The sequence below is a fragment of the Furipterus horrens genome, unplaced genomic scaffold, assembly GCF_987537825.1.
Source record: "Furipterus horrens unplaced genomic scaffold, mFurHor1.1.pri manual_scaffold_7, whole genome shotgun sequence".
In the NCBI taxonomy this organism is placed as follows: domain Eukaryota; kingdom Metazoa; phylum Chordata; class Mammalia; order Chiroptera; family Furipteridae; genus Furipterus; species Furipterus horrens.
In genome coordinates, this window is record NW_028327177.1 from 35140283 (window position 1) to 35428640 (window position 288358).

The following is a 288358-nucleotide window of genomic DNA, read 5'->3' on the forward strand; positions in this document are numbered from 1 at the left end:
CTTTTTTCTTCTCCATTAGGAATCTTCAAGGTTAATGTATAAATTCTGTGTCTTAAGTAGGACAAAATGTTCAGTGGTACCCAAAAAGCCATTTTCTCAAAAATAATTACTTTTAGAAGAATAAAAAACCCTAAAGTAATAATAATTAAGAGTTCTACCACTGCAATATTAAAGAAGGTTAGATCTGGGAATCAATATTTTTAATTTCTAAGACAAAATGATAAGTTATTGATCTTTTATATTATGAAGGTTTCTTTTTGAGAAAACAAGATCTCTAGTTTATAGATCTGGTTGTTTAAGTATTTAGAGGAGGAGTTCTAGAAAGGACAAAAAAAAAAAAACAAAAACAACAATCAAGACATCACCTGTATCCTCTCCAAAACAAGGCAGAGGACTAGTGCTCTGTAAGAACAGCACTCCTCCTAGACCAGGCTGGGGAAACCAAGAGGCAAGAGGGAGTACCTTGGTATTGTCCCCTACTGGTGATCTCCTGCACACCCCATTCTTCCCAGCCTCCCAACTCTTTTTCTCATCTGACTCCAGTGATACTTCCTTGACACAATTCTTTGGCCAGTGGTAGATCTAATACATATTGTACATGTACTGTCTAGCCAACTACCTGTGGTTCCTCTGCTTGCTTAGTTCTTACAGTCTGAGGATGCATCACATGTAAATGATAATTCTGCTTTTCTTGTTAATATCTCCCTGTGTCAATGAACAAATCACAATAGAGAGTTCTCTTAGAAGTTACAAAAGCACATTATGAAGAGCTATGTTTTGCATCCTATGATTAAATAACAAAATGACCTCCAGCAGTTTAAGCCATACTGAAGTATTTGATTAACTTATAAATGCATACTCTTGTTATTTTTCAACATTATAAAATATCAACCAGAATAGATGATATCATATTTCTTTCCTTAGTCTCACTCCCCTAATCCAAACATCCCAGCAAAAACTAAATATGAAGTTGTATCATATCAAATTCAGCCTCATGAGGTCTGTATGGCTGTAAGCAGGACCTTTTCACCTTTTCTGCCCTCCTAGGCTTTTGGTCATCCAGCCTGAAGATGAGGTTATCTCAAAACTTCTCTTTTGGATTCTTTGCTCATCATTTACAATGCCTGTCTCAGGGCTGGCTGGTCTACTGGCTCCCTGGGAAATTGTCCTCTTAGCCCATTCCAACAAGCATGCTTGGTTAGGGTTAGAATACTGAGACATCCCAGTAACAAGTACACTCACATGCAGTCACAATACAGGCACACTCATGCATGCACATTAATACACATACACACATGAATGCATGCACAGAAATGCATTAGGGTGTGATAGAGAACTCAATTTTTAAAGAATATTTCTTTCTATGGTCCAAGAATATTCCAGTCTGGAAAGGAGTCAGATACTTATAGCTATCAGGTTTCTTAGATGAGTTTTCCTACTCATTAGTTGTATGCAGAAGATACTTTTCCCATTGTGCGTGAATTGTGGGAGGGAGGTTTAATCACATTCTAGAACATGTAATAATTTAAAGTAATATGAAACTCTCATAGGCTTATTGAAAAATAAGAACTCTTTTTTCAATTTGTAGCATTTTATTTTTTACAAATTATATTTCACTGTTTATTGTATGCTTTCTCAACCTGTCCCTCTTTAAGAAATTTTTTTTAATGTGCATTTTCCTAGAAATGATGTAGACAATGACTCAGGAAGCTCTTTTTTCCTCTTTGGAGTTCTACAGGGTTTTGTCTGAGCATTTTGGTGATGGTTTCTGCTAGAAGTCTGATGTCACTGCTCCAAGTTAAGAGGCTAGAAGGCATGGATAACCTGGCTGGCCATAGGAAACCATCCGTCACGCCAGGGCCAGGACAGACACCCAGAATGTCAAAAAAGACCTCTCACCTTATACAAATTAAAAAGAAACCTTTTTTGTGTTAGAAAGTTCAAGGGGAACGAGCATCGATCACATAGAGCAGAGGGGAAAGAATGTGCCGACTGCAAAGGTATACTTCCCCAGCTGCGCAGATAAGATGACATTCTCTAGTTCTGCCATCCTATTGAGGTAAATGTTCCCAGTCAGAGTAGTTCTGTCTAATAATTTTTTATTTAAATTTTGGGCTTCATGTTTTATTAAAGTGAGTCTTGAATTTAGGGGAACTTATGTCTTCATGGAAGTATACCATATACAATGTATGTTCATGGATGTAAGAGCCCAAGATTCTTCTTAGGCAAAGCATTTGAGGACATTTTAGGTGCAACAGTAGAGTTTTAGAACCACAATCATGCTTACTTTTCCTATACTTTACAAGTGATTATTACTATCTGAATCACTCAGTTTTGACCTGCAAGGACCTAAGTATGCCATAGTAATGAATATATAAACCAGAGATTGTGGATCTGACTGTAACAGTTGTATGAAATCTGACTGCTTTCATAATTTCTGAGAAGTACATTTCTTTGGCTACATTCTTTTATTGAAAAATACTTAGCCCAGAGCAAGAGGTACTCAGGAACACCTGTAGCCAGTGGTGGTTGTCTTTTAGGTACTTCCGTCAAAATTTTTGTTTTATATTTGAAAGTAGTAAGAATCCTGAAACTTTGATAAATTAGAGGAGGTTTTTCTAAATATATGAGGTTGCTCTTTAACATCAGCCTAAGGTTACAAAAGGAATAGAAGGATTAGCAAAATATAAGTAAGCAAAGTAAAACAGTTCACCTAGTTAGAAAGTGATCTTAACCTGCTATCCAAGACCTATACCTACTAAGTTGCTTTCAGGTTTTGGTTATACATTTTCTGGAATGTGTCTCTTTGAATCAAGAGTCTTCTAAAGTTTTCTGTTAACTATTTTATGAAAAAATGTGTGTGTACAGGGTAAAAAATTATTTCATTAGATATTTTTAAATACAGGTATTGTATGTTTGAATCACATTAAATAAAAACACCAAAGGAGACATTTGTCCCTTTCTTACCTTACTTGTTGTGGGTCACTGATCCTATATACAGATACAGTCTACAACATGAATAAAATGGGGGTAACTTAACAGGAAAGACAGTGAAATGTTATACATTTGTTAAAAATTACTGCTATTATTTTGATATCCTAAAGAAACAAAATCAATTTAATTATGGATTTCTCTTATAAGTTTGAAGAATAAAACCAAATAATATTCCATTAGAATGGGATAGATCAGAGAATATAAAAGATAAAAACACTTCAAGAACAATAATAAAAACCATTTCTAACTGGGAACATTGAAATGAGTATCAATCTTATCTGTACTGTTGTTGGGAGAAACATTTCAGATGTTTAGGACAGTATGCTACTGTCACTATTTTTAAGAATACTTTTGTCAACCTACCTTTGTCCTGTAAGAGCTCTGAACTTTGGATTGGTAGCAACGACACTGCCCTCCAACCACAACAATGTGAAAACATAATGCTTTTCTGAATAATAGTATTTGATAGCATCTTATAGTAAAGTAAAAAAGCAAATACTTAAAATATTTTTTTAAATTTAGCTTCTAATTTTGCCACTTTTTTTTTTGTAATCTTGGATGCATTTCTGCACATCTCCAGATTTAGAGTTTTCATGTAAGATGACACTAATCATATTTGTCATATAGTATTATTTCTAGTACATGCAGGTGTCTGTGTATATGCACTGACAACCACAGTCAAAGACAAAACCCTAATTATGATTGGATTAGGAGTGAGTCTGCCTAGAGCATTGTACTTTCTATGCTGAGAAACCACCGAAGCAAATATTCAGTCCCCTGGATACCATTCCCATTACCAATGGCCAGGAATCAATATAATAAAGAGACAGCAATTCTAGAGAATAAAACCCTCAGAGTCTCCAGAGGATAAGTGGATTAGAAAAATTGTCCCAAAAATCATCAGCCTCTCCCCAGAAAAGCTCACCAGATGATGACCGACTTCTTTATAAAACAGACCAAAATAAAACTTGAAAGCTTTCTTATCAAAGCAAAGTAACCACTTCTTTTTCAGAATCACTCAAAAGATGTTTACTGCATAATAAATTTCCAGATACATATGTTTCATCTTTACAAATAAAACCAAGCATTCAGATTAAAACTATATGAAAGGACTTATCTGAACACTGCAGAAAAATTGCTAGTTCTAGATAATCTCTTGTCTCAACACTGCCCAATGTCCCTAGACTATTGATGCCAGTGCTTTTCAAATCTTAGGACACACTTTGCCCCGTGTCCACTGTGTCCCCTCCCCATGCCCTGCACACAGGGATATACATGGACAACACAGCCCATTGTTCACTTTGCAGGTGCAGCAGTAGCAGCTGCTGAGAGCACATTAGTTCAGTTTCAGGTACCTTTTTGACATCCCATAGATCTTAATTGAAGGTTAGCGAGAAAGGAGGAAGTTTGGAGGAGGCCAAGTGAAGAGCTGGATAAAGCCAATTCACTGTATTTGTGTAACCTATGATTGACCTCTGCCGCCATCAAACAGCCCTTCAAAGAGCTGCACCACTTATTTCCTTGACCTTTTAGGACTTCGCTCTCCACTAACTGCCTCTCCCCACCACATAGACACTTGAGCTTGTAGTGATGGATATCAATTTTGAGAAACACTTACCATTATGTCACCATCATTTTTAAAAATTCCTTTTGCCAACTCGGCAAACAAACCCTAGACTGGCACTCAGAAAACTTGGCGTTTTGAGTTAGTTCTGCAGTTAAACAGTTGGCTATCCATGAGCAAGTCACTGTTCTTGGCCTTGAGTTTCTTCACTGTAAAGTGAAGTAGTGGGACTAGATCTCTCTGTATATTCATCTCCACAAGTCTATATTTCTATGATAAATGCTTACCCAGGAGAGTCTTCAAAGTTTCAGTGGACTTCATTGCAACAGCACCAACATTAAAGGAATTGATTGATCACCCTTGGGGAGTGAAGTAGCGACCACTTGCCCATCCATCTCCTTGTCCCTGATTGAAAACAAGAAGTTTCACTGTAAACAAGGTGCCTCTTTTCCAAGACTTGGAGAGCCCCATTACTCAGGTTTCAGGGGATGGACCCTTTGCCCCAGATATAGACCTAGCACTCTGAGGTCAATGGGTTGGTTAAGTCTGTGGTGTTCTAAATGTAAATTTGGACAGAGTCACTAGGTTGAAGTATGTTTAACTTTTGAAATCAAAATTGTGTGCCTGATCTATACATTATTTGCCATATTATTGGCAGGAAAAAAATCTGCCTGGACCACCTGGCTCAAATTCTGTGGTGTTTTCACCTTTGCCTCTTGCAAAATGATGCCTTTAAAAATAATATCTGATAGAAGAATGATGCCTTTCACCATTCATATTAATTCATAACTGATCACCTGTAACAGATAACTACTTAGACTATGATTTTACTATTCTAGTCTGGCTAAGTGCTTTTGGAGACTTGAAGCACAAAACTCTGCTCACTCAAAAAGCTTGTTAATGGGTCCCTCATGACTCAGCTATCAATTTTTTAGTATCAGATATACATGCTGTAGCCATTACTACTTTCACTTAGAGCCAGATCTGACCTGACTGTACATCAGCTTATGAGATTTTATTTATTTCAATTCTGGTAGTAGATAAAAATTAGAAATAATGGTGTATAGAAAATGTGTATTTTAATAAAAACTTCCAATGTAATATTATGAATGTAGCTACTTTGTCTTTGAAAAGAATTGTTACTATTTTGCATGCTTTCTACCTTTAACATATCCTTGGTTGTTTAAATGTGCTTTGTAAGCAATGATAAAATGACAAGTTATCATTGATCTGTCCTTTCCTCCTCCTCAAAGGGATTCATTAAATAATGCATGCACCCATGTGAATTACTTTCTTCACTATAGTATCCCCAGACCATTAGCCAAATATAGCAACATTAGCATCTTCCAACCCTTAGAAACCCTTTTGGCTTTCATTTAATTAAATTATCCCATTATGAAAACTCTTATAATGAGATTAAATTTAATTATTTATTAGACACTTATTTGCACTAGGGAACCTATCAATTATGCATGGTTGAGCTAAACATTTTTCAATCCATCACCTTTTCTCTTCAAGGAAGGTACAATTTATTAAGTACTTTTGGGATACTATATCTAGCCTGCCTTAATGGGAATAAGTATTTAGCCCTCTTAAAAGCTACTGTAATACAGATTGAAATTACTGTGTCTGAAAAACAGACAAGAGAATTGCTCTCAGATATTTTAGTGCTCTAGACTTCCAGTTCTTGTAAATCCTAATATAGTTATAGTCCATCCTAGAGAATTTTTCTATTATCACACACTTACCAGACACATGAAATATAATTTAATTTTTACATATAGGATTAGTTATGGAACTGGGAAAGTATGCATTTCAATAATAATTTTTGAATAGTCCTTTATTAAAATGTTAATAATATATTAAATGCTAATCTTAAAAATGTTTATGGAAAATTTTAGAATATATAAAAATAGAATAGTATAATGAACCATCCTGGTAACTGTCTTCCAGATTCAACAATTTCTAACTCATAGCCAGTCTTGTTCCAGCTGTCACCTTCCAGCCCAGCTGAAATAATTCTGAGACATTATATTATTTTGACAATATTTATGAAAAGAAAATTGAATGTCTCAAAAGCAAAACATTTTTTATAATGGGGTAAGTTTTTGGAGAATGCTATTCTAATAAATGCTGATCTATTGCTTACGTTCTCTCATCAGGTGTAATCAATATGTAATTAATTATTCTTCTGGTATGATTTGTGCTGTGTCTTAAGTCAAAATTGTAGTAAGCATATGATTTAAAATTATAATATATATGCTATTGGTGGCATGTATATTCTTAAAGAATATAATGGACTATAATATTATCTTTCTAACTGGCCTTCCTGTTTCTACCTTTGCCACTCTAAAGTTTATTTTCCACACAGCACCTACAGTAATATTTTTAAAAGGAGTCTTTATGTCATGATTCTGTTCAAAACCCTCCAGCGGTTCTTTATTTCATTCTGGGTAAAATAAAAGTCCTCCATCATGGCTACAAAGCTCCACATAATCCAAGTCCCTAACTGGTTCTCTGGTCTCATTCCCCACTCTCTCTCCATTGCTTACTTCATTCCACCAGCAATGACTTCACAGATGCACATTCAGACCTTAATGCCTTCTCACATGCTTTCCCACTTGCTTTAGCTCTCTGACAAATACTATCAGGGTGGCCTTTCCTTAGCACCTGGCATAGAACAGTTCCTCCCTCCCCACCAGCTTCGCTCTTATCTTTATCCCTGCTTTGTTTTCCTTCATGGCCCTCATCACTATCTGACATAGACACATGCACTTCTGCCTCTCCTATGAAAAGATGAGTTTCATAAGAGGAGGCACTTTGTCTTTACATTGCTTTCTGCCATAGCCCCTATTCCAGAACTGTGCCTGGCACAGAATAGCATATTCGATGAATGTTTACCAAAAAAATGAAAGGAAATAATTTATCTACTTTTTTTGAGATAATGTATATGTTTGAGTATTCCTAACAGTGTATTATTTTCTTTTGTTTTGTTTTTTAGATAGTTGTTTTGTGTGGGGATGGAGCAGGATGAAGCAAAAGGTAAATTAGGACCATTTATGTCACAATCATTACAAGTCAAATTTGAGGCTTTTATATATTATTCTGTAAACCAAAGTTTTTAGGGGGTCAAAGCAAAAAATGGGTTCAGGTAGGATGAGAATGGGGGCCAACTGAAGAGCTCATGACCCATCAAAAGAGAGTAGCAGAAGCAATTTATGAGACCCTGGGCTCAGGGTTAATCTGTCTTCTGATTTTTAAAGATAAGCTGATAAAGCAGAACTTATTTCCCGTTTTAAAAAACACTCTGTTAACCAAATTAATACTATACAGGGAATGCTATTTTGCAACTTCAACATTAAGTGTTGGGAACCAGAGTAACTTTTGAGGTGGGAAAATGAGGGTCACATTTCTCTCTGGGAAAGTCACTCAGGTATCATTGTGAGGAGTGGACTCTCCTGGAAGGGGAAAGAGGCAGAGAATTCAGCTACAAGGCTACAGTCATAGTTGAGGCAAGGCTGATGGAGGTGTGCATATAGGTAGTATCAAAGGCAGGAGATTTTATGAGCAATTGGGTGAGATTAAGGGGAGCATTCATGGTGACTCCCAGTTTTCTGGCTTTGGAGAGAAGAGGTAGAGGCTCAGAGGCCAACAGGTCTGGGAGAGATGATGGCGATGGGAAAAAGAATGTGATTTGAGTTATGGCTAGATATCAAGGTAGAGGTATCTCTCAGGCATTCAAAACTATGGGTCAGGGCTAAAGCAGAGTTTCTGAACATGGTATTGCCATGGGCTGAGTAAGTCTGTGGTAGAGGAACTGTCTGGTACATTACAGAATGTTTAGCAGCATCTGTGGAGTGTACCCATTAAATGACAATAGCACTTCCAGTTGTGACAATCAAAAATGTCCCTAAACATTAACAGAAGCCCCTCAAGGGGAAAAGTCACCCCCTGTTGAGAACCACTGGTCTAAAGATATAAATTTTAGACCCATCACGTTTCTAGGGTTTTTCAAATTTTTTATGTTAATATAAGTAACTGGGGACATTTTAAAATACAGAAACTGATTCCATAGGTATGGAATGCACCAGAAATATTGCAGTTCTAACAAGATCTCAGATGATGCTGAATCTGCCAGTCCATGGACCACACTTTAAATACAGGATTACAGATGACACTTGAAATCATAAGCATGGATTAGGATCACCCAGGAAGGCTGCATAGATCAGGGATTTTAATCTCATAAATGTGGCTTTAAGGGATTTATAAATTAGGCTTCTCAAATGACTATTTTATTTCTCTTATTTAAAAAGTTATTTATTTTTCTCTTACATCGCAAACATTTTTATTATACTAGTACTGCCCCCTTTTACTCTGAATCAATAAGAGTCCCAGCAGAAGATAGAATTGCACTCTGATGATACAACTGAAGTGTATTTAATAAAGGACCTGTTTACACAGATGTAGGCAAGGTTAGGAAGCCAATCAGGAATGGTGAGGCAGCAAGACCCTGGCAACCTGGAGATGTCCAAAGAGTGCTGGCACCATAAAGGAGCCTGCTGAGGAAGAGCTGCCATCCTGGATGGAGCAGCCTCTGGCTGACCACAGCAGGATGCAGGAGGAAGTAGGGAAGAAATACCCCTTGCCCTCTCCTCCAGCCCTCCCACCATCCCCATGGAAGCCTGTTGATCTGGAGCCTGGGTGACAGATGGTTAGAGACCAGCTCTGAGGCAAGAGAGAGTGGAGCAGAGCAGAAAATGGACCTAGAGGAGGAAGGGGACAAGCAAAGAGCTAACACACTCTTCAAATGGGTATAAACTGAACATATCTATGCACTGTGTGTTTGTCATTACCTATACATCATAATATCCAGAATAGTTTCCTATACAGAGATTAAATAAAAGACCCTGCTACTATGATTATAGAAATTTGGCTTTGTTTGTGTTGGCTCTGGTTTTAATTGAAAAACGTCAATGAAAGTAAGACCAGCCAGGCTCAGCTACCTTTGGTTCTACTTTCATTGCCGACCACGCAGCAAGGAGCCCCAGTGCTTCTTTGTGGCCACGTCCTGTCTGTGGAAGCCTGAACCAGTGAAGACAAAGAAGCAGCTTGTGTGCGTTGCCCTGAAAGCATACCAGGCAAGGTAGAATTCTTTGATGAGGGGAAGGCTCAATTTTAAATAGTTGGGATGACTCCCAAACTAACATTTGTCTCCAAAACATGCTTGAAGCAGTGTGCAGCAAAGAGGGCAGACACTAAAGTTGAGCAGCAGTGGGTTTAAATCCAGACTTCCCACTTGTATGTGAGTCTAAGCTAACTATTTAACATCATTTGCTATCAGTGTTCACATCTGTAAAAAACGGGAATTTATAAAACACAAACTGTTCTTACTCTATTGGATTATTGTGAGAATTAGTTGAGATAATACAAATAAAACCAAACTGTATGTGGCATATGTAAGGTCCTCAATAATTATTAGCTTTGTTGTTAGTATAATAAGGCTGGTTGCCTTGTAGCCAAACAAAAGGAGTTAAAATTACTAAGAACTCTAAGTGCTCTAAAATGGTCGGAGAACAGAGGATGAAAACTGGAGTAGTCCCTTGGTCAAAGGATGGCATCACCTACTAAAGAATTGCTGATGTTTCTCTAATTCCCTTCAGAGTGCCCCTGGATAAAACTGTTCATAATTCTCAAGGCACACAATGTCTATGGTTTTCTTCTGGTATATGCATACTGATGCCATCAAAAAAGAATTCCTTATATATAAGATTTTGGCGATAAAAAATATTGATCTTCTATGAATAAATGCAGTATCTACAATGCTCCAGAACATGACAAATGGAGTTGTTTCCATGAAGAATTTTCCAAATAATCATCTGACATGAGAGTTATGAAGTCAGTTAGAGCCACAGGTTACATCACTTTCTTTTCCAGAAGTTTCATTCATAAATGGAAAAACAATATAAGGATATTCTCTATTCTTCGGAACACTTAAAGTTCTTACGAAATTTACAGGTATTGCAGAGATGAAGGCTTTCAAGCAAGTAACCATCAAATGGACTTTTCATTTTCTCTGAGTAAAAAGGGAAGCCACTCTCAGGATATTTGACCCCACAGAGTTTCAACATAGCTTGGCATACTTTGTGGAAAATTTGACATACATGTTTGAGGTAAATATTTTGATTCAAGAATCTGAAGGAACTCTTAACAACACAGGCTGAGATGCTGTTTTGGCTCACTAGTCTCTCTGGGACAGGGGATTGCAGGTGGGTTTTAATGTGAGATGTTTAGTGCTTGGAAATGGTCTACAGGCTGGAAACAGGAGTGATTAACCTCTAGCCATTTCTCTGCAGTCAAAATTCAAAAGGCTGTCAAAGATGGCTGCCTACACTTGAGCACATAGGAAATGATGGGACTAGAATTCAGTTCAAGGAGTCTGAGCCAATTCTGATGTTTTGTTATAGAAGACTCCTATAGAGGTCACTGTCATGTGCTGCACAGATTCCCCTTCAGGAACAATGGATTTATTTCCCAATTTCTGGGATTATCACTGTCAGTGCTACTGGAAGATGCTCCTCAGCTGTCAGTTCTCTTCGGAAATTGCCCTGGCCGAAAAGCACAGCCTGGCCTGAGGGCACATCCTTCCTGGGGCTGTCTGCATCCAAGGACTAATTGGGATGCAACTACAGTGGTCTTCTCTTTGGCCCCAACTCAGGATAACTGCACAGCCTTCCCCTTGAGGTAGCAGAGACCTTCCTAGAGGTGGCCTTGCAGTCAACCTTTTTCTCCACTCATTCTGCTCTCCTCTCTACCCTTCCACGGTGTTGATCCCAACAGCACTCCTGATAAACATACCATGTGCCCGTTGTCTTTTGTTCTACCTTTCAGGAAACCCAGCTTCTGACACCCTTAACTAGTGAACAAAGCAAAAGAATTCTTTTCTTTAGAAGCAAGATTTTTAGCACTCATTGTTAACTAAGTATCCAAACATAATAGAAACATATCGAATTGGAAGCCACACCACAAACATGACATTGCTGTCAATCTAAACAACAGCATTGAGATTTACTTTTGAACATGATTAGATGGCTTTTTATTTTATATATACAATTTGTATTTTCCCTTTTTTATAATAAAAAATGGCCGGTTTTTATATTTGTGACATGAAGATGATTTTATAATCTGCATATTAGAAGTAAATGCCCAATGCATAAAATAAATGGCATGGTGAATTTTGTGCCTAAGTGTTTATGGATGTTTTATCCTGGGAAATGGTCCATGCCTTTTGCTGTAGTCCCAAAGGATTTCATGACCAAAAAAGGTTAAGAACAATTAGCATAAAGTAAAATGAGAAGCAGAGCTAGGATAATATCCTGAGCATATGGAAGGTGCAATAAGAGTTGTTAATACACAATTATTTTTAATGGTTTTCTCCAAGTCACAAAAATTAAGTATGCACTCTAAGAAGTGAAGCAACCTAAACATATTTAAAGAAAGAGTTGATAATCTTCCCTCAATCCCCTTCCATTCGCAATCTTTTGACAGGTGTCAATACCCGGGGATGTATACTTTCATAACTTTTGCCATTGTTTTCCAAATATATATTCTTTATAAGGTTTTGTTTTCAAAAATGATATTATTGTATGTACATAACTCTGCAACTTTTTATTTGAAAATGGATACCCCTTCAGGTTTACAGATATGGTTCTACCTTATTCTTTATAGAAGCACCATGCAATTCTTTAGTAGCCATATGTATCCATTTATTTCTCTAACGGGAGATGACCAAGTAGAATCCATTTCTGCCATTACCAAAATGATGCACTGGAAGTCCTTACATGGTAATCCTTTTTATTTCAATAGGATACAGTCTTAAAAGGAGGATTGCTGGCCACAGCATATGCAAACTCTAAAGTTTGTTTTAATAAATACTACCAATTTACATTTCCAGGATGTTGTGGCATTTCTCACTCCCACAAGCATCATATGTGCATTTCCATTTCTTTACAACTCTGCCAGCACTGCCTGATACTCCTTGAGATTTTATTTTCAGGGGGTGGGGGTCAGTTTCTTTGGTTTGCCAGTAATGATGCATTTCTTTTCATATGTTTACTGGCCATTTGAAGTCTCTCCTCTGCTATTAGTCTTTTCATGCTCTTTGAACAAATTTCTATTAGGTACCTTATCTTTTTCTAATCAATATGTGGAGTTTGCTTGTTTAGGATTTTTAATCCAATCCCTGTCAAATATTTTCCCATTCCACCATCTTTGACTTTAGTTATACTATCTTTGTTATACAATAAATTAAAATCTTTACATAGTCAGTCTTTTCCTTTATAATTTTTGGGTGTCCTGTTTTGCCTAGGAAAATCTCACCCATTCAAACCTGTACAGATGGTATCCAGTTTTCATTCTAATATTTTTTATTATTTATGCTTCAACTTTTAATTCATCTAGAATTAATTTTTACATAGCATGTACAAGCAAAATTTTACTTTTTTTCCAGCCAAATATGCTTGCACTGTTTATTAAATAAACTCTACTTTCTCCATTTAATTGAAAAGCTACCTCTGTCAGATATTATTATTCATTTATATTTGGATTTATTTTTGGTCTTCCTTTTCTATTTCACTAATTTCTGTGTATATGCCTATGCCAAAAGCTTACTTTTTAAATTAGGGTAATCTTAGAGTAACTTTTATTTCCTGGAAAATAAAGTCCTGCCTTAGTCTTCAATTCAAAATTTTGAGGGACAGTCTTGAATATTTTAAACTTTCATATGAATGCTGAAATAATTTTGTTCCATTCATCAACCCCATTTAAGACACTTCACTTTTAATTGCATTATTAGATATTTCAACATGGGACTATAAAATTTAATAATAGTTTGTTTTTTTAATAAAGCCCCATATATTTCATGTTAAACTTTCATTTCAATAAGGTATTGTTCTCACCCTCCATTTTCAGTCTGTTATTTGCTAATAAACCCTGAACTTCACCTTTTGAATCTGAAAGAAAGTAAGGATACCAAGAGCAAAGGAAAAGCTTACCTCTCGTTGAGATCTGGAAATGTATTCAGTTGGCAAAACCACCTGTTACGTTTTTTCCATATGATGGCTCTGGTAGTGCTTAGTTGTCTTGAACTTCATTCAAAACAATTTTTTTTAGATTGTATTGTGACAGTTGTCATATCAGCTGTGCATTTTAAAAAAAACATCAAATTTGGTGAGTTTTTGTGCAGACATTTTAGTATTGAAGATGGAAGATGATATGCAACATCTTTGGAATATTATGCTTTATTATTTCAAGAAAGGTAAAATGCAGATGAAACAAAAAATATATATTTGCGCAGTGTATGGAGAAGGTGTTCTAAGTGATTGAATGTGTCAAAAGTGATTTGCAAAGTTTCTTCATGCTATTGACATTTTGGCCAAATAATTCTTTGCTGTGGGGCTGTCTTATGCATTAGAAGATGTTTAACAGCACCCCTGGCCTCTACTCACTAGAAGCCAATAGTGGGAGATAGCCAACATACTCAAAATATCCAAATCAATAAAGTTACTGATTAAAATGAAAAAAAAATGTCTTTTATTTTACAGAAAAACTAAATGGACTTTTTAATCAACCCAATAGCTCATAAATTATAGGTCTCTAAGGAAACCCATGGGGTGGTAACCTGCCCATTAGCTGCATGTGATTCTCAGATGGTTCAATCTTACCAACTCTGCAGAGCCTGGAGGAGACCTACATTGGTGAGCAAAATAACCCAAAGATTCCAGGGTAGGGAAAAGACCATTACTTGTACCAAACCCACCAAGGAGCAAGACCCCCTTCCAGTGCTTGATGAGGGCAATGATTGGATGGCCCTCAAAAAGCATAAATATCACTGACATCCATTGTTCCTTTATTTGCCTCTATTTGAGAGAACTTAATAGGTTGGCTTTTATGAATGCTGAGGATAAACAAAAACTATAGTGGACAGAAACCCCAATAATTTAAGAGGGCTCAGTAACCTGAGGGAAGATCAGCAAACTGAAATCAATAACAGATAGAATCCAATGAAAGTAGAACTGTAATTTAAAAAAAAAAAAGCAAAAAGAATGTCAGAGTTGCATTTGGAGCTTAGAAAAACTGTCTAGAACTAAAAGCCATTATCACTGTTCTAAAAATTTAGTAAACTGAAAAATAACATGGCCACATCTAAATATCTAATCAGTAATGTGAAAGACCAAGTGGGAGAAGAGTCTCATGACCTTAGACAAAAATAGATGGAAATTATAAGATAAATTCTTAGAAAATTTTCCATGCCTCAGAGAGCTAATGAAGCTATGGTGCTCATATGACATAGCATTCAAATATATAAGAAAGAAAATCTAGACATATGTTTATTAAACCCAATTAACAATGGGAGACTTTAATAAGCTTCTTTAAGAATTTGACAAGTCTAATAATTAAAAATAGGCAAATAAAAAGATCATGTAAATTATATAGTTTATAAGCATAAATTAGTAGAACATATAATTTATATAAGTCTTTTTACATTTCTTATTTTCATGGAATACTTACAAAATATTATATATTTGGCCACAAAAAGTTTTAACAGAGTAAAATAATTAGTATTTTCAATATCTGATACGTTGTAATATCTAATATTTATCTATTAAAGCTAAACATAACTAATTAAAAGACAAGAAAACTCTTAAGTATTAGAAATTAAGAAATTCATTTTAAAATAGCCAGTAACTCAAAGAGGAAATAAAGATGAAAGAAAAATTATTCAAAAAGTTGTAGTAGAAACAAGTAATTATTAAATGTTTGCTCAATGCCAAGCACAGTTAAGCTCTTTTACAGACATCAACCTTTAGAATAATCCTAGGAGTTACGTATATGATTATTTCCATTTGACATATGAAGATACTGAGGCTTAAAGAGGTTATGTAACCTGCGCAAGGGAATATAAGGGATAGTAGTTGCGATCAAATAATCTACACTCACATAACCCTTTGTAGAAAAATATGTGTACTATGCTAATATGCATATGTTGATATGTTTCAGAGGAAACTTTATGGCTTTATGCAATTGCATCCTGAAAAGATTATGAAAATATTATTTAGTTGCAGTAGTGAGATACTAACAAACTAAACAAAAGATACTGGAATTAAAGGAATTCATAAAGGCTGAAGTTAAAGTAAAAAAAAAATACAACTGAAGTGTGTCCTTCGAAAAGACAAATAAAACAGAAAAATGTTTGCTGTGCCTGATATTTTGAAAAAGGAGTTAAAACAAAGATATGCCACATTAACGATGAGGAGCTATACCACATATATGGAAGAGATAAACTTAAGAAGACATTTTGAAAAATCACTAGCAAGACATTTGAAAATTCAGAAGAAATGAATAATTTTCTAGCAAAATATGGACTAAAAATATTGACTCAAGAGGAAACCAAAACCCTGAAAAGACCAAAAACCATAAGGCAGGTAGAAAAATAAATAATGTTCTCTATTTTAAAAGGCATCAGTACTTCCAAAGACACCCACGATGGTATAAGCCCGCTGTAGCCCATCTCTCCCACTGATTACAAGGGAAACTCTGGACAAAATACAAAGAGCAGCCATTTAGAACTCTGAAAACTAAATAAAAGCAGGAAGAATGGAAAGGAAGGTCAAAAGGTAAGAAGCGAATTAAATGGCATGAGTCTTTTTTTTTTTTTTTTTTTCCCCTCTCTCTCCTCCTCTCATGGCTTTAACATGAAAGTAATCCTCCAGTCATGACTCTGGAGCCACAGAGATACGGGAAGCAAAAATGGAGGAAAACAACTTTCTGACCAGCCAAAGCAAGTAGAGGTAAAATCTTTAGGATTTTTTTTTCTTTCCCTTTTCTCTTTCTTCATCCCTCTTTCTCTTGATGGCAACCCCAGCTGGGGAGCTGTGGGAATCGGGGATACAGCTCACTGAACCTCAGAGAAATCCTGTCTTTCTGTCCAGAGGGACTGAGAATACAGACCTATGTGGTCTGAAAAGTGTACCCTTTGAAAAGACAAATAAAATAGAAAAACTTTTACTATGACTGATTATTTTTTCTTTCTCATTTTAATCTGTTTTGGCTGATGGGCAGGACCCAGTCAAAAAACTGCAGAGGCAGTTTTGAGAGAAACCATTTTTTCCGCCAAAGGATAGATAAAAGAAACCCCTGAGAGGTGGAGTGTGGTGGAGATCCCAGAAAAAAACTGTTAGAACTACTAACCAAATTGAGTAAAGTTGGAGGATACAAAATCAACATACAAAAATCAGTCGCATTTCTATACACAAACAATGAACAATCCAAAAAGGAAATGAACAAAACAACCCATTCACAATAGCAACAAAAAGAATAAACTACTTAAGAATAAACCTAATCAGAGAAGTAATAGACTTGTACACTGAAAATTATAAAGCATTGATGAAGGAAGTAAAGATAAATGGTAAGGCATTCCATGTTATAAATTGGAAGAATTAATATTGTTAAAATGTCTGTACTACTCAAAGTGATGTACAGAATCAGTGCAACCCCTTTCAAACTCCTATTTCATTTAGAAATAAAACAAACAATTGTAAAATTTATAATTTAGTTATAAATTCAATGTTTCAGTTATTCAAGATTAATTTCTGAAGACCTAATGTACAGCAGCATGACTGTAGTTGACAATACTATATGGTATACTTAAAATTTGCTAAGAAGTTAAGTCTTAGATATTGTTCGCATACACATACAAACAAGAAATTGGTAACCATGTGAGATGATAAATATTTTAATTAGCTTAATTGTGGCAATTGTTTCACAATGCATAGGTATTTCAAAACATCAAGTCATATACCTTAAGTATAAAAAATTGTCACTTTTACTTTAGTAAAGGTTTGGGGTGGGGGGAACCAAGCCCAATAAGAGAATGTGAAAGTTATAGATCAACCCTTTTGATAAGTGCTGCTTAAGTAATATAGCATCTGCTTTGCCGATTTATGTTCTGAAAATCTCACCAAATGTTTGTGGTTATATGCAGGGTGTTTAATACATCTCATTAAAGGGGATTTTTCAGTGCATTTCAGGTCTCATTTAACCTGAATGATGTGGAATTTATTTTTTAATTGTTGTCATTAATAATTAGTAGGAAACATGTATACTGACATTTTTGCTCTAAAGCAGAGCTTTAACAATATAATTACATTTCATTTGCTACATTTTTAAATATTCATAATATGTTCAAATACTAAAGAAAAAGATAAACAAGTTAGTCCTATATACTGAATGGCAAATCCTTTTAGAATGAAAAGATCATAAGAGTTTCATGGCAGTAATGGCTTTTCTCCTCCCCACAAATAAAAGGGCAGGGGAGGCAGAAGAAACTGCTGTTTTGCTCTCTCCTATTTTTTTTTTCTTTTCTTTTCTTCTCTTTTCTTGCATTTTGTGTTTTGTTTGTTGTTGGTGGTGGTTGTTGCTTGATTGGTCTTGGGAAAGTCCTGCGATGAAGCAGATTGGCAGGTGTCCTGGTGTGGAGGGGTGAGAGCAGTCCAGAAGAGGAATGTGCTACATTTTCTAGTCTACAGAGAGACTTGTGTGTAGGGCCTGGCTGGCTTCCCAAATTGCCTGGAACTGGCTAGATGCTGTGAAGTTGCCAGCGTGATGTTTGATAAGCAGGTCCAATCTCCTTCAGACTTGACTTATATAATTCAATTCGTTTCCAAGCTGATTTTGACCACTGTTCTCGTGTTTATGAAAATATACTTCCTCTGATCTGAGCTACTTGACCAAGAAAGACCTGCTCACTTCCTCTTCCCAAACATGTGTGATAGAGCATCAGCATCATAGAGTTCTGGGTTTTTGTTTGTTTGTTTAAAGAGGCATGAATGAAAAGATTGGATAGTACTTTTATTCTTCCTACTTTCTATTCCTAAATGGCTGAGACTGAAGCTAGCTGGAAATGATTAGTAAAGTCATAGTTCCAGAGAAGTTCTTAGACCGTCAGTGTGTTTAACTCTATGTTAGCCTTCATAATAATGAGCCCCTTACAGGATTCTTAAGAGACTTCTGAATAACTATGGCCATCCTCGCTATCTAACCTTCTCCTCTCCTGCTTTCTTTTTCCTCTTGTTATAGCCAAGCCTCTTTACAAGTTTTATGCATTTGTTAACTCCATTCTTGGCTTGCCGGTCATTGCAGTTAAATGTTTCTAGCTGTGATTACCAGTGGCCTTCATATGGCCATTCCATAAACACTTTTCAGTCCTTGACATACTCGACCACTTTGCTGCATGACCTTGGGTATCACTGGCATCATGATAAAGTAGAAATTGTTCAGTCTTTGAAATGTGGCAGAACTAGGTTTGAGTCACAGGTATCTTAATAGCTGAGTAACCTTGAACAAGATACTTAACCTTTTGGGGTAGTTGAGTTTTCTTGATTGGAACATGAGCACACTATAATGAAAATTAACACTGAGGATTTAGACAGCGGGTACAGGTTTGGCAGAGTTCCTGGCAAATACTAGCTGTGCTATCGCTGCTTCCCTTCTTGAAGCCTCATCACATATTCTGTCAGTTTGTCCACTGTTCTGATGATTCCTTGTCTGTGTTATGTTCTAGGCTCCTATGTGCAGCCCCTTTTCTTCTCATTACCCCATTGCCCTAAATGATTTCTCCTGATCTCATGCTTTAACCACCATCTACTTTCTGAGAATTCTCAAAAGTATATTTCCAGTTCACACCTGTCCCCCAAGATTTAAACAACTGAAAGTCTCCACCTGAAGTGCCCATAGGAACTTCATACTTAAAGCATCCAAACTGAATGTGTCACCTTCCAGGAAACTTGTTCCTTGTTATTCTGGATCTCTTTGGATGCTGCCACTATCTACACTATGACCCAAAGAAAGAAATTGATGAGTCACTGGCACCAGCTCTACCATCATATAAATCATTCAGTTCCAAACATTCATGTTCCCAGTATTTTTCAGATCTCCCCATTTTCTCTCAAAGGCCTTTATTTATTTATTTATTCTAGACTAGGTTTTTTTTTTATCTCTCAACTGGATCACAGCTATAGTGTCTCAAGTGGCATTTCTACCCCTCATTGTCTCTCAATTCCATCCTTTACACAGCGCACCAGGATGATCTATCTGAAAGAGCTGGCAGTGTTACTCTTTTTCTTAAATGTTATTAATGGCTCTTTGCTTATACGTTGATAAAGACACCATACTGTTTCTGTCTTACATCCCTTCAGAAATGCTCTCATTTGTCATTCTCAGTTTATCTAAGTGACTTTTATTCATTCTTCAATATTTAGTTCTGTCATCTCCTGCAGTAAGCCATCACTGACTATCACACTCCTCTTCCTCTATGCCCCCCGAATCTTCTCCTGTACTTCCCTAGCGACCTTCAAATAAATCTATTACATTATGTACCTGGTTGCCTATTAGATCATGAACTCTGTGAGGGCAGGAGATGTATCTCATTGATCTGTCTTCTCAGCACTGGCACAATTGGCCCACATAAAGGACCAAAACATGTTTATTGACATGAATGGAACTAATCTTCAATCTGCTCAATAAATTCCATGTCAGGAACCATTTCACAAAACCATTAGTCAGTAAGATGATACTAAGTAGTCTGATTCAGAATAAAAATTTTTGCTTAGAGTTACTTTTTTAATCTTTCATAAAATGGAAGAAGGTTATATCTTTTTTTTTTTAAATTCTTATTCTTGGCTTTCATCAATATACACTTATATTGGCATGAGCAAGCAATTTCTTCCTCCATATTCATTCTGCAGCTCTCTAACATTCTAATTATGTTTATATCATTCTATTTGCCCAGGCATTGGATTGTAACCGATGGAGGAAAACAATCTTCCATACTGAAACCTGGAACAACAGTATGAAGCATAGTGACTCTGGGTCAATGTTCTGCATGATAAAACAGAGAGCACAATTGGTCATTGTAAACTCATGGCCCACAAATGCTGTTTGCTCTAGATGGTGTTGGTTCATACCCCGTTTTTTTAATCCTCTCCTGAGGATATGTTTTTATTGATTTTTTTTAGAGAGAGAGAGAAAGAGAAACATTGATATGAGAGAGAAACATCAATTATTTGCCAATCGTTAAGCACCCTGACCAGGGATGGAACCCACAATCTTTTGGTGCCAGGTGACATTCCAGTGAACTGAGCCACCCAGCCAGGGCAGTCCATACATTGTTTTAAGAATTGTTTTTAATTCAAACATTTAGATATTAGAAACTTTCTTATGAAAATATGTAGTTTTCTATGTATTTCTCAACTCAGAAGATTCAGTGAGAGTGAGTCCATAGTCCTGCAGATCAACAACCCACCTGGGTTGAACAAGTGACCCATCATGAGAGTAATACAGTCAAGCATATTTTTTAATACAAAACCAAAGCAAGCAAGGATGTACTTTATAGCTACCTAAATGGTGAGATGTCAGGGACAGGTATTCAAAGCATTAAATGGGAATTTATCCACTTGATCTCTATTTGTGTTAATAAGAACCACACTGCTCAGTGCTTTGAATATTCCTCTTAGGTGTTTCTCTATGAATATTTATGCAATCAGAAGTAAAATGAACAGCTAAGTATAACTCAAGAGATATTATTATTCAATTATAGCAGAACTACAAAATTTTCTGATTCCAGTATAACGATATTCACTTAGAAGCATTTTTTAAGGGGTGGGAAATTAACTGAGGAAAAATTACAGTGCCACAGTTTGAAGAGAGACTGGATTAAAAGATATATGTGTGTGTGTGTGTGTGTGTGTGTGTGTGTGTGTATACACACACACACACACACACACATATATATATATATATATATATATATTTTTAAGTATCACTTCTAATACCACCTCTTGACCTTAGCCACCTAATCTTTCTAATCCTAGTATTCTTGTGGACTGCTTTCCATGAGATTACATGGGGAGAAAGTGCTTTATAAATAAAATAAAGCATATGTGAACTCCAGAATTTGCTATTTGATTAGTAGCTCTTATAACAGGTAAAATGTTTTCTCTGCTCATTTTCTTAACTTTTTTCTCCCTCTATACCCACATTTCTCCCAATTCCTGTTTCCACAATGGCTGGCTAGCACAAGGTGGACCCTTACTCCTTCCTGTATGGTTAGAGGCTGTTCTGTTGTATTGAAGCCTGGCTGCTAATTCTTAATTTACTTATATATGAAATATTAACTGCTAACATTATACCTAGAAAGCCATTAGCATCATTCCTCATTACTAAAAGTAAGTTAGAAAAATCATTTGGATCATATTTTAGCATTTTCAATCTATGTGGGTCTCCTTTCATAGTTTGGTCTAGGAGTATATACCTACTTAAAAATTACCACGTCAGTGACCATGCCAATCTGAGACCTGTTAATGTTTAGATTAAAGTACTGCAATCTATATGCCTTAATGCTCAAAACTTGAATTCAGGAGTAAGTTTGCATTTCTCCCTCCAGAAAGCATTGTCATTTCCCAATAGAAGGTTCAATACGGATTTTGCCCTTCACCCTCCTGAGATACAAAAGCACTACCTAAAGAATAACACAAGGGGGAAAAGATTGATGCTGGTGGTATTATAGCTTCTTTCATGCATTTATTCATTTGGCAAACACTTATCAAGAAAATGTATGGTAGCACTAAGACCTTGAGAAGGTAGAAGCAGAACATAGCTGCTGCTTTCAGGAAGCTTATATCCTGGGAGAGGAAATGAGAGATTGGTGGGAACAACCATGTGATATATTTCCCAATCCAGGTATTTGTGGGAACAAAGGTAGTCCCAGGGAGAAGCCCCAACCCGGCCTCAGTTAGTCAGAGAAGGCCACCAAGGGTGGGCCCCACTTGAGAAGTCCCAACATGGGATCTGGGGAAGGATAAGTCAGGCCCCCTCTGGCTCTTACAATGCCTAGAGAAGAAGAAATCTATAGGGGAGGTTAAGCTCTTTAAATAAACCTGCCTAAAAATGTTTCAGTGAGAACAGACACACCAATTTAAAATAGATGCAGGCTGATAATGTCAGCAACTTGAAAACAACCAATTATGTTATCAGATCAAGTATCCTCAGAGATCTAAGCTTGTTTCTTAGTGAGGTTGGAAAATTGGATGCACTCAAAGATCTGGAGAAGATTATGAATATAAAAACACATAAACTTGTAGTTGCTGTTTCTGAGATCTAGAATTTTTAAAATTAATATAAGCATAGTAACATATATTCTAGTAATATTTATTGGGGCGAAGAGATCATTGTTTTTCTCTTTAAAATCTGAAATATTTTATTTATACTGAAAATTAGAAGCAATAATATAATTCCCGCATACATCCACCTAGTTTGCAAAAATGTACATTTTTGTCTTTTATTGTTCAAATGTCTTTATATATTTTTCAAGAAATGACACATTAAAGAAGCAGTTAAACCCCATTGTGCGTTTTCTTCATTTTCACTCTCCTTCCTTCCCAGAGGTGACAACTATTCTGAATTTGGTGTTCATTATTCCCACTCCTGTCTTTCTATTTTCACTGCAAATCTGTTCTATATGCAATTCATATTATTGCATGTTTTAAAACTTAAGTAAAAAAAAATGGTCTGTAATCTGTTATCATCCTTAAACTTGCTTTGTTTCTTCAAGTATATGTGTAAATGTATATTTACTCTATATAGCACTGCTTCATTTGTTTTACTGCCATACAGTAAAGAATATACCACAATTTAAAAATCAATTCTCCAGGTGGTGGAAATTTAAGTCGTTTCTTCTTCTTAAAAAAGTTTTAAAATATTTAAAAATTTGAAGCAATATTCTGTTGGCTGTTTTTTGTGTATTTTTCTTTATGTTTATGTATAAGAGTTTCGCTAGGAAATATGCCTAGAAATGAAATTTCTGGACCTGTGAAGGTATCTTTACCTTTAACAAAATTTGTGTACCTTTTCATACTCCTGGTTGCAGTGGATGAGAATTCCTATTGCTCCAATTTCACCGACATTTGGAATTGGCAGAACTTATAATTTTGGTTGAGATGGGAATTATATGTCATTTTAATTTGTATCTTCTTAAATAAGGTAATATTTTTTAAATTGGTTATGAATTTAAAAGGAGCTCATAGAAAACACTGTAACTAAGAATATCATATATTAATATAATTACCCCCTGGAAGAAAATTTACTTAAGCAAAAGTGCAACCTTCCCCCAAATTGTAGCATTGAATTTTAAAAATTAAAGTAATTAGTTAATAAAATTTTATAAAGAATTAGAATTTTTTTTTAATCACCATATCCTATCCTTACTGGTCTGATGTGCCACATCCATTTAGTTAAGCCATTCTTCCAAAATGTGGACTGATGTAAGCTTTCTACTGTTATAATACTAAGAATTAAAATTATGCCTTTACTACAGAATCTGCCTGAGAGGCTAGAAATTTACATCTTTTCTGTAAGATGTAAGTTTCCTCTGTACTACAATGTACCACACAGATTGAAGTAGGGAATGTTGAATTTAGAAAATATAGGCTACCAAATCATATAATTCTAACCAAGGTGACCATGGAGATACATAATCTGACTACATGAGTAATCAGAGCAGATTTTTGTCTAGATTTACCTAGTTTGAGTCTCCCTGCTATGTAGATTCCTTATTTTATCACCAATTCTGCTTTATTTTATGCAGCAACTTAAAAAGCAAGTATTTATGCATGTACATCCTTTACTCATAATGGAGAAAATGCATGCCCTTAAGGACACAAACATTGCTTATCTGTTTCCTATTAATGCATGACTTTTAAGGAGATAAATTGCAACTTTAAAGAATTAGAAATCCTTGTAGTATAAAATAATATTGTGTGCTGAATTACATGTGAAGTGAATATAAAATTAAATTTAATGTACTTAAAATGTGGATACTTTACCTCTGGTATACCTTTAACCACTGGGACACAGTTGGTATATTTGATCTTTTAAATCTAATTTACATCTGTTAAGGTAGGGAACCTTGAAATATATTTTAGTCACAAATTTGTGTATATGTTAGCAACTTGTAATGCAAAGTAATTCAATATTCTACATAATAATTTGTTACCACTGTTTAAGTACTACTTCAATTCAGTATAACATAATTTAAATTATGAAAATAAAGTTTTTGTCTACTTTCATCTGGTTTTGATTTCTTCATTTTTGTTATAAAAGCCCTTCATAAATATTATGTAATTCATCTGCTGCTCTACTAAACTGTCTAGTTTTACTCTAACAAATGGAAGATCAGACGGTAGCCTTAATATATGCGTTCTGTTTCTTCTCATCTTGTATGTCATTAGTAAAAATAAGGATGGTTGTGATGTATAATGAAAATGTAGATTCATAACATGATTAGCTTGATGTAAAACAAATTTTAAAGTGCCCTGGGCTTTAAAGACATTATGCTGGATCTGTGCCCATGTTGTGTATACAAAGTGCTTTTTATATTATAAGAGCCTAGAATCAACCTGTTAACTAAAATACCAATAAATCCCCAAATGACACATGGAAGGAGACAATTATAAATGGTGTCTGCACACCAGAGTGTGTGTGATGGGAGGGCTGTGTGTGTGTGCATGGTAAGTGTGTTGGAGAGTGTATCAGAATATCTTTACATTTCTCTAAGAGGCCCAAGAAGGAAGGAAGTCTTCAAAGCAATTTTAGAACCAGTGTTAATATGTCTGCATGATTGGTACAGCTGTAGAACCCTGGCTTTAGAAATAATAACAAGAGGATAAATTTAACAAAAGATGATCATTCTATGGTGCTAAGACAAATTTAACCTTAGCCTAGTCCCAATAAAAATGAATTCTAGTTTCCTGCTATCTTTCGAAAACCCCAGACTTTGCCAGTTGAGTTGCTCCTAAGTCATTGTTTATGTGAGCCTTGTCCTAGGCTCCCACCTGCCCTCTGTTGATTCTCCTCCTTCCTCCTTCCCCTAGTTTCCCAATGTCCTCCTGTGCTCTATTGCCAAACAAGTATAGAATACCACTGGAAGCTAAGGGAAGTTTTATCTCACATTGGCCTGGCGAAGGCTCGAGCCTGCTTGTAGACCTGGCTGAAGCAGGTTGCTGGTTAACACTGAGACCCTTTTCACAAATGCTCTTTCCTTCTGTATTTGTTCCCAATGACATTTATCCCAAGATACACCATGGTCCTAACTTGTTTTCTTTTAATGTGGTATCTAACTGAAAATTTCAGGGACGTTTCAAGTGTTGGGGACCACATGAATACAGACATCTTGAGAAAAAGCTCTTGCATCCAGCAGAACCATAGGCAGTTTAAAACTAGAGAGTAAAGAGCAAACAGATGGTCCTTGGAGCCAAACTAGGAAGGTGGATGGCATCTACAGAGAGCCTTGCAGGCTGTTTTATGGATTTGGTCTTTAATCTTTGATCATGGAGTGTTAGCTGCTAAATGATTTGAAGCCCTGCTGTATTAGCTTTAGAATCACAGTTCATGAAGCCCATGCTTGCTGCGGCATGAACTGAAGAGAAGGCTGGAGGCAGTGGGGCCAACTGGGCTGTCGGAGCTAAGTAATGGAAATAGTGCAAGATACAAAGAGGCCAAGTGCAGGGATTTGTAAAGGTGGCATCAGAGGAACTTGGCATTGGATTTGCATGTGGAAAGAAAGCCTTTAGATTTCCAGCTTGAGTTACAGGCTGTGCCCCAAATGAAATAGAGAAACAGAGAAGCAAGTTTGGGGCTCAGAATATGAGTTTACTTTAGTAAAGATTGCATTTGAAATGTTTATGAGAAAGCTGGCTTGTCACGCTAAAGAAGGAAGGGTAAAATAACGAGAGAAGCAAGGCCCGGACTGCCGAGCTGAACTCTGATACCCATGAAGGGCTGGAAATTCCAAGCACAGAGAACAGCACAGAGGCATGAACCACAGATCCGGTTCGAGAACTTTTTGTGTCTCCAAGTGGCTAGAAGGAAGGAGGAATAGGCGGCAGGTTAAGACTTCAGGCTGAGGTAGGACACTTGTGTCAGTTCGGCCAGGGCTGCTGCGATCAGCTGACAAGTTTGAACTTCACTCTAAAATCTATGAAGGATTTTAAAATAAGAGATATGATGCAATTTGTATTTTATAAAGGCGGTCTGGCACTGTGGGTACCGTGTTGTGTTTCGACTGGGTTTGGAGTTAAGCTGTTGTCTATTAGGACAGTGCTATTACAGTTTATGCATCACTCACATGTGAAATCAAAGTTAATTTCATTTTCCACATCCTGCTTCCAAAGTACACAGTAGCAAAAACAATTAACAATAAAAATCTTTAAACATGGTTCTTTAGAAAGTAAGCCTTGATAGTTTCAGATGCTCTGGCCCTCCCTGCTCACCCTGTTCCCTGGGGTGTGCTCAATGCCCAGGGCATATTTGTATACCATCCTGCCTTGCGAGGCATGCCTTGCATCCCTGGTACATGTGTGGTGCTGAGTGCTGTCCTTGCCCCACGTGGAGATGTCTTTGTCCTGCTTGAGCACTGTGAACCCTGCCTGGTGGCTGGCACAGTGTGGCTCATCTGTGTGGTCCTGTCCAGCACTGTGCCAGTCCCTATTCTTCAAGTCTTTGGTCCTCACCAGGGCCGCTAGACTGAAATGACCGATTTGTAGCCTCCTCATTTTCACAAATGGCCTCTATCTACTTAGTTCATCAGTTTTCTTTGCACTTTTGTGTCTTTCGGTTAACTTTCAAATATTTAGATTCTAATTATTCAGGCTCTTTGTGTTTATGTCATGTTATTGTATGAGCAAGAAAGCAGAAAGGAGAAATGAAGGGAGATGAAAGTCAAATCAGTGGTGTTTATTGTTTATGTGGAGAGACTGGAGTCATCCTTAATTTCTTTCTTTGCTTCAAACCCACATCCAATCTACAAGTCCTGTTGGTTCCAACTCCAAAATAGGCCCTAAATATGCCTGTGTATCATCATCTCCCCATAATACCTGAGTCTAAATGGCTCTCACCTCTCACCTGGACCACTGCGATAGCACCCTACTTTGCCTCCCTGCCTCTTCCTGCTCTCCTGTTGTCTGTCTGACACATAGCAGCCAGAGTCCTCTTTCTTACATGCCTATCAGACTGTGTCACTTCTCTGCTCAAAAACACACTAAAAATAAGCAAGTATAAAACATCTCTAATAACTTCCTTTTATACCTAGAACAAACAAACAAACAAAAAAATGCCAACTTTTCACCCAGCATGCATTGCCCTGCACTCCACACCCAGCCCAGGCCCTGTTCTTTCCTTCTCCTCTCCGTTACTCACCATTTGATGCTTTTGGGGCACAGCCCATAACTCAACATCGTTGTGTAGACTGCCTTCAATTTTTTATAAGTTTATCACCTTTTGATCATTTATGTCTCAACTCAAATGATGCTTCCTCAAAGAGGATTTCCTTGACAAGCTAACATGGCACCGGCCACCTTCCCCGTGGCCCTCTCTACAAAATATTCCCTGAAATTTTTGTACTACTTATCAATAATTGATACACACACACATACACAAGGGCAGGAAAATGTCTATTTTTTGTTTTTGTTCTAATCAGAATTATATGTACCTAGTCTTTAAAGTCAGATGATTCTATAAGAATTACTCCATTGATATGGCAGCCTCATGTAGTATTCTATGACTCCTTTTAACAATTCAGTTTCATATTTTCCATTGATGATTTAAATCTCCTTTCCAAATGTGCAGATGTATCAATTATTCTATCAATTTTTTCACCTGGAAAACTGTCCTGGTGCCTTCTGACCTTCTCCAATCTACAATGCCGTGCCTGCTGCAGAGCCATCATGCTAGAAATCCCCTTTACAACCAACACCAGGGATTACTCTTCTCTTTCATTTGGTTTACTTATTTCATAAAAGAGCTTTGCTCCCAAATTTTGATGGGACACTTCCTTAGGTTCCTGAGAAAGGATACCTGGGAAACACATTTTTTGAGACCTAACGTGTCTACAACTATCCTTAATTTTCCTACTTGTTATTAAGTTTGTTAGGATATAAAATTCTAGGTTGAGAATTAGTTTTCCTTAAGAAATTTAAAGCTATTGCTTTATTACCTTACAAGATTCAATTAAGAAACCTAAAGTCGTAAGCCACGCTTTGTGTCTGATCTGTTTTCCTTTTTCTCTCTAGAAACTTGTAGGAGCTACCCTTTTACTCAGACTTTAGAAATTTCTCAACAATGTTTGTTTTTGTGGGTCTTTTTTAAAATTCATTTTTCTGGGTATTCACTGAGTTCTTTCAATCTGAAAACTCACGTCCTAGAGGATATTTTTAGAATGATTTACTTAAATTTTACTCTTGATTTTCTCTGTTCTTTTCTTTCTGAAATTCCACTTATTTGATGTTGGACATTCATATTTTCTTATGGCTTTTTATTATCTTAACTCTCTTCCCTCCTATATTTCATTTCTTTTGCTCTATTCTCTGGGAAACTTCCTCAGATTTATTTTCCAAACCTTACTGAATTACATATATCTGTTCTCCTACTTTTTATTTCTAAGGGTTCTTTTCATTGTTGGATGTTCCTGTTCAAAAAATAAATCATTATTGCTATTTTACAATCTGTGTCATGTCTGCAGCATCTTATTTTTCTGGGGATATTAATGAGAGTTTGCTTTTGTTTTTCTTTTGCCTCATCTCTGTTTCCTACAAGTTGCTTTTCTTTGTTCATTGGCTTTCTACATCTCTTGGTAGAGGCTTTTCTCAGACACAGATAATCCTTGACTGTTTGCTCATATGTAAGAGTGGGCACCTTAAAATTGATTGATGTGTATGGACTTCTAGTCCATGGTTTTTCTGTGGGGCAAGGAGGCTGAGTCCTTTCCTTGAGAGATACGCAAGTATAAGGATCTTAAGTCTTTCCTCTTGGGCTGGTCTGAATGAAGGCTCTTTGAGGCTCTTGCCTGGATAGCCTGGATCTAGTTCCTAGTATTCCTGGAATTCTAATGGGGAAAATGTTCAGAGGAGGGGAGTGGAGGCAGTTGTCCCAGAATTCAGTGTGTCTCAGCAATCAACATTCGGTATTCAGCATTCAAATGGAATTGACCTGTTTTGAGTATGATACTCCTTCCTCAACGCATTCTAGGGCTTCTGCTTCAGCTTACTTGTTTGACTATGTGGAGTGTGAAGGAAACCTATCTCTTTCTTACACCAATCTGTACCCAGTCCTCCATTTTTTTTAAGCCTTCCTTCTACTCTCATTTTCAGAAGTACCTGGTAACAACAATTCCTGAGAGGTGGAAGCTCTGCTGGTGTCAGTTTGATCACTTTTTGACTTTCCTTTTTGCCAACGTTGGAATCAGCTTTCTCAAATCTGCTAAGCTGGTTACTAATGATCTGGCTGTTTTTTCACTTCCAAAATGTGTTACTGTGTTCTTATTACCTATACCCTCTTTTTTCTTTGGAATTTATGCTTTCTAAAAAAACAATCCATTCACAATTGCTCTAGAGGGATTTGTAGAGAAAGCAAAAATAAATGCATTTGTTCAGTAGGCCAATCTTAAATTTATTTACACTTCAATGCACGCATGGTAGATGGGAATTCTGTTTGTCTTGTTTACTGATGCATCTCCTAGTGGAGTATCTGGAACAGATGATTGATATGAATGAGTGACACACTGACAGACCAACTAGCTAGCTTCATTAGTTGGATTTTTCAATAGCCTAAAAGGTGCAAAATTTGAAAATGACAGTGTTGTGGCTACATCTACAATGACATTTCTGAAAGTCAGGAGATATAGGGTTTCTTTGAAGATAATTTTATTCTATTGTGTATCCTTTAAAATATTTTTATTAACTCTTTTGGACTTTTTGTTAAGAATTTAAAAGGGGAATAGGAATTGCTATAATAGAGTACTCAGGAGAATATGATGGGTGTAACTAAAACACAGTGTATGACAGCATTTCTTTTTTTTTTTTCTTTTTCTTTCTTTTTTTAAGCTAAACCTTAACTTTTTATTCCATTTTCTTGTCTCACTGAAGCACAAATACCATGTGAATACAGTGGCTTAGATCTCTTCTAATTTCTTAATTTCCTTAAGGATTGGTTATTCCCTGTTGTCAGGACTGCAGATTCCTGACACAGTTTCTTGAATCCATTTATTCCATAAAATTATTTTAGATGTTTTGAACAGGAGGATGAAATGAACTCCCCTCTGATGATAATGCCCTAGCCAGTCCAACTTTAGAGTTCCCAATGGGGGGCAACTATAACAACGTGTAAGGAAAATAATGGAAAACATAGAAACAAAGTAAATTCAGGGAAGTCATTTTTCTTTCTCAAAGCAGAGTCATATTCCATCAAGTATCCAAGTTTGTGTATATTAGTTCACTTAGATGACATTTATTGAGCACCTATTACATGTACCAAGCTGTGCTAAAACTGTAAATTTGCCATGCCCTGTCTGAGAACTCATTCTGTAGTCATTTAATCAAATTTGATTTGAAATTCAGTTTTCTGTCGCTATTTTACTATCCAGGTCAGCTTTACCATTGCAGTGGACATTTTTATCCCCATGATGTTTTGGTAAGGTGTGTAACTTTCTTGCAGCCATTTTTTAGTTAACCTATTTATAGATTATAAATTGAGAGTACTTTCTATATAATATGATAACAATGGGCCCAGAGAAAACTCATGCTGAAGCCAGAATTAGAACTCAGATGGAGCTGAACTATTCTACACATTTAAGGAAAAGGACAGAATAGGCCTTGAATAGTGATAGAAATAAAACCCAAAAGTATAGAAAAAGGTATAGAAAGATGGGAGAAGGAATTCAGGGTTATCATATGCTTATTCATGAAGGTCTTAATGTACAATATCTCATTTAAAACATATTTTTTTCACATATTCATTGGTTGGTAATAGGGACGATTTTGAAAAATTATAAACACAGAGCTTAGAGATGTGCACTCTTCTTTTAAACAGTCTTCAATAATTAATCATGGTTTATTTATGGTAAGTTAGATCATTATGGATTTTTTTTTTTTTCATTTCTAAGCTTATCAAATGCAATGCCTCTCAAAAGAGATGGTTATACTTGTAATGGTACTACAAGTTTAAAACATATAAAATCTGCATATCTAAAAACATGATCTTTTTCCTTTGGAATGTCTAAGCCAGAGACACATGTTCTTTTCAAAAGGTATGGAATTCTGGAGCCGGTTTTCTAATTATTGTCTTGAATCACTTCTTCCTTGTTTTCCACTATGTTTTTGTCCTGTCACTTCTTCACCTCCTCTGTACCCTCTCCACTCACTCTGCTGGTGAGGAAGCTCATCCTGTCCTCTCCAGCAAGGACAGGAAGAAGAGGGAATAGCTCTCCCAGGAGGAAGAGTTAATGGGGGCTCTGTGAATCTTTCAGCAGGGCTTGTCAATGACAACCGTGTGTAGAGGTCCCCTCCACAGGCTCTCTGACCTCTTGGTAAACTATTTGTTTTTCCTTGTATGGATTAAAAAAAAAAAACAAAAAACAAACAAACAAAAAAAAACACCAGCCTGTAAATCCTTATCAACTGGCATGTTATTTTTAAAAATTAATACACATTTAAAATCTTCTAATTCAGAAAACCCCAGATCCTTGACTTTGTTTTACTATGCAGTTCAGGTAGACTAGATTATTGATGATGTCAAAATAAAATCCCTAAAAGAAGCAATGGAGGCTTCCATACTTCCATTTTTTGAAAAAAACATAACCCACAAATTTAAAAAGTCAGCCTAATACTTTAAATATTAAACCAACTGAATTAAGAGTTCTTATTGAGAGTCTGAAGACTAAAAATCTTTTCTCTTTATTCACATTTTGACTGTAAAAAGGGCCTCTCTTTCATTATCTGAACAAACTGAAGCTACTGTTTTCCCTCGTATGAAATGCAGAGTCTATTTTTTTCTCCCTATAGCTTTCTAAAGTAAAATACAAGGATGTAAGGCAACTTGATCTCTTGAAAGTATGAATCTTTACAGTAGAGAAATCTCCAGGTTGTATACCTATTGACATTGCTTAATAAAAACATCTAGAATAATGGTGCTTCTGGTTGTGTTTCCAATAGCAATGTGATTGCAGCGCACTGTGGATTAAGTTACCGAGCCTTTGAATTCTGACCTTCTGTCTAAAACAGCTTTAGAGGTTACTTTTTTTTTTTCCCCCAGTTGGGAGACTAGAGGGTGGGGGGGAGAGTTAATGCTGCTTAAAGCAAGAAAAAAATTCTATAGGTTATTAGGTTTTGGTTTTTTATTTTTCCCTTTCTTGGCATTTCCTTTCCAACAATAATAGAGCTTCTTGATTCAGAATACTTAAACTATACTTCCAAATGCATAAAGAGACTTGGAGGGCATTTTGGATGTAATTATTTCCTCAGTGAGCAAATCGAGTATTTATGATGTAATAGCTATTAAGATCAAAGCATATCACACTGAGTAACTCAAATTAAGGAATATAAAAAGGAAGAAATGGACAGAACTGTGAAATGAGTTGTCTATATAATTGCTTGCTGTGAACTCAGACCCTTAGCTTCTCCTTTTTATTATTAAAAAAAAAACAAAAAACAACTTGGGACTCTTTATAATCCCTGCTTAGGAATACAGTTCACCTTTTTGAGTAAATAATGAGAAAAATACATATCTCCTGATTTGATAATTTCAGGTTTAAGGATTCATCAAAATTTTTTCCTGTTGATGATTTAATGTACTTTTATTTTTGAATTGGCAAACTTGCAAATGTGTTTATGAATAATCAGATATTGTATAGTGATTATGTCTATTCTATTTTAAATATATCATTTCTATATATATATATATATATCCATACCTTTCTGGGTTAATTAACTTTATGGGGTGTCCCAACACTCCATCTGCCATTGGATGGTAACTTTGTTGGTGCTAGACAAATGAGGCTGACAACAAATAATGGGGGGGGTGGGGGCATGTTTTTTAAAAAGAGAAGTAAGAGATAAACTGTGACATTATTTGTTAAAATAAATGAAGACTGCCTATAAAATGTCTAGCACAGTGCCTGGTACATAGTACATACTCAATAAGTGCTAATTTTCTTCCTTCTTCCATGAGATATCCACTGTTTCTGGTGAATTTAAAAACTGTGAACTCAGCTGTCATGAAACCTGGAGAACACAAAGCAAATTTCCAGATCCTCTTACATGTATTGGGAGGTGCTGACAAGGTTGGTTTTGCCCATGGCTTAGACAAAAAAAAAAAAAAAAAAAAAAAGGCTAAAGAGGAGACAACCTGGGTTTTCATGGTTGCTTCACGTCAACAGAAATCCATCTTACAGTGTGAAAAAGCAAAATAACATATTGCTGAGATTAAGCATATGCTTCCAAGACTAATTATTTTCATATTTCTGGCAGAAGGTAGAAAAATAACTGTTTCCCATTTTGGAAAATCATTTGATTTAAAAATAGAAAACCTGGTATGCCATATTTTTCTCAAAGTATCTCTACCATCCCATTCTCTTTTCTTAAAAATCTATTGCTGCTCTGATTATCATTATTAGTTTCAAGAAATGCTGCTCCAAGTTTCTATTAAGAATAATAATTTTTAAAAAAACATCCTATAGGCAGTGATTACTACATATGATAACAAGTTTCCCACCCTACATAAATAAATGGTCATTATTCATATGTAATAACCAATGTGCTTATTAAGGGGACAGGAAATTGGTTATATTTCCATATTGTGTTGGTATAAAGACTAAAATATTTATTAAAATAATTTTCCATGCTACAGTGAATAGTTAGTAATTGCCTCCTTAAATTTACTGTTAAAAGCTACTCATGTCGGAATTTGAATGGAAAACATTTAGCAAAATACTAGTAGACATTCAGTTTGCTGGACTTAATATCATTCTTAAAATAAATAGAGGATGTTTTACTTGGTTGTGTTTCAGCAAAAGGCTTCTGGGAGTAGGACCCTCATTGTAGGTCTCGTGCCAATGAAAGAGTAGGTCATGAAAATGACCGCTTGAAATGCCAGCAAGGATTGTAATGTTAGCTATCCAGACACTGCTCCAGGGTTCCATAAAAAGGCCCAAAGTGTAGTGCTATGGCAGGAGCACCGAGAGAAGAGAGCTATCTGGAAGCAGAGGACTAGAAGCATAGTGTTCTGGAATACTCTATTCGACATTCCACTTTGAACAGTTTGAATTGCAAAATGCTGAATATTTGTAGATCTTATTGATTTTGATAATGTAGAAGAAATAATAACTAGGATTTTGTCTTTGAAGAAAAAGCACTGATCTTGAAGTGCTAATTATATTTTGCAACTTACTATCCCATTCCTCTCGAGACATAATATGAGAATGGTGGAAACAGAGAGATAAGAGATGTTTTACATTGGACCAGGTAATAGCATGCATGCTTAATTCAAAAATTATTGGAAGGTAAACACAAACAGGAGAAAAATGACTTCTGAGTACATCTTTTATTGGAAAATTCACAGCTACTCAAGAACTTTGTTGTTACTGGAATGGAAAAGGGAAAGGGATGTTTGTGTTTTATTCTTTGTTTTCTCAGTGTTTGTTATATATAATTTGATTAATCAACTGCTTACTCATGTGGTTGTAGAAAAGTTCCAAGTTACCTTTTTAATTGTTCAAATGAATCCCTTATATTTGCTCTTGCACTTTTTAAAAATTAGAGACATTTGTTTATTTTTGTAATCATACCTTTATTTAAAATTCTGTTAATTGAAAAGCACTAACAATTTCTGTCAAAACTGTAGACTTCTTTATAATCAAGCACGTATCTAGGCAACAGCTTGCTCTGTAAGATAAAACCTATTTGGAGATACAAAGATATTTTCTCTTTGAGAGTATTTAAACATTTTGTTGAAACTATTTCAAGTGTTTTCCTTTTTCAGATTATATATATGTGTGAATTATATACACATATATAAGATTATATAGGTATACAATTTTGTTTTAGTAAGGAAAAAGCATATTAGAAATTTTTTACTCCTATTCATATGTTTATGTGTTGAAATTTCTACAGGAAATATCAAATAGTAATGTTTTCTACAATTACCTGTCTTTATGAATGGCAAAATTTCAGCAAATTTTCCTAATTTCTGTTGTGATATATATGATTTTATTTAGTGAACACCTTGGTCCTTAAAGTTTATGGTTAAGTATTTAATTATAGTGGGTAAAAATTTAGAAATAGGAATTTAACAGTATACCACAAGTTGGGTCTTCCTAGTAATGGCTTACATTTGGCTACTTATCAGAGAATATTTGGGGTATAAGTCATATGGTAATTATTACCTATTTAATATCCAAAGTAGTGACCAGACATTTGTGGATGAGCATGTGATTGTTTTCATCTATGTAATTCTGGTTTAGGAAAGAAAATCATTTAAAAGTGCTACATGTGCACATGGACATTTCATTTAGTCAGTGACTAAGCTCTTTGTTACATAATTATGACGTGTGACCTATATCATGTCAATTAGTAGTCATGTTACATTCATGCTTTTCATAAATTCCTTCATAATTGTATGCATCATTTCTTTAATGGTATCCTATGTTACATAAATAAAAATAATTGAATTTCAATATGAAAACTAACGTAATAAATTTGACTACAACGTAGGCAATTATATACAAAAGTCAGATACTTTATACGATATCCCCACAGTTCTGACTTCATGTACTAGTAGTGCCTTTTGGATTTGCCAATACAATCTTTCATGGATCAGAAAGATAATATTTTACCCTTTTATATCAAAAATACATTTTAAATTATGAGAAGCATGGGTATAATAGTTTAATGTAAGTTTCAAACAGGGTTGAATTTTCCAACCAGAACCTCAAATTTTATACTTTATGGAGCTTAGAAATAAATATGATAGTAAAAGCAGTTATTGTTTGATATCGTAGATTAAATGTAATATTATATTTTACTCACAGCACTAGAAACCTCCATTATGTACTGTATTTTTTTCCTGCATATATACTTTAGTATATAGAATAACTGATACTTCTGGTCTGAAAAAGAACTGTAGTTGTAATGTCATTCTATTTCTGCTGCATATATGAACAGAGCCAATAGCAATCAACTGATTTTTGACCTGGCTTCCCAAATATGGTAGATGACTGGCTCATGATTCCTTGCCACTACCATACACAATGAAATCCTAGGTGAGTTTGCAGTTTAAGCTGTCTCTTAAGTTGAACAAATGTTCTTTTCTGAGGAATTCAGATTGGTATCCTTTCAGGGGGGACAAGAGGGAAGTCCATATTATATTTTGATCATTAGAAGCTTTTTGTTTTGTTTGTATCAAACTAGTGCTTTCATTTACAAATTAGCACAGGAAAGGTAAGACTGTCTATCTGCTTTATTAGTGTATGATCTGAAAATGTATTATAAAGTCAGTTAAGAAGTTATTGTGATTTTTTTAGATGTTTTTGTTTCATATCAAGACAAGAACCTTAATGAAAAGATGCTTTTTATTACTAAAAGACCAAACACATAGAATAATATTATTGGTAATGACAAAAGAGTTTTAAGGAAAACCCAGTGGATATAAAGATTTTATTTTAGAGTACAAAATTGGTTTTGATGAGTGAATAGTATCAAAAATAAACATTGGTATTTAAACTGTGGTATCAGGCTGGCAAATAAATATATGTCACGTAAGCGATGCCTTCGATAGGTAATTGAGATCAATAAAACTGTTGCAATCAATCTAATAACTGAAGTCATTTATTTGCCTAAAACATGATAGTAACTAAGTATTGTGAACTGGAGCTCTAATTTAGTCATAATCTGAATAGCTCAACTTTCTAGGTATTATAGATTTTCATGCATAGATTGAGTTTAGTTAGAATATTTTTTAAGAACCAGACTGTAAAGAAAGAGTTCTAGATACAATAAATCTTTTCCCAAAAATCCTTTAAAAATACTATTACCGCAATATTATCTGGTTCATATCCACAAAAGTTGTTCAGGTAAAATTTGTCATTCTAGAAACCTCTGCAGAATCACTGTTCAGGCTTCCATTGTTACACTGGTAATAGCTTACACGTTTGCTTTCTTCTCCCTTTCTCCTCCTTTCTTTCCACTTACTGAGGAAATGGCCATTCTATTTTTTAAAATTTTATTTTCCCCAGACCTGTCAGTTGTTACATTCGGAAGACAATAATTGAAAAGCATCGCTTCCCCAAGTTTCAGGGCCTGAAAAAAAAAAAAAAACTTTTGGAAAAGTATAAAAGATAACGCGTAACTACTCCCTAAAGCTCGTAATTGGTAGCTGCTGTAGCCAGAGATGTGTTGACAGTGTCTCCGAGAAGTTCTCACACAGCTGTTTATTCTGATAGCATGGGGCGCGTTCATTTATATAATAATTTTTTTTTTTTTTTTTTTTTTTTTTTTAAGCAGGAAGGTTGAGTCAACCCAACAGTGCTCCTTTCAATTGTTGCATTTAAACCAATAAGGTTAGGACAAGAGAATAGCTGTGGTTTGCATTGCAAAAACAACAACAAAAAAGCCCCGAGGCTGCACGGGCAGACCTACAAGGCTGCGCAAACAAACCCGGGATGAGATTCTGCTGTTTCTTTGTCTGGGGCGCTCAGATGCTATCAGCTGCTGCTGTTCGCTGGGAGCACGGGGCTCAAGGCGGTCTCTAAGCCCCACGGTGGGAGCTGATGGCTCCGAGCTTGGGGCGAGGTAGAAACTCTCCCGTGCCACTTCCGACTGTAAGCCTTCCTGTTACCGGCCACTGTGGCGGTTTTCTTTCTGGGGACCGCGTTTTCGCTCAGTCGCTCGGCAGTCCGAGCCTGCAGCAGCGGACAGGCGGCTGTCCCCGCGGCCGGGCTCTGCCCTCCAGACGCGCTCCGCTTCCAGAAGCGCCCGGCTCTTCCGAGAGCTCCTAAAAGCCCTCCCGCGTCCTTGTCCAGGAGCAAAACTATGTCAGGAATGGAGGTTTGCTAAACCAGAAAATTCGAAGGAGCGCAGTAAACTGGCGGATGCAGCAGATGTAAGCGCTGTAAGTACAAGCTGACTGTTTGAAAAATTGTAGTGACTGACAACAGCTGTCCTGTGGGCAAAGCTCGAGATAACAGGAGCGCTTTTAGTATTGTTTTGGTTTCTTTTAAAATGAAAACATTAGGGCACGCGGAAGATTATGACACTTTGTACCTAGTACTTTATGAGCCACCGGCTTCCATCACAAACGTACAATTCTTAACACCCAAATTATCTGAGCGATTAGAATCATTAACAGATAATTACAAATTAATTGTTAACAATTACTTGTGTTGTGATCTATATCAATAAATATAATGCACGGCTATGTTGTTGTAGGGAGATTACTTCATATCTCTTTAATGAGTTGCTGCACAAACCACAACTGTTATCGTGTGATGTTGAATAAAGCGATGTGTATATATCTACATATAGATATTATAGGTTAGGTATCTATTCATTGCAACACAGAGATAACTTTTCCTACACATTTTAGAGTGATACGAGAAAATGAAGAAGAAATTAACATTTTGAAAGGACAACAGAAATAGATACCAATTTTTAAGGAAGGAAATCCTTTTACTTCAATAAATAAATTTCCCAAACATTATATGAAACAGGCTCATCTTCAAAAGATGAAATAATAAACATTTGCCAAATTAACATATTTTTCACTTATTGACACTTTATGTGACTTGAAAGGATCCTGAAATTTAAAAACAAGATTCCTAAACTTTTGAATTACCATTTAAAATATTTATTGTTCAGAGTCAGTGTATGAATTGCTAATGACTCCTGGGTGTATATGTCTTGGGAGGAGTTTTTGAACACATTTAAGCATACCATTTGCAAGAATTCAATAAATTCGGAGCCGTCATTGAATTTAGACGAGCATTTTTGTGTTTCATTTCTTACAATGATAAGGGGTATAAAAAGTCGGTAGTTAAACACATTGTGTTTAGTTTTATAGGCTTGGAATTGTTTTTTTTAATGTGTCTTTCAGAGTAAGTTTTATTTTAGGCTTGTGTGAGTGTTCCAGCCCACCCTTTGGATTTGAGGACATGCATACATGAATAGTCATGCTTTTTTTGCATTTTCAAATATTTGACTTTCTCGCTGCTTGAGTTCTGCTAAGGCCCAAAGTGTTCGCTAAGTGAACAAGCAGCTATGGAGTTTTAGTCCTGAAAATCCTTCACAGTGACAGAGAAACCTAATTGAGCCACTGTTCAGTTTGAGAGTGCCAAAGGCAAGTCAACTGCTATATGAATTTTGTAGGCATGATAAATGATTTTCTCAAAAGAAAATTTCCATTTGAATGTGAACATTTATTTTATAAGAATACATTGGAATAAGGAATAACACTTGCAGCAGAAATAAAACTACTTCCACTTAATCAGATATCAAAAGTATTTTTTTGATATTTTAAATAAGTGCTAATTTTGAAAACAATTCTTTAAAACTGTAAGTAGAATCAATGTCATTTAAATACTTGTTTTTGTATTCAAGGGACTCTATTTTGTCATTTTCTTCAAACTAGATACTTCAAAAAGTAGTACAGTGTATTACATTAAAAATCAGTAATAGTATTAAGGCAGTCATTTTATGGAGTCTTTGATAAAGAAGGAAAAAAGTGTTAACATTTGAAAGGCATCCATCCACCTCTGGGCAGAAGTTTATTTCAATTTTAGGTTTCGGCTTTTATCAGAGCATTGACACCATAGGTAGAAATGTTGATTGAGGAGAATTTTAGCCAGTATATATTCTGATTAAAAAGTAAATTTATGCGTAAGGCACATTTTTTCCTATGAAATACATTCTGATTAGAAAATTGCCATTGTCTTTCAAATTTAGGAGTACTCAGGTTGATCTGTGGTTAGGCAAAACTAGCTGGCCTGCCAACTCTATTTATTTAGATAAGTTCAGTACTTTCACTTTGAAATTTTTTTTTTTAGTTTGAAAAAAGAAAGTTTAAAATTATAGTCATTTTATAAAAATTGCTTCTAGCAAGCAGAAAAACCTGTGGAAAACCCATAATTTAGACAAGTACCTACATTTTATTTGCTCTGTGCTGTTGAGATTTAGAATCCCTTTCCATTTACAGTTTACTTTTCACAGAACATTATTAACTTTTTGGCTTCATACATGATCTTCTGTCAGATGCTTTTGATTTGTAATTTAGCAAAGTATAATAAACAGTGCAAAAGTCATGAATTTTGCTCTGCATCCTGAGCTCTGTGGTAGGGAAAATGTGATAAAATGTGTACCTTAAGTCTTGTTTGATGATCTCTCAAAGCAAGTTTGCCTTCTGGAAATAATTTCTGGGGTTGAAGAGCATGGTATTAACAGATTTAATGTGGCTATTCAATGGATTGGCGAAGTACTATGTGAGGTTTAACAAAATGAGAGAGACAAATTGAACATCAACAAAAGTTACATCTGTGAAGAATTATAAATTTAATTAGAAAAAAGGCAAACTTAAAAGACCTCATTAACTAATCAGAAGTCAGAGTTACTAGTTTAGGATCTTGAATTTAAATTCTAAGAAGTTCTGCTATCTTTTTTCTCTTTGTATTTTCAGTAGCAGTATGCTACTCTGGGTATTCTATACAAAGAGTTTTCAAAAGCATTAAAGTGAAATGACTTCATTGTAATATAAGATGAACATTTATAATGTTATGGGAAATGTTTTTGCACTCATAGGAGCATTTGAATGAAAAATACCAGATTAGGAGAAGACAAGAAATATGGATGTAAAGCAGAAAAGGTGCACTTACTCATGCCTAACAGCATTTTTCTGAAAACCATGAAATAATTTTATTTTCTTTTGCATGTAAATATGTCTAATTATTTCTGAAACACATTATGGTTGTAAACCTTTAAAACACAGAAACTTCCAGAGATACTGCCGTACATAAGAGAAAATCAGCACCAATCTGAAATAGGTGTTCTTTGTAGATAAATCATTATAAGAGAGTATGTTTCCTTACTGCACTGTAATCTTGTACTACACGTAAAAAACTAAAAGCATGTGAAGTGTAGCATTTTGTAAACTGTAACTAATTTTGTTCACATCTGTGTCTAATTGTTGTCTGCATTCGCATTCTTGAGAGTAGATTTATTTTTCCTGGACCACGATGTGGATTCAGCTGACCAGCCTAAGTGAGGATTAGTTGTTTTAAAGTTATTTTGATTAAAGAGTCATTTTTAAATACAGTAACACACAACACATGGTTTAAATAATCCTTGGGACACAAAAGAATATATCTGAAGTATACTTAATGAAATGAAGATCGTGGATATGGACTTTCAAAAATTGTAGTGTATAGAAAGTACAGTAGAGACTGAGTCAAGTCAGCAGAAAAGAATTATGTTGTGAAAATACTTTTATTCAGTGAGAAAACATGTTAGAATAATTCTTATTTTGAAGTCATTTAATTAACACTTAGGCTTTGAAATTTAAATATGATAGGTTAAACCTCAAATATAATCAAACTTTCAAAGTATATAATGAACGAAAATTACATTTCCAGGATTATATTATCTAGCTAATGTTAAAATAGGAATGTATTTTAACACTTTTAACGTTAAACAGAAAGTATGTTTTACATACTCTTTCACATAATTAAGCCAAGAGAGTTCTTAAAACTAAGTTAGTTATCACCTATAATTTATTCCAGGTGTATAAAAGTGATAAAAAGGGGAAGAAAGGAAATTTATCCTTGAGGCATATTGCTGCAGTTTCTAAGGGAGAACATCTAATATTGTATGAGAATATTAATTTTAACAAAAAGTGCAGAAGCCTGTTATCACAAAACGACATACCAATAAGCATTAAAATTAAATTTTCATTTAATGCTTAGGCATCTCCTAAAAGTTATTTTTCATCCTGCACATATTATAGAAAAGCATATCTAGAAATTACACATTATATTACACCAAGACATTTAGATTTTAGCGATGCTTCACTCTTGCAAGAAAGGTAGTATTAATTTCATAAATCATAATATAAAAAGAATACTCAATAGTAGGTATTTGACTGGATAACTTTAAAGCCATGTGAGTTGCTCCAGCTCTCAACTTTGTTCTGTAGCCCTAATTGATGTCAGTTCAAGTTGAATGAAAATGCATATCAAAGATTTGGAATTCTGAGCCATTTTGAACGTTATGCAGAATGCTCTTTACTGCTGAGGCATCAGCCTGAGCATGAAGCCAGAAGCCCACCTTCACCTGAGCTTATCACCTGCTGGCAGTTGGCATTACCTCTGGAGGATGGGCAGAGACTAGCATAGCCTGCACACCTGTTAAATTAATTGCTCAGTGAAGTCCTGAAATACAGATTCTTCTGGAGGCAAAAGACACCAAAGTGCTCCTACCTGAGGCATTGAATTGTCTATTATGTTACCTATTTTCTTTTTTGGTTTAAAAGATGGAAAATTGAACCAAAGCAAAGTACTTTCTCAATTTTACCAGGCAATAAGGAATAAGATTATTCTGCATTTTAAATCTGCATGGGTAAATTAGCATTTTGCTCTATGATGGGACTTGGAGTATAAAAACTTGCCTTTGCCATTTGCAGTTGGTCCAGCATGGCCTGGAAGTTGCCCAGAAGCTCTTTCAGTGAATGAGAAATGACAACCAGTCAATATAGGAGAAAAGTCTGGTGATAAGGATAAGAAACTGTTGGGAGTCAAAGAGGTGGGCGGGAACTCCGTTTCAGCTGGTGATAGTAGCAGATGAAAGATCTGAGGATGCTGGAGGATGATGGCCTGAACGACTGCTGTGAAACACACTCATTTTGCTAATAGAGATTTTTTTTCCAAGTTGCCTGGGCAAAGCTGCTTTGCATGTTGATTGGGGGAGGGGTAATCCCGTTTGCAGCTGTCATAGGCCAGTGATGAATCACTATCCAGTCATTTGGCCGCCTTCCCCCCTCCCTGACCAGGGGAGGAGGAGGGTTAGACCTGCAGGAGGAAACAACAGTAGAGACCTTAACTTAAAGACAATATGCCTTTCACTGCTGCAGTATCCTCCTTTTTCTCTTTTGGTTAAAAGGGAGCATTGTGGTTCTCAGCCATGTGCTCTGTGTAATTAAGAGCTGACACCGAAGCAGAGTAACAACAGCTTCTAATTTTTTACCCCTGATCACAGGTGCAAACACCTCAAACCCGTTCAGATGTTGCTGTTTCCTCAAGTTGCAGGTAAGGATATTATTGATATTTGACATTTTTAGAGATTACCTCTCTGCGACCCATATCTATTTTTGTCTAGTATTTCTTAATTATTGCTATTAATAGCAACAGCCTGGGTTGGAAATTACTTAGCAATTTGTGTGTGTGTGTGTGTGTGTGTGTGTGTGTGCACGCACGCGCACGCGCTTGTGAAACATTTTGAGTATGCAGAAAGGGAATAGGAGCCTGGGTTTGAAAATGATTATGGACTATAGTTTCTGGAGTTGGGAAAACTGTGAATGTAAAAGGAATCAGGAGAGAAAAATTAGATTTTAAGCCATTTCTAGTTTGAGTTCAGAATATTTAGGGAAGTAAAAACTCACTCTAGAAGAAAAAGGGTTCATGTTCAACCATTTTAAATCAGTTAAAGTGCATCCTCCAAATTAAAATGACTAACTTTTATTCACCTGGCGAGGGCGAGAAGCAAATGGTCTCAGCTTCATATATATAAATTATACACCCCCCCAAAAAAAGAAACCCATAAATTTAAAATAAAATGAATGGGTCTTAGCTTTTCAAAAACTTCAAAAACAAAACAGCATCTAGATGTGTTTTTAGTTACTTTAAATAAATCCTCTCCTCTCTAATACATACATGGATAGTTGTACAACTGTGAACATGAATAGTGGCTTCTGTACCTTTTATAGAATAATTAACTGCTGAGTCTAAGAACTTTCAGTGGAGGTTTAACTGTCTTTACATGGTAAAAATACAACAATTAGAGCACTGAAGAAGTGTTATTTCCCTGAGTGACAGTTGAGGTATTCCGAGTGCTAATGCTTACAGGACTCCCTGTATGTCGGCCTCATCCCTTTTCAATTGGGCACGCTGTATGTAATCCACAAAGCAAACAAGTGAGTCGACATCATAATGTTTTAATGCTGCATTTGTTTCAAGGGAAACAGAGGAACAATTAAGCAGTTTGCCAGAGTAAACACATGCATCAGAACTATCTCATTCCCTGTCACTAGACTATGGGCTTCAAGTGTTTTATTTGGTTTGGAGACCCATTAAATTACAATTGGGTGGTAAATTATAAGGAAGTACTTAGTGCTAATTTATTAGATGAAACAGATTCCATAGGAGAGTGATTTTATTTCTATTATACCTGTTTATACCTTTGTGTTTTCCTTTAGGGAAATATTGCTGCATCTTTTTAAAAGTTAAAATAGATGTAATTGTTTTGTTCGATCTTGTGACTTAATGAGCTATATAAGAGAAAAAAATAGATTTTAAAGCTTCATGTGAATGTTTGGCTGGATAGGTAACGCAAGTGACTGACACCTTTCATTACTAGATGTTATGAAAGGATGACTGAAGGTAAAATGTAAGATGAACTATTTTGAGTCTAAGAAAATAGATACAATAAGACTTTTGTGCGGATGTGTTTCAGAGAAGGTGTCAAGTCGTTAGCACATTAAATAGTGGCATTATGAATTTGGTACATCTGTCAAACGGAAGGCTTCTTGTCTTTAGGTCTATGGAAATGCAGGATCTAACCAGCCCGCATAGCCGTCTGAGTGGTAGTAGTGAATCCCCCAGTGGCCCCAAACTCGATAACTCTCACATAAATAGTAATTCCATGACTCCCAATGGCACCGAAGGTGAGTGTCTGCCTTCTCACTGTTTACTTTGCACCTTGCTCCTTCGTCACTGTATGCTTTGTTATTAGGTGGTTCTGAATTCAATTGTCAAATCTATGAAACTACTGTTCTGTTTTTCCTTTAGGTAATTTGACTTATGAATCAGTACTCATTATTAGTTAGGAACTGCATGTCATTAGGTTATTATAACAGTATTTTGACTGGTCTTATTTTGCATAGATTCATATATATGCATATTGCACAATGGAGTGTGCATAACATTTTTAACCTTTCTGTTTTATCTCCTATTGATCATTCTTTATAGCACAGTATCAATTTGCATTGTTTTACTTTCTGAGTAATGAAAATTTGGAATTATTTCCTTTATTTTAGATTCCTTTTTGTCACTAAATACAATCATTTGTTACATTTAAACATGTAACATGTGTTTAAATGTAACATTGGACTGAATTGTTTAACTATCAATAAGACTATCTATATGGATTGTCAGCTCTTATTCACACTTAGGTACTAAGTTTAAACATAAGAAAGACTGTATATATGTATTGTAAGCTGTTATTTATGTTTAGGTACTGCATACATTTTTAAAACTTTAGCATATGGGAGGCCGTGTTATATGTTGCATTGTATTTCTTTCTACCTTTGTCTATTGAAAAATTACTTCTTCACAGATGATATTTTTGCCTATTTATTCCCTACCAAACCTCTGTACCTTGATGAACTTAGAGCATAAGTTTCACTAGAAGTTCAATAAATTATTCATGTTTGAATTTAATCCATAAACAAAACCCTTAATCATCATTTTCCAATCACCATGGTGATCCTTCATCACATTTCTTAAAAATAAACAAAGCTAAATGCCATAAAATTGTTTGTTTGATACAGTATTCCAATACGTATTAGTGAAGGCTTTTGAAACTAGTAATGTTATGAAATTTATGATAATATAAAATCAGCTGTTTTTCATGTGAGACATCTTAATTTTTATACCAATCGTGATGTCTTTAACGTGTAAATACAGGGGTGGGTGAAAGTAGGTTTACAGCTGTTTGTATGGAAAATAATAATACAAGAATAAATTGTTTCACATACTTACCACTGTAAACCTACTTTTGCCCACCCTTGTAGCCTGTATTTTCTGTTTAAGTAAATACTTTTCATTACCAGTGTTTATGAAAGATTGCCACTGTAAAAAGTATAAACTTTGCTGATCTTGCAAAAAAAAAATCGAATAAGCTGCCTTTTCATCTGAAACTCTTCCTATTTTGATAGATGATCAAAAAGAAATTTAAATAATTTAAAGGAAAACGATTTTAGTGTTTAGATTTTAGAGAGCCAACAAAAAAGCAAGCAGCCCTTTTTTCTCTCATTTGGAGTTCAGGTTCAGGTGGAAGGATGGCTGGTGCACAGTATAGACTGGGTGTACACACTCAGAGGTCCCTAGGTGGTGGGACCCACACCAGTAGCCTTGAGCAGGTAGCCACTGATGAGCGCCAGAGGAGGCCAAACCTTCAACAGTTAGTTGTTCTTATCACTGAAAAGTTCAAATAAGATAATCAGTTAAAGTAACTTAAATATAAAGAAGATTAATTATTATTTTGCTTAATAGAACATGCCAACGTAATTGGTAGGATTAATTATGAAATAATAGTTAATTTTCTTATCGATGAAGAAATGAAGTAAGGGTAAGATATTTCACTTTGTTACCATTTACTTGCAAATTGCCTCCAACAAAATAAGAAGCACACAATATTGAAACTGAGTATGTGTTGGGGACTTCCCCCTTGGATGGCTTTGTGTGAATGATGCGTGGTGGAGTGGTGATATATTTCTGAGTATTTACGTTTAATAGTTGATATCACATTCATATTCAGGAATCTTTTTTGCACAACTAAAATAAGTTCAAAATAATAAAATATGTTAAATAATTGTGTTATCTGCTGAGCCAATAAATTTAATAAATACTTAGAAATTAGTCCTTACCCCCCAAAAAAACCCTAATTACCCCATGTCTTCGAAATGAATTTTTTTAGATCAATTTCAGATAAATGCACAGTTACTAATCTCTGTTTTGGGGCATTCTTCAGTAGTTGACTTTGCAAGGTTGTAGTAGTTAACAAGTGACATTAGAAGTTGTCAGTCTACATGGAATTTTAGTCTATCTACTGTGATATTGAGTTTTTTTTTAGTATATAGTTTGAAAATATGGACTCAAGCTTTCTTCACGATCCATGTTACATGCCTGTTTAGATGCAAACAGTATTAGAAAGTTCTGGGTTATTATTAAGTTTGTGAATCAATTTATCATGCTGCTTACATGTTCCATAATGTCTTGGCTTCATTCCTCTCAGTCACCACTAGAGGAGTTAAGTTTAAAATTAGTGAAGTCATCATGTCTGGCAAGCTTCCCTAGGATATAATCATTATAGATTTTCCTAGTCCTCCTTTGAAAATCTTATTTTGAAACCAGCAGTGTTTATGAACAAATTAGATGAACGAAAAACAAGAAATTCATTAAAATTTTAAAGAGTATTTAGAATATCAATCTCCTCTCCCTAACTCCCTAACAAATATTTCTAGCTCTCTAGGCCGTGATTTATATTTAAGCAGCTTCCCTGCAGCCCAATTGAAGCTGGTCTCCTTCATTAGGTCAACAAAACTTCCACTTAGTTTACACAGTTGCTGGCTTTGCCCACATTTATATTGATTGTCTTCTCTCACTCAGAGCCATTTTTTACTTCCTGCCACCACTTGTCCCTATAATAAGGCTAAGAAAACATGAAAATCTCCTGTATCAAAAACCATAACTTCATCTGAAGAACAAACAAGAAGGGAATGGAATGGAGAGGCAGAGAATATTAAGTTTCTTCTTAAGTCTGCTGCCAAATTATCATAAGACTCAATGTTTGTAGGTTCTGTACTCACAGGCTAGCGCCTATTTTCATGGTTCATCTAAGGGATAAAGACAAAAAGACACTGAGCTACAGCTTCAAATATTGTGCTTTTTCATTTCCTAGATGAAATGTTCTTCATTTAGAATAGTTGTTTGAATGTTTTGTATTTCAAAAGTTTCAACTATTTATACTTTTTTGTTTGATTCCAACCTCTCTGAATTGTTATTGTTGCAGTTAACTGTTGGTTTCACCCAGTTTAGAAATCTTTGAATTATAGAACATGAATAGTTAAAAATATAAAATAGCATAAATGAATGCTTGACTGGCATCCATAAAAGCATTGTAAAAAGTGGTATGTTTTCAAGTAAATTAATGAACATTTTAGTTACTATTAAACAATTAAAGTTTGACCTGGAGGAGACTAATGGATGGTTATAAAAACCAATTGTGGCTTTTCTTTTAACTGCTTTTCCTAGTCTTTTGGGCAGTTAGTCTTCCAGGATAGGATGGAATAGAAATTTCTTATTAGAGAGATTATTAAAGTATAATTTTAAAGACATGGGCCTTTTGGTGGTGATTTTTTTAGATAACAATTAAAGCATCATATCTAAGAGGACTTCCAATGTGGTATATATTTGAGCCTCAATTTGGTAGAGGCTGTGTGCTGATGTTTGTGTCGTGTGGGTGTGAGAAGCAGTTGGGAATTCTTCCTTCAGAAAGACTCAGGGTTGGAGCAGTAAAAGGATTTTTATTTACGGATTCAATTAAGGCCTTGTTTGCAAAGCAGTGATTCTTTCCATCTTTGTTGTTTCTGGTTGTCTTAAGTCCTTGGAAGCCTATGATTGGTTACTTTATATATTACTGGTTTGAGTGTTTATTTTTGATTGGGGGTGAAGAGTGGGGAAGGGCATAGATGAGGTGTGAGCTAACAGAAGTAAGAGCTCTGATTCTGAGTTTTCTCTATTGAAAATTTAGATTCAAACATGAAAAGAAGCTTAAATTGGTCTTAAGGCAGATGACTTTGCCTTTAAGTGACATAAAACCATATGCAATTGGAATCTTCCCTACAAATAGTGCTTCAGGAATTCTGATGGTAATTTAAATAGTAATTTTGAATTGGTATATCAGATTTCCAAGATAAGAGATATGATCTTGAATTAGGTAGCTAAATTTTCTGCATTTTAAGATGTATTTAGTTGTCTATTGCATATTTTAGGTTGTAGTTTAATTCAATTACACAAATCTGTATTAACAAAAGTTTAAGTTTTTTTTATCATTTCTACAAAGCAGAAAACACAAATGATCTAAAATTGTTTTTTATTCCACTGTAATTTTAACTTAGTAAAATACAGGTGTATCCAATTAGAGCATTTTAAAGAAATCTTATTTATGAGAAATACATAAACTGTAGTGAAAGTGTATAAAATTATGATTTGAGGCTGCATTTTAAAGGCTTTATTTATATATTTGTGGTTAAATATTCTGTTGTCAGTACAAAAATGGTAACCTTAATTTTATTGTTGTTTACATTCTACACATGATTTAGTTTCTGGAAGATGAAGGAGTATTGTGAGTAAAGGAGTTTTCTAAATGACATTTTCAGAGTTTGTAGCCATAGAATTAGCCTCTTATAAATAATTGTTTAGCAAAAGCCATGAGAGATGAACAAAATAATTTGTTAGGTTTTATGTTTGTCTGTATAGTGTATGAGGATAATTAGCATGTGCCTGTTGCTAATTAATAGTAATAATGGCTACTTTTATTAATAACATTGTCAGTTACTATGCTGACCATTCCTGATGATTTATTTCATTCATTTTCAGAAAAGTCCTTTTAGATTGCCAACATCATGGTTTAGAGACTAGGTTTGAATCCTGTGTCCATTTACCATCTGTGTGAGCTCAGACAAGTTACCTTCTGCATGGCTCAGTTTTCTTATCCATATAATGGGATAATGGTGGAGCTTAATCAGGCTTGCTGTGAGTGTAAAACTTGTAGCACTCTTGGAACTTACTAACTGCTCTGAATCTATTTGCTTTTAGACTATATGTAAATAATAGTCCCATCCATAGTACCCATTACTGTTTCACACACAAGAACACTGAGTCCTAGGAAGTTAAATGCCAACATGAAAGCACATGGTTTGTAAGAGGCACTGCTGCTATCTGACCTGATACTTGAATCATATTCTGTCTGAGTTCAGAGCCTGGGTTTTTAAATCCCTGGTTATTCTGTAGAGAGTATGAGATTCCCATCAGCTGCCAATGCCTTTTCTAATACCTTCATACTAGACATTGGTGCCTTCACTGCCATGTGGGTGTCTTTGGGACTGGAGAGCACCATTCTCTAGCAAATAGTGAAGCTGTAACAGGACCAGTGTCAGAGGCTTTGGTGACAAAAGTACTTCAGTATAAGGACAACTCCCCAGGGTTGTTATTACACTCTTTAAGTTCTTGTGTGTGTGTGTGAGTATGTGAGATTTCTTCCTGATGTCATGCATGTGCAGCATAATGCATTAATAGGATAACTTCTGGGGGATTGTCTCTTACTAATTTTTAAAGCTATAGACTTAATTATACTTTCATCAGCCATCTGTCTATGTTAAACCTCTTGGGGATTAAATGGAGATTGGGAGTCATCTCTGCTTTTCATTATAAGTCATTCTTATATGTACATTTGTATTGAAGCAGTATTACTATGAAATTTAAAAAGCAGTTATACAGTTGTGCTGTTGCTGAGATAAATATCTTCTACCTTAGAAAATATTTTTAAGTGGATGATAAATTTGGTTACATTTGTCTTGACTTTGAGAACCAGAGAATATGTACCAAACACAATGCAAAGAAGAAACTTAAGTGGCATTCGTTGGGGCTCCATAGGAATAGCAGTTGCCAAAGCTGAGTGTTGTGAACATGCCTGGTCTGTTCTAGGAACAGCAAGCTGTTCAGTGTGGCTGGAAGAGAGAGAATGACAGGCAGTGTGAGTGGTAAAGTCAGAGGAATAAAGGGGTGTCTAGCCTATTATGTATAGCTAACTATCTTCCATACAAAGGATAGGAACTTCAATGCTGATTGCCTGAAACTAGGCTCAGAGTTTCTATAGAGCCAGGCTTCTCGATAAACAAATGACTCCATGGAGGCAGTTTTTACCTACTCCCAATACCTGCTGGTTCAGAGAGTCACAGCTCTGTGGCATCTCTCCCCAGGTGGGCCAGGACTTTGGTACAAGCAGTGATACATTTCTCTAAGAACATCCTATCTTCTGAGAAAAACTTCTGGTTCCCTCCAGGGACATGTGTGAACCTTTAGTGAGTACTGGTATTTAGGCTCATTCTTATTCCTTTAGTCATGGATTGCTTGCTGTAAGTAATTCCTAATTTTTTATATGTCCAGGGGTGCCTTGAGGTGAGCAGTCTATAAAGTGGTGTGTGTATCTGTGTCTCTCTGTGTGTGTGTGCATGTATATGTGCATACATGTGTGCATGATTTCTTTTTTGGAGTAAGGTCTGAGAGTAATTCATTCTCCTCTGTTGGGCTTCAAACATACAGTATAATAGAAAAACATATATATCCATAATTACAAATAGTCCATTTGTACTTTGGGTAGGACATAGTTTTTTGTCACGTAGCTGTCCTCAGTGACTGCTAATCATTGCCTTCTTGAAACATAAGTTTGAGAAGCTAATCAATGATTGATATTAACTTTTAGGACCCCAAATTATAAATAAAAGTTATTATGATTATGTTCCTGCTAATTTGCTGGTTTTGCAGAATTTTCCGTTTTATTTCAATATCCTGTCACACCAAAAAAGGTAGACAAACTCTACCAAACACATTCCAAGGAGGTGTGGTTTTTTACTCCCATAATACAAATTCGAAACATTTTTCTTACATAAAATGGACCAAAATCTAAAATGGTTATCTATTTTATCATTGTACCTCTTACTGATAAGAGGAATTTTCATGGGAGTAATTTTTAGCAAAGGAAAGAATGTGAACTGAATGACTGAGTTCTTACTATTTATTGAGCACAACATTTATGCCTCAAAAAAAGTTAGGGTAGCTTTTATGCATCTTGTTTTAAAGCATTTACATGACTAGTCTATGTTTATATGGCATATTATCTGTGTTGGAGATGAAATTCAAAGGCACATGAGGATCATTTCAAAGCCCACATTCTTTACACTCTAAACACAGGCCACCCAATAGCCAAAATGCTTGGTTCTTACTGAAGTACTTTATCTGCCTTAAAACATTTCTATTACCTTATATAAGATTGTGACCCAGTAAAGGAAACCTATATGAGGTGGGACCAAAAAACCCCAGAATTTATTTATAAAAGATTGTGTACTTATTCTTACATATTTAAACTTCAGTCACCTTCAAAGTACTTTCCATTTAATGCAATGCACCTATTGAGATTTTCTTTTTTCTATTGCTCAAAACAGTTTTTGAACTCTATTTTGATGCCTTTTACTGCTTCTGCCATTTTTTGTTTCACCTTTTCCACATTGGCAAAATGCTTCCCTTTGAGAACTTTCTTCATCCAAGGAAACAAAAAAAGAGTCACTCAGGGCAAGATTGGCAGAATAGGAAGGGTGGGCATGGGGGTCATGCTGTTTTTGGTCAAAAACTGCTGAACACTCAACATGATGTAGGCAGGTGTGCTTGTAAATCACCCAACATGAAATGGGCAAATGCATTGAAAGAGTCTTCAGAAAAATTCACTGAGGCCAAATGCAGCCTCTCACAACAACACCAGCTGGTACACTGATACAGATGGGTTCTTAGAACACTTATCTAGCAGAGGAGGCCTGTACTACAAGTGGCCTTCCCTCCAGAAGACAATTTCTGTATGGGTTTTTTTTGTTTTTTTTTTTTTTTTGGTACCCTTTCGTATTTATATGTGTTTATATATATGTGTATAGAGTCTCTACGTTCCTTAAAGGCAGGGACAGACCTGTTCACTGTTGTATCCTCAGCATCTACCAGAAGGCTGGGCAGTAATTAAGCAGTCAACAAATATTTGTTGAATGAATGCTCCTTATTACTAAGCAAGTAATACAGTTGACTAATTACAAAAGAAGAGAAACATTAATTTTATTTACAAAGTATTACCAGATTTAATATGTATCTAAAACCCATTTCCAAATACTTGAAAATGATAATTTCATAGACTAATTCATATAGCAGTCATAGGTTGTTCACGCAGAGAACATTAGCATTGCTGGCAATTTGAATTTGATCCGTAGTAACTGACAGGCACTTGTCCTGAACTAATAACTGTCAAACCTAATAGTACAAGATTTACCAATGATGAAGCGACTTCCACTGGTTCAAGAAACAACTGAATGACGTAAAGATCAGACAGTTAGTATACTTAGGTTTAGTATCCTTACATGGTGGTAAGAAATTATGACTAGCACTAAACAATAAATTATATATTATTTTTATATATTAAATATATATATACATATGTGAATATTGTCCTGTCCAGTGTGGTGCTGTTGGTTGGAGAATTGGCTGTAAACTGAAAGATTGCCAATTTGATCCCTGGTCAGGGCACATACCTAGGTTGCAGGTTCAATCCCCCAACCTGGGCACATATGGGAGGCAACCGAACAATGTTTCTCTCTCACATTAATGTTTCTTTCTCTTTCTCCCTCTCTCTCTTCCTCTCTCTCTAAAAGCAATGAAAAAATGTCATTGGATAAGGAGATAAATATATATATATAATATATATAAAAGATATATAGGTAAAGGAATATTTATCACACTGTATATTCACCATTGCATTGTTAATTTATTCAAGAAATATTATTACATGATTGTGTCTAGAAATTTAACAAATCCTATTCTTGCCAGAAGTTTATAGTTTCCTGTGATTTGCAGACCTACAGTCAGATGACTATAATGAGGGCCATGCTCTACAGAGGGCGGGGGGTGTCTAATCAGGACTGAGGTGACTGAGGATGGAGGATGGTTTCTACACACTGATAACACTTAGAGTCTTTAAGGAGAGGTAGGAACACATTGGATGACAAGCCAAGAAGGAGAAGAGAGCAAGAATTATTCAGCTGTAGCCAAGACATCCCTAATGCCAGGGCACTGTGTGTGTGTGTGTATGTTATGAGGGGCAGGTGCAAAGTGCACAGAGATGGAGCAAAGGGTCACCCAGACAGATGATCAAAGACCTTGGATACGCAGTTCAGGAGCTGAGACTCAGTCCTACAGGAGCTGGGTAGCCTGAAGGCTTGTAAAGACGAGAGTGACGTGCTTGTGTCTTTTCAGAAATAGACTTGGGGGGAATTTTGAAACTGTATCTAAGGGGTGGTGAGTGGGAAGACTCCAGGTGAGAATTATTGAGGGCATTTTTATCTAAAATATCATTTCTTTCAGCATAAACTTGTATCTGATACTTGCCTTCAGAAAAAGTAGCGAATGAATATTAGAAGTATGGGAAAGAATGACAATGAGAAGATGGATTTTGCACTCCGACTAATCCGAGCTAGAAAATCACAGTTCAGCTGTTTACCAACCAGGTAACTGCCATGTGAATTTTGCGAGGCAACAGAGCAGGGAGTTGGGCTGTTAGTTCTGCCACTTACCAGGTAGTGTGACACTGAAAATTACATAACTGCTCTGTGCCTCTGCCTCCTGGTCTATAAAAGGAAGATAATAATAGTCCCCACCTACAGGGCTGTGAGGATGGATACATGAGCTGGAAAAGCACTTAGAACAGTGTATGACTCTTAGGAAGTTTTTAATATCCACTGGCTCTTAATATCATCCTCATCTCTGATCTCTGAACCTCTGCTTTCTCCACGCATTGCACCTTTATCACAGGGTATTATGACGATTTATCTAAAATGTTAAGCACAGTCATTAACGTCTATTACATGCTCAATATATAGGAGCTATTAAGTAATAATAAATGTTATATTTTATAAAAACATGTTCACTAGGACTGGCTATTGTAATGTCTCCATGGGAGAAGAGGATATTTCCTCCTCCTTTGAGATTCCTTCTGTCACCTAATGGCCTTTGCAGGTACTCTGAGTACCTCAAATTTCTTAATCAGTACACAATTCAGGTAGAGTTTATGTCTGGGTGCTCCTGTGAATTGGTAAGGAAGGGAAGCGATGGGGAAAGGATAGCATCTGAGATGTAAATTTGGTAAATCGATTATATTTTAGGCAAGTAAACCATTTTTTCAGGAATGATCGAGGTTCTGAGTCCAAGCCAGCTCATCCACTTCAAATCTGGGTACGCTAGTTTATTTTACCATCTGCTAATTTGCAACATACACTGATACACGTTTATTTGATGCCCCGGTATTCTGAGACTTTCCTGTTGCCTTGCCTTTCGTTGGCTGTTCAGCTCTCCTTCCAAGGAGTGATGAAGGGTGATAAAACTCTAATCAGAAAACGTTTGATTTTCTAGTGATTTCATAAAAGGTATGGTAACCAGAGAAATTTGAAACTAGCTGTGTGAGCTTCAACTAGTTTTTGAACATCTTTAAGATGCAGTTTCCTCATCTTTGAAATGTGACAATTATGATAAATATCTCATAAAACTGCCAAGAGGAGCAAACCAATTATCACTTAGAAAGTGCTTAGAACAATGCCTGGCATGCTGTACATGCTCAATAAATATAAACTGCTTTAAAAATTCTTCCTCTAACATGCTAAAATTCTACTTACATTTTGCTTACGCCAAAAATTGAGAATATTGTATTGCTAATTGTAAAAATTGGAGCGATCTTTTTATACTATTATGCTCTGCTTTCATTATTATAACAACCTAACGATATTTAAATCCCACTTTTGAATTTAAATGTGGGCATCTGTTAAAAGCCATCCAATGACACATTTAAGATTTATGCCTTTAACGATATATCAATTTTACTTACAGGGAAAAAGAATCATAAACAAATATGACCTCTAGTTAATGATATGGATACTGAAGTGCTTAGGGGAAGTGTATTATGTCTGTAACTTACTTTGAAATGCATGAAAAATAAAATGGCTTTATAAAGAATAAATATGGAAAAGGGAATGGGTGGCAGGTTTATAGATGTTCACTGCATAATTCTATTAGCTTTTCTGTATTTAGGAAGATTTTTATAACAAAGTACTGGTAAAAAAAAGTGAACCTAAGAGGCTTAATGTGTCCTAAGAAGGAAACATTTATTTAGTTTTTATTGTGTGCAGAGAGTCTACCAGATTTTAGCAGATATACAAAGAAGTACGTGACACTATTCCTACCTTAAGGAGCTCACAATCTGGTTGGAAGAGAGAAGATTTTTTGAAAATTGGGCAATAACTAAAAGTTTGTCAATTAAATTATGAAGACGAAGATTTTCAGTCTCTAGCTTAGAAATCCCCATGAGCTGCAGAGCTAGTACTGAAGGTCATCAGATTCTTTTGTGCAAAATCTTTGTAGAATGAAAAAATTAATAGGCCACATATCAATTTAACTCTTCTTCACGTATGGATGTTCTGTTTCTTATGTTTTTAAAAATACAGATTTTCTTGTCTGAAAATTTGCCATAGGCTTTTGTCATTATGCTCTTTCTCAATCATCAGATTAAAAATAGGCTTTCATTTGGTTCTGAAATATTTTGGTGTTAGAAGAGGGCTTCATTCTCAAGAAGGTTAGAAGCCACTGATCCAAACAAAAGTGCTCTCAGAGTTCAGAAAAAAGAGCTCTTCAGCTCCCTGAGGTCTGGCCGGGCTTCAAGAAGGAGATGGAATCTGAGCTGAGTGTTGGGAAATGGGTAGAATTTGAATAGGTTGAGAAGAGAAGGAATGCATTCCAAATGAAGGAGCAGTAGGAACAAAGATAGGATAGTTCTGGAGACTGTGAGGAGACCAGTTAGAGCTGAAGAAGGAATTGATAGTAGATAAAGTTGGAAGGATCGGCTGGAGCCAAACTGGGGAGGACCCTGAATAGGAGGCTAAGGAATTTGGACTTCATCCTGGAGCCAGTAGAGAAGCCACTGCATATTTTGAGCAAGGGATTGATATGGCAAAAGTGTTTTTGGTATTAATCTGGCAGCAATTTCTAGGGCAGATTGGACTGGGAGAGAGATTAACAACATGGAGCCTCATGTAATCTACCCAGATTTTACGCGTTAGGAACCTGGACTAGGGTGGCAATAATGAGTGTTGCAAAAAGGGAAGTGGGCTTGCACGAGATATTTCAAAGGAGCAGTCATCATTAACCATTATCATTTCTTTTACCTCCCCCGCAAAAAAAGTCAGCTGGTCTAGACCTCTACAGTCAGTCATTGCCCAATGCCTCTCCAATATGCTACACTTCCTGTGCATAACAAGTTTTAAAATTGACTAACATTTTTTTGTTGCTATATATACCCTTAAGTTCAAGTTCAGTGTATACGTGTTGATTTGGTTTTCATAAGGGTGTACCAGGTGTGCTATTTTGAAGAGCTAATATTTTTCTACTCCCTTAAGGAAAAAAGAGGAAGACTTGAACTTCAAAATTTGGGAGAGATAATAATAACCTGCCAGACTATAGAGCCAATCTAAACATAAATGAATGCCTCATCTTCCAAATGGGAACTCACCAAAAAAAAAGAAGTTTGGTTTATGGATATTTACAAACTTTTAGATAAAGAAGATACAATGAAATGGCTACTTATATTTAATTTATTATTTAAATTTTATGGTTCTAAAATAAGATAGAATATAAAATATAAATTTAGGAATATTTCTATTTTCTACTTCCATATTTTATTCATCCTCTTCACATATGCCTTTGGTATCCTTTGCCTCTTTTTGAGTCATTTAACATAGTTTTTAAAAGCATACATTTTGACTTCTGCCTCCTGGTTTGAGAAAGAACGCTCATTAAAACAGTCTGTGATAATGAAATTGAGTCCAAACTATAACATAACATTACAATGATCATGCTTTTCTTTTGTCTTACAGGTTTATATTTGTTATCTGTACAGCATAATTACATGCAGTGAAGCTTTTAAATCAGTTCTTTGAGGGCTTATTTACAGCAATATTTAATATTTGCATTTGGGTAGTCATGCCCCATGAATTATTATTAAATCTCTAATTTATTTTATTTCTCTTTCTGCTGATTTAGGCAGGGTTCTCTCTAAACATATAGAATTCTCAGTGATTGATTTTACTTTATGATAATGTGTTTTCTTCAAAGAGTACTTTGTTTAAAGTAACATAACAGACATGTGTTATGCCTCAGATGTGAGAGGCTTTATAAGAACCTGCACTTAAGTTGACTGAGTAATAATTTGGGAGGAATAAAACATTAAGTTTGAACATATACAATTTTTATTTTAAATTTTATTTTTCAATTGCAGTTTACATTCAATGTTATTTTGTATCAGTTCCAAGTGTACAGCAGAGTGGTTAGACAATCATATATATACTTTACAAAGTGCCCCCCCAATATTTCAACTATCCATATCCACCTGGCACTGTACATAGTTATTACAATATTATTGACTATATTCACTATGTGGTAATTCACATCTCCATGACTATTTTGTAACACCAATTTGTACTTCTTAATCCCTTTACTTTTTTCACGAAGCCCCCCAACCTCCCTCCCTTCTGGAAACCATCAGTCTGTTCTCTCTCTATGAGTCTGTTTCTATTTTGTTTATTTTGTTCTTTAGATTCCACATATAAGTGAGAACATGGATTTTGTCCTTCTCTATCTGACTTATTTCACTTAGCATAATACCCTCTAGGTCCATTCATGCTGTCATAAATGGTAATACTTCATTGTGTGTGTGTGTCACAGTATTTTTATTCACTTGTGTATTGATGTGCACTGGTCTTACTTTATATCTTAGCTATTGTAAATAACACTGCAGTGAACATAGGGGTGCATATATTCTTTTGAATTAGTGTTTTGGGTTTCTTCAGATATATACTCAGAAGTAGAATTGCTGGGTCATAAGGCAGTTACATTTTTAAGTTTTTGAGGACCTGCCATACTGTTTTCCACAGTGATTGCACCAGTCTGCATTCCCACCAATAATACACAAGAGTTCCCTTTTCTCCACATCCTCACCAAGACTTGCTGTTTTTGTTGATTTATTGATGACAACCATTCTGACAGGTGTGAGGTGATATCTCACTGGGTTTTTAATTTGCCTTTCTCTAATGATTTTTGACATTGAGCATGTACAGTTTTTTATTGCTCTACGTGTTGTATCCAAGAGTATGAAGCCAGTTGTAAACTGTTTTGTAAGTCAGTTGTACATTTCACCTTCATCTATTCCCTCAGTGAATATTTAGTTCCAACTATGTGTTAAACCTTGTAGACAAAATAGAACACATTCTGTAGGCATATAAAATGATGACATTTCTCCCGTGGAAAAAAAATTTTAATATATTAAAATGGGTAATACTGTAAACTGTAAAATGAGGTAGAACAGGATATATGTTCTACAGCAGATACAAGCTCAGATTTTGTAGCTCAAGGAAAAGAAAAATCACCTGTGAGTAGTAGATCAGGTAGGACTTAACAAAGCAGATGGGACTTTGGCTGAACCCTGAAGGAACAGTAGGATTTAGTCAGATAGAAATATAGAAATTTTGTAGAATATTTAGTGCCAGAGGGAAAGACAGTAGCAATACTGTGGGTTTGAAAAAGCATTTAAACATCTTTGTAGGCCAATTTGGCTTAAATGTTCACTACTTATAAGGACATGTGGTTCTTTATTTGTAAAAGGGGGACAATAGTGTCACTCAGGAAATATAGGGCAATTAGATGTGACAGTATCTTTTATAAGGCTCTTGCATTTTTATAAGTTACTAGTTGTTACACAAATATAAGGTATGCATTGGAAGAACTGGAAAATAAAACAAAAAGAAGAAAAGGAAAGGTTGGTGACAGAGGGCTGCAAATACATGATTAAGGAATGGTAACTTAATAAATAGAGAGCCTACTGAAGCCAGGGATGACTCATACAAATCTGGGCTGTGGAAAGATAAACATCTCTGCTTAAAATAAAGAGAGTAGTAGCTTAAAGGCAAATTTGCCAACTTTAAAATAGAAGAGATATATAAGGTAATTAAGATAATGGCTGTGAAGTTAGAAAGAAGATTGTTGTGAAAGATTAGGGTGTAAGAAACTCTAGACTTGGCAATAGGGTGTGAAGAAAGAGGAGCTGAGATAAATCAGGGTGAAAAGAAAACTTTCAGTCTAGGTGACATGGCTATTAAAGAGGGATAAGATGATGGTTTATGTGTTTGAGCAGGTTGAGTTTGTGGTCCAGGTGAGGGCATTGCATCACTGGAATATGGGGATCAGTCCCCATGAAAAAGATGTGCACGTGGATAGAGATTTGGGAGTCAGCTTGATGAAGGTTATTTTTTAAAGTTTGTGGCCAGGAAAGAAACAATTGTGAGAGAAAATTCAAACAGGTAAGAGAGAGGTGAAATTATAAAACCACAAAGAAAGGGAAAAAACCCAGACATATATATATAAAGTGTCAGAGAAAGTCCCATTGTACCGAAATAAAGGAAAATCAGGATTGAGAGAAGTTTGAATTGGGGAATTAGGAATGTCCTTCTAGTAAAATAGTCGTCGTCGTCGGCAGCCGTCCGTCTCGAGAGACGATGGTGTAGCTTCTTAAGAGTCTATCTGCCATCGCCGAGAATGGCTGTGCAGTCCGACTCGGGAGTGACATGGTATCTGTCTCCTCCCGTGTTGAATCGACATCTTGCGATGACGCTGAAGCTACAGAGCCTGGGCAGGGTAATATGGACGGTCTGCTGTTGCCCATGCAGCAGACCCCCCCTCTCTTCGCAGCTGAAGGGTCCAAGGGAAAGACGGAGTCGATACAGCTTGGGTTCAGGTGCGCCGCAGGAGTTGCCGGTGTTGACTACAACGTCAAACCGCCTTAGGGACTCCGGCTCCGGATTTTCTGTCGGGGTTTACTCCCTTAGCCTTTCCCCTGAAGAGGTATGCCGCAAGGCAGCGGAGGTTTTTTGGAGTCAGAGTTTTCCTTCTCTGATGTACCCTGACTGGAAGATCGAACCAGCGACACTTAGCTCGCAGGCCGACGCTCAATCCACTGAGCTAAACCAGCCAGGGCATAGTAAAATAGTAGCTATAAAGGAATGATGCAAAGGATCAAAGAGAGAGAAAATAAGAATTTGAAACACATTTTCAGGAACCCTGGTGATGAAAGAAGGGGGGAAGTATTGAGAAAAGATCTTTAAAAATTAGGGTAGACCTGTATGGTTTTGTAGGTAGATAGGAAGTAGCCTCTTGAGATGGGATGATCAAGGATGTTGAGATACCAAATAATGAAGGAATGAGTATTGTTGCAAAGAGGTGTGGAAGTGGCAGCAAGAGTCAAAGTATAAAGGTTAACCCTGCTAACAGTAAAGCAACCTCCACTGCGATTAACCAGTGGGAAACTGAGAATTGTTGCAGAAGGACAATTGAAAGATTTAATTCAGCTTCAACCTTATTCATAAAATAGTCCTCAATGGCAAATAAGGTGGGTGGTGCAGGGGCTTGAGGAAGGTGGAAAAGACTCCGTGGGAACTGTTTCAGGCACGAGAAATTGAAAAGGGGGATTGTCAAGCAACAGAATGACCCAAAAGAATACAGAAGTATGAATTTTCATCAGGTTCATCAGCATGCGAATTGTGGCCTCTTCTCCCATGGTCAACCATCTAGAGCAGGAGGGCACAGTGAGAGACTGCCAGCCCTGGGATAAGTAGGCAAAGCAAGTGCTTGGAAAAGTGAGACAAGACAGAATTCTAGGGTGGGTGCACTGGTTCCAGACTGGGTTGGTGCAGCGGGAGTGGAAGAACATGTAGGGGTTTGGCAAGACAGAACGTTCCGATGAGAAAGTCTGACCGATGTGAGCAGATGAGAAAGGTGAAAGGTGACATTTTTTGGCAATGATACAGTTCTCGACGGCGATGTTATTGAACCATTTAATAGCCAAAGTGGAATGAAGGCACATTTCACTGAGACAGAAGATATGGAGAGGTCATAAATAATAGCAGGGGATGGTGAGCTGAGGTTTTGAAGTCCTTGAGCATTACAGCAGAAAGCAAAATAGAGAAGAAGCATATACTCAGAAAAGACAAGTGATACTGTTAAAGTTTGAAGAAAAGTTGTGGGGTGAGGTTACTACTTCTTGGGGAGGACCTGCTGCTCACCTAGACTGGTGCATCTTGGGTAAACTCTTCCTAACAATGGAGCTCCCAGTCCCGCAGGCAGAGCGACCCTTTGGGGGTGAACTTGCTTTATAACCATGCTCTTAATACATGGGGAGAAATAACTAATCACATGGACTGAATACTTGTCTCCTCTGACCAGTCTGTCATTTTCCTGAAGATTATGTATATGACTACAGCATTCAAAATATAACCAGAAGATGCTTTGTGAGCACAGAATCATGGTGTGATGGGTTAGTTGGATGATCTTTGTAGCTAATGTCACCCTATCCAGTGGTCTGATAGATCTGTCCTCATTAAAGTTTATGGTGGTGGAAGACAGGTGTCTCTTTTCATGGACCAGCTACAGTATACTCACCTTCAACAGTGCTAGAGAGAGATGCTCACATTTTCTCCTGGAATCCTCAATCGCAATTAACCTGCTAACCCTTTCCTACAGAAAGAATATGTACTGATTGTAATGACCAAAGTATAAGTTTTCTTAATCCTGGTTGATCCCTGCCTTCTTAAGTGACATCCAGGTTACCTTGATTTCAGTTTGGCTCTCCTGAGGCAATGGCCTCAAAGTTGATCTTAGACAAGTCACTTAACTTTAGATTCTTTTAATTTTCCTTTTAAAAGTAAGCTTAACATTAATGGGATGGTCTTAATAGATTTTGTCCCATAAGAAACACTTTGATTTCTCATAATTAAAGAGACACTATAATGACAGAGTGACTCTCAAAGCATGGCCCCTAGACCTAGTACAATGTTAAATGACTTAGAAGTATTTATATTTTTTTATCCTCTCATGAGTATATTATACCCACTTATAGGTGAGGAGGCTGAAACATGCAGAAATTGAATAACTTTTCCATGTTACCACAATTAATAACAAAGCTAGGCTGACATACAGATGATAATTCCAAAGCTAATACTTTTAACTTTTTATTTGGTATTTTTTCCCTGGGACTTACTTCCCAGGAGAAGGCATTCAGTGTAGCAGAAATAGAAAACCTGTACTACTAATGATGATGATATAGTTTCAGCTTCTGCTTCGGACCAGGTATTTTACATAAATTTTATGGATTATTATTGCAATCCTGTAATGTAGGTATCACTTTTAAAATGTTATACTCAAGATAATTAAGGTTGAAGAGATCAAATAGTTTTCAGAAAATCTTAAGTAACTGGATTCTCTGAGTCCCAAACCAACACTCAAAGGCATCGATTGATGGAAGTTCTGGCACCTCTGGGGAGTCCAGTTGCCCAGTGCGGCTCAGGCCTAGAATGCATGGCCAAGTGAAGCAGTTGGGAGGGAAATTAGGGATATCAAAGCAGCAAAGCAGAATTCTGAAGTATCAGATAGAATCTTGGGGTGACAGGGGAAAAAAATGGACTCTTATAGAGGCAGCAGAATAAAAAATGCTGTTTTCTAATAAATTAAAGTCATGTAATGAAGGAGAAAAAAAATCCTATAGTTATTTAGAGGAGAACAGATCATTCATAGATTTTTTTTTTTCTTTTCAGATAGCTGGCTTAAATGGGATATTTGTTCACAGATGTGACAGTAGCTTAAATCTATTTTTAAAAATTCAGTTTGTGGTGTTTTTAAATTCAAAGCCTTGGGGTAGTATTTTCTTGTATCTTCTGCAGCATATTGGTAAGCATGGTGGTGCTACCTAGTGCAGATGGGTCAAGTTTTGGTGGCCCAGGAATTATTCTTGTCTTTTTAACTTTCTGGTGAGTGAGCGCTTGGCAACAACAAAGCCAGAAGTGGCCTCTGTTTGTTTGGCTTTCTTTCAGAAACTAGTTTACATCACAATAAATCACCAGTCTCTTCAGCATTGGGTCCCTGGTGATTAAGTATTCTCTTACAGTACCTGATAACATCATGACTATCCTGGTAGTTATTTTATGTACATCCTCTTCTCTTCAACAGTGAGCCTTTTAAAAGTTGGATTCATTAGGAAAAGGGAGTCGTTATTCCTTAGTGTGTAGGTGGGTTTATTTGAACAATGGAAAACAGGCAATGTACTTGGGACCTAAAAGAAAAAATATCCTTTTCCTGTCCTTCCTATTCTTTCTGCCTATTTTTAATGGAATATCAAGTAAAATTGAATGTATCTCTTGGGAATGAAAGCTACATTTGATTAAATGAATCATATCAGCATAGTTGGAGTAGGCTTTAGGGGGCAGGAGTAGAAGTTTTGGTATAGTCTGGCTTTCACTGAGTAATCTTATGGTCCAGTCTACAGACTCGTAGACCTTAGATTTGGCAAACACTTAAAAGTAATCTGGGCTAATATCCCATGCCATCAAAAATTTTTTCTTCACCATCTTTCCAAGACAGCTCAGCTTATGCCTGAGACCTGGTCTGCAAGTTCACTAGCCTGGAAGTGTGAGCACACTAGCACCATGAGGACTGCCCTGTGTGCTCTGTGACTGATGGGGAAATACATGATTAGTGACTTTAGGTCTGCTCACATAAACAGATGGAGCTGGTTATGATTATGCCTCCTAAAGACAGTGGCATGGTACCGCAGTCACCTTGCTCTGTTGTAGAGTAGCTCTGATTATTGGGAAGTACTACTTATTGCCATTTCTTCAAGCCCTGAAACCAGAAACATCCAAAATTTAATCCCATTTCTGCCCCTCCCTGTGTGATTTAGGGCAAATTCCTAACCCCTCTGGTTCCAACTTTTTGCATGTGAAACAAAAAGGCAATAACTAGGGAGTTTGTGAGTTGTGCTCTGACACCTACTCGTAGAATTGTTTGAAAGGATTAATCATAACATCAATGAAGAATTCGACACTTAGTAGGCACTTTACATATCCTGTACCCTGTGAACCTAAGTCTAATCTTTTGCTAGGCGTGTGCTATGTGATTCTGAGCTCAGAATTCCAATGGTCAACTGTCCATTACAAGGTGAAACAGAGCTATTGGCGTATGTGTACATTGTATGAGTTTATATTTGGCAGTATTTGAATCTTTTGAAGGCGGGTAGGACAGGATGTGGACAACTGAGTAGGAAACTTAGGAACTGTGCACTAGCAGAGGCGGATCTGCTTTCCTAAAACTGTGGCCACATAGTGGTAGCATACATAGAGCAAGATCATTAGGTTGCCTGGAGGCGTGAAGAGAGAAGAGAAATACAGGCTTATGTCAGAATTTATTAGCATCAACTAAGAATTCTAGCCCAAAACAAGTGGTGGAAAAGTGAAAACTTCAGTTACACTATTGTTTGGTCCATATTAAAACAAGCAGTTGGAGTGATTCCTATTAGTCTCACTGGTTTTATTTTTCAACTTTGTTTAGAAACAGTCTAAATAATTAATGTTTTTGAAATGACTATCTGTTGCAACTATTTATAATGCCTATTTTGAAACTACTCAGTATGCATTAGTACAAATTTTGAAGGCCCAGAGGGGTGAATGAGTCCTTTGCCTGGTGTTTATAAGAGATCAGCAATGTTGACAGAAGGAAAAGCTACATTTTCTCCATCATCCTTTCCCATTTCAGAATGCGTTTATTTTGTGAGGGAAGCCTCCCTATTATTCTCTTGTTAGGGCTTTCATTTTGGAAAGCCCATTATTGATTGTTAGGTAGCCACTAAGGTATTATTGTACTCTTTCTGAAAACCTATTAACTGGGCATGTATAACTTCCATAAAGTAGGCTAGGCAAATTCTGCTATAGCACTTCACTAGTAGTTTCTAGGGAAGATACTAATGCTATCTTCATTTTAAAATAGCCTAAAACTAGAGAGATTGGCTAATGTTCTGCAGTAGTCTGGCCTATCTGTTTGATAGGAGTGCAGCAATACCATACCTATCTCAGCAGAGTGGGTTCCTTAAAGAACCTATAGCATAAATCTCAAGGTTTCTATTTTATAGCCCCAAGGGACTTTATCAGAGATCACAGATGTTTTCCACAAACTGACTGCTATTGGTATTATTTGGAAATAGAAAACATTTCTGCTTCATTTACATTTAGTGTGTTTTTTATATTAAATGTACCATAGATACTGACAAATTGACTGTCAGATATGGCTGGGTGGTAATAATAGTCCATTAAATTGAGCACTCTGTCTTTTAGCCATGCTGGATGACTGAGAAAGTGTGTGTGTGTGTGTGTGCACATGTGCGTGTGTGTGTGTGTGTGTGTGTGCTGCCACACACATGCACCTATCCTTGAGCACTATGAAAATCTGCTGGCATATGTCCCACTTCTTCAAGTCTTTTTATTCTACCCTTTTGAACCTTTGGCCAAATGGCTACAAACCCATTGTAAATTCACATCCACGTTATGCAAATTTTGAGATAAATTTTTTATTAATGAGCAGTTCAGTAAATATACAAGGAAACAGTGAATTTAACTACTTTTAGTTTAAAGCATTTCTTTTAAAAGGTGACTTATCACAATAGATTGTTTCCTTAGGGAGAAAATATTTCGTATGCAATTCTTATTTAAAAGATTCTATTAGGAATATTAATCTGAATTATATTTAAATACAAGACTGGTTTTGAAAATAATTCTTTATGTAACTATTTTGAATGTTATATCTTTTATACAATATCTTTACAGATAACCATTAATTGGATATATGATATATGTTGTTTATTTTTGTAGTTAAAACAGAGCCAATGAGCAGCAGTGAAATAGTTTCAACAACAGCAGACGGGTCTTTAGACAATTTCTCAGGTTCAGGTAAGGAAGAAGAATTAGATTTTTATGTTAATACAGAACATTAATTTTCCCAGTTTATTTATATATATACAAATATTTATATGTATGGTGTGGTGTATATATATATATGTATTTACAATATATAAATAATACAGGTTTTCTCAAGTCACATATTTGCAATTCTGATGTTTTTATTTAGTATGATAAAGTTCTGGAAATGTTGGTATCCTATAAAGGAGATAAAATCAAAAGGGACTTTATTCTTTTTCTTTCTTCTACTAAATTATCTTTATTATGCCAATGAATCCTGCCCTTTTTGTCTCATTTGTATGATTTTTCCAGTCATGAAGATTTAAGTAGGTGAAAGCTGGCTTCTGATACCCCCTAAACTGAATTAGCAAACCACCCTTCTAAGCAACTGTCATGTCAATTATATATCTAAATTAAACATCTTTGTAAAGCAATTTTAAATCCACAAGTTAGTTTTTCATCTCTTTCATATTAAAAAAGTCTGCCTCCAACAAACAAAATATAAAAGTTTTACATCTGTAATAATGAAATTACTGATAAGAAAGTGATTGTGGTAATAAAGTAACTGTGAGAATGTGATTATACATTTGCCAAATCACCCAGGTTGGACTATTTAATTAAAAATTATTTCCATCAGAAGTAATTCTTAAAAGTTTAACTTTTTTATATTGTCTGCTGTATTTATAAAACTCAATGGGAAATACTATATTTTCATAAATTTGTGATCAATTTAATCTAGCTCTCAGGATCACTTATTTAATACACACCACAATTAAAAGGAATTATATGTAGATATAAAATAAAATGCAAATGCATAACTTTTATACTAATGATACCAGTACCCATTAGTTCTTCTGTAAAACTATTACTAGATTTTGACTTAAGCCAGGTGATGTGCTTTGTGCTACTATGGATTCAAAGATGTATGAAAATGGTCCTGGTTTAGGGCTTAAGAGGGTGAACAAATGACCAGACCATCACAGTGCGGTTTGATAATGGCAGAGGGAAGCCAGGGACCCCCAAGAACACCCAGGAAGAGCCCATCAGAGCCCAGGTAAGGGTCAGGGAAAGCTTCTTGAGGGAGATGCCTGCACTCAGCCTTTAAAAAATGAGTAGGAATACTACTCTAGGGAGGAAGGGTTGGGATAGAGGTATCGAGACTTTCTATGCTGATAAAAAAATAAGGTAGGAATAAAGAACACACGTGGAGGGACAACTGAAGCATTCCATGAGAGAAGGCCAGGGCACAGAGGCATGGGACACAGAGGACCCGCTAATAGTTCAGCATCCTTAGAGTGTACTGTGCGAGCGAGCCATGTGGGGCATGCCACACGGAGGCGAGGCTAGACATATGCATGCCTTGCATATTGTGTCTTGTCCTGAGTACAGTGGGAGGCAACAGAGGAAGGGGTTACGTGATATAGTCACAGACAGAACCACACTGCAGCAAGGTGGAGAGGAGGTTGGTGAACTGAAGCGGAGATACTTGTCGGAGAATTTTTTTTTTTTTGCATTGATTTGCGTAAGAAATACTGAAGACCTGAGATCAGGTGCTGGCAATGGGTATGTGAAGGTGCTAGATTAAGATGTATTTATGAAATAGAATTTATAGTGACCAATGAGCAAAGGGGATGGATGAGGCAGAGAGAGAAGTTCAGAGTGAGGGGATATAAGAGGAGCATGACTGATAAAATGGGTGGTGACTTTGACACTGGGCCTGTTGATGGTGAGGTAACATCCACCTGAAGATGTGGGAGCTCAGGAAAGATCTGGAATGGAAATTCTGAAAGTGTACAGGGAGTATAACTGGATTGGAGACAGAACTCAGGGAAACCTATATATGAGAGATGGGAGAGGACTGAATGAAAACAGAGGTGACTGGGGAAGAAGGGAGAGGACTGAACTTGAAGGTGGGGAAGAATTTCAGGAAAGCGCTGTCTGTATGATAGATTCCTATACAGTGATTAAAAATAGTTTTTTGAAAAAACTTAACAACTTCAGAAAATATTAACTATATTAAGTGAGAAACAGATTATAACTAGTGTATTCAGTAAAATCCGTTTTATTTCTTTTTACAAAAGGGCACATATGCATATCTATATATGACTGAGTATGTATATAAAAATTAATGATGGCTCTCTGTATAGTGGAATATAATTTGAATTTTGTTTCTTCTGCTATTTTTTAAAATAAAATTCCAATGCATATGCATAACATTTATACTTTTAAAAAGTAATAATTTTAAAGTTCAAGTTGAAAGTCACATAATGTAGAAGAATACATTTTTTGGAAGTATCTATGGATGATAGTACTGCACCATTTCCCCTGTTGTTGATAACTGTACTATGATAAAGGAATTCCATGTCTTTAAGTGATAGCCACTGAAGTGTTGTTCAAAGGACATCATATCTGCAACTCCAAAAAAATGTGAAATCTACATTGTGTACATGCATACATGTATAGAGAAAAAAAATAGGAGATAAAACTAGTGTAATAAAATATTAGCATTTAGGGAATTTGAATGAAGGATATTAGAAGTTTTTCCACTTTTGTCGCAACTTTCCTGCAAGTGTCAAATTATGTCTGAAAGAAAAATTGAGAAACGAGAAGCATCAGTGGCTGTGGCCTACAGCAGTGTCCAGGCTATAGTTCCTCTTACTCCCACGGACACACGCCCCCTTTCTGTGTCCGTGGCAGACAGTATGTGCTCATAGAGTTTACTGAATGGATGATGGTTAACTGAATAAGAGGAGAAAGTGGACCCAAGGAAGAGATAAATGTCTTTCAAGTGCATATGGTAAAAGGAGGAGAGAAGGTAGTCGTTAGAAAGCGAGATACAGTATTTCCTCACTTATTGCGGGCATTGCGTCCAAGACGCCCCTGCGATAGGTGAAAATCTGCGAAGTAGTAACCTTACATTTATTTTAGTATTTATATATTTTTTAAGGCTTTATAAACCCTTCCCACACACTTATAAACCATTCCCAGTCCCTTATTAACCTTTCCCTCTCCCTTATTAACCTTTTCCACACTTTTATAAACACTACTTATGTTCTTAAACATATTCTACACTCTTAAACCTACATAACTTTAACAACATACATATACAGTACTGCAAAATCCCAAAATATAGCAAAAAATCCACGATAAATAATTAAATATAATATTTTTTAAAATCCTACAATACAGTGAGGCTGCGATAAGTGAACCGCGATACAGAGAGGGACTACTGTATAGGGTTGAAGGTGGCATTGAGAAGTTAAGGGGGGTTTTGCTGCTAACACAAAACTTCCCAGAAGAAGAGGTTCAAGGTATATGCAAAACAGGGAGATAATAGGAGAGAAGTTCCTGATGGGACCTCAATGGCTTAAACCTAAACAGAAGTGAACGGCCTAGAAAAGGAATAACTATTCCATGGAAACATCAGGGAAGGTGGAATGGGGAGTAATGGAGATGAGTGTGAAGTGAAGGAGGAGGCAGTTCATGGAGGGAACTCTTGCGGATTTCTCCGCCCAAACTCTCCAGTGGCTCGCATTCATCTTTGAGTAAATGCTGAGTTCTTACAATAGCCTGAGCCCCATCAGACTGCATTGCCTGCCTCCCTTGGTTCTGCTATTCCTCCAACATGCCAGTGAGTGTGGGAAGGTGACAGACATGCTTCCAGTCAGGGCCCTTGCAGTGGCAGCTTCTCTGCCTGGATTGACCCCCCTCACCACCTTTAAATCTGTGCTCAAATCTCACCTCCTCAATGAGGCCCACCCTGGCTATTCTAGTCAGTGTTGGAAAACTCTCGCTACAGGCTCCCAGTCTCTTTAACATGCTGAATTTCCCCCACAACACGTCATAACATTTAGACTCCTTTGCCAACTACAAGGTCTATCCAGAAGGTATCCAGCCATGTACTATGAAAAATAGAGACATTTATTGAGGAAGATACAAGAAACATTGTACATAAGACAATGACATCTCAGTCCATTTCAAAGTAGGCACCTTGGCACCTAACACAATTCTCCCAAACTCCATCAGTTGCCCATTGTATTTTCCTGAATCTCATAGATAGTCAAATCTCTTTGCTGTCAAAGGTAATTTTAATTTTTGGAAAAGCAAGAAGTCACAGGGCACCAAATCTGGGCTGTAGTGGGGCTGAGTCACCTGGATGATTTCATGTTTTGCCAAAAAACTGTGCACAAGGTATGATGCATGAGCAGATGCATTGTCATGATGAAGCTGACAATCACCAGTTGCCCATAGCTGTGGCCTTCTGAATCATCCCTGTAGTTTCCATGGAAAAATGTTCAAGCTTAATGCAAAACTTGATGCAGATTCATTGCTCTACTCATGTGGTTTTTAATGCAATGGCCACACAGTACACATACTCACTCCATGGTGTCTGCTGCCCCCACTGACTAGTATAGTGATGTCATCATTCATGCATGCACATTCCAGTCCACTCTCCTTGGCTGCCAGGTTACATTGCTGTCGAGCAAACCTTTCTTGATATGGTAACAATGGCTGGACTTTTTCCGGACAGACCTCATATATAATTTCCCTGTGAATTAGGTTTATGCTGTTCTCTTATCACCACCAAAATACAAGCCTGTATCCCCATCACCTGAGTAGTACCTGGCACTCAAATATTTGCTAAGAGAAATAATGAATACACGAATGAATGAATGAATGAATGAATGAATGAATGAATGCTTCTACTCTCCTCTGACTTAAAATGAAAGCAATAGGCTTGTGAGCTTGAAGAAATAGAGACAATTGAAATAAATGCTTCAGCTCTGCCTGGCATGGGTCAGTTGGAGTGTCACCCCCTAACCAAAAGATTGCAGGTTCAATTCCTGGTCAGGGCACATACCTAAGTTGTGGGTTCAATTCCTGGTGAGGACATGTATAGGAGGCAACTAATTGATTCTCTCTCACATCGATGCTCTCTCTCTTCCTTTCTCCCTTCTTCTCTCTCTCTAAAACAATGAAAAAGAAAATACCCTTGGGTGAGAATTTTTAAAAAATATTTAAAGAAATAAATGTGAGGACTTGGGAAGTATGAGGCTGCTTGGGAACATAAAGGAGGATCAACAGTAGAGCTGGAGGTCCAAAGATGAAACTAGTAAGTGTAGACTCTTCATGGTGGAGAAATTTTTCTCCATAAGGCTTAGCTACTAAGAAAGGCATTTGTCTTGATCCAGGGGTGAGGATTTCCAGGTAGGGCATGGAAGAATGTGGAGAGAAGAGAATTAAAAATGTCAGTAAAAGAGTGATTTAAAATACTTATTTGTGAATCCAGGAGAGGTAGAAAAAACGTGAAGGTAGAGGTAATAAATTGCAGGAAGATAAGGACATTAGGGGTCCTGCATCTCTTGATGAGTTTGGAGAACAGGTGAGATGGGAACACAGGAATGGAAATTCTGGAAAGACAGGATGTTCCTTCCTTAATCTCAGAACCTGATATGGCCTTTACCACATGATTCTGTAGTTAGTTCTCTGTACTTCCTTTCCTCAGCTTTTGTCACTACTTTTAAAATTAGTTTTCATTGTCATTTTTTCTAGTAAACTATGCCCTATGAGAACAGGGATTCTCTTTGTCTTGTTCATACTTCCAGTCCCAGTGGCCACCGTAGAATCAAGTACATGTGTGATGGTCAGTAAATGTTTCTTAAGTAAACAAATAATTCAGTCATTGCTGTTGTGAAATGAAAAAAAAAAAAAAATTCAAGAATATGGTACTGTGCTTGACGATTGACATAGAAGGCCAGAGATGAGGGACTTGTCAGGAGAGAGAATCAAAATACTAAATTTTTTATAAATGCAAGGCAGTGTTCAGGAGATGGGTCATCATGAAAGTGTTAAGTCACGGATCTTACAAGAGAGCAGAAAACCAATGGTTTGGAAGAAGCAGCAATGAGGATATGTTTTCAGGTCTTTGTGGTACCTAGAGTCTGAGAGAATGAGGAGCTTCTACTTGCAAAAGATGCAGGAGCAGCACAGGCCTTAGAGAAAGGTGCAGGGAAAGTTTGGCAAGACTGAAGCTGCAGAGCATCTTGTTTCCCATAGACTGATTCTCTTGTTGGACACGGAGGGAAGGATCGGGTGAGCTGGGGGATTGGATAAAGGTGTAAGAAGCTCGGAGCACCATGGGTAGACATTCTTTTCATGTCCTTTACCTCCCCTTCCCTCCCCTCCCCTCCCCTCCCCTCCCCTCCCCTTCCCTTCCCTTCCCTTCCCTTCCTTTCCCTTCCCTTCCCTTCCCTTTCCTTTCCTTCTCTTTCTTTCCTTTTTTTTTTCTCTCCCTTCCCTCCCTCCCTTCCTCCCTCCCTCCCTCTCTTTCTTCCTTCTTTGAGTAAAAATGGAAAACCATCACAAGCTGGAGTGGCTGTGAGCCGGACTTCAGTTTATATGAGAAAGAGGAGGCTATTGGAAGCAGCCTCCAAGCATTTAACTCCAAAATGGCCTTTGCCTCTTTGGTCAGCACTCCCATTCTCTTCTCCGCGATGGCTTAAAAAATTTACATCCTGACTATTATGGTGTGTCATGTCTTGATGAAAGAGCTGGGATAAAGCAACAGAGCCATTCTAACATTGGTAATAGCTCTCTACCTCTGACCTTCAAGGAACCCTAGCATTTTAAAGTATTTAGGAGGGAAGAGTCTCACTCTTCTGGAAAAATCTCCAGATATCCTGGTGTGGGGAACTGGAAGAGAGGGGTTGGTTTTCTAAGGCATGTGGCTGAATGAAAAAGTGCAAAGTCGTTGTTTATTAGGTTTTTAAAAAATAGTGATGTTCTGGTAATTTACTATTTACCAATGAAAAGCAATGTTTTAATGATTTAAATGTTAAGAACAATTGGGGTTGAAAATAATGTGTTTTTAGGGATTGCAAAATGTCTTCACTTGCTGCTTCTGGCATCTCCATAAAGCCTAAATGTGTTATTAATTTGTTTTTTAAAAAAGCCAGCTGATGATATTAATCATATGAAGTTGATGTCTGGTGGTATTTGGAACCTGGAAATAGAAACAGGAATGCTTCTCAAAGAAAAAACGATACCGTGTGTGGCAAATATGGTCTTTAATTTTTTAAAAACTGTTCAGGAAAAAAATGTAACTTTTAGGGTCTGATTTCTCCATTCAACAATTCTGTATGGAGCACCTACTATGTGCAAGGCAATGTTTTAGGCATATGTATAGCAGTGAAAAAAAAGGAGATGAGGTCCCTGCCCTCAGGGGGCTTCCATTCAGGTGGGAGAGAGACAGTGAATAGATAGTGATAGTGTAAGAAAATAGTGAAAAGTGTGAATAGATAGTGGTAGTGTAAGAAAATAGTGAAAAGTAGCCCTGGCTGCTGTGGCTCAGTGGATTGAGCATCAGCCTGCGAACCAAATGGCACTGGTTCGATTCCCAGTCAGGGCACATGACTCGGTTACACGTCGGGTCCCCAGTTGGAGGCGCAAGTGAGAGGCAACTACACAGAGATGTTTCTCTCCCTCTCTTTCTCCTTTCCCCTCTCTCTAAAAACAAACAAACAAACAAACAAATTATTTAAAAGGAAAGAAAATAGTGAAAAGTGCTATGACAGAAACAAAAGCAGATCAAAGAATATAGTGAAGAGCAGATGGAGGTCTTTTAAAGGAGCGGCCCCTCTGGGAAGAGGGCATCTGAGCACAACTCTTAGTGAAGTAAGGGAATAAGTTTGCATTCCTCTAAAAGTAATAAGACGGTAAACAGGACTTGAAGGTAATGGAAGATGGTGAGGTGTGGTTGCCACATGATCTAATTTATGTTTTTAAGAGATGACTGTTTGTTGTGTGGAAAATGCTCTATGGGACAGGAGGAGGCAGAGGGTAATAGAAGCAGGGAGATTAGCCTTTTCATGGTTCTGAAGAAAGAGGACTTATTAACCCAGGTCCTTCTTAGAAGAGCCACCAAGTCAGGAATAAATGTGCCAAGATTCTGTTAAGGAAAAGGAGTAAGGAGAGAGGGATGGAAGGGGAGGAAGGGGAGGGACAGGAGGGAAGAGGAGTGTCCAGAATGCCATCCTTGGTGGCTGCAGCATCGGTGATTGGAATAGAGTAGAAAGCAGGAAGAGAGAAGTTGCCAGATTTAGAATATATTTTGAAGGGAGAGCTGGATTGACTTCTAATGCAAAGGGTATGTGGGAAAGAGAAGTTGAAACTTACTTTTAGGCTTTAGACCTGATAATGTGACTCAATAATGAGATGGGAGCCTGGGGGAGTGAGACCTTGCTAAGTTTGGGATTTCTGTTGACTCTTCTGGTGGATTCTCAAGCTTGTGAATATTTTTATCTTGGGTTCTCCTTCCTACAACAAGATTTAGGGAGCTTCTTCAACTGATATGTTAGAAGTAGGAAAAAGAATGAGACAGTAATAGAAAACAAATGTGCTGGAATAGAGAGGTATTAGTTGTCCATATGTTGCCGAGGCTCTTGCATGTGTAACTTGGAGCTTATTATGGTAAGATAACCATTTTACTACCTTGATAGATGAGCTGGGAGCATTCTTTTTGCTTTAGGTTATTCAGTTCCCATAAAATTAAAATTCATCTGAATTCGTAGATTATTTTTTTAAAGGTTAAAAGTCTTTTAAGCAATTAAGGGGATAAAATACTTGAGGTGCATGATGGAAGACTCTTGACTTCAGACCACACAAAGATGGCAGGTGTTTGAATTTAGAGAAAGCCCAAAAGATAAAGCATTAAATACTCAATAATTTTAGGTTCATGTAGTTAGGAAAGTAGCAACAAGACACTCAACATTGTAGGTTCTTATTCACATTTATTTCACAACTATTTAGTCCAATTCATATTGTCAAAGAGCTGAGTCAAGTTTCCTTCGTGTGTTTATAAATAAGTTAAAATAATTTAACCATTCTTCAAGTCATTATAGTTTTTTAAAAAACTTATGCTTGTGACCTAAATCTTACATTTTCATTGAACAAATATTGTTTATTGATTACTTACCACATGCCAGGCCCTATCATGTCCTGAGACAAAGAGTAAGAGGTCCTTGGCCCCAGAAGCTAATGGTTAGCAGAGAAATCTAACATCTGTAGGCTACATATGCTGACTGCAATGCCATGTGGTAAGTGCTGCATTGCTGATGTTTATAACATTTCAAGAAAGTACAGAGAAGGAAGCTATTATTCTAAAGAGACAATGATGTTCTAGTCCCAATGGAGGAGTGTTTGTCAAGCAGAAGAAAGAAGAGCATTATAAGACAGAGAGGATCTATGAAGAACAACCGAGACAGACATGAAAATGCAGAGAATACACAAGGTGTCCTCATGTTCAGGGAGGCTCTGGACATTAAACCCAGGGGAGGGGGGAAGCTTGCAGCTCTTTGTTTCCAAGGATCTGGAATTTTTCCTAGGGATAATGTGAGCTCAGAGGAGAGATTGCAAGCTGGAGGATAATCATGAAGATGTTTCCATTTAAGATAGATCACTGTGGCGCTAGTAATGGGAGTCAGAGGGAAATGGGTGTAACTCAGGGGCAGAAGCTAGAAGCTGTTGCACTCATCCAAGTGAGACACACAGAGGACCTGACCAGGAAAGGAGAGAAGGGATGGAGGATGCAGGAAGCTCGATCAGCAATTTCTAGACTTGGGATGGGTGACTTGAGAGTCATGAAATAGAGGGGAGGAAATGAGGTGATTTTGAGATATCTGGTTTCTAAGTAGACTGTCAAGAGATAGTATGTTTTGGTGAAAAGAGTCAGGAAGAAATACTAGCTTTCTCATTTAATCGCTTGGACGTTTTACTTAATTTCTATCCCCATATGTAAATGGGGACAAAGAATCCTGCTTTTAAGCATTTTGCTGAACAGATGGCAATGCTATCCATTGAGTAGAATTAAAAATATAGAAGGAAGGGAAAACTTGGGACAAAGATAGTGGTGGTCTGGGTACCTGAGATAATAAACATTCACTACACAAACACTGTATTATGCACTTTATGTTGATTATTTTATTTAGTCTTCACAACACTCCTTTAGGTAATATTGCCATCATTTTACATGAGAACATATCAAGGCTGAGAGGGGAAAAAAATCAGTTGACTAAGACCATGTAGAAGAGTTGGAACTTGAATCTGAGCTGAAATTAAATTTTGATTCCAGAATATGAAGGAGACAAAAAAAAAAAAGACAGAAATTGGAATTATATTTTTTATAATGCACCCCTTGTAGTATAGGCTTCCCTTGCTAGGTGAGTGTTCTAGGAACCCATCTGTATCAGTGTATCAGCTGGTGTTGTTATGAGAGGCTGCATTTGGCTTCAGTGAATTTTTTTGAAGACTCTTTCAATGTGTTTGCCCATTTCATGATGGGTGATTTATGAGTGCACCTGCCTATACGTGCTGAGTGTTCATCAGTTTTTGACCAAAAATGACATGACCTCTGTGCCCCATCCTCCCTATTCACCCAGTCTTGCCCCAAGCAACATTTTTTGTTGTTGTTGTTTTCCTGGATGAAAAAAAGTCCTCAAAGGAAAAATTTTGTCAGTGTGGAAAAGGGGAAACAAAAAATGACAGAAGCACCAAAAGGCATAAAAATTAATGAGCTGAAAAACTGTTTTGAGCAGTGGAAAAAATGTCTTAGTAGGCATATTGCATCAAATGGAGAGTACTTTGAAGGTCACTGAAATTTAAACATATAAGAATAAAGACAATTTTTTAATAAATTCCAGTTTTTTTAGGTCCTCTCTCATGTGCATTTAATTACCACAGCCTCTCAAATCTCTTTTTCTTTTTCATGTGTACATCATAATAACCCTGATATCTTCTATTTTCTTATTCTAATTGAAAAAAATGTTGAGTGTAACCTATTAAGTTGAGTTTATAATCTTTTTATGGGTCCTTACCCACAATTTGAAAAACACAGGGCTAGAACTAGAAAAGAATAAAAGGCATTTCTGTGGTTTCCATCACAGGTGGCATTCAGTTTTTGTTATTATAGTTTCATTTTTTAAAACTTATCTCTAACTATGATTGTGCAGGAAGGATACTACTCCTCCAGCAACTCTGTGGGATAAATCTGCTTTGCCCTTGGCCTTTGTTTAGTCCTAGAAAAGGAGAGTAGAAAAGATTGTAGTCACAGATGACCTTGGCAAGTGGTAGTCCTCGTGGTCCAAATATTCTCTCACCCATTCCTCCCTTCTATAAACTGCAGTGTTTAACTAATTCTCCCAAGGCTATTTGTATGTCACCTCCCTACCTGTGACAGACAGAACTTGTCTTACATCTGTAGCACCCACTCAATGCCTGGACAGTGTAGTGACTCAACATGTGCCGAAAGACAGAGGGACACCAGCTGCATTGGCCTCCTGTTTCTTCAGTATGAACTCTGTCTCTGCCAGATTGATGGTCAGATGGTTGAAGTCTGGCAGCTGGAAAGAGGAGCGCCAGTCCAGGTCTATCCCGATGTCACTGGATTGGGCCTGTTTGTTTTACAAGGAAAGGGTTATGTGTAGATTTTGAGATTCTAGTTTGATTCCATCATTGTTCTCCCAAACCCAAGCTTGAAAATTAAATTTGTGAAGCATAAATGTACTGATGTGACATCATGAAAAATACATAAAACTTTAAGAGCATGGAACCTTATGGAGGTTTTTTTTATTGAACTTTCAGAGGTGATGTTGGTTAATAAAATCATATAGGTTTCAGGTGCACAATTCTATAACACTGGGGAACACAATGTTCCTTGAGTTATATCTGACACTTGTTTTTGACTAACTTTTGGCATCTGAATCAAAAAATGACCCCAGTTTTTTGCTATCACATCAACTTTTTAAGGTACAGGATACCCTCCTCTTGTCCCCTAAATCATATGAAATGTACATACAAAGGAAAATAAAAATATTACCTGAATATACTGTTTATTTAGAGTTATTTTATTCATATAAAGGCTATATATTGTTACTGTAAGTCAAATTGTGTACAAGTAGTAAAGTTCTGCTACCAAACACATATTAAGGTATTTTATCTTTTCAAATGACAGGCGAGGAATGCCATAATGAGATACTTGAAACAGTCTCCTTCAGTTGGCAAAGCTTGAACAAATTGCTTCATGAGACCCAGTTTTATGTGCAGAGGTGGGAATATAATGTTCTTTCTGTCAACCAGTGGCTCATGTAGAATGTTTGGATCACCAGGTTTGAGGTCAGATCTTGGAGACCAATTCAACTCCACCCAGTGCTTCTCACGAGCTCTGCTGTCCCACATACACAGAAAACAGGGATACTTGTTATATCTGTGTTGCCGATCAAGGAGGAAGCAGACCATTTGAAGGTCAACACAGAGGATCCAATTGCGCTTGTGATATTTCAACAGATCAATGACTCTCTTTATGTCTTCATATTCTTCATGAAAACAAACTGAATGGCCAGTTGGGACTGCACCAAAGAAATTATCATTGTGGGGGAGGACACACTTCAAGCTCCGCTTTGAACTATCGATGAACAGTCGCCATTCAGTTGTGTTATAGATTGGAATTCCCAATTCCCCCAGTAAACCTTGTATGTTATGGCAATACACAAAGCCACTGTCACTTCAAAAGTACTGCAGAAATGCACTTTCTCTTGATCAAAAGTAGGATACCTTAGTTCCTTTTTCAAGGAAGTTTTTCTCATTCAGTCTTGATGCTAGGAGTTCTGAAGCCTTTTTGGATAGTCCCAAGTCTCATGTCCAATTACTCAATTCATGCTGATCAAATCCCTTATGAACTGAGTCATCTTCAGTTTTAAAATTTTCATCATTGCTGTCACTCAGTTCTTCACCATACTCCTATTTTCTGAAAGAGGGTAGTTGAATGAAAACTGGCACTGGGATTTCAGCTGAATGAGGCACTGGGCATATAGCTGATGGTAGACTAGGATACTCTATTTTACATTTATTTTTCTCATTATATCCTGATGTTTTCACTATACAAAAGTAACAGTCACTTGAATGATCTCTGGGCTCTCATCAAACCATAGGTATACCAAGTGGTAATTTATCACGTGTTCCCTTCATCCGCATCTGTAAACTCTCAACACACTGCTTGCACACCTTGTGAGGGGCCCAAGACTTATCTTGATCACCAACTTTTACTTTAAAATATGCAAAATAGACTTGCCTGACAAATGCACTGATGTTTGTCCTTTGACTGGGAATGGTGAAACTCCCATAGATATAACAAAACAAATCAGGGTCGTTTAGGCACTTACGATGAGAAATAGCAGAGGCAGACATGATCTGAAGGAAAGGAAATAAGTATGTAAATAAAAAAATAAATTCTGCTAACTCCTTGTAAACAGACAAGAACTCAGACTACAGTTCAGAATACAATTCACTATATAGAGCAGCACACAATCTCTCAGCACACTGTCTCATGTGTAACTGAATAGCCTAGACAAGTATGAACCTGTTGCTGGTCCCCATGGTCATCCCCCACCCTTACCCACTCAAGGGAGGTTTGCTCTCAGCCAATAGGAGAGCACTAGTGCTTCCCTCGATCCAGGCTCGATCCAGCCTAGAGTGGTCGCATTAAGATAAGTTGTACAGAAAATCTTGACGTGATAGAAGAAAACTAACTGCAGTTTGAAATCAGCATGCCTATTTAAGTCTAAAACAGCTGAAAAATCAAACTCAGCAGGAATTATGTTAAAAATTATTTCCCTGTGTAATACATCATCTGTATATTGTATTGTATGTCCACCATCCCAACTCAAGTCTCCTTCCATCGCCACTTATCACCTCCTTACTCTCTTCTACCTCCCCCCACACATCTTAAGAATTTTAATGTAGAATGCAGTTAATAAATAATAGACCCCATGAAGAGAGGGATTATTAGTGAAGAAGAAAATAAACATATTACATCTTGTGATAATTATACCTAAAGAATATACATACATCATAGCCAGGTAGAGGATAGGGAAAGTTTGAGGAGAAAAATATATGTATGCATATCTGTGTGTGAGTGTGTGTGTGTGTATAAATGCAAATGTGTGTAGATATATATGTACGTAGATAGATAAATAGCCCTTATTTAAAGGGAATGAAGCTGGAAACTGCGATTTTTAAGGCCGGCTGGTAGCAAAAATGAATTTTTGCTTCGTTTATTCAGAATGAATATAAAAGAATATTTGTTATGAGAGTTTAGTACATTTCTGAGACATATGAATTAAATGTATATGATTAAAAAGAAATAAAATTCTGCTTAAATGCTTAAATAACCTCTTTCAAAAAAAAACATTCCACTTGGACACTGAATTTGAGCACCAATCACTGAAGACAGAGGAACACGCACCTCAGCACAAGAAAAAACAGGCTTAGCTTGCAACTTGAGAAGTTTAAGATAGCTATAGGAATGCATTTATTTTTACCAAATAACATTGCTAAATCAGTGCGGGCAAATGAAGACCTGTCCTATTTCTGCTCACCGGAGAGAAGATTAGACTGTGTGCCTTGGTAATCCAGTCTCAGGTGTGTGTTCCCGCTGAGCAGAAACAATGGGCCTGGTGACCTTCCGGGCCCTGCCCAGCCCTGCAATCCAACTTCACATCTCCCCTTTCAGCATCGTTCGGAACAGTAGCCAGGACTCCTTGTACTCTTCAAGTACTGGCACTGAAAAGCCCATCACAGCATGCTGACAGGTATTTTAAGAAACTGTGACTATGTTTTCTAAGAGTTAATTTAAAATTAGAACCGGTTTCCATAGGTTTCTTAATATAGTTTAACTTTCTATTAGGTTGACTGTAGGAAATTCCCATTTCTGCAGGTTAGAGAGGTCTTTATGGTCAACCTATAGTTTGACTATATCCCTGCTTGATACATATTTTTTATCTTGCTTTGATTGTTGCGCATTATTTATTTATTTTCTAGCAATTGGGAGCAGTAGCTTCAGCCCAAGACCAACTCACCAATTCTCCCCACCACAGATCTATCCTTCCAAGTAAGATGTATTTTCTCTTAATACGCAGCTTTTCTGAGTAGTCTTTTTACCTTATTTCCAGTCATGTCTTGTGTCCACGTGTTATATCTTAATTTAAAAACAAGTGCATTTCATAGAGACTTAAATGTATTTATGCCAATTTATTTGGGGCCTCTCCTAGTAGAGATTGAAGTATTTCAGCACTTTGTATCTTACAGTTGAATGTTATACTTTAAGAAGCAGATTGTAACTGGAATTTGTGATATGCTTTTGAATCACTTTCCTTGCATGTTTCCATCTAATGCATGGGCTTTCATTTTCTGTCATTTCTGACAAATAGCAGAGCATACCCACATATTCTCCCTACCCCTTCCTCACAAACTATGGCTGCATATGGGCAAACACAGTTCACCACAGGAATGCAACAAGCGACAGCCTACGCCTCCTACCCACAGCCGGGACAGCCGTACGGAATTTCCTCCTACGGTGAGTAAGTCAGCTCTTTCTTTTAGTGGTGTCATTATCTAGTGGGCAACCCTGAGTGGAACTGAGACACTGTCATCTTGGGCCACCTTAGAAAGTGCCGTCACCTTTTGTGTCTATATTCTTTATGTGATTGTTTCAAATGAACCTGGCAACTTATCTTGAGGTCAGAGGTGGCAAATAGATGGCATGGTCCATATGCCCTCTTGCTCTCATTTTATTCCATTTATATCTCAAGTCTTAATTTGCCATTTGAGCACTTGGCTTTAGAATCCCAAGTATTTTGGTGCATATTTGCGATAAAACTTCTGTGAATGAATTCTTTTGGGGTAAAGATTCATTTCCTATTTATCAGATGCCTGGCTATGATTAGGGAAGTGCAAGTGGAATTCAACAAAACCTTGCTCTAAACTTGAGGGTGGTAGTGTTATCAAATTTCAGCATTATCAGCCATTAGGAAAAGTGATCTACATATCTCAACTTGGGCTGCACTTTAAAGAGGCAAATCAGGAAGCATTTCAAGCTCACCTCCCCATTTGTTCCTTCCCACCTGGAGATTATCTTTATCTTGGTGTAATTTAACTCAATTGTTACAGAGTCAATACCTGTAAATTAAAAATAAATCAAGCAAAACCTCAAAGTTTAGTTTTAAAAAATGTTTAGAATTTTAAAATACCTTTTCTTCAAATGAATTGCAATTCTAATTTTAAACAAATTGCAACCCATCTGAATAGAAAAAGTACATAACTTTTGAAGGAGAGAACTGGTAGAATAAATAATTCTGTACTTAGTGCATAGAATTATATTTTGCAATCGATATTCTAATTATGTTTCTGCTGCTATTGTTTTGTAATATTCTTTTCTGCAGTATACTGAAAGAAATATTTTTCAGTAAGCATTTCATTAATAATTAGAAGGTAAATTACTTCATTTCCTTCATTTTCTCTTTCCCCCAAACCAAATCAACCATATATACATTTCTTATAAAATATATAGAAATTAAAATCTAAATTGTTTATATATGATTTCTCCCTTTATAGTTTTACTTCAGAACATCAGAATGGAATGCAATCTAGCTAAGTGGGTTTAAACCAGATTTTTAAAATAATTATGAAATTAACTTTCTAGAATTGTTTTTTATTTCCATAGCTTTCAATCAAAGTTTCTCAAAGTAATATTAGATATAAATCAGATTTACCTATAATTTACTTTTAAACTATTATTTTGCTGAAAGGAGAAAGAAGATCTATGATTTGAATTGTGTAATTTAATTCTATAATGTGAGTTAAGTATTCCCCAATTTATGTTCTCAACAGTTACTGATTATTGGAAGTCTCAGTACAGACAGTACTAGGGTACTGCAGACTCGCCAGCACTGCTGTGTGCAGGTGCCACTCCTGCTACTGCCATGGCTGCCACTCTCACGGCCCATCTCCTGTTCAGCCAGTCGTGCTAGGGCTCATTGCCAACACCTGGGCTGTGGGGCAGGAGCTCCTCCATTTCTAAACCAGTAGCAAATGTTCCTGTTGTCTGAAGTAGTTGTTCCAGGTGGGAGAGATGAGCAGAGTTTCTGAGATGAGGATCAGATCTAGTAGAGTAAGGACAGGAAATCTAATATGACAGGTGGGGATTGGGGAGGTGGTCCGAGGAAGGCTCAGTGTAAAAAGGGCTTGGATCTATGCTTATAAATCTGGGAATAATTCTCAGTCCTTATCACTTCCTAATCACCTTCTTTTTTCTCTCTTTCTTTCTTTCTGTGTTTCTTTTTCTTTTCTTTTCTTTTCTTTTCTTTTCTTTTCTTTTCTTTTCTTTTCTTTGTACTTGAATTCAAGGAAATTCCCCAGGGCTTCTGATCAGGCACTTTTTTTCTTGGGTCAGTGCACTGAAAAATATGGCAGCAGCCTTCCCCTCATTGCTTGAGCATAGGATTTTTAACTGCTGATTGTCAAGAACATCCTGATGATGGTCTTAAAAGATTTTCTCCAAGGATTTGTGGCCCCTGACTTTTCCACTTAGATGCTGTTAAGAAAAGATAGGCAAAACTCTTCATAGTATGAACAATAGATCAGTGGGAAAGCAGCTCATACTCTTCTCTAGATCTGCCTGAAGTTAATGAATGAGACAGATTTGCCAGTTTGTGGGTAGAAACTATGAAGACAGGTGTGACTACAGGTGTTTCCTACCACTTCCTGGTTCGCCTTACCTGTTCTTATCAAAAAGATTCCCATTCCTCCAGGTTAACAACAAAGGTGGTTCAGGTACAGACTGGACGCAGCTCATTATAGTCTCAGTGGAGAGAGAACGAGGACAATCCTACTGTGACTACATGGAATAAGGGGAGGTTCTAGAGCCATCAAACCACCTGTCCAGAGCAGTTGCTTTTCCAGGAACCATTTATAAGCATGTGATATTCATTGGTTTGGGATTGCCTATACAGGAAAAAAATCACATTTTTTAAAAATGTTAAGGTTAAGATTTAAATGTGAAGTCCATTATGAGCTTACTTAGTGACATTCCAGGAGTTAGAGGTGGCTCTCTCAGCCAAGAATCAGATTCTTCTACTGCCTTAGGGAAGTTATCTAACTTCATTCTACTGATGAACTTTGGGGAGAACTGAAATGGAGATAAACAGTGAGACTTCTGTGTATTCTAGATCCCACAGATATCATTTATCTTAAGTGCAGAGTAAAATTATTCAAAAATGTGAATTCCCTTGGCACATATTTTTCTCCCCTCCCTTTGTGGGAATTAAGGACAGTTGTTAACTTTTGTGACTGTCTTTGATTATGACCCAGGGTTGAGTCCTGTACAACAATCCTGCCAGACTCGAATCCTAAAATTAGGATGTCAACCTGGTGCTTTAGGAAGTACTTAGAGGCCACAAATACATTATTTGTATTACAATATGATAAAAAGAATGTGTACTTTATGATACACTTAAAACAATTTGATTTAAATTATAATAACTGTGTGGTGCCAGATGGGTACTAGATTTACTAGAGTGATTGCTTTGTAAGTTATATAAATGCCTAATCTCTAGGCTGTATACCTATAACTAATATAATATTATACATCAACTGTAATTGAAAAATGCTTTAATTATTTAAAATTTTTTTTAAGTATACAACTTAATAAGGTGAATTGATTAGTGACCTTAAAAAATTATATTTGAATAAATACTTGAAACTACAAGGGACAAAAAGGGAACTACTGGGCTACTTGTTTATAAAGCACTCTGTTCTACAGGATTCAGGTCTTAATATCCTGCTTTTTTGTGTGTGTATGCTTACTTCCTGCTAGGATCTGAATATTGGGGAAAGGTTTTGGCCTGTGTTGCCTACTTCTGTGCTCAAAATTGCTTCCTCTGACATCAAAATAAGTGTGTACTAAAAACATCCTTCTGGTAGAAAAGTAAGGAAAAAAGAAAAACCATGCTATAAAGCTAGAGACTCTAATTAATCACTTTTAGGAAAAAGGATTTTAATTCTGATATTAACATAACAGCTTTTGGAATAATTCAGCCTGTGGCCATTTCTTGACTATAGAGGAGATGATCTTAGACTCCTACACTTGATTATTGAGATAACATTGGAAAGCATTTGTGTCAAACAGTTGTGGGAGTGTTTTTATATATTTATCAGCTTTTGAAAATGAACAGATAGATAAGCTATCACTAACTGATTTAGGTGCATTGTGGGCAGGCATCAAGACTGAAGGTGGATTGTCCCAGTCTCAGTCACCTGGACAGACAGGATTTCTCAGCTATGGCACCAGCTTTGGAACCCCTCAGCCCGGACAGGCACCGTACAGCTACCAGATGCAAGGTCTGTATACACACTGACGTTGCTCTTTTCATTAACCCTATAGTCCAGTGGGTATATAGTATGCTATATTTTGTGTGTAAGTGAAATATAATACATGCTATCTTATATATACATAAAGGAACTTTGAAAGAATATAGAAACCATTAGCAGTTATTAATTATGTTTATGGAGAGATTGTGTTCTGGGCAGAATGGAGCCGTGGTGGAAAGGAGACAATTTCTTATGTACATATACACACATATAACTTTTATGTAATATACATTATGTGTTACACATAGAAAATACGTTACCATTGTAAAAACTTTATATATATCCCCCCTCCCCCCCTACATTTTCTCCCCACACACTACCCCTCCTTCCTTCCTCTCATAAAATCCATGATTAGATTCCATTTTTTCATTTCCTATAATATGCTATTCAATCCATTGCTATCTACTTTTTGTCCACCCTGCCCTGAGATCACTCCTGTTTCCTTGCTGAAAGATCCCACAGACACTTTTTGGCTCTTTTCTTATTTATCTTGTTAGTAGCATTTGCTCCCACTGACTCAGACTCCCTCTTCAGCCTCAACTCTCATCACATCTACCCTCACACGCTGTAGCCAGTAGGTACTTTCTAAAACAGAATCTAAAGTAGTCGATGTTGGTGGAAAGTGAATTGGGGTTAGAGGCAAGATAACTTGATTCTACTTTTGCTCTTAAATACTCTCCAGGCCTACATTTGCACATTTATAGCATCAAACCATTCTTTGTGAAATCGAAGTGTTCTGCTCTGGCTTCTTGTGATACATGCTAAGAACTCAGGTCTTAGTGTGGCCAATCAACCTTTCAAAAAATGCTGTTTTCCTCATTTTCATTATCACAGCTCTAGAAATAGAGGATGTGATAGGTGTTGACTAAATAATCTACCAAGACCAGGAGCTCAAATTGACAGCCACTCAGTACATCTTCAAGGACCAGCCGCTGGGTTCTGATTTTGAAGCTGTAGACCAAACATAGTGTAAGCAGCTGTCTGCAGCCTCTTGTTTACCAGACCAAACTGAGACGAGTACAGAAAATTTCAAGTTAAGTGTTTAGATACTTTTATAGTGGATTGATAGTAAATCTTTGTTGGTTCAATCAAATATTAATTTTAAGAAACAGGACTTATACTCTTCTTTATTTTTTTCATTTCATTCTGTTAGTAATGCCCGACTATTGTATTTTGCTAAATTGTGAGTCCAAAAAGGATTAAGGGGAAAATTGGTCCTGCACCCCAGAGAGTTTGAGAAATGTTACACTTCAGAGTTATTTTTATCTTTCTGTCCTCATAGCAAAAACTTAGTCAGCAGAAAGAGTTCTAAGAGGGCTAACCAGCTACCAGGATGTAAGCATAGTGTTAGAATAGAGAAAAGAATGGCAATGGAGGAAGAAAAAAGAAAGTTAATTTAGAGGGGAAAAACCTCTTTATTTTGACAAAGAAATAAGGACATTTGTAGCATCAAAGATAGGACTGGTTTTCTACCCATGGATTTCAGTGCATATGGGCTTACTGGATATTGCATTAAAAGTTTTTGGGGGTTTTGTTCATCTCTTTGTTGAATGGCCTTTTTAGAGGGATTTTAGAGCTCATTTTCTGTGACGGAGTTAATATTTTAGATGGGTATTTCTATAGTGGCACTTTACTTAATTTTAGATTATTGGATATGTTTTCCACATATCAAGCTAGATAATATGCTATTAACTTGAAACTTAACTGGCTGATATGATGATGGATAATTATATGTTATAGGTTCCTTATGGCCAAATTTGAATACATAGTTAGATTCTGTTTAATATGTATTTCTTAAATATTAAACACTTGATGAAAAATGCTTCAGCATTATTAAATAATTTTGTGTGCCCTGTTGTGGGAGTCTATTGACATTTGAGAGTCTTTTCAATACATCTTTTTTTAAATATAAAAATTTCTATAATTTCTAAGATTATTTTTATAAAATTCTCGAAATTCTATTATTTTTAATTAATAACAGTGATTTTTTTGTTTGTTTATATCAATCTTTTCTTGTGCTAATACTAAAAGCTCATGAGTAAAACCTCAAGGACTGGGAAATGGCTTTCACCCTTGCTGCAAGATTTCTAGAAATTTCTATTTCTGTTTTACCTCTGTACATTTAGTGAAAGATTAGAACTTAAGTTTAACTGAAAAAGACAAAATGTTTTTGTTCCTAGACAACTGTAGAGTTCACCCCAGCAAAGGGAAATGCTTATTAGTTTCTGACATATCTTCCTGCTCCCAGGTCAGTCCGTGTTTCTGGAAGAAGTTTTCAAGTGGTGTGCAGAGGTGTTTTTTCACACACCATTCACAAACCTCATGCAAATAAGTTGGTGGAATGGGTGAGTGTGGATAGACAAAAGGTGCCTGGATACCCCTGAGTCACTGTGCTGATAGTATAGATATATTTTCAGTGCTGCTGTCCAATCGAAGGGCACTGACAGCAGGCATGGAGCAGAAGGGGTGAGTGTGTGTGTGTGTTTGTGTGTGTGTGGTGTGTGGGGATGTGAGCACTTGAGCCCATATATACATGTACTATGGGCAAGAATCACTTAGTAGAAACTGCTTTGGCCTTTGAATGATTGACAAGTTTCACAGAATATCTGCCCAGATTGTCATAAGCAAATTTTATTCTCCTTTTATGTAAAGAGGCATCTGACTTGAAATCAAGCTTTTAGTTATAATTTTTTAAAAAGGCAAGTTCCAGACCTATTGCTAAGCATCTCCATCCACTTACCCCACAGCCAATACAGCATAGACTTATAGTTCCATTCACCACAGAGGCTGAGTCGTATGAAGAAAATGAACTTTTATTTAGTCTGAGGTAGAGAAGTGCAAGAGATTTTCACATACACAAAATAACAATGAAAATTAAGTTGAGTCACTTAACTGTTTAGGCTTCAGCTTTGAAGAAAACCCAGCTCCCCATAATAACTTTATTCTGTTGACTCCAAATATTTGCAGGTAGAGACCTTTTCCACTCCTATTTTCATCTCCGCTATCTAGTAGCGTGTCTAAAGTTTACGAGTGTTTGTTAGAAGTGGAGAGGCCTGTGCCGCAATGACATATTAAGATTCATCAGGACTTTCATTCTCTTCATCCAGAGGAATGAATTTGGAAGTTAGCATAATACAAATCCTGATCAGTTTATTATCATGGAATATTCAAAGCAGTCTTCCCTTGTGCTCATACTAGTATGTGGAGTGGAGCTGATTGGAGCCATCCCAGAATCGAGGTGGTGGCTTAGAATTCCTTTCTGAGTGTTTTATTGCCCTGGAATAGCAGTGATGGTGCGGGACATTTGTGTCGTTCTGCACCAAGAAGGGGTCAGGGTTTGCCACAGTAGACAGGAGGGCCTATGGAGATGCCCATGTCCGAGACCCAGAGGGCTCTGGAAACTCCATGTTGTTTATTTTCCTTTAGGATTTATTGCTCTTGCTTAGAGAAAAAAACACAAATTCTAACTCCCTCTTTGTATACAATATTGCTTGTTCTGTTAAAGAGATTGGGGTTCAAACCAGGGAAGAGAGACAATAAATTAAGGGCAGAGGTTTGCAATGGGGCTTGGAAGGGTAGCCAACTCCACAGAAATCTACAGCACACTTACCTGGGGCTCATTTTGACGTGTGGGTGACCTAATAATAATAATCTAATAAGGGCCACTGCCCTCCCCTCCTTTCGGCTGCCTGTCTATAGCTTTTCAAGTAGAGGAAATGCGTCAGTTTATCGGTCATTTAGAACCTCAAAACTACTTAGCAAAATGCACTATTAAAGTTTTTCATTAACTCCAGAAATGGTATTTTTCAAAAAAGAAAATGTCAAAGTCCAAAATATAGGGTTTTAAGAAAATGTATAATAACCTTTTTTTCACAATCTGGTATGATGAAGCGTTTGAATTTTTCAGTTTCTGGTGTAAAATGGCGTGACAAATAGAGAAGAGCTATTATTGCAGCTCGCGGTCATATTCAAATTTCCTCCACAGTTGCCGTGCGCTCCACTCGTACCTATATTTTAGTTTGCCTTTCTTGCCCTCTAGTTTTTTATTTCCTAAGTTGATTTTTTTTTCCACTTAAGTTCTATTAGTATCATGTAATATTTCCAGAGACAAGTGTTGAAAATTGTATGGAAATCTTTTGCAGCCCAGTTACACCAATAATTAATCACTGATTAATAGCAATACTATTGTCTATATGAGTTGTTTTTATTTAAAATGTGTAGAAATTCATCAAAAAGATAAGCGTAAAGGCTTTGTAATTTTTACTACCCAAGTTTTAAATTCTCTTTAGAATCTAGAAGCTGTTACTGGGATAAAAAGGAAAATTTGGTCATTTAAAATCCTTCTTATAAGAAAGGGGGAAACTTTGGTTTTCAATAGCCCATCTGGTTCTTCAGAGGCTTTTCCCTGGGGAGCTACGTGAACTTCTGCCACATAGATCGCGCCCGATGATGGACACAGCCCATGGCGAAGAGGCCAGGGAAGGAAAGCAAATGGGCTTCTGTGAAAATACACGAGGGACAGATAGCATCCTGCTTGCCCAGTGAGTGCTAGAAAACGCTCTAAAACATGGGAAGTACAGACAGGCCCCAGCAGGTTCCAGCATTCTTAGGTTGGCTGGGATTCTGGTTTTTAATGTGAGTCCTTGTTCTCTGTGAAGTAGACCTTTGACCTACACGTTACCTTTTTATTTTCTTAAGTTTTTTGAAGTTATTGCTGGGCAACACTCTTCAGGTTAAACCACACACAAAACTTTGACTTAGCATTTTAAATCATGTTATAAATCAGCATAGACTGGGTTCTTAACTGTAAAAAAGTAGTAGGGATTTATTAATAAAAGTTTTAAGATGTGGGTTAATTTTTAAGCTACAGTTGCTTAACACTTATAGAACTGGGTGATTCACACAGGGTCTTCTAGCAAAACTGTTTCTTATTTGTTACGGTTGACGAGACCACCACCCTTTCTCTGTAGGAACCAGACAGTGACAAGAAAGCAGAATCTTTGTGATACGCTATCCCTGGGTGACTTTATATCACTTACTTTTTGAATTATTTACTAGCCTAAAAAGAGAGTAACAATGAAGAAATCTTTCAGAAATAGTTTGATTCTAAATTATTAACTAAGTTTCTCAGGTGTTCTTGTCTCTGCCCTTCATGTGTCTGTGATGTTCATATAACCAAAAATTAACACCAATTCTCATGCTATATAATTCACTTTCAGTGTTACTGAATATGAAAATCTAAAAGGAAGATTTGGCATAGTAAAATAGAAAACACTGACCTGGATGTGGAGATCATGGTCATTTCCTAACCAAGTGTCCTTGGACAAGGAAATCATCATTCTCTCTGCTTATTGTATTATTATAAATGTACTATAAAAACATAGGATGTTATTGCATTCTGAATTTGAAATCTTTCACATGTAAGCAACACTCTTTGTTTTTCACTAGCATACCCATGATAGGCTATTATCTGAGCTAACAGAGTCAGTAGTCAATACCTGTACCATAAGGTCAATGTTCTCTTAGGACGCCCATGTGGTGTATGAATGTGAACTCTTTGCATCATCTCTGCGGTCTAATGGTACTCATATCTCAGATCACTGAGATTTTATGAACTGTCCAAAATCTATGATGCTTAGTTTAAAATTTCATTTGATTTAAAACTCTGCTGAGATTCAGAAATATTTTAAATCCTTCCAGTAAATATTTCTATGTCCTAAATTTTATTTTCTTCATATAATTTAAATCTAAAGTAGGGATTAGAATCTAGTTTTTTGTGGCTTTTTCTTTTTTTTAAGACAAGCCTTTATACACCTTCTCTTTAAAAAAAAAAAAAAAAAAAAAAACAGCAAAGTATGTGTCCTCTAGATAAAAATCTGAAAAATAAGCTCAATTATTATTTGGTTGTTTTCCTTTCCCTACTCTCTTTTTCATTGACCAAATAAGGAAGTTGAGAGGATTTCTCTCTCCTGATGTCTGTTGGCCCTCAAGTCACCTTTTCAAACTTCTACTGTGACACACACACACACACACACACACACGAGTTATGGAAAGGCTTCCTCCTACACCCAATTCTTTATGCCAGCCATATTCTCACTGGACCCTTCCGTCACTTACCACAGTGGATTTAAATTCCCAAACACCAGGAGAGAAGACATAATCACGAAATGGAGAGACAGAGACCTGATAACATAATTTGAATTCCTAGATCCAGCCTTGCTATATGCAACTTTAGACTTTCCAAATTTATAAGCCAATAAATTCTTTTTTAAAACTAAAAAAGAAGAAATCCTCAAACACCAGTTCTCTCTCCCCCTTGGGCCTAGATGAAACCCTTCGAGGGCCTGAGTCAGACACAGTTTATCCTTCTCTGTGTGAGGCAGCGGGATAAATATAACACCGAAATTTAAGGAATTTGCAAACAGCATTAAAATAAGACTAATGAGTGCTTGTTTAGTATTGTTTCAATGAAGAAATAAATTACATGGTATCTGTTATAATCGAGCTGAAGTTCCCATAAGGTGAAATCAGTGCAGAGAGGAATAGTCGGGGAAATCTTATTGGAAAGATAGGACTTGAGCCAGGCCTTGAAAAAAGGGAACTTAGATGGAAACATTAAATTAGAGGAGCAAAAATGAGTAAGACGTGTTTCCAGGACAGCAGTCCCGCGCTAATGGACGGGCTGTGGACGGGGGCCTTAGGAAGAGCATGTTCAGCATATTCCTCTCCCTGTATCATCATCCCAACTCTCCACCCAAACTCCAGGCCCAGCAATGCAGACACACAGATCCTTGCATTTATAGTAGCTTCCCCACAACCTCCTCCAATCCTTAAAAAGAGAATGAGAATCATAACATTTCCTGTGTCCGTATATTTTCCTACTGGTATATTCAACATTCAGATTCTTGGGGTTTTCAGTTAAAGAATGCCACTTCTTATCCTGAACTGTTAATCTTTTTTTTAACAAATGATCAAGAGACTTCTGCCACCTACCTTTAGTCCCTCCTCCCCTACTTCCCCATAAACTTTTTACTGTCTGAGTCTTGGATAGTTTCTGCTCAACCCCTGCCAGGATGTGCTTCTTGTCCTTTTCTGTGCAGTTTTGTCTTCCTTTCCAACCTAGTCAGATGTTGTCATTTCATTCACTGAGCAGCTCCGTGTCAACGTTCGTGGCGCCGACCCGGACAATGCAAGGAGATGTTTCTCTGTATTGTCCTCGTGAGTTTGTGTGCTTAAACTTTCCTCAAGGGATGAACTCATTACACCCGCTTCTTTTGGTCTTTATAACACCCTCTCAAGTAATGCTTGTGCCTGAAAAGATTGCTGGTGGGTGCTGCAGATTGAACTAACTTTAAAAAGATTTTTCATAATATATATAATCTCCCCACTCAGAATATAAATGTTCCCTGCTTTAAAAAGAGGGCCATGGAATGAAAAATAATTCTGTCTCTTAGAGGTGTCCTAAGAGGAAAGATTTTTTTCTAGTATTTTGTTCCAGAAATTAGTATCTCCCCTCCCTGCCAAAAAAATTTTTTTAGAAAAGGAGTATGGCTATGATTTTTCACAGTGCTAAACTATTTAAATGAATAAGTCTTTTTTTCCTTTTAACTAATGGTTAAGAAGGTATTCCAACAGCCACCTGCTTGGACCATAACTTAATTCAGACACTACGTACCAAGAATAATACTGGGTATTATTGGAATTTTATTTGAACCCATCACAGCCAGGTTCCTTTATTGAGAAATAATGGGTTCTAAGTAGGATTTTTTCCTATTTTGGGGACGTTTCGTGATATAATATTACATAAAATATAAAACATTTTATCATAAAATATTTATGCTCGCTTTTGTTTATCTAGAGGTAACTTTTCACATAAAGTCATTTGTCTCTAGCAAGGAAAATACTTTTATATGATTTTGATAAGACTGTTCTGAATACTGAACCTAATTCTGTGACCTAAAATTGTACGTGAAGACTTGTAAATCTAACAGCAACTCTCAGTGGACTGATCCTAATGGAAAGAGGAGGTCTGCTTTTCCTGGTCGTGTCTTGCCCTCTCTCCCCTGTGTGTCAAGTTAGCGGTGGAGGTTGGGGGTGGCAGCCTTCTCCATGAATGTGCCTCTCCTGCTTACAGCTACGTCTGAATCTTTCTTGGGAGCATTGTCACTGCTGTTTTGCCTTTGCTTTGTGGTGCTCTGAGGGTCAGTGAAATTCATCTGGTCATATGGGCACCAAATTGGCATCCGCTCAGCTGTCAGAGTGGGACCCTCTACCCCATACCAACTTTAGCCCAGCTTCAGGAACCACCACCCCCCAAAACAAAAAACAAAAAAACAACAACAATCCAAAATAGTTTTTGAGAAGCTTCCATTCTTTAAATGCTTGATGCATGTGATGACTTTTTTCAGTGGAAAAAAAGCATATTCTGGTTATGTGTTTTTTAAGCAGTTGCTAAAATCACCTACTAAATTGGTACTAACACATAGTGGTGCTGAAAGTCAGGCACTATATATAGATGTTCGGTAAACCTGCAGGTTTTCAGGTCACACCCTCTCCCCTAACAAGACAGGATTCCTATGTCTGAGAAGAACCTCGGATATGTGCCTTTTAACAAGTACCTCCTAATGATTCTGTGGCAATTAGCCATGTATTTCGTATGTTGGTAAAAACAAAAAAGAAAAGAAAATGAAAAGCCCCTTCATTATTTTGAGAGGCATATACCGTGGAGATTAATAGTTTTGGCTCTGGAGCCATATGGTGTGGGATCAAATCCCGGGTCTGCCCTAGTTGTTCATAATCTTGGGTAGTTTGTTCACCTGTAAAATGGAATATAATAGTGCCTACCTCATGGGGTGGTTGTGACAGCTCAGTGAGCTGCAACGTAAAATCCTTTATTTGGGCCTAGCGCAGTTGCCACTCAGTAATTTTTAGGTACTATTATTTGTTCTTATCACTTCTATTTTGCTTCTAGAATGCTGTTGTTATTCTTAGAGAAAAGAACATCCCATGAAGCAATATAGAACAGGGAAGTCATGAGAGAGCATTGTATAGACTCTAAAATGAGGCAGAGCTACATCTGAATTTCACTTCCATCCCATTGAAGCTGTATTATCTTAACCTAATCCCCTGTTTCCTTATCTACAAAATGGGAATGTGAATACTTCCTATAGATTTGAGTTATGGAGTGTAGATAAAGCATGTAAATCATCATCGGCAGCCGTCCGTCTCGAGAGACGATGGTGTAGCTTCTTAAGAGTCTATCTGCACCGCCAAGAATGGCTGTGCAGTCCGACTCGGGAGTGACACGGTATCTGTCTCCTCCCGTGTTGAATCGACATCTTGCAATGATGCTGGAGTGTCCTCTCCAGTGAAGCTGAAGCTACAGAACCTGGGCAGGGTGATATGGAGGGTCTGCTGTTGCCCATGCAGCAGACCCCCCTCTCTTCGCAGCTGAAGGGTCCAAGGGAAAGACGGAGTCAATACAGCTTGGCTTCAGGTGCGCCGCAGGAGTTGCCGGTGTTGACTACAACGTCAAACCGCCTTAGGGACTCCGGCTCCGGATTTTCTGTCGGGGTTTACTCCCTTAGCCTTTCCCCTGAAGAGGTATGTCGCAAGGCAGCGGAGGTTTTTTGGAGTAAGAGTTTTCCTTCTCTGATGTGCCCTGACTGGAAGATCAAACCAGCGACACTTAGCTTGCAGGCCGACGCTCAATCCACTGAGCCAAACCAACCAGGTCCAAGCATGTAAAAGGGGAACATATAATAAAAACTTAATGGATGTTATCAATTTTTAGTTTTATTATATTTTATATTCTGGGCATGTTTGTATGGGTTGTCTACAAATATCCAATTGCTTCTATAACCTTCTAGGGTTTTTTTAGACTACTTGATAGGGAAAGGACTAATTAAATATTATCAATACTAATTTATATTAAACTGGTTAATTAATTACTAATTAGTACAAGTTAGCTTAACACAGTGTTGACCAGTCATGAGTAAGCTCATGTTTTCAAGCACAATAAACTGCTATACAGTTTATCATACCAAAAAAGTTATTAAAAGTTGTATAGAAGATATGTACAAAGTTTTGTTTCAATACATTATGTATAATAAAGTATATTGAAGTTTATTTAGATTGTTTCATTTTCATATTCAATTACAGATAATAGCCAGTGATATGGCATCACTTTTGTATAAAATTGCTGGTCAACAGTATATTAAAATACTGTTTAGTAAGTTGTATGTACATAAATATGTATAACAAATATATATCTCAGAGACAGATAAATTGATTGATTGATTGAGTTAATCCAGGTTTAGAAGGAGAGAAGATGGAAATCCAGGGGAGGTTTCTCTGAGGAAAAGAGCTTCTCTTCATGCTGAATCGAGAAGCTGATAAGGAATTAGCCAGGTTACATTGGGAGGGAGTAAGAGGGGTAGGAATCACCTTAAGAGAACCTTGTGTTGCTTTGGTAGTGCTGGAATGCGTATCTGGGTGGATTGGGGTTGGGATTACTAGGAGAAGACTGAAGAAGCGCAGGAGATAAATTGGAGCCAAACCTGGACCTAATGAAGGAGCCCTGTAAGGAGTTTGAATTTTATCCTGAGAGCAATAGGGAGCCACTGATGGTTCCGTTTTTTTTAGCAGGGGAGTGAGAAGATGAGGTATGCATATCAGAGAGGGTATTGCACTGCCTTTGTGGACCATGAACTGGAGGGCTCAGAAGACTGGCAGGAACCCAGGAAAGGAAGCTGTCACAGACACCCAGTGCTGGTGGCCTGGACTCAGTGTTAGCAGCTCTCTGTGCCTGAGTCCTGCATAAAGGCAGATCTGATTCTGGGGGTGAAAAATAAAGATTGCCTGAGCTTGATTCTCTAGTTTGTACACCTCTCCTTGAAGTTAGATCCTTTTGGAAGTTGCATTAAATCTCCTGGGCCCCTGAGTACCATTAAATGCCTGCTCAGCATACTAAATGGAATGGAATCCAGCCTGCAGTCAGCCAGTAAATGAATATAACTTATGTTGAATCCCAGCTAATGTGCAGTCTTAGAAGTAGCATTAAGTCTGCAAAGTCACTTGGGTACCATTTGGAGTACTGAGCTGTAATTTACTTGGTCATACCTCAGTGGCCTATATGTGCCAATATAGCTTCCATGGTCTTTTTTACTTTGTTCCAGGGAATAACTTATGAAATGAAAACATCCATTTTTAAAATATATTTTCTATATCTTATTCATTTTCCTGGTGGATAGGGATTATTGAATTCACTATTTATTATTCAAAAAGGTATAGTATAAATGAAAGTAGCAAGTTATAACCTAAAAATGTATCATTTAAAGGAAACTACAAGTCATAACTCAAAGTAATTTTTCCTATCAAATGTATATAACAGTTAAAATTATTAAAAAAGCATTGATAGTCACATTTTTATCCAAAAATGTTTTACAAGGAATTTTTTAAATGCTCATAAGTTTGCTTTATATATAGTACCAATACTAATTGTTCACTGATATGTTAATACTTAAAGAGTGAGTCATATGCCCATGAGGTCCAATGTTTATAAGAACAAAACAAAACTGATGTCATCCTGATAAATCCTGTGAGGTCCAAGACTATGTCTTAGTCATCTTTTTATCCCCATGTAATTATCATCATGAGCCCAGTGTTTAATATGATTAAGAAGTATAAGATTGCCACATAAAAATGAACATTAATATGGGAATCTTGTCTGTTGAGGTCCTATTGTTCATGGTGGAATAAGTATTAGTAGTGTGAAAGCTCTGTGCTTATCTGTGATGGGTGTTCTGGGAATTTTGAACAGTTGGTATTTCTGAAAGATACAAAGGAAAATACCTCAAATATGAGTCTGTGTGTTAACTACATTTAAATCAATCTTAGGAAATATGTTTCCTTCTTACTTAAAATAACAAGTCATTAGACTGGGTTTTCAAAGTTCAGGGATGCTTGATAAGTAAGTAGAAAAAGAATTTTAGATATGCAAAAAGATTAAGTCATGTTTATCTAGTTTGGGAAAGTGAAAAGAGAGAAAGGATACATAAATACAGTGGAGAATGTTAGAAATGTTTGCTGGGATAAACAATAACAGTTTCTAACGTTTGTTGACACTGTAGATTGTTCATGTGCTTTCCAAAATGTTACCTCATTTGATCTATTTCAGAAACCCTACGACGTAGAGTTTTTGCCAATAGGGAAATTATATCTTAGAGTGATTAGGATATTTGTCCAAAGTCCAAACAACTCAGAAGTGATCAACTGGAAACTATGTGTTCTGACTCTTAAGCCATCACTTAAATGTTCAGTAGCAAGTAAATAATTGGCATATATTAACTAACACATCATACCTGGAGGCATCTGTAAATAACCTATACCATCATTTCCCATAAAAATTTTATTTCTTTAAATGGTTTTTCTATTAACAGAAGCAAAACAGGTTCTGAGTAGAAAATTTAAGAATGTACATTGGCCTTATGAATATTATACGATCAATGATTGACTGAACCTCTCCATAGATAACATTTCTGAGATTTTTGTGGTTTTTAAAAATGTCTTATGCTTTTAGACAAGGACAATAGTGTGGCAGTTACCAGAGAGAAAGAGGTTGAGGGGGTAGTAAAGGGTAGAGGGGGTCAAATATATGGTGATGAAAGAAGACTTAACTTTGGGTGGTGGGCACACAATCCAGTATACTAATAACGTATCAGAACTGTACACTTAAAACATATATGATTGTATTAACCAATGCCACCCTCATAAATTTAATTTAAAAAATAAGGATGGAAAGAAAAGAAGAAATGTGTTATGCTTTTAAAAATACTTCCAATGAGATCACCAAAATATCTTATTATTTTAGTGTTTACTTTAGCAAAATAGTATGACAGATCTTCCTAACATCATTGAATGTCACTATAATATCATTTAAACAGCTTTATACAATACTATTCTATTTTTTATTAACACCTATGAAAAACTTGGGGATGCTTTCTTGTATTGTGTTCTGTTATTAGGAACAACACAAAAGAACATTTTTGCTAACTGTATAAATCTATATTTGTTTCTTAGAGCAAATGTCTGGCTATAAAATTGCTCAGTTAAATGGTATACAAAATTTCTTAATAATGGACCAAATAGCTCAACAGAAAGGTTGTGCCTATTTAAATTCCCAATTTGCAGTGTATGAATGGGCTCTTTTATGTACTTGCCAATCCCTTATCTTGTCTTTTCAAAAATCTTTGCCAATATGTTCATCAAGATTAGTATATTGTTGCTTTGCATAGTTTAACAAGAAGATAGTAAATGAAGTGAGGGACAGAACTAAGATTTGCTCTTAGATGTGTATCCTTCACAGTGCCTACTGTTCATTGTTGAACACGTGTAGACATTCCACAAATAAAATGTTACCTGGACAGCACATTTAATAATAAGAATTGATCATGTTCCTTCTGATCTTTGTTTTATCAAATACATCAAGTGCTACCATTCATTCTTCTGTGAAATAAAATAATCACCTTTTCAGTGGGTCATTATGATGACAATCACAAGCACTTTAAATTCTTGAAAGTAACAACATAGTTTTTGAGCCTATAAGAACTTTAAAGTTCATCTCATCTTGACCCATTTTACTAAGCATACTTAAAGATGTGAAAAATCCTGTTGTATTTTACTAATTGAAATGGAAAGCTCAGTGTCTAAATTTTTGCATAAACGTATAGTTTCATCCATAGTTTATATGTGTTATTCATGTCATCACAAATTTATACCTCTTTATTTTTTTAATTCTTTGTAATATAGTAAAGGTAAAATTGTCAACCATTTTAATAAAATGAAATTTTAGCCATGGCAATGGATCCTGATTTTGAAGAAAAACCACATATATTTGCAATAAACTCCAGCTCTGCTTTATCTACATAATAATTTCCTGTAGGCATTATTCCGCGCAGCTTAGACAACCATATTTATTTTCATTTTGTTTTAGGTAGCAGTTTTACAACATCATCAGGATTATATACAGGAAATAATTCACTCACAAATTCCTCTGGATTTAACAGTTCACAGCAGGTAATTTAAAAAGCCAACTTAATTTCTGAAATTTTAAAACTGCAACATGATTTTCTTATGTGAAAAGGAATCTGTGTGTAGTGAGAGAGCTTTCCTAAGCCTTTTGATAGTTGGGGTTTTTTTGTTTGTTTGTTTGTTTGTTTAATCTCCTTAGTAGTCTTACATGGTGAGTTATTTGGTTTCAGGTTGGTTTAATTTTACCTAGTAATGCATCATGACATAGAAGAAATATGAAGAGTGTGCCTGATCTTACATAAAATTTGTTTGCAAGTCTGAGCACTTGGAAGTGTGCTTGTGTGTTTCTATGTAAATTCAGAAACAAATCTGTTTGCAGCTCTACTTTGAAATGTAAGAAATAAGCAGCTGTATTCTGACAGATGATTCTTGTGTGATTTGATTTGGTAGGACTATCCATCTTATCCCAGTTTCGGCCAGGGCCAGTACACACAGTATTATAACAGCTCACCGTACCCAGCACATTATATGACAAGCAGCAACACCAGCCCAACCACGCCTTCAACAAATGCCACCTACCAGCTTCAAGAACCACCGTCTGGCATCACCAGCCAAGCAGTTACAGATCCTGCAGCAGGTAATTATGCGCATTTATTGGTTCTTTAGGCTGTATTTCTGGTGGTTTAAATGAATTTTCCTGCAGTCGTCTATTCATGCAGTAGTCACAGAGTTTCGGCAAATTTTGGCAAACCTACATATAAATCCAGCAGCATGATTGTGGCAGTTACTTTATGTTTATTTGTTTAAATATTTTAGTATGAAGTATGTAAACTTTAAAGACACATGAAATAGAAATTTTAATTATAAATATACATTTTCAAGTATATATCGCTTTTTAGATGCATACTTATAAATAGTTAGCTATAATTACTTAACTATAATTATAAATAATTTGCTGACATTAAATATAAAAATAAGTAACATCACCTTGAATTTAAGGTTCACTATCATTAAATATTTAGTGTTTTTCAAAAAATCAAACAGCATTAAAGGGCTGGTGATGGAAAACCATGATTCCCCTGGCGAGTCCTTTTCTGCTCGTGCCTGCTTGCGAACATTATAACAGCATGTCTAAGTGCGGACATTTTCCGTACTTCTGCATGCCCCTTGATGGGTCCTCTCCATCCCTGGAAGTTTTCCTATTATGGTTTTGATACTTCTCCATCCTTGTCTTAACATTTTTTTTAAATGTAATCTCTCCTTTCATGGATTATGAGGTGAGCTATTATCTTCTAAGAGTCAAGAGTTTTCTTTCTTTGCCTTTTTATTTCTAGAGCCAGGTCAGGTTAAAATGTTCTTATACCGGAAGACTCACTTCTATGATATTTTGATCAGAGTATTAATTCTAAGTGGTTATCCTAATCCTGAAAAAGTTTTAGATAACAGATGCTAATTTAAGTTTGACTGTAAATTTATTCTGTATATATTAGCAGGTGACCCCCAAAAAATCATCCGAAGTTTTGTGTTCTATCTTTTCTCTCGAATACATGCTAACAGTTTTATTCCAGAATAGGAAGTTACATAATTCCTGAACTTCTGTTCCAACTAACTGCAAATACTTCTTCTGCACATCGCAACTCAAAAACCTTTTATATTTGATCATCCTGTCCCCTTTACCTTTATGTTTTTAATCTAGCTTGATAGAATATTCTTCACTCACTTCACATGTGTAAATACAGTATTCCTAGAACCTAGTGTACATGTCTCTTCTGTCTTTTAATTAGATTTCACATTTATATAATCTCACTCAAGATAAATTTTGTTATAGAAGGTATTGAATTTATTGCAGAAATTGTTGTAGAATTTTCTCTCCTACTTCCATAAATTTCATGAGGAAAGATAGTGGCTTGCCCCAACTATAGGGAGATATGTGTTTTCACATGAATACTCTGGGTCATACAAGATCATAAGGACAAAAAGGGGTCTTGAAACCTTGAAATGAAGATAGCTATGTGAATGAGAACTAGAAAAACTCTTTTAGGATCTGTGAAATAAAAGAAAGAGAAAAGGAGACAGCAGAATAATTTTACTCAATTCAATGGCATTTTGATTGTGAAGATTACAGTATAAAACAAGCTGGTGGAAACTTATGTTTTTTTCAATTAAGGTTGATTAGAGCTTTTTAGAAAAAACAATTTAGTCATAAAAGCTTGCCTCTGAAATTTGACATTGTTTTAAGTGAGTTTTATTTATAAAAGGGATGCCATGTAAAAGAGTGGGTAGGAATGACTCAGCAGAGAGCCATGCCACTTGGGAAACAATGCAAAATTATAATTTTCTAAAGGTATACATGATTTTAAGTTTGAATGATTTATTTTAGGTGTTACTTGAATAAATGCTTAATGTTGTGGGTACTTATTTCAATTTCAGCATCTCTATGGCTACAAAATAGGAATGAATGAACTGGGGAGAAAATATTTTTCAAAATTCTTGTACTTACCCTTTCCCACTAAGTGAGTGTGTATGGATAAACCTTTCTTGTGTTGCATAGTTAGAAATGGGAAGTTCAGTGAGTTTCCACATTGAAAAAGAAACGTGGATTACTTTTAAAAATACAAGGAATATTTAGTCTGGGTTTTTGTTTTTTGTTTTTGTTTTTGTTTGTTTTTTTACATTTGTAGTAATACTGTGGATTCCACCTCAGTTTTTTGGCACTAACTTTTTTTCTTACTAATCATATATAAAGTTGTAGACTTGTCCTTCTTGATTAAAAGGAAATTTTGTTGGTAAAGTACATACATATATTAAAGTAAAGAGTTGAAAGGAATTTTTTAATACACATAACAATGTTTTGTTTTAAGATAAAAATTAAAAATAATTGAAATAATGTCTATTTTTGTTCAAATAATTTAAATAATTTCCAGTGTTTTTTTTTAATAGGTTTAGTGGCTGTAAAGTTTATATTTTCCAATACTGAAAAGTTAGACTGTAGTCATTAACTATCTGATCTTATGTATGACTAGGATGCTGCCTTTCAATTTCATGGAACTATGCAGTCCAGATGAATGCATACTTATGGTATCTGTTATTGTTCTTAGAATTGTTATGTCAGAATGAACATATAAAGATAATCTTGTAAGATTTCTTCAGGGCAAAAATGTAAGGATTCATTTCCTTTTTTATCGTGTATTTTAAAGTTATTTGAAGAATAGGTATCTTTTAAGTCCATGACATTATGCAGTGTTACTTATAAACATGTACTTTCTCATGCATTTTAAGCTCAAAAATTATTTTAATGTGTTTAGAACTAAATATTGAAAATTATATTCTCCTTTGGAAAGGCATGTGTAATACATTAAAAATAACTTAAATATGAAAGTTTAATTTCAAATATTTAATTTATTTTTAAAACTAAAAACAGTGCATTATTTTTGTTTACTTTTTACTGAGATGTAATTAGCATATAACATTATATTCATTTTGGGTGTGCAGTATAATGATTTGACAGTTGCATAGATTGTAAAATGACCACCATGATCAGTCTAGTTAACATCCAGGATTGCAGATAGTTACAGATACTTTTTTCTTATAATGAGAACTTTTAAGATCTAGTCTTTTAGCAACTTTATAATCCTTTGCATTTATTTTTTAAAATAAGTTTGTTAGCTCTGTTTTGACTATCTTAATAAAATAAAGTTTACATTCTCTGGAGATATATAGGACTCCATATACAGTGAGGTTAATCTGGTCATTCAGCAACATTTTATTTATTAGATTCAAAAAAATCATGTTTACTCTTCAACTAGAAATGCCGATCTACACCGCCTCCCTCCCAAACTGAAGGACATTTTGGTTGTTTCCAACTTTGGCAATTATGAATAAAACCATTATAAACATTTGTATGCAGGTTTTTGTATGGACACAATTTTTACTTCATTTTTGTCAATACCCAGGTGTGTGATCATTGGATTGTATGGTAATAGTAGGTTTAGTTTTATTAAAAAATGTCTAATTGCCTTTGAAAGTGGTCCTACCATTTTGTGCTCCCACTGGCAAAAGAACGAGAGCTCCTGTTGCTCCATATCCTTGCCAGCATTTGCTGTTGTCACTATTTTAGATTTTGGCCATGAAGTTATGATGTTAGCTGTAGGTTCTTTGTAGATATTTTTTTACTCAACTTGAAGTTCCCCTCTAGTCCTAGTTTGCTGAGAGTTTGTATCAAGAATCCCTTTTCTGCATCTGTTGATATGATCATATGATTTTTCTTCTTTAGCCTGTTGATGTAATGGATTACATTAATTGATCTTCAAATGTTGAACCAGTTTTACATACCTGGAATAAATCTCACTTGGTCATGGTGTATAATTCTTCTTATACGTTTTTGGATTTAGTTTTGCTAATTTTGTATTAAGGACATTTGCATCTACATTCATGAGATATATTGGTCTGTAGTTTTCATTTCTGGTAATGTGTTTTTCTGGTTTGGGTTTTAGGGTAATACTGACCACATAGACTAAGTTAAGAAATGTTTCCTCTGCATCTGTTTTCTGGAATGTATTTTAGAAAAATAGTATTATTTATTCCTTAATATTTGGTAGAAATCACCAGTGAACCCATCTAGGCCTAGTCCTTTATGTTTTAGAAGGTTAATTATTGATTCAACTTCTTTAATAGATTAGGCCAATTCAGATGATATATTTCTCCTATTTGAGTCTTAGTAGATTGTCTTTCAAGGATTGGTTCATATTATCTAGGTTATAAAATGTATGGACATAGAGTTGTTCATAATATTCCTTTATTAGCATTTTAATATCTGTGAGATTGCTAGTGATGTCCCTTTTTTCAATTTTAATAGTAATATTTTGGTCCTCTTTTTGCATTGGTTAGCCTAGGTACAGGTTTATCAATTTTAATGATTTGAAAATGAGCCGACTTTTGGTTTTGTTGATTTTTATCTATTGTTGTTTTCCTCTCAATTTTATTGAATTTTCTGCTTTTTATTATTTCTTCTGATTACTTTTCCTTTAATTTGTTCTTCCTTTTCTAGTTTTTTAAGGCTTAAAGCTTAGAGTATTGATTTACAATTTTTTTTCTAATATGTGCATTCTGTGCTATCAGGTTTCCTCCAAGTGCTGCTTTGTTGCATCCCACAAAATTTGATAGGCAATTTATTTTATTTTTATTTATTTTAAAATATTTTTATTTTTATTATCTTTTGAACTTTCCCTTTTAAAGAGGTATATACTTATAAGCATTTTATGGGGGAAAAATCATAGAAATTTGGTATTGTATGGTATGTATCATTTGTGCCAGTAGCCCAGTTATTCATATCCTCCCAATTAAATGGCTTTCTATTGTGAGAAAAGGGTATTCCACATTGCATTCAAGTTTCACTACCTAAAAAAGAAAATTTCGGTCAGAGTCAACTCTTTTTCTTTTTTTTTTTTTTTCTGATTTAAATCTAAGACTATAAGACAATATCAAAATTAAATCCATGATTAATTTTTAAATAATGGATTCCATTTTAAATTGTTTTCAAATTTTCAAAACAAAAATTTATTTTAAATTTCTTTTTAAAAGTAAATTTACTGGGGTGACACTGGTTAATAAAATTATATAGGTTTCAAGTGTACAATTCTACAGTACATCATCTGTGTATTGCGTTGTGTGTTTACAACTCTTCCTTACAAAGTCAATGGTTTTCTTCTATGTTTAAAAACACAGGAACCTTCAAAAAAGAACAAAACATTTTAGGGCATTTTTTTGTTGTGCTAATAACTAAACACATATTATTATCTCTTGGCCACTGACAAATAAAGAATATGTTATTTCCTTGTATTCAACCCTAAAATCTTAAGGCATATTATTACCAATATAACTGAATAAATATTTTTCAAAAAAGTGATAAAAATAATTTTACCACTTGAAAGTAATTTTCATGAAAGAATTTTAAAATTATTTTGTAAAAGCCATTAAAAATTTTGTATTATTTGACTCATATATGTATAATTAAAATATGAACACTCATTTGTAATTCAACTATACTTGCTGTATTTAAATAATTTGGTTTGAAAACATTTCTTGTCCAAAATTTCTTAGAACATCTCATAATAATTAGAAAAACTATCATAGTAATAATACATAGTAAAAATACAATTGTTGTGTTTAGAAGTTTACATTACATTACATTGCATGAGGTGGGTACTATCTGTCCCCATTTTACAGATGAAGAAAACTTGGCACATAGCTCTTAAATGCTCAAGTATTATTAAGTCAGTCAGTAATTTTGAGGCCAAATTTTTATGAAAAAACTATTAACCTATAAAGTTGTATTTTTTAAACAGTACAAAGCAGAGAGAAAAAAAAGAGTAAATGACAAATTTTTCAGGTTAATGTGAAATAAAAGCTAGTTTTATCTATTAGTAATTAGTTTTTGTACAGATACCATAAAATGGTTGATTTTTCATCCAATCTGTTCATTTGAATTCCTAACAAAAAAACTCGCGGTTGAAATCTACCTTTTCATGCTCTGACTGCATGCGGACAATTTACTGGTTAAGGTGATGTACGGGAATCTTGCTAATATTGAATTTCAAGTGACAGAGGAAAAGTCAGTGTAAGAGGGAATTCAATATGCATGGGAAACCATTTGTTCCCTGTGCTTCTTTGATCCTTGCCAAGGCCCCCGAAAGTAGAGCAAGGCGCCTGAAAACAGGGCAACATTCTTGTGCAAAGTTGCCGGAGAATGCTGAGCTCTCACAGGAATTCAGTGTGACAGGAGGGAAAGCTAAACTGCCCGCGTCTTTCCTGTAAATGCAAGGAATTTGGGCCCATCTATACTACCTAACATGCCTGTGCCTTCTCTGGAGAAAATGAGCTTGAGGTTTGATTAGCAGGCACCTTGAGTCCTGTATTTTGCTGAGTAAGCAGTTTTGAACCTCTTTCGGCCATACTTGCTCATTTTCACAGATGCCTGGTGGACTTTGGAGAAGTTTGCCATTTGTTCAGCTCAAAAATAAACTGTTTTCAGTGAAGCAATTTTTGCTCACATTTTGGAAGCATTTGTCAGCAAAACAAATATTTGTATCTAAAATAGCCAAGCTGTTGAGATGTGAGAAAACAAAACAGATGTTTGTTTGGGGTTGGTCAGTTGGTTTGTCTTGATTGCATGTGTTTTCTTTCTTTTTTCCCTCCCCAGAGGATATGCAGTGTTAACTTTAACGAGATTATAAAATTCTTGGAAACTGAGTGCACTCTTTGTTTTATATTGTCAGAAATGTAATAAAAATGAGTTTTCTTACCTTTGAATTTTGGACTGTATTTCCAAGAAGTGAAAAATTCAAGGTCTTAGCATTTACCCATTTTGTGCCTCATTACAGCATTGAGTAATTTTTTCAGTTAGTTAACCAGAAGTCAGGGTGACTTATAGCATCAAATTAATACACTTGAATTCTAATAAGTAATTTTTTCTTAAAGTTATATATAACATATGACATATGTAATCAAAATAAGGAGGCACATATTATTGCACTAAATAAATTACCCTCCTAAACATTTATTATTTTATCTTTTTTTATAGCTAATTGATTTATTGTTCCTGTAAAGCATTAAGCATCTTATGGCACCAACACAAATCAATGTAATAAATTCCCGTGTTTAAGTTGAAGGACATGACGTTGACTGATCCTGTTTTTTAGGTCAAGATAGTTAGGAAGAGAACAAAGTTATCTGTATTTGCCATCCCTCTATCTCATTTAATGGGGATTAAATGGTTTAGTAGGTGAGTTTAGGATTAACTTTTAAATAAAGGTAGGATTGATGAACTAATGGCTACCAATTTTATTCCCTGCTTTATCCTATTTAGTAATTATCTGTCATAGACCTGCTTTAGAAACAATTTTCCACAACATCTCTTTACCATTTCCCTCCCCTTACCCACCAAGGAATTAATTCTCTACCTTGCCAACATTTTTTCTACTCCTAGCTCACAGCTAATGAGTTGATACTTGATGACTAAGTGTAGGGATAATGATATTCTTGTATCAAGGAAAAGGGCAGCCATCCATTTTGAAGTGAAAGTAGGCTTCTTAATCCAGTATGATCCCCTTCTAACACCTTTGAAAATATTTATATGATCGATCGATCGATCGGCAGCCGTCCGTCTCGAGAGACGATGGTGTAGCTTCTTAAGAGTCTATCTGCACCGCCGAGAATGGCTGTGCAGTCCGACTCGGGAGTGACATGGTATCTTTCTCCTCCCGTGTTGAATCGACATCTTGCGATGACGCTGGAGTGTCCTCTCCAGTGAAGCTGAAGCTACAGAACCTGGGCAGGGTGATATGGAGGGTCTGCTGTTGCCCATGCAGCACACCCCCCCTCTCTTCGCAGCTGAAGGGTCCAAGGGAAAGACGGAGTCTATACAGCTTGGCTTCAGGTGCGCCGCAGGAGTTGCCGGTGTTGACTACAACGTCAAACCGCCTTAGGGACTCCGGCTCCGGATTTTCTGTCGGGGTTTACTCCCTTAGCCTTTCCCCTGAAGAGGTATGCCGCAAGGCAGTGGAGGTTTTTTGGAGTCAGAGTTTTCCTTCTCTGATGTGCCCTGACTGGAAGATCGAACCAGCGACACTTAGCTCGCAGGCCGACGCTCAATCCACTGAGCCAAACCAGCCAGGGTAAAAAATATTTATATGACCCCTTTAGAAACTTCACCCGTTTCATAAAATTAAAATTACATTTTCTTCAGTACTATTTAAGACAAAGTTTACTGTTTTTCGCTTTTAGGTAACTGCTAATATTTTATTGCAATGTTGTGATATTTTACATTGTACACAGAGTGGCACAAAAGTAGGTTTACAGTTGTTCCTATGGAAAATAATACAATAATTAATAAGTAATAATACAAGAATAAACTGTGTTTCACATATTCACATCTATAAAGCTACTTTTGCTGCACCCTTATGGGTAGCACAATTGTCCCCAGATTATTGACTGACAGGGGTTGGTTTGGAAATCATGTCTGCCATTGTCTCTATGAGAAAATAGCTTCTGAATTTCAAACAGCTGGTTTTAAAATATGTAGAACACAGTTGATTTTTAAATTGACAACTCTCTTACATCTACACAGCCACTTGAGTAATGTTAGCTTGAGCACCTGGACAATAGGGAAGCTTTGAATTTTAAAGTTGAAATGACCATATGAACTCTTCTGCCTAAGACCTTCACTTGAGTGATTATGAACAAGGAATCCAGAAAGATGAAAATTTCCCAAAGCAGCACAGCCTGTCATTGTCATCAGAAGCATCTCTTGATGGCACTCTGGAGTGGCAGCCTTGGGAGACAGCATGCCCTGGTGTGGCCTTTCCCATGCTGCCCTGGACAGCACCCCTGTCTCCTGAAGATGGATGTCCTTTAATGAGTTCCAAAGTAGGATCAGTTAGGGATACAAGTTGTCAGGGTTAAATTTATCAGGCTTCCTTTACTTAAAATCTTTTCTGATGCATTGATAATGGTGTGATTCACTGGGAATTGCATATAATGTACAGTTGGTACCACTCCTCACCCGCCCCACTTCTATAGAGAATATCTATGAACGTCTCTTGGGCACCATGCTTCTTTGGAGGACAAGTGAGAGAAATTGGAGTGGTGGCTAGGGACTTGGAGCTGGGCCAACCCAGTTCTGTGATTTACTCTGTGTAAGTCACTTAGCACATTGGTGTATCAGTTTTCTATAAAATGTGCATAATACCACTCTTAAGCTTAGAATGAATATGAGAATGAAGTCATATCAGTGGCTAGCTGACACATACCAGACATTCAAATGTTCATCTCTTCCATTTATACATTCAGCAGCAGATATTCATAATTACTTACTGTGTTCCAGACACTGTGCTTGGTCCTGGGGACATAGAGGGGACAAGAAAGGCAGATTCCTGGCCTTAGGAGGCCGAAGTGTTCCCCTCTTGAATATTATTACTATAGTGCATCGTGTATCATGGTTGTTTCAGAGATTAAAGCCCCTGATGAATGGACACCAGTTTCCTTTACAGAGAATGACTGGGAGGTGGGGAAGGTTAAAGCAGAGTTTGAAATGTATGAGAAGGATGATAGAAGTCTCTATGAGGTTGTCCATAGACTACTGCAGAGTGGATAATGGCTGTACTCGCAGGATGATAAAGCTCTATTAATTTAGTTACTAGACCTTGCCTGAGGAATTAATTTACCTGGGAGACTTCAATTAGTGATTGTGGAAGGGAAGTAACGGTTATGGAATACAGATAGGAAAATCAAAGCATTCTCTAAAATTAATTCAATTAACATTTATTAATCTCTGACTTCTGGTTAACTCTGCAAGATTGGTCAACAAATTTTCTTACCTGTCATTTATTATGGCTGATAACTCAAAGTTTTCAAGCTCTCTTAGTTTGTCTTTTCCCCTTTGATAAGTAATAGTCACTGTAAATCTAAAATGATTTAGTGTAATAATTTAGTCAAGGGCTTGCTGAGGTCCCTTTGAAAATCTAGTATAAAATTATTGTGGTCACATTCTATGGCATGTAACTTTGAAGACTTGATGGTCTCTTACCTTATAGCATCTACATGAATTCCAAATAGCTTTTTGAGCCATATCACAGTCCCTCTCTCAGAGCTATGGCTTTCCTTCCACGTGGGGGGTCTTTATTAGATCTCTTAATTTTTTAAAGACAATGTCACTCCTGTTTTCAGCATAGTTAACTTAGTGAAGTTATGGGTTTCCACTCCACCCAGCAACCAAGTATAGTTCCCCTTCAAGTGACTCATCATCAGCAGAACCTCTTACCTCATTGCTGCTTAAAACTCAAGGAGAAACTTGCATCTGTCAGTTGCCAGAAGGATAAGTAATGGCTCTGTTTTTCTAGGTATTTTCAGTTTCACCCTAAAATAAGCAAGGTGCCTGACCCTAGTGCTCTGTGCTCTGACGTACTGAGTATGGAGTCAGCTGTAGTCAGTCTTAGAAGTAAGAATCTTGTGAAATTGGCTGTTTGATTTACCATGAGGCTCTGTTCCTGGCATCACGCAACACCCTCTCAATCATCAGTCCTGTGAGGCCTGTCTGTCTGGTCTCTACAAGGAACACCTGGGTTTCTGAGCGAACTTGCTTGGTCTCCTCTTACACACTGTGCGAACTGTTGGTGCCTTTGCCTGCCTTGAGTGCAGACCTTTGGGCAGCAGACCTGTACTGACCACTCTCTCCCCCTGGCTTTAGCTTACCTTTTCCAGCCCGGTTTTTCTTCCAGTCTGCTCATTCATTTCTTAAAAAGATTGCTATATAGTCACTGCATATATGTGATGGGTTATCTCTCTTTAACCCTTTTTGGAAAAAAGAAGAATATACATTGATGGGAAAATAAAATAAGAATTTAAATATGTTATTTAACAAGAATAAGGGCCAGAGAACAGATTCTACAACCACTTCATGCTCAGGGAGCACTTACTTTGGAAATTACATTATAATTAATGATAACCACAATTTTGTAAACATTTTCATTTTGGTTAATATGTGCACAAAAAACCTCTTCTCATAGTTGCAGCTCCCCAAGAGCATGCACCTCTCCATCAACTCTCTGCTCAAAGCCCCAGTCCTACCCTAATTAATAGACTTGTTATTAGTTTCAGTTCAGCTAATTTGTACAAAAAAGCTCATTGCCAAATGTGAAATTCCTCCCAAATGTAAAAATTCATTTTCTCTACCACTGACATTGTTTTCAGCTTATGCAATTTATTTCCCATGACTGACATTTTAAATGATCTCCCTTTAAGCATTCTAAGGACTTTTTCTGGAGGAGGAGGCTCTTTCTTTTCCAGTTTCCTGTTTAATGTTTTCCCTAAAGCGTCTGTTTCAGTACATTTGTTCAGCTAATTACCTCCCTTGACTCAGCATTGCTATAGAGGTTACTGGGGAAATCACATTTCTCACGAGATTTATTCCTTAATTGTGCTATGAAGTTGTGTTGCACTATTTGCTAATTTAAGGAAAGGCAGCAAATGCACTTCTTCTGTTGTCACAGGTAAATGCGTTTGATGATGCTCTCCAACGTTTGGTCAGCTATTCTTTGAGCATCTCTGATGTAGGAAGTACTGCCAGGGTCTGTGGGGATACAGAGAGCAAGAGGATTATTCCTGTCCTCAAGGAGCATTATATTATAGCAACAGCCAAACTTAATAAAGGTTGGATTTTTAAAATGTTACACTAGAAGCAGCAGCAAAGTGCTCAGGAAGAATATAGGAACAGAGGTTTCTTGTGTAAAGTGTTTGGAGAAAAAATTAACAAAGGAGGTGAAATTTGTCCTCAGCATTGAAAGGTGTAAATAGGTGTGGGACAGAGGGTAAGGAGGGATAGCTCTTCAAGGCTAGAGGAACAGACCCCTTTAAATGGGCTTAATGGCAGAATACTATTCCATTTAGAACAAACTTAAAACTACATATCAATTCTACTAACGGATGAAAGCAATTTTGAGTTGGAAAATTGCTGTATTTATGATCTTCTTTATAAGATAACTGAGCTCAGAGAGGTGACTTTGAACAATTCATTTCACATGACAACACTAACATGTTTGTACAAAATACTTGATCATGCATTAGCTTATGTAATTGCAACAATGCTACTTTCCCTGTTTTACTGTTGAAAAAACTAAGGTTCATATAATTATATAAATGACAATTTACCAGGCTTGTTCTGAAATATATGCAGATCTTGCTCTCTGAATATGTAGGTTATGCCGTCCAGTACTAGGAAATTTGAACTGCTCAACTTCCCATGTTCTGAACTGTAAATTAGGGAGGAGGTAGAAAAGGACCAAAAATCCAAAATTGGCAAAATCCACCCCCTCCGCAGGTCGATTATTTCCCAAACATTGAATTGAAAGTTCACATTTCTGGAGTGAGTGCAGTTTCAGTAATCCAGGCAGCTAAACTTGGTCCTGGGAAGTTTGTTCCTCTGGCTCCAAATCTTTAGGACAAGGTGGCGGCCAACGTGACTGGGCAGGTGTCCCTCAGGGGCTGCCCTGCCTGTCTTTGTCGATACTACTGCCAAAAAGAGTGGTCTGGCAGGGTGTCATTTTAGGAGAGACTCAAAAGAGGTTGGGAGAAAACCACCTTGATATCTGGGGAAAGAGTCTTCCGGGAGAGGAAACAGCAGTCACCAGGGCCTGGAGGTGGGACTGTGCTTGGTAGAGTCGGTGAGTGACAAGAAGGCCAGGGTTTGGAGCACAGTGGGAGAGGAGGGCAGGGAAGGCTGTGCAGAGGCCAGATCACAGCAGGCCTGCACGTGTAAAGAAGACTTAGGAGGTGATTTTGAAAGAGGTGAGAAGTATTTAAGCAGAAAAGTGACAAAATATCACACCTGTTGGAAAAGAGTCTGCTGGTTGCTGCTGTATCTTGGCCAGAAGGGAGCAGGACCATCAAGTGGTGCGGAGCAGGGGTCAGTGCTGGGGCGGAGGGGGTGAAAGCAGTCAGATTGGAGAGATATCAGAAATTTGAGTGACCTGGATTTGTTATTAGATTGAATGTGAGGAGTAAGAACAAAGGAATCACAGATGAAATCATGGATTTTGGCCCAAACAGCTGGAAAAGTGCATTTGCCATTTATTGATACAGGAAAGTGGCAGGGAGAGAAGGTATAGTTGAAGAAGGCCGGGTTCTCTTTAGCACCTGTGAAGTTTAAGATGCCTTAATTAGAAATCCCAGGGGGAGACCTGGTCAGGTAGCTCAGTTGGTTGGAGGGTCATCCTATACACCAAAATGGTTGCGGGTTTGATCCCAGTCAGGGTGCATATGGGAGGCAACCCATTTATGTTTCTCTCTCACACTGATGCCTCTCTCTCTCTCTCTCTCTCTCTCTCTCTCTCTCTGTGTCTCTCCCCCTCTCCCTCTCTCCTCTTCTCTCCCCTACTCCTCTGCCCCTCTCCCCCTTTCTCTCTAAAATCAATAAACATATCCTCAGATGAGGATAAATAAATAAATAAGAAATCCCAGCGGGGAGATAGTAAGTTAGTTGTCGGATAAGTCTGCTGTTCATAGGAGAGCTTAGAACTTAAATGCGTGAATCATCACAAATGCCATTTAAAGCTTATGTGCCTGGTTGAGTTGACCGGCCAGCAAGTGTCAGTGCAGAAGGAATGAGAGCACACTGAGCCTGAGGTCTTGCACCTGAGAAGGAGGCCTCCCAGAGGCCAAGAGCAGTTAGTGTTGCAGAAGGAAGGTCTGATTGGCTGTGTGCAATGCTGGTGAAGGTTAGAGAAAAATGGGAATTGAGACTTGACTATTGCATTTGACAACACTGGAGTCATTGGTGAACTTGACAAAGTATTGATGTTTTAGAGAAAATACTGTGGTTGAAGTGGGTTTGAAAGAGAATAAGAAGCAAATATTCACAATTCTTTTAGTTACTTTTGCTGCACACTACAAGGTAACAAAGCAGTGGAGCAGAAATGAAAGAGACTTTGGAAGTATATTTTAGGCCAGAACTATACCTAGCTTGAATGCATAGGCAGGTGACCCAGGAGAAAGGGGATGCTGGCTGGTATAGGTGACAGGGGCCTGTAACCTCACACCCAGACAAAGGGTTGGCCTCAGGAGCACAGGAAGTTCATCAGAACAAGAGGGCAGGTAGACTGAGGGTAAAAAGTCCTGGTAGGGGGTTTATTTGGCACAGAAAGTGTAGAGTAGAAGCTTCTATTTCTTCAGTGAGTGAGAAGCCAGGTTGCTTGCTTGTGGCTGGGGGTAGACTTGATCTTAAGGAGTGGCAAACAGTTTGGAATTTCCTCAAAAAACTAAAAATGGAACTGCCTTTTGATCCAGTGATTTCACTGCTAGGATAATACCTGAAGAATCCTGAAACACCAATTCAAAAGAACCTATGCACCCCTATGTTCATAGCAGCGCTATTTACAATAGCCAAGTGTTAGAAATAGTCTAAGTGCCTATCAGTGGATGAATGGTTCAAAAAACTGTGGCATATTTACACAGTGGAATACTATGTAGCAGGAAGAAAGAAGGAACTCCTGCCTTTCGCGACAACATGGATGGAACCAGAGAATATTATGCTTAGTGAAATAAGCCAGGCGGCGAAAGTGACTATATGATCTCACCTAATACAGGAACCTAATGAACAAAACAAACGAGAAGAATAGAACCAGAGGCATGGAAACAGGGAACAGACTAACAGTGACCAGAGGGGAGGAGGGAGAGAGAGAAGGGGGAAAAGAAGGGGAAGGGTTTAGTCAAGGAACTAGTATAAATGACCATGGCCATGGACAACAGGGTGGGGACTGACTGTGGGAGAAAGGGTGGGAGGGGCAGGGAGAGAAATGGGGGGGGGATGGGAAAACTGTAATAGAACAACAATAAATTAACTTAAAAAGAAAAAAAGAGTGGCAAGTGTCTCCTGCTGTTGCTTGTGACCCCTGGTATGTAAGGAATCAAGGTGGCTCTAAGCTGCTGTGAGGGTAGGAACTTTTGTCCTGCTCAGCTGGATTGTCAGTGCTTAGCATGTTGCCCGGAACATAGTACGTACTCTGTCTTACCATGTGATCCTAAGGTAGTTCATGCTTCAGTGGCTCAGAGATCTCTTTGTGTTGCAACAGGCAGGACTGGCTATATAACTTGTGGGCCCCAAAGCAAAATGAAGATGTGAGCCCCTTGTTCATAAAGAATTTCCAGACAGACTTCCGGCCAAGATGGAGGCTTAGACGGACACGCTAGGTCTCCCTCTACAACTATAGAGGAATACAACTACTTCAAAACAAAGGATAACTAGAAATTCCAGAAAATAAAACTACACGGAAGCCCAACACATGAAGTTATAAACCAGCGGTGCCATTTGGGCAGGTAAGAGTTAAAGAAGGCAAAGCTGTTTGCGGAGCGGCGGGCGGGGCGGCGAAAAATCCCGGGGGCAATCAAGCCCCTGGCGTGAGGGACTCCAATCAAGCCCCTGGCGTGCGCGACTCTGGCGCTGGGGAAAGCAGCCGCAGCATCGCCTTGAACAGTGAGGCCCAGGGGGGCGGGAGGACGGATCCCGGTCTCCTAGCTGAATAACTGTGTGAATCCATCTTGGACCCCCGCCCCCACAGAAAGCACCACAGGGCTGCGAAATAGGTCGCAGACAGACACCGGTCGCTAATTTGTGACGCGTACACAGGCACCGCCCCGGACAGCCGGCCCAGGAAAACAAAACGCATCTGTCAAAATGAGGCAGACAACTATAGAGATCCCGGTGGCACAACTCACCAGACAGCAGATAGAGAACCTGACAGATGAACAGATAAGAAACCTGTCAGAGGCTCAGTTCTGGGCCATTGTTATCAGGTGGCTTACAGAATTCACAAAAGAGCAGGAAAAAGATATGAAAGAAGCGAAAAACTTTCATAACGAAAGGAACAAAACCACATACGAGACAGAAGGTGAGGAATCCAGAGTTCATTTCAACAAACTGGAATATGGAGAAGGAACAAGCAGTCAACCAATGCAGCGAGAGGAAATAGGAAGCAACAATGAGAGGATCAGAAACCTCTGGGACAGCTATAAAAGGCCCAACATAAGAATCATTGGTTTGCCAGAGAATGAGGAAGATGAACTAGAACTTGAAAAATTGAGTGAAAATATAATAAAGGAGAACTTCCCAGACTTGGGGAAGGAAATAGACTTACAGGTCCAGGAAGCAAGGAGAGTTCCCAAGAGACTGGACCCAGGGAGAACCACTCCAAGACACATTATAATCAAAATGTCAAAAATTAAAGATAAAGAGAGAATCTTAAAAGCAGCAAGAGAGAAGAAAAGAATTATGTACAAAGGGGTCCCAATTAGACTATCAGCTGACTTCTCAAGGGAGACCCTGCAGGCAAGAAGGGACTGGCAAGAAATATTCAAAGTAATGAAAATCCAAAACCTACAACCACGAATACTCTATCCAGCGAAATTGTCATTCAGAATAGAAGGACAGAGAAAGTGTTTCCAGGACAAAATAAAACTGAAAGAGTTCATTAGATCCAAACCACTGTTATATGAGATGTTAAAGGGACTGGTTTAAAAAACAGAAGCTAGGGAGATGAAACAAAGGCAAACGAAACAGGCAACGAGAGTGGAAAAGGAACTGTGGGTAAGGGAAGCATAGTGGGGGGAGGTCAACAGGGAAGGGGAGTGGGGAGAGGGAGGGAGATGATATAGGAATTGGGGATCAGGGTAGGAGGGAATGGAATAGACGGAGAGAGGTTGGGAGGAACTGTATGCACAACTAATGGACATAATCTAAAAGGGGGGGACAACTGGAGGGAGGGGGGCCACCGGGTGGAGGGGAGCAGAGGGAAGGGAAATTGGCACAAATGTAATATTTTAATCAATAAAACACATTAAATCTGAAAAAAAAAAAAAAAAAAAAAGAATTTCCAGACAGCTCAGAAGATATTAAACCAAGTACAGGGCCCATCTGAGCACAAGGCCCCATGTGACTGCGTAGGTCACAAATCCATGTAGCTGGCCCTGACTCCAGGTACTGGGTGAATCTGATCAATGGCAGTCAGCAGACTAGGGTCAGTGGCTGGAAGTACAATTCTGTGAGGAGGAAGCATTGCATATTTACCTCTATTTCAGAAATTTAAGGAGAAAGATTGAACCCAAACAGTAGCTGCTATCTTCAAAGATGAACAGAGATGAGTTCTAAAAAAGTGAATGGAAAATGCTCAGAGCCATTTAGAAACCTTTACAATTTAAAAAATTAATGAGTGGCATCTTCTGAGACAGAATTCCTCAAATCTCAGTGGTGAGAGGGAAGGGTAGGAAAGCATGAAACTCTACAATACCTGAGGTTGCAGTATATCTTCAATATAGTGTGGCATTAATGATCATTTTTTTAAAAAATCCTGGCCCAGTGACTCAGGTGGTTGGTGCATTGTCCCACACACCAAAAGGTTGCAGGTTCAATCCCTGATCAGGACACATAGCTAGGTTGGTAGTTTGATCCTCTGTTGGAGAGTGTACGGGAGGTAAGGGAGGGCAACTGATCTCTCTCAATGTCTCTCTCTCTCTCTCTCTCCCTCCTCCCTCCCTTCTTTCATTTCCATCTTCTCTCTCTCTTCCCATTCCCTTCCTATATCTCTAAAATTAATAAATATATCCTCAGGAGAGGATTAAAATTTTTTTTTTAAGATGTAAGAAAACGTTTCCCATTCATTCCCGAAGCTCCAGGAGTGAAAGGTTCCTGAATAAGAGGTTAAATCTAGTGCAAGGAGATGAACTATTTTATAGTTGCTGTAAATTGATTTGTGTCTAAATCGTTTTTAAAAAATAATATAGAAAGACCTTGTTAAAAACATTTTCCAGCATTATTCCCTTCTTTTGAGGAAAGAAAAAGAAATTTATCTGAACAAATGGTGCACATACATACATTATCTGTTGTGAGCATTTTGTTTGAATGGTATTGCATTCTGTCACCTGAGAATTTGAGCATGAGGCTTAAGCAACCACTAGAAATTCTTTAGAGCTTGAAGAATAATAGGAATTTCAGTTTTCAACTCTGAGACTCTCTGGCTATAAAGGCTGAACCCAGGCTGCCCTTCTCCCTCGCTGTCTTATAGGATAGAAGAATCCATTTAAAAATATTGGCAGAGGCCTGGAGGTGGGCCTGGAAGGAACATTTGTCAAATTCAGTTGATAGAGGTCACTGTAAGTCAAGGAAAATCTAAGTTTGCAGTAAGAAAGACCTATGTGCCCCTTTCCTTTGCCCTTTCACCTGGATTTTCTAATGTCCCTGCATAGTGAACAGCAGGACTGGACAATGGCCAGGCCTTTGAATTCTTCTCTGCTTAGTAACACACCTTAGCTCATTTTCTGGTGCCACTGGCATGCTTGTCTCCTCCATGTTCAATCAACCATAATGAGCCCAGTAGCCAGTGTCCCCAAGGCCACACGTCTGGGATAGAGCCTGACTTTCAATTTTGTTAAGTTCGGTGCCAGCTCCTAGTCATTCTGTTAGAGATGAGCACACAAAATGGTGCCCAAGGTGGGAAGTGTCTGGTGCCCATATCCACTCAAAGACAATCTCTGTCTTGCATTTCAAGTTACTGTGTTGAGGAGAAAAATAGAATTTTACCCTTTTCTTGTCTTGTTGGCATGTTCAAGGTAGATACGTTTTGATATCATGATGGTTCAACTCCCTGACCACCAAAATAGGAACTTCTGAAAGTATATATTAAATTCCTTTTCTACTTATTAGCAATACAAAAAAATAGCACTTTGTTTTGGATCTTGTTCTCCACTTAGTTCAATAGCATGTTTTACTTAATCTTTTTACCACGTAATTTTAACATTTAATGTTTGCAACAGTTTGAAGAAGTGATATCGCCCAGAGATGTCAGGAGACAGTCATTTACTTGAATCTCAGAATCACCGTGGAGTTGCATAAAATAAATAGTTACTTTAATGAATACAACTGTATGTTCCTAAAAGCCAGATCTGTTTTGTAAATAAAGTTTTATTGAAACGCAGCCACATCCTTTCATTAACATATTAGCCATGGTTGCTTTTGTGCTGTGACAGCAGAGTTGTCATTGCAGCTGAGACTATATGGCTCACAAAGCCTAAGATATTTACTGTTAGGCTCTTTACAAAAAAAGTTTTCCTGGCTGCTGCATTAGAGTATTCAGACTCTGCCCCCAAAACAAAAAGAGAATTAAAATTAAATAGGGTGGGCAGCTTGGTTCCACTCATCCCCATGACCTGTGGCCCACACCCTGCTGTCCTACAGGTTAGTTTTGCTGCCTTCACCCTCTCACAGTGCAACTGGTTGAGAGAATTTCTGGGTAATTGTAATTATATGTGGTTTTCACCATGTGCATTGATTAAAGAACCCATCCCTGGAGTAAGATGCAATCTCAGTTATTTACATTAATTAACTGAGTTTACAGAGCAATTCCCCCCTCCCAGAGGAAAATAAATTTCAAAAATTATAAACAGAGATATACCCAATGGGTGTATAGGATTCTTTTGCCCTTTGGCATTACCTCCTTGAGGAATAATACCAAAGGAACCATGACATTCTTTCCTCATTGAATCAGAATTAAGTTCTCTGCATTCTTTCTTTCAGTCTTCCTCAATTTGACTTGATATGCCACCTTTTAAGATGACTTTTGCATATACTTATGTTGATTTTGCGAGTCTCAGAGTTTGGGGGAGCCTAGGTGTTGATTGCTGTCTGCCATTTTCATCATGCTCACCTGTATGACTTTCCCATGTACTTTAAGTCTTGAACATGATAATTCTGCTTTTAAGGAAGTAATATACCCTGTTCTTTTTATGAGTTCCCCATGGCAACAAATAGAATATAATTATTGATTACCATGTTCACTAAATTCAGATAACCTTTATGAGGATTTTCCCCAAAGCTCTGCACTTCATTTTTTAATAGGTAATGTCTTAGCACAGACTCAGGGTCCAGCAAGAGATTGTAGCTGCCCTGGCCTCAACCCAAGGTCATACATGCAACACAGCTTCCTCTCAGCAGCGAGGAGTCAGGTTACTTAATTCTGTTTCCCGCGAGGAGTCTTTCAGCTCAGACTTAGAAATGAGCCCTCCCAGAACCCAGAGAAGGGAGCCTGCCGGAGCCATGTATCCTGCTTCCTTCGTATCTACCACTGGCAGATGTAGGCCCAAGAGTGTCAAGTTAGAGCAGAAATTCCCTGCTACCCTTAGAATAAAAGTGAACGCTTAACCCTAAATCTTCAACCAGATCTCCATGCTGTGAAGCAGGACTCCATAAAAATCAAAAACTTCTCTGAAGGAAAGCATAATTTAAGAAAATAGCATAATTAGAGGAACTAGCAGGCTTGGAAAAGTATCTGTGAATATGAAAAAGAAAACTTTTATATATTACTAAAGGAATATAAAAACTTGGCAAAGAATTTGAACAGGTCATAGAAGGAAATGTAATCATCAAGCACATATATACAAGCATTTCATTATCTTCAAATTAATTGCCTGCAATACCATTCTACACCTAATAAAATAGTAGTGACTTCTTTAAAAACAGTGAACCAGTGTGTGTAAGGCTGTGCTAAAACTGACACAATTTAAATTAATATCCTTTTGAAAACTATTTGGCAATATGTATAAGAAAGTAGAGAAATGTTAAGGGAGGCAGGAGAAATAAAACCAGATAAGGAATTTGGAGTAGATACAGTAGGTAATGAACCCTGATGGTTTCTGAGGGTTGGAATTGCCCAAGAAATTTTATATAGATTAGTCTGCTGGTGACTATTTAAAAGGAAGAAACCAACAACTAACAGCTAGGAAGACTTGATAAATATCGTACATACATAGGTAATAGAACTTTAAAGCTAAGTAGCTAGGCTATGTTCTCAATTTGACAAACCAGAAGACTGAGGACTAAAAAATACTGCCCCAAGGCTCTAAGACTTGTGAGGTCAGGGGAACTAGAGAAGCCAAGAGGAACTCAATGGAATCTCCTTAGTTCCAGTTCTCTGTCTTTTTAACATTGAAGGATTTATGGAACAATTTAGCAGGATTTAAAAATGTAGAATTTTAATGATCTTGTGTAGAGTTTAATATTTTATGATAGAATATATAAACATTAGCTTTTAAGTAAGATTTTAATTAATCTATTTTCCATTTGAAAATACTAGCTAGTAAAAATAAGATAATCTTCATAGATTTAATAGACTAAATAGAGCTAAACTTGAGAAACACTCAATCATTCAGTCATTCATTTTTTAAAAAATGTCTGATTTGTACTCTAGAGACTTATTGTGCTCTCAGAATACAAAATGAATACCCCCAGCTCTGCCCTCCAAGAGCAGGAGTGATGGGCATTTTCTCAAAATCAATCAATCAAATTATATGTAATCCACTAGGAACATAAATAATTGCAAAAATTGTGTAACCATATAATAGAGATAAATGTAATTGCAAAAGAGAGACCAATATTTAAATGGAGAATTCACAAAGCTGATATTTCAGCTTGATCTTTAGGGGTTTCTATAGCAATTTCACAGAGAGGTCAGGGGAGGGAGCTGAGTTGAAGAGGCATTCTAAGTAAAGGAAATAGAATATACCAAGTTGTGAAACAGCCTGGCCCTTGCAGAGCCCTGAGAATGATGAATATGTCTGTCCCAGGTGGAGACCACAAAGGGCAGAGAGCAGTTAGAGGTAAGGTTGTCAGACAATGACTCTGGGACTTTTCTTTTTTCAAGGCAGCTAACATCATAGAATGCTAGTGTCATACATGGTTCTAAGTACCTTTACTGTATATTAGCTTTATCTTATCTCCTTTATTCCTATTTCATAGATAATGCAAATTTCATAGAAAAGGCAAATAACTTGCACAAATCATACTAAGTGGTGAGATTGAGATTTGAAAAGTGGCCATGAGTCCATAATTCAATGTCCTCATATGTAGACTGTCCTTCCTGTTCGTATTGGGAGTTTGGAGCTTTGAATACTATTTCAGCTGTCTGTCATGGTAGCACAGATGATCATTGAAATGCCCTGGGTGGCAAGCTTACAAACAGCCACTTGCAAGAATTGAGGCGAGGGATGATGAGAGCCTTAATTAGAACAAAAGTCTTCCGGAGATAAAAGCCACAGAACTTCTCCTTGATTTGATTGGGCTTGGACAGTTGGATAGATGCTGGTACCATTAATCAGGTTTCTTAGCAGAGAAGGAAGATTCAGTTTGAGAGAACTTCAGTTGTGCTATTCATGGAATATTCATATAGAGAGAGGTGTAGCAAACAATGCGATATTCAGGTCAAGAGATCTGGGAGTAAAGCTTTAAAATCATTAACCTGGAGGCTATCACTGAAATCCCTCTTACAAATACTACCAACCACTGAGAGCTTATAGTGAGATAAGAGGACCATCAAGAAAAATCTAGTGCACTGCTCTTCAAAATATAGTTCAGTCATTGACTTGCCTGTCCACTATTTCTTACTAGTTCATGATAACACAAGGAATGTGCTTCAAAATGTAATCAACTGCATCACTAAGCACACTGTTTACTTTAGCTGACTTTTTTCTTTTAATCTTAGCAAGACTTTCAATAAGGGAAGCATTGTATTAATTAATGTCCTGATTCAAACTCCTTATTTTGTCCCAGATCAGCACTTTGAGTATCACTAATATAGAGAACACTAATAGTTAAGCTTTGCGCAGAGGAAGAGTTCTCCAAAGAGACTGAGAAGGAGCAGTGTGAATGGCAGGATGAGAAGCAGAAGAAAAGAGATATGTACATCATTTAAGGAATGAGTAGTCAGCACAGCCGTAAAGTCAAATACGACTGAGGACTAAAAAATAATGATTGGATTTGGCTATTACAGGGTCATCAGTAACATTTTAGGAGTTTTAGCACCTGTTTATTCTTCTGTCTTCTGCTGTCTCATTTTTATCTCACTAGTCTACCTCCCAAATAATTCTCAGATCTTTACTTTTGCCAGATATACAAAAGACTTCTTTAACTCTAAATCTAAAACACTCTTGGATTCAATCTTCATTTTACCTTAGCTTTTGCTGATCTGAAGTTACTAATCACTCTCTTTCCATACTTTTTACTCCACAGGACACTGACCTTGGTTTTCCTTCTCACACTCTCTGCTCATCTCTTCTATACACACTGAATGTTTTTAATTACATCCATTTCCCATTTATTTATTTACTTTTTAGTTATTGATTTTAGAGAGAGGGGGAGAGAGAGAATTTGTTCCACTTGTTTATGTATTCATTGGTTGATTCTTGTATGTTCCCTAACTAGGGATCCCACAATGTCAGTGTTTTGGGATGATACTCCAAGCAATTAATTGAGCTACCCAGTCAGGGCTAATTATACCCATTCCTTAAGTTATATCTGGAGCCAGTTTCCAAACCACATCTCTTTCCTGAGCTTCAAAGCAGTCTCACAGCCTACAAGATATAAATGCTACAGACTCTTCAAGTTAATTGTATCCAAATACTGAACCTGAATTCTCACCTGCATTCTTCCCTATAATCCTTTCTTCTTCCTAAATCTCATACCTTGTATTATAATCTGTCCAGTTGCCAAACCATTGGCCTGAGCATCATACTTGACTTCCTCCTTCTTCCTTATCCAACTGATCTCACTCCTAATGACACTTCAAAACATTAACTCCCACTATCCACACTACCTGTATCTGGCCCACCAGTATCCCTTACCTGAATTACTGAATTATCCTCTGGGATGGGCTCCCTTTTTCAGTCTTCACTTGTCTCCAGTACCCTGGCCACACTGGAGCTAGAGTCTTCTCTCTAAATGGAAGTTTGAGAATTCCAGTCAAGATGAAGGCATAGGTAGACACCTTTGCCTCCTTGCACAATCATAAGAAGGATCACAACTAACCTCAAAACAAAGAACACCCAGAACTTCCAGAAAATTAAACTGTACGGAAGTCCAACAACCAGGGATTTAAAGAAGCCATATTCATCCAGAAGGGTAGGAGGGATGGAGGTGGGGAGCCAGGGCAGAGAGAACATGTTGTGGCAGCTGCAAGGCACTGGTGGCAGCTGGTGGAATGGGCAGTTCCACATTCATGTGTGGTGGATAAAAATCGGAAAGAATACCTGGGGAGCAAGGGATCCCAGCCCCAGGCCAGACCACACAGCCCAGGGTTCCAGTGCCAGGAAAATAAAGCCTCTTAAGTTCTAGCTGTAAAAACAAGTGGAGGTTAGGGTGGCAGAATAAATTGCTAGTCTCTCAGGAGAGTCCATTTAAAGGACCTCCATAGTCCTAGAATGTACACAAACCCACCCATTCCGGGAACCAACACCAGTGCAGCAACTAAAAGGGTGCCAGTCACCTACAGGAAGTGGGTGAAGTGACTGGAAACAGGACAAGTGCCAAGTAAGCCTCCAGCAGTCAGGCAGCAACATTGTCCCCTCTCTGATCCCTCCCCAACATACAGAGCCACTAAGTGGTAGAGTAGGTTGTCCCTCCCTGGCAAATACCTAAGGCTCTGCCCCGTACAACTTAAGAAGTGAATTAAGACAGAGAGTCAAAGTAGCTCTACCTAATACACAGAAACAAACACAGGGAGGCTGCCAAAATGAGGAGACAAGGAAATATGGCCTAAATGAAAGAAGAGAACAAAATCCTAGAGAAAGAGCTAAAAGAAACAAAAGAAAACAGAGGTACAGAGTTCAAAACACTGGTGATAAAGATGCTCAGAGAACTCATTGAGTATGGCAAAAACATAAGGGAAGAAATAAAAGCTACACTAAGGAGAAAAAAAATCCAAGGGAATCAACAGTAAAAGAAAGGAAGCTGGGGTTCAAATCGATGATTTATAACATAAGAAAGAAACAAATCAACAAGAACAGAATAAAGAAACAAGAATTCAAAGAAAATAAGGAGAGAATAAGAAGACTCTGGGACATCTCCAAATCATAGAGATGCCAGAAAGGGAACAGGAAGGGCAAGAAATTGAAAACTTATTTGAACAAATAATGAAAGAAACCTTCCATAATTTGGAGAAGGATATAGACATACAAGTATAGGAAGCACAAAGAATCCCAAACAAGTTGAACCCAAAGAGGGCCAGGCCAAGACACATCACAATTAAAATGCCAAAGATTAAAAATAAAGAGAGAATCTTAAAAGTAGCAAGAGAAAAGCAGAAAGTTACCTACAAAGGAGTTTCCATAAGACTATCTGCTGATTTCTCAAAAGAGAATTTGCAAGGACCTACAACCAAGGTTACTCTGTCCAGCAAAGCTATCATTTACAATGGAAGAGCAGATAAAGTACTTCCTAGACAAGGTAAAGCTAAAGGAGTTCATCATCACCAAGCCCATATTATATGAAATGTTAAAGATATTTAAGAAAGAGAAGATCAAAACTTTGAACATTAAAATGACAAACTCACAACTATCAACAACTGAATCTAAAAAACAAAAACAAAAAGTAATCAAGCAACTAGAAAAGGAACAGAATCATAGATATGGAGACCATATGGGACCATATGGAGGGTTATCAGTGGGGTGGGGGAAAGGGGAGAACAGTGGGGCGTAGATGCAGGGATTAAGAAACATAATTGGTAGGTACAAAATAGGGGGATGTTAAGAACAGTATAGGAAATGGAGAAGTCAAAGAACTTATATGCATGACCCATGGACATGAACTAAGGGGGGCACTGCTGGAGGGAAAGGGGGAGGATACTGGGCAGAAGAGGGCAAAGGGGGACAATTGGGACAACTATAATAGCATTATCAATAAAATTACATTAAAAAATAAATGGGAGCTTGATCACATCACTCTTATTGATTTCTTTACCCACCCCACCTCCCACGCCCCCACCCCACCTCATCTCTGTACTCCTCCTCTATAGATTCAGCTCCGATTGATTATTTTCAGTACTTCGATCTCTCTCTCCTTCTCTCTCTCTCTCCATCTCCCTCCTTCTCTCTCTTTCTCTTCTCTCTCTTTCACACACACACACACACACACACACACACACATGCACACTCTCACACCCCATCCCACATGCTCACATAGCTTCTTGAACTACATTTTAATTCCCTTGTTACTGGTACACTTTCCCTCCATCTTCAGGAAGCTTCCACAACCCTATAAATCTTAGTTATGTGGACTTCCCTTGTGGTCTCCTAGCATTCTGCCTTTTCTTATAAAACCTTTTCCATATTGTTTTGTAATTTTTAATTTTTGTCATGAATCAGTGCTTTCCTCTGAATTTTAATCTCCAAGAAGTCAGGAACCATGTCTCTTTGATCCATCATTATGCTTCAAGCTCCTACCCAGTACAATGCCTAGAGGAGTGTGAGTAGTCAATCAATGTTTGTGAAATGAAATGAATGCTCTTCTGAGTAGTTTCACATCCATTATCTCAGTCGGGGTAAAGTGGAACAATCTGGGAGAGGATTTTAATGAAACATGAGATATCAATGGATTAGAAGATTAAATTATTTGTTGAGTTGTTTTGCACTAGGGGGAGGAAGGAGAAGTTAGTCAGGAAAGCTGGTTAAGAGAGTAGATGCATTTAATTCCACCTCACAGAACAAAGAGGAAGAGTTTTTTTATTTAACTAGCTTGCCTCACTTACATTTCATCTTCCTTCTAAGAAGCTGAGACCTGCACATTGTGTTTGTGTGTGTGTTAATATTTAAAGGTGTCAGATTGTCCATCTTTCAGGGCTTTTATTCTCCACCTGGAAAAAGTTTAGATAAGATGATTTAAAAATATACCTAAATACTTCGTTCATTGATTTTATTTTGAGGGTGTGGGGAAGTTACAGGAGTAATTGATCAATTTAATTTTAGCTCTTTCATTTCAAAAAAAGTTGAGATGGAATATATTTTTAAAGATTTAATTCGTTTTTAAAACAGAGGTACAGAAGTAAACGCAAAGCAATAAAGGAATGGGCAACAATGGAGAAAATTTAGGCTAACAGAACCTAGGTAAGATAAACTTTGAGGACAAAGTTAACCCTAAGCTACCTGGAAGTCAAGGCAAAATACATAATGTGAGAAGATACATTGCTTGATGTCCTTTAGCTTCTTCTCAAAATGAACTTTCAAAAGCTGGAGAGCTCATGATTCAAGGTAGACTTTACAGGTCAAATTCCATGCCAGCTGTGCTAGTTGCAAAATAAATGTTCTGTTTTGAAACTGTTTAAGAGATTGATGTGTGTTCTGTCTGAGATGGTGGCTATCAAGGTTCTGCATGGAGATGTAGATCATAGAATATTAAAAGAAAAGGAAGGTCGAGACTTTTTCTTCAAAGACTTTATGGACCCCACTGAATTCCATAAAAAAAGATATCCATTTGGAGCTTCTAGTTCTCTACAAAATATGGTAGAAAGATGTTTGGTTTGGAACAACTTGAGGAAAGGATGCCAGAGTTATCTGCCTCTGCAAGAAAAAACGATCTAATACAGATTTCGAGAATGCTTAACTTTGACCAACCAGCTCTGTATTCTCACAGTTCTACACAATGCATTAGGTCAAAGATGCATCCCAAATAACTACATACAGGAACCCATTGAGAGTTGTTGTTTGGGACTTTTTGCCCACAGTGAACTAATGGGCTTGTAAGACATCACAGTGGTTTGGGGGTATGAGGATTTCTTTACTGGTTTGCATGAGTAAGTTTGCTGTATTGTTTGCCATAGCAGCGCACATGCAAAAGCCTCGGCTAAAAGTGACACAAGTGTATTTAGGTTTTCAAACTAAACAGGAGGTATAGGGCTGTTTCATGTGATTTAGAAGTGAAATTTACTCTGCCAAACTCCCTTCCTATCTACCCTGAGTCCTACGGCTTAAACATGGAGACAGTACTGAGACCATGTGATTTGGCACATGATGTCCGGCTGGTAGAGTCCAGGCCAACAGTACAGTAACAAAGGCCTTTACTTGTTCTCCGTAGTTTTCTCTTTGGTGAAATATAACATCAACGATGTCTCAGTGAGAATATTAGGTTGAGAGATTCTAACCCATATCAAGTAGAGAAATCTGGCAAAGATTTTGGGGAGAGCTAGCACACTGGCACATCTGGAATTTGGGGAGGTAGAACCTGTCTGATTTGTAAACTGGATGGACAAAGAAAAAAATATACCTAAGACATGAGAGTAAATGGTTTGTTGTTTCTTCTGGAAACAGGGTAAGTTTCCTCCCAACTTCACAACCACTGCTCAGGCGTTCCTTGGAGCTGGTTGGGGGTCATTCCTTTGTGATTATTTCTATGGTTTCTCTGAGTTCCCTAGATGAATAATTTTAAGGTGCTGACTAACTTGGGATTTTTGGTTCAAAGAGACGAAGACCCAGTAAGAACCCATGATGAATGCCGTAAGAGCGTGGGTATTGTCTATAGATCTCTGTTTTCCTTATCTTGTGACCCCCTTGTTCTCATATAAAATGGAAGAGAAAATGCAGATTTTTAAATTAAAAAAAAGGTTCTGCCTGGTGATTGTTTCCCCTGCTCCAGAACTGATTTTCTTTTTATTCTTTCCATAAACCAGAAGGCTTTTTGTAGGTGTGAGAGCAGCTGGTGAGGCTAATGTGCGAAGCTCTCAGTACAGCCAGGCACCGTCCGTGGAATGAAAGGAACAAGCATGGAAGTTGGGGGATGGGGAGCACTGTCTTATCATAGAGAACCACAAAGAACATGTAGGCAATTTAGTATAGCCTATTGTCCTCAATTAAATTTGAATCATTTCTGATCACATATTTTTTCAAAACAAGTCTTGGCATCAAATATCTCATTAATTATTTGCCAATGCAAGTAAAAGGTAATGTAAAATTTGAGCAGAATGAAATGTATTCTACTCTTCAAAGTTTCCCATGAAATAAAACAAGTTTAATTGTGGCACCGTGGCACTGGAACAAAGACATGAGAGTTCTTCCTTTATTTTTGCAGAGTACAGTACAATCCATAGCCCATCAACACCCATTAAAGATTCGGACTCTGACCGATTACGTCGAGGTTCAGATGGGAAGTCACGTGGACGAGGCCGAAGAAACAATAACCCTTCACCTCCCCCCGATTCTGATCTTGAGGTATGTTACTGCCAATACCCAAGTGAATAACAAGGCATCTTAGCAGCTAAATGGTGGTTCTGTATACCTACACTGTCAATGGCAGTGGCCAAGGTGTCCAAATGCTGTTGTCTGCTTTCTTTTTCTTAGTAACTGTAGGTAAATAATTATTTTCTCTCTTTCCTGTTTATTATAAGTAAAGCAATTATTTCTGTTTTCTCTTCCCTTTTAACTGTATGGTAAAGTATCTGCTTATTTCTCTCTAAGGGAATATAATAAATTATATAAATCTGCTTGAACAAAATTTTCCTATAGTACTCTATATCTTTTCAATTTAGAAAGTAAAGACACACATATATTCAGAAAGGAAAACCTGCAATGTTCTAAGCTAAAGTGGTCATCATCTTACGAGACATGTTTTGGTGGAGTTTAAAAGCAGGAGCAATTAAATAAAATCTTAAAGGGTAGTACATTTCGTGGTCTTGAATCCACTGCAATTACATTTCTGTTTTGCCAAAGTGAGATCTACTGTTGGAAAAAAAATGGTGATTTTTGTCAAAAAGATGAAAATTTTCAGCAGGACCTATATGAATATGACTGGTGTGAGTGGGACTGGAAAGAAGAAAAGCAGGCTTGAGGCCTTTTGTGTTATTTTGAAGATGTTTTGGGAGTGACTTCTTTAAATCAAATTCTGAATACCCCAAGAGCGTGTCAAGAGCAGGTGTGATGTGTCTGCTTAAAGTATTAACTATTTGTAATCATAAGAAAACCAAACAGGAACAGTATATAACCCATATATTTGGTAACAGCCCCATAGGTAACATTTATATAATGTTGAATAGGTAACATAACAAAGTAAATAGATGACGTAAAATTTTAGTTTTTGTGTGCAATTTTTAAAATACTTGGCTTGATAAGAATAAAACATAAAATTAGCTGTTTTAATACTTCTTAATGAACAGAGAGCAGAGATAAGGAAAAGAGAAATTCAATGATTTTTTAATTGATTGCTCCATTCTGTCTCAGAAGTTATAAACAGACTAGATATAGCTCATTTTTTATATCTTTAGAACAGAGACTGAGGACCTCTTCCGGAAGTAGAAAGGACATATGTTATCATTTCTCTCCTATATTTATATTGATGTTGCTAATATAATTATCTTCTTGTATCTCATCTGAAGTTACAGCTGAAGAAAAGCTGTAAGAAATACTTTTGAATACTCGTATATTTAAAAAAGAGTAAATTCAGATTTTTCTGAAGTCTCTCATTTCAAGACTACTCTTCATATTGAAGTTAACTGAATAATAAGTTTTCTCAAGCAAGGGAAAAACACATTGATTTGGTTCTTCCTTTGTAGAGGGTGTTCATCTGGGATTTGGACGAGACAATCATTGTTTTCCATTCCTTGCTTACTGGATCCTATGCCAACAGATATGGGAGGGTAAGTACAAGGGGCTTATTTTTTTCTTTAGAGTAACAAGACCTAGCATTGAATGTTTGTCCAAATGAGAATGTGGTTAAACTTTAAATATAAATTTAAAATCTAAAAGGGAAAATAACTTGATATATTGACATAGATATTTGTATAAGGCAAAAACATGTAAATGAACAAAAGGAAATTTTTTTTTATATTCTTAAAAATGAGGTAAACTTTATGCAACTTAAGTCATTCTTACCTCTGGCCCCAATGAATAAAAGTGATTGAATGCTGTTCTAAGATGAATTATAAAAACGTATAGATGACAGCCATGGGTGGGTGCCTCAGTTGGTTGGAGCATCATCTTGTGCACCAAAATGGTTGTGGGTTTAATTCCTGGCCATGGCACATACCTAGGTTGCAGGTTCGATCCCCAGTTGGGGCACTGCAAGAGACAATCAATCAATGTTCCTCTCTCTCTCTCTCTCTCTCTCTCTCTCTCTCTCTCTCTCTCTCTCTCTCTCTCTTCTCTCTCTTTCTCTCTCTCTCCCCACCTCCACCGCCCCCTCCTCTCTTTCTAAAATCAATAAACATATCCTCAGGTGAGGATGAGGACTTAAAAATGTACAAGTGACATAGAAAGATTTTTTAGGTAGTGTATTTTATTTGCCATGTCCTTTTTAAGTTTTATTCACACCATATTCATTGGAGCAAATATTCATTTGCTATTGTCTTGGTGATCAGCAGCGTTAGTATTTTATTTTTAAAGCACCTGTTATGGATGTCTTTATAATTCCCTTTGCCATGAGGCTAAATTTATGTGAATGGTATGTAAAATCGGGACTCTGAATGACAATAGAACCAGTACATTTATGTTTTAGTTGTTATCATACTAATCTTGTTGTTGTAGGTAAAAAATAATGTTATAGACCGTCTTACATGAGTAGACCTTTAGTTTCAATGATCTGCATTTTGGTTTTCCAAATCCTTGGAAATTTTTTTGATATATTGCTTGATGGAGTCATAAACTTTCCCATAGAAAAATAATGCTATTTAAAGTGGCTATAGGTGATTTCTCAGATTATTCTATGAATGTGGCAGTTCTCATTATTTTTAATCTTTAAAGAAATAATATTACAAGTCTCAGATTTTTGAGACTCTGGGTGTTTATCACAATTTAGTTAACATTGATGCCAATAAAATGTGTGTTGTCATTGCAGACTCTATCCAGGTATTCATTGTTTCAATAAATATAATTGAGTGCCTTCTCTGTAGGTGTAGCCTGGAGGTAAAAGTAGAGGAATTATCAATTGAGCTACACAGTGCACCTTTCCTTTTCATAACCCTGAAGGTGCCTAATAAAAAAAAATTTTTTTTTTAAAGGCTGGAAAAATGTACATTTGTAATAGTAAAAATATTCCACCATTTGAATTTCTGTCCAGAAATAAGTTACCTGTAAAACACAATATGTTCCATCTTATTGTTAAGTAAATACCTTAGGGAAGATGACAATTAACAAAAATTCAGATTATAAAAATAATATTATTGAATCAGTAATTCTAAGAGAGTCTCTGCTATGCAGCTAGCACAATAAAGATTCAATAAATATTAGCTGTATTGTTTTTGTATTATTTTTTACATCAATGCTATGCTTATACTTTTGTTACTAGGAATAGTGACATTCCTATTTTTACAGATATGACTCATAAAACCAATTAAAGATTAACACCTGAAACATCAACATGTGAGCCAGTAGGAAGAATCTGAAAGCTCTTAACTAAACAATTATAATGTCTCTACACCTAACTTCTATGGAAGAAAGGTGGCCCTTGGAATTCACATGAAAGTGCTGGAAAGAGCATGCACTTAGAAAACCAGAATTTAGGAACCATCCAGAAAGTCTCAGGTCTTTAATAGGGTTCTCACAAGGGCCAAATTGATGCAGAGAGAATTGTCTTGCTCAGTTCTTTGTAGCTATTGAAAGGGGTCAGCTTAGAGTGAGTGAGGTGTTGAACATCCCATGACCTAATGGCCTCCCGTCAATCTTTGACCATAAATCATTGGTTTACGTGTGGAATTTACACCTAACCTAGAAACTGCTGGCTCCCTAGACTTTTTCACTGAGATTCTCAACACTATCTAAATGAAATATTAAAAATACCATGAGTTTTATTTTAAAAAGTGTCAACCATTAGTATTTTGAGGCTTCATCAAATAGTGTTTTGTTTGTTGGTTTGTTTACTTTTCGCATACTAGAGCAGGTGATAAAAAAAAAAAGTTTCATATATAATTCCCAAAAGCCAAAATTACATATTCTTTAAAGTATGGATGATTTGAGATAGTTACATGTAAGCTTCCTTATTTATAAGCTGATAGGGGTTGGGGAGAAAGCACATTTAGAAAGCTAGTTAGGGAAGGGCCTCCTGAGCAAGACTGAGCTTTGAGGCCAGAAGGACTGAAGAGGCTGGTGGGCCATCTAACCATCAAAAGAAAGACTGTTCTTTAAAAAAAGGAGAAAGAATGTTCTAAGCAAAGGAAATAGCAAGTGCAGGAGGCAGAAAAGGGCTTAATTATTGAGGGACAAAGCACTGGTGATGCAGAGTCCAGAGAGATGAGGGCAGGGACAAAGGGCCACCCAGCCATGGTCATCAGAGCTATATTTCATTCCACATGCCAGAGGATGTCATTCAAGGACTTCACGAGAGGATGTAACAGATTTGATTGTGATTTTTAGGTGTCTCTGGCTGTGTGTGGAGAATCAAAGGTAGGGAGAGAGGAAGGGGAGAATTGAGAGGGGTGTAGCAGTGATTTGATGAACTAGTAGTAGAAATGGAGAGCGCTGATTGGATTCTAGATACTATTGCAGGTAGAGAAATTGGATTTGGAAATGATCTGGATTGGGCTGCTGGGCAATAAGTAGCAGAAAGACATGAAAGATCATTCCCAGGTTTTTGTCCTGAGCAACTGGGAGAAGAGTTGTATGAGCATGTTGAGATGGGGGAGAACTAATTTGGAAGGGAAATAGAAAGTCTGGTGTTGGGCAAGTTTGAGATGTCTGTTAGACATCCACTTGAACCAGGAGGCAGAGGTGAGCCTGGGAATGAGGCCATGGTCAGGGCTGGAGAGGTCAGAGTCAAGAGTGCACACAGCTCAGGGTCAGAAGCTTCTCAGATGCTTTTAGCTTGATTTCATCCTAAACATTTATTGAGCACCTTCTTTGTGCTGGATGCTCAAGGTCATCCTGACATCTCATGGTCCAGACAGGGTTTGAAGACACAATTGCTAATTGAATTGTAGCCTGAAGCATACAAGAAAGCTTGCTTAATGTTCTCTTCATTAGTGAACTTCCAAGTCAGGCAGAATTGGCTCTCAAATCTGATAACCATGCCTTGTAAAAATCTGTATTTTACCAAGGATCCTTCCTGACAACACTAATAACCAAGATGGTCAGAACACCCTGCATCCTTTTGGCTCCCCTGAGGCTGAGGACATAAGTCTTAAAGCAGTTCAGGAGCAAGCCTTCTTTCTTGGAGTTCAGATTTTGTGGTGTTCTGCACATTGTCAAGGGGAACATGTAAGGCTGGGCCTTACTCTTCAGGCATAGAAATAAATGAATGCCTGACAATGTGATAGCTATTCTGTCTCCTTGGGAACCAGATACTTGAGAAGTAGCTTAGTCACAGTAGCTTAGGCAACTCACTGAGTAGGCCATTCAGTAAGGGGACACAGGATCTGGTTGATATAATGCAAAATTAAGGCATGTTTCAGCAATATGTACAAAAAAAGCTTGAGAATGTCCCACCTTCCATGTAATTCTAGCTCTGGGAAGCAGCACATTGGGTGTTATAAGGAAGTGTTGTTTTTTATAACAAAGTTGATGGGAACTAACAGAGGGTGCCAGGTCCAGTGCGGGCTTGGCTATGGAAGAGAAGAGAAACAGCATATTAGCAGGAAAATCAAGTCTGTGGGTGTCCCTGTAAAAAAGGTTGTTGCTGATATCTGTCCCAGCTTTCTTTGTTTAATGCATTTTTAGAAGTTGCTTTCAAACAAAGTCCAAATTCTCCAATTTTACTGAAGAAAACTAGCCTTAATTCTTTTTCTTTTCATTGAATGCTTTCTTTAAAATGGACAATACATTTTGGAATATTCATGGAATCACAAAGCATATGTGAATTCCCAGTGCACACATATTAGACTTTGATTGTCTCCTGCTAAAAAAAAAAAAAAAATATATATATATATATATATATATATATATATATATATATATATATATATAACCTAGTTTTCATATCAAAGCAAGTACCACAGATTTCTATTCCAAATAAATATTGTGCTGATGCCCCAAGTATGACTTTCCTCTTGTGGGAAGATTCCCCAAGATATCTATACCCAATGGCTTGATTGTTTCAACATTAATCTTTTATTGTTGCTGAATGGATTTGGCCTAGTATACTCCTCATTTTACACAGAAACCCAAACATGAGTACTTAAGCCAACATAAAGCTCAGCATTTTAAATTCCAGGTCCTACTTATTAAGAATTTCCTGTATTCCTAGTATGCATTTAATTCAACATTAATTCTCTGAGATTGCTAAGCCCATTTTAAAGATGAAGAAATTGAGGCTCAGAGGAGGTTAGAGACTAAAGGTGAAAAACAGAAGCACCATGACAGGTATAAAGTAAATATTAAGTATAATTTAATGTAGTTGTACCTTGACTGCCAAATATGTGAATGTGGCGTGATGGCCAGTGAGTAAGTAATATGTGGCAGTATCTTCAAACTTATGAAGTGCCAATACATGACATACCTTATGGTGTGATAGAATGAGCATCATATTCAAATTCAAAGAGATCTACACTCAAATCAAAGCTCTGACTTTTCAGGGTTCCCCCCACTCCCATTGGATAAATTATTTATTCTTAGTGATCCTGTTTCCTCATCTATAAAGCTGGCTACTTGACTTGCAAAATTGCTTAAAGAATTAAGTCATATCGATTATATCTCAATAAAGCTGCAGGGAAAAGAAATATTTTGGTTGTGTCATGAATTTAAAGGACCCAACACTGTGTCTTATTACACAATAACCCAGTAAGAACAGCATACATCACCTACTGCTCATGTATCTGCTTCCTGAGCATGTTTTGTAGTACACCAGGCTTCTACAAAAATCTCTATTGTCATGGTGAGTTTAAACCAACTGATTTCTCTAGTATCATTCTGAGATGATTCAGTACATTGATGAAAGAAAAATTTGAAAGTTTCTGTGGGCCATTTAATCAGAACACTCCAGTTAGCGAGTAAAGATTGCTGTTCTCACCCTGTTTTAGGGGGCAACACTAAAACTCCCAACTCTTTTGAGGGATGACCTCCTTACATGGTGGCTAATGAAGATGCTGAACTCTCAGCATGGCACCAAAGCAGCCAGACACCCAGTGTCCTCCTTGGGCTGGGGAGGGTCTGGCCAATTAAATGGAATGATCTCTCTCCTGGAACCTCCAGGCCCAGGTTGGCAAACCTTTTCTGTAAAAAGCCAGACAGGCAATGTTTCAGGCTTTGTGGGCCAGTTGCCTGTCATAACTGCCAGCTAACATAGCCACAGACAATATGTAAACAAATAAATGTGGCTGTATCCCAATAAAACTTTATTTATAGTTCCCATTTTGAATTTCATGTAATTTTCATATGTCATGAAATGTTAATCTTTCTTTGGTTTTTAAAAGTCTAGACCAGAGGTCTAGATCAGAGATTGACAGACCATATCCTGTAGGCCAAATCTGTTCCATGGCCTGCTTTCATAGGGCCTTCAAGCAAAGAATATCATTTAAGTTTTTAAGGGTTATTTAAAAAGGAGAAGAATGTGTCTAAGATTGTTGTATGGCCTGCAAAGCCTAAAATATTTATTGTCTGTTTCTTTAGAGGAAAAGTGTGCCTACCCTGCTATGGATCAGGCTCTTAACTTTGTGCTAATTAGTTTCACTTCTGCCTTCAGGGCACCAGGACAGTTAATTCAATGACAGTCACACTGCACCAACTAGACTAAACTCAGTGCAGGCAGCTGGGACCCACTGAAGAAATACTAGCACATGAATTTGCCAGGGTGAGCAAAACAGCTGGAACAATTAGGTCCAACATGCAGTGGCCTCAGACACTGTAGAAATTTCTCTGTCTTATTTAATGGTCTCAAGTGAATCTTCCAGGTTGCTTTGTTTGGGCAATGTTTGGTGGTACCTATCATGTTGTACCATCTCACCGCATAACTTCTGAGGCTTCTGTGGTCATTTTCACAAGCTTTGTAATGCCCACAGGGAGAACAGCCAGGCAGGGCATGAATGCGAGGCCTTGTAGGCCAGGCTGGGTGGAAGGGACACACCTTTGCCCACACAGCCCCAGCACAGGTGAGGCGGGGAAGTGCAGTCTTGCTGTGTGCCCAGGAAGAAACAGAGAATGGGTTTTGGTGGAAGGTGGCAATGACAGCCACAGTTCACAAATGAGTGAAAACCAAAGCACATTTTCCAACCCTCCCGGTGGCTCAGGCCAGCCCAGCAGAGCAGTGCCCAACGGCTGTGTGGTGGGCACACTGAGAGTGACGAGTGGCCAGCTCAATCCCAAAGACTAGGTCCCTAGATTTATTTTCTTCTTTGTATATTAATGCCAAGTTAGACAAGATGATGAGATAATTTATGGTTCTAAGTATAATTTTTGGATACTGTAGACTGTAATGGAATCTAAACTCTCAAAACAAAAACACAGTGTTTTTGACTATAAAAGGATTTCCAGCTGGAAGAGCCCACTTCATCCCTTTCCTTTGCTCTTATCCTGACAGGTGACCTCTCCCCTTTAACTACCAGCCTCTTCCTCCCAAATGGCAGTGAGACAGCCTTATTTAATGTCTTAGAAACTGTGACTTTAAGTGAAACAATTCATAAGGAAACCAATTTGACCACAGGCTAATTGATATGAATAAGAGTTAAACTCCCTGGACAGGATGGGGCCTCTCACACCCACACTCACTCACTCAGACAGGGACAATGTAGACATGCTGTTCACCTCAGGTGCACATTGGTGGGATGTGGGAGGAAACCGAAGTCCTTGGAGAAAACTGTCGCAGATGTGGGAGAGGGTGGAAACTCCGCACAGACAGCCGTTCCAGTCAGGAATCGAGTTTTTTGTTTTGTTTTTTTCCTTCATCAACATTATAACAAAATGACGTTATTCGAGGACATTTTCCTGCTACCTTATTGAAAAAAGCCTGGTCTTTCTTATTCATACTTGTAAACAGGAGTGCTATGAATGAACACAGGACACCACAGCTTCCCAGGCACCCACCCACCGTGGCTTGCCTCCACCAGCACTGGGAGTCCCTTGCTCTGTGGCCTCAGAAAAAACACCTGACACCCCTGAATCTCACTCGTTCTGTCTTATTCTTCCCCTCTGTAAGATGGGAGCCATCACAGGGGTGCTGGGAGAACAGGGGAAAGCACCTAGGAAAATACTGCCAGGCACTCCGTAAATAAGAGCTGTTATTGTTTGCTACGGGGTTCAGAGGAGGCAGCAGCAGTAGTGACTACTGTGTGTTCCAGGTAGCAGAGAGGTCAGAGCAGAGCACAGCCTTGTAGGGAAATGATAGTCAAAAAGGCTGCGTATCTATAAAGCATATTTTGTGGATTAGACTCTCAGAAGATGAGCAGCAGAAAATGTGTTGAAATGCTAATAAAAACACTGCATCTTTGTTCAGCTGTTACAGTTTACACTGCTGTCTTCCATTAATTACCCAATTAGTCCCTCTTTATTTTATTTTTTAAATTTATTGATTTTGACAGAGAGAAAGGGAGGGAGGGAGAGAGAGAGAGAGAGTTTTGTTCCGTGTATATATGCATTCATTGGTTGCTCTTTGTATGTGCCTGGACCAGGGGTCGAACCTGCAACCTTGGTGTACTGGAACGATGCTCTAACCAACTGAGCTACCCAGCCAGGGAAGTCCTTTTTGTTGTTGTTCTAATGAAGAAACTGCGGCTCAGAAAAAATTCAATAGTTGGTCCAACGAAGCACATCTGTTAACTGACCACACCAGGAATATGATCTAGACTCTTGATTGGCCCATGGCCCTTGGAGCATGGAGTGCCAGGATTTTATGCTGCAGGTGTGGGGATGCCATGCGCGATACTAAAACAGTGGAGTGACAGGCTGGACGTGTACAATTGGGAAGATTTATCTGATAGCAAAGGAGATTATTGCAGTGCTCCTGGTAGGAAATAATAAAGGCCTAAGAAAAGGGTTGTAACCCTAGGACAGAGAGAGAGATAGGAGAGTGGTTACAAATGAAATCTAGATAGCTCTTTTGATTGGATTTAGCCTTTTCTTTGGCACTACATGAGCCCCTATGTGTGGAGTCCAACTTGGCCAGGTCTGCTCTGGCTTTCTTCTTCCTCCCTCTTTGTGCCCCTTCTTGGCAATTGTCCTGCATTTGGGGTTCAATGGGTTTTCTCCACAATCACAACTAATCTTTGAAATAGGTTCTTTCTCTTATTCTGTACTTGGCTATTATTTTCATGATGTCGAAAGAGGGAGTCTTTTCAATAAGGAGAAAATTAAAGCAGTCGAGTGTCTCATATCTAATCAGTAAAAAATGACCTGATTAGCTCCACCACAAATTTGGATTTTTTTTTTAAACCATTCAGTCAGAGATTGAACCGTGATTTATATTTATTGTGTATACAGACCCTGGTGGTAATACAGATTATTTCTTAATTGTCATTAGAACTACACCCAGCTCCTAAAACCTGGCATTTCATGCCAACTCTTCCATGCTAGGTCCTTATAAACTTGCAAAAATTTAATATTTCATTGATGCTATTGGTAACTTTAGACAGGTGGAAGGTAACCAGTGGAAACTTTGGGTCTCATAGGTTGTACACATCATTTACATAACACTTCTAGTAATATTATTTTTAAAAATAATATTTTAGCCATTTTTTTTCTTCTCTCAGATTAGGGAGCTACTTTTGTAATTTATGCTTGATTCTTTCCTGTGAGCAACTAGCCTGGGACCTAGGAAATAAGCCACTTCTGGATGCTGAGTGCCTGTTCTTGTTTTTCAGCTGTTTTTTCTCCCAAACAAAAGATCTTGAATGAGGAGAAATTATTTTAAATGATATTCCGGCCCCATTTGTGGCTGTAATATTAGCATGCTAAATAAGGAATTGTTTATGGGGTCCAAAATGGGTATTTTTTTTTCTCTCATTTGATTGATACCACCCAACGATTTGTTGTTGATTTGAGCATACTTTACAAGATTTTCACATTGACCAACCAATCCTCATAAACCTGCGCACACAGTTAGTATCACACCTCGCTGGGCCACCATAACTCTCAGTAATTGCTTGTCAGAGGAAGCTTAGCTGCCCACATAGGATCAGTGTGGATAGAATTTAGAAACCTTATCTTTTATTCCGTAAATTCAGAATGTAAATACCATATCCTGAGTTACTAGTCACACTTTCTGAAATAGTTGAACCATCTTCTAGTAACTCTTTCTAGCTTAGGATTAATTATTTAAATAACAATTTTTAAAACATGATTGATTCTACTTTTTGATCCAAAGTAGAAAAGCAATTGCTAGGAGTCTGTGCAGACTTGATCTCATAGATGTAATGGGGTGCATATTCACTCAACATGCAAAAGACATTTATTGTATGTTTAAAATGTACTTGTAGGTTGAAAATAGTAATAAATTAAAAGCAAAATTAATTGGGGGTCTTTCAGGAAAATAAGCCCCCCAACACTGTAGGTACTTTGTAGAATCTAATAACTAATTCAAAATGCTATAGCTCTCTAAAATTAGAATAATGACTTGGGTATTAAAATATTTCTTAAAGGTCTCAACTGAAAGAATTTAAATTGGACAAATTTATATTGCCTTATCTTTTTGTTTGGTTTATTTAACCATTCAGGGTTTTGGGGTTTTGGGGTTTTTTTTGGTTTTTTTTCTTTTTTGGTTTTCAGTTTAGAAAAATAAGATGGTAGAAGAAAAGGAAAAAAAGGGGGGCAAAATTTGCAAAGGTGTGTAAATAGGAACCAGAGCTACATTAAAAATAGGAACAAGTTTTCTTTTAATGCTTTTCTGGTTTATCTAAGCAATAAAGAGATATTGCTTCCTTATTAGCACTTGGTGCTATTTTTAGTTGTTCTTATAGTAAAATTGAAATGACTTACAGTTCTTTTTTGGATTATACAAGATCTAATGTAATATTTGGCATTTGTGGCATTGTTAAATAAAAGTTTAAAATCTCAGGATATATCTTTTAAAACCCAGTTACATAAAACAGAGAAATATTGTGATGGTTAGATGAATAGTTAGTTTTAAGGTGTCTAGAGAAAAGAGAAAGCATTCTATTTTTATACTCAGAAAAACATTCTGGATCCTATTCTAAAAACCCAAGAATAGATCAACAGGTTTTCCTTAAACTTTCTACCTATTTTGAGGCTCAAAATTTTTGAGAAATAAAATGAAAATGAGTAAAGAAGGTCATTTTTGAATCAGCCTAAATTGGGGGAGTGCCTTTAAAAATAGAGTAAATTGCCATTTAAAGCTAGAAAGTGAGACCTGAGAATGAGTGAATACCACCTTTCAAAACAGTTTTTGCCGTGCTTACTTAAAAGATAGTTAAGATCGAATATCATGTACAGATAACAGGAATCAGCAATGCAAATGTAACTACGATATTTCTCAACATAAAATCTAAGCAGTGTGAACTTCATCCTGGTCACTGGAATAAAGCAGAAAGCATGTAAGTAATTACCCATTGCCCCTCCTCACCAGGGACCTGGAGGACCTCACCACAGTGACCCTGTTGGGTGAGGTCCTATGCTGGTCTCCATGGTAGGACTACCCAAAACTGAAGATGCCATCAAAAGATTTCTCAAAACAGAAGCAGTAGGAACCACTCAGTAACTTAGCCTTTTGGCATATACTAGTTGAGTTGAAGTAATGATCACTGAAAACATTCATGAAAAAGTTGTACCACCAATTTTAAAGTTGCACACACCAAGCTTTTTGTGTTATATGGGCTACAGTACCAAGATGCCCACTGGTCACACCCTCCCCTGCAAGACACCTTTTGTTTCCTGGTCTGACACTAACAAGTTTTTTGTAAAAATCAGTCTTTTATAATTTTTTTAATTACATACATAGTAGTGTCTTAGGTGCGTAGCCGTAATTCTTGCCTTCAGGGAGTTGATGAATGAATCAATGAGGCTGTTGGTAGGGAATGAATGAATCTTCAACAGCAGTCCTTTTGGGGGCAAAACTATTCTAAATTAATGCCGCTCTCAATCCACAAAGAGTGAAACTGCTGAATCTCGGAAGGACCAACAATATTCAGAAAGCAACCAGTCTCCCTGTAGTACTCATGATAAGCATTCTCTAGTGGCTATAATCATTGAACTAGTAAGAAATAGCCCACAGTAGGATGTCAAATGGTAACACCAGCATTGTGGATCGGAAATAAATCTGTATCCACAGGAGCCATACAACCAAAAAAGAATCGCCAGAGGCCCTGAGTGAGATGCTTCTAGGGTTACTGCTCCTAAATGACACAGGGAATTCTCCTTTGCAGCTGATCAAGTTGCACTGTGACACTTCTGTCACTGCTGTTCCTAAATGTATGAGACTTAGGTCTTGTGGCTTCAATGATAAATGTAGGCGTCCCTCTGGTTTTCTGGACAAGAACATCCCATATGATAAACTTGAGTAGAGTTCACACAGGCAAAGCAGTGTCTGACATACATTCCTGTGCATATGCTAAGTCTCACTTAAGTCTGTGTAATATTACTGAGTGAGTCCTGACACCTTCTCGATCAGTGGTGACATACTGAGGAGCTTTCTATGGCTTTTTCAGTTTTGACCTTCAAAAACGGTTTTGGCCTTTTAAAAGTATGATTTAAGTGTTTTAAATTTTCAAAAGGAATATTTTTAATCCACAGTTTCACTGCCAAAAGACAGCCAATCTTGTCTTTGTGAATACTTTTATATATACGTATTTAAAATTTTCACTAAAGAAACTTCTTAAATATGTATAAAAGTAGATAGAATAATGTAATTAAACCCAGTGTAAACTCCCCAAGTTTTACCAGTTACCAAGTCCAAGGTAAGCTCATTGTATCTGTATCTTTACTACATCCCTCCCCTTCCCTGCTCTGTCCTAGGGTTCTTTTTCAAAGCAAATGCCACATATTCATGATTTCATTTATATATATTTCAGTAGTATTTAAGACTTAATTAGAAGAGTTTTTATAATAGAAATAGATGATATCCAGTATGTTAGCAATCTAGAAAAATTAATAATTATTTCCTAATATCATTAAATGTCTAATCAACAATTACATTTCTCCAATTGTTTTTAATTTTTATTTTAAATTGTGATAAAACATGATATAACCTGTACCTTCTAAGCAATTTTTATGTGTACAGTTCAGTAATATTAAGTACACTCACATTATTGTTCAACCAATCCCCAGAACTTTTTTCATCTTGCAGAACTGAAAGGCTGTAGCTATTAAACAATTCCCCATGCTCTCTTCCCATAGGACCTGTCAATCACCATTCTACTTCCTGTCTCTTAAGATTTTTGATGACCTTAAGTACCTCATATAACTGAAATCATATCATACAGTATTTTTTTTAGTGGTTTATTTCATTTAGCATAATCTCTTCAAGTTTCATTCATGTTATACCCTGTGTCAGAATTTCCTTCCTCTTTAAAGCTGAATAATACTCCATGATATGGGTATACCACATTTTCTTTATTCATCTGTGAGTACACAATTGGGTTGCCTTTACCTCTTATCTATTTTGAACAAGGCTCCTATGAATATGGATGTACAGATAATTTCTTTGTGACCCTGCTTTCAATTATTTTGGGTAAATATCCAGAAGTAGACTTGTGGGATCACCTGGTAACTCTATGCCTAATTGTTTGAGGAACTGCCACACTGTTTTCCATGGTAGCTACACCATCTTACATTCCCATCACCAGTGCACAAGGGGTCCGTTTTCTCCATAGCCTCATCAACACATTATTTTCTGGGTAAATTTTTTTTTTTCTAGTAGTCACCCTAATGGGTGTCAGGTGAAATCTCATTGTGGTTTTGATTTACATTTCCCTAATGATTAGTGATGTTGAGCATCTTTTCATGTGCTTGTTGAGCATTTATATATCTTTGGAAAAATACCCTTTTAAGTCCTTTGCCCATTTTACATTAAGTTTCTATGGTTATTGTTGAGTTGCAGGAATTCTTTATATATCTTAAATATTAACCTCTTACTAGATATCTGAGTTGAAAATATTTCTCCCATTCTACTGGTTGCATTTCACTCTGTTAATTGGGTCCTTTGATGCACAGGCATCTCTAGTTATAGCGTAATGTATCTAAGCAGAGCCTGTAGTGTGACCCTCATGGGAATGTGCATTTTGGATGGTTTTCTGTCCTGACTGCAAGAGTTCTTTGCCTGTAGGTTATGAGCACAATTATTTTAGAAGAAAATTTAAAAATTTCTGTGCCAGGTGGCAAGAGTACCCCTGCTAATAACGCCTTGTGCTGGAACTAATATTAGACCAAATTCCAGGTCCAGATGAGCTGGATGGTCTTGTTGTAAGTTCCATGACAAGGCAATTGTATTACATGTCATCCTAAGACTGTCACTAGATTGAGATGTAGAAGCAAGTGGGACTGCCTGGCAGGAGCAATAGTTTCTCCCTCTGGCAATTGAGTCTTGGTGAAATCAAATTTCTGAATTGCTATGATTTTACTTGATAAAAAATACATTTTATATGACCCTTAAAGTTTATCAAATGACCTATCTCATGTATGAAACAAAACAGAGCAACAGGAGTCCGTATCCTAGTTTTCCATTATTCCAATACACACATGTATTTATAGACACCCTTCCATTCACTTCAAATCAGATTATAGATTTCCAACAAGTGAATACAACACTAACAAAATCTCACTCTAGAGGCTGAACTGAATGGCATTTCAGCATTTCTGTGCACTTGGTCTAGAATTTTTTTTTTTCATTTTTAAACATATTTATGACATGAAGATCTAGTATAATAGCAGTGATTGAGCTGAAAGAGGAAGAGGAAAAGTATGACAAGGGGCCAAGGGTGATGCTGGTGATTTCAGCGTAGGATGATAATTACTTGAGTCTCTGTGAGCATGTCTGTGTTCTAGAAATAAGAGAAAAAGATCTTGAGGCAAAGGATAATTAAGGTCACTTGACAGAGGATAGAAACAAAACAATTGTTTTAGGCCTGGGCTTACCCTCAGCAGATTTCATTGTCATTTAATTTTTCTCTATAATGTTGCTTTCTGTACAATAGAAATAATCACTTTGGATTAACCCACAACAGCGATGCGTAGCCTAGCATTGCAGAAAGTTCCTTCACTTTATTTTCATGACTTTAAGAAGACATTTGCAATTCAATATCGTATTAAAATAATTTGGAGCAAGGTTAAATTTCATTCCTGTATGTGTGTTGTGTGTGTGGAGGGGAGTGTGTGTGTGGTGTTTCATGCTGTTTATTTTGTTTTAGTTAAAGAAGGTATCTGCTACTAGAATTTCCTGGGCATAAGAGCTATAGTCAGTTTCCACTGTTTCTTCATTAAACAAGAATGATAAAGCAATTGATTGGGTTTTCTTTTTTTTGAGCCTCTTCACTGTACTCTTTTTACTAGGAAACTAAATTGTACAGCACATGAGAATATGTTTTGCAAAATGTAATTCATGCCACTATTGAGTTTAAAAAATAAATAGTGGGCTGCTGATCTTATGCTAATATTCATTTCATTAAGTAGATAAGTAAGGTTTTGTAAGCAGCTGTTCTAAGAATGGCCTGTTCTTGCCTGGATTTGTGTGGCTCAGATGGTTGGGCATCGTCCCGCAAAGCAATAATTCACCGGTTCAATTCTTGTTCAGGGCACATGCCTAGGTTGCAGGTTTGGCCCCTCGTCAGGGCACGTATGAGAGCAACCGATATTTCTCTCCCTATCTCCCTCCTTTCCCCTCTCTCTAAAATAAAATATATTTTTTAATCTTAAAAAAAAATGGGCTGCTCTTTAATCAGGCACAAATTAGCAGGCATTACTAATGAATGTGTTTAATACTATATTATGTAGCTAGAATGATTTTAGGATTCCAATGTCTGTTTTTCCCACGCCAGGTATCTAGGATTTTTTTTTTTTTTAATCAACACTAAATACTAGCAACTAACTAAAGATCATATTTTATTTTTTTTCTTCATTGGAATTATTTGAGATATTCTATTTTTACTGTTTTTCATTGATTTATTCTTCTATCAAACTGGGAAAGCCTGACATTATGCTGAGTCCCAAGGATGAAGAGAGAAGGATATAGGAATAAGGCTCTGCCTTCCTTAGACAAGAACACACACAGCTATGGTACCCAGAGGGCGATGATCCAGACTGGGAAGAGTCAGGGAGGAGACACTGAACCGATGAAGGGCAGTGGGAGAAGCGCTGTGCCAGGATGCAGGACGTGAACACACAGGCTCGGTCAGAGACCTCGGTCTGTTCATGTGGGAAACCAGTGGAAACAAATGCCCCAGTTTCTTGTAAGGTCTTTAGTGGGAGCCTCCATGAGAGCCACTTGTCATTTACATTAGGCCTCTGCCTAGCTAGCTTTGCAGAAAAGATTTTATGATAAAAAACAGTTTGGAAAACTATACACGGGTCATGCATTGGGAAGGTAAACAAGAGTCAGACCATTTATGGGCCCTTCCTACTTGTTCAAGTGTTTGGATGTTTTCCAAAAGAGATGGGAGAATGGAATGGGCATGGTGAGACCTGGGCCCAGATCCTGTGAGGGAGCCTATTGAAGATATTTACAAAAGAGACAGATGACTGGGGAAAAGTTAAAGGAGTAGTGACTATAAGGAAGGCTAGGATTCCAGGTGCAAGTGGCAGGATGTCAAGACTGATTTGGTGTGGAGGTAAAAGGGAAGCAGGAGAATATCAAGGTTTGGGGCTGGTAGGCTGCCATTCCCCTAAAGAAGGCAAACAGTAGGCTTCCAGAAGTGATGACTCTGACTGGCAGCATGTCGAGTGTCAGGTGCTCTGCAGAACATCCCAGCAGAAATGACCAACAGGTCATTGATATCTGGGCCTACAGTTGAGATCTGATTTAACAGAAAGGAGGGGGACAATGGTTGAAGTCATGAGTGTGTTGGGGTCTATAGTGTGACTAGAGTGAGGAATGGGTGAAAATTATCCTAGGGACCAAGATCATTTAAGGAACAGGTGATGGACAATCAGATTCCAGGAAGATGGTCAGAAACCAGCAGTAATGTGATAGGCACCAGAAACGGAGAAATGTCAAGATTAGACAACAGTAGCAACTGCCACAGAAGGGTCAAGTCCAGGAAAGAATGGAAAGATTTGGCAGAAAGGTTTACTTAAAAAGAGATGTTACTTTGGGAGAAGGGGAGGGAGATGGTAAAGGAATTAAGAAGCATAGTAGGACGGAGTGGAGTAGACAGGATGATGAGAAGAACTATATGCACAACCAATGGGCATGGACTGGGGTGAAGGGGACAACTGGAGGGGAGGGGGTCACTGGTTGGAAGGGAACAAAGGGAAAAGAAATTGGAAGAACTGTAACAGCATAATAAAGCATATTAAAATAAAAATTTTAAAAATTAAAAAATTTTTAAAAAGAGTGTTACTTTGAAGTGGAGGCAAAGTTCTATCATTTTTCAAAAGTGATCGAACAAAACATGGTGTTTCAAAAGCAACCATTTCATAACTACAGCTCTGGAATTTGTTACTTCAAAAAGCACTAAAAAGAATAAGGTTAAGCCAAAGACATGATGATTTTCTCATCTCAGTTTGGGTCTAAAAATATGTTTTTCTTCTTCTAAATACGCCAAAAGAAGCCATTAATCTATGACAAATTTATTAACTGTTCAGTGTTAGTTTTTGTCACATTTGGTTTGTATCAGACATATTTGAAAACACTGAAACATATTAAAAGATTATTACAACAGGAAAATAAAATCTAACCTCCACACGAGAAGAACTCCACTGCTAGAATGTATAAGCAAATCTACGGGCATGGCTATCCATCTGCTCTTCTGCTAGTTTGCTCTTAGGGAAAACACTTCAGGTGAGCTGATTTTGTACCCTACCAGATCTGTTCCCACAAGCAAATCCCCACACAGTTGCCTCTCAGTTTTCCTATCTCTCAAATCAAATGTAGATGTCCTCTACAGCTCTGCTTTTCAAACTGTAGATTTCAACACATCAGTTGGCAATGAAATGGAAAATATCAGAATACACCCCACACAGGGAGCAAAGTCTTCCTTTGCCAAACTTACATTATTTCAGCTGTGTGTGTGTGTGTGTGTGTGTGTGTGTGTGTGAGAGAGAGAGAGAGAGAGAGAGAGAGGGATTACTAGATCAGGGTGTAAAGTTTCTTTTTTTTTTTTACTGTGGATTGTGGTTTAAAAAATGCTTGAGAAACACTGTTCTGTCGATTAGAGCCCCTTCCTATTCTAAAATTCTCTCATTCGGGTTAACTTCTTTTTTTGGTGTAGTAAATATTTCGTAACAACACTGTGGAATGGCAGGTATAAAAGCTGTTAAGGCATGAAAGCCAATAACAAAAGAGAAAAACATTAAAAGGTAAATAAGGCCAACATCTGTGTCATATTTGACCACAAGATTGAACAAGCCTTTAAAATTTATTAGTATTCAGACTTGCAAGCCATTACTCTAATTTATGAAGAAAAATAAAAATATGCTATATATTAACAAACAATGGAGTAGTTCTTTTGATGGTGGCATAAATAAGCAACCATATCAAGGAGAAATAATACTTTTTCAAAAGTAACAATACCATGGCACATAAATTCTAGAACTGGCAATTAAATAAATGTGGTGAGTCTCTTCTGCCTTGCCACATAAAAAGATTCATTGACCTGGTTACGAGACAAGTCAGTGTATTTTTATTGGCCTGAACAGAGGGAGTAAACACCTTGGTCAGGTGTTTTGTTTTAGAAACAGCTGTTTGAACTCCCCCCACTGGTTAATTCTGCTCTAGGGTACATTTGGGTCTTTGCTTTTTCGAGCACGCTTGCTGATAGTTAGATGGGAATGAGTGAGCAATTTTCCATAAAAGCAGCACTCAATGAGAGTTTTTCTTTACTTATTTGTAAATTGTCTTTAATTCCACTCAACCTATGAAATTTTATAGGTTTTAGGTGGTATTAAACAGGGGCAATTTGAGAAACCTAAGGAATACGAATTATCACGCAGGAAAGTTGAGGGAAATGTGTTCGCCCCACCCACACAGATCACGCACACTCAGTTGGCCCCTGCGTCTTTATTTCCTTCCTGCCTTCATATAAACCCTGGAGCTTTTGTTAAACCCTTAGCCAGTCTAGCCCCCAACTTTTGGTGATACTGTGTTCTCTGCCACCTTTCCACTGTCAGCTGGCAGAGGAGGCCTAGAGCAGGAGGGGAATTGAGACCAGCGGTGCCATCCTGCCACATTTTCTCAAGCCCTCTGTTCCTCCTCTGGGATTTCTGTAGATTTAGATCCTGGGCAGTGCTCACAGGGTATGTGCAGGGCCAGTGCTGTGGATGGCGCTATCAGGGAAGGTGGGCAGGGCTGGTAGGGTTGACTCCACCTCCCTGGCCACAGCCGATTGGCCCCTGGCAGGGCACCCAATGAGTCTCCACTCCCATCACTCTATCCCAGGTCCCTGCTCCCTCCAAGGTACACATACAGTTATGGTGCCAAATTAAGAAATAAGATTTTTTTTAAGAAAAAAAAATTATTCCATTTATTCTCTGAGAACAATATGTTTGCCATCTAGCTGTCGGACTTATTAGATGAACAAATTGAGGCTCAACAAGAGGAAGACACCAAAGAAAGCTCAGGGTCAGGGGCTCTTCTCTGTTACTTCCTGCTACTTCCCAAAGCCCATGAGGTGGGGACAATTGGGGTGAACACCCAACAATTGATAGACTGTGAATACATGGACAGTAGAGAGTAAGACTGGCAAGTCTTGAGCTTTGGAATAAAGCTAATAGAGAAAATGTACAAGATGTACGTTGGACAGTATTTGAAAACAATCTTATTTCCTCTGGGTTTTATGTCCTCAACTGTAATACAAGACTCAAAAACTGGTGATACACAGAGTATACCTCAGCCAGATGAATGGCTGGTTGTTACAATTTTCCCAATTAAATGATGATACATGTAGATTCTGTATTTCTTCCAGAAGTTTGCTGTGATAATAAAATAGTATTTCAGAAATTATTGTTCTTTGGAAAAATTTTATAATACCGCCATACCTGTGAAAGTTGATAGTTATTAAAATACCAATAAAATTTTCAAAAAATCACATTACATCCTTGAACACTTCCTTACAGAAATTTTTCCTTCTTCATGAATTATACAGGATATTCACCATGAACTATCTTGTTTCCTTGGTTTGATATGTTATGAATAAAGTAACACCATAAACCCTGCAAATAGTTCCATATTCCCCCAAGTTTGTCTCAATGCCAGTAAATGTCATCAGGATATGCGTTACGTGAAGCATTCAGTAGAAGTCACTGGATACCTCAGAATGCTGTTACTCCCCTCTGTGTATAGTAGTGACCATTTAATGACTGGATAGTGTCACATGAATATTAAATATGCCCGCCTGAGCTGGCATGATGCCAGGTGGTGGGAGTGGCCATCACTTACTACTTTTCAGTATACTCAAAATTGGCAGGCAGCCTGAATCAATAAAAAATAATGATAGTGACCATCTGCAGTAAAATTAGTATTTACTGCCCTTTAGAAATTAATCTATATTGTATCTATTTTCTAATATTTGTGACAGTGCTTTTAGACACTTTTAATGGATCATGGTACAATATAAACTATGTCTCCTTGATTCATTGACTTTCTTGCACCTGAAACATATGTGTGAAGCTGAATTTTCTCTATTTTATATGTCTAAGTAACCCTGGATTTTATATTTTTTGTAATGTATGAAGCTGGAAGTTATTCCTTCCTTATGCAAAGGACCAACAACATCAGGGGGACTTTATAAGTAAGTCATTGATGTTTGCATATAAAATAAATCATGCACACCAAAGGCAACTGGAGCCCAAGCCGCTCAGTGGGTCACTTTGCCTTTCCCAATACTGATTCTCTCTTAATGTGACGCTCCATTTCATGTAACCTGAAGTATGTATGTTCTTGACCTGTAAAATTCTTGTTTTAGGATCCACCTACTTCAGTCTCCCTTGGACTGAGAATGGAAGAAATGATTTTCAACTTGGCAGACACACATCTATTTTTTAATGACTTGGAAGTAAGTTCAATTATTTTATATAAACTTCATGTTGCATGTCTAAAAATAGGTGATTGGTCTTACAATAAGGGGACATTATCTTTTGAATATATAATTGGAATAATGATGTGAAGTAGTTATCGCTTATATGGTTATGCATTTTGTCTGCATGGTATTTGTTTTCCTTTACTTGGGCTATTATGTTTCAACATTAGATTCCACAGAACCATTGATAAGGATGGAAATTTGAGGTCAAGAATCTTAAATACTAAGTTGTGTTGATTAGCCAAAGTGACAGGTTTCTCAGTTACATTGGGATGAACTGCCTTTGGAATCCAACAGAACGGGTGATACTTGCACATGCTGTTCGTATCAGATTGTCACTGTCTTAGGTGCTTTCCTTTCTGGCTGGCCCCATGGGTTGGATGACATTGCAGTCAGGCTTCTGCTCTTTGGGTGCAGGGATTTCTTATGCTGAACTACCCATAATTTTATTTGTCCATTATAATTTGGGGAGACACCTGTGTCAGGTGGCTAGTTAAATGTGTTATGGGCAATGACAAACACAATGATCTCAATGAGCAGCATTCTTAAGAATAAAGAATATTGTTTTGTGTATCTCCATTCTGAGAAAACATGACTTTAACTACATTTCACAACCTTCTTAATAGAGACAGTTGTTTATTTAAATCCTGCTGTTAAGCAAGCTTGTGGTAGGGCTGCTAACAGCCATTAGTCATCAAGTTGTTGTTTTGCTAGATTTTATAAATGTATGTTATTTCAGACAGGAGAAGAATCTGAAAGATTCAAGTAGAACTTTTACTGATCAAAGTTAATTGGTAGCAATTGGCCTTTAAATATTTCCTGATGTTTCCCTTTTCAAAATCAAGCAAAATGCACCTTATTTAATAGATGAGCCAAAATCATTTGAAAAATGCCAGTGTGTGACAGAACTTAAATGCGGTTTGTTCAACATCTGTCCTGTATTTTGATTTCTTTTCATCTGCAATGAAACTACTCACAGATGAATTGGCAACTTACAGTGCAATGAAATTATTTAAAGTGCTTCATTTTTTTCCCCATTCCTTACTGAAATACTTATTTTTACACTTAGGGTAAAATACAAAAGATTTTTTGCATTTCAAAGTGTTTGCTTTCCTTAAGGAAATTACATGTAAGGCATTAGTACTTTTTAAGATAGAAATACTACAAGTGAATGACAAGTTTAGAATTACTTTTAGAAAAGCTTAATAATCATACTTATTTTCAAAAGCTGTTTCTCATTTATGGTTGTGATTCACTTCATAAGAGAACAGCACAAAAAATTTTATATTTTAGTAGTATGTTCAAATTCCTTTACTATGTTTCCATTTGTTTCTAATGATACGAACTAGACTAGGCTGATATTTTGTCTTGGGTACAACCTTGTTCCTCTTATTGATGTTAATAGGTGTTAATAGCACCCATCAAGAAGAAATTAGCAGTAATTTGCTATTGTTTTTAAACTCTACCTTCTTGAAAATGCCATAGCTTGTCTATACAGTGCCAGAACTATGTGGTGAAAAGTGACAAGTTAAGCGAAGTAATAACTTGTTATAACAGAAACTGAAAAACTTCCAAACTTAGTTTTTATTTAATATAGCCTGATTATTGTTTACTGACATTCATACTAAACTATATAGAGATAGTGTCTGAAATGAAAGTATATATTAGAAGTTCTGCTTTAGGGATGGAGGGAATGTAGTTTTTTCCATAAACTCAATTTTAAAAAAAGAAAAAGAGTATCTAAGGGTCTATACAGTTATTGAAATATCAGATTCTGTTCTTGACATGAGCACTGTTTCTTATGAGAAATAAAGGAGAAAAGGGAATGAAGATATGATTCAATCAAATTAAAAACAACAGTGAAAAAATATTTTAAACTTGTAACCTTACAGTTGATTTTAAGGCATTCTGTTTGAGAATAATGTAAAGGTATCAGCAAGGGTAAAAAGAAAGATTCACTTAGCCTCTGTCTTTCGAAATTGTTTCCTTGCTCTAAATTTACATAATATTTAAAAAATAAATTGATTCTAACACTTATTTCAATCTTTCTTCTTATATGTTTATAATTCAACAAACCTGAAACTGGTTATTGCAAATATTAGCTTCTTACAAAGTAAAATTATTTTCTGGCCATAAAACATGTATTAGTATAATCCTCCTAGAAAAGCCAAAATTATCTCATCAGGCAGAAACGATGTAATACTTGATTTCACACTCTAGTTAGCAACACACTGTGGTAGGGAATGGGAATATTTAAATTACATGTTTTTACCTTTTAAGATCTAGGGTATAAGTAACTTCAAATTAGTTAGCTTGAAGTGTGAATGTCTGAAATTATTGTTGACATTTGGCCTAATTTTCCTTTAAAATCTTAACATTTCACCAGCTAGTCCCCCTGCATAATTTGGTTAGTTCATAGCTTTGGCTTATGAGAGATTCGAAACAATGAAACACACTATGTGAAGGGCTTCTAGTAACCAACCTTGTGTTATCGAAGAAGGCCTGTGTGCTTAATATGGTTATTAAGATAGCCTTTAGGAAATTTAGGATATGATTTTAAGGTCATTTTAAAATATCTTAATTGTACCTTAAGAAATAAAGTTAGCCTTGGCTGGTGTGGCTCAGTGGATTCAGCACCGGCCTGCGAACCAAAAGGTCTCAGGTTTGATTCCCAGTCAGGGCACATGACTGGGTTGTGGGCCAGGTCCCCAGCGCAGGGCATGCGAGAGGCAACTGATAATGTATCTCCATATTGATGTTTCTCTTCCTCTCTTTCTCCCTTTCTTCTCCCCTCTCTAAAAAATAAAAATAATAATAATAATAATAAAATAAATTTTTTTTAAAAAATGAAGTTAATCATTTTACTTTTAAGAAGTCATCTTTGTCGTCTTGCTCAGTGGCAGTTTTTAACAAAAGCGGTCGCAATTTAATTTTATTGACACTCCAGGAAAAATTTTTAAAGGAGACATCTTGGCCTTTTTATACTAATAAAAATGTTTGACAAGTGAAGGAACTTATGAGTGACAGGGAGACATAATTATCAAAGGACTTAATATTTTCCCCCATCAGAGAAAGGTTTAGACTTTAGCTCCAGAGTGTACTTTGGACTTTCCTATTTCCAAGCCTGACTACCATCCTGCATATCATTTTACCAAAAGGTTCTGTGTGCAATATGATGATGCTTACATTGAAGTCATTTTTTATGAATGACAGTATGGAACTGGGTGGGTTTTTTTTTCTTCCCCAGCTTCTTTAGTAAAGTATGACTCTTTCTAACTGAATGGAGAAAAGAGTTCTTTCTGTTGGATTTTTATTGAAAGGCAATCTGCAAACAGAGTGAGGACAGACCTTGAATACACAATAATGTTTCAGTTTAACTCGTGTTGGTCAGTTCTTCTGCAAGATTTTTCCACAGTTAAAGGAAAATATTTTATTAAGATGATCTAAGTCTAAATAAAAATAAGGTGTAAGCTGATGTTGAAGTTTCTCTTTCCTTCTGGTGTGAAATAATACCATTTCACGGGCGTGATGGTTGGCTTTTCTTACTGCTGTGATTGAAAGGTCTGCTCTCCGGCCACACTCCCTGCCTGGGGCAGGGAAGTAGCAGGAACCCTCCTCTTGTCTTTTGTGAGACAAGGACAGGTGAAGGTGTTGTGTACACCACAGTCACCCTTCCATCGTGAAGGAGCATTGGCGCTCTCTCTTCCACTCTCCTAGGGCCTCGCGTGTTGGCTAGTTGGGACAGAACAGAGGATTCTTTGGTGTCTGGATTTATAACATGAAGACCCTGCCCTTTCTCGGGACTTCAGTCTGTAGAGTCCTGTCCCAGGCCTGGTTTTTAAGCGCCTGCTTTTCCAGCCCCTTGTTTTTATCTTTTCTTTTAAGAGAAGGTCTGGGACAGAAGGTTCTGGTCTCTGTAGAGCCTGGATTTGATGAGTCAAAGGCCATAAAAAGGCACTGTAGACAGTCTCTAAGTAATGACTTACGTTAAAGGGAGTCAGCTGTAATGATTTATTTAATAAAGAAATTAGCTTTTTCCCTTGGTTTAGTTCAGTCTTTAAATTTGTAATAATATTTGATTACTCTAAAACTTAGGTTATTATTTATTAATTATTTTCCTATATCTTCTTTATAAACTTACTTTTAGCCAGGAAAAAAATCTTTCTTTAAATTATCAGTCACACCAATGCTAAGTACAATAGCTTCATTTCAATGAAGTGTTCTGTAGTGACCTAATAATGCTTATATTTCCAAAAGTGTAAGAGTTTTAAACTAATTCAGAAGTTGATTTTTTGAGTTAAAAAATATAATTCACCTAGAAAGTGCTCTAGTGTCTATAAGTAAACAAGAAGAAACTCTGATGCTCAGGGTCCAGCTTCTGTGTAGATGTTGAAAACTCAGGTACCCTACTGCCAGAGAAAGGGTCTTGTGGGAGCTTGTAAAGGCGACAATTCAGGAAGAGCTGATTTGTGTTCTGTCTTCATTCCCTCCCCGAGCCACAGCCAGCTACGTGAAAGTGTGAGGCACATCAGTAATTACATTCCAAACATAAATATGCCCACAGTCATATACCCATACATATATGTGCCACCTGTCACTTCGAGCTCTGTCCACAGAATTTTGTAAACTTATTTACACTCTTCTGCTAAATTTAGCAAACAGAAAGGATTACATATTTTTAAAAATTCTAAAATTATCCTCCATAGCACCCAGAAATGAGTGCCTGTTAGCCTGAATTCTTACCTGTTAGAATAGAATAGCAATTTCTGTTTCCTTCCCCATGGAAGACAAGAGTTGACTTTGCCTCCCTATATTTTAAGCTAGATTGCTTGGCCTTGTTCACTTTTTTAGTTAAACGAAAATAACATCAAAATCCTCAGTTTAGGGAGCAAAGGAAGTTTTTCAGGCAACAAATGATTATTAGACATAATAAATTCTGTATTGAATATAACTATATTATAACTGATGACCAAAAAGAAACAATGCTCCTATTTTATCCATTATCATTACTACATTTAAGTGTTCTTATTTTTTCATCGTTTTTCATAAGATTGTCATCTTTATTTTATCTGAAGTAAAACATAGAAATATAAAAATATATTCCAAGACTTCATTAGTTGTAATGTTCATCAGAAAGTTGAGTCAAAGTACATAACTGTTTAACATAATAAAAGGTATTTACCTAATACCAACAGCCAGCATTGTTCTCAACAGTAAAATAATAGAAGCAAATTATCATAGAAATGGAAACAAAATAAGAATGCCCTCTGTCAGCACTATTATTCAGCTTTGTTCTAGGAGTTTAGGGCAGTGCAATAAGGAATAAGCTACAATTAATGAAATGAAAGAGATTAAAATTATTGTTTTTTGCAGGTTTGATATACACAGGAAACTGAATCTGTTGCAATACTCATAGAATTTATAATAGACTTCAGAAAAGTGAAAGATTATAGAATTAAATTGAAAAATCAATAGTGCTCTCGCCCTAGCTGGATAAGTCAGTGGGTTGAGCATTGTCCCATACACCAAAAGGTTATGGGTTCAATTGCCGGTCAGGGCACATACCTAAGTAGTGGTTTTAATCCCTGGTCGAGGTGCATACGGGAAGCAACTGATCCATGTTTCTGTCTCACATCAAGGTTTCTCTTTCCCTTCTTTTCTATCTAAAATCAATAAACATATCATTGGGTGAGGCTTGAAAAAATCAGTAATCTTATAGTAATACATGTAAAAATTTTAACTAAATTATAATTTTAAATAGCAGTAACTACAAAATAAAAATCACCAAGAAAGATAACCAGCAACTAATATAAGTACTTGTACAAATTATATAAATAAAACTATGACATCTTACTCAGAAATATAAAGGAAGAATTTGAATAAATGAGATTTTTTTTCTTCCTTTTCCTTTTTCTAATATAACAAAATTGTTCTGTGGTCCATTTGAAAAGATAAACAGGCAAAAATATCTAGAAATGTTTGACAAAAACTAGTAATAGCAAGCGTCCTGATTAAACAAATGTTAAATGTCCTATAATTCTACAATAATATGAAGATTTATTTTGGCCTATGTTGACATTGGACTAACTATGGGAAAAGAAATGCTCAGACACAGCCCCAACTTGTAGGAAAAATTTTTATGTGCTAAATCCAATTAACAGTAAAGGAATACATTATTAAATTTATATGTTGAAATAGGTAAATGAAAAAGTTAAAATATGAAAGAGTGAAACTCAAAGAGCAAATATAGATAGAGCAAAAGGAAATCTTACATTGCTTGAAAGAAATAAGTTTTTGGCTAGCCATTTGACAGTAAGCATCAGAAGCCTAAAAAAGATTGATATTATATTACACATCTAAGAATGTTTACTAATCAGTGATAAAGGCAAGTATTGAAAATAATAAATATTTCCAGATTGTGGAATTCTGATCATTTTTTTCTTGACCTGGATGCTAATTACATGAGTATATTTCATTTGGAAAATTCATTGAGCTATAATGCACACTTTTTTCAACAGAAAGTTAATTTTTAAAAAATAGTATTTTGTGGAGTATACACACACATGTAGTCTGCTGTCAATTCTGTTAAAACTTATATGTCCTATGTATAGTATATCCACTGCTATTTTTCTAGCACAGTGCCTGGCCCATAGAAGTCACCCCATAAATATGTGTTGAATAATAAAGAAACCAAAAATATATAGAAAGATATACTCTAGAATTTTAACATAATTTTACTGGAACTTGGAGTTTTATTCTTTTTTATTTATTGATTTTATTTTAGAGAGAGATGGGTGAAGGGGGAGAGAGAGAGAAAGAGAGCAACATTAATTTGTTGTTCCACTTATTTATGTATTCATTGGTTAATTCTTGTATGTGCCTTGACCGGGGATCAAACGTACAACCTTGGAGTAACAAACTGAGCTACCCAGCTAGGGCCAGGTGTTATTATATTCTTATTCATACTTCTCTATGTATCCCAAATTTTCTGTAACACATACTTATTTCTTTTCTAATAAGGGAAAAAAAACAAATACTATTTTTGAAAGCTACATATAATAGTAAAAGGCAAAACTACTTTAAGTAATAAAATAAGGAATCAATATTATTTTAATTTATTAAGGAAAGCATAAATAACTCAATAAAAGAAATGAGAAAAGAACAAGAACAGACAGTTTACAAGACAAAAGCATTCAAATTGTCAAAGAAAAATGTCGAATTTCACTTCTACCAATGAGAAATGTCAAAGAGTAAGTGTTCAGCTTCTTGGTCATCAAATTGGAAAGACTTAAAATCAGTAATATGGTCTACACTATAGTAAGATGAACACTTGTATACACTTCTGATAAGGATATGAATTAGTACAAGATTCCAGAAAAGCACTTTGATAATGTATATCCAGAACCTTATTGTGCTGATCCTTTTACTGAGCAATTCTATAGCTTATAGTCTAGAAAAGAGAGTTGTAGACGGATAATTGATACAAGAGTAATAAGCATTCAATGAACACTTGTCCTAAGTGCTCTGTATACACCATTCCACTTAACCCCCGGTATTTCTATAATAAAGGCACCGTTATTTTGTCCTTTTTTTTTTTTTTTTTTTGGAGGAGCCAAATGAAGCTTAAGGTAGTTAAAACAAAATTTGTCTATTATCTCACAGCTACTGAGTGGCAGATTCTAACTCAGGTCCAACACTTTCTAGATGTTCATTGAAGCCCACACTATATCTTTCAAAAGGTGATTTTACCGTTAAAATATAGGGATATTTTAAATATCCAAAAATAAATAAATATATTACAGTAACTCTTCATTGAAAACTGTTAAGACAATTCATTAAATATAAGGAAACTATTCATTGTTCATTTCAAGTTAAAAATAGACTGTCCAATTCCAGTGTAATCTTAATGTTAAAATTTATGGCATATTAACTGAAAATGCTACATAGTCTATGATTCTAACTGTTTGACATTCTGGAAAAGGTAAAAGTATGGACATGGTAAAAAGATCAGCGGCTGCCAGGGGCAGCAGGGAGAGATGGGGAGGGCGAGTAGCACAGAGGATTTCAGGGCAGTGAAACTGCTCTGTATGCTGCTGTGATGGTGGACACACGTCATTACACATTTGTCAAGAGCCAACGAGTGTACAGCGCCAAGAGCGAACCCTAATGTAGACTGTGGACTGTGGGTGATGATACGGTGTCAGTGCAGGTTTATTGATTATAACAAAGGCACCCACCCTGGCCTGAGATGTTGATAGTAGCACAAGTTATGCATGTCAGAGGGCAGGAGTACATGAGAAATCTCTGTATTTCTCCCCAAATTTGCCCTGAAGCTAATACTTCTCTAAAAAATAAAGTATATTAATATTTTTAATTATGAAATATTTTTTAAAACTAGAGGGAAATATACTTTTAAAAGTTATCATGATATGGGGAGAAATGGGGGGAAAAGTGGAACAACTGTAATAGAAAAATAATAAATCAAAAATTTTGTTCAAAATTCCAAAAAAAAGAAATTATCATGATATAACTTCAAGTTTAAAGATAAGCAGTCTACAAAATAAGTCATATTATATGATCCTGATTTTAGCATCTATGACATATTAAAAAATAACTGGCGATAATTTATGAAAAAGTTGCCAGTCTGGATGATAGGTTATAAATGCTGTTTCTCTGTGATGCTCCAAAACTTAGATGCTCATAGCATTTTTAATCTTATCTACCTGTTGCATATGCCCTTCAGCAGTCAATAAATATTTATTGAGTAACTATTAAGTGCTAGGCACAGTTCTAGTTTCTGAGGATACCAGAATAACTTGGTCAAGTTTACTCACCTTATGGAGCTAGCACTCGGGAGGAGAAGTAGGAAACAAACACTGAATAAAATAATTTCAGGCAGCGATAAGAGCTATGAACAAAATCAAACCGTGATGGAGAAGACACAGTTGGAGTGGCACGTCTTTAGCTGAGATGTTCCAGAAGAGGGGTCTCTGAGGAGAGGGCATTTGTGAAGAAACAGGAAGTTGGGAGAGAAACAGCTGAAAGGGCGGAAAAGCGTTCCAGAAGGGGCATGGGAAGTGCAAAGGCTTGCAATGTATTTTTGCTCCCAAGCAATATTTTAAGTAAAATTAATGTGGTTGGGACAGAGGGAATCAGGGTAGAGTGACAGGGACCAGATGCTGAAGGGCCTTATAGACTGTGGTCAAGAAGTTGGATTTTTTCCTAATTGCAGTGAGAAACCATGGGAGAGTTTTAAGCAAGGACATGATAGTATTCACACCTTGAAAAGGCCACTGTGGTTATCAGATGGGGAATGGAGCAGGAGTGAAACCAGTGAGACCGATGAGGTGACCAGCCAGGGAGGCGGTAGCAGTTCCAGACGTGGTGAGGAGTCGGAGGGTTTAAGAGTAATGTGGTGGCAGGGTTTGCTAATGGATAGGATGTGAGAGAAGAAGGAAAGCAGAAGCAGGGGTGGCCACCAGGTTTTGACCTGAGTGACTGGATGGGCGGTCATGTCACCTGAAATGAGGAAGAGCGGGCTCGGGGTGGTGAGGTAGTGGGGGGGTGTCCTGGTGCACTCAGGTACTCTGCTTTGAGCACACCAAGCTTGGAGTATGTATGTCACATCCAAGTCAAGAGATTATGTCCATATGGGTTTGGGTCTCAGGGCATAGAGGCAAAGTTGAAGCTACAGTTTTGGGAGTCATGAAGGTGTGAGACTGATGAGCATCACATGAGAGGAAAAGGGCCTCAGATTGAGCGGTAGACACTCTGACAGTTAGAAATTAAAGCGAGAAAGAAGAGCTTCCCGGAGCGTGGTAAGGAACAGACAATGGAGTAGGTGGAAAGGATGAAACCTAGAGAAGTGTTTCAAGATCAAGGGGATGGCACCACAGTGCCACATGCTGCTGGAGCTCAGTGAGGTAAGGACAGAGAAGGGGCTCTGGGTTTGGGAAGCATGTGGGTTGTCAATAACTCTGGTAAGCACCATTTTAATGAAATGGGGAGACAGAGCCCGATTTGAATGGGTTGAAGAGAGGATGAAGGTTGACAGAGGGCAAGAGGGACTGAGTTTCCACAGTGACAAAATGGGAAGAGATGGGTGGTACACTGAAGAAATCATGGAATAGGGAAGGTCATTCAGCTTTAAAATTGAAAATGTTCAGGCCAGTTGGATGTCAGTGGGAAAGACTGGGTAGAAAAGAAAAGGTATATGGTGAGGCAGAGAGGGGAGAACTGCAAGAGTGAAGTCCGTGGTCGACAACAGAGGGTCGGAGCCCCAACACAAGTTCCAGGGCTGCTCTCGGGAAGGCAGGGAGGCAGACTCTCCAGGCACAGGTGCAGGCAGGCAGCAGGACTCGGCAGCAGTAAAAGGAGACTGTCCTCATGGTAAAAATACTTACCGTACATACTCTATTATGACTTTCTTTCTACCTCTCTCTGTCCCGCACCAGGAGTCCACTTGTCCACTTGAATCCTAAGCTCTTAACACCAGATTTGGTACATGGGTCTCTCATATATGTCTATAATATTTCCTAAATTTTTCAAATTAGTAGTCTACAATGAGCACTGTTGTTTTTATAATTTGCAAACATTAACTTTTCAAAAGTAAATGATTAATCACAACTTTAAGAACAGTTGAAATTGTCCCTGTTAAATTTTTATATTATCCTTCCTTAAATCATACTTTTAAAATCCTTAATGTCAAAAGATAATATACATGGAAGAGGTATGATATAAAATAATATACAATGGGGTTCAAGTTTAAGGTTAAAAAAAAGGTATCTGATCAAAAAAAAAGATAAAATATTTTCTTCATTAAAAATGTTAGAAAAATAATTTATACACTAAAAAAAGATTTATCTCTGGTAGTGCAGTAACACTGCTAGTAACTAAACTGTTTTTATTTTCTATAGTTACTATTTCTTATCATTAGAAAATGATTCAATGGAATTATGATTCAACTATTCTAACTTGACTCAAAGCCCTGTATGTATGTGGTTTCTTATCTTACAGTTCTAGAGGTACCAGAAGTTGAACTTATGAATTCATTCATTCAAGAGGGCCTCCTCTGTGCATCGATTTCCTGTCTGTAAAATTAAATGATGAAAGTACCCCCCTGGTAGGGTCAGTGTGAGGGTTTGGTGCATTAATATCTATTCAGTGCGGAGAACTAGCCGGTGCTCGGGAAGCAGGGAGTTGTCTGCGCTGCCATCACTGCTGATGGAGTGTCTTCTAATGCAGAGCACTGGACAGAGCTGCAGACAAAGAAGAGGGGCTGATGGGTGGGGCCAGGGAATGATGGGTAGGAAACAATAAGGGGTTTGCTGCCCAAATTGCCATGTGGAATTCCAAGAGAAATCACAACAGCAAGAACAACAAAATGGGCTGTGTTCGTCTGCAAGTGCAGATGGTGCCAGACCCTTCACAGAGCAGGCCTCTTGCTCTTTCCTCACTCACACCTCCGCCTACTCCCAGTTTCATGGGGGGGAGGTTGACAGCTAGTGAAGAGCTCCAGTATCTGACTCCCATCGCTTGATGCTGTTCCTTCCTAGAAAATGAGGGTGTTGGCTTTGTGTCAAAAAGGCATGTGTTTCTCTGGCTGTGCTGAGAAGTTTTCCTTTCCTTGTCCAATCCTGGCCTCTCGTCTTGAAGGAGGGCTCATGGACCATGCTGGTGATGTGTGCAGGGTGGAGCAGAGCCCCTCCTTGGTTTGGTCCAGGAGGCCGGCCCCTGCACTCACTGGCCCCAGTGGGTCCTCCCCTGGAAGCAGAAGGCAGGAAGGCAGCTGGCTTTAGGCAGCGATTCTCACAGCAGTCAAAAAGCATGAACTTGGAGTCTCTGCCAGCACTGTGAACTCAATCTTATCATCTCCAGATTGCACACGTGGGACACTGAAGAGAAGTGGGTTTTGCCCAAAGCCACTTGCTTAGGTAATAGTAAAGCTCAGGTGAAACCAGGGTTTCCTGTCACAAATGTCACTGCACTGAACCTCTCCAGCTGCTCACACAGCAGCTATTTCTCATTAGCAACACAAAGGTAGTAGCAGCATCTTGGTGGTGACACACACTGATGTAACACAACAGAGCCCAGTACCAAGGTCTTCTCTGATGGATTCGTTGAAAGCTTTTTTTTCTCATCATGTTTCATGAACAGCAGTTATTCAAGCAATCAAAGATTTGTTTTGAAAAGGTGGGAGGTAGATGGTCAGGGAGGCAGATGGTGGACAGACAGACATGTGATTTATAAATTCCTGTTGTTGGCCCTGGCCAGGTGGTTTGGTTGGTTGGAGCATCATCCTGTACAGCAAAGCTTGCAGGTTTGATCCCTGGTTGGCTGCATATGGGAGACAACTGATTGATATTTCTCTTCACATCAATGTTTCATTCATTCTCTCTTACTCCACCCCACTCATTCCCTCCCTCCTTCTTCCCACTCCTAAATCAATTTAAAAATAACCTTGGGTGAGGATTAAAAAAAAATCCTATTGTTGAATAGACAGAAATGTCATCCTAGCATCTCCTGCATTATAAAGACAAGAGTTCCTGTACTGTAAATGTGTTCATGTGCTCCATTCTGGATGCTGTGCTAGGCATGGAGGAGATGAAATATACCCACTGCCCTCCAGGAGCACAACTGCCAGAGGAGGACAGAGAAGCAGAAGAACATTATGTCACAGCATGTGAGCCACAGTGACAGGGACGTATAGGACAACAGTGAATCTGAAGGCAGGTGGCTGACCATAGTGGGGTGACCATGGAGGTGACAGGCCTAAGAATGTCAGAGAAATGACCTCCTAAGGAAGTGGCATGAGCGCATGACATTTGGGAAAAGAGTCTGAGTGGCTATAAAGCACAGAGCCCACACGGAGCAGCTGTGAGACAGGAAAGGGAGAGGAGCCAGACCATACAGCTTTGTCCACTCGGCTAAGAAAGCTGGCTTTCAAATTGAATGTCAAGGGTAATCCTTAAAGAATGAAGGTGGACCCTGTTTGGTGTGGCTCAGTTGGTTGAGGGTCACCCTGTAAACTGAAATGTCACAGGTTTGATTCCTGGTCAGGGCACATCCCTGGGTTGCAGTTTCAGTCATAATCTGGGTGCATGCAAGAGGCAGCCAATTGATGTTTCTCTCTCATCAAAGTTTCTCTCTCTCCTCTCTGTCCCTTCCCCTCTCTCTAAAAATAAATTTAAAAAAAAGAACAATAATGGAAATGAACTGTATTGTAAAGTCAGAGGAAGCAATAATCTGGGTGAGAAATCACCAGGGTTTTCTCTGGGGACAGAGTGCCAGGCAGATGTGAAGGATTGATTAGGAAATATAGGCAACGTAGGGGGTAGGGAAGCAAGAGCCTTCGTTTCTGGCTTGAGCAATAAGACAATGATAAAAAAATAAAAATAATAATTTTTAAGAAACAGGAAAATTGTCTAGCTTTGGAAGAAAGATACAAATCAGGTTTTGAGAGGTTGAATTTGAAGTCCGTGTTGGACATTGAGGCAGACTCCAGCGAGCAGGTGGGCATGTGGGTCTGAAGCTCAGAAAGGAGACTGAACTTGCAGTCATCACCCAGGGATCAGTTAAGACTCCCAGGAAGAATGTATTGAAGGAAGAAGAAAAGTGATCCCAGGTCAGGGGTCACTTTGTGGACTTTTCATTTGGAAACACAGACTCTAAGTGTGTGTTGAAGATTCCAGATTCAGAAACCTCAATGACTCATGTAAAACAAAAGTGGTTATTCTAGCAAACTGGCGTTGACTGGCACATGAAACTGCCTTCCTGGTTTTGCCAGTCTCTTTATACTGTGAGGGAAGCTGCTGGAAGATGGGGTGGTCTCAGCAGAGTGAACGCAGAAATGGAGCGACCCGAGTTTGGTCCTCATTCTAATTCTCACAGCCAACCCTAACCGGCTTCAGGGATAGCACAAGGACCCTGAGCACTTGGAGACAGCAGGGGTCTGGAGCCCCAGCCCGGCTCCTGCCACCTGCTGAGCCACTGAACAGACGCGCCTTCCCTTCTCGCTGAATGGAGAATGGAAATGCCTCTACAGCTTCCACGGAGTTGGCTGGGTAGCTGTCAGTTTATTTTAAAATCCTGTGAAATTGACCTTTCGGTGTCACACATGACAGACCTTTCATTTAGATTCTTGATTTTGACAGGTGCTTGCTAATCTTCAATCTGGGAGAGAGAGTCACTACTTTGTAAAGCCAGATTTTATTCAGTTACCTTCATAGGAAGTTTGCTTAGTCGAGAAAGGAATTCTTTTTTAAAATTGACTAGTGCAAGAGAAAGCCTGCAACTTCAACTTCCCCCCAATGTGTTTAAGTTGCAGCCCCTGGAGAGTTCTCCTGTTTCGGTGCAGCTACAATAGAGCCTCTATCTGGGCTCAGTTCAGTTCAGTAATTTAACAGCATTTCTAAGGGAACGGTTTCTAGATCCTGGGTCCTTCTTGCTGCTAATTGTGTGCTACTCCTTCATAAGGCAGGTGGAGGGCCAGGCTGGGGCAGAGGATGCCAGTTTTGATCAACATTATTTTATAAATTCATTTGCCCCTTCAAAAGTAACTAAGACTTGTCTTCCAGTGTTGGCATTTTGTCAGAAAGTTAAAGGGAGCTCTTATGTCCGAGATGTCATCTGTTTCAATGGTGGGAATTATTTGTTTTAAACACATGTTAATGCAGTCCTACTGGACTTGCAGCTGAGATGTTTCTACTAAGCAAAAAAAAAAAAAAAAAAAAAAAAGAGTAGCTTGGAAAATTCACAGCTGAAATATCATGTTTAGCATGTATGTAATAAGAATATGTAGATGTGTAGTGAAATAACATTTTCTCTTTTAAAGTAGTCATTGTAGCATTTACTTTAAATACAAGGGAAATTATTTAAATGATAGACGGCAAAATTGAATAATTCATTCTATTTACCTGTTCAAATGGTCAGAAGCAGAAGTCACTCCTCGTAACTGGCCAAGGCCTTATGGAAATTGATAAGGGCTTTCCTAAAAAAAACAAGAAAAATGTAAAACTTTATACTTAAATTAAGATAATAAGCAGAGGAATTTTTAAAAACTGTTCTTAGAGATGATACTAAACAAGATAATGATCCTGTTCTCCCAGAGTGTAAAATGCCATAAGCTCAGCATAAGCAGGAGTCCTCGGGAAAGTGAGGTAATGCAGATGCTGCCACCGAAGGGCTGAAGCAACTGCCAGAGGGGGTGAGCTTCAGAGAAGAGAGTTCCAAGCAGAAGGTATAGAATGAACAAGGCTCAAAGATCTTAGTAGTGGAAAAAAAAATCAGTTAAAGAAAATATAATGTAGCCTAAGACGATAACTGAAGATTATAAACATGTCCAGGCATGTGCATCACAAAAATCATTCACTGAAACATTTACTAAGCAATGACTGCTGTGCACCCACGTGGTCTTTTAGACGCTTCAAATAGAGTTGGAAAGAGGATGAATAGTTGTTGATCTGCTGATGTTAACAGTCCAAAGAAACATTGGAAACTGTCAACCGCTGCTTGGTTAAAAGAAATATAAAATGTGCATAAAATAAAATAGTATACAGCAATTTAAAAGATAATATAGATGATTGATATAAAAATATTACATATTAAATGGAGGGGAAAGTAGCTACAGAACACATCTCTGGTTTTTACCTGTCCTTGCTGTGTGTGTTCCCTACTAAAATGTAAGCCCTGCGAAGAATGTGAAAAACATGGGTTACTGAGTTGACAGGAGGACAATAAGGATGATGGAAGAATGTTAACAATGGTTACTGCTGAGGGACACAATTGAAGTACATTTCTTATGTATTTTTCTGTTTTGCTTGAATGTTCTACATGAGTCTGTATCATTTTATAATCAGACAAAACAAGTTCATTTTTCTAAAACTAGTATTTAACACTTCAGTGACATAATGCAGTAGCGTTATCAGTTAGCTTTTGACTAGGTCATCAATTCTTTCGTAACTAAATTCTGGCTATAAGACTGCCTGGAAGATTTCATTCAGTATCATCTATGTACTTGGCTTATATAGAAAATAAATAGGCAGAAATAGAATCCTATTTACAAAATAAACAGGGAGAAAAAGACATATGAAGAGTTCTCTCTTTCTTCACAGAGTTTACTATCTGGTGGAATATCCAGAAGTTATCTATATGTCTTCATTTCCTTCCCCATCAAATGTAGAATTTTAGGGAGGACTGGAAATAACATGGAATACACCTGGCACCATGCCTAATACCTAGCAGGTTCTTGATATCCATCACTACTGGTATTTAGAAAGTGGGTTACAGGCATACACCAGGGGCTGAAAAAGATAAGAAACCAATAAAAGCATAGCAGAGGACATTACCCTCACAGGAGGGAAAGGAGACAGGAGGCATTCCATCAAGCAATAGACAAACTATCATCTTATGAAAGAGAGACGTGGAGGCCAGGCAGAGTGAGACCAGCCTCGCAGGTGCATGCTGTTTGCAATGGGACGTGCAGGACAGACAGACCGACATGGCACTAGATAGGCAAGGTTAAGGCTCATAACAGAGGCCCTTGAATGCTTAATGGCATTGTAATATATTAAGCCTTTCCAATTTAATTTTCCTAAAGCATCTGGTTCAAAGGCAGAGATACACAGGCAGAAACAGAAATGATATATATTACCAGCCCCTAAGAAACTTATACTCCAGGTGTTGTAAATTGTATTTCCTGGTAGAGCAAAACCGACTTGGAGAAAAATGTATCTAAATCAGGTGATGCACAGGACTGGTGGAAAGGAGGATGAGACATGGGATGAATTACATTGCCCCATTCCCATAGCTTTGTAACAAATTCAGTTCCTTTCCTGAGAGAAAATTATAGTGAGAATTCCCTGTACTCTCTCTCCAGCTCTTCCCCATGTTTATAAAACCTTACTGGAAATACCTGCATCTCATTTATTCTTGTGGACTGGGTGCCAGTTTTTAGTTGAATGCATGACAAATGAATGAAAGAATAGAGAATGTGTGTCCTATATATTTTCTAGTGGTATTTCCACAGTTAATATTACATATATAACAGATATATAAATGGCATATTTATGACACATAATATAGCATTTTCCTGAACAATAGATATATAACCAAAACATGATTATTCGTTGCTTTAAAAATTAAATAATGGGGAAAGAGGTATTTTTCGAGTGAGAATATGAGTGTGGACAAAATTTTTCCTTAGTTTTCCTTGTAGGCATGCCCTCTCCCCCTCCCCCTCTCCCTCTGCTGTTGACACCCAGTGGCATGGGGCACACCAAAGCCCCAGCGCTGGAGGGAATTTATCAGATAGAACCGTTCACACTAAAGTTATGGAGCTTAACTCATGTCTTCTACCTGAGGTCTTTGTCTTATAAAAGAAGATTCAAAAGGAATGATTTCAGGGGCTGGAATTTCAGACCCACTGACACTTGGAAGAGAAGAAAAATTTTTAAGTGCGGAAGTGTCCCCCTCAGAGGTCCCCTCTCCCCCGTGCAAGCTGTTAGGGGAGGTGACAATGGAACCTTCCTGTGGCTCGAGAGGGACTTCCTCTAAGTGCCAATGTCTAGTTCTGCATACTTTTCTCTCGTGAGTAAATAATAATTATATGACAGGGGAAATCAGCTGGGAGAACTTTTATGAACTTACTAAGGCTGTTATTCTAAGCCATGCATTCTTTTTATACAAAATTGAGTATTTTTATTATTATAAAAATCATCCGGCTATATGATATAACTAAAATTGATGAATCTATCTCTTTCAAACTTTCAAATTTCACTTCCCACCCCTGCAAAAAAAAAAAATGTCATTTAAAAAGCCAATTACGTTCAAATATTTCTTTAAAAATTCTCTTGACATACGGTTTGCAGTTAAAAATGATTCAATAGATGTGGAATGGTTATGAACCAGAACTTTTATTTGTTCCAAATATTTAATTTTAGACTGAAAAATTGCTCCAGAAAAAAAACCTCTTTTAAAATATGACCTATTCAAAATTATAGCTTTAGTTCATTGTTTTTTATGTGATCAAAACAGAACTATTCTGTGTAAATTGAAACTTCTAGCGAAACACTTTGTGAATAAATTAGTATGTGATTCATTTTCTTCAAAAGAGGGTTAAAGGAAAGGGCTGCAGAAGAGGATGAAAGGTTTCCTGGTCTGGGTATTCTCCATACTTCTGAAAGCAAGTTTGCAATAAAAAGAATGATTTTATGGGGCTGTGATTATTCACAGCAAGGCTAGAGCTGGTGTCACTATGAAAAATTCTTCTTTAGTAGACACACTCAGCAGGAATAATAGATCCGAGAGAAAGGCGACAGGAGTTACAAAGAACACTCTTGCCAGTGACAAATTATGTTTGCAAACTGATGAGCAAACCCATCGAAAACTGAGAAACCACTTCAGCAGTAAATCAAAAGCTTATTCTTAGGAGTAGTTCTGACTCTACATTATAGTAGAAGTGTGCTGGGTTTGTTTGTTTTTAAGATCTGGATTGTTTTCTATATAGTCAGACTTTAATGTTTCCTCTTAATGCTTTTAAGTTATATGATACAATTTAGAATAGGCATGTTATTTTTATGGTAAACTTGTATACGGCAATTTGACATATTATCAAACACTAATGCATGGACCTGTTTTTATTTGAAAGTTTGTAACATTTTAACTGGTTCCTATACAAATTCATAAAAAACAAATCTTAAATTAGCTGAACCATAAATGAAGCTAGGCATTTGGACATAAGCCTTTTGTGTATAATAGGATGTGATGGGGGTCTAGCCAATGCTGAAATAGATCATGCTATTGCATAAATCATATCTTAAACAATAAAAATGAATCTTGTAGCATTAGGTATCAGACATTCATTGTATATTTAACTATTTTAAAAGTTAAGTAAATTATAAGTGTTGATATCCTTAGATCAAATTTAATATATGCCATAATTATCAATTAAAATAATCCATTACTTATAAAGACACAGCATTGAACCATTCTGAATAAACTCATTTTGTTTTAAAAGCTTATTTTCAATTCTTTCTGGCTTTCATTAGTAAGGCTTTCTTTTCTTCACCCTAGGGTTGAGAGTGTGAATAAAGACAAATATATTCAATATAATCTTGTGGTAAAGAAAGTATTCATTGTAAGAAAGATGGAACTCCAAGCAGAGTGGAACTGACATGTATTTATTAACACTGCACTGTTCTCTAAGAAGGAGCTATCTTCATGTAATCCCCTGGCAATTCCTTGAGCAACACGCTAAAGTGATATTACCATGACATCTTATTTTCAAAGAGTACATTGTAAAAGGAATTAGTATTATAACAAAAGAGTAAAATGTTTAAAAACATGTTTTCATATTTTCTTTGTTATTAATAATAAGCTTGAGCATCCTATAAAGTGTTACTTAGTGATCTTATTTATTATAACTTCGTGCATAGGTGAATACATAGCTTAAGCCCTTCAATTTGTCTTTCACCTTAACATGCCATCTTCAGGTACTTTCAGTAAGGATTTTATTTTTTAAATATTTTATGAACATTCATCTAAACAGAATCATATTGAAATAGCTAATATCTTTGTTGAAACTGCTCTCATTCAAATCTTGGGTTTAAAGCACAAGAACCTAGGTCTAGCTAATGTAGACATAATCCTAGTAAAATATCTCTCATTTAGATAATCTCTACAGGGTATTGTAACATTAAATATTAAAATACTGCTTTTTAAGTAAGAAACAATCATTAAAAGCAATGTTTGTTTCCACAAGTTGCATCTCATTACCAAACCTCAAAAATAGATGTTAAAATTCCTCATCAGTTTTTGAGATTTGAAATCCCCTCTCCTCCCCACCCCAATGGCTTCTGTAGCTGTGTCATCCTGTTGCTATAAAAACAGATTGGGATGTTTAAATATTGACTCAATACATGTTAGTGCCAATGCTGTGCTGAATAGATAGTTTAGAGTGGGAATTTAAAGTTAAATTTGTACAGGTATATTTTAATTCGTCAACTTGCATTTCCCCAAATTGTCAAAAGTAATGAAGCAAATTTTAAAACCTCCCGTTATTCATCTCCTGTGCCTTAGCTGCAGGAAATCTGCACCCTTTTCTTCTGCAAGGAAGCATTGTGGTGAGAAAGCCAGGGCCATCAGAAGGTCACACGCGCGTGGCTCTTCCAGGCAGGACAGGCCTGCCCACCCAGCACCACAGCTGAGGGGCCGCAAAGCGTACCCCCTGCCTTTGCATGGGCCATGCAGCATGCTTGCAGCCAGTCGTGATGACGGGCACCAGGGTACAGCAGTGCAAAAACTCTTTATTATGTCTGTCTGGGAGTGAGGACTGTGGCACACTTTTAGAAAGCACGTTGTGATGTTGTTATTGCACATCAGTAAGTATAAACACACTGTGCATTGACTGAACAGTCTCTGCTTTGCAGAGAGAAATCTACAATTAAAAACGTGGTTTCTGCCAATACATTAACTCATGGGCTGAATTTCTTAACCCCGGAGACTGACGTGTGGAATCTTACGGTCAGTGAATTCAAAGCAGAATTCTTCACATCTTTCCCATCAAATGGCTTGTTTCTTGACCACCTCTTCCCCCTACATAGAATTTCTGAAACAGAAAATCTCTAGGGAAGACCCACTTTACATTATTTTTCCTAAGAAGTAATAAAAATATCTAGGGAGTCAGAAGTTATTTCCAAAAGCCTCTATGAAAATCACTCCCTTCAAACATCTGTCACTCAGATCCTGGACACCTTGTAATGCCATCTGTACAATTTAGATTTTCTGTGCGAAAGAGTTGTGTGGACAGATCCACAAGGGGATGTCTCCCCCACCCCCTTTTCCTTTTTGAAGCATTGCTAATCATTTGTCAAAGCTTTCAGACACTTTGTGCGTCTGTCTCTAATGTACTAGAAATACTCCTGTATTCTAATGAAACGTTTTTTTGTTTAGAAATAAAAGGAGATATTCTCTCTAGTAACTTGTAGATGTCTAAGGTATCAAACACGTATCTATATCGTCCAGTGGGGAGGTCAGAGCAGGGGATATAATTGCTTGGTGACAGACAGGAGGGGACAGGACCCAGTCATCATTTCCTCTACTCTGGCCAACTCCAGCTGGTCTCAATAGACACACTGATGTAGGGGCACAATGAAATAGTTCGTTCTCTAGCAACTCTTTTTTTCCCTTCCATTTTTACTTTGTAAAAGAAGGTATTGAAACAATTAGTTGGCAGGATGGTGTTCACTTTCTGGTAAATTTGGAAAATGGAGCAAATATAGCCTCAGTCAGCAGAATTGGGGCTTGTATAATTCAACTTCTCCCAAGACGTGTTTGTAACATTTTCATATTGTTCCCTTTTATAACATGCAGCCGACCTCAGAGTCTTCTTGGAGTCTCTGTTTACTCAAAGACTTCAAGTTTACATGGAGTTTATGTTTCTAGCACCGTGTTCAGGGATAGAGAGCCTCAGCATGCTGACTATTAACGTCACTGGGCTTGGCACAGATAGTAAAACCCATTGTGACTGCCTTAATTCTTTTTATTAATTTTCCTAAACTAACTTGAATGGTAGGGTATATTTTTACATAATTATGGCGCAAGTGAACATCTTGGGGGAAAAGTACAACCGCTACGGTATCAAAGCAGAATAAATATTTGCAGAAAAATTCAGCCATAACTTAATATTTTGCATATGAGCCCTGTACAAAATTGAAGTTATTCCTGGGGCTGGGTCCAAAAGGACGTGTCTGTGGCCCAGCCCTGGAAGGCCAGAGATGATGATGGATCAGAAAAAGGTCAGCTTGAGTTGCAGTGCCAAGAATAATGACAGACAGGACCAAAAAGGCAGAATAACAGTGCAACCGGAGTTCTGAAAGCGAGCGTGCCTTTGCCACACGGCTGGGAGGTTGTACCCCATGTGGCTTTCTTCCTTCTCCCAATACCAGAGCTGGTGTTCAGTGGCTTCACATGTTGGCCATTTTCCCCTACCATCCACGTGGGCATTTTCTAACCTAGCCCAGGAGCGCTTAGATGTCTGGAGCTGAGAGCCAGTAGTAACTAAAGCTTGCTAATTTTATTTATTTTATTCCTCGGTGAAGCACAGGCCATGGAATATAAAAGATGCCCAGGAAAGGGGAAGCCCTGGTGGATTGGTTTGTGGTGTTTACTGAATGATGATTGTAGGAGTCTGTCGTGTAGGGCGAAGGTTCGCACGTATCACCTCAGGGCTCAACGCTGCACCTCCCTGCTGTGACTGTGGCCAAATCCTTGTCCCCGGGCCATTACCTCCTATGTGGGACATGCTGTGTCAAAGTCATTTGAACACCTATGCTCTCACCACCGACAATTGCTCTCTGTACCCTCCATCCCTGGCAAAGACCCTGTTACCCCAGTGGGGCTCCCTCCAAAGTGCAGGTCACTTAAAAGAGAAGGGTTGGGGCTTCTGCTGGAGGGTGGAGGGCTTACGCTGAGCTCAGGCTGTGGGAGGAGATGTGGTCACAAATGCTGGGCACAGGAAGGAGTGGAGCAGACAAAGGGGAGGGCACATGTGGGAACTGGAGTCACCTAAGCTCAAAACAACTCAAAAGCTATAAAGGACCTAGGTCATGGCCACTACATGGACTGAGGCAGCTCTAGTTCATGTGGAATTGAAGGAGCCTGGAAAGAAACAGGGAATTGGGTGTCAGAGACCCAGTGTCTCAGCACTACATTACTTAACTTCTCTGTCTCTTCCTTTTTCATATCTGTAAAATGGGTCATAACATTAAATACTGTTGTTAAATATAACATAAAAAAATAGGAGTCTGCAGAAACTCCACAGAAGTATATAAAATGAATCTTAATTATCAAGGGATACAAAGTGTCACACGGGATACTTTGTTAATCAAATGTCAGGTGCTGTATCCCTGTTGCTTTAGGTCTTTGGAAAAGGGAGGGCCGGCCTCAGGATAGGAATAGTGTGGTGAACGCTTTAGCAGTATATAAATTTGGTCATTAATTATAAACTCTTCCTAGTGAAGGATCATCATACTCTGCCTAGCCCTGAGCTCGACTCTTCTAAGATCTGCTTGTGTTATGTGGGTATATGTGAAAACTGGCTAAATAAAGGCATTAAGTATATATTCCTCTATTGCTGACTCGATACAGAGCCTATATGCAAAAACTATTGCCCATGTTGACCCCCTTTGGAAGGCCCCCAACAAAAATAACTTTTTCCCCATCTCTGATCCCTATCCAGCCTCTAGACTAGCTTTCACATTCGTAATTAGGGGGGGAAAAGGAAACTGTCTTCAAGAGCCTACCTCTCAGCTGGCTTTCGGGGCACATGAACTCCAGAATTCCTCCTCACCTCTCTGCCTCTGGAGTATTTCCTAGCCAGGAGAGCAGCTTCCCTAATGAGAGCCACCTCCCCCACCCCCACCCCAGAGCCATCAAAGATGGAGTCTGGCATTGACAGTCTGGGACCAGAAAGCTACATTTTGTTTCTGTTACCAATTGTGAACCATCTCTAGCAGTCCACCATTTATCTCTTTATTCCATTGCGTTCACACAGAAGCAACAAGGATCAGTGGTGGGCCTGATCTAGCAAAATATAATTTCAGTTTTTTAGACCTCTGTTGCCCTCTTGGACTAAGAGAAGTCAGCCATTTAACAGCAGGAGGATGCTCCTTTGGGTTCCAGGGAGGTTCTGCAGCATTTACCAGAACTGTAATTTATCAGCTGTGTAGTTAATTAACTCCTGTCTTTGCTGCTACACTGTAAGTGCCTTGAGGGTGGGGACACAAGGTGATGAAACTTCCAAAGCCAGCTCCTTACTGTTACCTGCTAGCCCAATTAGCTCTTCCCCTCCTGACTGACCTCTTTGCTCCTCCCTCCTGCCCTATCCTCCAGCACAAGAGGCTCCCTGGCCTCAGAGCCTCTGCACTGGTTCTTTTCTCGGCCTGCAAGGCTCTTTCCCAAGATGCCTACACAACATTGCCTATTCCCCTTGCCTGCTATATTTTTTCTCCTTAGAATTTAGCACTGTCTGATATAATGTCCATTTTGCATATTTTCTTGTTTTGGAGTGTCTGCCTTATTCCAAAATTGGAAGGATTTTTGTCTGTTAACTGGTATGCCCCTAGCATCTAGAACAACACCTAGAACATAGGAGCCCCTTAATAAATCATTGGGTACATGAATAAGTGACAAACTTTCTAAACCAAAGCACCCATTAGCCAGCTGGGATGAATATTGAGTGCAGAATCTACCAGGGGCCCAAAGAATTGCTACTTCTGCCAAGCGAGGCTCCAGGCCAGACACCCAAACATGTCAGGATTCCCTTGAGCATCTCAAGTCTCAACAGGACAGTTAATGCATAAAATATCCTAAACTGGCTGACCCGGCACAGTGGCCCTAGACATGTGACTGCTGTCCTAAGACTTTGGTTCAGTAATGACTTGAGCTCCTTAAAACCCTATCGTGAAATTTTTGGAAGTTTATTTCAAAAGTACATTTTCAGCACATTCAGTTTCTTGGGGAATAGAAATTTATTTTCCCGTGGAATTTTATTTCGTTCTGCCCTCAGTTAATTAAGCTCCAAAGTAGGGTTTTAGGAATATTTTTTGGCACCTAAAAAATATGAGAAGCTTCCATTCTTGTCCTCTGTGTCTATGGGTTCTTTCAATGGGACTTAGAACTTTGTTGTTCAGTGGGTTAAGCCCCTTCTGCTCCCCTCCCTCGGTTACTTGATTTTTGCCTTTAAAACGAATTTGGCAAATAAAAACAACCAAGTCCAGAATGCAACAATGAAAACCTAGAGTTAGACTCTGGGGAAGATAAGCCAATTCACAAGATGCCTTTTGCAAAGTGAGAGGCAGGGAGTTTCAGCCCCATGACGGAGCAGACTCTCGGGATGTCAGAATGCACGGACCTGCGGTCTTTGGCTTAAGAGAGATGACACTGGCACAGTCCACACAGCTCCGCTGGCGAATGTTTCAGTGCGTTGTCTCCTTTTTTTTTTTTTTTTTTTTAAGGAATTAAACTCTTTAGTAGCATCAAGATAGTAATATATTAGAGTTTCTCATTAAATTTTTCTAAAGTCCACACACAGCTTACTTCTCAAAAAATTTATGCTATTATTTGCATAGTCATACAAACTTATAGGTAATGAATCTTCAGTATGTACCTTTATGCATTCAAAATTGGTGCATTATGGTATGTTTCTGGTGTTAAGTGAAATGAGCAACAATTTCAAAAAACACGTCTAACGTATGCATTTTTTTTTTAAATTCCTGAGGTGCTACTTAGGCCCTTTAAAAAATGCTCTTAATTTTTGTATCTATTGTCATTAAAATCATTCTACAAAAATTCTCCTGATAAAGAAGGAGGATTTCCTTGTTGCCCCTACACCAGACTTTGCTTTAATCAAATCACTAGGAAATGAGTTTGGTATCTGCAGGTAAACGCTTAAAGCTATTGACACTTAATTAGGACTAACCAACATATTGAACAATACTTCAAATGGGGCCTCAGCCTGGGGACAAAAAATCTGCTATCCAGCCAGCAGGAGAAAACAAACACAGGATGTGGGAGAACAATAGCCACAATGGAGTCATTAACAGTCATTATTAGATAACTGCCTTCTCTGTTAGTAATGGGGATTTACAGGCTTTAGTTGAAGAAAAGCCTCTTAACACCCTGCATTTCCAAAGAATTCTCCCCACACCTAGAGTCCGCCTAGTAACTTCAGGTCAACTTTGATTCTTGAAATAAATTATTTTTAACGTATCTTTTCCTCTTGTAGTTCCTCAACTTCTTCCTGCTCTGTTCTTTCTCTCAAGAGAGAAAATTCATGATGGCTTTTTGGTTTTGTTTGTTTTGGGAGGCTTTTTGAGGTACACTTTTTTGGTACATTAACCAGGCACCCTAAAAGAGTTATTTACCAACAACATAAAAAATTGTGTTTATGACTAAATAAATGGCAGACTCCTTCTCATGATATTCTGGCTCAAGAACATTGTCAAAACCACCACTACCACCACCAGCACTCAATTTCCCGATTAAATGAGTAACTCTGAGAAAGTTCCCAAACATGTTTTCTAGGAATGAATGACCTGTTCCTCAAATGTGAAATTCACCATCCACATGTAAGGTCTCCTGGACTGGCTTTTCCTTTTTTCTTATCTGAGGTTATAGATCTCAGGAGAGCAGGGGAGGGTTACAAGGTCAAAGTCTTTTCCTCCCTAGTACTTGCTGCTTGCTGGGAGCGGGTTGCCTAGAAAATAGATGCTTTAGAGAAGAGGTTGGGGTCAGGGTTTTAATTCTGTTAAGCAACAGCTGGTTTGAGTTTCTTTCCACTTCTATCTCCTGCTCCCTTCCTCACAAATCCATGGAGAGCCAAGAATTTGTTCAGAAGGAACCGGCAACATAAAAATACACCTTTTGTTACTGTGGCACTGTGTGTATGTCATCTTTGTTGCAAACTGAATGTTAAGCACTCGATTTTATAAAATGAACTATATAGGAAATATGACCAGACCTTTAATCAGAAGACCCTTTTAAAATATAGGATGTGTGCCTGGAAATTTCTTTTAATAATATTTTTGAACTAAAACTTTGAAGGGAAATAAGTATAATAAAGGCCTCTGGGGTATTTGAAGCCTGACTGCAGAGAGAAGAATCATGACTGAAATATTAAAGCATGCCAAGTATGTGTTACTTATTTCTGGACTGGAGACCTTGGCTGTCTCCAAATGAGTGTGCCTTGAATTGTTCAACAAATGCTTGTTGAATTCTGCTTTGCTGAGTTCTATGAGATTGGTTCTTCCCACAATTGTGCATGCTACAGGCTGGGGACCCAGTGGGAAGATACAGGGTGCTCATATGCTAACAGGTGCGTGAATATGAACTTGGTCCAACACAGCTTTAGCCCACAATTATGGCCTCCCCTTCTACACAATTTATACACATGGTTTGGGATTTAAAAAACCAGGTCTGTTTAAGTAACATTATTCTATGACAAACTCATAAACCCAATGCTTAAAATGAGTATGTAATAATAGTTAAACAGTAAAAAAAAAAAAAAAAAAAAAAAGTAAAACAGTAAAAAATATTTTTAAAAACACTGTATGGCTTGATTGTTTTTATTTAGGTTGTGAAGTCTCCCATGCTTCTTTCTCCTACACATGCATGCATGCACACGCACACACAGTGAGAGAGAGAGGGAGGGAAGGAGAGAGAGAGAGAGAGAGAGAGAGAGAGAGAGAGAGAGAGAGAGAGAGAGAGAGAGAGAGAGAGAGAGAAAATAAAACTCAGATCTCTCAAATCATTGGCAAACCAGTAACAGATTTTTCTGTCTGGGCTCTTCAGCACACTGGCCTCAGGCTGTGTTGGTGTGTGGCTCGACAGCAATCAGAGGTCATAATTTCATTGGCAGTTAGCATCAGGTTTAATTTTTCTAGCATGTTACATTTACCAAAATGTCTGGTTTCAGTTATGTGTAGGCATTGACTGAATCAGCTTTGAGCAGCATGATGTCTTCAGGTACCTGAGGTTTATGGAACACATATGCTAATTGTTTTCAATCACTTTCCTTTCTAAACACAAAAATCTGTCTTCTGAAGCTGAATAACAGTAGTCTTTAATGACGTTGCTGGTTTCTTATATTAAAAGAGGACCTAAAGTAGGTTAAAATGTCAATTTAACAAGACTGCCACCTACTGATTGACATAGTTGAGAAACAGTCCAATTAAAGTTGTGTGTGTGGGGGGGGTGTTTAAATGGCTGTCTGTGGTTTTTAAAAAATGTAAATGCTTTTTGAAAAATGACATGTAGCATTTTGATTGCATTTTAGGAATGTGACCAAGTTCATATAGATGATGTCTCTTCAGATGATAATGGTCAAGACCTCAGGTGAGCCCATAGAAATGTGAAGAGATTGACTTCATTTTCTAGTTTAATTGCTCAGCTAATTAAGATGAACGTTATTTGGTTAACTTTGGGCTTTTCTTGCGTCTAAATAGCACATATAACTTTGGAACAGATGGCTTTCCTGCTGCGGCCACCAGCGCTAATTTATGCCTGGCAACCGGTGTGCGCGGTGGTGTAGACTGGATGAGAAAGTTGGCTTTCCGCTACAGACGAGTAAAAGAGATCTACAATACCTACAAAAATAATGTCGGAGGCAAGTGACTGTCACCAATATCTCACTGAGTTAGTTAAGACAGTCTAGATAAAATTCTCAAAGTACCACACACTTTTGTGTCATGCCTTTATATATATATATATATAATAACTATCTTTAGAGCAGTTTTGTCTGACCAGTGATTATTCCACTGGGCTTTAATGACAGGAATATCAGACTAGAGCCAGCTGCCCTGGCACGTCTGGTCTAGTCCTGGCTCCATAACTTAGCAGTAGGCGTGTGACCTGGAGTAAATTCCTTGACCTCTCTGACATTCAGTTGTCTTTCCAATGAAGTGGGGTTAACAACCCTTGCCCAGATGACTTGAAATGGCTTGTATAAAGCTCCTACTGAGTAGATGCTTGTATTAGTTTAAATATTTTCATTGTGCTTCAAAATGGCTTTAGCACAAAAGAGACTATATTAGCTTCAATGATGGAAGTTTAGGGAAGGTGTTTGCTTCCAGCATAGCTCAATCCAGGGGCTCAAATGATGCCATCAGGAATCTCTTGCCTAGTTTTTCCTTTAGGAGTCATTCTAGGTCAGTCCCTCCCAAAAGGTGACAAAGATGACCACTGAGACACGTAGGTTTGTATGCAACCAGTTTTGTGCCTCCATTGGGCAGAGAAATATCCTTCCCAGTGGATTCAGCAAAAGTTCCAAGACTGACTTTCACTGGCCAAGCCATGGTTATATTCCCATCTTGAGAGCCAGAGGGTAGGGTTGGCTCTGTCCAAACTACATGCTAAGAAAAACGGATGCCAGTAGGCCCCCCAAAGAGATGAGAAGACTTCTATAACCAGAGAGATGTTAGGAACACTAAGTCAATAGATGTTTCCTACAGTATTAAATATTTGTCAAATGGATGCTAATATATGAAAAATTACTTGGGATATACTATAAGGCTTGAGGGTTATAGTAATAGCTGCATTAAATGTTTATTATTTATAAAGTTGAATAGACACATTGATAAGGAAGTAGTTCATGTACTTTTACATCCACAGGTCTGCTTGGTCCGGCCAAGAGGGAAGCCTGGCTGCAGCTGAGGGCTGAGATCGAAGCCCTGACAGACTCCTGGTTGACATTGGCCCTCAAAGCACTCACACTCATCCACTCCCGGTAAGCCCCCCCCCCCAAAGAAATGAGCTGGGCTCATGCTGATTCATTCTGGAGATTTATTTTTCAAATCTTTTCATTTTCTTTGTTCTCGTAGGACGAACTGTGTGAATATTTTAGTAACAACGACTCAGCTTATCCCAGCATTGGCAAAAGTCCTGCTATATGGATTAGGAATTGTATTTCCAATAGAAAATATTTACAGTGCAACTAAAATAGGTGAGCTGCTTTTGTTTTGTTTTACAATCGCCTCTTCTCTTTCAGGCTGGTGAAACGGAAAACATTAAATGAGACTTCTGTTCTGAAAGCCATGTGCCAGAAAACTAGAAGAATAATTTAACTAATTTTATTGTCAAAATTGGCTTTAGATATGAAGAGAAATATAAATCATTTATCAAGTATTAGAAGCTCAGAAATGTACTAAACATTTTACATATTAAAATCAATCTTCACAACCTTTCCATTGTATAAATGAGGAAACTAAAGCTTAGACACTTAAGTAAATTGTTCAAGTTAATAGTTAGTAAAGCTAAGGGACGAGCTAGACCTCTGATTCCAAGGTCTAGACACCTTTCCACACCCCAGGGTTTCTGTACCACTAAGTGCCTGAACATGCACTTCATTGAGGAAGCATTCACTTCCACCCAGGAAGAAGCAGAGGGCAAGTGTCAATGAAAGCTAAAGGGAAGAGATGACTCCTGAGCTGGGTATAGAAGGATAAATATAAGTTTACTAGGCAGACGGGCTTGTGAGAACAAAGGGACAGAGAAACTAAAACACGTTCCCTTCTAAGGGACTTGTGGGTCGTCCTGGGTGACCAGTGTGCAGCACTCATGAAAAGCTGAAGCTGGAAAGGTAGACTTGGGTCTAGTCATAAGGGGCCTTGTATGTCACCCTGATGAGATGAATGTTATTTTAGTGAGCCCTGGGGAAGGGGGAGAAGCATACTGGTAGGTGGAAAAAAGGTAGTTTTTAGCTGTTCACCTCTAAAGAAAAAGGGGCAAAAATGGAACCCCTGTACATCTAACTCTCCTTCTGACTACACTTTTATATGCCTCCTTTAAAGCACTTGTTAACTGATGGCTAAAAAGTTGCTCATATAGTTATTTGTTGATAGTGTGACTTTCCCACCAGATAGCTGAGTCTCTCTGCCTCACTCATCATTGTAGCTATAATGCCCAGCACATAGTAGGCGCTCAGTAAGTGTTGAAAAAAGAAACATGACTAAATGGTTGTTTATTTTGAAGAAGGCTGACATAGAGGTTTCTTTTAGGTAACCGAGTCAGCAGTGACTCTACTAACTGATGGGGGAATCAGGCTTGATTGGAAAGAGAACGGACTGACCTTCCTTCCCCATGTTGAGTTTCAGGAGTCTATATGATATTCAGAGACAGCCCTGTGAAGTTGGAAGTAGTTGGATCTGGAGAATGACTGATGCTTCCTGAAAAGGGGCAAGAACAGAATGCTGGAAAATTCTTATAAAAAAGAAAGGAAGGTGCCAAAAAGAATTCTTAGTAACCCAATAAAAGTTAATTTTTATATGTTCTCACGTTCCGTAAGAATAGCTGTCAGTTTACACTGTCAGGTGTTTATCCTCCTTATATCAATAAAGAAGAGTTATATTGTGTTTTGTCAACATGGGTCCAAGGTAAAGGTTTGTCAGCACATAAAAGGCAAAACAAATTCCTAAGAAGTGCATGGGACAGAAGGGGTATTGCCCTATTTCCCAGAGGGAAAGATCAAGTAGTGGATTGCATGTCATGCACAGTGAAGTTTAATCCCAAATAATTTGAAAATGTTAGGATGATAGGAAGTTATAATAACAACCAAGTAAGTATTTTTAATGGGGATTTTGTTTGCAATATTGGACTTTATTTTTTTCAGCACAGAATAAAAATTAGAATCAAAAAATATGTGGTGGTATAAATTATCTCAAAACCCAAGTGTTAGGGTCACTCTGACATTTTTAATTAAAAAAGTAGATTAAAATCCCTACAGTAAGTGCTAATTTTGCCGTAAGATGAGATATAAAACAGGGATCGATGCAGAAAAGCTAGACGTTTTCCTTGTTGGCCAATGGCAAAGTCATAGGACGAGATGACTAGAGTCATGTAGCGAAATGATGCTGTTCTTTCAGAAAATGCACTGATCTAAATGAGAACTTAAGCTAAGACCTCAAAGTAATTTCTAATAGCTTCATTTTTTTTTAAATCTTTATTGTGCAAAATGTCTACATGACCCAGAATTCACAACAAAACCTATAGGAGATAGCATATAGGTGAGAATTGTTTTGTTCACCACAGCTTCACCTTTAAAAAAATTGAGTTTACCTGTTTTCCATGAAAAGGACACTTTACAAAAAAAACCTGTCAACATTTCCCTCTGAGGAGGAAAAGAGAGTTTCATGGCATTCAAGCTTTGCGTTGTATATTTTTGCAGTGAAAACTGTACTTTGTATTAGTTTCTTAAAGTGATTTAACATTTCACAGTTTAGTGGGCAACTAAAGAAGCATTGAAATGACATCCTTTGAATAAGGCTGGCCCTGTTTCATTCTGTCAGATGCAAACTAGAGATTTTAGTACAAAATACAAATATAAAGCAGACATTTGTTTAAGCAAACAAGCAATTTGTTCGTGGGTATATCTGATCCTTATTTGAAAGAGATGCAGGCCTCACTCAGCCATTCACATTTGAAAACTATAAACTGTCCCATTGTCCATTAAAATGACCCCATTGGCAGCCCAGGACTTGGAGCACCGACTTCTTCTCTAAGAAGCAACAATGGCTGCATTAAGAGCAGGGGGTGCTGACAGTGTAGCCGCCAGGGGAGCCCAAAGCGAGTCTTGACATGGGAAAGATAATAGATAGATAAAGGTATTCTGTTACCTTTACCTGTTTCTTCTCTAGGAAAGGGCTCTATTGAACATGAGATGTCTGGGTAAGGCAAGCATGATCTCCCTGAAGTGCCCCAAATTACCTGACATTTATTTCAGAAACAGGGTTAAGGGAATATTTCAGACAAACACATTAGACTTTGGGGTCTTTAATTCAAATAGAATCCCAACCTGAAAATGAAGGGATGAACTCATTTCGGTGTTTGATTTCTCCATATTTTTTCATCCTTCTCGATAGCCATTGGATCAGATGTGATTTTCAGAGTTTGATATATCATGAAATAGTTTTAAAATCAAGTGAAAATTTGTTGCCAGAATCACATGCCTTTGTTTAGTCTTAGCTCATAGGAAAAATAAAGTAGTGCTGCAAAAGAGTACTTTTTCCCTCAGATGCTGTACTGTGATTGACTAAACCTGCTTTGTAATAAACGAGTCCTTGGGAAAAGAGGACTAAAACGGTCAATTTCAAGGGATGGGACACCACATAGGTAATTAATTTACAATTTTTAATTTATTGTGCTCTTCCACATGCTACCCAAATAGCATGTAAAAGCTCTCTTCTAGTTTGCACACGTAGGTGCGAGTTGAATCAGAAGCATGAAGAAAGCATTTTAAATAAAAAGTTCAAGCGCTATAGCGCTGTTACCCAAACTTTGCATTTTTTATGATTTATTTTTGTTTGTTAGGAAAGGAAAGCTGTTTTGAGAGGATAATTCAAAGGTTTGGAAGAAAAGTGGTGTATGTTGTTATAGGTGATGGTGTAGAAGAGGAACAAGGAGCAAAAAAGGTGAGTGTTCCCAGATGGCATCTCTTCTGCCATTTAATTTTTCTTAGTCCTCAAAATGCTCATAACTGGATCACTTACACAAATTCTTTCTCTGAAACTTCTTACTAATGTTTTTAGAACCAGAAGCATGGAAAGGGGGCATTGTAGATTAAATATGAAGTGGAGTTTTTTCTTTGAAGAGGGTGGCACACAAGCCCAAAGGTCACAGATGGTTGGTCTTCATAGAATGTGGACTTTGCTTTGTTGTTTGGGAGCAAAAAAGGAGGTGTACAGTAGCGCTGAGTCGTCATTCAGGACACAGCTAACATGGGTGCACACTCAGGCCGGGATGCCCCTTCTGCACCCATGCAGACATGTCCAGGAGATTAAAACCTTCTTGCCTGAGCCTGTATGCAACCTAAGAACCTTCCAAACATCGCTTCAGAAAGGCTCTGAATACAGAGTCTTAGAAAACAGGCCTTCTGTTTATCATGAAATCACCACCTTACATTTCTTAACACCTGGGAAAGGGAGCTTGACTCTAGTTTTGCCCATCATACTTTGTATTCTTCTGCATCTCTTCAAGTGTAATTCTGTCATTTCCCTTAGGAAAGGCTTTCTCATTGGTGTATTTTAAAGAGGAGGGGACCACATTCCATAGGGTCTTCACAATCTAGTAACAACCGACCTTCCCAGTAAGCATGGTGCCTGTAGCCTCCTTTGTTGTGGACGATTGAAATCTGCTCTGTCATCTTTTTTCTATTTGCCAGTAGAGCTTCTAGGGATTTCATCAGCAATTTCAACTAATTCTTTAATTTTTATTATCTAAAAAGCATTCAGAGAGCAAATGTTAGAAATCCCTTTGTTCATTTAAAAGAACATTATTCTATAAAGATGTCTTGCAGGCTTTTCAGCGAGCACATCTTCCTTAAAAGACTGCAATTTTCTACTTTTAGTTTTATTTAATTGAGACAGGGATTACCAATACTGCATACATGAATTTTATTATTCTAAAGCCACTCATTCATTTAGTACTTAATGAGCACATACTATATGCCAGATCTTTTTTTAATGCAGTGATTTTTAAAATTTTATTAAAATATAATTGATACTCAGTATTACATGAGTCTCAAGTGTATAACATTGATTCAATATTTCTGTATCTTATGACATGATCATACTATGCTAAATCTAGTATCTTTTACCAAAGTTGTTACAGTAGTATTCACTGTATTTCCTGTGCTGTACATTATATCACATGACTTATTTTATAACTAGAAGTTTATACTTCTTACTACCTTTCATTTTTTTTCACCCATCTCCTCATCCCTCCTGGAGTCTATCAGTTTGTTCTCTGTTATCTGTGAGTCAGTTTCTGTTTTGTATTATTTATTCCTTTGTTTTGGCTTTTTAGATTTTATATATAAGTGAAATCATACAGTATTTGTCCTTTGTTTGACTTATTTCACTTAACATGATAGCCTCTAGGTCCACCATGTTGACGCAAATAGCAAGATTTTGTCTTTTCTTTTTTATGGCCAAGTAATATTCCTGCGTGCACACAAATGCACGGGCGTGTGTGTGCACATGTGCACACACATATACCACGTTTTCTTTATCCATTCATCTATTGATAGACACTTAGGTTCCTTCCATTATCTTGACTATTGTGAATAATGTTGCAATGAACATTGGGGTGCAAATATCTTTAAAATTAGTGTTGTCATTTTCTTTGGCTAGATAACCAGCAGTGAAATTGCTGGATTTTATAGTAGTTCTGTTTATGGTATATATATTTTTTATTTTTCCATAGTGGCTGTACCAGTTAGTAATCCCACCAGCAATGCACAAGGGTCTCCTTTTTTCCAAATTCTCACCAAAACTTGGTTATTTGTTGTCTTTTTGATAATAGACAATCTGACAGGTATGACATGATTTCTCATTTGGTTTTGATTTGCATTTCCCTGATGATGAGTAATGTTGACCATCTTTTCATGTGTCTGTTGGCCATCTGTATGTCTTATATCAGGTTATCTGCCCATTTTTTAATCAGATTGTCTTTTTTTTTTTTTGAGGTTGAGTTATATAAGTTCTTTAAATATTTTGGGTATTAACTCTTTATCAGATATATCATTTGTAAATATCTTCTCCCATTCAGTGGATTGTCATTTTGTTTTGTTGATGGTTTCCTTCACTGTGCTTAAGCTTTTTAGTATGTTTTCTTCAAGAAGTATCATGGTTTCTGATATAATACTTATTTCTCAACTCCATTTTGAGTTTATTTTTGTATACGGGGTAAGAAAGTGGTCCAGTTGCATTTTTTGCATGTAGCTGTCCAGTTTCCCCAACAACATTTACTGAAGAGATTTCTTTTCTTCATTGTATGTTCTTGCTTCCTTTGTTGCAGATTTATTGACCGTATAAGTAAGCATGAGTTTATTTCTGGGCTCTCTTCTGTTCCATTGATTTATGTGTCAGTTTTTTGTCATACTGTTTGGATTATTATAGCTTTCTAGTATAGTTTGATATCAGGTAGTGTGATGCTGTCAACTCTGTTCTTTTTCAAGATTGTTTTGGTTCTTCTGGGTCTTCTGTTGTTCCATACAAATTTTAAAAGTATTTGTTTTAGTTCTGTGAAAAATTCCATTGCTATTTTGATAGGGATTTCATTGAACCTGTAGATTGTTTTGGGTAGTATGGACATTTTAATAATATTAAGTTTTCCAATCTATGAGCACAATATTTTCTTCCATTTATATGTATCATTATCAATTTGTTTCATCAATGTCTTAAAGTTTTCACCAGGGGTCCCCAATGCCAGGACTACAGGCCACTACCAGTCCAAGGCCTGTTAGGAACCAGACTGCAAGCAAAGCTTGCCTGAGCTCCTCCTGTCTCCCTACCTTCCACAGCAGGGGAGTGAAGCTCACCTAAGCTCTACCCCTCACCACCACCACCACCTTCACATCTCCCATGAAACCATTCTGTGGTGCCAAAAAGGTTGGGGACCGCTGGTTTTCACAGAAGTCTTTCACTTCCTTGGTTAAATTTATTCCTAGGTTCTTTTTTCATGCAATGCAAATAGAATTGTTTTATAATTTCTCTTTCTGATAGTTCATTCTTAATATGTAGAAATACAACAGATTCCTATATATAAATTTTGTATCCTGTAACTTCACTGAATTTATTAGTTTAACAATTTCTTTTAGAGTCTTTAGGGTTTTCAATATTAGTTTAACAGTTTCTTCTAGAGTCTTTAGGGTTTTCAATATATAGTGTCATATCATCTACAAATAAGTTTTACTTCCTCTTTCCAGTTTGAATATCTTTTATCTCTTTTTCTTCTCTGATGGCTAGGACTAGGACTGCCAATACTATGTTGAGTAAAAGTGGTAAGGGTGAGCATCTTTGGCTTGTTTCTGATCTTCGAAGAAAAGCTTTTAGCTTTTCACTGTTGAGTATAATGTTAACTGTGGACCTCTCTACTATGACCTTTATTATGTTGAGGTATGTTCCCTCTATTCTAACACCTTGTTAGAGTTTTTATCATAAACAGTTATTGAATTTTGTCAAATGCTTTTCTTTTTGCATCTATTGAGATGGTCATATGATTTTTATCTTTCATTTTGTTGATGTGGTGTATCACATTGATTGATTTGTGGATATCCTTGTACCCCTGGAATAAATCTCACTTGATCATGGTATGATTTTTTGTGTGTATTGTTGAATTCAGTTTGCTAATGTTTTGTAAGGAATTTTTGCAACTACAGGTCATCAGGGATATTGCCCTGTAATTCTCTTGTTTTTTTACTGTCTATCTGGTATTGGTATCAAGGTAAAACTGGCTTCATTGAATAGGTTTGGAAGTCTTCTTTCTCTTCAAGTTTTGGAATAGTTTAAGAAAGATGGGTATTAATTCTTCTTTAAATGTTTGGTAGACTTTTCCTGTGAGGCTGTCTGGTTGTGGACTTCTGTTTGTTGGGAATTTTTTGATTACTGATTCATTTTGTTATTGGTAAAAGATTTGTTCATATTTTCAATTCATCTTGGTACATTGTTTGTTTCTAGGAGTTTACCCATTTCCTCTACATTGTCCACTTTGTTGGCATATAATTGTTTGCTGTATTGTCTTATTATCTTTTATATTTCTGTGGTGTCTGTTATAATTTTTTCATCTCTAGTTTATTTACTTCAGCCCTCTCTTTTTCTTGATGAGTCTGGCTAATAGTTTATCAATTTTGTTTATCATTTTAAAGAACCAGCTCTTAAGTTTCATTGATATTTTTACTTTTTTAAGTCTTTAATTTATTTCTACTCTGATCTTTAGTTCTTTCCATCTTCTAGCTTGTCTTTTGCTTGTTCTTTTTCTAGATCCATTAGGTGTAAGCTTTGTTTATTTGAGATTTTTTTTATTTCTTGAGATAAGCCTGGATTGCTATAAACTTCCCTCTTAGAACTGTTCCTGCTGCGCCCCATACATTTTCAAATGTTTCCATTTTTATCTACCTAGAGATAACTTTCCTTTTATTTTCTTTGATTTCTTCATTGAACATTTTTCAGTGACATGTTTAGCCTCTACATGTTTGTATTTTTTCCAGTTTTCTTCTTGTAATTGACTTCTAGTTTCATAGTAATATAGTTGAAAGATGCTTGATATGATTTCAATCTTCTGACTTTATTGAGACTTGTTTTGTGGCCTAACATAATTTACCCTGGAGAGTGTTCCATATGTTCTCGAAAAGAATGTGTATTTTGCTATTTGGATGCAATGTTCTGTATACATTTCTTAAGTCTGTCTTGTCTAATGTGTCATTTAAGGCCATGTTTCCTTGTTGATAATCTGTGTGAATGATTTATCCATCAATCAAAGGTGAAATGTTATAGTTCCTTACTATTATTATAATATTTTCAATCTCTCTCTCTCTGTCAGTTAGTATTTGCTTTATGTATTTAAGTGTTCCTATGTTGGGTGCATAGATGTTTATGTTCTCTTGTTGTATTAATCCCTTTACCGTTAATGCCCTCTTATGTTTGTTACAGTCTTTGTTTTAAATTTTGTCTTATGTAAGTATTGCTACCTCAGCTTTCTTTTTGTTTCCATTTCCATGATAGATGTTTTTCCATCCCTTACTTTCAGTCTGTGTGTGTTTTTCAATCTGAAGTGAGTCTCTTGTAGGTAGCATATGCATTGGTCTTGTTTTTTAAATCCATTTAGTCATCCTATGTCTTTTGATTGAAGTGTATAGTCCATTTACATTTAAAGTAATTATTGATAGGCATGTACTTATTTCTATTTTGTTGTTTTCTGGTTGTTTTTATAGTACTTTGTTCCTTTCATCTTCTCTTGCTTTCTTCCCTTATGATTGATGAGCTTCTTTAATGTTATGTTTGTATTTCTTTCTTTGTGTGTTTGTGTATCTATTATAGGTTCTTGTTTTGAGGTCAGCATGAGATTGTTATTTACATAGTATGTTGTTTATAAGTCTATTTTAACTTCATGGTCATATAAACACATTATAAAAGCACTACTTATGTGTTCCTCTTCCTCATTTTGTCTATTTTACATCTTTGTGTGAATATCTCTTAATAATTGTTTATATGATTTTACTACTATTGTCTTTTAACCTTCATACTAGTTTTATATGTGCTTAGCTCACTGCCTTTACCAATAAGATTTTTTTCTTTCTTTTATTTCTAGTTTTTGCCTTTCCTTTTCTGCTTAAAGGAGTGCCATTAACATTTTTTGTACTGCCAGTACAGTGGTGATGAATTCTTTTTGCTTCTCTGAGAAATTCTATCCCTCCTTCAATTCTTAATTATAACCATGCCAGTTATTTCTTTATGTAGATTTTTCCCATGATCACTTTGAATATATCATACCACTCCCTCTAGCCTGCAAAGTTTCTGCTGAAAAATGAGCTCATAGTATTATAGCTGTTTCCTTGTACATAGTTTTTTTTCTTGCTGCTTATAAGATTTTCCTTTAGTTTTATTTATCTGAGACATAGAGATTACTCTCATTGAGTACAATTAATTTTGTTATTCTAAAAGCATTACATTAATTTAGTAGTTAATGAGTATATATTATATGCCAGGTCTTACATTGGATTTCATTTCATTTTTAAAAAACTCATTCTGCCCAGAGGAAAAGCAGATATACAAATAATAAAAGAGCAATGTTGTGCAATAAGTTTCATATTGAGTTTTTAGAATAACACATCTCCCAAGAACCCTTTATTTACAATTTGGAAAGTAATTTTACCTCCATATGCAAATTTTCTAGAGATAACATATGCATATGAAACCACAAATATGTTCTTTTTTTATACAAATGGTAACTGCACTTTTCCCATGTACCTGCTTTTTTCACTTAACAACATATCTTGGCAGTTACTCTCTCAGTACATGGAGCTCTGCATCAGTATTCCATTATGTTGATGTGCTATAATTTAACAAGTCCCCTGTGGCTGAACATTTAGGTGCTTCCCAGCATTTACTGTTAACAAACAGTTCTGCAATGCAGTCTTCATGTGGTTTGTTCATGGACAAGAGACTCTATGAGATAAATTTCTAGAAATGTAATACCTGGGCCAAAGGTTATGTGCTCTTATATTTTTGAAACATTTTACAAATATATTTTTAATAATTCAGCAAAATTCAGTTTACATGTGAGTGTCCATGCACCCAGGTTTTGCATTTAACCAGCAGGGATAAATGCAAAATACCAGGTGAGGAGGAAAGGTGGCAGAAGGGAATTTGGAAAGTTGCATGTATGGGCAAGAGGAAGGGGCAGAAAGGATGTATCATTATTTTCCCATTATTCAGGGAATATTTTGGCTCTAATGACCCACAAACACATGCTACTTTGGACACACATCACAGTTTCAGTTCTCATTTCTGTTAAGATTTGTGGTTAGCTCTGTTTTTAGTTCCATGGCTCTAGTTACCTGATGGAATACATCCATTTATGTATCCCATCTGAATACCAGCAAATGCATTCAGCTTTCTCAAACCACTTAACCCACTCAAATTTGCTTTGGAGTTCTCTCCCTCCAGCCTGTCACATGAATTCTCTTCTCCATGTCTTCTACTCAGCACCCGACTCCATGTCCACTGCCCTTTGGTCAAGTTTCTGTGCTGGCAGCCAGCCGCCCTCCATGCCATCCTTCCCCAAGTGCTGCACTAAATTGCTTAGTATTCCTCCTTCCCAGCCAGCTAACCCAAGTTCTTCCACCTGGAAAAGTCTGTCTTATTAGGCTTTACCATTCCAGCCCCATCATGCTTCACACTAAATGCTCTGTGTTCCACCTGTTAGCCTTGTCACATACCGTCTCCTTTTTCATCCACCAAACTGATTTTGCCCTTTCTTCAAATTCAGTGCAGGCCTAACTTACCCTTTCTAGCTTACAGCTGAGCTCTCCTCTCTCTGAATTTATTATTTTGATCCTTTATTGTTTGTTTCATTAAAATAAAATTGGCATACAGCACTGTATAAGTGTAAGGTATACAGCATAATGACTTATCATGGTAATTATTTCACAATATGTATAAATTAACATCCATTATCTCATATAGATTTTTTTTAAGTTTTTCCCCTTGTGATGACTACTCTTAGGATCTACTCTCTTTGAAATCTACCATACAGCAGTGTTAACTATAGTCACCATATTGTACTTATAAGGCCCGGGGCTATAATGGTTTCTTTTAACCACCTTCATCCAATTCCTCTACCCCTCACCTCTGGGTGATCTCTTTTTCTCTGAGTTGGGGTGGGAGGTGTTTTTTTATTTTTTTATATTTCACATATAACTGAGATCATACAGTATTTGTTCTTCTCTGAGTTTTTAGCATAATGCCCTTAAGGCCCATGTTGTCACAAATAGCAGGATTTCCTTCATTCTTAAGGCTAAATAATATTCTATTGTATATGTATATGACAGCTTCTATATCCATTCATCTGTCAATGGACTCTTTCCATGTCTTGGCTATTGTAGATGATGCTAAGAATGTGAGGGCACAGACGTTTCTTTAATATGGTGTTTTCATTTCCTTTGGAAATATACCAGGAGTGGAATTGCTAGATCATATGCTAGTTTCAACTTTTTGAGGAACCTCCACACTGTTTTCCATAGGGGCTGCACCAATTTATATTCCCACCAAGAGCACATAGGATGTTTTTTTTCCTCCACATTCTCACTAGCATTTGCTATTTCTTATCTTTTTTATGATAGCCATTCTGACATCTATGAGGTGGTTTCTCATTGTAGTTTTGATTTGCATTTCCCTGATGAATAGTGATGTTCAGCACCTTCTCTTGTACATATTGGGCATCTGTATGCCCTCTTTGGAAAAATTTTTATTCCAGTCCTTTGCCCATTTTTAATTGGATTATTTGTTGTTTTGCCATTGAGTTGTATGAGTTCATTATATATTGTGGGTATCAACCATTTATCAGATATAGTTTACAAACTATATTTTTCCAATTCTGTAGGTTGTCTTTTCATTTTGTTGATAATTTCTTTCTGTAGGAGCTTTTCAGTCTGATGTAGCCCCACTTGTTTATTTTTTCTTTGTCACTTGTGCTTTAGGTGTCATATCTGAAAAATCACTGCCAAGAAGCTTTTTTCTTATGGTTTCTTCTAGAAGATTTATGGTTTCCAGTCTTACATTTAAGTCTTTGGAATCTTGATAGGGATTGCACTGAATCTATGGATGGGTTTGGGTAGTAGCAACATTTTAACAATATTAATTCTTCCAATCCACAAACACAGGCTACCTTTCCATTTATTTGTGTCATTTTTTAATTTCTTTTACAGATAATGTGTAGAAATGCTACTGATTTTTGTATGTTACTTTTGTATCTTGCAACTTTATTGCATTATTTGTATCTAATAGTTTTTTTGTGTGTGGCATCGTTAGGGTTTTCTGTATATAAAAATAGACAGTTTTACTTCTTTTCCAGTTCTGATGCCTTTTATTTCTTACCTGATTGCTCTGGCTAGTTCATTTTGATTCTTAATCCCACACTGCCTTACATTAAAAGAAATAGTTTTAGCAGATATATCTTGTCTGCGAAGGCATATACCATGTATGCATTATATATTAAATATCTTCTGTAGCTACAGTACTTATATAGACTATTTTAATAATAAAGTCGTAGACTTTATTAAACCTAGAAGCAACCCCAAGTCATTTTCCTAAACCCTCATTTTACAAATTTTACAGATAAATAAACAAGCTCCAAGGAGACTATGTCATAATTCAAAGTCACATAATAACATCAGATTGGAGAGTATAAAGCAGTCTCCTCATGCTGGTACCCACTTACCCCACCTCTTTTGCCACCACATCTCTCTGACTTCACATACAAGAAACTTTTATTCCAGGCTAAACACTAATGCAAAAAAAAAATAATAATAAATTACTTCCCTTGCACCAACTTGTCATGGGAAGCTCTTGTAGGTCCATAAAATCTCCACATTGATATGTGCCTAGTTAGGGAAAAATATTAGCTTGCAATATTCTAATTATCTAACATGAGTTTCAGCCCCTAAGATCAGTCATCTTCTAATCAGTCACTTAATAGTAAATCCAGATTTTTTAGAAAAGAAGAAACACTGATTTTTCTGAGACTAGAATTCCTGATTATAGCAGAGATCATTATCCTTCATGTTATGCAACAGTTCTGATGGTGGAGTTGCTGTCCTCTTGGGAGTGTCCCCTGGTCTCCTTCACGTACACCCAAGGTTTGCCAGTTATCGCTGTAGAACATTCTACACTTTTGCTCAGATGAATGACTCTATCATTACTGTACTGTGATGACTTACCTGTGACATACCACAGGCATATTTCATTAGTTGAACTTGTTTCAGGGTGCTGCTTCACATGTGGTCTTTATTAATCCTCTATATAGGAAGCCTAAAGCCATCAGGACCTCGGTGGCAATAAGCAAGGCAATTCAGTGATCTTAGTGGATGATCTTATCTTCCATAACATGATTTTTTGAGTATGGTCTGAAAAGTAAAACAGTTTAAATGAAATGTGCTCTAGGTTGATCACCTCCTATACCTGTAAAGACACAACACATAGCTGTTGTCCAGGTTCTTTGTTTACTGTGGGATTAAATGGTCAATTTATACGTTAACCATGTGCCAAAGAATTAGCTGGATTTTTTTCAGTTCCCTTTTCAGTTTCTCTGCCACTCATTTTATTCTACAGTACATGCTTCCGAGTGTACCAATAGCTCTCAGATTTGTATTGTTGTCTGTGAGGAACAAATCTAACTTCAGATAATCAGCATGCAAAAGAATTTGACTGCACCTACTCTGAACAAAAAAAAGCACTCTACTTCTCACAAATACTTTCATATGTGTTTTTGAATATAGTTGTCCTATATTCCTAGATGGCTACTGAAGCACCTTTAGCATCCTCTGTTACAGCCTGGGACATAAGAGCAATAGAACTACTCTATAAATTCCTCTACTCAGTTGTCCACGGGAAGCTTCTTTGGGAAGGGACAGTGAATCTCTGGCAAATTACAGGAAAACACAGGTTAATTAGTAATTAAAAAGAAATATTAAAATAGATACCAAGTACATGGTTAAATGTAAAAGAACACTGTGTACATTTGAATACTTGCAAACTCTTAAAATAATGAGTGAATGGTTTTCCTTAAAAGTGATGTATTAAAAATGGGCTTGGACTTGAGATTAAGAAGTAAAACGAACAGGATGCTGAATGGTACATACAGGCATACCATGGAGATGCCGTGGATTCAGTTCCAGACCCCTGCAATAAAGCGAGTATCTTGCCTTCAATGTGCAAAACATGCAACATCTATAAAGTGCAATAAAATGAGGTATGCCTGTACTGCATGCACACAGTTCCAAATACAAGTGTGTACATTTATGAAATGTAGAAAAATACTTATGAAGATTATCTGGGTGGTATGATTAGAGGTGATTTCTATTTCTTTATACAGTTCTACATTTTATAAATGTTTTACAATATGCCTGAATTTCTATTCTAATAACAGAGAAATAAGGGAGGTTTTCTGTAATGGAGCAAACATTTTTCAAAAGGTTTTCAGTGTCCCTTACCAAACAGAATGCAGAAGGCAGTGTGCATTTTAAGCTGTGCTGATAATTTATAGTTCTGAATAAAAAGGCCACAGAGAACAGTTAGGAGGCGTTACTGCATATGGGCTTCAGATACAGACCAGACCTGGTATGAATCTTGGGTTTACTCCTTATCAGTTGTTAATTACATCTCTCTGCTCCTTCTCTAAAGCTCAGGTTTTTCATCAGTAAAATAGTGATAATAATCCCTATTCTATCTCTGAGGTGATAGAGAGGCTTAAATGAGAGAGTCTATGGCCCCAATGCAAACAGCCATTAAAGAACTCTTCTGAATGACTGTCCTTTCATGCCTCCTCAGCTGTTACCTCCTCTTATCAGGTGTCTCCCAGTTCCCCAGGCAAAGGGACTTGGCCCCCTCCTACATAGGTGAACACTCATGCTTATTGTGTATTTCTCTACTCACCCACAGGCTCTGACAGGTGGGCCAGGGACATCATCTACACCTTGCCTGCAAATTCAAAAAATTCACTCATGATGGATGAATGCGAAATAGTACAGTCTGTTTTTCTAGTCTGAAAATTTGAAAACAGATTTCTAGTACTTGTTTCTGGACTGTTCTGTTATCAAACAATAACAAAGGTACAGAGTCCAGAAAGGTCTACATTTGATATTAGGCTATAGTATATGCTTTTAGCAGATTACATGAAATAGAGACATTGTTAGTAAGTAATTTAATAGTTTGCATTCCCAGAGTAAAACAGTTATATGATTGACACCAAAACAGTAAGTAGTTTCCACTGTTACCTACAGATAATCCCCCCAAATCCTTCAGGTCCACTGTTTGCTTCCATGCCAAATTCTATTTATCTGAATTTTTAAACAATTCTGTAGAACTAGAATTGCAAATTATACCCAGGCCTTCACATTATTTTAAATGGAAAAAAAAAAAGTTGTTTTTTATGTTTTGCTTGTTTTGTTTTTGTTTTTTTTTTTTTACCAGAAAAAAAGAATTTTGTCTCATGTAAGAAAAGATTTTGCTGATGCATATATACTTACCATAGTGCCTTTCAGCAGTGGAAGTTTATAACCATGTGTTCATTCTGAATGGATGAAGTAAACTGTTTTCTTGTCTCTGGTTAATTCAGGTGTTTTACAAACATTCCCATCATTTAAACAAGATTTTTAGATTAAACAATTACAAAATAAAAATTTAAAAATGTTAGATGTTTATTTAGAATTGTCCTATATGGTAAAGCCATTTTAAGGTCAATGCAATGAATGCCTGATGTTGATAAATGAAAAAAAAAAGTTGCTTCTTACATAAATAAAATTAAGTTTTGAAAAATGTAAAATACTACCAGCTAAGGAGAACTGCTTAGACTTTCAAGCATTAAAAATCCACTGGACACATAACTTATTTCCAAAGGCAACTGTTTTTGACAATGTTTCAGTCTTATCTACTGTGACTTATTTAAGATTTGGAATTGGCATTCAAATCTACTCAAGGAATCTCATCACAGAGTCCAGATCACATTTTAAAATGCAGTCCAGTATTCTTAAGGGAGGATTAAGTTTGGGTTTTTGTTTAAAACAGATGCAACATTGAGATCTTAGCTGGCAGTTTTCACAGCACTAAGCAAAGGGGATGAGCACCGTAGTGGATTTTTTTTTTCCCCTTTTTAAATTTTATTTATTTTATGTCTACACTATTTTTATTTTATTTTATTTTATTGCTGTTCAATTACAGTTGTCCTAATTCTTCCCCCATTGTTTCATCCTGCTCCCTCCCTGGGGCCCCTCCCCCGCTGAGGCGCGCATGGTTGGGGGGTGTGTAGTTGATTTCAAAGGCAGGTTTCAGAGCTTGTGCTGGGAGCCTTCTCTGTCCTCACATGTCTCCCCTCCCTCAGCACGCCATGCCCTTCTGGAGGATCTCCAGTCACTCGGACCTCATGGCCCTCCACCACGCCTTGGAACTGGAGTACCTGTAACCGCCCCGTAGCACTTTGAAACCGCACTATGACCAGGAACCAATCCAGCAGGCCTGGGCCCCTCCCTGTCAGCGCCGGACCGGTGAACTTACCGATTTCAACATGGTGATGCACAGCTGCTGTCAGACTTCACCTCTGCCCTTGTGGTGAATGAAGGACCACGTCTATTTCTTCAGAACAGCTGTTGACTTTAGTACTGTGAATCCGATGAAAATAAGCCATGAGAATGTTCTAGCACAGTGGAATGTGTCTTTGCCACATTAACTACATGGTTCAAACCTGTGAAGAAAGGACCTGCAGACGCCTAAGTTTTTAGCATCTTCAATGTGACGTGAACAGCTTCTCCAATACAGCAAACTTGATTGCACAACAGACTGAAACGTTTCCTGAATACCATGGGGGAATTTTCTTGTAAAGAAGGTTTACTTTTTGGTGTCTCATACCCAGGGTAATCTGTACATCTCTACTTATTTATGAACAGACTTTTTAAAAAACAGCTTTATTGAGGTATAATACAAGTACCATTCAGTTCACTCAAAAAGACTTTTTGGGCATCAAATAACTGAAGAGACAATAACATAAGAAATAAGTGATTAAAAGGCCTTGGCCTAATGACACAGCAAGTACTTTGAGTTTTAGCACATTGCAAAGTAGTTTAAAGTATGTCTAATTTAAACATATAATGTGTACATCACTGAGACAATCATGTACAGAAAGAATTTTTGGTGTAAATTTGTAATAATGGATGATTCTTTTACATATTGTTTAGAAAATGATATTGAAAGGTAGCAATGCCTTGATAGTGAAGTATGAGGCAATACGTGCACAGACTCGTGTGCAGTGCCTTATCGAAGTATACTGGGTATAAATATGTAGATAATGGGGTTTTGTTCTGTTTTGTTTTAGATAATGTTGTCAAGACCAAAAGCATGGATGTCAAGTGTCAATAGGATTTTGTTTTCCAAATTTTATTTCCCCATCATTTCACATTTTGTGTGTGCTGTTAGGAAGGCCTTGGTAAAATAATACAGCAGTGTCTTACATCATCTAAATAAAAATCCCTCTTAGAACCTCACTTTTTCATTTTCAACACTAATGTATTATATGTAACTACTTGGAGAAAAGGATTATTCAAATACTTCTTCTTCCCACAGAAAGAATGTAGATAGATATATTTTATTAATAAAATGGTTCATGAATTGGAGGCGAGCCAAGTTTTCATATGCTCAGACTATAGTGCCTGCAGTTTCTTGTTGAGGTAAAGGAGAACGCTACCGTGTATCTGGAAATTAGCAACACTTGGCGTTACTCTCTCCATTCATGTTTTCTCCATTTTCCTCCACACTTCCCCTCCACCCCCCAAGGAAAGTTCATTGCTGGCAGTGGACATTACGCAGTCATCATCACCAAGGAAATAACATCACCCTTCTCCTGTATTACATACAGCAGGACGAACCTGGGAAGTAAAAATTGCCGCCTTTGTTGTACCAGACAAAAAGTTTCTCCGAAAGTGATTACTTTGGGCTCTAGTTTCTCTGGTCTATAAAGCCTACCATTGTCATGAAATTACTTTTTTGGATGAATTTTCTTTAGTATTATATTGGGGGGAGAAAACACCAGCTTTGACCCAAAGTAGCTGAAGAGCTATCCTATCTTTTTCTGAAGTTTCATGTTGCTGCTAGAATTAGTCAGTTGAAAATTCTCCAAATTATTTAACAATTGGGTTTTTTTCTCTAGAAGCAAACAGAAGTTCACAGATTTTAGCCTTTTCAGTTTATGTTTTCGTACTTTGCAGATTGAAGAGACAAAGTTTATCTTGGCCTTACCGTATAAAGGTGTGTTGTGTCCACAATTGTGTACAGAGTTTTTCTTCATTAATTTTGTGTTTAAATTAATAAAATTGATTTGTGAAGTACTGTAAGCTCCTTGATTGTCACTATTTTCTTTATCTCTTGGTTACAAGAAATAGCTGGACCTTGGCTGCATGAGAATGTTCATAGTGCAGCAAAAAGAAGTCATATGAAGCAGTCCTAGTAATGGCTTTATCAGACCTTGAGGACACTAATCTAGAAGGGTAACAGCTGTTTCCTTGATCACTGTAAAAACAGGTGAATGGAAAAGTTCTTTCCTTTTTCCAAAACTCTAGAAACTGGACCCTCCCTCAAATGTATCTGCTAGAGAACAGAATTTAGCATTAAGTATCTTGAATGGCAGAGCATAGATTCAGCCATTTAAGTACCCGAAAGACAGAAATATAAAGTAGTTTTACCTATACCTCTAACATATATTTCTAAAAGTTGGCCAGGTTAATCACTGAGATTATAAAACAGCTCAACTTGCTTCCTACTGGGGTTTCACTTAAGACACACAACATTCATACATACAAACGTGACAATCCAACATGCAGTTGTCTGACCCATTTATCAGGCCCACAATGTACAATTTTCACATGCATGCAGTAAGCCAAGAGACAGAAGCACGCTAAGACCCCCTGAAGATGAAAAATTTGGAGGAAAGCCTTTAAAGAGAGGCAGGGGTGGGCAGTGGAGAGATTTTTAGGTCTCAGGTAAAGACAGTATGGAAACTGGAAAAATGGAGGGCATACCCTCAAAAGATGAATTTTGTAAAGCACCACTTTTAACATGATATCCCCCTGGCCTAAATGTTTAGCCTCCCCTTTGAAGCTAGATTAGAGCCATATTTCTCTACGTGGCATTCTAGAGTTTCCAAATACAATCACTATATTCTTTCTTCCCCACATTCTCCCATTACTGCTCTGAGAAAATCTTCAGTACCATTACCTGGGCCCTTTAATGGGCTTGTAGCCCATAAGCATCCCTGCCTCATCTCTCATTGCCATCAATGACCTTCCACCTTCAATCTACCCAAACCAGCTCCAGCTCCAGTGCCATCTCCCTTGCATAGCCTTCTTATCCATCATGGCACACAGTGTGAGTTCCTTCTCTTGAACTTCTCCCACTCAATGTCTGTAGTCTTATAGGTGATTCCTGTTACAGTATTCCTTTCAATGAAGACTCACTGGGTCCCCACCATGGGGGCCTTGTTCCAGGTGCTGAAGATAGCTGGTCCTTACTCCTAAGGATGGTGTTGATGTTGGAGCACTTGGGAGTATACAAGAAATGACTTAGCTATATGAATGAATAAGATACATTCACTCAGAAATGTTCTTTATGGAACATTAAAATGGAATATGGGTAAGTGACAGGGTACAAGTTTCCTTGGAAAGGATGAAGAGAGCCGAGATGCTTGAACTGAGACAAAATGCTAAGAAGTAGGCAGCATGTGAAGTTCAGGGGCAGAATATATAGGCAAAGTCCTCAGGGGAGAATACTTTTATTTATCATGTGCTAGAAGTAAAAATCATGCCAATGAGTCCAAGGAGAGAGGACTTGGGAGAGGAATGGAGACTGGGAAGACCTTGATTGAGGTCATGGTAAGACTTTGGACACTATTCCAAATGGAATGGGAGGCTACTGAGGCATTTCCACGGGGCTGGGACCCAAGCTGAGATACCCTTTGAAACAACCACTCTGGCAACCAGGTAGGGAATGGGCTGTTGAGGGCAAGAGAAGTGGGAAAACAAGCTACTAGCCCAGGCCAGCAACAGCCAGGTTCACAATAGAATGGCGAAATGGAAATCTGGGCTTATGTTTAGTGACACCAATAACAGGACTTGCTAATGGGTGGGATGGGGGGAGTGGTGAGACACTGGAGGAATGTAGACACCTCCAAAGTCATGGCTTTCACCACCGCCGTGAGACAGTGTGGCCTCTGCAGGCAGAGTGCCTGGGTTCCAATCCCAGCATCCTTGACTTAGCTAACCAAGCTATTTAACTCCTGTGCCCTTATTTCCTCACCTGTAAAAAGTGAGTCATAACATCTACTTCAGAGAGTCACTATGAGGACGAAGTAAGTTAATAAGTGTAAAGTGCTTGGGACACTGCTTGGCATATTATTTAATATTGCCTATTATTATGCTAAGTAATCACATACTTTTTTTTTCTCCCTGACTACAGACCCAGCTCCTTGACTGCACAGACCATTTGTAAGGGCACTGCATAATTCTATCCTAGTCTAGGAAACAAGATGCAAAAGATAGCCTGGTTCCCAACCTCGAGCATGGGAACTAGATGATGGTTCAAAATAGACAGGGGAACATTTAGAATAGTAAAGTGGAGAAGCCAAAGAACTTATACGCACAACTCATGGACAGGAACTAAGGTGGGGAGCTTTCTGGAGGGAAGGGAGGTACCAAGCAGAGGGGAACAATGGTGAAAAAAATTGGGATACCTGTAATAGCATAATCAATAAAATATACTCAAAAAAATTTTTTTTAATAAATAAAATGATAAAACAGGCTTCAATGAACATTACTGATGGGTTCAAGGGGGCTAGCAAGAGCAGCCCCTGCAGGCAAGAAGTGCTTCCCTGAAGAGCTGATGTCTGAGCTGAGACCTGAAGGCTGCACTCGGCCTGAGCAGAGTAGGGAGGAGGGAAAACATGAGAGGCCTAGAGTGGGAAGAAGCACCACAAGGGAAGATGAGGGAAGACAAGCCATGTGACCGTGGGACTGGAGCACAGAGAGCGTGGGGCAAGGGACTTGCCCACAGAAGGAGAGGTGCTTTAATTGTCTATCCTAACCTCAGGCTTAGTGCTTTCATTGTACTGAGTGTGACCGCCCCACCCGACACTTCAAGGGAGAAAGAGAAAGAGGACGCTGGGAAAAGGCTCCTGGCCCAGCACACAGCCTGGCCCTCTTCTCTGTGGCGACGATTCTACACTAAACTCGACTTCACATGTTAGGTCTAAGCACTGTCTGGTTGAGCCCCTTTTCTTTACAGACTACAAGACTGGGGTTAAATACTTTGCCCAAGATGTCACACCAAATAAGGCAGCATCACAACCCCAACAGACTCCTGGATACAATGCAGAATCAAGAAGAGATCATGAGTTCTCAGGGCAGTAAAGCTGACGCAGCTGACCCTGTCATCACATGCCACGGTGAGCTCTGGAGCCCTTTCCACATCCGAGGAGTATTTGGCAACCTGTCCAGAGCTAGCACAAACATCCAGGGATGTCTGAGTGCTTTTTCCTTTAAACCTAAGCACCTTGATTCTGTCATCCTTCCAGGGCTTGCTTTAAAATTTGTCTTCCAATCAACATGTGCAAATGTCAAATACACATACATTTTGGAATAACTTTTTAAATTTGCTTTCCAAAACATCCTGAGATGGGTGTTTCCCAATTCAAATGAATGCATAGGAGACCATTTACTTAACAGAATGTAGCAATGATGCCACGGGTACTGTGTGTTCATTTCAGAACTGGAAGAAATTTCCTTCCAGCCTTTGGAATATACCCACACTATACACAGCTCCGAAAGCTTAGGCTGGGATAGTCCTGTCCCTCCCACACAGGATAGTTTTCTGACGCTCCAAAAGGAGAAATTTAGTTAAAGCACTTCTTTCTTTCTTTCAGTGTCTCTCAGCACATTTCCATTTCTCTCCGTTCTGTGCCATGATACAAACTGACAGGGGAACTTGTAGCAGAAAAAATGAAAGGGTTTGTAATTTAGGAAACCTTTGGCCCCACTGACTGAAAGGAGGTTGTTTGTAAAAAGGAAATCCTGACCTCAGCTAACTGGCAAACTCTGTCAGAAGCAATAGAAGGAGGCAGAGGAGAAAGAACAGCACCGGGGATTTTTATTGGCAACAGAAGAAAAACGGATGCTTTGCCAGGGGAAAGCCCTTCAGAGAGAAAGCTCTGCAGTGGAGGGATGACACGCCTGGAGTCACTGAGCGTGTGACTCCACAAGTGCCTGGCGGTTCTGCTCTGCTCTTGTGGGCTGCTCTGCCTGGGGGGTTTGCTGCGTGGGACAATAGCTAGACTGACAACCCTGAAAATAGATTCCCTCCAGTCAGCTGACATTGAAGTCCCTCTTCTGTAAGCATTCCATGGCCTTCCCTGTTTCCTATCCTGGCTTGATGAAAGCTCCAAGGCTCCCAGAGGACACTGTGTGTACCAGGTGTGACAGCAGACAAGCTACCTAACGTTTTCCATGTTGGTGCTCTCCCCCAACTCACCCTCACTTCCTCCCTCCCTCTGCCTGCTATCTGTTTAGCAGGACTCTGCAGTGACCTCTGGGTAACTCAATAAAAGAACGAAGGTCCCTGCAAGTTCTAATTTCCTCATGCCAGTGGTCCTCAGCTGGATGCCTACTGAAATTTCCTGGAAGCTTTGGAAAATACCCCTGCTTGAGTCCCACTCCAGAGATTCTAATTTAATGTGTCTGGGTTGGGCTTGAGCAGCAGCCAAAGTAGAGAGCCATTGCCATGTACCAGCCAGGTGTGAAAATTGAACAAGGAGACATCATTTAAAATCAACTCGAGTAGCCCTGGAGAGGGAGCTCTTGCTCACTACCACTTACTGCACCTTACAGATTCCAAGTGGAAGAAGCTTCCCTTGATACTTCTTGACAGGGAGGAACTTACTGCTACTACTCCAGCAGAAGGAAGAAAGATTTTTCTCCTTGCCTAGCAACAGACCCAGCCAATGAGAAACTTTCATGACTCAGCCAATGGAAGTCAGGACACTTTGAATTTCAGGTTTCCTCCAATGGACATTTTGCTCACAACAGCCCTTTCCAACTCCTCCCTATTCTCTACGCAAGAATGCTCCCCTCCTTTGTTCTCCACACTTGTCTAGAACTTTGTCAAAATTTGCTTGTTGTAAATTGCAATTCTCTGCTATTCCCAGATAAATTAATTTTGCTGGTAAACAACTGGCTATGTGATTTATTAAGGATAACAAAGGCAAGGGAGAAACACCTCCATCTAGTCACCTGCTAGCAGGGCTGGGCAACTTGTCAGGTGTGCTTTCTAGATCTTGGCCTTTCCTTTCCTTTCCAATCCATTCTAATTGCCATTTGGCCATGTTTATGCCCCTGAAAATCCTTATGACCCAACTCAATTCCATTCAATCATCTAGGGAGTTACCACTGTGACAGAAGTGTCCCCCAGGTTGGCCACCTAGTGGGAAAACAGAGATAGGTGATATAAGGCTGACTGGGATGAGGTCTTAACTAGATTGCAAGGACACCTGCAATCAAGGAGGGCAAATGTTACAAGGAATTGTAACTAACAATGGAAGCCCAGAGAGTACTGTAATCAATGCTGGCTGGGGAAACAAGTTTTACTGAGGGTGAATGACAGTTTCATTGGTCTAAATGAAATAAAGTAAGAATAAGATGGTTCTAGGCTCCTAAACCTAGTTGTCTCCCAGATTAATGAGAGAGAAACGCAGAGTAACTGGAGGCTGGGAAACATGGGAGAGGTGGCTGCAATAATCCAAGCAGGATATAATAAGGGTCTGTCCTAGGGCAGCCCTGGGGAGAGAAACATGAAACTGACATAGCAGGTGTCCCAGAGGCTGAGCTAGTGATGAGTAGGTCGGCAGGCTTCTCAAAACCTCTCACTCCCTCTTTCTACATACAACACTGGGAAGCAACTGCCTAAATTCCACCATGTATCATTAAATTAGAATATTACAGCTGAGGGTTGGTTCCTTCTAAATCTTCCTAATCCAAAGTGGAAGGTCTTCCTCTTTTTGAAACTAATTTTATGTGTCATTGAGTGAGAGAGAGAGAGTGTTTGTGTGTGTGTGTGTGTGTGTGTGTGTGCGCGCCCATTGCAGTGAACTGTTTCCAGGGGCAATAAAAGCAACCTGGTTTCCCTGATGGTTCCAGAAAGTAAAACAATCAGACTGAGCCCTTTACATAGAATTGAAAAAATAATCACTTTTTCATTGTAAGTGGAGGAAGAGAGGCTGGTTGAAGGAGATTCAGAAGCTAAACACTCCCTATGAAGGCTCTTACTCCTACCCTCCAAAGACATATTTGGAGGGTAAATGTGGGCCCCAGCTTAAATTCCAGGATCCCTGAGCAGGGCCTTGGCAGCATCTCCAGCAGTCTCCACAGCACTCACTCCACGCACCTCCCTTTCAGGGACTGCATTCTTTGAGATGAACCAAGCCCATAGAGGCTGCCCCAAGGTCCTTAATACAAGACTCCTTTGACTGTGTCCATTGCACTTCCTTGTTTACAAGCACAGAGCCTACCTCTGACAAATGACAAAGTTGAAGAGGAGGAAAAGAAAAGGAAGAAAAAGAAGAAAAAACAAAAAAAGGAGTGTGGGTGAGGAGAGGGGAAAGGTTTGTTGTGTGACCCTGAGCATAAAAAGGGCTAAATCGTTGTATGGGATCGCCCTGCACTTGCTCTAGCCCTGATGTGAGAGGGGTCTGGACAGGCTCCACCTACAGTTGCAAGGATCAAAGTCCCTGGGAGCACAAGCCCAGACAGTTCCCCCAAAAGAAGGAAAATGTGGGGAACAATCTGAGCCCGATGAGGCCCTGCCCCCTCCACTGGTTCTTCAGAAAGGGCCTATTTCACAGCCTCCCCATGTTCCTGTCTGTTGGAACTGCTCACTGAGAAATCACTCCAGGCCTCATCACCTAGTCTCCTTAGTGGTTCAAAGACAGCAAAGGTTTTGCACAGTTTCCATTCTTCCCAAAGTAGTTAAAATGCAGGCAGACAGGGGAGAGAGTTGATGAAGGAAGCACACACCCTTATTGGAACAGTATTGTTTTGAAAAACTTCTGCCCTCTGGGGTTGAAAGCATTTCTTGGCCCAGTGGAATCAAGAGGTGCCGTGATAGCTCCAGAAATGCTTCCAGCCCTTGACCTTGATATTTATTTGCAAAGCCTTACAGGAAATCAGTGCTATGTGTTCCATGAAAAACAAAGCAAAATGCAAGGATCAGGAAAAACAACAGACTGCTCCAAACAGCCTTGCATCAACAGACTTTAAAGAAAATTAGATGCTGAAAAAATAGTTCCCTTTGACATGTAATCTTTCAACATGTACTGAAGACTCACTACGTGCCCGGCCTTGTGTTAGGTGCTGACAGGGTCTGTGCCCTGAGACTCTCGTGTTCCTCCGGCTGGTGTAAGCGGTGCTGCTCATACAAGGGCAATGAGCGGGTGAGCAGGACCTCACCACTAAGAAGGAGTAGCTGACAGTTTCCAGCACAGAAGGACTGAGGAGATTACTCTGGGAGAACTCCTAGGACAGTGTAACATTTAATCTGAACTGTTGCAGAACTGGTGAGAGTTTCACAGATGAAAAAGAGAAAGAAGCATATAGCTGGAGGAAAAGTGGATAATGTATAAAACAGTTGCAGAAATTGAGCCTTAAAATTGCTATAAAAAATAAGCATTACATTGGATGTGCTTTCTTATATTGTGAGCAACGCATAGACTAGCAAGAGAGATGTGCCATGTACGCAAATGCCCAGGATTAAGTTCACTATGGATTGCATACTCCAACAACAGGGGGCTAGTTAGTAATATAAATGAATGGATGATGCAAGGCCTTTTAAAGAAATCCCAGGGCCCTCTCATTAAAAAAAAAAAAAAAAAAAAAATCCTTCCTTTGACAATGACAGGAGTTCAGAAAAGGATTTCTACTCGGTAAGAAAAACATGAGAACAAGTATATGGTAATCAGCTCTAAGCATTTGTCCTCAGAGGGAAGGAGGCAGATGTGGTAGGGACAGCGTCAGAAAGCAAAGAGCAACCCACGGAGCAGACAGCTGCTTCACAATGCAGAGCAGTTGCTGCCACATAGGAATGCTGGCTCAGGCAGTCAAGTTATCCAGTTTTCAAAAGAAGCCAGATATCCCAATCCTGGGAAAAGTTAATTGTGGGAATCTTAGGCTTTGTAAATTATGGACCAAAAATGAAAAATTTGTAGGCAGATTAAAATATGATGGAGGGCACGGTTTAATGGAAAATATTTCTATCTAGAATGTCTAAGAAGGCTTCATGGAGGAATTGATGTCTAAGCTGGGCCTTTGAGGAGGTTTGGGGTCAAATGACACCCGTTATTCATACTTTTAAAAGTTATATAATCTAGTGGTCCCAAGCTTGGCTATACACCAAAATGAACTTGGAAATTTCTTTCCCACATTTATATGTTTTAAGTATTAATTTTAAAATTAATTTTATATCCAGAGACTTCCAATCAAGATGGCAGAGTAGGGAGATGCTGTGCTCATCTCCTCCCATGAATACACCAAAATTACATCTAAGTTATAGAACAACCACCATGGAAAACCTCCTGAAGTCTAGCTGAACAGAATTTCCATATAAGGATATAAAGAAAAAGCCACTCAGAATGGTAGGAGGGAAGAAGCAGAGCAGGCTGGTCCCATGCCAATGGTATGGCAATTACGAATCAGGAGAGCTATCTCAGCTGCAGAAGTCCCCCAAGGAGCAAAGCGTCCCAACCCCACACTGGGCTCCCCAGCCCAGGGCACCACTGCCGGGAAAAGAAGTCCCCATAAACTCTGGCTGTGAAAATGAGTGGGATTTGTGTTGAAAAAGACAACAGGCTTCTAAAAACCTAAAGGGCCCATACTTACTCACAAACACTCGGAGCTCCAGACCAGGGCAGCAGCTCAAAAACCTCCAGGTATATATGGGAAGAAACTGAATTGACTGTCTTCAGGGTAAGGGCTGGAGGGGCAACTCTCTCTGGGTAAGGACATGCTGGCAAATGCCTTTGATTCTTTGTTGAGCCCCTCTCCCACCCAGCCTGCAGTCATAAGTGGATGCCAAATATGAGCTTTCCATTGACTGGCTAACACCCTTCATCCTGCCCCATCCAACCAGTGCACCTAGTCTGAACCTCTATTAGCAGATTTTCTACACAAATGTATGGCCTTAGCTCCCACTGCAAACTTCCCTAAAATCTCTCAGTTCCACACACCTCAAACAAGCAGCAGCTGCCCTCAGCATGTGCTAAAACCTCTTTCTAAGTGCCCTCAATCAAGCACTATAGGAAGGTGGCCTTGGTTTGTAACATAGCCTCTCCCAGATGCCTCCAAGCCCAGCAGAGGCAGCTATCAACCACACATTATTTTCTAGCACCTAGAAAACCCTTGGCCAGATACAGACAGTGGCTAAATTTGGCATGCAGTAGAATCATTCCTAAAAGGCCCCAGAACCAAAATACCCAATGACTGGCTTCAGGCCACACCAGAGAACCACCCAACCATCTCCACAAATGACAAATCCAAAGGGTGAACTCAGCAGGCACCAGGGCCCGCTAAAGTGAATCCTGCTCTATGGGGTCAGCAACCACACAATAGCTCATCTGCTGTATTCATGCCTAAAATTCACAGCCAGTAGGTCTGAGGATCAATCCTACCCACTGATGTGCTAGCAGCAATTAAAGATCAACTAAAACAGGAGGGCACTAACAACCCATACAAGGGACACTGCTGTAGCACCTGGTTTGGGTGACCAAGGAGACTTTGCTAATGGGCCCCTATATGAGGTTGCTCTCCCAAGACTGGGAGACATAGCATATCTACCTAATATATAGAAACAAATGCAGGAAAGCAGCCAAAATGAGGAGACAAAGAGACATGTTCCAAATTAAAGAACAGGGGAAAAAATCCAGAAAAAGAACTAGACAAAATTTAGGTAAGCAATCTACCATAAAGAGTTCACAACACTGGTTCTGAAGATGCTCACTGAACTTAGAGGGAGAATAAATGCACTTAGTGAAAACTTCAACACAGATATAGGAACCATAAAAAACAACAGGCAGAAATGAATAATACAATAACTAAAAGAAAATACATTAGAGAGAGTTAACAACAGACTAGATGAAGCAGAAGTTCAAATCAGTGATCAGGAAGACAAGGTAGATTAAAATGATCAACCAGCAAAGCAACAAAAGAAGAGAAAAAGAATTTTTAAAATGAGGATAGTTTAAGGAACATCTGGGGCCATATCAAACACATCAACATTTTTATCATAGGGATACCTGAAAAAGAAGAGAAAGCACAAGGGATTGAAAAACTTTTTGAAGAAATAATGACTGAAAACTTCCCTAAACTGGCTAAGGAAATAGTTATATAAGTCCAGGAAGCACAGAGTTTCAAATAAGATAAACCCAAAGAGGCCACACCAAGACACATCATAATTAAAAAGCCAGTTTAAAGACAAAGAGGGATTCTAAAAAGTAGTAATAGAAAAGCAGTTAGTTATGTACAACATAGCTCCAATAAGACTGTCAGTTTGACTTCTCAACAGAAACATTGCAGGCCAGAGGGATTTGCAAGAAATATTTCAAGTGAAGAAAAGCAAAGACCTACAACCAAGGTTACTCTACCCAGTAAGGCTATCATTGAAAGTCAAAGGAGAGATAAAGATTTTCCCAGAAAAGAAAAAGTTAAAGGAGTTTATCACTATTAAACCAGTATTACAAGAAATGTTAATGAGCTACTTTAAGTAGAAAAGACTTTAAAATATGAATAAGAAAATATGAGAATAAAAATTCTCACTAAGACAAACAGTAAAAGCAGATAAAATAACTATTACAAAGGTTAAAAGTCAAAAGTAGGAAGACTGTAATTATAATAATAAATTAAGGGATACACACAAATACACACACACACAAAGAAGTAAAAAGTAATAACAAAAGCAAACATGGATGAGGGAATAAAAGTTGTAGTTGATTTTAGAATGTGTTAAATTTAAGTAACCATCAATTTAAAATAGGCTGCTCTAAGCATAGCTGTGTATATGAACCACATGACAACCAGAAACCAAAAATCTAGAAATAGAGAGAAACCTGACCACAATGCTATAGAAAGTCATCAACATAACAGAAAGCAAGGACTAAGGAATGAAGAAGTACTACACAAGCAATCAGAAAAAAATTAATAAAATGGCAAAAAACATACCTATGAATAACTACTTTACATGTAAATGGACTAAATGCTCCAATCAACTTCCAGTCAAGATGGCAGCATAGGCATGAATGGCTCACCTGTTTGCACAACCACATCAAAATTACAATTAAAATATAGAACAACCATCACTCAAAACCAACAGAAATTGAGTTGAATGGGAAGTCTGACAATTATGGAATTAAAGAAATCACATCCATCCAGACTGGTAGGAAGGGCAAAGATGTGGAACAGACCAGTCCCACACCCACATGTGGTGGGTAAAAATTCAGGAGGGATATCTCAGGAGCGAGGAGTCTGAGGCCCACACCAGGCCCCCCAGCCAGGAAGATAAGTCCCCACAACTTCTGGCTGGAAAAACAAGCAGAGATTCAGTCAATGAAAGAAACTGCTGGAGCCCTAAGCAGTTTCTCTTAAAGAACCCACCTATGGACTCACCTACTCAGCTTGAAAGGCACCAGTGGCATAAAGGGAGAAAATGAAGTGTCTGTCATCAAGGCAAGCAGAGGCCATTATCCCTTTTCTAAACCCTCCCCACATAGAGCCACAGAGTTGGCAAGTTGGTGCCATATCTGAGATTCCATCAGCCTAGCTAACATTATTTGACCCATCTTGAGGATCCCCAGAGATTCCACCCTACCCAACTTATGGGCCCACCCAAGCTGCTTTTCCATATGAATGGCTGGTCTTGGCTCATGCTTCACAACTTCCTAAATCATATCCAACAAGCAAGAGCTGGGCTCATTGAGCCCCTGGCCTGGCACTGCCAGCAGCCAGCCTAGACTCACAGTTTGGCTTCACCCAGGGACCTCCAAGCCCAGCACAAGTATTATAGAAGCCATCTTGATTGCTCTACAGCTCAAGCAGAATATCCCCAGGTGAACAAATGAGGGGGCTAACCTTGGCCTGTACCACCCAGGAAACCTCAAAGCCAGCACACCAACTGAACAGTTACAGACCAAATCAGAGCACCAGCACTCTGCACTTGCACAGCTGATCTTCCATGGAGGACTGAGGTTGGTGATAAGTGGTTACAGCCAATCCTTGTAGCTGACTGGTCTAGGTAAATCCCTCCCATTGACTGCCAACAGCAACCAAGGCTCAACTACTAGAGGAGGGTGTATTCAGCCCACATGAAAGGTGCATCTTTAGTACCCAGCTTGAGTGATAGGGGAGGCTGTGGCACTGGACACTACAGGACACTTAGTACATTAGCCAACACTACCAAGATATAGAGTCAAAGCAGCTTTATCTAATACACAGAAACAAACACAGGGAGGCTGCCAAAATGAGGGGATAAAGAAACATGGCCCAGATGAAAAAACAGATCAGAACTCCAGAAACAGAGCTAAACAAAATGGAGATAAGCAATCTTTCAGATACAGAGTTCAAAACACTGGTTGTCAGGATGCTCAAGGAACTTAGTGAGGACTTCAGCAGCATAAAAAAGATCCAGTCAAAAACAAAGGATACACTAATTGAAATAAAGAACAATTTACAGGGAAACAACAGTAAAGTGAATGAAGCTGAAAATCAAATCAATGATTTGGAACATAAGGAAGCAAGAAAACAACCAACTGAACAACAAGAAGAAAAAAGAATCCAAAAAAATGAGGATAGTATAAACAACCCTGGGACAACTTCAAGAGGTCCAACATTTACATCATAGGGGTGGCTAAAGGAGAAAAGCAAGAGCAAGAAAGTGGACATCTATTTGAAAAAATAATGAAAGAAAATTTTCCTAATCTTTCGAATGAAATAGACATGCAAGTCAAGGAAGCACAGAGAGTCCCAAAAAAGGTGGATGCAAAGAAGACCACTCTAAGGCACGTCATAATTAAAATGCCAAAGATTAAAGATAAAGAGAAAATCTTCAAAGTAGCAAGAGAAAAGAAGTTATTTACCTTCAGAGGAGTTCCCATAAGACTATCAGCTGATTTCTCAAAAGAAATTTAGCAGGCTAGGTAGGACTGACACAAAATACTCAAAGTCATGAAAAGCAGGGACCTACAGCCAAGATTGTTTTACCCAGCAAAAGTAGTGTTTAGAATCAGAGGGCAGATAAGGAGCTTCCCAGACAAGAAAAAACTAAAGGAGTTCATCATCGCCAAACCCTTATTATATGAAATGTTAAATGGAGTTATTTAAGTAAAAGATCAAAACTATGAATAATAATATGGCAAAAAATACATATCTATCAACAGTTGGATCTAAAAAACAAGCTAAGCAAACAAGAAGAACAGAGACAGAATCATGGATATGGAAAGCATTTTGATGGTTGCCAGATGGCTCTGGGTGATGATTGAATGGTAAGGAGATTAAGAAGATCAGATAGGTAGTTACAGAATAGCCATGGGGCTGTAAGTACAGTATAGAAAATGGAGTAGCCAAAGAACTTATACACATGACCCATGGACATGAACATGATGTGGGGATTGCCTGAGGTAGTGGGGTAGCTGGGTGGATAGAGGCAAAGGGAGAAAAATGAGGACAACTGTAATAGGATAATCAATAAAATATAAATAAATGTGTCAATAAAAAGATATAGGGTGGCTGAACAGATAAGAAAACAAGACCCATACATATACTGCCTACAAGACACCCTCTTTAGATCAAGACACAAACAGAAAGTGATGGAATATAAAAAGATATGTCATGTAAATGGAAATGAAAAAAATCTGGAGTAACAATACCTATATCAGATAAAGTATACTTTAAAACAAAGGCTGTAACAAGAAGCAAAGAAGGGTATTTCACAAAGGTAAAGGGATCAATCCAACAAGAGGTTATAACTCTTATAAACATCTATATACACAACACAGGAGTACCAAAATATATAAAGCAAATATTGACAGATACAAAGGGAAAGATAGACCGTAATACAGTAATAGTAGGGGATGTTAACACCCCATTCACATCAATGAAAAAAATCATCAAAAAAATCAACAAGGAAACAATAACCTTAAATGACACATTAGACCAGATGGATTTAATTGACATTCTGATGACATTTCACACCAAAGCCAATTGTGATCTTAAAAACTCTCAGAAAAGTGGAAATTGAGGGAAAATACCTCAACATAAATAGGTCATATATGAAAATCCACAGCTAATATAGACAATGGTGAAAATCCTGAAATCAGGAATATGACAAGTATTTCCACTTTTAGTCAACATAGTATGAGAAGTTCTAGCTACAGCAATCAGACAAGGGAAGAAATAAAAGGCACCAAAATTGAAAGGAAAAAAAGTAAAACTGTCATTATTTGCATATGATATGATACTGCATATAAATAACCATAAAGAGTCCACCAAAACACTATTAGAACTAATAAATGAATTCGGCAAAGTAGCAGGATACAAAATAAATATCCAGAAATCAGTTGCATTTTTATATACCAATAATGAACTATCAGAAAGAAACACTAAGAAAACAATCCCATTTACAATTGCATCAATAAAATAAAATACTTAGGAATATATGTAAGCAAATATGTAAAAAAAAAATCACACTCAATAAATTATAAGACACCAAAGAAAGAAATTGAAGAAGATACAAATTAATGAAACATACACTCTGTTAATGGATAGAAAGAATTAAAATCATTAAAATGTCCACACTACCCAAAGCAATCTACAGATTCCACACAATTCCTATCAAGATAACAATGGCATATGTAACAGATCTAGAAAAAATATTCCAAAAATTCATATTGAACCACAGAAAACCCAAAATATCTTGAGAAAGAAACACAAAGTTTGAGGAATCATGCTACATGACATGAAACTATACCACAAAGCCATAGTAATTATAACAGCATAGTACTGGAAAAACAAAAACAAAAAACCAGACATCTAAATCAATGGAACAAAATAGAGAATCCCGAAATAAACCCACACCTTTATGGTCAAATAATATTTGAAAAAGGAGACATAAACATACAATGGGGTAAAGATAATCTATTCAATAAATGGTGTTGGAAAAATTGGACAGATGCTTGCAAAACAATTAAACTAGACCACCTTCTTACACCACACACAAGAATAAACTCAAAATGAATTCAAGAATTGAATGTTAGACTCAAAAACATAAAACTTGTAGAAGAAAACATAGCCAGAAAAATCCCTGACATCTCTCTTAACAATATTTTTTCTGACATATCTCCTTCAGCAAGGGAAACAAACAAACAAACAAAAAAAGCAAATGGTAATATATTAAACTAAAACTTTTGCAACAGCAAAGGAAACCATCAACAAAATGAAAAGGTGACCCACTAAATGGGAGAAATATTCACCAATAATACTTCTGATAAGGGGTTAATATCCAAAATTTATGAAGAACTTATAAAATTCAACACCAAGAAGACAAACAAGCCAATTAAAAAATGGACAAAAGACATAGATACTTCTCCATAGCAGACATACAGATGGTCAATAGACAAATGAAAAGATGCTCAATGTCACCAGCAGAGAGATGCAAATTAAAACCACAATGAGATACCACCTCACACCTGTCAGAATGGTTATCATCAATAAATCCACAAACAAGTGCTGGTGAGGATATGGAGAAAAGTGAACTCTAGTGCACTGTTGGTAGAAATGCCAATTGGTGCAGCCACTGTGGAAAGCATTATGGAGATACCTCAAAAAATTAAAAATGGAAATGCCTCATGAACCAATATTCCACTTCTGGTAATATGTCTGAAGAAACCCAAAACATTAATTCAAAAGAATTACAAGAGCCAAAACTTGGAAGCAGCTGAAGTGCCCATCAGTAGATGAGTGGATAAAAAAGCTGTGATACATTAACACAATAGAATACTACTCAGTTGTAAAAAGAAAAAGTGGGGGGAGAATCTTACCTTTTGTGAGAGCATGGATGGATCTGGAGAGTACTATGCTAAGTTAAATAAGCAAGCCAGTGAAAGACAAGTACCATATGATTTCATTTACGTGTGGAGTTTAACAAACAAAATAAATGAACAAACACGGCAGAAACCAACTCAGATACAGAGAACAGACTGACAGCTGTCTGAGGGGGTGTAAGTGAAAAAGGTGAATAAATTAAGAAGTACAGATCACTAGTCAGAAAATAGTCACAGAGATATAAAGTACAACATAGGGAATAGAATCAATAATATTTTAGTAACTATGTTGGTGCTAGGTGACACTGTAAATATCAAGGGGAACACTTTATAAAGTATATGATTGTCTAACAACTATGCTATATACAAAGAACTAATACAAAATAACATTGAATGTAAACTGTAATTGAAAAATAAAATTTAAATAATGGTGTTGGGAAAACTGGACAGATAATGCAAACAAAAACAAAAAGCTCTAAACCACTTTCTTACACCATATACAAAAATAAATTCAAAACTGATTAAAGACAAAGGTAAGACCCAAATCCATAAAACTCCTATGAGAAAACATAGGCAATAAACTCTTTAAAATACCTCTTAATAAAATGTTTTTGGATATTTATTCTCAGCCAAAGGAAACAAAAGAAAAAAAATAAACAAATGGACCACAGCAAACTAAAGAGTTTTTGCATAGTGAAGAAAACCATCAACAAAACAAAACCAGACTTTTGGCCAAGATGGAGGAGTAAATACACACACTGCATCTCCCTCCACAACTAAGAAGGAATACAACTACCTCAAAACTAGAGACAACTTGAAGTTCCAGAAAATCAAGCTGCATGGAAGTCTAACAAACAAAGATATAAAGAAGAAATACTTGTCCAGACAGGTAGGAGGGGCGGAGCTGAGGTAGAGAGAACTCAATGTGGTGGCGACAGCAGCGGTGGCAGTGGCAGGCCAGTGGAAAGTGTAGTCACATGTTTTAAAAAGTTGAGAGGGACACCTGGTGAGTGCTCCCAGAACCAGACCAGACCACCAGCTCATGGTCCCAGGGCCAGGGAAAACAAAGCCTCATTGCTTCTGACTGTGCAAACCAGTTGGTTGGGGGCGGAGGAAGAACTGCTGATCTCTCAGCAGAGGCCACTTGTTTAAAGGGCCCCCATGGTCCTAGAATGTCTTCAGACCCATCCACTCTGGGAACCATAATTAGGGCAATAGCTAGAGGGGCATCAGTCCCATACAGGAAGTGGGAGAAGTGCCTGGAAAAGGGGCGAGTGTTGAGCAAGCAGCATTGTTCCCTCTGCAACCCCTCCCTCACATACAGCGCCACAACGTAGTGAAACAAGTTGCCCATATTGATGAATACCTAAGGCTCTGTCCCTTACAATGTAACAGGTATGACAGCTCTACCTAAGACACAGAGGCAAACAAACACAGGATCCTGTCAAGATGAGGAGACAGAGAAATGTGGCCCAAAAGAGGGAACAGATCAGGGTTCCAAGTGGGAGAATAAGTGACGAGGAGACAGCCAACCTAACAGATGAGGAGATAGCCAACCTAGTAGACATACAGTTCAAAACACTGGTGATAAAGATGCTCACAGGCTTGACAGAAATGTTTAAGTATGGCAGACACATAAGGAAAGAAGTGAAGGATATGCTAAATGAAATGAAGGAAAATCCACACAAAACCAATGGTGAAGGAAAGGAAACTGGGGTTCAAATCAATGATTTGGAACATAAAGAAAAAAAAAAAAAAACAATCAACCAGTATGGAATGAGAAAACAAGAATTGAAAAAATGAGGAGGGGCTTAGGAACCTCTGGGACAACTTTAAACATGCCAATGTCCAAATCATAGGGGTGCCAGAAGGTGAAGAGGAAGAATAAGAAATGGAAAAATTATGTGAAAAAATAATGAAGGAAAACTTCTCTAATTTGGGGAAGGAAATGGACATATGGGTCCAGGAAGCACAGAGAGTCCCAAACAAACTAGACCCAGGGAGTACCACACAAAGACACATCATAATCAAAATACCAAAGGTTCAAGATAAAGATAGAACCTTAAAAGCAGCAAGAGAAAAGGAGAGAGTTACCTATAAGACTATCAGCTGATTTCTCAAAAGAAACTTTGCAGGCAAGAAGGGACTGGCAGGAAATATTCAAAGTGATGAAAAGCAAGGACTTACAACCAAAACTACTCTATTCAGCAAAGCTATCATTCAGAATGGAAGGATAGAGAAAGTGCTTCCCAGACAAGGTAAAGCTGAAGGAGTTCATCATCACCAAGCTATTATTATATGAAATGTTAAAGGGACTTATTTAAGAAAAATATCAAAACTATGAATATTAAAATGAAAAAAAGTATTATGACTATAAACAACAGAAGCAAGGGAATGGAAACAAAGGCAAACTAAGCAGACAACCAGAGTGGGAACAGAATCATAGGTATGGGGAGCATTCTGGCTGAGGTCAGCTGGGAGGGGGAAAGAGGGAGAGGGAGGGAAATGGTGCAGGAATTAAGAAGCATAGTAGGAGGGTGAAGAATGAACAGGGGGATGTTGAGAAGAGCTTATAAGCATGACCCATGGACATGAACTAAGGGGGAGGGCTGCTGGAGGGAAGGGGTTGCTGGGGGGAAGGAAGCAAAGGGAGAAGAAATTAGGACAACTGTAACAGCATAATCAATAAAACATACAAAACGTAAAAAAAAATCTACTGAATAGAGGAAGATATTTGCCAATGACACACCTGATAAAAGTTTAATATCAAAAATATATAAGGAGCTCACATACGTTAACACCAAACAAACAAAAACTACATTAAAAAATGGGAAAAGGACCTGAATAGATGTTTCTTTAAAGAGGACATATAGATGGCCAACAGACAAATGAAAAGATGCTGAACATAACTAATCATCAGGGTATGCAAATTAAAACCACAATGAGGACTTCTGGCCAAGATGGATGCTTAGACGGACACGCTCGGTCTCCTTCTACAACTAGAGAGGAATACAACTACCTGAAAACAAAAGATAACTAGAAATTCTAGAAAATAAAACTACACAGAAGTGCAACATACGGAGTTATAAACCAGCGGCGCTTGTTGGGCAGGTAAGAAGAGCGAAGGTGGACGGTGCTGTTTGTGGTGGCATGAGGGACAGCAGCAGGGAGAGCAGTCCTGGCTGCAGTCGAGCCACAGCAGCTCTCGACCCCAATACTGGGAAAAGCAGCCACCGCATTGCCCCGGATGGTGAGGCCCAGAGGGTGGGAGGATGGACCCGAGTCTAGCGGAGAGTAACGGCAGGAATCCATCTTGGACCCCCGCCCCGACACAAAGCGCCACAGCGCGGCGAAAAAGGTTGCTGAACTGCCACCGGTTGCTGGGTAGTGACCACAAAGCGCCACAGCACTGTGAAATAGGTTGCGGATCGCAACCGGTCGCTGGGTTGTGACAAGTACACACAGGCACTGCCCCCTATAGCCAGCCCAAGAAAGCAAAACACATCTGTCAAAATGAGGCAGACAACTATAGAAATCCCCGTGGCGCAGCTCACCAGGCAACAGATGAAGAATCTGACAGATGAACAAATAAGAAACCTGTCAGAGGCTCAGTTCAGGGCCATTGTTATCAGGTGGCTTACAGAATTAACAAAAGATTTGGAAAAAGATGAGAAAGGATTGAAAAACACTCATACTGAAAGGAACAAAACCACATACGAGACAGATGGTGAGGAAATAAAATCCAGAGTTCAAATCAACAAACCGGTACATAGAGAAGGAACAAACAGTCATCCAGTGTGGAGAGAGGAAACGGGAAGCAAGGAAAATGAGGAGAGAATCAGAAACCTCTGGGACAGCTATAAAAGACCAAATATAAGAATAATAGGATTGCCAGAGGGCGAAGAAGAAGAACTAGGAATTGAAAAATTAAATGAAAATATAATAAAGCAGAACTTCCCAAACTTGGGGAAGGAAATAGACTTACAGGTCCAGGAAGCACAGAGAGTTCCAGAAAAACTGGACCCAGGGAGAACCACTCCAAGACACATTATAATCAAACTGTCAAAAGTTAAAGATAAAGAGAGAATCTTAAAAGCAGCAAGAGAGAAGAAAAGAATCATGTACGAAGGGGTCCCAATTAGACTATCAGCTGACTTCTCAAGGGAGACCCTACAGGCAAGAAGGGACTGGCAAGAAATATTCAAAGTAATGAAAATCCAAAACCTACAACCACAAATACTCTATCCAGCAAAATTGTCATTCAGAATAGAAGGGCAGAGAAAGTGCTTCCAGGACAAAATAAAACTGAAAGAGTTCATTAGATCCAAACCACTGTTATATGAGATGTTAAAGGGACTGGTTTAGAAAAAGAAGGATCAAAGCTACGAACACTAAAATGAAAACTGCATCACAAGAACCAACAACAGAAGCTCGGGAATTGAAACAAAGGCAAACTAAATAGGCAATGAGAGTGGAAAAAGACCTATAGGTATGGGGAGCATATTGGGGGGAGGTCAGCAGGGAGGGGTAAGGGGGTAAGGGAGGGAGACGGTACAGCAATTAGGAAACATAGTAGGAGGGAATGGAATAGACAGGAAGTGGCTGAGAAGAACTATATGCACAACCAATGGACATGGACTAAAAGGGGGGGGAACAACTGGAGGGAGGGGGGTCACCGGTGGAGGGGAGCAGAGGGAAGGGAAATTGGGACAACTGTAACAGTATAATCAATAAAACATATTAAAAATAATAATAATAAAACCACAATGAGATATCACCTTCCACCTGTCATAGGGCTATCATCAGCAAATGAACAGTATTCACAAGGATGTTGAGGATAGGGAACCCTTGTGCATGGTTGGTGAAATGATAAATTGTTGTGGCCACTATGGAAAACTCTGTGGAATTCCTCAAAAACTACAACTACTTTATGATCCAGCTATTCTACATATGGATATTTCTCTGAAGAAACTCAAAATACTAATTCAAAAAGATATACACACCCCTATGTTCATTGCAGGATTATTTACAATTGCTAAGATATAGAAGCAACCCAAGTGTCCATCAATGGATGAATGGATAAACAAGTAGTGCATATATACAATGGAATATTACTCAGCCATAGAAATAATGAAATATTGCCATTTGTAACAACATTGATGGAACTAGAGGGTATTCTGGTAAATGAAATGAGTCACAAAAAGACAAATTCCTTATGGTTTCATTTATATGTGGAATCTAAACAAAAAAATAAAAAGCTCAACTCATAGATACAGAGAGCAGGGGATGTGGAATAGGCAAAATGGGTGAAAAGATCAAAAGGTACAAATTTCCATATATAAAATAAATAAATTATGAAGATGTAATATACGGTATGGTGACTATAGTTATTAATACTGGAGAGTAGTTTTTTAAAGTTCCTATCACAAGAAAAACATGTGTACCAATATATGGTGTTAGATATTAATTAGATAATATTGCGATGATCATGTTGTAATATATACAATTATCAAACCATTATGATGTATACCTGAAACTAATACAATGTTATATGTCAATTATACATCAATAAAAATAGAAAAGGGTATGGGACAGATAAATGGTAATGGAGAAAATACAATAATTTTAAAGAAAGAAAAAATAGAATGCTTGATAACAAATATAGAGGTGTTATAAATTATACTTAAATATGCCTACAGTCTGGGTCCTACTGCTTCTGTGCTCCAGGAAAATCTTCCACCTCCCCAGCATCCCATTTAGCATGCTTTAGTTGTGTTGGTTTAATTGCCTAAAGTCCTCTCTAGCCTCTTAGCTCTAGGAGAACAAGCATGTCTGTTTTGTCCATTGCATCTCAAACACATAGCACATGTTATAACTCATTTTTTAAATTTAAGGCACATCTATGCAACAAAATACTATGTAACCATTAAGCAACTGTTGTGGAACTATAGTCTTAGAAAGTAGTCCACAATATATTGTTTAGTCAAGGAAAAAAATAACAGCCTATCTATATATGCATTGTAAATACTTAGATGAATATATATGAACATATACAGTAATAATCTGAGTGGTGGATTTTGAAGTACTTTAACATCTTAATTATGTCTTTTCTGAAGTTTCCAATGAGCAAATTTTATATATAAAATAATTTAAAAGGTATTTTAATTTTTAAATAAAATGTTCCCTATTTTCTAATCACTACATTTAGCAAGATTCAGCTCAAACACCAACACCCCCCACTAAACTGTAAGCATTTCAAGGGTAATCATTTCACACTGTATCATCCCATCAGAATCTAGTATTGAATCATGTGCTGGGTAGAACTCAAGCAATGCCTCTGAATGAATCAGGAGTGCAGAGCATCAGAGACTTATTTCCTTGTCTGATAAGAACCAAGATGTTTTAAGAACTAAACAAAATGACATGACAATAAACAGAATTCTGTTTTATGATCAGACTTCAGATGTCTCAGTAAAGTAAAACAAAGTTGAATCCTGGCTGGCATAAACACGTCATAATTTCCATTATTATGTAAGAGCTCTAACAAATGGGAAATAAAGTGGGAGGGTTGTGTTTTTTGTCTTTTTTTTTGTACAGTTTAAAACAAGTAGGACCTCTTCCTACCCCAGCAAGTGGTAGCTTAAAATCTAAAGGATATATATATTCTGATCATCAGGGTAAGTGGTTTATTATTTCAGGGGCTATATTACTGACTGCACACTTATTGTAAATGCTAAGGATTGGACATGGTTTGTTCTATTTATAGCCTTAGTACTATTTTTTAAGTTTAAATAAACTAAACAGAATGAAGAATTGAAGTTCACATAGTAATGTTGTTATATAATATAAAAGGTATGAAACATAAACCTCTTCCTTCCTTCTGTGGAGGCTTATGAAACTGCCAGTTGTTTATTTTAGCACAAGAAACTCTTGGCCTGCAGAGCACAGGAAAGATAGAAGAAACACTTGCTTTGATGCTTCTAGAATTAACCCAAGAGGGCTTGTAAACCAAGATAGCAAAACCGCCTTTATGCCGCCAGCCCAGGCATTGTCTCCTCTGTGCCCTTCTCTTAGCAAACAAAACCTCTAGAACTCATGAAGGAGTAGTCCAGCAGTGGTGATATGCAGGAAGAAAATTTGCTTTTATCTAAGCCAGGAGGGCTCAGCCTTTTAGGCACACAGACTTCTTTGAAATCTGATGAAATGTATAAACTTTGATCCCCCACCAAAACCTAAACATATTTGCAAAATTTTTCATGTGATTTAAGGGCATTCACAGGCTAGAACTTCTGGTTTATTGAGAGCCAATGTTGTACTACATACTAGCTAGGTGAAGTCATACAATGTTATATATTGTACTACTTTAATATGCCAAGTGATGGATGGTGTTTGGATCCAAAGATTAAAGAGAGGTTGTAGAGTGACAAGTTTGCTGGTCTATTTTAATGGCTTTGCCAAGAAAAGAGCTCCAGAGGTGGAAAACTTGGGGGCAGTGAAGAGACTTACTGAGCCACTGTCTACCGAAGAATTTGGCCTTACCCAGACAGAGGTCTGGATGTTGCCCTCAGCTTCTGGGACGCAACCTATGGAGGAGGCAGGCCACACCAAATTAGGTGGGCCAGCCACACACTATAGTTTGAGGTGGGAATTGGCCACCTAAAAGAGACCAAGTTTATGCTTTAGAGTGAAGTCTTTGGATTATGTAGTTGACCTGAGATCAACCGCATAAGCAATCAATCCATTTTACCTATGTAGTGAAGGCCCAGTAAAAACCCAGGACCCTGAAGCTCAGGTGAGCCCTGCTGGTTGGCAATAATACCCCATATATTTTGTCACACATTGATACCTGGAACCTAACATGTCTCTGATGATGATGGAAGCTCTGGCTCTTGGACCTTCCCAGACTCTGCCAGATGCATCTCTCCCTTTAACTAATTTTTATCTGTATCCTCTGCCTGTAACAAATCATAGCGGTGAGCATAAAGCTTTCACTGAGTTCTGTGAGTTCTTCTAGTGAATTATCAAACCTGAGCGTGGTTTGGGAAACCATCCTCAAACTTCCAGTTGGTGCTAAAAGTGAGACAGTCCTACACAGCCCCAGCATACAAAAAAGGAGGTGTAAAGTGGTGGTCTTTGTCACTAAGAAGAACACCCATTGCACCTAATTTCATGGCAGAAAATTCACTGAGAGGCTATGATAAGAAATGAAAGATGGGAAAACAAAAAGACCAGTCACTCGTTTGAGATGGAAACGTTAGTGGTGGAGCCATGTCTTCACTCTACATCTTCTGATTCAGATTAAGAAAATGGAGGCTCACAGAGGTTCAGAAATTTGTCCAAAGTCACACAGGTAGGAAGGAGGCAGGTCCAGATCTGAACTTATAGACTGACAATATAGTTTGTGTTCTCAGCTATTACAGCAGAAGATGTCAGTCTGTGTTGAGAATGAGGAAGAAAACAGTTGGTTTTCAGATCTGAAGAAAGTGAAACCATTTGACTTAGCCTTTGAGGAAAATTGGATGGAAAAGCTGACTACTGCTAATTGAAGGGAGTTACAGCAGGACTTAGTTTATCAAAATTTTTAATCCAAATACTTCTCACAGGAAAGAAGGGGAAACAAGCATCTACGGATGTGTCTGTGATATTACTACCTAAACTGTATCTACAAGCAAAAAATATCTAGGTAGGTGGACTCCTGGTCAAGATGAAGGCATAGGTAGACCCACTTAACCTCCTTGTGCAACCAAAAAAAAAAAAAAAAAATTACAACTAAATCTCAAAACAAATGACACTCAGAACTGCCAAAAAGTCAAACTGAGTGGAAGTCCAACAACTAAGGGTTTAAAGAAGCCACATTCATCCAGATGGGTACCTTTTACAGGGAGTCAAAGCAGCTCAACTTAATACACAGAAATAAACACAGGGAGGCTGATAAATTGAGGAGACAAAGAAATATGGCCCAAATGAAAGAATAGAACAAACCTGCAGAAAAAGAACTAAATGAAATGGAGATAGCCAACCTATCATATGCAGAGGTCAAAACACTGCTGATCAGGATGCTCAAAGAACTCATTAAGTATGGCAACAACATAAAGGAAGAAATGAAGATTATACTAAGTTAAATAAAGAAAAATCTAAAGGGAATCAACAGTTAAGGGAAGGAAGCCAGAATTCAAATCAACAAATTGGGACATATGGAAGAAACAAACATTCAACCAGAATAGAAAGAAACAAGCATTCAAAAAAGGTGAGGATCTCAAAAGAACCTATGCACCCTTAGGTTCATAGCAATGCTGTTCACAATAGCCAAGTGCTGGAAACAGCCTAAGTGCCCATATATAGACGAGTGGATTAAAAAACTGTGGTACGTTTACACAATGGAATACTATGAAGCAGAAATAAAGAACTCTTACCATTTGTGACAACACGGATGGAACTGGAGAGTATTATGCTTAGTGAAATAAGCCAAGCAGTGAAAGACAAATGCCATATGATATCACCTAACACAGGACACTAATGAACAATGCAAACAAATGAGCAAAGTAGAATCAGAGTCAAGTAAACAAGGAACAAACTGAAAGTGACCAGAGGGGAGAGGGGAGGGGACAAGGGGGGAAACAAGGGGAAGGGCTTAGTCAAGGAACTAATGTAAATGACCCATGGACATGGACAATGGGAATGAACTGTGGGAGAAGGGGTGGGGGGGAGCAATTGGGGGAAAAAGTGGGACAACTATAATAGAAAAAAGTAATAAATACATTTTCTAAAATGAGGATAGCATAAGATGACTCTGGGACATCTCCAAAAGTGCCAACATCCAAATCATAGGGATGCCAGAAGGAGAAGAGGAAGAGCAAAAAATTAAAAATTTATTTGAAAAAATAATAAAGGAAAACTTCCCTAATTTGATGAAGGAAGTTGACATATAAGTCCAGGAAGCACAGAGAGTTCCAAACAAGCTAGACCCAAAGAGGACCACACCAAGATACATCATAATTAAAATGCCAAAGGTTAAAGATAAAGAGAGAATCTTAAAAGCAACAAGAGAAAAGTAGAGAGTTACCTACAAATAAATTCCCTAAGACTATCAGCTGATGTCTCAAAAGAAACTTTGTAGGCAAGAAGGAACTGACAAGAAGTATTCAAAGTGAGGAAAAGCAAGGACCTATAGCCTAGATTACTCTATCCAGTAAAACTGTCCTTTAGAATGAAAAGACAGATAAAGTGCTTCCCAGAGGAGGTGAATCTAAAGGAGTTCATCATCACCAAGCCATTGTTACATGAAATGTTAAAGGGCCTTATTTAAGAAGAAAATCAAAATCATGAAATTAAAAAGGTAACAAATTCACAACTATCAACAATTAAATCTTAAAAAAAGAAAGCAAACAACCAGAACAGGGAAAGAATCATAGATATGGAGATCATTTGGAGGGTTATCAGCAGGGAGGAGGAAGGAGATGAATTGGAGAAAAAGTGCAAGGATCAAGAAGCAAACTGGTAGGTACTAAACAGACAGGGGGTTGTTAAGAATAACATAGGAAATGGAGAAGCCAAAGAACTTCTATGCACGACCCATGCACAGGAACTAAGGGGAGGAGTGCTGGATGGAAGGGGGTACCAGGTAGAGGGGGGCAAAAGGGGAAAAATTGGGCCAACTTTATGATTATGATTAATTGCATAGTCAATAAAATATACTTTTTTAAAAACTGAGACAATCCTGGGACTGCGTCCTACAACGTTTTTGTTGGATGCTAACTCTGCAGAGTCTTGGACAGACTTGGCCATCTAGGGACCTGCTCCCTGACCTCACAATTTGGTGACTCCATGTAGCCACGTTCAAGCAGAGGTCAGCAGAAAACCCAGGCCCTTGGTCATCAGCTCCCTCAGCATTGGCTGATGGGTTGTTAAAGGATTTCTAGACCTTCTACTCTTGGGCAAGCCTAGCTATGGAAGGTCACCTAACTCCTGATGTGCAGCAGTCGGGAGAGGGGGAGAAGTCAAACCAAGGTAAGTCAATACCTTAGTTAACCTTTTCTATGGTAGAGACATTTGTTTAGCCTCTTACAACCTAGTTCAATCACAGCAAATTGGTAAATAATTTTAACAAAAATGGAAGCTCAAGAGCAGCAGGGGTCTTTTGCTCTCTAGAACATGCCTCATAGTTTCTAGACCCAACAAAATTCCTTGAGATCCCTTTCAGATTGTTGAGTTCTGAGTTTATACTGACTGATGAGATCTTAAAAGGAACATAGTATCGACTACTAAAAGGAGTTGTTTTTTCTATAGGTACATCCATTTTCATTACCCACTGCAGAAGAAACCCAGGAGATAAATATTTAGTTAACAAGAGGTAAATAAATAAGCTAGTAAGGTTCCTTAGAATAGTAAAAAGGTAGGTGATCATCCAACTATTTTTTTTATCCCTTCTCCCAAATTAGCATGAGAGTCAAAGCTAGAGATTAGGTGGAAATCATATCATTCTGCCCCTAAAGTAGTCTTGGGGATTCATACTTCCATTAATAAATGTGCACTGAATACATTAGGTACTTAAAACACTATACTAGGCACTATGAAGTGGGTGGGTGCTTTGGTTCAAGACTAAATTAGGATGCTACTCTGAGGAACTCATGGTCTGTAAGAAAAATAGGGTATATATACCTGGGAATATAAGAAAAGCAGAATGCAATGGAGATCATATTAAATGTATTAAAAGCAAATAACTTATGGAAATTAGAAGGAGATGTTGGCTATCATCAATAAATCAACAAGCAAGTGTTGGCAAGGATGTGCACTATTGGTAAGATTATAAATTGGTGCAGCCACAGTATCCATACTGGAAAACAGTATGGATGTTCCCAAAAAAATTAAAAATAGAACTTCCATATGATCCAGCAAGTCTACTTCTGAGTATTTATATAAAAAAACCCAAACACTGATTCAAAAAGATATATGTACCCCTATGTTCATTGCAGCATTATTTTCAACAGCCAAGGTACAGAAGCAACCTAGGTGACCATCAATAGATGAATGGATAAAGAAGCTGCGGTACATACATACAATGGAATAGTACTTAGCCCCTAAAAGAATGGAATCTTAGTATTTGTAACTATATGAATGGACCTATAGGGTATTACGCTAAGTGAAATAAGCCAGACAGAGCAAGACAAATACCATATGATTTCACTTATATGTGAAATCTAAAAAACAAACAAAACTAATAGATACAGAGGACAAACTGAAGATCTCCAGATGAGAATGGGGTGGGTAAAGACGCAGGGTGAAAAGGGTAAAAGAGCTTAAGAAGTACAAATTGCCAGTTTTAAAAAATAATCACTGGTATGTAAAGTACAACACAGGGAATATAGTCAATAATAGTGTAATAACTATGTATGGTGTCAGATGGGTACTACACATATCAGGTGATCACTTCCATAAGTTACATAAATGTCTAACCACTATGTTGTACACCTGAAACTAATATAATATTGTATGTCAATTGTAATTGAAAAGTAAATATATACATACATACATACGAAGAAGGGAGATGGTCATTATTAATTAACAACATTATCTAGATAAGAAGAGACTTAAGAATTTAGTACTTTGGAGAGATAAAAATAATTTTAAAAAGTAGGAAGTAACTTTATACCAGAGTTTTTCTAAGACAATTGGGACTAAGATCAGAAAGGTCTTCCTGCTCTAATCCAAGGGGCTAGATCATATTGCCCTGGTTTTATCATCAGAAAGCAGTGTAACAGAACCTCTGGGCTGCTCCGATTGAAACAGAACCCACAGGCTGTTTAGATAGGGGCCCGATTGCCCACCACCAGAATTATAACTCTCAGTACTAGAGTTTAGTGAAGAGAAAAAGAACTGTTTATTTAACAGTTAAATAGATTTATATTATTTGCAGATTTCTGTTGTTGAGTCTTATGTTCTTTAAAATACCCACAAACACAGTTCTGCCTCCCCCTCCCAGACCTGGCCAGTCTTAGGAAAGTCAGAAACACCGTTTCCCTACTGCCTAGGCACAGTTCAGCTTTACCAGTAGCTGCCAATCACTCAAATCTGATTGAGGAGGTCCTTTCTGTGCTGTGGTGCCCTCCAGCTCTCAATGCAGAACCGCCTGGATTCTCAGCCTCCTTGTAAACTGCCTTCTTCCTGCAAACCGCGTGGATCTCCTCTACTTCTCAACACCGCATGGTGAGAGCCTCTTAAAGCAGCCTGGAGAGCCCTCTCAAAACCGCATGGAGAACTCAGCTTCTTTAATCCGCATGGAGAAGGCCCCTTCACCAAGCCACATGGATGGAGCATGAGAGAGAGAGCAACCTGGAGAGCCCCCTCCTCCAAACCACACTGAAGGAGAGCGCAAGAGCGAGTGAGAGAGCCAAAATATCCGCAGCTGCTTATATATCCCTTACTGCGTCCTCTGACGCAGTGAGTGTTGCAACCAGTTCTGACCACTCACAGAACCCTACACAGGCTCTGTAGGCTGCTTCTGCACCATCCCACAGTTCAAGACTCCTCCCATCTTTTTGGGCCTTGGAAGTATCAAAGCCATTTTGCATAACAAAGACACTAGCAACTAGCCCCAGCATGCAAAAGCATCTTAAAAGCTGCTTCCCCTTCCCCATCCCCCAGCCACAAACTCTGGGGTTTGTTTTTGGACACCCCTGTTTCTGTAACAGCAGGACCAACCAAAGTAGCTGAGGGGCTTGTACAAGAACCTACAGGACTAATTGGTGGTTCAAACTCAGTCCTGTTTGATGCAAATGTCCAAAGCAAACTAAATCAAAAGTGCCATAGCTCTGGAGCCATCTCAGACATGACTCAGAATCCAGGAGGATAAAGGGTGGGTCTGAGAGGGGACAGGAGTGCATCAGTGCAGAAGTCTCAGAGGCAGCCAAGCCACCAATATGGCCAGGTAGACACTGGCTTCCAAACCACCCATCCTTGACAAGATAGAAAGGCCCAGCTGAGGGTTGAGGGCAGGACTGGGTCAGGGTTGCCTCTGGGAGAGATGAGATGCTGGGTCAGATGAACAAGGTAAAGCGAAGTTTTTATGGAAATGTGGAATGTTTCCAGTGTTTTCATTTGATCCCACAACCCCACCAAGGCCAGGGGACCAGCCAAGGATTGCTCTGGGCTCTCACTGCTTACCAGAAAGGAAGTTCTATTTTCTGGACTTGTCTAATGAAACACAATTTTAAAAGTCTGTCCTTGATATGCACCTAGACTAGATATTGGCTTAAATACTAAAGCCTTATCTCTATTTAAAAGAATAGGGAAATCAACTTGTCCCACTTATCTCCTTATCAGCAGCTCTCCTATCTCTCACCCAAAGCCAAGGAACTGATTAGAGTGCCCAGGAGAAATATGGAAACTACTAAGGAAAATAGCAGGATCTTGTCCAAGGCTCTGAGGCTCAGTTCCTATGATCGCACAGTTCCTATGATTCTGCCACTTTTTCAGGGAAAAGCCAAATACATGTAACATGAATACAATATGAAACAAACTCTGATATTCTGAAATTCTACTAAGGTACAACTAGGATAAAATAGTAAGTTGGAAAGGAGAATACCCAGAGGAAATAAACCCAAACTCAACAGAGAGAATGAATTTGCTAGGAAAAAGGGGGAAATAGGGTAGGAATAGATCTGGACTCTGCAAGACCACTGTTTCTTCTTCCCTGTGGGTCCTCTTCAGCCTCAGTTTTCCCCTCTGTAAATGGAGGTGAAAGTACTTCCCTCAGGGGAGACTATTCTGGATTTAGAGATGTAACAACCAAAACATGTGACCTTGTTTGTATACTGGTATGAACAAGAAAAAAATGAAAAAGTATAAAATAAAAAAGATACTCCTGAGACAATATAAAAAATTTAAAGATGAAGTAGATATCAGATGATACCGAACAATTATTGTATTTATGTTTTGAAGAACACATTCACATTTTTTAGAGACACGTGGATGTAGAGGTAACCTGATATGAGTTCTGGAATTTGCTCTAACATACTTACCAACAAGGAAGGGAGGAAAGGAGCAAACAGGAGTTATAATTTTCAAAGGCTCTTTTCAGCTCCACCCAGCTATAAACAACCAGTGCATCAAACCCTTCCCTTCTAAAACACGGTGCCACTTTGAAAACCCAAACCTCCCTAAGCCGTTCTCAAATGTGAGCCACACAACATACTGGCTCCTGGTAGGAGATAGCATTGGTATTGCATATTCTCAAATCAATCACTTGACATTTTTACAGCATCACAAAATCTACACCTTTGCGCCAGCCTAAATCAACAACAAAGCATCAGCCAAGACTGCATAAGTTACAGGAGCCTTGTAAATCAGCAGTTGCCCTTAAGCTCAAGGGGCCTCCAAATTTGACCAGCTGTTCAAAACAGTAAAAGCTCATTAGTTCAATGTCCCACCACTCAACAGGAGGCTGACTTCAAAGTCACACTCAGCAACCAATGAGAGAATAACCAGGATACATCTTTATTCATAAGTTAATTAACAAGCTGAGAAGCCCATTTCTTACCAATAGAAAAAGAGGAATAGTGTGCTATTTAAGGGTTATTTTCTTCCTTTAATTATTCTTCTCCTTCCATTTTATGAAAGTGTTTTTCCTGGAAGGAAAAAAATTGACAGGACTTCCCTTATACCTAAGATGGGAAATTAGGTGTTAAAAGCAATTTACTAAAGCTTGATGTTGATTCACTGACAAATTTTAATAGTGATCATGTTGACTTGGGGACCAGGACAGAAGATGACATTAATTTTCATCTATGGAAGAAGGGGTGTTATTTATGAGTATTTAAGTCAAGTCCATTATATACCAGCAATCTTCCTTAAGTACATCAGCACCGAAACTGGTTGGCAAGTATATGGGATGCCACATCTATCCTAATATCTATTAGATAGTGAAGTAGAAAGAGGAAAAAAACTGTGAGCATGTGTAGGTTCATTTACTAATTTTTATTTCACTTGCTGGGGCAGGAATATGAGATGCCGAGGAAAGCTATTTACAAAGACCAGTTATTCTCTGATCTTTGGCTACTTCAGGCAAAACATGTCAATGATGCTGATATTTGTATCACTTCGTTAGTGGTCTACACATACCCAAAAGAGCTTGATAAACACACGTTTTCATTTGTTTGATACAGAGTTTATAGAGCTGTGGTAGGATCAGGGGCACAGAGAAGGCAGGAGGTGAACTTAACTGTGTATTGTCCACTTTTTGCCAATGATAAGCTATTGCATGGGGTGCATCGACCAGTACCTAAAGCAAAGCCCCACTGACTGGAAACAAACTCTTGGGGCCAAGGTTTGGTAAGAAGGGTCCAGCTGGCACATTAAGGCATGGATGGCCTGGCTGGACCAGTAAATTCTTCCCCCAAAGTGTGCCGCTGTCATGCTGGTACCTGCTCAACCTGTTCTTTTGTCTTCTCTCTTTAACACTTGTGCTTTTATCATTTAATACATTCTACCTCTTTCAGAAGCTCTTCTAGAAGATGTCTGCTTTGAAATTAAAGAGAATAAAAGGGAACCTAGTAACCATGTCACTGTCACAATTTTTTTTAAAGAACCATATCACTCAGATTGTTTTCATAGTGGCTTTTGAAAAGAAAGCTTAGCAACAATAACATTTCCACTCAAATCAAAGGTCACTTCACTATTACATGATTTCAGTAAAGAAAGTTTCAGGACAGTGATGGTTTGTTTTAACTTCTATATCATTAATAAGAAAAGTGCTGTCACACAGTGGGTACTTAATTGTTATTTGTAAGATGAATGAATAAATTAAATCTGTGTATTTTACCTGTTGATTGGTGGCAAAGAAAAAGCTACGTCCCATTGGGTTCACAAGATTATGTGAAGACTTTTATTCATTTCTTTTCATCATGTTTTTCTCATATCATAAAAATCTTGAGTTTTCTAAATATACTATTAATTTGTTTGTCACATGGATGCCAAATGCACTTGCCAAAAAGGAGCAAGTGGGAAACCTGTCGGGCATGTTTTGTGTTCTTTAAGAGCAACATAAAACTAACCATGGAAACACTGTCTAAGAATTAAACTGACAATTTCTGTTGAACAAAAGGCTCTTGCTAGCAAATCTTCCAAATTACCAGAATGGTTTTAGAAACCAGACCAGAGACAACATTAGCGTACAAAATGCTGCCAGATTCTCACATACGTTTTTACCATCACCCTTCATATTTTGGTACAGATGAAAGGGTAATTGGAGGCCTGTGGAAAATGAGCAGTGGGGGTCACAGATTTTTTTTTTTCTTCTCATATATCCCTCCACATACTAGAAGAAAAGGAAATGACTTATGTAATGTTATGATAGTATTAAATGACTATTGTTTTGATGTTAACGCCAACCACCTAAGGCAGGTTGGGCTATAGATTCTGGGCTTTCCAGTGGAAGGAACCACAGAAGTCATGACTGTATTTCACTTCTTTTCTCCTCTGGTATCCAATATAAATTGAGAAACAGCACAAAACAAAAATTTCCAAAAATTTGAGGTTCTTTGCTTCTAGCCCAGTGATGTGCTTCACAGGAAAAAGGAAATGAAATTAAATGAAAACAGGTTTTCAAAAACATTGTAGTTACCAGCCAAATCAAAGTCCAAAAAAATGTTAACAGCCCATCATTATATCCTTGGTAAAGGATGATCCAGGACATAATCCATCAGGAAAAAGACATTTAGTCCAAGATATTCCTTGAAAGGGAATCCCAGTAGTATATGAAGTAGCTTCAACCTTCCTCACAGCAGAAAAGAGCACCGCCCCCACAAAATCTGGTACATGAGTCCACCACGCCAAAAACCTATTACAAAGCCTGCTCCCCAGCCTAGTAAGATGAGAAGGTCCCAGAAGAGTAGGAGGCAACAGCTCTATGCTCCAAATGTGTTCTGCATCCATCTAAGGAAAATTAAACATTCAGTTACTAAGCTTTATGCAAGCATGCTTCCAGACTGGTGAGGAGCTCCAGAAAATGAATTGACACTTTTTCTAACATTCTTACTCTATTATGGATAAAATTATGTCATCACCTACACACTTAGGCCCTGGCATTTATTTGTTCACCTGGATCCTGCTGGTTACATCCCAGCAATTAGAATCTTTTTTTGTTTATGCCTATTTTCATATGCATGTCTCAGCTTTTCTTCATTGTATATGATTTTGTGATTTCTCCTATCTTATCATCTGTTAATTAGAAGTTCTTCTCCAAATTTACATAGAACCCAATTGAATCACATAGCACCAAAGATTTACCATTAGAAAGTTAAAGCCATCCCAACCCACCCACTACATATTAATTTGGGACAGGAGAGAATGAGTATAGGGAATAAGCCTTTTTCTTAAGTTTGGCATATTAACAAAAGAATGATACAAATTACAAAGCACACACAGCATGGGTTTATGTTTGAGTTTTGAATGATGTCGCATCCCATCTGTTCAATTTATCTGCTAAAATGAATTACAAGAACAAAAATTCCATTTTAACCATTGTGCTGCCTCATTTATACTTCTCATGAATGTAGTTGAGAACTCCCTTTCGATGTTCAGATTTTGCATATTTAGACTGACTTCCTTCCTTCCTTCTTTCCTCCCTCCCTCCCTTCCCATACAGGATCAGCTACTAGTGATATTTATTGAACAAAGATTTACAACTGCTCTGTTTTAAAGCATAATATCTCTTATATTATGGCCAAGTTTTTACTTGTTAATTTTCTTTTAAATTTATTTAAAATTGTTTTTTAATTTTTTAAATTATAGTTGACATACCGTACCACACTAGTTTCAGGTACACAACACAGTAACTAGACACCTACGTAAACTATGTGTGATCATCCCATAAATCCAGTACAATCTGACACCACATGTAGCCACTACAGTATTATTGATCATATTCCCTACGTTGTACTTTACATTCAGTGACCATTTGTATAACTGACAACTTCTACATCTTAATCAGACAAATAAGTTTAAGAAGACTGAAATATTATCTAGTGTCTTCTCCAACCATAATGGTGTGAAACTAGTCATCAATTACAGGAAAGAAAGAAAGAAAGAAAGAAAGAAAAGAAAGAAAGAAAGAAAGAAAGAAAGAAAGAAAGAAAGAAAGAAAGAAAGAAAGAAAGGAAGGAAGGAAGGAAGGAAGGAAGGAAGGAAGGAAGGAAGGAAGGAAGGAAGGAAGGAAGGAAGAAAGAAAGAAAGAAAGAAAGAAAGAAAGAAAGAAAGAAAGAAAGACAAAACCTGCAACACATGCAAACACATAGAGGTTAAATAACATGTTACTAAACAATGAATGGATTAACAATAAAATCAAGGAAGAAATCAAGATACCTTAAGACAAATGAAAATGAAAACAACCCAAAAATCTATGGGACACAGCAAAAGCAGTTCTAAGAGGGAAATGCACAGCAATATAGACCTACTTCAAGAAACAAAAAAAATCTCAAATAATCTAACCTTACACCTAAAGAAACTATTTAAAAAAGTAAAGCCCAAAGTGAGTAGAAAGAATAAATAATAAAGATCTGAGTGGAAATAAATTAAAATAGAGTCTAAAAAAAATGTACAAAAGATCAATAAAACCAAAATCTGGTTCTTTGAAAAGAAAAACAAGATTTATAAACCCTTAACTAGACTCATCAACAAAAAAAAAAAAGAGAGGACCCAAATACATAAAATCAGAAATGAAAGAGGAGAAGTAAATGACACCACAGAAATATAAAGGATTATAGGAAAATACTATGAACAGTTATATGCCAACAAATTGTACAATCTGGAAGAAATTGATAAATTAATAAAAACAACCTTCCAAGACTGAATCAAGAAGAAACAGAAAATTTAAACATTTAAACAGACCAATTACAACCAATGAATTAGAAGCATTTATAAAAATAAAAAAAAAATTCCTCCCCAGAAACAAAAGCCCTGGACCGGATGACTTCACAGGTGAATTTTACCACATTTAAAGAAAAACAAACACCTATCTTTCTCAAACTACTCCAAAAACTTCAGGAGTAGGGAAAACTCCCAAGCTCATGTTATGAGGCCACATTACCCTAATTCCAAAATCAAATTAAGACTCAACAAAGAAAAAAAATTATAGGCTAATATCCCTGATGAACATTGATACAAAAATCTTTAACAAAATATTAGCAAACAAAATTTAACAATACATTAAAAAGATCAAGTGGGATTTATTCCTGGGATGTATGATTGGTACAAATCTGCAGATCAATTAACATAATACACCACATAAACAATAAAAAGGGATAAAAATTATATGATATCAATAGGTGCAGAAAAAGCACTTGACAAACTTTAGCACTCACTTATGATAAAAAGTCTCAGCAAAGTGGGAACAGAGAGAACATAATTCAATATAATAAAGGCCATATATGTATGACAAACACACAACATTATACTCAATAAGGAAAACTAAAAACAATTCTCTTAAGACCATGGATGTCCACTTTCACCACTCATACTCAACAGAGTACTAGAAGTCTTAGCCACAGCAATCAGACAAGAAGAAGAAATAAAAGGCATCCAAATTCATAATTACAAATAGTCAGGAGGATGTAAATTGCAGCATAGGGAATATAGTCAGTAATATTGTAGTAACCATGTATGGTATCAGATGAGTACTTAAAATATTAGGGGATCACTTTGTAAAGTACATAATTGTTCAACCTCTATGCTGTACACCTGAAAATAATACAAAATAATATTGAGTGTAAACTGTAATTAAAAATGAAAATAAAAAATAAATTTACACCTATATGATCAATTAATCTATGAAAAAGGAAGCAAGAATGTACAATGCAGTAAAGACAGTCTCTACAATAAATGGCATTGGGAAAACTGGACATGCAAAATAATGAAACTGGATTACTTTCTTATACCATAAACAAGAATAAACTTAAAATAAATTAAAGAGCTAAACATAAGACCTGAAACCATAAAATTCCTAGAAGAAAACATAGGCAGTAAACCCTTTGACATCTCTTTTAGTCATATTTTTTGGATATATCTACTCAAGCAAGGGAAAAAAAAAAGAAAAAAGAAACAAACGGGAATACATCAAAAGAAAGAGTTTTTGCACAGCAAAAGAAAACAACAAAACAAAAATACAACCTACTGAATGGGAGAAGATATTTGTCAACGATACATCCAATAAGAGGCTAATATCCAAGATCTATAAAGAACTCATACAATCTAACAACAACAACAAAAAAAAAAGAAAATCTGATTAAAAAATGAATGGAGTTCCTGAATAGACACTTCTCCAAAGAGGACATATAGATGGTTGATAGACATATGAAAACATGCTGAACATCTCTAATCATCAGAGAAATGCAAATTAAAACCACAATGAGATATTACCTCACACTGTCAGAACGGCTACCATCAATAAATCAGCAAATGTGTTGGTGAGGATGTGGAAAACAGGAAACCGTCATGCACTGTTGGTGGGAATGCAAATTGGTGCAGCCACTGTGGGAAACAGTATTGATTTGTTCATTCTTTATTCATTCATTTACCTAACATTGATTAAGTGCTTATCTGTGTTAGGATCTCAGAATATAAACATAAATTTGAAAATTTACACTCAAGAGTTCAAGATTACTAAGGAAAATAATGCATGTTCATAACCATAATTCAGAACAAAAAAGGAGAAGTACCATAAGGGAGATATAGATATAATGCTAGGGCAATTCAGAGGAATAATTTCAGGTAGAAGTTGTTCAGAGAAGGCTTCCTGAAAGAAATTGTTTTTCAAGGTTGAAGAATGAGCTCACCAACATATATATGTTATATATATTATTATTACTTACTTCATGGTATTTTAATAATTTGCCTATTTGTCTCTCAATTATTACATAACAAGATCCTTGAGAGCAAGGGGCACTGTTCTGTCCATATTTATATGTATTTTTTCTAACACCCAGGACAGTACCTGGAATGTGCTCAGTAAGTGTTTATTGAATGAATAACCTTATTAATAATTAATTTGGTCATGGGGAGCATTCCAGACACAGGCCATAGAGAGCAGCTGATTAGAGACAGATTCTTTTGATTCCATTGTTTGGCAAATATAAAATCTTTCAGCTATGAAAAATAAAGCAATATGTTCCATGTTCTATTTGAAAGTTTATTTTTATTTGAAACAAACTTCCCCCTCTTCTCCCCATGTCTTGCTCCATGAATTTGCTGTGTGTGCCTGTGTGTGTTGAGACATAGCAGAATACAGAGTAGACACTTCCTTTTCTCACTCAAGTTCCTGAGCAGAGTCCTGGCTGAGTGGAGGCTTCATTCATGGCCCCTACAAAATGTGGGAATGTTTCACCACAGCTACACTGAGGATTAACCAAACTTGGGTAAGTGTTGGGAGAGATTTAGATGAAGGTCCCTCTAGACCCGCAAGGTATTAATGTGATGGAATGTTTAGAGAATCATGCAGCTTGGCTCAATTCTTCAGACTTGTGGGGCTCCGGGTTGGAGTTATTGCTAAATTCCCATTTCCAACAGATCATCCACAGCATGGGAAAAGACTTACAGGATGGAGAAAGAGAAAACAAAGTCTGAAGCCTACATGCCGTGCACACGCGTGCGTGTGTGTGTGTGTGTGTGTAATGGAGTCTAGTGGGGAGGGATTGGGAAAAGAACTAAGTAACTAACTAGATGAAACATACTATTCAAAGAGGTTCCAAGAGAGACCCTGGCTGCTGTGGCTCAGTGGATTGAGTGTTGGCCTACAAACCAAGTGTCGCTGGTTCGACTCCCAGTCAGGGCACATGACTTGGTTGCACGTCAGGTCCCCAGTTGGGGGCGCAAGTGAGAGGCAACCACACAGTGATGTTTCTCTCCCTCTCTTCTTTTCCCTCTCTCTAAAAATAAATAAATAAATAAATAAATAATTACAAAGAGGTTCCAAGAGGATGGAAGAAAAACAATTCTTCCCCTATGTTATGCAAAACTTGAAGAGGACTGGATTTTTCTTGTCTCTACTCTCAGCTATTTATATGTTAAATGTAGAGGAGACCCTTTTATTTAAAAAGGTACTTAATAGTAAATTCATTCACTTTTGTTTTAGAGGTGATTAAAGACAGACCAAATCTTGTGATCTCAATGTCAATTTCTTAAAACCATCACTAGCTTAGAATAAGGTGAAGAACCTGGGAAGGGCAACTGCTTGACAACCCTTAACAAAAGTACATGGTAACAGTGCCTTACGCTTGATGACATTTGCACCATAGTAGGTTCACATTTATGACATATTGGATCCTCACTAATACCCTAAGAGAGTCATAAGCCAGACATCTTAAGCCCCATTTCACAAATAAAGAAACAGACTCCAGTTAAATACATTTAATTCCATAGAACTGCTCATTAGTAATCCAGTCACTTCTTTAATGTCTTTTCATTTAATTCTTACACCAGCCCTATAAAAGAACTGTTGTCATCTCTCATGACAGATGAAGATTTCCTCAGAGCAATTAGGACTTTCCAAAATATCAAAAAATTATGTAAAGTGGTGACTACACTAGATCAATATGACCATTAGAGCATTAACACTGTTCTTAAATCACACTCCTTTATTTATTCAACAACTTGTATATTAAGCACCTACTATGTGCCAAGCACTGTTTTAGGCACTTCAGATTTATCAACATCTAGTGGTCTTTACATGTTCAAAATGCGGATAAATGAATGTCTTCACTATTCTGTGTGTGTGTGTGCACTGTGCACGCGCGTACGCACACACCTTCCAAGGCTCTATAGGAACCACTAGTCAACTATTCGAAATTAATTTAGCAGGACTTAATTTCATGAGTAGAAGCAGCTCCTATTTTTAGTACATCAAGCACTGCTCAAGTGGTGGCAGTAGTGACAGAGAAGATTTTCCTGTCCTATTTAGTCAGCATCCAATGACTACATCTTGAAAAACCACCCCCAGGGCCTTAATGGCTAAATGTATGAAGCGTATCACCTGAAAAAAGAATTTATTTCTAAAAAATTATGTATTTATTCTTACATGTTTAAACTTCAATCACCTTCAAAGTACTCCCCATTTAATGCAATAAACCTAACAAGATACTTTTCCCATTGCTCAAATCAGTTTTGAAGTCATCGATACTGATGCTTTTTAGTGCTTCTGCTGGTTTTTTTTTTGTTTTTGTTTTTGTTTTTCTCCACCTCTTCCACATCAGCAAAATGTTTCCCTTTGAGGACTTTTTTCATCCAGGGAAACAAACAAACAAAAAAAGGATGCTTGGAGTGAGATCAGGTGGGAGGGTGGGACACAGGGGTCATGCTGTTTTTGATCAAAAACTGATTAACACTAAGCAGGGTGTGGGCAGGTGCACTTGCAAATCTCCCATCATGAAATGGGCAAACGCATCGAAAGAGTCTTCAAAAAAATTCACTGAAGCCAGTTGTAGCCTCTCACAACACCAGCTCATACACTGATACAGACAGGTTCCTAGAACACTCTCCTACAGGGGGGAATCCTGTACTACAAGAACATGTCTTCCAGAAGATAATTCTGGGTTTTTGGGGGGTCCTCCTCTTAAGTTCTCAACCCACAATCCTCATAGACTCCACTGTCAGAGAAAGAGGATAAATCAGTGGTAAAGCTAAAGGTATTCATAGTAAATGTCTATTCATGTTTTGTCAAAGATCCAAGAATCTGATGACCCTGATTTAAATTTGAAAATACAATATTTAAGAGTAAGTTGTGTTATATAGCAATAGTCACAAGATTTTGTATAATTCAGCCATCAACCCTCTTTTAGGAAATTGAGAGAGTGCTATGCTACCATTCAAATATTTTCTTTCTTCTCTCAGCCCCAACTTTTTAAATGTTAATTGATTTGGTCCATGAAATGTCCTGTAAAGTGGCCAGATGTTGTAAGAGAATCTTGATAGTATGGGAATTCAGCAGGAGACTCCAACAGCATAAAATGATTCTCAAATTTCCACAGCTCTTAACTTAGCAAAAACAAAGGCCCCCACTTTAAGTGGACTCATGAAGAATCTCCTGGATTCACTAGAAATGTCAAAGAAAAGAAAAATTGCCAACTACTCATACCACTACACACACCAAACAGGATTTTGTAAACACAGAGAAAATTACCCTGGACTAGTAGCCAGAAGACCTCAGTTAATTTTTGACTCTGTCATTGTCTAGCCGTGTGATCCTGGACCAATCATATGTTCTCAAGGTCTCACATTCTCATTTATCAAAATGGATGTTGAACAAAAGTTATGTTTCCATTATGAATGAACAAAGTGCTGTGGGGAATTAAAGGAGCGTGTCACTCTCCCAGGAGTCAGGGAAGGCTTCACAGAGGAGGTGATGTTTGGTCCAATCTTTGAAGGATAAGTAGACTTTTGCCAGCTGAAAAAGACAGGGATAGAAATGTGGGGATCAGAGAGAATGGGGAGCTATGTGCAATCAAGAGCTATTTGCAGAGACAAGCATGAGAGGGGATGATGTGATGTTGTATTCAGGGATTAGGGAAAAGCAGTGAGTAACTGCAGTGAGTAACTGCTGCACAAAGTGTGCACAGGCAAGGCTGTGAGATCAGTTCCATCCAGTTTTCAGGGACTTTCTCAGGTTAGGTGTGATACAGAAAGAAAGTAACAGGGAGTCAACAGGAATTTTTGTTTGTTTCACTGGTTTTTGCAGTACAAGATTTTTAACACAAGATGATAACTCTTGGTTATATGAAGGATTAATAGGATGGGAAAGTAAATGATTGCTGAGAGACCAATTAGCAAGTTACATCAGTCTCTACGTAAGGGTCTGCATTTAACATCTGGCAGATTCAAATGGTAAAAGAAATTTCTGAAGGAGAATTAACAAGACTTTGTGACTGGGGAAGAAGAGACTCAGAAATCCAAGAGGCTGTGGTATTTCTAATTTGAGAGGCTGCATAGTGATTCCATACAGATGGAGGTTCTCAAACTTGAGGGCTCAGGATCACCTGAAGGGCTTCTTCAAACGCAGATTTCTGGGCCCCACCCTCCAAAGTTTCAATTCGGTAATCCAGGTAGTGATGACCAGGAGGCAATGGGAAATATGGCTCCATTAATTTTGGAGAGAAGTCATATCTGCTCATACGGATTGGGACGTATAGATTAAAGAAGGATGATTGTAAATAAGAAAGTTAAAATCAGAGCTGATATTTTCCAAATCTTTAAAAAAAATCTAGCAAAATTAGATGTAAGAAATTCCTGAGTTCATAAGCACTATAGGTAAGTGTCAGCAGAGGGGAGAACTTGCACTTGAAGCTCCACATCTCTCACAGTTTGAGCAATCTCAGTATGCAACCTGCAAAGCTGAAAACTACTTGTTACTAAAATTATAAAAACAAATAGAAAAGGGGCATCCATGTAGGACACTGTACTCACAGGCCAGCAGGACTAGATGATCTCTCAGTTCCCTTCTAACTCCGATACAGATTGTGATTCTGCGATTTAAGAAGGAGTAGGGAGCAATGACGGATTCATGGAAAACTGCAATAAGGAACCTAATGGTTGAATGCAACAGCAGAGCCAAACATTTTACTTCAGAGTAAGAAAGGCAAGAATAATAAAAGTCAAAGCAAGGGCTAAGATACTCTAGGGAAGCAATTTCCAACCTTTTTCACCTCCTGGCACACATAAACTGATTACTAAAGTTCTGTGGCACACCAAAAATATATTTTTTCTGGTCTGACAAAGAAAAATAGGTATAATTTTGATTCATCCACACCAGACATTATTTTATTTGACAATTAAGGGGAAAAAAAGGTCCATGCCCCCAACTAAGTAGTCAGATATTGCATGTTTTAAAAATTCTCATAGCACACCAGTTGAAAATCACTGCTCTAGGGAAAAGAAACATGTGTGAGTCAGAATGGATGCACCAGTTCAGCTCCTAGATAAAACCAAGGCCTCACATTAGGCAACTACTCTTCTGTCTTCTCTGCCTCATTATTCAGAAGTTAATAGATTGTTATGAGAAAATAAAGCTCTGTTTATCAGAATATCAGAGGACATCCTTGGGCTGAAAAGTCATAATGCCAGTATCAGATGCATCAAGAAAAGACATACATTTTAACTCTGGCACTTACACCTCACAAAGGATTATTTTTAGAAAGCCAGCATATAAATCAGGCAACATTTTGCTGAGACGTGAATTCTTTTTATCAGTAAAGGAAATGTGTGGCCTGATAGTGATAGAACATGGCCCTCTCAGGTTAGAATATGCTTTTACCTCTGCTACTGGTTTAGAAATGCTTTAGAAATACACAAAGGATTAAAAAAAATATTGGAGTGCAGTGCCTTGGGGAGTACCGCTAGTTTAAATAAAACATGAAAAGTATTTATGAGCCCTTTTTTATGAGGTGGTCAAAGAAAAGACCATCCAGCATGTAACATAAGACTGGCTGAAGAAGAAAGCATTTCCAAACCGCATTGGAGAGTTAAGCATGAATGGAATTTTATTTCAGTCTCTATTGCTTATTTAAATGAATGGTGTTTTCAGATGGGGCCTAAATGATAATGCAGATCAAGGTGAGGTTTGCCAGGAAGAAAATATACTAGTCTATTACTCAAAAAATGTTACTAGGTAATGCTAGAATAATCTGAAATATATGGGTTTAGCAAAAGGGGGTTTCTGGAAGGAGTAAGTGGTTGTAATATGCCCAAGTCCATTTTGAATTCTGTGTGTTGAGCATTTCACGAGAGTCAGGGCTTTGGAATTATTCCATGTTCAGCAAATGTGGCTAGGTTGTCTACAGCCAACCGTGCTGGGGTGTTGTGCACACAGAACCACAGCACGTTGTTATAGCACTTGGTCCAGTTGGCTACAAAACATATTGTTCTTCATTTCTTTCTTGTAATGGACTTCTCTGAAGAACGCGTGTCTTCAGCTTTATTTCTCCTAAGTGGTAATGGGCTTGAGCTAACCTACTCACAGTCTCTTTTGGGGTCTCCGGGTGACAAAGAGCACACTCTGGCCTGTGACAGCTGGCAAAGGTTATGGGTTGTGGATGCAGCCATGGAACAGAACAAAGATAACTGGCCCCTAGAGGCATTAAACTGAGATCATTGGCCTAATTCTCTGTCTTGTAAGAGCATCTGCCCTGTGAGTTGTATCAGTAACAAGTTATAATGGTAAAGTGTTCCCTCAGGCCACCAGTTGACTGAGTTCCACAGCTCTGTCAAGAGTATTGACATGTTCAGTCCTTAAATTAATGTTAAATGCATGTGGCCATTCACTAATCTGTTCCACAAACATGGAGCACCAACTATATCCTAGGTATTGTGCTAGATTATAACCTAACTTGGTGATTTTTCTATTAAACTCCTTTTGGATACTAGAAATATAACAGAATGCATGACATCTGAAGTAGTGTTTCTGGATCAGAAAAGAACACCCACTTTTTGTTTAATAATATAAACAAAATATTAACATAGCATTCTTCTTCAAAAAGCCTACACTTCAAGTTCAGCAGCTTTAAGCAAAGTCCATATTTTACAAATCTTACATTAAATAGAGGCATTGTTAAATTTAACTTAGAAAAAGGAATACAATCTCAGATTATTTTTCATTTGTATATCAAATGCAATATCTTCAAGATATTGTGAAAGTGAGGAAAAACAAAATTAGGTGATAGGAAATTCAGTTTTCAGTAAATGTAGTAAAATTGTTAAGTCATTTTAGCCACTTTAATAGAACCAAGCCAGTTTTGTTATAAATTTTCCTTTAAGTTTCACTTTTTTTCATTCCTTGCTCATCCACCTTCCATACCCCAAAATATTTGGTTTGTGGTGGATGGAACGGTGATGGAAATGATTCATGCAAACCAGGAACACCGATTCTGCCCATTTGAACAGGACACCACCAACCAGCGCCCCATGCAACTTGGCACACATAACTCTTAGTACCCATCCTCCACTTGCCTTTCTTCCTTCCTAACCTCTTTGCCAGATGGAATAGCAGTTTCCCAGCAGGAGGAAACTCCATCCTGTGACTGCCTCTAAGCAAGAGGCAGAACCCGAAGTGTCTCCCCATTAGCAGCTGTAAAGCCTAACCCAAGGTAAATGGTCACTTCTTCATCTTGGGGTGAGGTCAATGCCCCAGGAAATGAAGGGGAAAGTGTAATTAGCTTCTAGTAAGAGTTAATCCATAATTCCTCACATTTCACTCCAGAAAAGTAATTTTTAAATTATATCCTTCCCTACCAAAAAGAGAGCAAATAAAAACAGGACACTGCTTCCTTTTTTCTTTTCTTTTTTAATTGCTCTCTTTCCCATTATTGTGGAGGCTGGGGTCTCAGTCTTTTCTGTTTGCTAACACAATGCCATGTGGTGGAAAAGGCTTTCATTATGCTTATAGCTTTTAATCCATATTTGAAAGACAAAGTTCTTTCCCCCCAAATAATCTGTCTTACAGCTCAGCAAAGACCACTGCTGCAAGCCCCTATTTGTTTGATTTTTTTCCCTCTAAAATAGACAGTTTAGTACCTCAAGTATTTACTGGAGGTCATGCTCTTGGACTTTCTGCTAAAATCCTTTTAGTTTTAAAATGAAAAGATGTAATAGCTGAATCCAGACACAGCCTAAGTATCTCCAAAAATATTTTGAATTATCTACTGGTAACTCCATTAGATTTTTCCAGCAGTTTAAAAGTTATGAGCATTAAATCCTACCAATGTTTCCCCAAAAAAGGCACTTCAGTGCATCCTTATAATATTGTGACAGAAAATCATTCATGAAACAAAAGCTTCCAGCAATATAAATTTGGTGATGATTGTAATTATGAAGAACACATTATTGGTCTTGGCTCACTAAACAACAAGATGTAAAACAGTATTTTTAATAGTTTTCTATTTATGAATATTCTACAACCAAGAGCAAAACTCTGATCCATACCATTGATAAGCCACAGTTCAGACACTACACTATCAACTTCCTATTAAATGTCAGGCATGTGTGAGGGGCTGGGGTGTTTGGGTTTCATAGACTGGCATGCTTACTGCAGTATCCAGAGACCTCTGAAAATAGGACAGCCTCTGGCTGTTACCAACAAAGATTAATCAAGATTCTTCTCTGCTTTGGGCATCACATCTGCCAATTAATTAAATGCTGTAATGGCCTATTGACTTTTCTGTAATAAGTTTTAAAAGAGAATTATTGGATCTTTAATTGGTCCATGTATTCAACAGTATTTACTGAGCACCAACTTTGGGTCAGGCACCGTTCTAGGTCCCAGAGCCACTCCTCTTACAGAAGCTTCATTCCATGTCCTTACATTCATAAGCATTTTGTTGAGATCATTTTTCACAGACTGGACAGAGGTGGCCATATTTGAATTTAGGTTTTCTGGAGCCAGCAACTGCCATTAGTACTGATTCTATTAGTGGTCCCTGTTGGCATATGTGGGACAGGGAGGTGATATAGGAAGCTGCCCCTTGATTTCTGAGACACATGGAGGTACACTTCCATTGACTAGGGCTTGGTTATGTGTCACTGCAAATACCAGATTTGAAGAGTAAAAGGTTAAGTCCAGTCTTGCACAGCCATTGGAGGGCTTTTATCATGGACAAGGTACAACACTGCATAAGGTGATCCCTGCACATGGACAGTAAACACTCCCTCCCACACAGGCCCTCAAACACATACATCTGGCCCAGTGCTGAGATATAGGGTAGGGAGCTGTGACAAAGGCAGCAGGAAATTTGCCGTGTGTAAATATCGTTTAACTAAAAATGGGGAGCTTGGGGCTGAGGGAAATGATTTTAGTTAAATTTTATCTATTATCATTCTGGGGAAAATAAAGAGTAATATGAGAAATCCTGATTGATAAAAAAATTGTAGTCACACTGGCCTGAGTTCTAATTCTAACTACACTACTTGTCACCTGAGGATTCCTTCCAAGCTCCTCAGTCTCTCTGAGTCTCAATTTTCCAATCTGTGACATAAAATATCATGATATTTATGCCCTAGTGCTCTTCTGAGAGTTGAGACAAGGTGCCTGTCATGTTGCCCAATACAAAGTAAGGACCAAATAGTGTTAGAAACATCTTTCTCACTTAACATATCAAAAATGTCTGCCTTTGTATATGACTGGGAAGAAACACAGCACATTCATATCAGAGTGATGTAGTTTATGGTATTCTAAATGTCTCCAAATAACCATTCAACTTATTTGTTTATTCTACTGTGTACTGGTCACATTCCATGAGAAAGTCGCTGTCTCAAGGAGGACAACTGTCATCAAACTCTTTATAATTACATCATCATTTAATCCCAGATCTGCATGATTTTTAGGTGCAGCTTCAAGATAATTGCTTACCAAAAATATTTTAAGAAAAAAAGATTTTTCTGCATTTCCTAAGTATGTCCAATTTGTTTTTAAAAGGCAAGATTCCAATCTCACAGTCAGAAAATGTGGTGTTGAGGGTGGCAGTTACAATACTCTGACTATATTTCTTAAACCATAAATTGACATGTGGTCTGACAAGCATAAAGTATACTTCTGGAGACAGTGGGATAGAATATTTGAAATCAGAACTGGAAAATTTGGGACATATGAAGGCTATAAATAGTGGGTAGAGACTGGGCTGCTTCCAGAAGAGACTCGGTTCCTACTAAGAACCACATAATTAGCCAGCCCCCATTTGTAATACATATAAATACTGGTACATAAGAGGCAATTTAAACCAGAATGGTAAACAAGCCATGCCTGAGCCAGAGGGCTGCCTGCCACACACATTCCCTGCTCCCAGAGCCCCATGAAGCTCTGTCCAGGCTAATGCTGCCCTGGAAGAACCAATAATGGAGGTGGGAAATAAACATTAAGACCCCAACATACCCACAGAGAGCAGCGTGTTCTTCAATATTAAATGGTCATCTTCACTGACCCTTTGACCTACAGGAGGGAGGTAGAATAATTTTACACAGAAGGTTTTAAGATGGCCAGACCTCTTCCCAGTGGGAGAATCCACTCTCTACTCAGACCCATTAGAAGTTATTCCTCCTACCCCTGCTCACAAAAACAGGGCTGGGGTTACAGTAAGACAGAGGAGAGCTGGGGTAAAGACTAAATGCAGCAGCAGGCACTTCACATATTTAAGGAAGTCATGCTCCTTTATTACTTTCACACTGGTTATTTGGGAATAAGGTGGAGCACCTCTCTGCAAAATATAATAAGGCCCCTGATATAAAACTTTGACTACTCCAATACAGAACGGCAGTGGACGAGATGAGAGTGGCATACATGTATCAGAAAAAAGATAATGATAGTACATTTGATGCACCTTACTCATGGCTAGTCCAAACCAGACATTCTGCTAAGGGCCTCATGTATACAGTATCCTCTCTTGTCCCCAACAGCCCCTATTATTATCTCACCTTTAACAGGCTAGGACATTGGGACTGAAGGACACTAGGGAAAACTTGCCCAAGTTCACACAAATTCTATTAAATTATACAGTCCCAAATTGAATCAAAGTTGTCAAATTCCATGATACCCAGCATAACACTATGGCAAGAGGAAAAACCCAAAACAGATATTATTCTCCCACCTTTATGGTTCCTCACAGCAAAAACATTAGAATCACTACAGAACATTTTGAAAATACAGATGCTGGGGTCCCACTCTGGAACTTCTGATTCAGAGATCCTGGATCTCTGAATTTTGAAGAAGCTGCCCCACATATACCAGTGATTCTTATCCATACTTCTATTAAAAATTTCTTGGCAAGCCAAAATGATATGGCTGAATTTCCACTTATTTATTCATAAGAAGGAATTTAAAAATTAACATTTAATATTAATATAAAGCATTTGTTGTGTTCTCAATATAAATCCTCTTCTGACGAATACAGTATTCATGGTGGTGGTTCAGGCCTTCTCTAACCAGGCCCCAAGACTTTATATTCAGTTGATGTCCAGTCTGGTTAAGCAAAAACCAGTTAAAAGAGCAATCCTTTTACAAAAGCTCTGAGGGTTGCCAAATTATGAAAAACTGGAGGGGATAGGCAGCAGTGGGTGGTGTAGGTGTAGTGATGCAAACACAGCTCAAGTGGTTTCTGCTAAATGAAGTATGCACATTTAAAATTATGGCACACAACTTGGACTGAAAGCAAAAATTCCAAGAACACTAATCTCTACTAAATACTCAAAACAGGAAGGCTGAAAGGATGAATAAAATGGATAGGTACCTTTTTAAAATCTTCATTTGAAAATTTTGGTACTGCTACCTTGGAGCTAAGTATGAAGAAGAAATTGGACTAAAGTATCCAAGCCCATATTTCTGTATAACCCAAGTCTCAGAGGTAATTCATGGTTTACTCTCTTAAATGCATGCTAGAGAAGGGAGTTAAACATGGTCCACTGATCTTCGGGCTTGATGGTAGAAAAGAGCATGATTCCATGAACGATTTATATCCCTAACCTGTCTCTGATACTCAGTGACTTAGGTTAAAGATCTGACTCTAATGCCTTGATTTCTTAATTTGAAAACTTGGGAAGAGAGGACGAAGGGGAATACTGGTAGATGGAAGGCACCGCATTTGTCCTACACTTACATTCTAATTGCACACTACCCACAGTTATGTACATTCTATTTTATGTGCTCTATTAGAATCAGATGTGGAATTCCCTGTGGTGGTTGTTGTTTTAACTCTCTTGAAACTTGAAGAGAAGTTAGAACTAAAGAAACTAAAGAAATTGGACTTAAGAATTAAATGTTTTGAATATTCTCCTTCCTAATTTGCTTTGTAGAAAAATGGAATACAGACTATCATCAATGCAGTACTTTCAAGTGAATCATAATCACACGCTTGTGCAAAACCATCAGTGAAGTCTACATGTGCAATTAAATGCCTAATTATACTTAAAGAGCCCCTCCATTTTTTTACTCCCTGACTACACCCTCAAGAAAACACACAGTAGCCTTCTGTCTTGAATAGGGGTTCTTTAAAATGTTTAAATGCCATGAAAGTGCAACTGTGTGTCCAATTAGGGGTGCAATTGCCAGGTCAAAGCATGAAACTCAGCCTGCTCCTGCTATGCTGGGTTAACTCTCTGGATCCTAGTCACCAGTCCAAAGGGCCAGATTAATCAACTTCCTCTGCCATCTGAGGGCTCAGTGAGAAATCCTGGGGGTTTACCCTGTGCCAATGTTAGAGATGGTAAGACAGAGAAAAGGTCAAACTTCATTGCTTCAAGGACTTTTATTCACTTCCTCAACTAAGTGACTAAAAATTATCCTCACCTATTGCCCTGCTGCGTGGAAAGAGATAAGTAGAGTGGGAAATGGGGAAAGAAAAATAGGGACTCCTTGTTTAATTCTCTCTCTCAGTATTTGGTCAGGCCCTTTTTCAACCTGTTGAAGAGAAATTGTGGATTACCAACATGTACTCACTACTAAGGATCCATAATGCAAGTGTTGAAAGATCATGTAGTAAGGATTTATAATAGTCTCTAATTTGGAAGTCCCAGATAGATCTCTTTCATCAAAAGGTCTTACATTGGCTGGTCCTCCATCTCCCCAGGTCCAAGTGCCTTCCACAGGTTTTTAAGCCTCCGTTCACAGCCATGTGCCATGTCTAGGACACTCCCTCTTCTCTACCACTAAGACCACTCTTCTTAGCTTCCTTATGGAAGAAGGCTGTCTAAACCCTAGCTCTGGCCTTTCCTGTCCCCTCACTGTTCATAACCTTATTTGGCAGTTACTTAAAAATCAATTGGAGCAGATAGGGAGAGGAGAACTGACAACAAGCAACATGTAATAGCCATAAGAGGTAGAACTTCAGGCCCTAAGGAGACCATGGGTATAACTAGATTGTTGTCACAGAGGAAAAGGAGACTATAAGGAATCAAAGAATGGTCTAAAGCAAAGCAAGAGAAAGAACCCAGAGACTTCAAAGCTGGCTCAGAGGCTGAGGACAGGGTTTGGTCATGAGAAACAAGACAAGAAATGTTTACTTCAACAACTTTAGACTAAACACCTACTATGTGTCAGGTGTTGAATACAGTGGTCGGTGTTGATAATACAATGGGAAACCAGCTGATAAAACTAATGGTCTGAAGATGATCTGACAAGATTCTTGGGATTCTGAACACTCAGCTATGTGCACTAAGGGAGTTTTTCGGTTCCCTTTGCAGATTCCAAAGTCTAGGATAACATGTTAAGTGGTTTCAGATAGAGGAATCCAAGTGCTGTTGAAGCAGGGCCCCAGCAGGCAAGTCAGAACCCTGACCAACTGGTATATGCTCATTCTTTCCCCTCTTATTTGTCCATCCCTGGTCTTATTTTTTTTTAAGTGGGGGAGAAGGGACTGTCTTTACATGCCTTGCCTCCTTTCCAGTTGGCTTAGGAGCAAAAATCCCAGCTGTTGACATTTCATGCCTCATCATGAAACAGGGCTTCATCCCCGCTGGCACGGTTGTCCCCCATTGTGTGGTGAGCACACAGAGCTCTCTGGGCCTGCTGCACAAGCCTCATCCTTATATAGGCCAGCAGAGCTCTGAGTGACTCCATGTGATGGAGTCATGAGCAGAAGAGTTGACATAGTGAGAACCAGTCCCAAACTCAAACAGAAATGCAGTGGCTATGCCCCAACAAGAAAGATGTGCTTCTAAAGTAAATCCAAACAATTAATTGGAATTTATCCTACTCTCATCAAAAATATGCAGGCTTGATGGACTGTACTAATAATATGGGAGGGATTAAAGACTCTGTCTTCCCTTTGATACTTACAATTGCATGTAACCAGTAACACAAGTGGATTTCTACTGACACACAGAGTAGGAAGGGACTGCATGACCAGTAGCTTGGTTGTATGGGAATCAGTGAGTGCTGGGGTAAACTCTTTTGAGGGGATCTAGTTGATCATAGTTATCAGTTATGAGTGGATCTAACATATTCATATGGTTTTCCCCAATTATAAGTATTGAGTCATAGTTACATAGCTTCCATTGAAATGGAGAAAACAGAGCTGGGAGAACCCCATACAATTAAGCTTCATAAGCATAATGGGAAATCTGTCATGTGATAAATACAGGACAGCTGTTAAAGCAGAGGGATTTGATGCCTGGGAAGTTGGTATCACCTAGAACTGTCTTCTGCTTTGAAACTTTACCACAGTTTACTCTAAATATCCAATGAATGAAAAAGGACTGATAAGATATTCAGGGTACCTGATACACTTGGACACATAGGCTTCCTGGGCTTATTCTTAGTTGCTAACAGCATTGATCCTGCTCCGCGCCTGCATCTTCCATCAAGCTCCTCATTCTCTCTCCCTTGTATTACTAGTGGCTTTCCTCTGATTTTACCCTGGTTTTCTCTCCCTGGGACACACACATTAGAGTAATCTTCTAAAAGGCAGACTCTATTCATGACACCCACTTGTCAACAACGTCAAGGACTCATCTTTACCTAATATAACAATTGTAGCTGCAACTTACTGACTAGTTTGTCTCAACATTTTGCCTTATTATCATTTTTATGTGATAATATAAAGTAGGGGTAGCCCCTTCTTCCATTCAACAAACAAGCATGAACAAATCCTCTTTGAAGTAATTAATGATAAAAGTGAAGGTTGGGAGTGTCAGCCTGCAAACCAAGTGTCGCTGGTTCGATTCCCAGTCAGGGCACATAACTAGGTTGCACGTCAGGTCCCCAGTTGGGGGCACGAGTAAGAGGCAACCACACAATAATGTTCCTCTCTCTCTCTTTCTCTTTTCCCCTCTAAAAATAAACAAACAAATAAATTAAAAAATTTATAAAGTGAAGGTCGGAGAGTTTGTGCAATCTTCCTAAAGTGACTAGTTAGTGGTCACCTTTGTATTCACATTCAGGTATATCCAGTTTGAATGCTTAGGATCTCTCTACTCTCCCAGACTTCCTGTCAATAAAAGTGCACACTTTGCCTAGCATTCAAGGTCCTCCAAAATCTGGATTCCCAGGTGTCTCCTGCTGCATCTCCCCTACCCATATCCTTTATTTGGGTCAAAACAAATTACATGCAGGTCTCTCTACATCCTCAGCCCCATCCTGTATGGTATTATCCTATTTCCCAGGATACTCCTTCCTCACATAAATCCCACCCTCCAGTCCTGGTGTGAAATGCTAAAAAGCTACCTTTGCCACCAAGCCTTCTTCAAAAGCATACCTGCATCACTAAACACCAACTAGAAGTGACTTCTTCCTCCCAAATGCCAAACAGCCTATGACACTCTCTCAGACACCAAATATACTAAAGTTTAAGTCTTCACTTCTTCACTAAGTACGTAAACTCTAGGACCTCTGTCTCCCTGTACCACAGGATTGTTTTCAGAATTCAGTTATGTAACACAAGAAAACTATTCAGCACAGCCTGACAAGGATCAAATCTTGAAATACCTATTATTATTATTATTCTTAAAATGATTTATATCCATCCATTATTCTGATCACAAGCTCTTTGAGGTTCTCAGCCTTCTATCCCCATTGATGAATAAATGACAGACACAATGGACCTTCCAAAACCTATTAGGCTACAAATGATATCAAAGCTCCATGTAATGATAGAATGAAACTGCAGCAAGAATAGGTGCTTCATGGTTATTTTGTCTACTTAGATGAGTAGAGTCTCGGGTCCATAATGCCACAGCCACAGTTAAAGGAGAGAAAGATGCTCAAAACACACCTTCCTCTCCGAGCATGCACAGGGCTCGGGATGAATAGCGGCAGCAGTAAACTAACCATTGCACAAGTAGGAAGAGCAGCTAACATTTATGGAGCACTTAAGTAGGTATCAGACAACAGTTTAAATGCTTCACATGTGTTAACTCTTTAACTCCAGGAAACAACCAATGTGAGGTGGCTACTATTCTTCTCCATATTTATATGAGAAAACAGAGAAACAAGAGAAACATTAAGTTACTTTTAAGGTCTCACAGGAAGTGGTAGGTCAGGGAGTCTAACCAGGGCCCATGCATTCTACATATCATGGCAAACAGAGAAAGTCTGGACATTATGCTGTGCCCCACCCCAACTCCACCCCACAGTAAAGGTATCAGTCCAGCCAGACCTTCGACAAGGTATCTGCACCCAATTTACACACACCCATCACACCAGCAGGGCTGCTTCCTGTTAGGAGACCCACATGCCTTTAGAACCTGCACCTGTACTGGAATCAGAGGGGTGGGAAGGAGAGTGCTGGCATTAAGAGTAACATCTATCTTTAAAAGCCCATACTGACTTCCGGCCAAGATGGAGGTGTAGACAGACATGCTGTGTCTCTCTCCACAACTAAGAAGGAATACAACTACCTCAAAACTAGAAACAACCAGAAGTTCCAGAAAATCAAACTGCATGGAAGTCCAGCAAACAAAGATATAAAGAAGAAATACTCATAGACAGGTAGGAGAGGTAGAGCCAGGGCAGAGAGGATGCAGTGTGGTGACAGCAGCAGCTGCAGCAGCAGTAGCAGCAGCTGCAGGCTGGCATAAAGCACAGTCACATGTTTTAAAAAGTCAGGAGAGACGCCTGGGGAGCATTCCCAGCTCCTCACCAGACATCCCAGCTCATAGTCACAGCAACGGGGAAAATCAAGCCTCATTGCTTATGACTGTACAAACTGGTGGAGGTTTGGGTGGAGGCAGAAACTGCCGGTCTCAGCAGAGTCCGCTTGTTTAAAGGGCCCCCACAGTCCTAGAGCATCCACAGATCCACCAACTCTGGGAACAAAGAACAGGGCAGCAGCTAGAGGGGCATCAGTCCAGTGTGAAAGTGGGAGACGTGCCTGGAAAAGGGGTGAGTGCTGGGCAGGTGGCATTGTTCCCTCTCAGATCCCTCCCCACATACAGCACCACAACGTGGTGAAACAAGTTGCCCTTTACTGACAAATCCCTAAGGCTCCACCCCTTACAATGTAACAGGAGCGACAGCTCTACCTGGGACACAGAGGCAAACAAACACAGGAGCCTGTCAGAATAAGGAGACAGAGAAGCATGGCCCAAAAGAGGGAATGGATCAAGGTTCCAGTGGGAGAACTAAGCAACAAGGAAATAGCCAACCTAACAGATGAGGAGATAGACAACCAAACAGATGCAGAATTCAAAACACTGGTGATAAAGATGCTCACAGGCTTGACAGATATGCTCGAGTATGGCAGATGCATAGGAGAAGAAGTGAAGGCTACGCTAAGTGAAACGAAGGAAAAGCCACACAAAACCAATGGTGAAGGAAAGGAAACCGAGGTTCAAATCAATGATTTGGAACATAAGGAAGAAAAACAGTCAACCAGTGCAGAATGAGGAAGCAAGAATTGAAAAAAATGAGGAAAACTTCCCAAGTTTTGTAAAGGGGATGGACATACAGTTCCGGGAAGCATGGAGGGTCCCAGGCGAGCTGGACCCAGAGTGTACCACATCAGGACGCATCATGACTGAGATGCCAAAGCTGAAAGATAAAGACAGAGTCCTGGGGGCAGCAAGAGAGAGGTGGAGAGTTGCCTACAGGGGAGTGCCTATAGGACTATCAGCTGAGGACACTTTTGCAGGCAGGAAGGGACTGGCAAAAAGTATTCAATGTAATGAAAAGCAATCTACAACCAAGATTACTCTATCCAGCAAAGCTATCATTTGGAATGGAAGGGCAGATGAAGTGCTTCCCAGACAAGGTAAAGCTAAAGGAATTCATCATCACCAAGCCATTATTATACGAAATGTCAAAGGGACTTACTTAAGAAAAAGAAGATCAAAATTACGAACACTAAAATGACAACAAACTCACAACTATCAACAACTGAATCTAAGAAATAAAAACAAAATCCAACTAAGCAAACTAGAATAGGAACAGAATCATAGGTATGGGGATCATTTGGAGGGTTATCAGCTGGGAGCAGGGAGGGGGAGAAATGGGGAAATGGTGCAGGGACTAAGAAGCATAATCAGTTGGTACAAAATAAACAGGGGGATGTTAAGAATAATATAGGAAAAGATGAAGCCAAAGAACTTATATGCACGCCCCATGAACATGAACTAAGTGGGGTGGGACTCCTGGAGGGAAAGGGGGTACTGGGGAGCAAAGGGGAAAAAAATTGGAACTACTGTAACAACATAATTAATAAAATATATATTTTTAAAAACGCCCATACTTTGTGCTTGCAGAGGTAGTTCCAGGGACATTAAGATATCTGTGGGTAAAATGGCCAACACGGATGGAGCTTAAAGAGTGTAGGTAAAGACCCTATGAAGATTCTGGAGAGAGAGCTTTCTGCAGAGGTCATGGTATGTGAAGAAGCAAGAACAATCTAAGACAAAAGAACAAATGGAAGCAGCCTCACTACTGGATTAGGTCCTTCAGAGAAACAAATGTCGTCGTCAGCAGCCATCTATCTCAAGAGACGATGGTGTAGCTTCTTAAGAGTCTATCTGCACCGCCGAGAATGGTTGTGCAGTCCGACTCGGGAGTGACACGGTATCTGTCTCCTCCCGTGTTGAATCGACATCTTGCGATGACGCTGGAGTGTCCTCTCCAGTGAAGCTGAAGCTACAGAGCCTGGGCAGGGTGATATGGAGGGTCTGCTGTTGCCCATGCAGCAGACCCCCCCTCTCTTCGCAGCTGAAGGGTCCAAGGGAAAGACGGAGTCAATACAGCTTGGCTTCAGGTGCGCCGCAGGAGTTGCCGGTGTTGACTACAACGTCGAACTGCCTTAGGGACTCCGGCTCCAGATTTTCTGTCGGGGTTTACTCCCTTAGCCTTTCCCCTGAAGAGGTATGCCGCAAGGCAGCGGAGGTTTTTTGGAGTCAGAGTTTTCCTTCTCTGATGTGCCCTGACTGGAAGATCGAACCAGCGACACTTAGCTCGCAGGCCGAACTGAGCCAAACCAGCCAGGACAAGAAACAAATGTAAGTAATTGGATTAATATGTTTTAAAAGTCCCACATTGCTTTAGGTATCATCTATCCACAGCTTGGGCAATGGGGCCATTTTATGTTGAGGAATTAACATTGAAATTGCTGCCTTAGCTAGTTTACACATAATGAGAGCTTGTCCTGATTGGAACCATGAGAACAACAGATAGGCCCCACATAAGTGAAGCCTAGAATGGCTGAGCCCATTACTAGCATTGCTGTCACATAAACCACCCCCTTCATGAAGCAGCAGAGGCATGAGACTTACCAATTTCAAAGGAAGGAACTTTGCAAACCCTTCCTGAGGAGGCCACACCCTGGACCATGACAAATACCTGCTGTTTCACTGAACATGAAAGGTAGGCATTCCACCTGCAGGATGATCTGTGCACGGCTCTGGGGCCATGGTGTAAAGGTTTGGACTGCACCTTAAGCATGCAGAATAAAGGCATTGCACTCACAGTCTCATTCACGAGTTTAGGCCAACTCCTAGACAAGATTTATTTTATCTAATTGGCCCTTAGAACATGCATTCTCAACAAGGGTGATAAAGGGGGCAAAAGTTGGTTCTTGGGAGATGAACAAAATTTTATTTTTTGATATGTAAATCATATGAGGCACATAAACAGATACATACTATATCTGTGGTATTAAACTTTCACAGTGAGGGAAGTCATAAAGAAAAAATAAACTTCTTTGTGGGAAAGGGACCAGAAAGAGCCCATTTTTAAAACATCAGAAGAGAGAATTACAAGAAAATTGAAAAAGATTGCTAATGGGAGGAGTTGGATGACAGGAGAGAGAACATTCCCCACGCTTCAGTTGCCAAAACACAGCCATCGTATCTAAAGACATGATTAAAGCCTACATCCAAGTTATTGTTTAGTATAATTTGGTCCAGACACCATCATCAAATCACATAATAAAGGAATCTCACTTGTAAACCCAAACCCATAGGTCAGCTGTGTCCTGCAATTCAGGAAAAAGATAATGAACCCTCAAAAAACAAAACCTGATGGCACCTTGATCTTGGATTCTAGCCTCAAGAACTGTGGATAGAATACATTTCTGTAGGGTAAGCCACCAGTCTGTGGTTTTTGTTAAGGCAACTCTATTACACCTGCTATGATACACATAGTAGGTATTACTTCATTACTAGTACTCATTCATACCGGGTTCTCCTCTCCGGGCCATAGGAGGAAAATTCTCCAACTCTAACCACTTAGTTGTAAGCAGAACGAACATCACATTTCTAGGCCAAAGCATTCATTTGCAGAGTTAAGACACTACATAACTCTCTTCCATGCCAAGGTAACCAAACAACATGTTGAGACAGAGGTGTCAGAGACCAAGGTATCTCAGAATTTTAAACCACTGCTTCCCTGGAGAATTGGCCTGGCTCTTCAGGGACATTCTGTGAAAGAGAAATAAGCTTTTTTCTATGAAGACACTGAGGTTTTTAATGTTTATTATTATTATTATTATTATTTTTTTTTGCAAAGGATAGGTCTTAGCTATCCTTACTGATATACCTACCCTACACACATGTTTGGGAGAAGGCCTCTGGTGGTACTGGGGTGTTTGTCTCCTTGTGGGCTGTCTACAGAGTGAGAATTCTCCTCCTCCAATGAAGTTAAGAGAAAATGAAACAAACTGGTAGTGAAATGAAGAGTTTCAACAAAGGGGCTGATCCATGGGAAGCTTAACAAATCAGAGACAAAGAACCTGTCAATGTGTCTCTATGCTTGTCCAGTCAGACTAGGAGAGAATCTTGAAGGCATGAGGAGTCAGTGGTAGAAAAAAATCTATGCTTTGGCATAAGATAGGTCAAGGGGTTCTACTGTGGCATTAAGGAAATGCCCTTCAAGATCTCTGGTTTCATTCTCACCAGGATGGCCCTTCAATCCTGGGAGGCTGATTTCCTGGATAGTCAACAAGAATATCTGTTCTCATAAAAACATACATACCATAGAAATATATAGGTTTCCCTGTACTCATCAATTAAATGTGTATTTAGCTGGTAGAAGTCTGACAAAGACCTCAAGACTTCATCACCCCAAAGTGCATTGATTACCAAAGTTCCAAACCTCCATGACAAAATTTAACTAGAATAAGCTACCATCTTTACTACACAAAGTACAGGGGAAGAGTTCCCTAAGCTTGTTGGTGGAATTCATTAAATTTAATCTCTTTTCACTTGTACTTATTCATTTCACACTCCCTTCAGTACTCATAAGTTATTTTATCAAAACTGTGATTAACTTTCCCAGAATAGTGTAAAACGGCTTACCTCATCCTGAACAAATCACCCATCTAGTCAGTATGAAGGTTAGCTTTTGCATGTAACACTAGATTTCCGCATCATGTGGAAAGCCAGCCAAAGCGTGTGCAAGTTCAGGCCTGTGCAAAGGCCCTTGAGCCAAGAGGCCAGGAGAGGCGCATGACATCCAGGCAGTGTGCCACCTGCCAAGTCACGTGACTTCTGTGTGTTCCCATCAGCTGCAGACCGGATACTTTTTCTAACTGGTCTGCCAATAGGGGCACTTTTCTTAACACAAAGGTCCTTGTGAGTGGCAATGGCTGTGCCCTACATCACACACTCCTTTCCAAAGCCTCATGTGGTTCCCCATTTCCCTCAGCTACTTTCTCTCTATTGTGCACATACTTCAAGGCAGATAGTGCCTTGAACAGGGCTGCCCCGTTGCCAGTGGCTAAGGATTGCATTGCTTCGGATGGATGCACACTGAGCCCACATCGTTACTTAATTCTGTGGTTCTCATCAGCATCACCCGAAGGGGCAATTTGGACTTTTGCAGTGGCTGCTTTTTGGGATCTCACAATAATCAAAAGCACTGCTGACTTCAGAGAGCATGCTGCAATGTTGGGTGCAGCCCTGCACAATGCAGAATTGTCCCTCATACTGCTGCTTTTCAAATGTCCCTCCTAAACTCACAGAGATGAAAAACTTTCATACATTCATGCAAATATTAACTAAATGCCCACCATGCGCTTACCATGCTTTTAGGGATTTGGGGTGAATGAATTACTCTGCTTTCTGAAGCTTATAAAAACCTACTTTAATTTTCTGAGCCTGAATCAACTCTACTTTACATGTGAACAGAAAGTACTTTTGCACGGTTTTAACATACCATGTTTCCTAAAATGCAACCACCATGGAAATCAAGGAAAAATTGTAATTGATTTTGTTCTGAAGTCTACCAAGAATGGTTCACTGTATCAAAACACCATGTCAATAATTGATCACTTCTCATGACAGCTATAATCAGTAGAAGAACATGTCTGTCTATTCTGTCCACTTTCATAGCTTTACCATTGACAGGGACTTGATGAGGCCAGCATCTGAATGCATCCTTAAGTTTTCACACATAGCCACACCCAGACATTTACATTCAGAAATAACTGTTGTTTCACTATAAATTGCCTTCCTTTAGTTTCAGCTACATTCTAGTTAGGGTATTAAATTATTGTCTTTTAATGTGTGTGTGGCTGTTTGCTTATATTATCAATGTACTTCATTTTGAGATAGCAAATGTGATGTAAAAAAATGTGCCTTTCTTATAAAGAGGGGGCACTGTTGTCTGGTAAGTTGAGAAACAATTCATTAACCATTTAAGTCTAATAAGTTGGAGGAATTCTTCCTCAACTAACCACATCCAATAAGACTCTCACCATATAGGGTAGAAAAAAGCATGTATGGTTACTTATAATAAAATTAATGAAAAGAAATGTAATTACGCACATACTAGTGACTTGAACTTCAAGCTAAGAGTCTGAATATCTCATATTCACTTTGATACAATAATTCACAAAAATTAATAAAGTAATTATTGGCTAGTTATTGGTTAAACCAAAGAGCAGAAACTAACTCCTAAAGAAATACATGGTCAACAATAGACTTCTCCTCTATGTCATGACTCAACAAAGAGTAAATGTCAAACAGGACATGAAGCAGGATCCAGGACAGTGGGTTAGAGAGAAATACCAACAGAGTGGAAAGACATCTAAGCAGTTTGATAGAAAGGGAGGGCCAAGAGTGTAGCGTGCTAGTCCCATCCTGCCACTCATTGGTTGTCTGGCTATTCGTGAGTTCTTTTCCCCTGTATCAGTCAGAACTAGTATGAGAAGTATATTAAGAGATTTATTACAAGCAATTGGCTTACATGGTCATGGGAGCTGACTAAGCAAGTTTAAAATCCATAGGGCCAGCCATCAGGAAAGGCATCAGAAAGGGCAGCCTCTGTCCACAGGCAGAATTCCTTCTTCAGAGAAGCCTCAGATCTGCTCTTAAGGCCTTCCAACTGATTGAATTGGGCTCACCCAGACTAACTAAAATAATGTCCCTTATTAAAGTCAACTGTTAAGAACTTTAATCATATCTACAAAACAACTTCACAGCAGCACTCAGATCAGTGTTTAATTGAATAAAGGGGCTAGAGTCTGCCAAACTGACACATCAAAAGAGCATCACAGTCTACTTCAATACTTGGCACCCACACACATCTCCTGAAATCAGACTTAATCGCCAAATAAAGACAATAACAAAGTCATGCCTCTGCCTATCATGATGCCATCTAGCCTTCCTACAAAGGAAAACACACTAACCCTTTCCCCAGAGGAGGATGGAAAGTTCTTTGGTAAAGTTTATGCTTCTCCTTTTCTATCCTGTCACTTAAACACTGATCTAAAGTTTACTATCAGTAATAAACTTTATGTTAGATAATAAAGGGATAAGAGAAAGAAGAAAAATATAAAACATAAGAACATATTAATAACAAAATAAGGAAGAAATACTTATAACTATTATCAACAAAAACACTCAGAAATGAGAACGACAGGCCCATCTCACAAGGTTGCTAAAGGAATTAAGTGATGTGATAAGTTACAAGCACTATATTCTAAATATCATCATCATTTGTATCATTATTAGTGCTGGACAGGAACTTGTAGTGGTATTAAGATGAGGATTGTGACTCAGAAGAGGGCAACAGTAAGTCTGATTTAGAATTGAAAAGGAAATTAAGAAATGGCTATTTCTGGGGTGGGGGTGGATAAAACCATGGTGAAACATACCAGGTTCTTAGATGGAAAGACTAAATACTGAAAATATCTAAATCATTTCTGTAGTATGTGCAACAGAGAAGCATACCCCCTCTTAGGGAGAAAAAACATCTTTTATAAGCAAAATATCTAAATAACATCTTCAGTTATAAGTTATGAAGCCTCTTTCCTATTTCTCTCCACTCATTCTCTTCCCTGAGCCCGTACAGAAAGAAATTTGGGTTCAGGTAGAGAGATAGGGTGGCAGTAGTTTCCCAATATTAAAAGTTTATTAAAAGTTGGAGGACTGGAGACAAAGAAAGCCACCCAAAAAGACAGACAGTCAAAGAGATACAGACAGAGCCTGAGACAGAGGGAGACTGAGAGAGGAATAAAAGATCCCAGAGCAGGCACGGTTATGTGTGAACAGGCGAGGAGTCCTTGCAGACGGGAAGAGTGGAGGGGGTTTCAGCTGCACTTGCGAGATCCTCATCAAAGTAGTCCCTGAAAATGGATTCATGTTATTGTATATAAGCTATAACCCAATAGTTGATTTCTAAAAATTATATAAGTATAATAATCTTATTTTTATAAAATACAATGTGTTAGAAACATCAAAATATCAGCAGTGGTTATTTCTCAGTAGCAGGATAATAAGTGATGCTTATTTTAAACAGTCTTGTATTTCCCAGTTCCTACAATCAGCATCTTGATTTTTTCATAATCAAAAATAGTAAAACCTTTCTGAGAAAGAGCCACTTCCCACCAAGACCAGGCTCAGTTCAGAACAGTGCTGACCACTTAAAACCTATTGACTTCAAATTAGTATCTGTTCTGTGGAATTATCCAACCATTGTATGATTGCTATACATACTTCAGAACCTCTGTTTGCCATTGAATTTAAAGGCAAGTACGTAATGTGAATGAATAGCACTAAAGGCATTTTCTTGTCTTGAGGTAGAAAGGGCAACAGATGGAAAGACCCGCGACTCAGGTTTCCAGACAGCTCTACTAAAGAATTCACTGTGCAGCCTTGGGTGAGACACTTCCTCTCCAGCCTGCATCTTCTTCAGCTATAAAACAAGGGCTGTGAACGAGATCATCTCTAAGGGACCATCTAGGGTTGACATCCCCTCATTTTATGTTCCCTTGCAGGGATGAAAAGAAAGCAAAGCAGAGGCACATCCTGAGCCATCTTATCATGGCATTGTGATAGAAATCACACCTCAGACAAGCCCCTTCTCTCTATTTCTCTATTACATCTCACCCTCTCAGCCTTCTTTGTCTTGCCAATCATGTTGCAGTAAAACTTATTTTCTGCTCCCAACACTTCACTGATTCTGGCTGTTATTCAGATAACTCAATTCTTATTGGTATCTGATGTTGCTCTGGTTCTCGATGGGGGTCTAAATATTTCCTCCTCTCAACTCCAGCTCATTCCAGCAAAACTTCACACCCTGTCTTTTGCTGAAAGCTTAGCCTGCCCCTCCCGGCATGGTCCTCCCTGCTATTTAATAAATGCACTCGTGCTGGTCCCACTTCTGTCTCACAAAATGATATTGACATTTAAGAAAATGCCATATGAGTACAAGGGTAGGAGTCCCTGAAACCTTAATATAATCACACTCATTTTAAGACCTACAGTCATTTGTCCTTGGCTCCATTTCCCCAGAAATGACTGGCACAGGAAGCTTTTTTGCAGGGCAGTTGGCTCATGGCTTGCTTGGCAGGTCTTGGGGGAGCATTTCAGTTACAGTTTCATCTGCCAACTCTGTTCCCTGATGACCCAGTTTGGATTTTAAATTTCCATTGAGACCACCTGCCTGGTGTTAATTAGTTATGGTTTCTTACTTTATATGCAAACTTGGTTAATGTCCATGAACTGGCACAGAGTCCTGGGCTTCTCCCCTGGTTCTACTGTACAAGGAGCATTCTTAGCTGACCCAGCTAGTTGTACTTGAGTAATATGATGTAGCCAGGATAGCAAAATATTCAGCAAAAATCTGAGGATGAGGAGTACAAATCCAAGTAAATTCCCATTTGTATTTTTCTTCTAGACCTTGCTCTTTGAGAACTTTGAAGTTATAATTTAGGATAATTCTTTCTTATCCCTCACCCACACATGTACCCTATACTTCCCAGTAATATACATCATAGGACAACCTCATAGAGAAACACAATCATACTGGTTTTAGTGATACTCTAGATATCTGCAGTTTTCACCCATTTGTGATGTTTTCACTAAGTGCCAATTATTAGTTAAATGAAATTAGCTGATTTCCTCTTACTTTACCATAAATTGGGGAGCAGAAATGATCTTTTCAGACTTCTGAGTGCTCCTCAGAAGCACTCCTTGTTCAGACAAGGACCGTTAAAAGAGCTATTTTCCTCCAATGGTGTGAGCATACTCTCAGGAGATAGGTTCTGACTAGATGATTTTCAGAAATTTACCCTAAATTTTTCTTCAATCTATGGTACAAAAGTAAACATAAGCACATTACAGTATTCCCGCACTTACCACAGGTATTACATTTCAGACCCCCTGCAAAGTAGGAACCTTAAATTTATTCTACACTCTTAAACCTACATAACTTTAACAACATACGTATACAGTATGGCAAAATCCAACAATATATTGAAAAATTCACGATAAATAATTAAATATAATATTTTTTAAAATCCCGCGATACAGTGAGGCCGCGATAAGTGAACCGCGACATAGAGAGGGCCTACTGTATTATAATGGTGGATACAGACTTTAGTGAAAAGAGTTGGCATTGACACATAAATAAAAGGAGCCAAGAACCCGGGAAGATATAAGAATCCCTTACGTCCTGAGAGACAACTGAGTCAGCGGCTCTCAAAAATCATTTGTAACTGTAGGCATTTTGATGTTAAATTTACTAATTTACACATAATTCTGGACCAACATCAAATGCTGGTAAAAAAAATTAACTAATATTGCTGTTGTCATTTTACATTCACTTGAGTTGCCTGCCATGGAGATTTCCTTATTGTGTTCTGAACATCCATTTAGAGAAGTGACAGGAGAGGCCATCTTTACAGAAGTGGTGCTGTTTCTCATGAGCCCTAGACTATCTGATTTTATGTTCCACTGTGCCAGTGACTAAATCTGGGGCCAAAGAGGCTGGAGAAAGAGGGTATGGAATTACTTTTCTGTCATAATTTAATGGACAATTTTCTGGGTGCTAAATATTAAATGGTTTTAGGAAATGATGAATAGCACCAGCCTCAGAAATTGGAAGGATTCCATTTCTCCAATTACGTTCTTTTAGATCCACAAATAATCTGGGATTAGTTGGCATCAGGAAAAGTCATCAGCCAGGGCCACCTCATCTTCCCCTCTGGGCTTCTCCTCTTGAGCACATAGTCATGGGATAGCTCTGAATGAGGGAAGGAGAGAGACTGACATGTTGGTAAGATCACTCTATTAGAGCTGAATCAGGTTTTAGAAAAAAGCTATATTAGTGCCCGATGATAAACATAAATATGTAATATCTAAAATCAAATGTTCTTTAGTCTTGAACATAAATGAATTACTGAAATACAGTGTCTGAGGAAACTTCTGGACGATAAAAATCCTGATATCCTAGATAATATATTCCATATATTTTTTCATGTTATGTATGTGAATGCATATGTACATTACATATTTTATTCATTATATTGATGCATTATGCATTCTTCTAGAGATCATCATAGACTGTGCTAAACAATTAGCTACACTGTGAAGTAATGAGTGGTAAATAATAGTTAGATATAGATGTATTGGGTTGGCCAAAAAGCTTGTTTAGTTTTTTTCATACAAAGGCTCTAATAGTACTTAGTTGTCTTTAACTTCATTTGAAACAATTTTTTGGATTGTATTGTGACAGCTGTCATATGGACATGAATTTTTTTAAAAAAGTTATCCATATTGGTTAATTTTTGTGCAGCCATTTAAATATTGGAGATGGAAAAACAAACACAACATTTTTGGCATATTATGCTTTACTATTTCGAGAAAGGTAAAAACACAACTGAAATGCAAAAAAGATTTGTGCACTATATAGAGAAGGTGCTGTGACTGACCAATTGTCTCAGAAGTGGTCTGTGAAGTTTCTTGGTACTACTGACATTTTGGCCAAATAATTCTTTGCTGTGGGGCTGTCTTATGCATTGGAAGATGTTTAACAGCACCCCTGGCCTCTACTCACTAGATGCCAATAGTAGGAGATAGCCAACATACTCAAAATATCCAAATCAATAAAGTTATTGGTGAAAATGAAAAATGTGTCTTTTATAGAAAAAATTAAACAGAATTTTTGGCCAACTCAATAATAATTCCCAGCACAGTCGCCATTTCCTACCTGTCAAAGTCTACATTAAGCTCTTTAATGAAATTATTTTAGAAATGTTGCTATGATTAGAGAGAAAAAACAGCTAGTCAGTTCAAATTGTAGTACTAGCCTTCACTTAATATTCAAGAATAGATATATAATTGACCCTTGAACAATGTCAGTCCACTTATATGTGGATTTTTTAAATAAATATTGTAAATGTATTTTTCCTCATGATTTTCTTAACATTTCCTTTTCTCTAGCTTACTTTTTATAAGAATAAAACATATAATACATATAACATAAAATATATGTAAATAGACTGCTATAGGTAAAACTTCCTGTCTTCAGTAGACTATTGGTATTTAAGTTTTGAGGGAGTCAAAAGTTATACATGGATTTTTTGACTCTGCCATTGCTCAAGGGTCAACTGTATTTGCTTACTTCCATGTCAAGCGATTAAACATTATCATGTTGCCATATGCCAGGTACAATTGTCTAACACATTCATTTTTTGCTGCTCCTGCTGTTCTGGGCTATTTTTTTTTTTAACCTTCAGAGAACTAAAATTTTCCTTTTGCAATTGTCCTTTGCCTTTGCAATAATCATCATTTCCCCTCCTAAATCACTTTATTCTTATTTACTGATCTCAAATCCTTTTTTAAAATTCCTAATTTCTACCTCTTTTAAATAAAAGGCCAATGTTTGAATATTCCATTTATATTACAAAGTGCTATATTTACATTTTGATCCTACTCACTTCCTTTTTCAATCAAAAAGTGTCATATTTGTTACTAATAAAAAATCATTCTTTATAAGGATGTTACTTTCATGTTTTGAATCATTAAATATCTTGTTTCATATTTTGCTTGAAATTTTGAAGCAAATAAGCTATTTGACTTAAAATCAACTTGTATTTTTTTACATATTCATATTAAAAATACCATATTCCCTTTAAGAGTCAGCCTTCAATTTGTTTTGAAAGAAAGTGGTATGTATGTGGGTAGGTAGATGGATAGACAGACAGATGTCCCTTTTTTAAAAATCCAGCAGATTCAGTAAACAGAAGGATATTTTTAAAAATACATAGGAGCTATGTGAATACGTTATTCAACATTAACTGATGAAGAAGAAAGAGTAAGCTAGAAAAACACACTAATTAAATGTGGATAGTTATTGGCTGAAAAGGGGATAATTAGAGCATCCATATTTTTGCTTTAAGAAGGGAAAAAGAGTGGAGAAGCCACTGCTATAGATAAAAATTCTGTTAGCCACAATGAGACTAGTTAGGCAATATCAGCAACAAGTAGCATAAAAAAGCCAGCCCAGCAGCAAAACTACCAAGTAGTAATTAACACAAGAACCTCAAGTATCTGGCAAGGAACTGTGACTAGAACCCAAGCTTGAAACTAAACGTGAGGACACAGCTATAGCAGAAAAAATAAACTGATTTGTACCTTAATATTTGTGTTTAATTCTTAGTCAGTATCTATATACTATCTATGAGTTTCTAATTAAACATTCAAATTCTTAATGGAAAATTGTATTATTACACCAACATGAAAACTGGTAGGTCTTTTAAGTCTCTTATCTGGCCACACTGGAGTAAATCCCAGCATTTCTGCCTACGTGTTTTAATCCAGGGCACTATTTGTAGAGAGGGAACTACCTTAACTACAGGTAAAACATTCACTGGGATTTAACAGACTTCCATTGAACTGGCTTTATATGACAGCAAATTTTGCAGACAGAAATATAAAAGAAGGGATAAACCCTTAGTCCATTATGTAAACCACAGAAGATAACATACTATTATCTTTTTATGGCTTGGGATTAAACTATTTATCCACTATCAAAGGCATCTTTGAATCATTTCTTTAATAGTTTTTATCCATTACAGGTTCCCTAAGTCAGTCTCCCAGCTGATTAATACTGGGCATTTTCAAAATACCTTCTTAGCATGGTCTGAAAACCAACTAACCCCCAAGGAACCTGAAGCTATGAACATCTATCTCTAAGGACAGGGTCAACTGAGATAACCAGGATCTCAGAACATATATTAAAGTTAAAAAAAAAACTTTTCTTTAAAGATTATTTTAAATGAGATCAATATTTGCAAGTTTTTCAGTTTTGTTTTATACAACTAATTTTCTTCTGAGAGATATGTCTTTTTAATATAAAAAGAGATAAAAATCAGAAGTTATTTTTTAATATTTAAATAAAAATGCAAAAACAATATACATCAATTATTTCCTAATGTTGTATAGTAAAGCAAAATTGTCTTGACTGGCTGCCAACCCTCTTCCTCTTTCTGCCCCTTCCTTTGCTCCCGCTTCTTTTCATTCCTTCACAGAGATGTCTTAAAGAACTTAATATACTGTTTATAGGATGATTTAGGGTAAGAAGCACTGATCACAACAAGTAACTAATATATTTAGAGTGTCATAAAAGTATATAAATAGCTTATTTATCTGTGCATAGAAAAAAACAAAGACTCAATATGACTACTAGTTTTTAAAAACAATGATTCATCTTGTGTCATGTTGAATACATTGAACCACCTGAGCAACCTAAATTTTCACTCATTATCCTATATCCTGTAGACTCAGCCTGAGACAAACTTCAAAATCTGATTTAAACTTTGCACAGTTTTTCATTAAGGAAAACTTAATAATCATACACTAACAAAGACAATTCAAACACATATAGAACTTTTACTTTCTTAAAGTGCTTTTTAGGGCATAATTTTAACATCTCATGCTTCTAGACTATGAAACATAAAAAAAAATCAACTTCTAATTTTCCTTGGTTAAAAACAAAACTTTAGATTTAATCAGCTTTAACAGTAATCAAGCAATTTTCCAAGAACCTAACTCAAATGCTCTGCCTTCTATATATAATCCAAGTGATTGTATCAATAAAAATTCAGGTAACATACTTTATGAATAACAGATTGATATAAGATTTCTATAAAACCTAAAGCAATTTCATAAAAGTCACCATTGTTGGGATTTAGTGTGGTTTTATGCTTTTCCTGCATTAATCCTCCAGTGGGTGGGATTTATCTTTTTATGTGAAATGCATGACAAAATATTTGACTGGTTATCAATTCATTATGAAAGTAGTTACATGGTTTTTCCGATGAGCTTGGAGCAAAAAGATTTTGGAATTTCCAGAATTTGAAGAAATGGAAAGAAGCCTGACCAAATTTGAATTCTGCTCAAAGAATAAAAATGAGTTTGGATGCCATTTTGAAATGTGTGTATATGTGTGTTTGCCAGGGTCTCCTCTTGCCAGCTGCAAAATCTCCTGAAATACCATCTAAATCTGACTGAAGACAGGTTACTCTAAACTCATTCTTTAAAATGTTTATAATAAAACAATGGGTGCATACTTTTGTATTATTGACAGAAAAGTAAAATAACCAAATGAGGTGAGAGGTTGGGACTAATTTCTCTCTTTAGGGCAGTAGTAGACTTTCTACCAGGTGTTAGCACAGGGGGACATAATAGACACTTAAAAAAAAAAAACAATGGCTATTTTACCATTTTTTCCTAACTAGCTCATTAAATAAAGTTGCCCCCACAATTTAGTACTGCTGTATGTCAGATTGAATCCTAGAAATACAGATGTGGTAACCTCATTAGCATCTCAGACCATTTTACAGAACATTTGATTGTTCAGAAGTGGGGAACTGCTATGGAAGAAGCATGATCTGAACTGTCTAGACCATTAGGTGACACTAAGCTGCACTCGACACCTGACACCAGTGCTACCTGTGAGGGCTACAAAGGAGTCAGACAGTGCTTGGCACCTCCAGGCACTCACAGCTGGATGAGAAGGCAACCCAGTAAGCAAAATGCAAAAACCTCTGAAGTAAAGACTATATGGAATTTCTTAGGCTCATGAGGAAGGAAATGCTATCACACAGGTATATGGGTGGCATGTGAGGAAGCCAAGCCTTGAAGGATGAGGAGAATGTAGAACTCTTCAGCTGAACAGGAAGCCTGAGGACAGTGGAGACAGTCTTCACAATGAGAAGAACAAGGCACAGAGTGAAGCAGCAATTTCCTCCCAGAGGAGCGAGCCCCTCCTTTGTCCAAGCGATCTTTTAGTCTTCCTCCGAAGCAAAGAGCAGATGTTTTTGACTGCCCAGGAGAATAAGATAATACCTCCCTCTGGAGTACAGGTTGCACAGGTTCACTTGCAGCCATTCTGAAAGGCCGCAGTCCCTAAGCTCAGTTTTTCTCAGCAGTGATTTAAACCCAATGTTTGCACAGCATCCACCTAAATCAGTCCATGTCATCTCTGTGGAACTTGGGGGATAGGGAAACCTACATGATCATAAAGCACATGCAGCTTGCTAGGCCATAAGAAAGTCCTTTGTCTCTGACCCAGAAGACTTGAGTCTTCTGCCAGCATCCATGAAACTGTGGCACGCATAACAAGTTTGCCTAGCATAAAGTAGGGTAAAATATCAGACCACTCACAATTGTTAACAGATGGGTGGTGGTTCCATCAAGTGAGATAGAAAACAGGAGAATGAAATGGAAATTTAGGGAAAAGATGATGAGTTTGTTTTTGTTTTGTTGAATTTGAAGTGGTTGTGGAGGCAGAGAATTGGCAACACAGGTCTGTATTTCAGGAGAGAGGCCTGGGCTAGAGATATATATTTGAAAATTATTGGAATCCACATGGGAGTTAATACCTCAAGGATGAAGAACCATATCCTGGAGGACATTGATATTTAAGTGGTAGGTATAAGGATGTTGAAGTCTTTAAAGAAGACAGAATGGAACAAGGATACTGTTTTTCTCAGAAGCCAAGAAAGTGGAAAGTTCCAAAAAGGAAGTAATCACCAGTGTATTTAGCAGAGATCCAATAATGGAAAAACTAAAATATCAGTGGATTTGGCACTTAAAAGTCACTGTTCCTTGTATGATACAAAACATACAATGCTTCCATATCTCTCAGCCCTCAGGTCCCCTCCTCATTCTTCCTTTCACTCTGCATCCCAGATGTCTGAGTCTGCACGCTACATTTCCCAGGCTCCAATGGGAGACATTGGTGAGAGATTAAAAGGTGACAGAAATAGAGAGTCCAGGTATCTGCTTCTCCTCTCTGCCTTGCATGACACGGCTGGCCATTCTTGGGCTGAGTCCCCTCAATGGCTTTAGCTCCCACTGGACAAGCCAACCAATCCAAGCTTCTTGCCTCCCTGGGTGATACCAAGGCCATGGTCTGATAGCACAATCTTTCTTTTGTCCCTCCTTTCTAAGTGTGGCCATGGCTCTAGCTGTCGCCACCTCTGGGATTCCTCACCATCCTCTGTCTGGTTTCTCAGTAACTCTGCTTCATCTAATACATTTCCCTGCATTATATTTTCTTTGTAACAAATCACTAAAGTAGTTTATTTTTGTCAGGTTGGATCCTAATTAGTACAAGTAGTAAGAACAAAGGCCAAATGTTATGGGACAAAGAATGAGAAAGAAGATGTCAGACACCAATGGGATAGACAATTCTTCTAGTAGTTTGAGTGAAAAGAAAAGAGAAGCTTGAAGGTAACTGGAGGGTTATGTTTTTCAAACTTGATTTGGGATTTAGATTGGGTAGGACATGAGCTTGTTTGCAGGCTGAGGAAAAGATGTCTGAAGAGAGATTAAAGGTAGAGAAATTGAGGGAGTTGATAATGGAACAAGGTTCCAGTGGAAATAGAAGGTGAGGGGTTTCAAAGAATCCAGCTCAGAGGTTTGACTGTGAGGAAGATGGAGAGTTGATACTCTGAAACTGGCAATAAGAAGCTAAGGATTAATGTGGCTATAAATCACCTTGTAAGCAGAGTAGATAACATTATCTGATGGCCTCAGTTTCTCCCAAGAGTTCAAGGCTCTGCTGAGATTGGGGGTAGAAAGGGGGCTAGAGGAAGATGGTGGTGGTTTAGAATTTCCCTGTGGGAAGCAGGAACTGACCAAGGGTCTCTAAAAGGGTTGATGGGTAATGCAGAGGGTCTAGTTGAGGTAGAAAACAAGGAATTTTAGTGGTATTATCTGCATAGTTTTATAGTTTGGGTTGCCCCACCCTCAAATATCAGTTGCCCCTGTTTGGGAGCAGAAAGGCAAACGCAGGGGTGGGGCCTTGCCAGATGAGTATTGTGGGCAGGAGCACAGGCAATCAAAGGTGAGAGTGGATTGGACGATCCACCAGGGGATGCAGGCAGCCTAACCAGCAGAAAGAATGCACAGGGTTGTACAGGTGGGAAGGACTGAATTCTCATCCCAGCTGTGGAACCTTGAAAGCCTAACCTTTCAAAACCTCAGTTCCCTCACCCAAAAACTAAAAATTGTGGTAGTGCCTACCTCAAGATGTTATGAGACTGAACGAGAAAACATACAGGGTGCCTATTAAAGATCCTGACCCAGAGAACTCAGTGAAGTGCAGTGGAATTGGACATTTTCACTATTTAGATCCTTATTAAATTTTGACACCCATAGACATCTCTTTAAACATGGGTCTTAAACAGAGAACAATCCTGAAACATACAATGTGGGGTTCCACAACCAACAAGGTCCACTTGAGGTCCCTCTGTGGCTCCAAACCACACAGGAAGCTTCTGGTGAGACTCTGATTTACCCTCTTCCAGACAGAATAGACCTGTCTGAAGAGAGCTCTGTGCTAAGACTTGAATATATATGGAATACAAGCCTCTTGGGAACCACAGACTATGCAATTCCACAGGGATACAAAACAACAAAACAAAACAAAAATGGACCAGGTATGGAAATGAATCCTCCCAGGACCAAAGCCTGAGACTCAGAGATGGTGGAGACACCTTGGAAAACGGGCACAGACACACTGTCTAACAGTCCAACAGAACCAGGGCTCTGGCACATCTCCCATATTGCAACTTATTTATCCCTGGTCACAAAGTGATCATCCGGTCTGTTGATGCTCCTGGTTTTTTGCTTTCTGCCTTCCTACCTACTCTTTTTATCTCATTACCCAACAGAATGGAAGAGGCTTCTCCATAGAGCTGTCATTCTCAGATGGATCAGAAGATAAAGAACCCATGTCAGCCAATTTTATTACCTCTAAAAAGTTGTTAAAGGTCAAAACTATTGCCTACAATAAGTTTTTTGGAAAAGTACAGTTGTGCATTTATTTCACTTATAAGTACCCACTCTGATTCTTATTTCTGTAATGGGAGTTAAATCAGCTAAACAATGCTATAAATGTACCTATTTTCACTTGTTCTCAATTAAAAAGAAATACTATTCTCAAATATTTGAAACCCTACAAAGCATGGAATTGCTAACAATTGTATCCTTACTCCTTTAAGGAAATTCAAGGATATGAAAATGATACATGTCATCACTAATTCCTAGGAATCCAAGAGAAAATATACAAAAGGCTTAATGAACAGATGAAGAAAAAACTGGTAACTGATGTTTCTGGCTAGGGTATATGACAATCAACAGAAGAGCTACTAGCCAAATCTTTTTACAGAGAGAAAATACTAAAAGCTTCACCCAGAGTCAACAAATGCCATGTTCTGAGGAGAGGCGTCTTAGGGGACAGATCTGTTAACCATCAGCGGGCATGTTTCATCTTACCGCTCATTGCAGGGAAACTTAAAGAAGGCTTTGTGTACCTGCTTTCCAACAGAAGCTGGGGCTCAGAGGCACAGGAAGGCCCCATCTAGCCCTTGGGCCCTGGGACAGATAACACACACACTCACACACATATGTCGTGCATAAAGACACACACTGCACAGTCTTCAAACACTTTCCTTCAGGCTACTTCTCTGTATTGCAGACTTACTGAAGAAAAGTGTGCGTCAACTGTGGGTTGGGAAAACTAGACAAAGACACGGGGTTTTTTTTTTCAGTTTTGTATTTAAAATTAGATTTTTCTGTTCAGCAAAGTCAGAAAGGCTGAATGTTCTTTCTAAAATCCAAGGGTCTTAGAAAAAAGGGAACAATGTGCAGAAAGGTAATTTAAAAATTAGTCTGACAGCCAAGTACCTTCACAGCATGCCCACTTTATGCAACGCATTTTAGTGTCATCCAAAAAAACAAAAAACAAAACCAGAACATCTGCTTGATGCTCATACTAGTGCGTGCTATGAAAAGCCACCAGGTTTCTCTGGCAATAATGACAGGGACAGAGAGAGGAAGCCCAGGGGAGCTGTTCTGGTGCACTGACAGACACCACTGAACCCACTTTTGGGTGAAGATATGCAGTTCTAATCATCACACTGCGGGAAAAATGCTACTAAAGTTCAAGAGGTACAGGAGAGGGCAGACAGAATAACTCAGAGCTTCCAGAATGAGGCCCATATGTTGACCTCACTCTCCTGTTGCAAATCAATGGTAGTAAAGACCTAAACAAGAGGAACCTCCTAGAGCCTTTGCTTACAAATCTCAGCATGGAGTAGAAATGGTCCTTCCTGAGCTCCTGAATGTATAGGGGAAACTTTTTTAACACCTGGTCCTAAAACCCATTCAAACAAACCCATGTGTCAGTCAAAATCCAATCTTTCTGTAGCATCGAAACAATGCTTTTTGATCCCTACATTCTTAACTCTTTATACCAGAATGTGAGAAGTAAATTACCAAATGTGACAAAGCAATAAAACTGACCCCAAAACCAAGACAGCAGAAAAGTAACCTGAAATGTTCCTCTATTTTATTTTGGCTGTTTCTTAACATTACACTTGAATCATTTATTTTTCTCCTTCCCTTGTTTCCAGGGTAACCAGTTCATAAGGTGGGGGGAGCACAGGCAAGAAAAAGTTGTTTTAAGTGATGCATACCATGAAGGCAACCTGAATGAATTTAATTTGCTATGGCAGTGTGACAATACTGAAAGGGTGTACTCAATCAGGGTCCTTTTTGAGTGTTTCTGGCCGAGTAATTTGAGACGAGTTTCTTCATAATGGTGCCTTTTTCACACAGCAGGCACTTTTGAATCCCACCTGTAAATCTGGGATGTCTACAGGGATTTGTCTTTTCCTCCCCATCTCTTTTATCTCTACCTCTTTTCCAGTTATTTGTGAAAATAAAATAGTCCTCCTAATTCTTTTCTGTGAGAAAAGATTGGGTTGTTATGCCCTGAAAGTGGCACATTAATTTTGATCAACAGTTTGCTCCCTGAAATTCAATCTCTAACATATTTACCTTACATTCTTTTTTAAAAAGAAACATGTCCATATGAAATTCTTGGTCTATAAGATACAACATTGATGTTGTTTTAAATTAAGGTTTGGCATTTACTTCATGTTCCTAGCCTAGATAGATGCATGCTATGTACAATGATGAATTAGGCTACATAGGTTGTTTAACCTTAAACGACATCATTATTTCTTTAAATATTAAAATGAAACATTTAACTGTTAGTAATGTAAATGTGTCTTAAAAGTTCCTCTGCTATATCAGTCTTCATTGGAACTAATTCCACATGTGTCTCAAATTTTAAATTAAAGTTATTAAATGTTTTAACTTTGGATCACAGAACCAAGCTGTTTTAAAAGCATGTGTTCATCAACACACACACCATAATTTAATAATAATTACAATGGAAACAACTTAAATGTCTAACTATATTAGATTGGTTAATAAACTGTGACATATTCATAAAACAGAATGTCATCAGCCACCAAATATAATAATGTAGAGCAATGTTCAATAACAGAAATACAATACTATTGAAAACAAGGGAACACCAAAAATTTCAAAGCACTATGTACAACATCCCACTTCCATTTAAAAAATAGATGGATCATTACAAATGCAGAGGATAAAAAGGCTGAAAGAATTTATCAGAATAATAATAGTTACTACCTCTCAGTGATTTGGCTAATTGTTTGTTCTTTGCTTAACAGTTCCCAATCCCAACCTATCCCCAAACTTTCAAAAAATATGCTGAATTTTAAAAATCTGTTGTTTTTGATAGTAATTACTTTCTTAACCGAGGCCAAGAGAACCCTGAAAAAAATGGGCAAGGGGCCCATTTATATATAGTGTAAGTATGGGACAGCCAAACCAACTGAATTAACAAAACCTCAAAAGGTTAGAAATAAGTTCAAGTGTGTGACAAACCATGGAATGTGCTGAGCTGACAGAAAATTGGCTGCATTGCTTGTGAGACACTCTGATTACTATAGACCTAATGCTTCTCTCACTTCCTCTCTCCTCAGATATCTCAAGAGCATCTCTTGGACTGTTTTCTAGGATGAGGATCCAGAAACAGCAAGAAAACAGTGCTGTGAATGTATCATGCTCTTAACGTTATAGAAATATTGGTCGTCATTATTTGTCATGACCATTCTAATAAAGTTTTGTGTGTTCAAGGTGTACTATAAATTTGTCAAACTCTCTAGTTGTAGTAAAATAAGTACTCAAATACTTATAGATTAAATAAATTACTTTTCAATGTCCTTTTGAAAAAACTTACAAAACATTTAGCATGACAGAAATAAAAAGAAAAAAGGACAGTAGGTAGATAGGAAGAAAGGAAGGGATTAAAAGCTTAAGGAAAAGCAAAGTAAAGAGAAAATATTTTTAAAAATAAGATAGCCATGGGTGTAATTAGCACACCCAATAAAAATGAGCCAGAAATGTATATTTAAGCTTACTAGTAGCCAATGCCACACATAAAACAAGATTCTATAATTCATATTTCTAAGGTAAAAACAAGTTAGAAGCACAGCAGAAACAAGAGGGCAATTTCTCCCATGAATCCTTAATAAGAATGATTATGTGATGTAATGAGCAAAATTATCAATATGCCCTACCATACTTATATGCCTCTTGAAATAGTCCACAATGTAGGTTGACTGTGATGCCCAATTCACAGTTTATATAAGTAACTTAGTAGACTGAAGAGTGAATACAATGGTCCAGGTTCATAGCTCAGTGATTTTGCTTAATTTTAGGATAGTTTTTTTTTCATGTCCAGAATTGCACAAACTACACCTTTTTTAATGCTCCATTATTAATTCTGTCAACCAACCTTTGATAAGCAGAGTGCTTATCAATATTTAAATAATTAAAAGCAAACCTTACAGAGGGCCCATAGACATATGAAAGTATGCTCAACATCACTAGCCATCAGAGAGATGCAAATAAAAACCACAATGAGATACCACCTCACAGCAGTCAGAATGGCCATAATCAACAAATCAACAAACAACTTGTGCTGGAGAGGATGCGGAGAAACGGGAACCCTGGCGCATTGCTGGTGGGAATGCAGACTGGTGTAGCCACTATGGAAAACAGTTTGGAATTTCCTCAAAAAACTAAAAATGGAACTGCCTTTTGAACCAGCAATTCCATTGCTAGGATTATATCCGAAAAGTCCTGAAACATCAATTCAAAAGAACCTATGCACTCCAATGCTCATAGCAGCACTATTCACAATAGCCAAGTGCTGGAAACAATCTAAGTGCCCATCTGTAGATGAGTGGACCAAAATACTGTGATACATTTACACAATAAAGTACTATGTAGCAGAAAGAAGGAACTTCTACCTTTTGCAACAACATGGATGGAACTAGAGAGAATTATGCTTAGCAAAATAAGCCAGGCAATGAAAGAAAAATACCTTATGCTGTCACCTATTACAGGAAACTAATAAACAGCACAAACAAATGAGAAAAAAAAAAAAAAAGCAAACCTCTATGTTTTCACAGTTGGGGTACTAAATAAAAGGCTGCTATCCTTTTTTTATTCATTCATTCATTCAATTAATTAATTAAAAGTGACTTGACAAACATTTACTGAATACTTCTTGTTTCCCAGGGATTTGTTTATGTGCCAGGAAAATAGGTTACCAAGGCAGCCTTGGCCACCATGCTGTCCTCATGGGACTGACAATACCATCTAGATCAGGGTTCTTCACAGCGGTGCCATGACATTTTGGACTGAGTAACTCTGCTGTGGGTGCTGTCCTGTGCATTGTAGGAGGTTTGGCCTCTATCTACCAAGTATCAGTAGCAAATGCACCAGTTGTGACAAGCAAAACTACCTACAGGTGTTGCTAAATGTCCCCTGCAGGACTGCTGATCTAGAGAGAATTTAACATATGAAACTACAATGAATCAATTCTGAGAGGAAGTAGGGGTTGCTGAGGGAATGTAAGAAAGAGGGACTTTCCCAGTCTGGTGGCCCAGAAAGGCCTCCTTGAGGAAGAGAAATTTAAAAGCTACAGGGGACAGATGTTTAAAAAATGGTTATCCACAGAGAAGTGAATTGGGTAATGTAGTCAGATTGGGCCAATCTCTTCCTAAAAACATCATTTGAATCTACTCTAACACTGTCCATTCAGGCCCAGAGTGTCACATAGAAGACACTGAAAAGGCCAGAAAAATTAAGAAATCAGCTAAGCACACCTTTGAAAATACTGAAACTTCTTGTTGCCCTTCCTAAAATAAAATGATCACAAACTGCACCCCTAGTAGCTGGATATGTTGAATTTCAGTAGAGAATTGTTAGCTATAAGCCAGTAAAACATGTAACTAATAATTGTACTGTAGGGGGTTATTAAACATTCATTAAGAGCAGTGTGCTTTATTTAGAAATAGCATAAAACAGAACTGTTTGCAAAACAACTATACCAATTAAAATCAAGCACATCCATTAAAAACATCATTTTTAAAAGTTACTTAATTGCTGTTTCTACTGCCATAAAATCAAGATTTTATGACTTCCTAAAGGTCTTGGCAATTTTTAAATTTTGTGACTTGAGGTCTAAATTTATTTTTTATTATAGATTTATATCCTATTTCTAAAAGCAGTTTTTTGTCATTAGGGAAGAACAGATAATTTCATGAAATTTAAGCAATTGAAGTGTCTAAAACTGAGAAGAAAAATAGATTCTAATATTTCTCCTCCTCTGTTTCTTGCCTTCTTGTCTAGTTGAGATCCGTCGTCGTCGGCAGCCGTCCGTCTCGAGAGACGATGGTGTAGCTTCTTCAGAGTCTATCTGCACCGCCAAGAATGGCTGTGCAGTCCGACTCGGGAGTGACATGGTATCTGTCTCCTCCCGTGTTGAATCGACATCTTGCGATGATGCTGAAGCTACAGAGCCTGGGCAGGGTAATATGGAGGGTCTGCTGTTGCCCATGCAGCAGACCCCCCCTCTCTTCGCAGCTGAAGGGTCCAAGGGAAAGACGGAGTCGATACAGCTTGGGTTCAGGTGCGCCGCAGGAGTTGCCGGTGTTGACTACAACGTCAAACCGCCTTAGGGACTCCGGCTCCGGATTTTCTGTCGGGGTTTACTCCCTTAGCCTTTCCCCTGAAGAGGTATGCCGCAAGGCAGCGGAGGTTTTTTGGAGTCAGAGTTTTCCTTCTCTGATGTGCCCTGACTGGAAGATCGAACCAGCGACACTTAGCTCGCAGGCCGACGCTCAATCCACTGAGCTAAACCAGCCAGGGCAATCTAGTTGAGATACCCCAATGATAACAGAAGCAGATGGGATTCTTAGGTTTTAGTATGATAAAATGTATTATTTCATCATTGTTATCCTCTTTTTATAACTGAGGTCCCCAAAAATTAATTTTCCCAAGGTCACAGACAATAATTAGCCAAGCCAAGAATCAAACCCATATCTTCTGAGTTCACACCAAACCATTGGAAGAAGGAGAGCATGCTGTGTTTTCAGGAAAGTAAGGTTAGGGTGGAATATATTGGGAAGCTGGGAAACAACATAACAGCACTGAGCACAGATGCCAAAAGGAAGGGGAGAGCTAAATAGTTGATTCCTCTAATCCTATCATTGTGGGCTTTCCCAGAACACCACTTTCTATTTGATCAAAAAGGGATGGTAACAAGGAGCATTTGTTGAGTATCTACAATATGATAGACACTTTATATTTAGGATCTCTAATCCTCTCAACAACCTGTACAACAGGCCTTCCCAACCTTAATATGCCCATGAAATCACCTGGGAATCTTGTTAGATCTAATGCAGATTCAAATTCAGCAGGGCTGGTATGGGAGCTGAGAATTCACATTTCTAATAATCTCGCAGGTGGTGCTGATGCCTCTGGTCCTGGACCACAGACCACACTGTAAGTTGCAAAGTTGTAGAGTGTATTTTTATGCAGAGCAAGAGAGTCACTTCGGTGGTATGTTTAAATGCATGTTTGGATCCCATCCCCAGAGATGCTAATACAGAGGGTCTACTATAAATTCCAGGATTCCTCTGATAACATATGCTCTAGGTCATTCTGATCCAGTGACCTAATGAACTGCTGTGTCAAACACACCTGGATTAAAATCCTGGCTCCATTATTTTTCAGCTGTAGAAAAAGACCTTGAGCCAATTATTTAACTCCTCTGAGCTCAGTTACCCTCATCCAATAAACCAGGATAGTAAAAAAAATACTTCATCGTTTGTGCTGATGATTAAACAAGATTATCAATGTGAAGTTGATCTGATGATGATGATACTCATTTAATAGTTGAGAAGCTTAGGTATAGAGGAGTTAAATCACTTATCTGAGTCAGTTTACTAATAAACACTTGAATCTAGATCTCACTCCAACGCCACATGCATTTCACTGTACCAGGTCACATGTATCAGATTTTATGCATTTCATCTGCATTTATGGAAATAACCCAAATCTGTCCTTTCTGCTAGTTCTACCAGGCGCTTCCCCACCGAACTTTGTTTTCACTTGTTTTTGCCCCTGCAACCTTCTTTCCCCTACCCACCACCAACCCTTAGGACTTTGTTCCCAGGGCTTGACCTTCAGGAACCCTCCAGGAATCCTCAGGTTCTCCTGCCCTTGGCCTCCTGGGACAAGGTCTCCCTCTCAGTCTGATAACCCAGTTCAAGAAGGGACCTATACTTATAAAAAGATGATAAGTAGAAGACAAACAAAATATAATTTTGAAGAAATGTACAACTATTTTCTGGATCTTGGTATGGTGTGCAGGCTCTGCCTTTTACCATTCTTGGATTCTCAAAAATTGTTCTATTTTTTTAATCGACAGCTCTTGAGAAAATGTCAATCATAGCTATAAAATATCTAGAAGAGAAGAGTCAAAATAGAATTATTTACTCTGATACACGTGGGAGGAATACAAAATGTATTATGGAGGTAACACAATCCCATGAAGTCCACAACTAGAAAAGCCACAGTTACTACTGCTTTGGCTGCAAAGATAGTTTGTGAGGGATTGAAATACTTCAAAATGTTGGGGAAAACTCAGGATCCTAAATAAGCACACTGTTTTAGCATTTCTGTTCCAGGCAATAATGTTAATGTGTGCATGGAGATTATTTTCAATAGAGATTTTTATGGGAAAACTGTAACTGGAAATAAAGGGAATATTCTAGGCATAAACATGACGTATCTCTTGTTGCACATGTTGGTGATGACATTAAATAAGATCTCCAAGCAAAATAAGAGTTATGATGTGTGGTGTCAGCATAATAAAATGAGACTTTTCCCTCTCAAAGGTCAATTCTTAAGCTTCATAAAGATGTACAGAATTTCATAGCCTGAAAACTATGTTAAGGGGACACTGAGAACCAGATGGCAAAAGAGTTTTAGAAAAGGAAAACAGAGCCTTATGCCCCTGTCTTAATTCATTGCAGCACAAATCAGTGTTTTAAACTAGCTATTTTCTCCAACAGTCATTTTTTTTTAAGTTCATAGATGTGAATTCTAGTGAAGAGTGTGTCTATACAAAAAAACACATGGAGGGCTGAGCTGTCACCTTAAATATCCAGTATCGATCATTCCATTTCTTCTTCAGTAGGAACAAATTTATAAGCCTTACTCACATTATTTAAACAGCTTTTAGCCTCCATTTTTCTTTCCCTATGCTGACACCAAAAATATGACACAGGATGGAAAAAATGGGGTAGACCAAGGTCAGTTGAGCTGAACAAAGACATCTCCTCAGCTAATAAAGAACCGTGGTTAACTTTGGGTTTTACAAGCACATTGCCTGCTTTGTAAATCTGTCATTTACAAGGTATATGGATTTAATGAAAATTAGAAATTTTTGCACTTTAAAAGATACCACCAAGGAAGTAAAAATAATAATAATAATCCACAGAATGGGAGAAAATATTTGCAAATCATTTATCTGATACGGGACTGGTATATAAACTACATAAGAACTCTTTCAGTCCAACAATAAAAAACAAATAACCCAACTAAAAGTATATAAAGGATCAAAATAGACATTTCTTCAACGATATACAAATAGCTAACAACCACATGAAAAGATGCTCAACATCATAGCCATAAGGGAAATACAAATCAAAACCACAATGAATTAGCACTTCACACCCTCTAGAATGGTTAAAATCAAAAGTGTTGGTGAGAATCTCGTGAAATTGGGGCCCTCATACACTGCTGGTGGACATGTAGAATGGTAAAACCCCTTTGGAAAACATTCTGGCATTTCCTCTAAGGTTAAACACAGTAAGACCCAGCAACTCCTCTACACTCCCCTGCCTCAGTGGTGCTTTGAAAGACTGTGCTCTTCTCATCTCTGTTATGCTAACTCATTACTCATGACATTTTCTTAGTTCATTTTAATCTCTTTTGTGCCTTTGGCAAGGCTAGAAATTATTTCCCTGCCCATGTTTCTTGAGCTATCCTCTCTTTAGAAGACAGAGATATCCTGTTGGGGGACAACAATCTCCAATGGCCTCCAGCCCATAGGATTTTCTTAGGTGTTCCCTGTCCTCATCTGCCACATGGCAGTTCCCAAAGATGATTCAGACATGTCTCAAACAAATGTGTGCTACCTGCAAATGGCACCCAGGCCTTCCTCACCACTAGGCAGATCTCTGGAGTTTCCTTATTGACCATACCCTATCAACTTTTTTAACTGTGGCCTTTCCAAATCTTTCTAGCACTTCTCAAACAGGCAACCATTTCCACCTCATTTTCAGTAAATAACTACCAATAAAATGTAAGTAATTACACACAAAGGAGCTCTTCCAATGTTGCTCCCCTCTCAGGTACTGTGCCCACACTACAATACCAGGTTTCCTCATCAACTGCACATGTAGGTGTCTTTCCTCAAGGTCAGAGACTGTGATTTTTTTTATTGTGATTTATTCACCTAGCCCAGTGCTTTGCACTTAACAGGCAGTTAACTATGTACCACACAAATGAATAAATGAGTGAATGAAATGAATGTGCACCAACTGAAACAAATTCTTTATCATGGAAATCCTAGACATCGATTTCATTGATATGCCAATCCATAGGTTTATTCAATAGAGTGGAAAATGTGCCCGAACTTTCTGCCACGTTCTATCAGGACACCACCTATCCTCAGTTCAGCAACAATGCAAACCTCATCCTGAAGTGAGAAAAGGGATTGTATTGCTTTGGTTTTTTAAGGTTATTTATTTATTTTTAGAGAGAGGGGAAGAAAGTGAGGCAGAGGGAGAGAAACATCAATGTGTGGTGCCTTTCGTGTGCCTCCAACTGGGAACCTGACCCACAGCCCAGGGATGTGTCCTGATTGGGAATCGAACCGGTGACCCTTTGGTCTGCAGGCTGGTGCTCAATTCACTGAACCATACCAGTGAGGGCAGGGATTGCATTCCTAATGGCATCATTTTAGAGAATCATAAGCAATACATCGCACAACTGTTTTGGGTGCAAAATAGTTCTTTGTGGTTTTCACAAAAGTTATTTAATTGAATTTACAGTCTGTTTCAGTTACTTCAATGCCAGTTATCTACTACTTTTCCGAAGATTTTTATCAAAATCCAGAGAATAATCTAGTTTCTTTTGAGGACATTCTGACAACTAAAATAGTTGACTTTGTTTGCTTTTCATGACACATATGCTTCTGCTTCTCCCTCTTATCTCCACCCAAACACTCACATAACTATATATTTTAATAATGCCATTTGCTTCATAGAAACCCAAATTTAGCTGCTTACAACACAGGCTTCAAACCACTCCATGGATTTTATATCTTTACCACTGTCAGGACCCCTCCTACATTCTCTAAAGTCCCGAAAAGCCACCAAACCCGCCCAAGCAATTCCGAAAGGATGTGGCAGGTGGGGACCATTTCTCCCTCTGGAAATTAAATTACTGGTGAGAAAACTATTTGCTTTTCGGTATATTTAAATTCTTACTCAAGCGTGGGAACTGAGCCCCCAGGTCAGTGAGGCTCCCCAGCTTAGACCCCTCGAGGACATAAAGTATAGTACTCACCTGTGTGTGCGACCCCAAGGCGGCAAGGGCATGTCACCAGGCGGCGGTGACAAGGCAAAGATTTATGGCTCCGCACAGCGACTCCGTCGACAGGCTGCCGGTGGCCCAGGCTCTGACCTGGCAGGCTTTCCTGAAGGTGCTCTTCTGAGAGTTTATGATTTGGCACATTTGCTTGCTCTTGGCAGCAATGCAAAGGGCATATGGATCTTCAAAAGCCAGTCCGATTGTTGAAGGAACAAATCAATGTCCTGGTACATGTCTCCTCCTGATGCCTTTCTTCTTCAGCTGGATATCTGCGGAGCTCATTTTGTATGAGAAACTCATCCTATAATGAGCTTTTGACAAAATAAAGCCTCTTTGATTTAAACGCAAGTGATTTATCACAGGGAAAGACCTGAAGTGAGAGTAAAGGAGAGCAGCTAACTTCTTAATTAGGAAAGAATGCGGGCACTAGCGGCTCACCAGGCGTGGGGTGAGGGAAAGGTGGAGGCATGCATTTCTCTCCAGGTGAAGGTGCTTCACTTTCAGAGGGTATTTCATGCTTCTTGACCGATCCTCAGAGGTTAGCAATCCAGCCTTAAATGGCCACACCAGTATGGAAAGCATAGGCCTCCATTCACAAGGGCATATATATTGTAGAAAAATATTGGGTTAGCCAAAAAAATCTATTTAGTTTTTAAGGTGAAATAAAAAGCACATTTTTCATTTTCACCAATAAATTTATTAATTTGGATATTTTGAGTATGTCAGCTATCTCCTGCTATTGACTTCTAGTGGGTAGAGCCCAGGGTGCTGCTAAACATCTTCTAATGCATAAGAGAGCCCCACAGCAAAGAATTATTTGGCCAAAATGTCAACAGTACCAAGAAACTTCACAAATCATTTTTGACACATTTGATTAGTCACAGCACATTCTCCATACACTGCACAAATCTTTTTATTTTTTGCATTTCAGTTGCGTTTTTACATTTCTTGAAATAATAAAGCATAATACCCTGAAAATGTTGCTTTTCTCCCATCTTCAATATTAAAATGGCTGCACAAAAATTCACCAGTTTTGATGTTTTTTAATGCACATTGACATGACAACCGTCACAATACAATCCAAAAAATTGTTTGGAATGAAGTTAAAGATAACTAAGCACTCCTAGAGCCATCGGAAGGAAAACACTAAATGAACTTTTTGACCAATCCATTATCTCTAAAGTACAATTGTGAATCTGGTGTCATTTTCAAGGCAGTTTCTTCTAGTGGATTCTGAGTTCCTCGCCGCTGAGGTCTACCTTACTCATCTCTGTGGGTTCCTGGTGACTGGCACAAAATACAGGATACTCAATTGGTTGGCAGAATAAATAAATTAACTTGTAAACATTATCTAGAATTTATCAATAAAGTCTTCAAAATTTCTAGTGACCAGAAACTTCTCACTCACAAGCAAAGCAACTAAAATAATCACAAATGAGCCACTGGCACTAGGCTGGAGCTGATTAATCTTGCTTGAGTTTAAAACAAAAAGTCCCCGGCACAGCAAGAGCTAATAATAAGCCTTACCTTGTTCTCACCTGGGAGTGTCAGCACCAGAGAGAAATTTTGAGTTCTCCCTCCAGGACTCTTTTTCTAAGAGACCATAAAGTCACCAACTAGTGTGTAAAGTAAATTATGTGTCCATTTTACACATTTTTAAAGGGCCCAGTGGATTTTAACTTTATCTTAGAAAGGGCAACTGTTGAGTAAAAGAGAATCTAACAAAATTTACTGCTTAGACCTAATTCTGAAATTGTTAGTTTAAATAGGCCCAGCTGCATTTCTTAGTCCCTTAACAGATCTTTTTGATACAAAGAAAGAGGAGGCATACATGATTGCCAACCATCCAATAAGCAGAAAAGAACAGATAAACAGTCGGCAAGAAGCCACATTGCCCTAGTTTTAATTGGAAATCATTTGTTAATAGATAGATTACTTTCTTTGCAAGTTTGTGTTTGGTACACCTAGAAAGGTAGAATGAATAGGAGCCAGGTGAAATAAGCTATGGCCTGTGCATGACATATGTTAAAATTCGACACCATTTTTCGTATTTATTGTCACCAGTTTAAACCTGTACTGCCAAAGAGTCTTTCGTTGAGAATAAGCCAGCTGACAGCTATAAGGTATGTTTGCAAGAGTTTTAATGATTTACTTGCAACACGTGCTGAATACGTATCAGCTCCATATTTCCTGGAGTTAACGCAGGAGAAAGAAACTCCACTAAAATGAAAATCAATCATTTTAGAGGTGAAACCTAACTTTCTTTGAGAGCATAAATAAGTACTGCTCAGCACTCAAATGTGATGAAAAATCATTGTTCAGAATCAATGGCCGTCTTTGTCAAGAATTTTAGAAGCTTTGTAACTTGTTAATAGACCTGGAAGTTTACAGAAGCTTAAACCCTCCCTAACCATTTCCATAAACCTATAGAAATTACTAGCATGCAATTACCTTTCTCAGGCTTTCCTGGACTTTTTTAAGATCACCCATTCAGCTTCATTTCAGCTGGTATAAGCTCAACATTGGTCCATCATTGTGAGTGCTGGGATTGGGTTGAAGAGTTCAGGCTGAAAAGCAAGATTTAAACAGTTGAACCCTTAGTAGTCACAGATAAGAACCAATTACTTTTCTGGCTCTTAAAGTGTTACCCTTAACTCATTTTAACTATGAAATAAGAATTGATTATTGATGTAAATTTCTCCCACTCTCCAAGCTAGGTTTTAATGTTATTTTCTCAAGAATTTTACTTCAGTTACCCTTTCTTAGGCTGCTGTAACCTCTTGTTCTTAACCATTCTCCTTTCAAAGTCCTTAATTCCTTCTAGAAAAAGTATAAAAACAGAAATTTTCCTTCTACCCAATTTCCCATTAGCACTACCTACCTCATGTTCTCTTAAATCTGCATTTTAAATTGCTACCATCATTTTTCAGAGAGTGCTCTATATTCCTGCCTCCACTCCTTACATCACACTTACTCCCTAGTCACTTACAAATAAATGCCCTGTGTCACTTTCTGAAAATTCTAAAAATTTCTAAAAATATGACAGATGGTCAGACGTTTCTTCTGGAAATCTCAGTTCAATACACCTTGAGCTAGAATTTGGAAATTCCCTTTGTTTTAAACCTCCACAAGCGATTGCAAGACATAGTCAGTGTTGAGAGGAGAGGCCTGAGGCCTTTGCAGTCTGACTTACTAACCCAAGCATGCTTTTCTCTCTTAACTGTCCCTGATAACCTCTTGATCACCAGATTGAACTGCCTTTGCTCAGTGCCCACCTCCCTGAAGCTTCTGCATTGATGACTACCACTCCCCTGAAATGAGTAAGATAGATCTCTTTACATCTTTGATTGCCTCTTCTTCGTCTTCTTTCCCAACAAACTTTCTCCTCTGAGATCCTCCACTGAAGGCATTCTTCAATACTTTGTCCCAGGCTTTCCTTTTCTATTTATATTCTTGACAAACACAACTTCAGCACTCTTATGTTTCCAGACTCTAAGTTCTTGATCTGCTTTTCCTACTTTCAAAAGTAGAATACATAGCCAGAATTCCCTGTCCCTGAGGCCACTACAAGAAAAGGCATGGAAACTCAAGTCTTTGACCCTTCTTGAACATCAAAAACACTTAAGAAACTTATTGAAAATACACACATGCAGGTCCCACTGGCAGAAATTAATTTAGTAGGTCTTGTATGAAGCCCTGTCTATAGCTTATATTTTTTTGAGATGCGTAAGTAATTGTGATATGCACCTAAGGTTTAAAAACCTGCTAAGCATTGTAATCAGAAGTTAGGCAACATTTACCCTGAAGGATTCCAAAGAAATGTAAGCATCATTCCTTGAACTGTTGATGCAACTATGATTTATCATGTCAGGAGCTGAATCTACGAGTAAATCTACTCCCAGATGACATCATGGTGCAGGTTTCCTTCATACAGCCAGACTCCTTCTCTCCTTTTAAGGCCAGTCTCAGTACATTGCTCCATCCAAGCAAACCTAACTCCAAAGCCTCAAAGATTAATGAAGCTCCTTAATTAACTTTTATTGAGGAAAAAGAGGTTACATTTTATCTTATACAGCAAAACTTGATTTTAAAAATATACTTTTCTTTAAGCTTTTTATCTTAGACTCTGAAGCAACTGCCAAAATAATCTCAATATCTATCTCTCTCTCTCTTTGACAGTTTTTTGGGAGCTAATTCACTAATCATTTAAAAC

The 288358-nt window shown here is 37.8% G+C and overlaps 1 protein-coding gene across 8 annotated transcripts; it reads left to right on the top strand.

The window, feature by feature from the left end:
• The first annotated feature begins 38294 nt into the window (after positions 1-38294).
• Positions 38295-199795, top strand: EYA1 (EYA transcriptional coactivator and phosphatase 1). Of its 8 annotated transcripts, none has more exons than XM_090283583.1 (18): positions 38295-38599; positions 43726-43775; positions 45282-45409; positions 67121-67198; positions 82079-82148; positions 82468-82613; positions 86297-86434; positions 100458-100540; positions 100946-101132; positions 129918-130057; positions 131395-131478; positions 151762-151851; positions 179708-179766; positions 179877-180037; positions 181042-181156; positions 181251-181372; positions 184735-184835; positions 197800-199795. In XM_090283583.1, the coding sequence occupies exons 3-18, from the start codon at positions 45286-45288 to the stop codon at positions 197878-197880; spliced, it is 1779 nt and encodes a 592-aa protein (XP_090139709.1). In that variant the 5' UTR covers positions 38295-38599; positions 43726-43775; positions 45282-45285; the 3' UTR covers positions 197881-199795. The 8 variants fall into 8 exon arrangements, with proteins under 8 accessions (XP_090139709.1, XP_090139710.1, XP_090139711.1 ...); XM_090283584.1 differs by having other exon boundaries at positions 86312-86434; XM_090283585.1 differs by having other exon boundaries at positions 82471-82613; positions 86312-86434.
• The last annotated feature ends 88563 nt before the right edge of the window (positions 199796-288358 follow it).

What these genes read in the sequence shown, in the direction of transcription:
- EYA1 (XM_090283583.1), top strand. Translation starts at nt 45,286, where the DNA reads ATGGAAATGCAGGATCTAACCAGCCCGCATAGCCGTCTGAGTGGTAGT. An exon ending in AGACAATTTCTCAGGTTCAG is followed by an intron (nt 67,199 to 82,078) that starts GTAAGGAAGAAG and finishes TTTATTTTCTAG; the next exon opens with CAATTGGGAGCAGTAGCTTC. An exon ending in AGGAACAAGGAGCAAAAAAG is followed by an intron (nt 184,836 to 197,799) that starts GTGAGTGTTCCC and finishes CCCCTCCCTCAG; the next exon opens with CACGCCATGCCCTTCTGGAG.